The sequence below is a fragment of the Leucopleurus acutus genome (assembly GCF_964270905.1).
Source record: "Leucopleurus acutus genome assembly, chromosome: 16".
In the NCBI taxonomy this organism is placed as follows: domain Eukaryota; kingdom Metazoa; phylum Chordata; class Mammalia; order Artiodactyla; family Delphinidae; genus Leucopleurus; species Leucopleurus acutus.
This window is the reverse complement of record NC_139158.1, coordinates 3,401,841-3,685,327: the sequence shown is the minus strand read 5'-3', so window position 1 is coordinate 3,685,327 and position 283,487 is coordinate 3,401,841. Positions and strand designations below refer to the sequence as shown.

Genomic DNA, 283,487 nt, shown 5'->3' with positions numbered 1-283,487 from the left:
ATGAGAAGTCCGTGCATCGCAACAAAGAGCAGCCCCTGCTCGCGGCAACTAGAGAAAGCCCACGCGCAGCAACGAAGACCCAACACAGCCAAAAATTAAATAAACAAACAAACAAACAAATAAATAAATTTAAAAAATAAATTAAAAAAAAAAAAGAAAAAAGAAACTCTCACGGCCTCAGATCTTGTCTAGTCCGGCTGGACCTGAGCCTCATGTCATGGACTGAACCGTGTCCCCTTCCTGCAAACTCGCACGTCGAAGCCCTAACCCCCATGTGGTAGTATTTGGACGTGGGGCCCTCAGGGTCAATCAGGTTCAGATCAGGTCAGGAGCGGGGGCCCTGGTCTGATGCGATTAGTGCCCTTATTAGAGGAAGAAGACACCAGAGATCTCTCTCTTTGCCATGTGAGAACGTAATGAAGAGGCTGGTCTGCGAGCCAGAGTCCTCCCCAGCAACTGAGTCGGTGGGCACCTTGATCTTGGACTCCCAGCTTGTGAGAATAAATGTCTGTTGTTTAAGCCACCCCTATCTGTGGTACCCTGTTGTGACAGCCTGAGCTAAGACAGCCCATAGAGTGAGTCATGCCCACCAGGGGTCACCCAGCCCTGCTTCACCTACCAGCGATGGGGCCTCACTGTCTCGCCAACACTGGCTGTTCACGATGTTGTGGAACCGCCATCTCTTTCTAGTTCTGAAATGCTTTCATTGCCCCAGAAGGAAATCCGTCCCCACCAGCAGTCGCTCCCCACCCTCACCCCACCCCCCCAGGCCCTGGCAACCTGATGCCCGTCTCTGGGGGTTTCCTATAAATGGAATCACACGATATTCAGTCTTTGTGTCCGGCTTCTCTCACTAGCATCGTGTTTTCGAGGTCTTTTTTTATGGCTGAATAACATTCTATCATGTGGATGTACCACCTTCTGCTTACCCATCCATCCGCCTGTGGACATGTGGGTTTCACTTTTGGAACATTGTGAATGGCGCTCCCGAAACCGTTCGTGTATGACCATCTGAGTACCGGTTTCCAGTGCTCTGGGTACCCGCGCACGAGTGGGATCGCTGGGTTGTGTGATCCTGCGTTGTGCGTGTTGAGGAACCTCCAGACTTTCCATGGTGGGGGCCCTGCCTGGCGCTGCCCCCAGCCCTGCACGAGGGGTCCCGTTTCTCTGCCTCCTGGCCAGCACTGTCACCGTCACTGGTTTTGATGACCACCCTATTCCAACATGTATGCAGTGGTTGTTTTTAAACAGGTCAAATTATCAGGATTCCAGAACTGATGAGAACAACTATGGCTTACCGAACCTCTTCCCGCCAGCTGGGTGACGGGGGAGCCTCACCCTCCTGGGACAGCCCTTGGGGTCTCTGACGGGAGGGTGCAGACGCCTCTCGGCTGCGTTCACCTTCCCGGCCAAGTTCCGGTTCCCTCACTACCTTCCGGGCTTGCGTTCCCACGCGAGGGCGGCCCGTCCGCACACAGGTATGACCAGCCGGGCAGCTCAGCCCCTCACTCGGTGGCTGGCATGGCTGAGTCACGCGCTGCCCTGCTGGGTTTCTCCTGGGTCTTGGCTAGCATGCCTGCGACCACACTTGGGGATGCCAGCCCAGGACCCAGTCGGTCACAGGCTTCCTAGGGACCCCAGCTCACGCTCTCTGCTGCCACCAGGCCCAGGAAATCACGTCCCAGGAGTACCACTCTGCTCCAACCTCCACCCAGCCCCAGGCTCCCAGCCTCCCCGCAAGGCCGACTGAAGGACAGACTCAGGACAGAGGCGACCACGGAGCAGGGCCGCAGAGCCACTTTCCTGGTCCCCGGGGGAATGGAGGCCCCTTCCCACCAGCAATGACATCTCCCTTCCACTTCCCCGGCCCCAGGGATCCTTCTCCTGCTGTGGGCTGTGGGCCGTGGTGACCAGTTGGAAGGCTGACGGGCCTCTCCCCTCCCCGTCCCCGCATCAATCCTGCCAGTGGGACAGGAGGAGGGAGGAGGGAGGCCCCACACAGGCCTCTGAGTGCCCATCGCTGCCTCTCAGGGGCTAAATGGGGAGAGTGGAGGGTCTTCCAGGGAGAACCAGCCCCCCGAGGCAGACACCTGCTGCCTTTGGGGAGGGTGGGATTGGGTTCTGCCCTGGGCGGTGGGGTGAAGGGAAGCAGGGCTGGCAGGGAAGGAGAAGTGGTGCCCAGAGGAGGCCTGGCCTTACAGACCGGATCAGCAACGCCACCTGGCACTTATGGCTGTGTGTCCTCACACAGGTTGCTCAACCTCTCTGAGTCTGTTCCCACATCAGGGACAGCAAGGCCTCCCACTCGCGACAGCTGAACGAGGAAACATACCTAGTGCCAGCAAGTGTGCTGCACACAGTAGGTGCTCAGTAAGTGGAGGCTGGTGTCATCGGGGTGTCACCGGTTGGTCCCTTCAGTCCACGCTGAGTCCAGGGTCTTGCTGGGGTGGTCGGGGCACTGGCTCTGCAAAGGGCAGGGCGGGTCCTGGGTCTCACAGCCGGGCTGGGCTGCAGGGGCCTCTGCGTTCAGGGTGGGGCAGCCCACACCCCCAGCCCAGGCTGTCTGGGGAGCTCCTGACGGCGGGCCTGGGAGCCCGCCCGCCCGCCAGCTGGGTTGACTCAGCTTCAAGGCGCACGCACCCAAGCCCCTGGCCCCTGGACGGCTCTCCGCGTTCCCATCCTCTCTGTGCTATTGGGGCAGGTGGGGCTGGTCATCAGACCAGCCCTGAAGCAGGTGGGTGGAGACGCCCACACCCAAATTCCTCACAAGGAGGCCAAATTCTCATGGGCCTCTGGGATAGAAATGATCCAACCATCATGTCAAAAACGGCGTCATCATCTCCCCCAGGAGCCTGGTGGCTTTTACAGATTTAGGAACATTTCCTCCACCCCCGCCAAGCCCTCCCTCTATGTGTGGGACCCCAGAACCTGGGAACTCATCCCGCCTGCTGGAGATGGGAGCGAGGGGGCTGATCGCACACTCCGATCATGGGCAAAAGGAGCAGGAACTAACCTACGCTAACCAGAACTGAGCTGTGTAAAAGAAAATGAACCAGGAAAGACTCCCCACACCCCTCGAGCAATGGGACTTGGAACAAAGCTAAGTTTCTCCCCTCAACGGGCGAGGCTCCGGCTTGCACTGCGACAGGTCGCACCTCAAGAGCTGGCAGGATGGAATGGAGCTTCCCAGGATGCATCTGCTCATGGAACCCAAGATGTAAATGACCACCGAGCTGGCGAGAAGCCAGGAGGCGGGGCTGGCGTCAGGCTCCGTGTGACCAAGCTGTCTCCTGGGGGCAGCACAGGGCTGGCTGGGAGGGGGAGCCTGGACCTCGGCCATGCTGGGGCCTCACCCTGGGAGAGATCACCCTGGCTGCGGGTCCCCAGGGGGTGGGTAAGCTGGCTCTGCATCCTGTAAGGGGCTCAGGGAAGCCCGAGTGGGTGGGGAGTGGGGAGGGTGCCTCAACTAAGGCTCTGGCCTCCTTCTCCAGACACTGCACCCCACTTTCCCAGGGTGCCCGGCCCCCCAGAACAGCAGCAGGGGAGCAGCAGTGATGGAGCCCCAGAGGGAGGCCCCCTGCAGGGGGACACTTCACACGGCATTTCCTGGGGGGTTTGCACAGGGCAGGGGGTGTGCCGTCTGCCGCCAGTCTGAGGTCACAGCAGCCAGCTATGGTGACAATTGGAAGTGTCCTCCTTCATCTGAGGGTCTGGGACCCACGCACCACGTTGCATTTTTAAGTGGCAACAGATCAGGTCCTCTCTTGGGAAGGGCAGGACTGGAGACAGGCCACAAGCTTCCACGTGGCCCCTGCCAGCTGCAGGGACAAGGGTGGGGGCGGGGCAACAACCAGCGGAATGAAGTGACCCTCTCTCAGCCCTGCCGGGGAGGGGAGAGCCGCCTTCAGGAGCAGTGATGCCCAGGCGGCAAGGAGAACAAAGCCGGGCACCTCCCGTGTCTCCCACTGTGAGTCCCCCAACAGGCACCCCGCCCAGTGCGCCACCCCAGGCAGCCCCACAGACGGGCCACCCCGTGTCCCGCAGCCTGGGGGCCGAGAGGAGGAGGAAGGTGGCGAGGCGGCCTCCCCCTGCGCTTCTCGCGTTGGGATCTGCGCCGCGGAGGATGTAAGGGCACGCGGCTGGGAGACAGCATCGGGCCCAGCCTCACCGAGGGGCTGGGGGTCCATGGGGTGCCGGGGGCGGTGGCTTCTGTTGCAGCCGCTGCCCAGAGGAAAAACCTTACCCTGAATTACAAGGAAGAGCCCTTAACGGTAGCCTAACTGTGAACCAGAAGATTTTCATAGTTTCAAATATAGTCACACTTTTTATTTGGAAAAGAGCACAGCAACTGCAGAACTAGAGAACTCTGCACACTGCCCTCGCAGGTGAACGGAGCGGGCCGAGGGGGGAACTGCGAGGCTGCGGGACCCCTAAACACACGGGGGCACAGCCGAGCCCCAAACATGCAGGATAAGGACACGCGTTTCTCCTCCTGTGACGCTGCCCGGGCCTGGCAGAAGGGAAGGGACGCAGAAGCAGGTTCCCTTGGAAAGCACAGGTGGCGGGGACCTGCCCACAGCAGCATCGCTCCTTTTGCTTCCCGCACTGGCTGTTTCCCCCGAGAGGTCACAGCCTCCAGATCCCCGCGCCCTCGCCGAACCCAGCTGGTGACAACGCCCACCTGTCCTCGCACCTCCTCCCGGGAGGCCTCGCGATGAGCGCGATGAGCGCGAACGAGGTGGGAGAAGACGGTGACCAGCATCACCCGGGGCTGCACATGGGCGGAAGCGCGGCTGTTTTGAGAGCCACCCGGTTGTTATTCCCCGTTGCCGCAGGGACAGCGGTGATGACACGGGCGGGGGACCTGCCAAGGGCTTCTGGTTTAAAACTCACTTGATTTTACCGAACGGCTTGTTCTAGAGCTCTATCTCTGAAAAGCTGGTTTGAACAGAGCATCCCAAGGGCACCATCTCAAAAGACGGTGGCTGGAGTTTATAACACCCTCTGCTTAGGACGCACTTCGCCTTGTTATGCCAGGTGCTCTATTCCCCACAGGCCCAGCTCCCAGCCGTGTGCAGATGGCAGTGTGACCCCCCCCACCAGCCCGAGCCCGCGGGGATGAGGCGCTAACTCCATCGGGGAAGGTGGACAGTGGGGGCAACGGGACCTCCTCCAGGGAGGAAAAGGGCGCCCTTCTCCCCCCACCCCCCCGTCATCCGCCTTCACACTCACTTGAGGAAAACACCTGGCTGTTCTAAAGGAACTCGGGTACCTCTTTGTGTTTCGCCTCTAAAAAAAAATAATTTAATACAGTAGGAAGAAAATCACAAATGCTCTCCCTTCGACAGGAACCAAAATCAGCACATGAGGAAATCAGGAAAGACTCATGGAGTCTCGTAAGAAGTAGAAGGCTGCCCCGGGTGTCTCCTCCAAGAGGATGGCGGCCACGAGGGGGCCGGCCTCAAAGATCTCAGGCACAGACGCAACTCCAGCAGCTACGAGCAGCTGGCCTTTCAACCTCCCCGGCTGGTGTCACTCATGCCTTATTCAGTAGCACAGACACAACACATTTCTTGGTTTCTATATAAAAGGAATGGATTCTCCAACCCGGAGGGAGATTTGTGATACAGCAATTCCGTGACAGAAGGATCTGCTCCAGGGACTTCCCTGGTGGTCCAGTGGTCAGGACTCCGTGCTTCCACTGCCAGGGCCCGGGCTCAATCCCTGGACGGGGAACTAAGATCCTGCAAGCCACACAGCACGGCCACAATAAAAAAAAAAAAAAAAAAAAAGAAGGAAGTGTTCCTAAAGGAAGCCACCAAACCAGCCCTTTTAATCAGAACAGACGTGAGCAGAGCGGCTTCATCTTGTCTCCGCCCCATCACGCACAGGCTAATGATCTCCACCAACAGTCACGCTGCCTCAGGGACACCAGGAGCACATACCTGCTTAATCCCACCATCCTGTGAGACTCGGGTTTTTTCTTCTCATCTTTCAGATAAGGCCAAGAATTCCAGTAGAAAGAAGCGTATAACCTATTTCACAAAGGACGAAAATCAATTCTGGACGCACAGCTTTGTAAGGTCTCAGTTGGGCTGCAGGACTCTGCTATTCGCTGTAATATTCTAAGTAGAGTGACAGTGCATTTAAACATGGTACAAATGAGCCGTATGGCCTGTGAGTAGGCAATGAATCGATGAAAACAAACAACACAGGTTTTTTTTTTTGAAAGCCAAGAATGACAGTCAAGTCATTCTTGCCTTTTTAAAAAAAAATATTTATTTATTTATTTATTTGGTCGCACTGGGTCTTAGTTGCGGCATGCGAACTCTTAGTTATGGCATGCATGTGGGATCTAAAGTTTCCTGAGCAGGGATTGAACCCGGTCCCCCTGCATTGGGAGTGCGGGGTCTTAACCACTGTGCCACCAGGGGAGTCCTAGGTTTTAATTTCTTAATGCAGTTATAAAATGCTACCAGCACTAATGGGGCTTCTGGTCCAATGTGGTATGGAATGTTACCAGTAAGCACAACCACGGCTTAGACACGTACAATCACACACATACAAACACACCCCGCCCTCCCCCCATACATACTGGCAGTGCATACGACAGGCTCACCGATGAGGGAAACGTAAGAAGGAATAATTAAATTACATCTCAGTAAAGAAGGAAAATACAGGGCTGAGGAATCGAAACAGTCTCTTTAAACTCGGAGCTTCAAAAAGATTTAATTCTCCCAAATTAAAGACTTTTCTGGTCAGATACCTTAGGGAAGGCTAAGGGCTGGTCACGCCTCCAAATCCAATGTTTTTTGTGCTTCACAAAATCCACAGAATAAAAAGGTACAACACGGGCCAAGGATTTTGACCTGGGTAAGAACTAAAATACACAGCAGTGAAATCTGTCTGCTTGGCTATTAGCAATCATTACATATTTTCAGTAAGAAATAAGTTACTCACGAAGAGAATCCTGTGTAAAGCGTCCCCCCAAACCAAATGCCGATGGCTTGCATGCACTTTGTTTTCACATTTCTGACACCCAAACCCAAGCCCAAGTTTTCAGCCCACCCACCTTGAGTTTAAGAACGATTAAGTACACTTGTAAAATAACGTATTTGGATTCTCAGCTGTGCTAGCTACGGTTTCACATGGACATTTAAAACCAGAGATCCCGTCATTCCCTGCATGCAAGAGGACCTACAGAGATTTTTTGGGGGGTTGGGGGACAAACACCACCCCTGAGCATGGCTCACGGGCAGCCCCGCGCCAGCGCATCACTGGAACTGCAGCTGCTGGCTGGCCACAGGCCGGGAAGATGACCCCATTGCTGGCTGTCCTGTGCTCCTCTGCTAAGCAGGGACCTGGGCACGTCTCGTCTCTTCAGCACGTGGTCACTGTTGGCCGTGGGGGAGACGAGATTCTCTCTCTTCTCTCCTCCCCAAACGGACCCGTGAACAGGCAGAGCTCGGTCGCCCACTCCTGGGCTGTGAGCCCTGACAGAGGGCAGGGCTGGACGCTCCAGGCGACACCAGGAAGGCAGGAGTTCATGTCCTGTCTTGGCCGGAAGGGGGTTTGTGCTGGGACGAGAGTGCAGGCCCCAGGGTCTGGTGGTGAACTGTAGCCACATGGGTGGTGCTGGCGTCCGAGACGCGGCAAGTCTCCAGACCGATGCCCATGTCCACCCACTGCTCTGGGCGTCCAGGGGATGAAAGGGAACCACACAGAACCTGGTGTGCGGAAGTGGTTTATACCGATTCCCACCGGCTTTGTGCTCAGGAACCAGAGCTGAAGGAAAACGATGCGTTCGGTTCCGTAAGACGGGTTTCTGTTTCAATGCTGGCTGGGCGCCCACTTCGAGTTACACGTCGCGAGAGCCGTGAGGCAGGGACGGCTCCCGCTGTCCAGTCCAGAGCCCGAGGCTCCAGGTGCCACCGCCAGCAGTGGTAGAATCGGGGGCTGAATTCAGTCCTTAACTCCAGCTTCAAGCTGACGCTTGGCCCCATCATTTAGAAAGTACAAAAGATCTGGTCCCGGTGCACGCCAAGTCCATCAAGTTTCCCGGCAGTGACAAGTAATCTTAAGTTTGGAAAACTATGACATAAAAAATTAACACTGGTGTGTAGTTTGGGGGTTCAGCCAACCAGGACACGTGCTCTGCTGGGTCTGGCTGAGTCCCCCCTCGTCCTGGCAGAGTCCTGCTGTCGACCAGTCAGCGGCCTCTGGCCTTCCTGTCCAAGTCTCCTGCAGGGGCCTCAGGCCGGTGACGCTGGGACTCAGACCCACGTGGAGCAGAGGAAGGGATATGCTTGGGCAACGGAAAAGGCAAAGGGAAGTGCAGGGGCGCTCACCCCTCCAGAGGCTGGTCAGCAAACACCCACCCATCCTTTCAGTTCTTCTCAACCAAGAATCCTCAGACCCCCTCTTGGCGGCGCGCAGGTCACAGTGACCCGGGCGAGCAAAGAGCTCTCATGTCCGAGAAGACAGTGCCTGGGCCAGCTGGGCCCCACGGCGGGGGGAACTGACGCTGACCCCGTCTGCTGGGATGACTGACCCCAAAGAACGACGAAACCACGTGCCTTTCACAAGAGAAACCTGGCAAAGCAGATCTGGTTCCCCCAATCACCCCAAGCGTGGAGTCGACCAGCAGGGCCGGGACCAGTTGACAGGGAGGCAACACAGCAGCCACGGACACCCCGACACTAAGGAGCTGGACGCCGAGCCTGCTTCAAGAGACAGAGAGGGAGGGAGCTCCAGGCACGGCCAGGTGGACGGGGCCGCCGGGCCCCTCTGTCCTCGCTCAGGGCTCAGCAGGGGCCCGGGTACCAGACCCATCGCCGGGGCTTCCTGTTTAGTTAGGGATCCAGGACAGACGCACAGAGGCTCTGGGGGAAAGCTGACTGTGTTCCCACCTTCTCCTCTAACGTAGCACTTCACATCGCTGCCACAACGAGCGTTTCTGCAGATTTCTGCTGCGGTCACATGCGCCCCGGGCACCCCTGCCACCGGGCCAACCACTCGACAAGCAGCCTGACGCTCAGGGACTGACCTCGGAGCTGGGCACTGGACGGGGGCAGTCAGTTTGACAACTGCTTCCCCGTCACGAGCCACTCGACCGCCGCAACCCAGGTACACACACAACCCGGAACAGACACCGCAGACCCTTCCTCTGTTCAAAGAGGGAAGGCAGACACTGTCGCTTTTCCGCTTCCAGCCTTAACCATCACCGTCCCCAAGAAGCCAGAACCCACTTTCATGCCGCCAACTCCTCTTAAAATCCCTCAAAACTTTAACTACTACGTGTCTTGGTTTGGAATGCAGAGTTCGAGGTATCTGAGGTTGTTTAAATTCTATGAGAATGAGAAAGGAAGCCAGGCAAACACTGAGCTTGCGACCACAATCTCTCATCACTTTTGCTGATCAATTTTGAAGACGAAAACAGACAGGCCCTGGTCACCCTGTAAGCAAGATGTCTCCAGCCAGCTTCCTCTCACCTCCTCCTGACACAGGTAAGAAGGACCCCCCCAGACAATGGAGCTCGAGCTAAGAGCACAATTCAGGTGCCTATCACATTTGAATTCTGTGCTTTATGGGCAAAGAAGCAGCTACAAACGTTCCTTAAAAAAACAAACACAAAAACACAAACATGGGGCTTCCCTGGTGGCGCAGTGGTTGAGAGTCCACCTGCCGATGCAGGGGACACGGGTTTGTGCCCCGGTCCGGGAGGATCCCACATGCCGTGGAACAGCTCGGCCCGTGAGCCATGGCCGCTGAGCCTGCGCGTCCGGAGCCTGTGCTCCTCAACGGGAGAGGCCACAACAGTGAGAGGCCCGCGTACCGCAAAAAAAACAAAACAAAACAAAAAAACACACACACAGTTGTCCAACAGGAAGATCACAGCAAAGACCAGATGATTTACCTACGTGGCCTTCCCTCACTCTGTTGTCCCTTGGCGGTCTTTCAAGCTCACACGCTATCAGAGAAGAAGGTTTTCAATGTTGGGAAGAACCTCTCTCTTCTAACACCCACATGGAAAACAAGACCAGAAACAAAAATCCACCGCAGAAGAAACCCCAGAAAAATCCAATTTGGAAAGAATTTAATTAACAAAATAAAACGGGGAAAACGGTTCCGGAGGGGCTCTAGGGAGAGGGGACCCCCTCCAGGTCGCCACCCGGCCCCGCCGGACCCGCTCTGGTCGCTGCTGCCTTCTCGGGGCCGCTCCTCAGTCTGTACAGATTGAAAACCCAAACGCCTGCAGGTGGTTAGGAAGTGGCTCTCCCAGGCTGGATCGGCACATTAATACATGCAAAGCAAGGCGGTTTCAAGGGCTTCACCAAACAGTTAATTTTGGCAAAATGAGAAAACCAACAAAAAGCTGAAATTCATAAGCAGGATTAAAAGCCACTGAAGTGAAACCAATGTATTTCTCGACAGTATGGAGCGAGACTACAGCTACAATCTTTTTTTTCCTCTTGAAGTCTCTGCCATTCTCTCCCCCAACTCAGGTCAAAGTTCATAGCAGCATGACGCAAAGTCCTCTGTCAGCCAGCGTCTCACAGGTCACGGTCAGTCTGTCCGGAGGATCATGGGAGGCTGCTCGCTGTCGTCCTCCAGCCGCAGGGCGCGGGCCTCGTCCTCCAGGCCTGCGCCGCCCACCGCGCCCAGCTCGTCTGCATAGGCTGCGGAGAGAGCGGGCGCTTCAGGCCGGGCCGCGGGCGGGAGACCTCGAGGCCACACCCGAGGCGGGACCTGGGCCAGCGGGGAGCTCAGAGCCCACGGGGCTTGGAATTCTCGCCTCTCCCCTGACCAGCAAGTTCCCTGCAGCCTCAGGCACCTCAAGAGGAAGTCGCTGACCTTCCAAGACCCACGAAGGCCAGAAAGGAGCGGGCATGGTAACAGGGCCCTGGTGCACAGGCTGCAAACCAGCCTTGGTGAGCGGGGGGACGCTGAGGACAGCGACAGGGACACAGCCTCCCCTAACCGTAAGAGGCCTGCATCTCTAAGAGTAAAACAGTGAGCAAGGACATCGCAGCGTGAGCAACCACAGCGCCATCCGGGTGAGGGCCCGGTGCGCCCGGGGGGACAGCTCACAGGGCGCCCCGGGCTCCGCTGTGCCTGTCTGCCCGAGGGCCTCCCGCTCCGTCCTGCCCGCCTCCCAGCAGGGCCTGCTTGCTGAGTGATTCCACAGCGCGAGGGTAAAGACTGAGGGTGCAGGGCAGCTTTTCAGCTGAGGGGCGGCAAGGAGGGAACAATCCATGTGCACCCAAAACCACGAGGACTGCCGCTTCTTCAAAGATGGAGAAAATGAACTCAGCCTCGCGAGGCCTTGACAACCGCACTTTACAACAGCTGGCCTGTCTCAGCGCCCCTGCCCCCGCCCCTGCCCTGTCCCCGCGGCAAGAGGCAGGCGGGCAGCCCCGGTGAGAGCGAGAGCAGGAAGCACAAGACCCACGGGCCTGGCCTGATCTGCCTTCCAGGCCCGTCCGCAGCCCTTACCCAGTGCCGTTGGGGACGAAGGCACGTGAGGACCCTTGGCCACGGCCGTGCTGTACGTCTGCGTCACCAAGGGGCAGTCGTGGGACGTGGAGTCTAGGATCTCGTTGGTCGTCTCCATGCTGCCGTCCAACCTGGAAGGGGAGAGAAAAAATGACAGCAGGGACAGTCAGGGGCACGAGGACAACACAGCCCGTGGGCCAGCTGGGATGGACCTGCAGCCACAAGGCAAAGGCCCCTCGCGGGAGGAACACGCATGCGCTCGTCACACTGCGCTGACCGTGGAGTGACCCCCGCGAGTCTGTTCACGGGCATTTCTACACGCTGAGTCTGATGAAAAAAGCTGTACCTAGGAAGGCAATCTCATCGCATTTTTAAAGACTGAACATAAACAGAATACACTACGGAAAAAACAAAATCACCCCCATGTTCACCCTGACTGTAAGGGTATTACGGTATCACTGTTTAAGAAAAAAAGCAAAAACAGAAAATCCAACTGCACTACCTTCCAACTGACTCATATTAATTCCTTCTTTTCAAAGAGAAAAGCTGCATCTCAGCGAGACAGCAGGCTCTCAGAGAACGTGCCCTGCGTTGTGGACACACCCTGGGGCCATCCCTTCTGTGCGCAATGCTGAGCTGCGTCCTTAGTGGATCCAGTTCCAAGGACAAGGCCCACAGGCCCCTCCACGGGGAGAACAGTGCACCGGCCGCTCCTGTCTCTGCCTGGCTACTGAGCCGGAAACGGGCAGAGGCGTGGAGAGCGGGCTCCGTACCCCCATGGAATTGTCTGGCAGAGCGAAGCTCCCACGCAGCACAGGCGGCTGCGCTGGGACACGTCCCTTTGCATCCCCGGCTTCTGGGGAAATGAGCAAACCCCCAACAGGCGCCCAGCAGCAGCCTGACCACTTGGAGGAGGTGTGGCCGGGGTGTAGCCAACTCACTTGTGCTGCTTCATCAAGGTGCACTCTCCTCCCTCCTGGGGGTCCAGGTTGTACATGTATAAGTACCCGTCCGAGGCTCCCACCAGCAATCGGGGAATCTTCTGGATTCTAGTGAGAATAAAAAGCAACCGAATTCTAAGACTGAAACTTTCACAAAGTTCTCATTAAACTAGCAGCTTTTAGCCTGGCCAGGGAAGAACCCCCCTGCCCAAAACGAGCAGATTTAGTGTCATGAACTCAACATACTGTCCACGTGTAAGAGAATAAGGATCGCTTCTGCTGTGCTACCTGAGGCCGTAACACCAAGGCCAGGGGGAACTTGGTGTGAATAAACACTGAGGCCCACAGGAGAACAGGTGGAAACAAAATCAGTTTCGTGGTTTCTGTGATTACTAACGGTAGATATTTTCATAAACATTTCAGTGATGCAAAGTGGATAAAAAGGATGTAGAAGAATGTTTCTGAGATCGATGGAATCGTGCAGATGTGCTCTCACTGAATTTTCAAGACAATCTTTTCTTTTTTTTTTTTTTTTTTTTTTTGGCGGTACGCGGGCCTCTCACTGTTGTGGCCTCTGCTGTTGCGGAGCACAGGCTCCGGATGCTCAGGCTCAGCGGCCATGGCTCATGGGCCCAGCCGCTCCGCGGCATGTGGGATCTTCCCAGGCTGGGACACGAACCCGTGTCCCCTGCATCGGCAGGCGGACTCTCAACCACTGCGCCGCCAGGGAAGCCCCGATCTTTTCTTGCGTGGCTGTACTTGGACTATCACAGTGAGGCTCAGAGAGGCCCTGTGCGGCCTGCAGCTGATGCGGCTACACGGGGGCCTTGAACCTCGAGAGGCGCTGGCGCTGGAGGACCAAGGGTTAAATACCGGCGCTCTCACGTGGTCTTGACCTAATGATGTTTTTCTAAACGTTCTCAACAAGAACAGAAAGAGGAAGATGTGAGGCTCAGACACCGCAGAGACAGCAGCAGGGTCCACAAACAGCACAGGCCCACCTCACGATTCCCCCCCGCTGCTGTGACTCTTGCCTAAATCCAAGGTCTAGGTCTGCAGGTTATCCTGGCGCCACACCGCCACAGTCCCCGGTGCCCCGCGACCTGTCCCAGCTGGATGCGCGGGGGATGGGGGTGGGCCCAGAGGCGGCGCCCACTCTACTCACGTGGCCAGCGCACAGATGTTCTTGTGGCCACAGAAAGGCAGGCGGACTGTGGCAAAGGCTCTGCCCTGGTTGAACATTTCTGTCACTTGGGAGGGCAAGTAGCTGGTGGACGCCATGAGCACCTTCCCGAAGTAGCCGGTCCAGGTGGTGGGCTCCTCCTGAGGCCTGGAAGCAGGAGACGCTGTCAGACATACAAGGCTGGGCCCTTCACTGAGAATGACCACGTCCCAGTCTCACCGAGGCAAGGATCAGCCCCCAAACTCAAGAGAAATTTCCCAGACGTCAGGGAAGAGGGGGCACAGGAAGCGATGACCTCTCGGGACCCTGGGGACATTACAGAGCGTGTCCTCCGAGGGGCCCTGAGGCCCCTCCCTAGTGGCCACCTTAGATGATGGCAAACGATTAACTCCCTGCTCTGTAGCCTATGTGAGGACACGAGGGCCAAATCCAGAATCCCCCGCCCCAATCTTTCTAACGGGGAGTCTCCAAAAACCTCAGCCGCACAAAGCCCAACTGCTGCTTTCCCGTAGCCCATCTCTGCTGTTACCCATCGTGTATGCATGCCTGTGAGTCATCCTAACCCGTAGCCCATCTCTGCTGTTATCCACCTTGTATGCATGCTTGTGAGTCATCCTAATCCGTAGCCCATCTCTGCTGTTATCCATCGTGTATGCATGCCTGTGAGTCATCCTAACCCGTAGCCCATCTCTGCTGTTATCCACCTTGTATGCATGCTTGTGAGTCATGCTAACCCGTAGCCCATCTCTGCTGTTATCCACCTTGTATGCATGCTTGTGAGTCATCCCAAACGTTCCTTAGGGTAAGACACACTAGAAACAAACAATACTGATCCTACTGCGCGGTCATCAAGTGTAAGAGAAAAGGTAAGGACCACGCCCTCTGCCGTGCACGCCCACTGCAGCAACACGTAATTCAAACCAACCGCTTCACAAATGGAAACGGCCTCTGTGCAGCAGGGGGGCAAGCACCCCTCCCAGGGCAGCCCCCTCAGAAGGGCTGTGGGAAGAGGCGCTGAGGGGACCGCCCTCGGGGCCTCACGGGCCGCCCACCATGCACTCCATACTCCACCTGCCCCGCTGCTGAGCCCGGACGTGGCGCTGCTCAATCCGGAGCCAGCAGGACAGCGCTCACGTGTCCACCCAGTCGGCGGACGAACCGCTCTGCGTTACCTGAACAAATGCACCTCTGAGACTCACTTTTCTTTCACAGTCTCGAGCTTGAAGATGTGCACAGTCTCCGTGTTGCTGGAGGTGGACAGGAACACGCCGTCCGTGCTGAAGGCCAGGGAGCAGATGCTCACACACCTGGGGCGAGGGAGGCCCGAGTCACACTGTTTTCTGGGCACAGTGCAACCAGCAGTGCCCCCAGGGACTTCACGAAAGTCACAGCGAAGGAAGGGCCCCGTGACAGGCACATGTGGGGCTACTGGTATCTTTCTTATTCCTTTCTAGTCACCCCCTCAAAACATGTGTTCAAGGAAGCAGAATGTCTGAAAGGTGACATCAAGTACGAGTAACCCTTTAATAGATCCTTATGTGGTTAACTCTTTGAGATTTCACGTACCTAAGGGAATCAGGACTTCACTAAACCATTTTTAGCTGAATGAGGCTGGCTTTATAGCACTAAGCTTAGTAAAAAAAACCAATAATTGAGATATAGCAACTCTTAACACGGAAGAGGGTAAACTGGCAACGTTGATAATGTTTAAAAGCAAACTTTCGATAAACTAAGACTCTACAGTTTACCTTAAAAATCACTGTTAAAATCCCAAAGCCACCAAACAAACCTACATTTCCTCGTAACCCTAGAAATGCAAGATGTATTCAGCCCTGTCAACAGTCAAGGGGCTTTACTCAATTCAATGCATATTCACGAGAGCTCACGACGCACCCGGCGTTGTGCTAAGGCTCAGGATAGGATTTTTGCCTCAGTGGAGCCCGGAGGGAGGTGTGAGCAGGAACTCAATTCACCGCAAGCAGGGGACTGAGAAGTTTAGTGGAAGGTGCTACAGGAGCTCGGAGGGAAATGCTATTTCCGCGGGAGGTCGGGAAAGGCCTCCCCAGGGACACTCAACAGACCCAGAGGTTAAGGAGTCGGCAGGTCACAGCCATGACCTCCATGGAGACAGAGGTTCCTCTCCTGAGGAGCTGGGAGCGACGGGGAAGGGAAAGCAACCACAGCTGGAAAGGAAGGATGCTGGGAGGCCTTGAAATCCAAGGCCTTTCGGGGTCTGGAGCCAATCCCAGGGGCAAGAAGACGACCCTGAGAGGCTCCAAACAGCTCCCATGATACTCCCATCTTCAAAGAACGACAGGCGGGGCTCAAGTCTGAAGGATGGAGCCCAGGGACAAGAGCAGAGCCCAGGGACAAGAGCAGAGCCCAAGGCGAGCGCGAGCGCGAGGCTGGGTGGTGACCCGGGTGGGGCCGCACGGGGAGAGGCCGACCCTGCTGTGTGTGGCACTGAAGGCCAAGCATCGCCGGTGGGAGGGACCCGGAGAAGGGTGTTCCCCGGTCTGAGGAGACCGGTACTGCAGATGGGGAAGCGGACGGAGCGCCACGCGGTGACTGTGGCTTGGTGTTTCTTTAGAAAGAAGGAAACTACTATAAGGGCCAAAGCTATCTGCCGGAGTGCTGGGGAGCCGGGGGCACTGGTTACAGGTTTCCGAGCAGAGCCTGAGGGGAGGAGAGCTGCTGACCAGGTCAGGAGCCCCCGGCTGCACGCGCCCCGCCCGCCTGGGCAGCTCATCCTTCCCCAACCCCGGGCCATCCGGCCACCGCTCTGTGTTCGGGGGAATCACGGACAAACAAAATCCAGTTTGCTCTGATAAAAATGTCCCTCTAACCTCCCACAACAAGACTTCCAAACCCCACCTGACCACTCAGCTGGGCTGAAGATGCTGGTCACTGAACTGGGACCCCCAGTGTCTGAGTTTCCAAGAGAGCATAAAAGTGAAATCTGAGCTGAAGCTCCAGAATCCGTTTCGGAGATTTATGCACTTTACCTCTTCACTCCTCTCCGGAACTCGAAGAGTTTTTGTCCTTCTGGAATGGAAAATACCCTAATCACGGTCCCCTGTGATAGGGAAAGAAGGAAAGAAAAAGGAATTTTAGCTGGGTAGCATCAGGTTTGTATTTCCTGCACACCAGACCTTAGTGGACGGAGTGATGACAGCTGCCCTGGGCCAGGGGGCCTCGGGGGCCCCTGCACCCCCTTCACACTTGACAGGCCCTCACCAGAGCACGCCCTGTTCCACTGTTCACATGATAATATGACGTCAACCCACTTTAACTCACTACTTCTTCTAAACACTAAGGGCCTTGAAGTCAAAGCTGGAATACAATAGTTCTATTTTCCCTAAGCCATCTGAGGTTTAAACTATTAAAAATCCACCCTGGGAATTCCCTGGCAGTCCAGCAGTTAAGACTTGGAGCTTTCACTGCCGTGGACCTGAGTTCGATCCCTGGTCAGGGAACTAAGATCCCACAAGCTGCGTGGTGTGGCCAAAAAAACCCCCCAAAAACAAACAAAAAAAACACCCTTAAGCATTACTTGGAGGCCCCTCTTTTTTTTTGGCAGTACGCGGGCCTCTCACTGTTGTGGCCTCTCCCGTTGCGGAGCACAGCCTCCGGACGCGCAAGCTCAGCGGCCATGGCTCACGGGCCCAGCCGCTCCGCGGCATGTGGGATCTTCCCAGACCGGGGCACGAACCCATGTCCCCTGCATCGGCAGGTGGACTCTCAACCACTGCGCCACCAGGGAAGCCCAGAGGCCCCTCTTTTAAGTGGAGCCACTGATCAAGCGCTGATTAGCAACTGAATACCTGGAAATGTTACTTAATTGCCTAAAAAGGAATGAAGCCAAACTTACAAAATGGAAGACCTACACCAAGAAAAGCTCTACAACCAGGACAGAAGAAAATCTGACTAAACGGGGACCTGCAGCACATCACATCGGGCAGGGGAATGAAATGCTGTTAACATGCAGATCTCCCCACCCCTCTCCCAGGGCATGTGTGGATGCAGGGCAGGACCTGGGCATCTGGGTGAGTTGATGAGACAGGACAGCCAAGTATGTGGAAATGAGTGGTACTTTCAACATTTAAGTATTAAAAGAAAACTACAAGCTACAGTAACAGACTAACACAGAGACAGTCTGACAGAGCAGAATGGAAACACCTTAAAACAGGCAGCATCTTGAATCTGTGGGGTAGGAGAGTTATTAGATGTTTAACCTCATACTGTACAAATTTTAGAAGGTTCGAACTGTTAAATTTAAGAAACATTGAGATTATCTGACATGTTTATAAACAGGAAAACAAAAACCCCAACCTATAACCAACCCAAATGTACAGCACCAGGAACTGTTAAATAAATTGTGGTAAATTCCTATAACAGGACACTACGCAGCCATTAGAAATCAAGCTGGAGATAAAATGGGGTCCCTTTTGGAAAATATTAATAAAGACAATGATTCTCTGGACAGAAGGACGCCAAGTTTGTAATTTTCGTTATCCAAAAATAACCATGGCAAAGGTTTTGTCCTTCGCAGCCTAAACTTTCAGATTTAGATATGTTCTTAGCGGCATACCTACTGTGTAAAACTAATTAAGAGCTGTGGGCCACAGCCTGACCGCAGTTCCTCGAAAACAGGATTAAGCCACACGCCTCGGCGAAGCCCCAGCACCTAGTACACAGCAGTGCCGAGAAGGCCACTGGTGGTCTAAGGTCACAAACTGAAATTTGTGAAATTAAGCGTTTGCTCTTTAAATCCCAGAAAAAAAATGTTCTATTTTTACTAGCCTTGAAATCCCATGAAGTGCTTTAAGGCCTCTTAATACTTAATAAAAGGTCATAAAGATTAAGACTGATTAATCAAGGGATAACAGAGTTTCGTGGCTGTCGTGATCCTCCCAGGGGAGAAGAAAAGGACAAGGTGGCGCTGTGATTACCCAGCACAGTGTTCAAAACAGTCAGGATTGGAGTCCAGTTCCTTTGTCGCTGCCCAGCTGGGTGACCCTGGACCGACGACTTAACCTCTCTGAGCCCTCAATATGAAGTAGGGAAAGGTTTACCTTACCGAGGGGGTCAATGAGGTAAATGAACATCAAGGGTCTAGTGAGTGACCCATAAGCAGTAGCATCGTTATCACAGAAAGTGGGTGTGAGGGTCCGACCCACGTGGGGAAGGTAGAGAAGCGAGCCGACGTTTATGTACCTCATGTGGGTGGCTGGTTCCGGGGGAGAGGTGGCCTAGGAGGCGGCTCCTTTAGGTTTTCAGTGAGAAAGCATCAGAGCAAACTAGGCAGTGGGCACTGAGAAGAGAGCAGTGAGCCAGGAGAACGTCGAGCAGGCAGAGAGGGAGAAGACACAGCAGCTGAGTTGGGAGAGGACAAGGGCCCACCAGGGTCACGGGGCCAAGAGAAGGGGGCCAACGGAAGGGGTGCCCAAGCCATTTTGCCCTCCGTGCAGGGGGCTTAAAAAGGGCCACGTCCCCTCACCCCAAAATCCTTCTCACTGGAAACTCTTGTTAATGTTTAGAGGTGACCATGAAAAGTTTATACGTAAGACTTACATACTCTATCTATATTCAAATTACTACTATAGGGCTTCCCTGGTGGCGCAGTGGCTGAGAGTCCGCCTGCCGATGCAGGGGACATGGGTTCGTGCCCCGGTCTGGGAAGATCCCACGTGCCGCGGAGCGGCTGGGCCCGTGAGCCATGGCCGCTGAGCCTGCGCGTCCGGAGCCTGTGCTCCGCGACGGGAGAGGCCACAGCAGTGAGAGGCCCGTGTACCGCAAAAAAAAAAAAAAAAAAAAATTACTACTATAAATATATATTAATACAGCTGAAATACTGGAAACACTAAACCATCCCAGAAGGATGGCTAAGTAAATGACAGCTGAACACGTACAGCCGTGACACGTGCTCCACCGAGGCAAGTGTGGCCGTGGAGCCCTGCCTTGTCTCTCCCCGCACCCGCCCTCCAGGCCGTGGACTGTGCCTGGATGTGAGCTAGCTGGTACAAAACTGCTTTGCTGGTTAGCAAACTAACTGTGTGAACAGAGGTGACCCAGTTTTCCACAGGGCTGCAGCAGCCTTACCTTCTCGGAAGCAGTGGCGAGCTTGGTTCCGCTGGCGTCGAAGGCCAGTGCGGCTAAAGGGCTGTCGTGAGCTGGGATCATGTTTGCAGCTCTCTGGAAGGAAGGGTAAAGAGACACCATGACTGCCGTGCCCTGCGCTGCCCACCGGCTGTTACTACCAGCACGGTTAACACAGACGCCAAATCCCCCTGATTAACCAGGGGTGAGGGGTCCAAGGAAATGCTGCTCAAAACCTTTTAAAAATAAGCTAAGCAATGTCTCCGTGGAGTTTTACGGTTTTCTCCATTGCTTCTAGCACTCGTGCCGCTAGGCGTGCAGCACCGCGGGGACTGGAACACGTCCGGAGGCAGGATGACTCGGACCTGCTTGGCAACGGAGAGGGTGGCAGTGGAAACGATGCCCAGGAAACGAGGAGGGCAGGGGCTCCTTGGCCCTCCTCTTAGGAAGACGGGGTGCTGTAAAGAGCTCTCCAAGGACCAAAGACCCTCACCAGGTTGATGGTGTCGAAGACCTGCACCTCCCCGATGGTCGCGCTGCCTGGATACGCCAGGTAACAGTTGTCGTTGTTGATCGACAGCGCACACAGGCCTGCGACAACACACGAGGAACAAACGCGGGTCAGATCCTCCAAGTGTCACCAGAACTCGTCACTTAGCAAGAACACAGAAATCAAGGGGAGCTCTGATGCGACCTTGGTCGTCGTATCACTGGGTTTTAAGTTCCACACGCCCCAAACTGCCACCGTAGGTGACAGCAGGACTGTAAAAACAGACTAAAGCCCTTTGGTTGGAACTGGTTAGAAACCTCAAAATTGGAGGCTGACCGAACCAACAATTTATGTGGTCACAAGACCAGAGCCAGAAGGACGGTAGCTTGCTTTAAGAGCGATACTTTTAAAATCTGTGGAACCTAAAAAGAGAAGCAAATCTCTCTCACTGACAGCTCTTAGAAAGGCAGACCTGTCGGGTCCCCACGCGCTCACCTGCGGGGTTCGGGGGCGTCTCCCGGATGGTGTGCAGCACCTTCATGTCCCGGATGTTGTGTATATACAGAGACTCCTCTAGGCACACGATCAGCCTCTGGAAAAGACACAACAAAACACGGAAAACCAAACGTAAGGCAGAGCCGGTACGACGCTCGCTCCCGACCTCCAGTTAGCGGACTCCTGCACCAAGACGCCGTGTCCCTTCCGGAACCCTTGCCCTGGGTGCTCATGGCACAGTCCCCGCTCGCCCAGGGTGGCGTCTGTACCCACAACTGCTTCCGCCGGCTCTACCAGGACTTCTAACTGTGCGATTTAGTCCGACCCTATAGAAACTAGTCTCCAGCTAAGAAAAACATGGTTTGCTTTTGTGCTCTTGGCCCTCCCCTCACGAGAACCAGGTCTAGAGCCTGGGACAGGTTTGGTGAAGGTTTCCAAAACCGATGCTGAATGAGGCACGGCAGGATGAAAGTAAAAACTAGGGCTTTTAAAAAAGTGTAAAATTCTCCACCCAGACTATTTTGCAGGTGTCGAAGTTCTCGCTCCATTTTAAGGAAGATGGATGTGGAGCTGACGCACCGAGGGGATGATGAGTCCAACGTGTTACACGTTGTAAGCTACCATTTCAACCAACCTTTCTGTCAACAGACCCAGCTTCAACCACGTCAGGGGTGTCCACTTTAGTCACGCATGGGCCACCCGAGGCCACGTAACAAGCATTCCCTGCACAGAACAACTGGTTGTTGACAGAACGTGGTGACAGCCCTTAAGGACAAGGCTGTACTTTGTAAGCCAAAGCCATGTGACCATCTCATGGAATAAACTCAAGGGCCAGCCACCAGGTCTACACTCCGGGCCAGACATTCTTGTGGGTTTTGGGAGAGACACAAAAAAGTAATAAATCCTTCATCTTAGAAGTTAAATTAACAGTTAAAGGGATAGGGAATTCCCTGGCCGTCCAGTGGTTAGGACACGGTGCTTTCAACTGCCAGGGCCCGGGTTCAGTCCCTGGTCAGGGGAACTAAGATCCTGCAAGCCATAAGAGGTGGCAAAAAAAAAAAAAAGATAAAGATGCTCACAGATTTTTTTAAAAAGTAACATTTATAAAAAGCAAAAGAAGGTTCATGTCTTGAGGGATGAGTAAAGCAAACGGCAGACGCCAGGGAATCGTCAGGAATGGGGCTATCTGAGCAAAACTGCTGAGACGAGAAAACAGAGTTGAGTCCAGGTGGGGGGTCAGGTGAGCAGAAGCATGGCCAGAGGGACCAGAAACGCCGCCTGGGGACGGTCGGCTGTGTCCGAGGGGCGCCACTGAGAACTCGGAGACACAGGCCAGAGGCCCCGGCAGCTGAGTGGGGTGAGAGCGCGGCCCACCTGCCTGTTCAGCTTCACAGCCAGGATGGTGTTGGAGTAGCTGTAGTTGCAGATCTCGGTCCCCTTCTTAAAGTGGCAAACCTTCAGCTTCCGGGGGGCTTTGAGGCTAACGATGGCCACTAAGCTGCTTGAGAACAATCTTTCCACGATGCACACATCTTCAGTGTCAGCTGAAAGGAGGAAAAAACCCCACATCTGTGTGTATCCCTGTCAACAGGCACAACACGCTCGTGTGCGCAAACACGTGTCTACAGGCGGGCTCCCCACTGCAAGCTCTGGGGCCAAGAGAGCGGGTCAAGTTCGCTGCTTATGAGGCCTGGACAAGCCGCCGGCAGGTCGCCCTGCACTCCGCAAGGAGGACCCACTCCTCAGAAGCCCCCCCATTCCACATGTGGCACCCTGTCACTGCCCCCCCGGGGGGTCACCCAGAACCACCTTCATCTGCTCCCTGGCTGCTCCCTAAACTCACTGGAATGTGTGCCCCGCCCAGACGGAGGCCTCATTTTCGGGCTCACAGCTGTAACCCCGGCACTTACAACTGTACCTGACATATGACGGGCCCCCAAGCGTTCCCTGAATGACTGCATCTCTGGAGAGCTTGCTTTCCTGCCTGTAAACGGGGCTCACGGCTACCCTGGTGTGAGGAGGGACTTCCAGACTCCAGCACGCACTCAGCCCTCGACCCCCTTCGCTCTCTGCTCTCCACCCCCGCTCAGAAGACGGTGGGTTATGAACTGTGTGCACAGCAGCCCACACAGACAAGAACAGACACGGCGGACCCTGCGCGGCTGTTACTTCACCCCCATCTCCCTGGGGGGCCCCCATACCCGCACTCTCTCCTTACTCTCCCCTTGGTTTCGTTGGCAATTGCCTGGGGCAAGTTCAGATGGAGGGGCAAAGAGAATTCTGGAATGCAGGAAGAGCTCAGAGCCAAGAATCTAGATGACTTTCATGCGCAGCCTGTCTCGACCTGAGCTACGGGAAGTACCGCCGAGCCGGGGTTAAGCACAGACCCGTTCACCACCCTAACAATGATCTGCGGCCGCACTCTGTCTGGAGCTGAGCGGAGCACAGAGAACAGACACCCAGATGGATCAGAGCCCAGGGGACCTGGGAGGCCGGACTAGCCGGAGCCTCGAGAGCAGCTCCACCGTGAACAGGAACGCTCCTGTGGAAGTCCGCACACCAGACCAAGTGCGTGGCTACTCGAAAGGCTTCCTTCCACTCAGCTGTCGCTGACCTTAATGGTGTAACTTAAAAACACACGTAGGTTAGTTTCAAAACCAAACTACTACAGTGAGCGAGTGAGCTCTACAGGTCCCCGTAGAAAGACACAAACTGTTCTAGGAAAGCGCGTGGTATCAGTCATCTCAATGTGGGTCTGGCAGCCCAACGTGCTCAGCACAGGGCCCAGCTACTGGGTGTCAGCCAAGAGTTAGATCCAAAGTGGCGCAACTCATATTTGTGGAAAAAAATTAAGATACCGCCATTACATAGACTGGAATAGGCAATAAGATCAAGCGCGTGATTCCAAGCTCCTCACAGTAATTTAATCACAGCTGCTTTCATACAAATGAGAATCACTTCTCTTGCCTGCAGCTACAAACTAACCTTCCTTCAAAAAGAACCACGCAAGCCTGAAGCTTGTCTGCCCCGCAGCATCTCAGGGGAGCTGCCAACCCCTTCCAGGATCTGACCCTGGACTGAAGGGCACAATCACGCGTGACCTCCAGCACAGGGGACGCGGCCTCGGCCTGTTTTCATCGGCTGATTCGAGGCCAGCACCTGCACAGGCAGTGTTCCAACATCAGGCCGACACGACTCGGGAGAGACCAACCGCCACCCAGAACGGCAATGATGTGCAGTAAAGATAACCTCCCTTGGGCCCAGATCCTCACCTTCTCCCGTGCAGGGCCCGTGGCTGGGAGGGGCTGGGCCCGTGGCAGGGAGGGGCTGGGCCCGTGGCTGGGAGGGGCTGGGCCCGTGGCTGGGAGGGGCAGGGCCCGTGGGCTGGGAGGGGCTGGGCCCGTGGGCTGGGAGGGGCTGGGCCCGTGGCTGGGAGGGGCAGGGCCCGTGGGCTGGGAGGGGCTGGGCCGTGGGCTGGGAGGGGCTGGGCCCGTGGGCTGGGAGGGGCTGGGCCCGTGGGCTGGGAGGGGCTGGGCCCGTGGCTGGGAGGGGCTGGGCCCGTGGGCTGGGAGGGGCTGGGCCCGTGGGCTGGGAAGGGCAGGGAGGGCCGTCTCCACAGCCACGCTTGCTTCCACGAGGCTCAGGCCCATCCTGCCCGGCGTCTCACCCTTCAGGCTCCCACCTCCGAGTCACCTCACTCTCTCCTCAAGACCTGACGACGGTTTGGAGGCACACGGCCCTGATGGATCACACCCTGCACTTCTCACGCAGCGCTGTCCTGTCATCCCTGGGAACCCGGAGGCCGGCTCAGCAGTGTGACCCTCCCAGCCCCGCCCAGGCCCAGTTTCCAAGGGCAGGAGTGTGTCTGCCTGGGCACACTGCCCCCTATCGTGTCTGACGCTGGCTGGCACACTGAATGTGGTAACACGGACGCCATCCGGAGACCCCGACAGATTCTGATGGGGAGGCAGGACAAAATGTGAAAGGGAGGTGAGCGGGGAAGTGGACAGAGAACTCTGGCAGCTGACAGCAGGAGCTGTGCAACGAGGAGATGCAGAGACGGGGGAGGGACGGATGGTCACGTGCGGGACACTTAAGGCCAAAGGAAGTGCCCGTCTTGAGATAAATGAACAACTAGAAGCACCGATGGAGAGACAGACAATGCAGTAGAGACAGGATGACGTCTGAGAAGCCGGAAGGCATGAGACCCGGCGGGACTGGTTTCAACAGACAGGTGCCCCCCTTTTCCCCATTTGAAAGGAGGGAGATGAGAAGATGGCACAGATCGGCGTGAGGGGGGCGGTCCTCTGAGGGAGGAAACACCAGGGAGTTTCGCGCTGAAAGCAGCCGTTTCTCCTTGAGGCACGCGAGCGGCTATCAGCTCTGAGGGGCACAGAGGTGGGAGGTTTAATGAGGGAGGGCAGCATGAACGATCGCCTCCCAGGGTAAAAGCGAACAGTTATCAGAAAAAGGTCGGGTCACCAGCGGGCACTGCCAGCCTCCCGCTGAGGCCGCGGTAATCAATTAAAATTCAAGCAGAGGAAAATCGTATCAATGCAAGAGATGCAGAAGCAGCACGAGAAAACTCACTGCCTGTTCACAGTAAAAACTCAGAAACCTAAGGATCAGAGGAAACTTCTTCCATCATAAAGGACTTCTGTGAAAAATGTCACAGCTAGCACCACACTTCATGGTGGACTTAATACTGAACTCTTTTCCTTTTAAGACCGTAAACAGGGCAGGGCAGCCCCTCTCCTCACTCTGGACTGGAAGCTGACAGAAGGCCACAGGCAAGAAGAAGACATCAAAGGCACAAGGACCAGAAAGGAAGACAGCAAACTACTACTCTGCAAGCTCATGGACTCTGCTAAGCACCTATTAAAAGTAATGAATGAATTTAGCAAAGTCACAGGACACAAGGTTAGAATACAAGAATCAACCATATTTTTATACACTCTTAGCCAACAACTGGGAAGGAAAACAAAGAAATTCCATTTACAACACTCTCAAAAACCAAAACATGAGGACGAAATTTAACAAAAGATGTAAGACCTCCATACCCAAACCCACAGAGTATTACTAAGAGAAATTAAAGAAGATCTTCATAAATGGAGAGATATACCACGTTCACAGACTGGAGTACTCAACATTATATGTTCAGATACCAATTCTCACCCAACTGACATCTGGGTCCAATGCAACCCCAATCACAATCCCAGCGGACTTCTTTTGTAGCCACTGACAAGCTGATTTTAAAGTCAGAAAGGCAAAGGATCTAGAATACCCGAGGCTGTCTTGGAAAAGAACAAAGTTGAAGGGCTCACACATCATGTGACTTTAAACCTCAGTATACAAACAAAGTGACAGGAAACAAGACAGTATGTTTCCGACATAAAGGTTAATAAACAGACCAACAAAAGAGAATAAAGAGCAGGAACAGACACACACTTGTAGGACTGTTTTTAGGAACCAAAGCAATTCAGTGATGGAAGAAAAATCTTTCCGACAAATGGTGGAGCAGGAATTCCTAGGGAGAAGCTTAAGGTGACTCATAGCTCATACCACACACCAGAATTAGTCTGAGAAGCAACCACTGAGCTAAACATGAAAGCTGAGGCTATAAAGCTTTCAAAGAAAACACAGGAAAAGGTCTTCACGACTTGACAGTAGGCAAAGGTTTCTTAGAAAGGACAGAAAAGGCAAAAACCATAAATGAAAAAAATAAATCAAACTTCATCAAAATCCAAAATATTTGCTCAAAAGACAAGTCAAGCCACAGACTGGGAAAAAATATTTACAAAACGTATGTGACAGAGGTCTGGTATCCAGAATATCTAAAGAACTCTGACAACTTGACAATAAAAAGGCAAAACAATCAAATTTTAAAAGGGACGAAAGATCTGAACAGATATTTCACAAAAGATACACAGAGGGCCAACAAAGACATCAATGTGTCCAACATCATTAGCCATCAGGGGAATTTAAGCTAAAACCACAAGGAGATATTATTAGACACACATCAGAACGCCCAAGATGAAAAAGCCCGATACCGCCAAATGCTGGTGAGAATGCAGAGCCACCAGACTGTCACAAGCACTGGTGGAAACGCACAACGGACAGCCACTAGGAGGACCTGAGAGCTTCCTGTAAAACGAAACACAGGTTCCACTCCTGTTTACCTAAGACAAATGAAAACGTGTGTCCACAAAAAGATTTCTACAAGAATGTTCACAGCAGCTTTATTCGTAATAAATAAGTAACAGCTAAAAACTGGAAAAAGCCCAGATTCCCCTCAATAGGAGAATGAATATACAGTCAGTAGTATATTCATATATTGGACAACGGAGATGCAACAATATGGACAAACCTCAAAAACATTCCTCTGAGCAAAAGAAACCTTACTAAGAGGGCACATGCTGCATTTATATGATGCAGAACAGGCGAAACTAACTCCTTGCCTCTTGGCAGGTGGAAGGGAGCTGGGAATGATGGGGGAAGGGGTATGAGGGAACTTTCTGGAGTGATGGTAAACCTTGATAGTTCAAGTTACACAGATGTCTGTGCATTTGTCAGAACACAGAATGTTGACTTAAGATCTGTGCATTCCACTGTATGTAAATATTACCTCAAAAGGAAAAAATGAAAACAACGCTAGTAACTAATATTCATGGTATGGTATTTCAGGGAATGTGTACTGATGTCTGCAAGGTACTCAGAAACGCAGACACAAAAAATAGGATGGATAGATAGATGGACGGATGGACGGAGAGATGGGTAAGTATGGTAAAGTGCTAACAATTGACTAAATGCTGGGTACATGGGTACTGGCTGTAAAATACTTTCAACTTTTCTGGGTGTTTGAAAATGTCCATTAATAAAATGGTGGAAAAAGAAAAGGGATGTATCGTTCATTTGGTTAAACCAGGTGTAGAGAAAGTAAAGAAAATGGGTTAGGGTGTTGCCATCCAACTATAAGTTTGAAATTTCTTTTTTTAAACTTTAATGAAAACAAGCAGAAGAGACTCCTTTTAGAATTTTAACAACAGGGGAAGTGTGGTGCGGAGGCAGCAAAGCTGTTTTTAGCTGCAAACATTCATAGAAGAGAACATTATAATGAAACTCCACAGACCTGCATCACCTGGATTTCACACATGTTATCTTTCTACCATTCAGCTTCAGCTATCTTTTTCTTTGCTGAAGTTTCAAAGAGAGGCTCATCATCTTGACATTTCACCCCTAAATACTTCAGTAACCCCTCTAAATAGATCAAGACATAGGAAAAATGTCTTTTCCAGCTCATGAGTAAAGTGGAAAATTTCTTACATCAAAATCAATTGCAAGTAGACAAGTATTTAACGTAAAACACAAACCCAAAGAACCAGAAGATGACGTGAGAGATATTCATGCACCCCTGGAACAGGAGGAGCCTTCCTAGTACGCAGAAGCCTTACGAGCAGAGATGGCTGCATCTGAATACCCGGGAAGTCAAGACGTCAGAATGGCAAGGAGACCACAAGCAAGGTTAGAGAGCAAACAACCCGGAAGAAGTATGAGCAACCCACAGCCACTGGCTAATGTGCTTTAAGTCTGTAAGAGACAAATAATCCAACAGAAGGGCAGGCAAAGGGGGAAAAAAAGCAAATCAAGAACCGCAAATGACTACCAGCAATTCCACTCCTACAGTATCTATCTACTCAAAGAGAAATGAAAACACACATCCACACGATCACACAAACGTGCACAGCAGCACTATTTACGACAGCCAAAAAGGGGAAACAACCCAAGTGTCCACTGACAACACATGGAATGTCCACACCCTGTAATACCAATGAGCAACAAAAAGAAAGGAAGTGCCCATCCATGCTCCAACACGGGTGAACCCTGAGAACACTCCAGGTGAAGGAAGCCGGTCACCCGTGACTCCATTTATCTGAAACGTCCAGAGCAGCGAATGGACAGTGGGAGAAAGGAGGTTAGTGGTGGCCAAGGGCTGAGGGGGTGGGGGTGGGATGCAGTCGCCCTGCTAATGGACTGAGGGGCTCTCAAATGTTTTAAAATTAGCTTAAGGTAGGCTGCACAACTCAGTAAATATACTGGAACCCACTGAATTGTACACTTTAAACAGCTGATTTTTACGGCGTCCAAATTACATCTCAAAAAAGCTATTAAAAAAAAATAACCCACTCAGGCAGACAACTGAATAAATTTGAATTCTGGCCACTACACTGAGATCTGCTGTATGAAGGACAGGGCAGCAGGGCCCTGAAACATCAAGCTGTGCTCCTATGAGCTCGTGAGTGATAGAGGGCCCTTCACCATGATCCCCTCCAAGACCACGCGGCCCTGGACCCGGGAGCACACACAGGCTTCCAGGGTTCTCTCAAACTGCCAAAATCATACACTAAATATTGGGTTTTCTCTGGGAAATACCTGCAACTTCCATCAGATGTCCAAAGGAGACAGGAACCAGAAAACGGCTGAGGCTGCCTGCAAAAGGCAGATGAACTGCCGGTCACCCCGGAGGTACCGCATTTTTGTCATTACTTAAGTAAAAAACAGGGATTCACCTCAGAGACCCTTTAAGCCCTAGGAAGCAATGTGCTTAGGTCTTTTCAGGAATACACCTTCATAAAGCAACCTACTTTGACACGTTGCCAGTGGTTCCGGTTTGTTATTCCTCTGCTGCATCGCCTCCGGCTCTTTAACGTTGTTACGTTACACCTCGCTCCCCAGAGGACTTTTACCAACAAGCACCCACAGAACCCACAGACCCAGAGCGGTCAGTCTGCACTGAACTGAGGCGCGCACAGCTCAGCCCTCCCATGAAATACCAGCGCACAGCAATCAGGCTGATAACTGAGGAGCAGGGTGCCCAAATGAAGAGACGCAGGGCGGCCGGCACGCAGGGCGACCACGGAGAAAGCCTGAGCGCAAACCCCAGTGGCCTCCAGTGTCTAAGGCCTTTGCTTCCACGGCCCTTAGATGTGGCCTTGGCCACAGTTTCTGCCACACTTTCTTCCTAGAGAGTGCCTATCCAAAATTTAAGAAACTACTTCATTTAGGAAAGAATGTTGTTGGGACTTCCCTGGTGGCGCAGTGGTTAAGAATCCGCCTGCCAATGCAGGGCACACGGGTTCCAGCCCCAGTCCGGGAAGATCCCACATGCCGCGGAGCAACTAAGCCCGTGCACCACAACTATAGCCTGCGCTCTAGAGCCCACGAGCCACAACTACTGAGCCCGTGTGCCACAACTACTGAAGTCCGCGCGCCTAGAGCCCGTGTTGTGCAACAAGAGAGGCCACCGCAATGAGAAGCCCATGCACCACCGCGAAGAGCAGCCCCCGCTCGCTGCAACTAGAGAAAGCCCGCACGCAGCAACGAAGACCCAACACAGCCAAAAAAAAAAAAAAAAAAAAAAAGAATGTTGTTTTGCTTCTGCTGGTGCTGTTCAGAGCCGGCGATGATAAAACTTCCCGTGGTGGGAAGAGGGGAGGGACAAAGCCATGAACTAACACAGCACACTCCGCAACCAGGAGTGTCGGTGGATGCCTGGGGCTCTGAAGAGACGCACGTGTACAGTCCACCCGATCTTTCATTACAACAGGCTCAAGAAGAGAGGCTACTGGATTTCTCCCCTGGAAGATCCATTAGTGTAAATCTCACTGAGGTGAATGTTCCAGCCAGTGCAAGGTCTGCCGAATCAGAACCTAGTCGGCCAGCCTGCTTATGCTGAGTTTCAGAACTAATGCTTTGTGAGGTATGATTTCCTAGCTCAGAAGCATAAAATGCAAAGACGACACACGATGTAGAATCTGAAAAGGCCAACTTTTCCTTCTGAACTTCTGTGATATTTTACAAGTAATAAAACTACAACCTTTATTTATATTGCCTAACAGGGTAGGATTTCGTTTCAGTAATGTTTCAGGGAAGAGAGACCACATATTTGCACTTTACATACCTTCAAATAAATTTAAAAGGACACACAGAGAGGGAAAGAGAATGCAGGGCATACACGGGGCAAAGCACACGTGGGAGTTCCTGCTACTTTCCTTAAGTTTGAAACTATAATACAGAGAGTTGGAAAACAAAAACCTTCCAGTGCTGCTGGGCAAAGGTCTTTTGTTTAAGTAAACGAAACAGAACAAATAGCTGTCCATCTTGCTTCTCCCAAGACCAGCTCTGGCTCATTCTTTCTGTACCGGCAGTGGTGACCGACAGCAAAGACCTGACGTTACAAGGGACAGTCAAGAGGCACGAGGGGGCGAGCCCACTGAGCCGGGCTGAGCATGGAGGCGTTAAGTTCTACTCTGCCAGAATCTCCATGTACGAAAGTACCGGAAAGTGATCTTAACTCAGCAGCTAACCTGTTTTCTAAGAGACGTTCTTCTATCTGCTTAACGATGTTCTAGGGGCAAGAGAATTTCGCAGCTTCAGTGTCACGTGCTAACCCTGAAAGAGCTCTCTGTCCATTCCCACCTATTTTAAGGGCTGAAGCTCACTAAGAACAACAAAGAAATCTATATACCACCTCAACATGCTGGTCAGTAAACACCCACTCTTTCATGATGCTATCAAGGCATCACATTGTGTCCCATCAAAAACTTCTGAAGGGCATCCCTGGTGGCTCAGTGGTTTGAAGTCCGCCTGCCGATGCAAGGGACGTGGGTTCGTGCCCCGGTCCGGGAGGATCCCACGTGCCGCGGAGCGGCTGGGCCCATGAGCCATGGCCGCTGGGCCTGCGCGTCCGGAGCCTGTGCTCCGCAACGGGAGAGGCCACAGCAGTGAGAGGCCTGCGTAACGCAAAAAAAAAAAACCTGAAAAATGAGGCACCAAAACCCACTTGATAAACTTCAAGGAAACAAATTAGTCACTGAACTGATTCAAACTGAGAAGGTGTCAAGACAAGGTTTTGGTATTCTGATACCCTATCTAAGCACTGGGTCTCCATTCTGTGGTTGTCAAACCAGTCGACCCTAATCACGACAGCAACAATTTAACAGCACGATTCAGGCGCTCATGGGCATGTAGATTTAATAAATGTTTCACTCATTCATAAAAGCCCAATGGAATCCTGTTTCCAGGGATCAGGCAACCCTTTGAAGGAATTCCCTACAGGAAACAATCCTACGAGCGCGATCAAGAGAAGGCTGCCAATCTGGGGATTCCAGAAGCGCCTCCTGAGATAAGCGAGCACAAGCACTCCAGTTCAGAGAGACTTTATCACCCCGATCACGCCTTCCAGCTACACACTAGGAGAAAGGCTTTTTCAGAAGACTTGGTAAGCACCAGGAGGCAAGTGTGAGGACGAAAAAGGAGTAAAGCCTAAGGCAGGAGCCGTGAGTTAGGGACACTTACTGTGAATCCCGCTTCCAGCCAGCTCCCCGTAAAGGGCCTGGGCGCTGGCCTTCAGGGGCAGCAACAAACAGGGGGCTTGCTGGGGAATGTCAGACACCATCTGCTGATGGAGGTGAGGGACACCAGAGGGCGGACTTGGAGAGGGGAGGCCAAGGCCTGGAGGGAGTCTGGCGAGCCTCTGAGCCCCAGTGGGCCACAAGAACTCTGCAGCTGCAAGTACTGGGCACAAAGAAAGGACGTTTCTCCTGGGTCCTCACCTTATGTTAATGCAGGAGGGGTGGGGGGCGGGATTTACATGTGTGTTCGCTCCACACTGTGTCCCCAGTCTAACATCCGACACAAATGTACTTCCTTGTTCTTTGTCTGCCTCCATTTAAACATAAGTGTCATGAGAGCAGAAACTCTGTCACCACTGTGTCTCCACAGCCAGAACAGGGCTGGCACGTAGCAGGTCCTCAACGAACGTTTTCGGAGTAAGTGGAACCAGAAATGAATATGAGATGTCTCTTCATATCAACTCGCTGAAACTTCCCCTTCTTAAGAGATATTAACAGGCAAAGGAGAATTCCAAAATGGAACACCAAACCACAGTGAAAGCAAAGTTGATAAGAGTGGAACATTCAGGAAGGAGATGCTGGCATCATTAATAAGGAGAAAACTCAATTCCCCCAAACTGCATGCTCACGTAGATAATTAAAATGATAAATATTAAATCTCTCCTTGAATCCATGACCCAGCGTGACTAATTACAATAATACTGACCTCCTCAATCCTCCGTAACAAGAATTCTTAATTAGATCACGCCACGGGCAGGCTTCAGGGCTATCATTATGTACAGAGAAAATACTTACAAACCACGCATACGACAAAGGACTAGTACCTAGAATATATAAAGAACTTTCAAAACTCAACATTAAAAAACTCCAAGTAATCCAATTAAAAAGTGGGCCAAAACATGAACAGACATTTCACTGAAGAGAATGGCAAACAAGCACATGAAAAACTGTTCCACATCATTAGCCATTAGGGAATTACAAAGTAAAACCACGAGCTAGCGCTGCACGCAGCCATGAGAACAGCTAAAGGAAAGAACACTGGTAACACCAAATGCTGGCAAGGGTTCTGAGGAACTGGCTCACTCACACATTACTGGTGGGGATGTAAAATGGTACAGCCACCCTGTAAAACAGTTCAGCACTTAAAAAAGACAAAGACAGGGCTTCCCTGGTGGTGCAGTGGTTAAGAGTCCACCTGCCGATGCAGGGGACACGGGTTCGTGTCCCGGTCCGGGAAGATCCCACATGCCGCGGGGCAGCTGGGCCCGTGAGCCATGGCTGCTGAGCCTGCGCGTCCAGAGCCTGTGCTCCGCAACGCGAGAGGCCACAACAGTGAGAGGCCCGCGTACCGCAAAAAAAAAAAAAAAAAAAAAGACGAAGACAAAACACCACACATACAACCCAGCAATCACACTTAGACATTAATCCCAGAAGTGGAAAGTTACATCCACCCAAAACCCCATACACAGCAGCTATATTTTTAACAGCCCAAATCTAGAATCAGCCCAGATGTACTTTGCCGGGTGAGGGTCAAACAGCTGGGCTGCGTCCGCACGTGGAACCAGCTTTAGCAACAGAAAAGACGGCGCTACTGACACCCGGCAACTTGGGTGAACTTCCAGGGAAAGATGCTGAGCGAAAACAGCCAATCTCAAAAGGTTACATACTTCCATTTATGTAACATTTGCGAAAAGACAATATTCTGGTACCAGAGAGCAGATCAGTGGCTGCCAGGGATTAGGGACGGTGGGGTGGCAGTGGGGGAGGGGAGGCAGGTGTGGCTACAAGGGCAACAGGAAGGACCCTGCGGTGTCAGACGGCCCAGTGTCTTCATTGTGGTGGACACAGGAAGCTAGATGGGTGTTTGGACTGTACAGAACTTCACACACACAGGCTGGACTATATCCATGTAGCCTTCCCGGCTGTGATACTGTACTGCACTTCTGCGAAACGTTACCACTGGGGGAAACTAGGGAGAAGGGAACAGGGATCTGTACTGCTTCTTACAACTACAGCAATGAAAAAAAAAGATGTATGTGCAGAGAGTCAAAGCTTTCCATCCTATTCTCACTGGGGGAGGGTCTGTACCTACTACTTACTATTTATTCAGCAAGTACTCTCTCTCTCACATACACACACACACACACACACACACACACACACACACACGAAAAACAAAGAAACTGAGGTCCATGAAGCGATCTATGTAAAGTCACAGTAGGTGACTTAGCAAGTATCGAAGCTCATGGCCCTCCTGCAACCCCACAGGTATCTGACACACAGCCACTCAAACACCATAAAATGCCAAATGGAGAAAATAAATCACTCCTAGGGGGATGTAAACTTTTCAAATTCTGGAAGCCCTCTATGACAGAAATCTAAGTGGTTTAAATGGCATTTAAAAAGGGGAGAAATTATGGAATAATGCATTTACTATGGTATCATGTATTGGAAATGGCAACCCATAGAGTATTTCTACATGTACATTTATAAGTATGCAAATGCACAGAAAAAGGTCTGGGAGAACACATAATTGTTCAGTCATAGCCATCACCTCTCAGTAAGACTAAGGTGAAAGAAGATTATCGGTCAAGGGGTATTTGGATTTTAACCATAATGTGGGAATTTAAGAATGCAACCTAATTCAAGTACAACTTGTCTATTTTAAGAAGGGGGAAAAATAAAGCAAACACTTACTGCATTCATAGATCTGTTCCAGTTTATCCACAGAAGAAAGGGAGAAAAATTTATAACCGGATTTACTACCAACAGCTAGAGACCTGCAAAAAAGCCAAATTCAGAAATAAGAGCTGATACGTGTAGGCAGATAACGCACAAACTAGCTCCACGTTACCAAACAGTCACCAGCATCTCTACCCATAATCAGCACAAATAAGGCCATGTGGTTTGTACCAGGCGAGTGGTGGCAGAGCAGAAAAGAGAGCGGCGCGGAAGACGCCACACCTCACAGCCAGGAAAAGGTGAATGTCAGTAAAATAAAGATAGACAATGTTCTTATTGAAATCTATAAAACTTTAAAGATAAGTTTGACATACAAATGAAAGTAATCAGCCCTAAATTAATGATCCCCTCAAAACACAGTGCGGTTTCTCAGGTGATCTGATATACATGCCTGGTGTATGGGAGAGTCCAAGTTAGGATAACATTGTAAATATTAAACAAAGATATTTACAACTTTGGTGGATGATGGTGTCTTTCTGCACTGCAGTTAAGGCCATAACAAATGCAGCTCAGTCACTTACGTTAGGCTATGGCTCAGCAGTAGGATGGAAAGAGCTAACTCAGAGCCTGGAATGGCAAGACTACGTAACACAGTTGGCCTGTGTGTAAGGTTCCACATTCATCACCCAACACTGCTGCTTGTGCTAAGAGGCTTGGAGGGAACCCTGAGCTCTCCAGATCCCTAGTGCAGGAGAGCTGTGCCGCTAAATGAAGTGTTTCCTCATAGAAGATTACTACTGTCCAGAACGTAACTGACCGAGAGGGGGAGTAAAAGGACAAGCACGGCTTTCAGAAACAGACGATAGAGAATAAAGCAAGAAGTGGTGGGACGTGAAGAATCAGATCCTGGGATCATTCTGGTATTTAATGTCTGGGACAACAAGTGGAAACAGAAGGTAAACCAGAAGCCTAGAAATAATGAAGACTGACATTTCACATGATGAGCATGTGTACGCCAAGATAAAAAATTAGGGCTATTTTAATGACCATTTCATCTATTAGAAACTTGAGCTTTCCAACCTCTTTCACACTTATGCAGAGGAAATACATTCCAAGAACAGAGCTGCTATAAGCACTACTAAACATTGAAATTGCAACTGGTTCATCCTAAAGTATAAACAGAAATGGAACTCCTACCAGTTTATATAATTTTTCTCTACAAAAATGCTTCACTATATTGAATTAATCACATCAATGAGGTAATTAGGCATTGTTACCTGTACATTTTTTGAAAAGCAATAAGGGGCCAACAAAAACACAAGAATATCCAAGAAAGCTAAAAATAAAACAAAATCTCAATAATTCATAACTTCTGGAAAATTGATGTTCAGGAAAATGTTTTCCAGATAACTAAGGGCTGCTATTTTAAGCACCAAAACCTTATATCCCACCATTTCTGATTTAAATAAAAGTCGTCCTCATACAGGTTTCTGTATGGGACGGCAAATTCTCACCATTTGACTGGACTCACATCATGAAACAACTTTACTATCATGACAAAGTGACCCTCTCAGACCCTAACAAGGAGTTGAGGGTCTTGTGTACCTACATCAAGCAGCAGTCTGTTGGGCTGGGTAATAAAATACCCTCTACCTTTTGTTTCGCTGACAGTTGTCACTGTTCCCCAAGCATCCTACTAGCATTAACAGCCCCTCCCTCTTTCAAATTTGTTGACCTGGAAACCAAGTCACCAAGCTTATTAGTTTCATATAGAAAATAAGCTTAGAGAGGGCTTTTTCTACAGGTAAAATTAATGAGCTTGAATTAATTAATGAGGACCTGGATTTTGATACACCCAGGATTTTGGCTGTGCTCCAAATGGGCAGAATTTGTTAAAACTGATCAAATATTAGCTCTCTGACGTTCTTCCAGATATTCAGAAACTGATTTTGGATATTAAATACCTTTGCTAGAGTTTTAATCGCATGGCTTCCTACTTGCACACCCCAATCAGTAGGAAATGTAAGCAAAAATACACCAAGTATTTTTTGATATGTACATGTGGTATAGAGTGAGCATATACTTTATCAACAAAGGCAGACATTTTTTTTTTTTTTGCGGTACGCAGGCCTCTCACTGTTGTGGCCTCTCCCGTTGCGTAGCACAGGCTCCGGACGCGCAGGCTCAGCGGCCACGGCTCACGGGCCCAGCCGCTCCGCGGCACGTGGGATCTTCCTGGACCGGGGCACGAACCCGTGTCCCCTGCATCGGCAGGCGGACTCTCGACCACTGCGCCACCAGGGAAGCCAAGGCAGACATTTTTAAAGGATGATATGAAATACAAATAGGTTTGATATTTACATCTCGAATATCAGTGGTCAGGTTCACACACCCCTCTTTGGAGATTCTGCTTTTAATAACATCTCATGATTTGCCTGACCATATGATATATTAATGGGAGAAGTACAGTAACATATACGCATGAGATTCCCCGAATAAATAATCTCACTCCCCACTAAGTGTTTACATGGTAAGGTTTGTTTTTTTTGTTTTTTAAGGTAAGAGATCTTTTATTGACAAAGGGAAAACCCAGCAATAACAGAAAAAAGCATGTATTTACTTAATCCCCCACTTCACTACCATACCCCTGCCTTCAACTGTGCGTGGTGTCAAAGCCCAGAGACCCTGCTGTACCCTCTGGAGACAAGGCCCAAGTCCCTCACCAGGCAGGAACAGTGACTGCTTCTGCAACACACTCTGGGCCAGCCTTCTCGATCTTCGCCACCCGCGACTCCGCTCCACTGCAGAGCTCCTGAGACCGCCCATCCTGAGCCTTTGGGGGATTCCGTGGTTTCCAGTAGGTTGTTCTCTGCTTTCCCCACTAGCAATGGAGGATCCACTTTCCTTTACCACTTGCTGGCTTCCAAAATTTTGTTGCTAGTGTCTCCTCGTTCTATGGGTTTAAGCTTTTTTAAGTACCTTTTGATATTTCACTGACTGTGACATTTTATTAGGGTTCTGAGAGGGAGAGCCAAAATAAATGCTTGTGTCTAACCCACCATCTTTAACTGCAAGTCTCTGTCACTGAATTTAAACTTGACTGCTCAGTATTTAAAAGACAGTGATTTCCATTAAAAAACAAAAAAAAATTTTAAGAAAACATTTTATAAATGTTAAAAACATTTTAAAAGAAAAAAATCATTTTCTTAATTCCCTTTTTTTTACCCACTTACGCATGATCAGCCCATTAATGTTTTCCCTTTTCATCATCTTCATCAGAAAGCCATACTCGAGGACAGGGTGAAGTGGAAACAGTGACACCCATAAAAAAGAAGCCACCTGAACTGCTGCTGAGACCTGGCCGGCCCCGGGGCCCTACTCAGCAAGCTCGTGGCCATCCCAGACCTCCACCTGGACATCCCTAAGGCCTTTCAAACTCAGTAATATCCAAAGCGGACTTCATCTTTCTCCCTAAACTGAATCCCCCTCTGATCTCTCCCCCATAATGTGCTGTCACTGCTCATCTAGAATCTAGGCTGGAGACTTGGGAGTCACCTTAACTTCTCCCTTAAGTGCAGCATGCACGTCCCACGGGTCACACCGAATCCTGATGGCTCACCAGTCTCCTCTCTACTGGCCACAGCCGCTGGACAATACCCTCCCCAGTGACTGCCCTGCTTCCTCAAAACACATCCTCCACACGGCAGGCAGAACCACCTAGAACTTTAAGGTGGAAGAATCCTTACTTCCAAGTCCCTCGATTTACCGATGAGGGAAAAGGAGAGAAGGGACCTTCCAGGACAGTTGCTGTAACCTTAGAAGAAACCTGGTTCAAGAAAACAATCAATTCAGACCAATGCCTTACTACCTCTATGCCCATAACTTTTAGACACTAACAACATCAGTGCTACAAACAGAAGACTTCGGAAGTCAAGTCCCTGTCCTTATTCTATTTCTTTTAGAAATGTACTTTCTAAATGATGTAGACGTTGCCCAATCAATGACTTCCACAAGCTGCGTGGGGTCCCCTGCAAGTACTTAGCCCCTGATATTTCCGTTGAAGAGCCAAGTGATACCCTGCACTTCTATTAGTTTCTTAACTTCGATATCAAAACACCAAAAATTCCTCAAGATAAGCCTTCCAAAGTGTTACTTTCAGAAACCAGGATTGGAACTAACCAGCCAAGAAGAAGACGACGGGGACCAGCTTTTCTTGATGCCTTTTTCCCAATTCTAGTTAAACAAACAAAAACAAATGGTAAAAACAAAACAAAACAAAAAAACACCAAATAAAACGTTCACACTTTTAGAATAAGAATCACAGAAAAAAATATTACAGTATTTGAAACCATATTACCAGGAAAAACAGAAAGGACAGATATAGTTTGTTATGAAAGGAACACTGTTGTTCAAGCATTACTGTATAACGTAGAATACATATTCTATTAAGTGAAACGGCTTCCAGGTTTCCTCACTGAATACCGTGAATGTGAATCCAATATTCTTTGCTTTGTGAAAAACTGTGTTCCTCTATCAAAGTAAATGCTGGAGATGGGCAAGGGAGGGAAAGGAGTGAACTGTCAAGCCTCTCCCCAGAACTTCTGTATTTCTTTCAGGTATAGATTTAAAACAAATTAGTCACTTTCATCAATAAACTTTTAGTATAATCCTAACTTACTATTCCTTACAATTTATGCTCACACTTTATCAAGGTCTCTTTAGCAAATCAAAATTATGACACACAAATCTTGTCTTGAGGGGCTTCCCTGGTGGTGCAGTGGTTGAGAGTCCGCCTGCCGATGCAGGGGACACGGGTTCGTGCCCCGGTCCGGGAGGATCCCACATGCCACGGAGCGGCTGGGCCCGTGAGCCATGGCCGCTGAGCCTGCGCGTCCGGAGCCTGCGCTCCGCAACGGGAGAGGCCACAACAGTGAGAGGCCCGCGTACCGCAAAAAAAAAAATCTTGTCTTAAACTAATAACTTCAGGACTCACGGAGGAGTGGGAAAGCACGATTTCCAAGTACAAAAAGACCTTATTTCAGGCCAGAGTGACATTCTTCTCTTATATAGGGAAAGTGGTATTTGAATGCCATTTAAAATAAGAGCAAAAGAGAATGTTTTCTCATATTTGATTTCCTTTCAATATAAATGATGAGCAATGAAAAACTTAAAGAATGGTAGAAAATGTTTTGGAAATTCTCTAATTTATACAAGACATAAAAATCCATAAAGCTCCCATTCTTACTGGTCTCAAAATACGAAGGCCTTAAAAACGGAATCACAGTCTGTTTGAAATGTCCTCTTCCCTACTTGGATTGGTATAACATAGTCCATCTCAGTTATAACCTCCTGCAACAGGTGGTCCAAACTGTTTTTGTTGGATTGGCTTTTGGTCATACAGAACACTAGTATTCGGTAGTTTTCACCTCTAAAGATTGCTATGGGCTTCTTTCTACATTCACTGTCCTCCAGATCCTACTCTGTAGGTAGAAACAACAGCATGGTAGATTGGAGAGGACACTGGAAGACAATTCAGGAAAGCTGTCCCCACTCCACTGTCAAATGAGGGTAAGATCCAGGCTCTGCTCTGAACCTTCCTCAACTTCGGTTTCCTCTCCCTGTAGTTGGAGGAGGTGATCTGCTCCCTTCCAAGTCCCAACAGAGGCCCACTGTGGGGCTGTCTGCGCTACTTCCCCAACTTTGGAAGGTGCTACCGAGCGCCCACTGCACGCCACTGACTTGGGGGCTTGCCGCTCTACAACTGACTTTTAGTTTTTTAAAAGATGTCATGTTCTACTTTGCTGATTCCATTCAGCCAGGAACAACTCAACCGACTACTTTGGTACGAAGCCAATGACCCACTCCTCCTCCCCTCTTACATCACTTCCTCTTACTCACTTCCCAAGATGGCTTTCCTCCCTTCCAGTCCCACAACTTATCCTTCCTTCTCCAGAAACTTCATCTAGTAACTATCCTCACACGTCACTGGAGACAGCCTCCGAACAATCGGCTTCAAACCCATATGGGTTGGGACAAACAAGGGCTGGCATCATGGGCCCCGCTTCCCCTGTAAGGATGGCCCATGCCCCGAAGCACCGAGACCTCTGGGGGGGGGAGGGGTTCTCTGTCACATCCCCCTTGGCTCGGTTTCTCCCCAGGTCAGAGACCACGTTTACTGCTAAGTTTGTTTCCTGCTCGAGGAGGACATCAAAGTTACCTGTCAAAAAGAACAGCGAGACGGGAAGAAAAGGAAATCAAAGGGACCCTAAGATGATGAAGAGATGAGGAGAAGGGGCTGAAGAGGGGAAAAACTGGAGCAAGAGAGCTGAGGTACAAGAGGGAGGCGGGTTATAAGGGAGAACCCACCCCCACCGCTCCAGAGGCGGCCGAGACAAGTCAGGCCACAAAGTTCTGCCCCAACTTTGTGAGAAGTGAGGTCCGAAAAGACAAAGCCTTCCCGTGCTGGGTAAAATACGTCCCCTACCTCCATCGCTTGCCCGGCTCAGAGATCGCAGCTCCAGGGCAGAGCCTGGAGGGTCCCCACAGAGGGCGCCCCTCCCTCCCAGCACGCGCCGGGCCCGCCCCGAGGATGCCTCTGCCCTCCCCGGCCCCAGGCCCCCAGGCTCCGGCCCCCGCCCCGCGGCCCCCGGCTCCGACCCCGGCCCACGCCCGTCCTTACGTGACGTCTTGGTTGAAGTTGGCGAAGAGTAGCTGGCTGGCGCCAGCCTCGCCACTCTGACTCGCCAGGTTCATGGTGGGCGCGCGGCGGGTGGGCCCGGCCCGGAGCTCGCGCGCGGGAGGGCAGGTCGGGGTGAGCTCAGGGTCGGCGCCGAGCCCCGCTCGCCGCCACTCGCCGCGCGGACATCAACAGCCGCCTCATCCCGACCCCGCTCTTGTTTATGCTCCAGAGCCGGGCCGCCAGGCGCGCCTGCGCGGCCCCGCCTCCTCGGCGCACGGCCTCCCACGGCGCAGGCGTACTGCGGAGGTCCGCCCCTTCACCTCCGGCCTGGCCCCAGGTTCCGGTCGAACACGCGCGCGCGTGGGGACGCGCGGGGGCGCGATGGGCTGGCCTTGCGGGCGGGTCACGGGCCGCGCATGCGCGTTGTAAAGAGTAGGCGTTCCGTGTCCCCCGCCCCCATCTTTTTATTAATATTAAAAGGGCCTGCCGCGTGCTAGTCATTGTGCCAGATACGTGCGTTCTTATTTGGTGCTTATAGCAATGCTTTGTAGGGAATGTTGCATTCCCATTTTATGAATTTGAGAACTGAGACTCAGAAATATTAACTTATTTAGTAAGTGTTAGATCTGAGAATGGAACCCCCGTTGTTTCTCCAAGGCCCACGCGTTTTGGGTCTCTGGGGAGGATTCTGTTTTACACGTATTCATTCTTTCAGTAATATTTAGAGAGTGCCTTCCATGTGAGCTAAACAGGCCTCTTCCTTTTCTTCAGCGAAGTTACAGTGGGAGAGGTAAACACAATTACAAAGCCGGGGTGCAATGAAAGCACGTAATGAGGTCGCTTAACCTAGACTTAAGGGACAGGGACTGTGCAGCCGGGAAGGCTTCCTGGAGGAGATGAGGCCTGAAGTTTGAGTAGCAGGTAACCGACCTCAGGAATGGAAGCATTCTGTATGGCAAAGGTCCACGGATGACAGTGCGACCTGGACAAAGAACTCTATGGTGTGTGTCTGAGCTTGGAGTGGGATGGTACGCATGACACAAGATTTGGCTTGAGAAACAGGAGGTGTCCGGATTAGGCTGGGTGTTAAGGTAAGGGACTTCCCTGGTGGTCCAATGACTAAGGCTTCACCTTCCAGTGCAGGGGGTGCTGGTTCCATCCCTGGCGGGGGAGCTGAGATCCCACGTGCCTCCTGACCAGAGAACCAAAAAAAAAAAAAAAAAAAAAACCAACAGAAGCAGTATTGTAACAAATTCAATAAAGACTTTAAAAATGGTCAACCCCCCCCAAAAAAAAAAATCTTAAAAAAAAAAGGTACGTTAGGCAAGAGACTGGTCTTTGTACCAAGAGCAACATGCCACCATTGAAAATACAGAATGGTGTGATCAAGTTTGTTAATTCTAGCCATGGAGTCAAGAATGCATTGAAAGTCACTGAGGAAAGTAGATCAACTATACTTCAATTTAAAACAAAAAACAAAACAGAACAAAAAAACCTTGGACTGAAAAAAAATTTTTTTAATCCAAAAAAAAAAAAATAAAAAAGAAAGAAAATAAAATCATAGAGGAAAGAATGGTCTTTTCCATAAAATATGCAGACCCTCCTACCACATACGGTACTCAAGCATTCATTTGAGATGGATTGTAGACCTAAATGTTGAAAGGTAAAACAATAAATCTGCTAGAAGAAAGCACAGGAGAATGCCTTAATGTCTCTGGTGTAAACAAAGTCATCTAAACAGGTACTTTAAAAGTACTAATCACAGGGCTTCCCTGGTGGCACAGTGGTTAAGAATCTGCCTGCCAGTGCAGGGGACACGGGTTCGAGCCCTGGTGCGGGAAGATACCAGGTGCCTCGGAGCAACTACACGCATTCACCACAACAACTGATCCTGCGCTGGAGAGCCCGCAAGCCACAATTACTGAACCCACGTGTCACAACTACTGAGCCCACGTGCCACAACTACTGAAGCCCACATACCTAGAGTCCATGCTCCACAACAAGAGAAGCCACCGCAATGAGAAGTCCTCGCACCTCAACGAAGAGGAGCCCCCACTCACCTCAACTAGAGAAAGCCTGCGCACAGCAATGAAGACCCAATGCAGCCAAAAATAAATAAAATTAAAAAAAAATTTTTAAGTACTAACCACAAAATAAAAGATTGGTCTTCATCAAAATTAAGAACATCTGCCCATCAGAAGAGACCATTAAGAGAGGTTGGAATGGGATACATATATTTGCAATACATATTTTTTGACAAAGGACTTATTTCCAGAATATTTGAAGAACTTGTACAAATCAATGAGGACAATACTGACAACTCATTTTTTTAGTGGATAAAATACTTGAGCACAGACACTTCACAGAAGAGGATATCAAAATGGTGAATGAGCACAGGCAAAAGTGGCCATCATCAATACTCATCAAGGAATTGCAAATTAAGAGCAAACAAGATACTACCAAGCATCTGCTAAGTTGGATGAAATTAAAACGACTGACAGTACCAAGTGCAGGCAACAACGTGGAGCAACTGGAACTCTGATACACTGTAAGTAGAAGTCTAAATTGTTAAAACCACTTTGGCCAAGTGTTTGACGGTATCTACTAGTGTTAAACTAGCATATTCCCTATGACTCAGCCATTTCACTTCTATGTATATACTCAAAGAAATGAGTGCATAGTACCCCCAAAAGACAGGTGTAAAAATATTCATAGCTGCTTTATTCATAACCCCAAACTGGAAATAACCCAAACATTCATCTACAACAGAATGAATGAGTAAATTGTGGTACATTCATATAAAAGAATACTATGCAGCAATGAAAAAGACATACACCCGTGGATAATCTCACAGATGTACTATTGAGTGAAAAAAGGTAGACACAAAAGAATATAGACCATATGAGTCCGTTTATATGAAGTCAAAACAGGCAGCATAGTGATTACTCCTGGTGGGGAATTGTTTGCGAGGGGACACGAGGGGGCTGGAGCTATTTTAGTGGTTGGCTGTATGGGCATATACGTATGTAAATGTATAAATATATGTATATGTGAATGCCTCTCAAGATATAGGCCAGGAGCAATGTCTTTAAGTGGTTCTGTATTAGTTGGCACAGCTTCCTTTGGACCATTCTTATTGAACAAAGGCACATAAAGGGATCCCCAAGTGAATCCCCTGGGCTCTGGACACAGTCCTTGACTTCATTTTGAAATGCCACCCAGTTTCCCCTTCAGTCTGTCAGAATCTATCTGTCCATTCAGGATAGTATCTCCTTCTCTCTCTACTGGTTCAGCAAGTGAAGATCCCTGAATGGCCAGGGATTTGACTGTTTCCAATTTACCAGAACCATGACTCTATTCCCTGGAGTAATAGGTGACTGGATCTCAAAATCTAGAGAACATAGGGTCGTGTGGATGGAAACAAAAATTTCTTAAGTGAATAATTAGATGTAATACGCAAGAAAACACTACCCCTTCCACTCCTGGTTTGCAGCCATGTACTGCGTATTGTAGAATGACACCCTGACCTCACAGGGTGTGGTCTCTTAGCTGGTACCACAACTGAACATTCAGTAAGCCATTCCATCTTCTACTGAGTAACAGGGCTCGTGATAAGCGTGATGAATTCCAAGGGCAAGAGCTCATTGTCAAGCTTCCTTCACCTGTATGTAAATGACTTGGTCAGAAGACATGTGGTATGGACACCTGAATATCCTTGAAAACACTAACCTCCGCCCTTCTACACATTCCTCATCTCTTTCCTTGCGTTATATTTCTGTATAGCACGTATCACATCCAATGTGTCATATAATGCCCCCTCCCAATTAGAACCTAAGCTCCATGAAGGCAGAATTTTGTCAGTGTTGTTCACTCTGTGTTCCCAGAGAACTAAATTCTAGGCCCCCATTCCTTTTATAAAAAATTTTTTATTGGAGTGTAGTTGATTTACAATGTTGTGTTAGTTTCTGCTGTGCAGCAAAGTGAATCAGTTATACATATACCCACTCTTTTTTTTTTTAACAATTAGATGTTAGATTTTATTTTATTTATTTACTTTGGCTGCGCTGCACGGCAGGCAGGATCTTAGTTCCCCGACCAGGAATTGAACCTGTGCTCCCTGCAGTGAAAGCTCAGAGTCTTAACCACCAGACCACCAGGGAACTCCCCTATCCACTCTTTTTTGGATTCTTTTTGCATATACGTCATTACAGGATATTGAGTAGGGTTCCCCGTGCTCTACAGTAGGTCCTTATCAGTTATCTATTTTATATATAGTAGAGTGTATACGTCAATCCCGTCTCCCAATTTATCGCTCCCCTCCCCCCACCCCAGGCCTCCATTCCTGATGACTGGGATGGGCTGGAGCTGAGGGCTGCTGCCCACTCACTCAGTTTTTGTTTCACTGCTTTATTATCTGCTTGGTATTGGGAAACACTGACAAATGTTGTTGGAGAGCAGGCTGGATTTGTGCCAGAGAGCTTGACCTGTGTGTGACTCAGTCATACACCCTCGTGTTCCAGCTCATCTTGAGACAGTATGGGCTGACACTCCTGATGGCATGTAGGGCAGGAAGGATGCTAAGGAGTTTCTATCATCACTTCAGCATTCCTCTAGGTGACTGGCCTGATGCCAATCCCAGGGAGAGGAGCTTCCCTTCCTCTTATCAACCATAGAACAGAACCGTCAAGCAAGTGCTTAGAACATTCCTCAAGTATTCTTCTTATGTGCAATATTGAGAGATCAGCAGTCCTCCCACAAGCAAGTTCCTAAACAAACTTGTAGGATAAACACCTGGCATGGAGGAGGGAACAAAGGGCTGGAGTGCAAGGATGGTGGAGTGCACGTTGCACGAGGTGAGGCAATGGGAGAGAGGTCAGGATGTACGGAACACTGAAATCAGGCAATGGCTCAGATTCTTACCAGGTATATGTCCTTAGGTAAGTCACCTAACCTCTCTGAGCATGAGTTTCCTCAATAATCACAAGGGCTAAAATAACTCACCTCCTGAGAATGCTGTGAAGAAAGATTGAATGGATGGGAGAAGCACTTCCAGAATAGTGGAGCGAGAATCTCTGAAAACCATTCCTCCATAAAAGCAAAGAGAACACTGACAAAAATTGTCAAAAATCAACTTTTTCAGAACTCTGGATATTAACTTAAGGCTTGAAACAAGCTAAGAAGCATTGATTCAAGTAACACAACTGAATGTCAGTAAAAAAGAGTAAGCTGGGACTTCCCTGGTGGCGCAGTGGTTAAGAATCCACCTGCCAATGCAGGGGACACAGGTTCGAGCCCTTGTCTGGGAAGATCCCACATGCTGCGGAGCAACTAAGCCCATGTGCCAAAATTACCTGAGCCTGTGCTCTAGGGTTCACATGCCACAACTACTGAGCCCGTGAGCCACAACTCCTGAAGCCCACACACCCAGAGCCCATGCTCTGCGACAAGAGAAGTTACCACATTGAGAAGCCCGCGCACCACAACGAGGAGTAGCCCCCATTCTCCACAACTAGAGAAAGCGCGTGTGCAGCAACAAAGACCCAACACAGCCGAAAACAAACAAACAAACAAAAAACACCAGTAAACTTTGTGGCATTGTGATTTGGCCTAACCTCCTCTGTCTTTCCTAGATCCACAGTAGCCTTAAAAACCATCAGCCATGCAACTATGATAGATGTGAAAACAAACATCTGCTGCTGGAGGGGGCAGGATGGGCTTGGGGCTCCCCCACATCCCCATCCCCAGAGAATGGTCACTATCTAACCTGTCTGGCAGTTTGGAAAAACTCAATTCTCAAAGCTTGTGTTTATTTCATTTGAGTAAGAGTTTACCAGTACCTGTGTGGATAGCTTGATCTGCAAGATATTTGTCTAAAACAATCAGTGGGGATTGTTTAATAATTACAACTGCCTGAGGTAGTGTTACACACTGGGGCTAAAAAGAGACACCCCCCCCCCAAAAAAAAGAAAAACAACAACAACAATTTAAAGGAATAACTGGGAAATGAGATATGCATAGGAGACTTTGAAAGGCTCCTGGAATATTCCTGAGAATCTAGAGGGTTATGTGTATGTGCAGGACTGTGCACATGCCCAAGAAAGACCTGAGAAGGTCCTAGAATCTCACCTATGGCTGATCTTGAGACCCTGCACAAGTAGGAAGTGAAGGCTAAGGCCGAATTGTAAAATGCCTGCAGGAGTGTTGAAGGCGTACCCCCAACATGCACACAGAGCCCCTTGGCAAAGGCTGGGAGACATATTGATTCAAGGCACTTAAAGAAATCTCCATTCAATTGTTATCTGACCACTAAGATAAACGAGCAGAGACTTCACTGGTTGCACACAACAAAGAACACAGACTTTACCGAATTAGTACAGAAAAGTCACTCAACAAACAAACAAAAGCAAGAACCTGAAACCTTAGGTTGGGAAGGGGCATCTGATTTCCACAGTTGCTGTATTATTTTAAATGTCTAATTTTCAGCAAAAAAAAAAACCTATGACACACAAATAAACAGGAAAATATGGCCCCCAAACAGGGAAAAGCAATTGCCTATGAAGGGGCCCACATGGTGTGTTTAGTGGACAAGGACTTAAAAGCATTTATTACAGATACATTCAAAGAACTAAAGGAGACCATAGCTACAGAATTAAAGGAAGGGTATGATGATGATGCCTCACCAAAGAGAGAACCTCATTAAAGAGGTAGGAGTCAAGAAAAGAACCTAACAGAAAGCTGGAGTTGAAAATTACAAAAACCAAAAGGAAAAATTCACTAGAGGGGCTCAACAGCAGATTCGAGCTGGCAGAAGAAAGAATCAGCAAACTTCATGATGATTCAACTGAGAAAAATCTAGTTTGAGGAACAGAAAGAAAAAAGATGGAAGAAAAATGAACAGATCCTCAGAGAACTGTGGGACGCCATAAAAAATACAAACTGAGGGACTCCTCTGGTAGCGAAGTGGTTGGAATCCACCTGCCAATGCAGGGGACATGGGTTCAAGCCCTGGTCTGGGAAGATCCCACATGCTGCAGAGCAACTAAGCCTGTCTGCCAAACTACTGAGCCTGCGCTCTAGAGCCCGCGAACCACAACTACTGAGCCTGTGTGCTGCAACTACTGAAGCCCATGCGCCTAGAGCCCGTGCTCCACAACGAGAGAGGCCACCGCAGTGAGAAGCTCATGCGCCACAATGAGGAGTGACCCCTGCTTGCTGCAACTAGAGAAAGCCCGTGAGCAGCAATGAGGACCTAACGCAGCCAGATAAATAAATAAATAAATATATTAAAAAGAAAAAAAACGAACTTAGAGGACTTCCCTGGTGGTCCAGTGGCTAAGGCTCTGCGCTCCCAATGCAGGGGTCTGGGTTCTATCCCTGGTTAGGGAACTAGATCCCACATGTCTCAACTAAAGATCCTGCATGCTGCAACAAAGATCCCATACATGGCAACTGAGACCCAGCACAGCCAAATAAATAAATTAATTAATTAATAATAATTTTTTAATAGAAAAATATAGAAACCTGAACTTACGCATAATGAGATTCCCAGGAGGATAAGAGAGAGAAAATGGGGTGGAAAAAATAATTGAAGAAGTAAAGCATGTAAATTTCCCAAATTTGATGAGAGACATTAACCTGTACATCCAAGAAGTTCAATGATTGCCAAGTAGAATAAACTCAAAGTGATCTGCAACTAAACACATCATAGTCAAACTGTTAAAAGTCAAAGATAAAGAGGGAATCATGAGGGCTGCAAGAATAAAAGGGACTCATCACAAATAAGGGATTTCAATAAAATTAGCAACTGAATTCTCGTTGGAAAGATGGTCACCAGATGGCAGTGGGATGACATATTCAAAGTGCTGGGGAGGTGGGGGGAGGACTACCAAGATTTCTACATCCAGCAGAATTATTCTTCAAAAAAAGAAGGAGAGGGACTTCCCTGGTGGCCCAGTGGGTAAGACTCTATGGTCCCAATGCAGGGGGCCAGTTTTGATCCCTGGTCGGGGAACTAGATCCTGCATGCTTGCTGCAACTAAGAAGCCCACGTGCTGCAACTAAGACCCGGCACAGCCTAAATAAATAAACAAATAAATATTAAAAAAAAATAAAAAGGAGAAATTAAGAATTGACAAAGATGGGCTTCCCTGGTGGCGCAGTGGTTGGGAGTCCGCCTGCCGATGCAGGGGACGCGGGTTCGTTCCCCGGCCCAGGAGGATCCCATATGCCACGGAGCGGCTGGGCCCGTGAGCCATGGCCGCTGAGCCTGCGCGTCCAGAGCCTGTGCTCCGCAACGGGAGAGGCCGCAGCAGTGAGAGGCCCGTGTACTGCAAAAAAAAAAAAAAAAAGACAAACACAGACTGAGAGAATCTGTCCCTAGCAGACCTGTTCAAAAAATACTAAAGGCCATCAGGCTAAAATGAAATGACAGAAGACAGTAACTCGAATCCATATGTAGAAATAAAGAACCCAAGAAAATCTACTGCGTAGGCAAATATAAAGATAGGATAAATGTGTTTTTGGTAACTCTTTTCTTCTATCTGATTTAGAAAACAATTGCATAAAAAGTAATAATAAAACTGTGTAGACAGGCTTATAATGTAAAAGATGTAATGTGTGTGACAATGATTGTGCACAGGTCTTAAACTTCTTTTGACAGTGTTTTATAGTTTTCAGTATGCAAGTCTTGCAGTTGTTTTGCTAAATTTATTACTAAGTATTTTATTCTTTTTGATGCTACTGTAAATGGAATTTTCTTAGTTTCATTTCAAATTGTTCATTGCTAGTGCAGAGAAAAACAATTGATTTTTGTGTATTGATCTTGTATTGTGCAACCTTGCTAAACTTGTGTGTTACTTCAACAGTTTTATTTTAACAGATTCCTTATGATTTTCTTTATACAAGAGCACATTATCTGCAAATAAAGATAGTTTTACTTCTTCCTTTCTAATCTGGGTGCCTTTTATTTATTTTTTTACTTGATCAATTGCCCTAGATAAAACTTCAGTACAATGTTAAATAAAAGTGGCAAGAGCAGACATCTTTTTCTTATTCCTTATCTTAGAGGGAAAGAAAGCATTAAGCTTCTCACTGTTAAGTGTGAGGTTAGTTGTGGGTTTATTGTGGATGTCCTTTATCATGTTGATGAAGTTCCCTTCTATTCCTAGTTTGTTGAGTGTCTTATCATGAAAGGATGTTGGATTTTCTTATAAGTGTTTCTGTATCTATTGGACTATCACGTATTTTGTTCTTTGTTTTATTAACATACTGTATTACATTGATTGATTTTCTTATGTTGCATTCCTGGGATAAATTCCGTTTGGTCATGGAATATAATTTTTTAAAGTAAGCTGTCAGATTCAGTTTGCAAGTGTTTTTTGTTTTGTTTTGTTGGTTTGAGGATTTTATATTGGTAAGAAATGGTCTGTAGTTTTGTTTGTTTATTTTCCTTTTGGTGTCTTTCTCTGGCTTTAGGATCAGGGTAATGCTGGCCTCATAGAATGAATTAGAAATGTTCCCTGCCTTTCTATTTTTTGGAAGAGTTTGAGAAGAATTGGTGTTAATTCTTCTTTAAATGTTCGGTAGAATTTTCCAGGGAAGCCTGTGTGTGGGTTATGCTATCCTGTCTCTTCGCACATCTGATAAGTTCTCTGGAAAATTGGACATTTTATATAATATATTGTAGCAATTTTGGCTACTAATCCTCCCCCCACCCCCACCTCTACCCCCTGGGTCGTTGTCATTGTTGTTCGCTGGGTCGTTTGCTTATTTGTTCAGTGACTTGGCTGAACTAAGTCTGAGAAGTCACTTCCACCCCCCCATCCCCCAATCCCACAGTGTGAAACCTCCGATGTCCCTGCTCAGATTTTTTTCCTCTCATTTTTGTCTTTTAACCTGGCGACCTAGGGTCGCCCCTGGGTCAGCATAAGCCACTTACAGGTCAAAGGCTGTGCGTAACCCTCTTGGCCAGTGAGATGTTTGCCCTTTACTGTTGTGTGTGTGGCGTGGAAGCTGCCACCACTGTTGGGAGAGTTCACTTGTTTCTGCCCTACGTTCAGCCAGACAGTAGTAGCTTGGGGTTCTCTCTACGATCTCTCCCGGGAGGGCGCGGCCCTGGCACAGGATCTGTCTTCCAGGTGGCCAGGGCTGACCCGGCTGTCATCTTACAGCCTGGCTTCCAAGAACAGCCACTGAGTGGGAGTAGCTTGCGGTCCGGTGGCTGTAGGTCAGGAGCTCTGGCGAGCCCCCTGGGCCAAGGAGGCTTCCACCTGTCTGGATGGGGCTGGATGCGCGTGGGGGTTGCTTTCAAGTTGACCTCACCTGTTGCTCTGGATGCTCCTGAGTGGGTACAGTCTTCCCGCCCCCAGGGTTGCCTATGATCCCGGGAGGGCTTTTTTTGGTTGTCTTTCCCTCTGGCTCTCTCTCTTAAACGTCGAGATGTTCTGCACATCTCCACCAAGACGTGCAAGATCTCCCTTTAGGTGGGGCACGTTCAGCTCAGGGTTCCCAGTAGAGCCAGTACCCTCCGCCATAGCAGCCGAGCTCCTCACCCTCAAGTCTTGCCTCTTCCTCCGTGCAGATCCCTGGACCAGCCTTTCTTGGAGTGACACGCACGTCACTCCAAGCTCTTCAAGTGAGCACAGGAGGGGGCCGGTGGCTGCCCCTGGTTTCCTCCACATGCACCTCTAGGGGTGGAGAGTGGACCAGGGTTGGGGCCAAGGGCGCCTCAGTGTTCTCAGCGATGCCATGCACGCAGCTCCCACCTGGGGAGGACTGGGTGGAGAAGAGAGATGGAGTCCTCTAGGCTGGTCACATCGGCCAGGACCGGAGCTTCAGCAGCATGGGGTGATGAGAAACGCTGGCAGTCCTCCCCTCCCAGGTGAAACCATAGCCCCAGACTGAGCTGGAAGGAGAAGGAGCCGGTTTTCCTGACACCACCAGCCCTCGGTAGAGCTTCTGTAACGTGGCGCTGGGGGTAGGTGATACAGGGGCTCCTGGCTCAAAGCCACAGGCGGCTGCTTTTCCGTAGATTTCGTAGATTTTCTTGAAAGAATGTTGCTCTATCTGCTGCATGCCCTGAGGACCGGAAAGAATGTTGCTCTATCTGCTGCATGCCCTGAGGACTGTTCCCAGAGATGTTGAATGATGGACCTGGAATATTTTCACAGTTAAATTGTTGCTTTCCTGGAGAAGGGGTCTGCTGAGTTCCCTACTCCATCACTGTGGAAGTACCACCTCTACCTCTTGCTTTTCCACTTAACCATGTACCCTGGGGACATTTCCAGGCCACTTCAGTTTGAAGGCATTCTTTTCTACAAGTTGGTCCGGATTCCACTCTACGGCTGTCCTACCACGTTTAACACAGCAATGCCGAGTTGATGGGTGTCTAGGACGTTTCCAGTTTTTCACTGTTTCAGGATATTTCATCCCTTCTCTCGTACCATCCTATGTTTGACTCCCAGATTTATTCCTGTTGCCCTGACCTCTTCCCCGGGCTCTAAAATGTTGCAGCCAACTCTTCCCTTGACAGGGACTCCACATGGAACATCTCCGACTTAAAAACTCAAAGCACGTTCTGGGTTTCCCTGAAGCCATTCCTCCCCTAGGCCTTCACCACCTCAGTCAGTGGCCCCTGTCTCTCTCTCACACCTGTGGGAGTGAACAAACACCACCCAAATGAGAACAATCAGAGGCTATTTATTCTGCACTTGCTATAGCAAGAGAGTTGCCCACCATCACTTGGGTTTGGCAGAGACTCAAAGGCAGGCAGAGGCAGGGAAGCTTCATGGTGAAAAAAGAGATGGTTTTAGGTGGGTCCTGCCTGGAGACCATCACCTGGCGAGGCTGGAGATGGGCTCACTGGAAGTGGGGCATCCCACGTCACTGGTTAGGGGAGCGTATTTGGTTTTCTCTGGTTGGTCCTAAGTTGGAAGTGGGGACAAAACTGAGGGCAGTTGTCAGTGATTGATCAAGTCCCAGTGTTTGGGGCTGATGGCTGCAGGGGGCGTTGTTTGGGGTCTTGGACTTACTGGTCTGGCGATGGTATGTTTGTATATCCAGTCTGCCACACCCTCAGGAAATAGGGCAGTTCCTACTTCCAAAGTACAGTTAGAAACTAACCGCTTCTCCCTCTCCACCCCCATCAATGTCCTGGGTACCATCACCTCTCACCTTGGGGTGAGAAAAGGCTTCCATCTGGTTTCCACATTTCCACCCTCGCCTCATTTCAAACTATCGGAAGCATCACTCAGAGGATTCCTAAAAGGCAGTGGCATCATAGACACTCTCCCCACCCTACCTCCCAACAGAATCCAATTCCTCACCATGGTCTACAAGGGCCTGTTCTGGACAGTCTCTGCTTACCTCTTCCATCTCACCTGGGACTACCTGCCTTCTCCCACCACTCTCCAGCCCCATCATTCTTCTTCCAAACCCTTTCTTCTCTCTTTCCCACCTTGAAGACTTTCCCTTTGCCTTGAATCTGCCCCACCCCCAACTCCCATCTTTCAAGTCTTGGCTTAAGTGGCACCCCTTGGTCCAAGGCCAACCAACCTTCCTGACTGTAACTGAGTAGAACCCTATGAGGACTTCCAGAACAGGTCCGGCCCCCCATCCCCCCAACCCCATCCTCCGCCTGCCTCTTGTCTGCAGAAAAACTTTAGCTTCCTAGGCCTTCCCTGAGTTCCAAAGAGTAAATCTAATCAGAGAAGTGAGAAAATGCAGAAAGAAAACTGTCAAATAAGACAAAATAATATTAGTGTAGCCGTTAAACAAAGTCAAGGACCTTTCCTTCTTCCTCAAGGGCTGTAGATACTGTTCTGAGCCTCGTCCTTGGAGCTGTTTTGCAGAGACTGAAGCCCCCAGCAGGTGGAAGAAGTGAACTGCATGCTGCCCACAAGCACGTAGACCCCAGACCAGCTGGAATCAGAAGGTTGATGATGTTGACCTCAAATTACCTCACCACCAACCAATCGGAAGAATGTCCACGAGCTGATCACACGCCCCACAACCCATCTCCCTCAGCTGGTCTTCAAAAACGTTTCCCTGAAAGCCATTGGGGAGTTCAGGCCTTTGAGCATTTAGCTACCTGGACTCCTTGCTTGGCACCCTGCAATAAATGCTGCACTTTCCTTCACCGTGACCGAGTGTCAATAGATGGGCTTTACTGTGTGCGTGTGAGCAGACCCACGTTTGGTTTCGTAACATGACCCCGTCCAGCTGTCTTCTCTGTTCCCCTTTCATTTATTTATTTATTTTGGCCGCACCACGCGGCTTATGGGATCTTAGTTCCCTAACCAGGGATGGAACCTGGGCCCTCGGCAGTGAAAGCATGGAGTCCTAACCACTGGACCACCAGGGAATTCCTCTGTTCCCCTTTAAGCGCTTAATTTTTTAAAAAAATTATGGATATCTTCACATACACCAGAAGCAGAGAGGAAAGCACAATGCATTTCCACACACCCGTAACCCAGCTTCGATGACGATCGACACTTCACCCCTGTTTCAGCTACACTCCCTGACATCTGGTAGAAATACTTGAGAAGTAAATCCCAGGCATGATTCCATTTCACCCATAGGTGCCTCAGTATACACCTCAGAAAACCCCTTTTTTTCTTTAACATGGCCATAAAACCATCGTCTCACCTCACAAAATGAACGCTTATTCCTTAATGTCATCGAGCACGCTGTCCGGGCTCCATCTCTCCTGACTGTCTCACAAAAGCCTTTTTTACAGTGGTTTCCTTAGAACCAGGATCCAAACAATGGCTCTGCATTACATTCATGATGAGCCTGGAAGTCTCATTTTAATCAAAAGAATCTTCCCCCTCCCCGTTTTTATGCCAGGGATTTGTTGAAGAGACAGGATCACTTTTCTTGCAGGCACCCCACGTTCTGGGTTCTGTGGTTTCTTTTTTTTTTTCTTTTTTTTTTTTTTTGCGGTACGCAGGCCTCTCACTGTTATGGCCTCTCCCGCTGCGGAGCACAGGCTCCAGACGCGCAGGCTCAGAGGCCATGGCTCACGGGCCCAGCCGCTCCGCAGCATGTGGGATCCTCCCGGACCGGGGCACGAACCCGTGTCCCCCGCATCGGCAGGCAGACTCTCAACCACTGTGCCACCAGGGAAGCCCCCTTTTAACTTTTTACCGAGAACCAGAGGAAGTATGTTTCGGCAAGAAAATATCATCGTTGATTCCCAGAGCTGGGGTCAATGGGTCGAAGAGTCTTCGCATTTCAAATTTCGAGATGTACCGCTGAGAAGGTTTTCTCAAGTTACACTCCCCCCGCACCCCCCTCACGCCCACTCTCTACCCCAGCCCCAATCAGAGTCAACTCCCAGACTGTCCTACTTTTTAACGTGTGATAATTCTACTGGCCACAAGAGGCCAGCAAGGCCCAGATTTTGGACCCAAGGGACCCTCCAAGTCTGGATCCTGGGCTTTGGATCCTCTTGAGGGGCCTGGGATCAGGGATGTCCAGTAACCAGGAGATGGGTAAGTGGGGTGGATGGGGCAGGTATGGATGAGGGGCTAAGCATGTCAGAGAGGCCTGGATGAGAGAAGGGCTGACCTGGCCGTCAGGGCTAGTGGCCAGCTCCTGGGAATTTGAGCACTGAACATTTCCATGGTTAAAAATGCCTGTAGGGCTTCCCTGGTGGTGCAGTGGTTGAGAGTCCGCCTGCCGATGCAGGGGACACGGGTTCGTGCCCCGGTCTGGGAAGATCCCACATGCCGTGGAGCGGCTGGGCCCGTGAGCCATGGCTGCTGAGCCTGCGCGTCCGGAGCCTGTGCTCCGCAACGGGAGAGGCCACAACAGTGAGAGGCCCGCGTACCGAAAAAAAACAAAACAATACAGAACAAAAAAAAAAACGCATGTAAGTTAAAGTTGATAACCATCAATTACAGCAGCAAATGGGCGCAAGAACACCACACATTTGCTCTCTACCTTTCACACACACACACACACACACACACACACACACACACACACAGAACAGGTACAAAGATGTGGCTTTTCCCCCCTGTACCATTAGATGTATTTTAAGTCTTTTCAGTCTAATTACAGTATAATTTACACACAGCAAAATTCACTTGCATGAAGTGTTCAGTTCTATGAGTTTTGACAGATTTATACAGTTGTGTAACCACCCTCACAAGTGAGATATAGAACCGTTCCATCGCCCCCCAAAATTCCCTTGTGTCCCTTGGTCATCAACTTTGGCTACCCTTGCCCCCCAGCCCCTGGAAACCACTGACGCCTATGAGTTAATTTCTGTATACGATGTGAGATATGGAAGCAACACTTTTTTTTGCATATGGATGTTCTATTTTTCCCAGCGCCATTTGTTGAAGAGACTCTCCTGTGTATCCATTAAATTGCCTTGACATCTTTGTTAAAAGTCGAAGGGTCTGTTTTATCCCATTGATCTGTATGTTTGTTCTTTCCTTGTATTCATGTCTTTTAAAAAATATTTATTTATTTATTTTTGGCTGCGTTGGGTCTTCGTTGCTGTGTGTGGGCTTTCTCTAGTTGAGGCGAGCGGGGGCTACTCTTCATCGTGGTGTGTGTGGGCTTCTCACTGCGGTGGCTTCTCTTGTTGCGGAGCACGGGCTCTAGGCTCACGGGCTTCAGTAGTTGTGGCGTGTGGGCTTCAGTAGTTGTGGCGTGTGGGCTTCAGTAGTTGTGGCTCGCGGGCTGTAGAGCACAGGCTCAGTAGTTGTGGCGCACAGGCTTAGTTGCTCCGCTGCATATGGGATCTTCCCGGACCAGGGATCGAACCCGTGTCCCCTGCGTTGGCAGGTGGATTCTTAACCACTGCGCCACCAGGGAAGTCCTCTTAATGTTTTGATTCCTGTAGCTTTACAGTAAATGGAAATCACATAGTATGATTACTCCAATTTTGCTCTTCTTTTGCTGTTGCTATATTTTAATTTTACAGTTTTAGAGCTGTAAAAGAGCTGTAAAATTTAGAGCTCCCCCTCCCCCTCCTCCATCTAAGCCCCCAGGTCATTGGAGAACATAGGTTTGAATTTTGCTTCATCCCCTCAGGAGGTCTCTCCAGCCCTAGTGCCCTCTTTGAAAATGAGACCGGTTTCACTTGAATTAGTGCCCTTGTGCACTTTGCAAACTGAGATGTAACACTACCGAGTCTCTCCTCCTACAGGATTTGGGCAGTAACTCCTGGGCACAGGTACACTGTGCAGAGACAACAGGTGTCTGGAGGACAAGGACCAGACCCATGATGGGATCCAGACCCACGCACCTCCTCCTCTCCTGGTCTCTGCTGCTTGGGAAGTTTGGGGTTTGGATTCCCAGCTAAGTCAGGAGTGGAGCAGATGTGTTTGGAGGAGGTGGGAGGCTGGGAAGAGAGTCAAGGGGACTCAGGGAGAGCCGGACAGTTTGGAGCAGTAAGGTTCCCAATCAGGGGAAGCTCTCGGCAGGAACGAGGGGAGTTACCCTCCAGGCTGTTGGCCCTCCAGGCTGTTGGCCCTCCGAGGTTGCCTCGCCCACCCCTGCCCCTTCCTGCCGCTGCATCTGATGACTGACGGATAGGGTGTAAAGGCCCAACTCCCTCACTCCTGGAGGGTCTCCCCAGCTCCAGAACTCGCCTGAGATCTGCGGAAGCCACTGTCAAGAGTGCCCTGCGAGAAAGTGAGAGAGTGGCATGGACATATATACACTACCAAATGTAACACAGATAGCTGGTGGGAAGCAGCCACATAGCACAGGGAGATCAGCTCGGTTCTTTGTGTCCACCTAGAGGGGTGGGATAGGGAGGGTGGGAGGGAGGGAGACGCAAGAGGGAGGGGATATGGGGATATATGTATACATACAGCTGATTCACTTTGTTGTACAGCAGTAATTAACACAACACTGCAAAGCAAATATACTCCAATAAAGATGTTAAAAAAAAATAGACTGAGATGCAAAAAAAAAAGAAAAAGAGTGCCCTGCAGCCCAGCCGCTCACTCCGCCCCTTCCTGCCTCTTCCCCCTGCCCCTGCTGCCCACCCCAAAAATAGTCCCTTACTAAATCCCCTCAGGCTAATCTCATCTCAGAGCCTGCTTCCGGGGGACCCAACCAGGGTGGAGCTGGCTCCTGGGAGCTGCTCTTTTCCTTTCTGGGAAGATCTGAAGCTGGCTGGTGGGAGAAGGGAGTCAAGGGTGTAAAGGAGGAAGACTCCCCCCCCCCCCCCCCCCCCCCGCCCCTGGCTTCCCTGGCCCAGCAGTTCCATCAGGCTCGGGGCCCTGGCACGTGGTAGCCTGAACAAGGAATGAATGGTCGGGGTCCCAGCTGTGGGCGATGACAGAGGACGGAGGAGCCTGGTTAGACTAATACTCCAGTAGTTACATACACACGTATAAGATAAAACATGGAACATGTACACGGTAAAATCAGCAATACCTTATAAAATCTGAGAGATATATGTATATAGAAACCATTTTTATATAGTTTCATCCATATGCATTGTATATACACACACACGTATATATACACATACGTGTATATACGCATACATACACATACACACGTATATACACACACACATGTATATACGCACACACTTATATACACATACACATACGTGTATACACACGCATGTATACACACATGCACACACATACATGTATACACACACACATGTATAAACACACACACACACACACACACACACATAGATAAGATATGTGTGGCTCAAAGGTGGCACAAAAGGAAGAAGAAGCTATTTTCCCAAAAGCTCTGGCAGAGCCCTTTGCTCTCGGTCTAAATCTGGAAGAGCAAATCGAGGCCTGCCAGGTGGAAAGGCATTCCAGGCGGGGAACAGCATCTGCGTACTCACAGGGTGGGAGAAAGCAGGAGTGTTTGGGGGCGTTTAGAGTCACCTACCGTTGTGATGGTGGGTGAGGCCCTTTCATCCTGATTCCACCCTGAGGGCAATGGGGAGAGTATCTTGATCAGGTTTGCATTTTAGAGAGACTGCTCTGGAAAGGAGGGGGTGGACGGGAGGGAGGGGTCGTGGCCTGGCAGGGACTTTGCTGGGCCCTTGAAGCCCTGGTGGGGGAGGGACAGGTCCCGGGCCCCCTGTTCTTACCCCGTCTCTGCTCCTGGGGCGCTGGGATGGGCCTGTGAATTCTGCCTCAGGAGGCTTCGGAGCCTTCCCTCCACTCTAGGGCCCGCCTGGCCCACCTGGGGGTCTATAGCAGCCCTCACCAGGCCTGGATCTCTGCAGGGCCCTGAGGAAACAAGTGGTCAGCAGTGGTGCCCTCTTGGGGTGGGACCCAGGCACACTAGGCAGCCCCACTCTCGCCTCCAGGGCGGCTGGCACAGAAGTTAAGCCCTGGACCCATCCTCCCCGGATTTGGCTCCTGACTCCAGCTCTGTTTGCTGTTTGCCTTTAGGCATGCGATTTAACCTCTTTCTGCCTCAGTTTCCCCCTTTGTAAAACAGGGGGAGAAACCTACCAAGGGATGCTGGAAGGATGAAATGAGTGAGTATGTGCAGAGCGCACACCTTGCAGGTAATAAATGCTCAGTTCCCAGCGGCTCGAGCTGTAGTTCCCATCTTAGCCCTGAAATCAGGATGTGTCTTAACACTTGACGACCTCTTAGCGGCAGTAACAGCCCAACACTGGAAACAGCCCAGGCGTCAATCAACAGTGGAATGGCTGCACTAACCCTGGTACGCCCACACGCTGGGGAACGACTCAGTGACGAAAGGAATGAGTTACTGACCCACAAAACCACTTGGATGGATCTCAAAGACATTATGCTGAGGATCAAAGGATATCAAAAGACATCCAAGGCATTACACTGAATACAGACTGTATGATTCCATTTATAGAAAGTTCTAGAACAGGCAAAACGAACCAGAAGAGTGGTATTCTCTGGGAGTGGGGCTGGGGGTTGACCGGCACAGGGCATGAAGGAACCTTCTGGAGTTCTACATCTTTATAGGATTTTGCTTACATATGTGTATGCATTTGTCAAATGTCAGTGAATGTGTGTTTCTTTTTTTTTTTTGAAGTATAGTTGATTTACAATGTTGTGTTAATTTTTGCTGTACAGCAGTGACGCAATTATACACATATATACATTCTTTTTAATATTCTTTTCCAGGGAACTTCCCTGCTGGTCACGTGGTTAAGACGCCACACTTCCACTGCATGGGGCACGGGTTTAATATCTGGTTGGGGAACTAAGATCCCGCATGCCGCGTAGCGTGGCCAAAAAAATAAGTTAAAAAAGAATTCTTTTCCCTTATGGTTTATCCCAGGATATTGAATAAGTTTCCTGTACTATACAGTAGGGCCTTGTTGTTTATCCACTCTGTATATAAAAGCTTACATCTGCTAACCTCAGCTCCTCACGCCATCTGTCTCCCAACCCTCTCCCCCTTGGCAACCACAAGTCCGTTCTCTATGTCTGTGAGTCTGTTTCTGTTTGGTAGATAGGTTCATTTGTGTCATATTTTAGATTCCACATATGGTATTTTTCTTTCTCTTTCGAGTTACTTCACTTAGTATGAAATATCAGTGAATATTTGCTCAAGACTTGTATTTCACTCTTTGATTTCCTCCTAAAAAGAGGACCGTAATAGACATGTATGCTAGTGTTTATTATGATGTCACCAAGCTACTTCGAAATGCACTCAAAAAAAAAGAAGGTGGAATGATGGATGGATCAAGGCGTAGATTCGTGATAGGACCAAATGTTAGCAGTAGATTCCGGGTGGTGTTTATATGCGTGTTCACCGTACAATTCTCTGAACTTCTCTGTGTGCTTGAAAAAGTTCACAATACCATGTCGGCAGAATTAATTGCTAGCGATTTATCTTTCTGAGTGGTACACAAAAGTGCACCTTACATGGATGCTGTCTTAGATTTGATGAAATGTGGTACTGTCATTGAGAAGCTGGGCCTCAGCTTGGAATTGGGGGGCCACTCCAATGCCTTCCTTCCCCCCATTTCCACTTGAAGACATGTAGATTCTGTCTCCCAGCATCTCTAGTCTCTGCTCCCTCAGCTCAGCTGGGTGTCTCTGCTCCTGCCCTAAATGGCAGCCCATCTTCCACGAGCATCAGAGCTTCTGTAGTGTGGAGAGTGCCGCTCGCCTACCCCCTTGCTTAAAATGCTTTGCTTCTCCAATGCCTAGAGGGTAGAGTCCAGACCCCTCACTCAAACTGCCCCATGCCACTGAGCCTTTGCAGATGCTGTTCCCTCTGCCTGGAAGACGCTTCCTCCGCTGGCTGCCCCTCGTCCTCCTGGCTACCTTCCAGCCATCGTACAGCCTCAGCTGAGAAAGCTTCCCCAACTTCCTCCCAGCCCTGAGCCCCCAGGCAAAGTTGCTCCCCCTTCTTAGTCCCCAACCCCCCAAGACTTTGTCTGCCCCTGGGTTGTTGCTTTCACCAGGCCTGCCCCCCATTCACCTGTGTGTCCCAAGCAGGGAGGCTGGGATGCTGAAAGAGAAATTCTGGAAACTAGCAGGGGGTTTGCTGTGAGGTCAGCCTGGGTTTGAAACCCGGCTCCACCCTTCCTACCTGCCACCAGCCACCTCTTCAAGCCTTAGTCGGTCAGCGGAATGGGAATCCTTGTCTGGCTGCTGAAAGGACTCATGAGGTGATGTACGTGAAGAATCAGGCAGGTGCCATTTACTCAAATTCACCGACTGAGCGAATGAACAGATGGTTTGCAATTGTCCCACGTCCCTTCTGTCACACCAGACCCCAAGCTCTAGGCGGCCAGGACTGTGGCTCCCTCTGGCTCCCACACCCTGCTAGGCGCACAGTAGGTGCCCTTTTCACACCTACTGTTGGAGATCAACGTCAGCAAGAGGGAGGAGGCTGAGGACCAGGTCGGGGCTCGCTGCGGGGCAGGGAGAGCCTGGTGATGTGCTCAGTGCTCCAGGGAAGGGGACAGAGGCATGGGTGGTCGGGCAGCCTTTATCTCACCCACCTGCTTCCCGCTCTGCACCTCCGAAGAGCCAGGAATACGGTAAGTGCATAATCAACGTCTGTTCAATAGTGCAGGGGCTTAAGGCTTAGACAGACCCGGGTCTGATTTTCAATCTAGCCGCGTGGCTTGCTGCGTGGCTTAACCTGGCTGAGCCCGTGTCCTCACCTGTATATTAGCAATGCCAACGCCTGCCACGTAGAGTTACAGAGAGGATTAAAGGGGAAGCAAACTTTCCATAATCATGTCAGCCCCAGGCCACCTTTGCTCCTCGCCGATCTTGCAAGGTGGGCGCTGTTACCCCGATTTTACAAGTGACGGGACGGAGGCTTGAGTGCTAGCACCTCGCCTCGAGTCCCAGGGAGGCCACTTCAGAGCTTCCCAACCCCCGTCCAACTTGGCCCAGTGGGGTGATGCTGGTACCACCTCTGGGAGATAGGGGACCAGAGGAGGAACAGCAGAGAGGGAGGGGGGAATCGCGAGTGGGGTTTTGGCCAGGTGAGGTCGAGGATCTGATCTCCTCTGCCCGAGAGTTGCCACTGTGGCAGGGCCGCAGGTGGAGATGGGGCATGTCACCCAGTCCCAGGATTGGTGAAGTAAGGCTCTGGGAGCAAGGCTGGGCCGAGTCTGGGACCACAGCGCGAGTAGGAGGTGGGCTTGCACCAAAGGGAGAAGATGTTAGAACCACCTGCCATGGTGAGGTGGGTCAGCAGCGAGCAGGGCCGGAATTCCGATCGGGGGGGGCCGGTGGGGCAGACCTGGACCCCAGGCAGGCCCCAAGGTCAGGGGCCTGAGGCTTGTCCCCCAGCCCCTGCTGCCCCCAGAGCCCACCTGTCTTCTCTGTCACACGCAGTCCAACCCCGACTCCCGTGCAGGAGTCAGGCCCTCGGTTGCTATAACAACTGGATCCCAGCCGTAAAAATAGTAACTTGTTTTTTATTCAACTTCTATTGCTCTGGGAGGAAAAGAAAATCCATTTCTAGGCTTGTGTTTCCTATCGGGGGTCTCCTCCAGGGCCCTGCTGAGCCCACAGCCAAGAGCTGCTTGAAGGTCGACCGCAGGTGGGGGCCGGGAGGAGGCCAGTGGACCGGGGGGGAGGCCCAGGAGCTGGGGAGGCCCAGGAGCCGGGGAGGCCCAGGAACCTGAGGGAGGCCCAGGCCACCTCTCTGTGTGTCTCTGCTCGGCCTCTGGGGAGCTGTGGTTACCGGCAGGCCCCCGGAGCCTGGCCTGGCCACCCTGGAAAGTGTGGGGCTCTCAACTTCGAAAAGCCAGCAGGGCCCTTTTTCTGGAAGTTGGGGTTGAGGGCTTTGGAGGAGGTCTGGCTTGTGTCTGGGGACAGGTGTGTCCTGGTGCGGCTGACAGTGAGGCTGGCGGCAGAGTTTGGGGGTCAGAGCAATGGCGTTGGAGGTCAAGGTCAGGAAAGAAGCCATAATATGCAGGGCTCAGCCTTACCTGACTCAGTTTGACTTTGGGCTCTGGAGATCTAAGAACTCACTAGAACAGGGGTTTTGTGGCGGGCAGTGAGCTCAGAGCCTGCAGAGCTGGGTTCTGGGGCAGGTCCTGCTCCTCAGGCTGTGCGATCTTGGGAGGGTGCCCTGGCCCCTCTCAGCCTCCCTTTCCCTCCTCTATATGAGGGGACAGGAGGTGCTATAGCCACCACAGCTGTGAGCCTCGCTCTCCTTTTTTTTTTTTGCGGTCCGCGGGCCTCTCACTGTTGTGGCCTCTCCCGCTGTGGAGCACAGGCTCCAGACGCGCAGGCTCAGCGGCCATGGCTCACGGGCCCAGCCGCTCCGCGGCACATGGGATCCTCCCGGACCGGGGCATGAACCCGTGTCCCCTGCATCAGCAGGCGGACTCTCAACCACTGCGCCACCAGGGAAGCCCTCCTCGTCCTTCTTAACCATGCCTCCTAGTAAGAAATAGATCTTCCATCGCAACCAGGACCCAGATGTATACAAACAGAAGTTTCTTGAACGTGGCGTGTTCTCATTGCATCTTTTCGACTTCACTTTGTTTTTAAATGCTGCTCACCATGCCCTAGGTTGACTCCGCGATCTTCTGGTGTCGTGCTGTCCCGTGGAACTTTCCATGATGCTGGCAATGGTCCGATAAGGTAGCCCCTTGAAATACGGCTAGTAACCAGGGCACTGAATTTTCAATTTTATTTCGATTAACTCAACGTAGACGTAAGTAGTTGCACGAGGCTGGTGGTTATTGTACTGGAAGTCACAGCGCTAGCAAGTCCAGAGAGCAATTCGAAACCCACGGCGCTAAGGAATCTTTCCAGCTTGACCCTCCCAGCCCCTCCTCACCGGCTGGGCTGGGACCCTGCCAGACCCTCTGGCCCACATGTCCATCCCTTGGCCTTCCACCCATGCCAACCTTGACCTCAAGCTCACCTGGCCAAAACCCGACTCATGATCTCCCCTACTCCCGTCACCGCCCCCCTCCCTAGGTGACACCAGTACCCACCCAGCAGGGCCAGCCAGAATCCCAGGGGTCACCCCCCACTTCTAGTCCTCCATCAACAGGGTCTGGTGGATTTTTACCTCCTAAGCATCCCTGGATCGCTTCTCTTGACCATCCCACCCCCGGCCCTGCAGTGGCCTCTGAACGCATCTACCTGCAACCCTTCTGGTCCTCACCAATTTCAGGTGTGTTTGCCCACCGTGTGCCCAGCATCTGGAGTGCAGAAATGAATTGGATGGAGTCCTTTTGTCTTTCTCCTTCATCTTGTTCTAGCTACCTTGGGGCAGAGGACGTGGGTGGGATTATTTTCTGACTGTGTAGTAGGATCTCAAATAAATCTTGTTATAAAAAGTAGCAGGGAGCTGGGGCTTGGGAAGGGAAGGGAGGAGAGGGAAGGAGGGGGAGGTGTGTGCGTGGGAAGGAGGGACCTGACCTTCTACCTGGGGACCTGTCTTTCCACATCAAAGGCCGTCCTGCCTTCCAGCAGCCCCCAGGGTGTCACCTCTTCCAGTAGGTGGTTTCACATAGCCCATCGCCCAGGCCAAGGTCCCCTAAAGGAGAAAGCTGAATTTTGTAAAGATGAGGGGCAGGGTTTGGGGGCTGGGGTGGTGGTGGGCACATCCTGGGTACCTGGCGACCAAATGCCCACATGCGTGTGCCCCTGTCTCAGGGTCGTGAGGGTCCCCAGAGTCACAGCCTCTGGGAATTAGGGGGTTCCCCAGAGACTGCGCCATCCTCTTGGGGCCGTCGCACCTCGCAGGGACGCAAGGCGGGGGCGGAGGGGGGAGTGTGAGCTACAGGTGCGCTCTGGGGCCGGCCACGAGAGGGGTCGCAGGGCGGGCACGCGGGCAGGGTCCGCCCCCCCTGGCGTCCCAGCCCCCGCCGCGGGGGACAGCGGGGCTCCGTCTAACAGGCAGTCTTCTCGCAGGAAAAACTACGGGACGAGGGGGCCCGGGGAGCAAGGAAGAAGGGGCTGCTTTCGGAAGCTCCCCCCAGGCCTCCACCCCTCCCCCAGGGTTCCCTTCCCGCAGCGAGGCTGGGAGGGGTCGGCCCCGCGCGGGGAGGGGGCCGGGGCTGCGGGGACTCAGGCGATTGGCCCGGAGCCCCCCCGCCCCGCCCGCCACCAGCTGCTCGGGATTTGGCGTCGGCGGCTCGGGGCTCGGCTCCAGCTCGGCTCCGCGCGCCCCCGGCCGCCCCCGCCCCGCGGCCGCCGACCTGCTGCTCCGGCGCCGCGGCCTCTTCAAGTTGCCGCGGTCGGAGCCCCGGGCTGGAGGCTGATGGAACCGCCGCGATGTTCGCTCCGCGGCTCCTGGATTTCCAGAAGACGAAGTACGCGAGGTGAGCGGGGGTGGGGAGCGCGGGCGGCGGGTCCGGCTTCCTGCGCCGCCAGCGCGCTCCCCCCGCCGCCCCGAGAATTCAGGGTGATAAATGGACCCTGTCCCCGGCCGGAAGAAACCGGACACGAGACGTCGTTGTCTTTGTGAGTCTCCGCGCGCAGCTCTGCGCCCTGGACCCCGGAGGAGCGCGGGTTCCCCGCGCCTCCGACTTAGCGTGGTGCCCTGGGGCGAGTCGCTTCACCTCTCAACCTCAATTTCCAGCTCTCAAAGGCGGGGATAATGAGAATCCCCACCCCTGGGGTCCCCGCGAGGATTAAGTGAGATGATCTCTTGAAAGCACTTTGCACGGGCTCAATCGCTATTCGGCGCTTTTGCTAATGACAAAAGGCGTTGGCCCGCACCGCCCCAGCGAACCCTCGACCACCCCTGTCCCCCGCACCACCCCTGACCACCCTCCTAGCAAGCAGGAGGAATGGGTAAGGAAACTGAGGCACAGGACCAGGACCTATACATCTTGGCTTTTTCATAGTGGGAAGTCTGTGGTCCCACCTGAACCTCAGTTTCTTCTTCTAAAGTGATTTCAGATTGCCGAGTGGAAGCCAAGGTCTTGTCGCTTTGATTACCAATTAAGGGGCTGGGGGAGGGGAGGGAATATTAAGTTCCTCTAAGATTTTGGCGGGGTGGGCTTGCCTGAAAGCTGGATGAAAACCCTTTTCTAGGATTGCCCCTTCGCCCCTAGGAGTCTTGCGGGAGGACCCACTGCTCTGGGTGTGCAGCCCTAGGCGTCGGCCTCCTGCCCCGGGGAGCCCGCCTTCACCTGCTCTTACCCTCCTGCCAGGCCTCCTGCCTCCGTGGGTGGAGTGGGCAGGTGGTGAGTTGAGCTGGGTTGGCATCCTTTTTGCTGTCACACCTACACAGCTCATTGTCTCCTGGCAATTGTTGAGGGTCCCTGGTCCCATGAAGTCTCCACAAGTTGCTGTCAGATGGAGCACAGCTTGACCCCAGAGGCCGGGCTGAGCTCAGCTTCAGGGCGGGAAAGTGGGGAGGCAGGACTGGGTCCTTTCCCTCTCAGTCTCATCTCTGTTTCCTTTGGTGGGGGGGGGCGTTGTGTCTCCTTCATGAAGTTGGGGAGTCCCGCTGGAAAGGGGTTGCTGGTGGGAAGGCCCAGAGGAACTCCTGTGGTGTTTCTCTTGGCGGGAAGGTGGGAGGGGCTGGCTGCACAAATCTGCGAGGTGGTCTCGTCTGTGGGAACTTGGACTTTCAGAGGATTGTTCTCGAGGGTCCTGTGTGCTGGTGTGAGATGTAAGTTGGTGGAGTGTTCACTCGAAGGGAAGGGAGAAACCCGGGGCTGGAGACTTCAGATGCGGGGAAGGAGCTCTGTCCCACACCTGCTGTGTGACCTTGGGTAGGCGTCTCAACCTCTCTGGACCTCTACTGGTTAATCCGTTAGACAGGAGGGTTGGTCTAAATGATCTCTAGATTTTGACACTGGTGCTGCTCCCGCTGTAACTGGAATAGAGCTCTCCAGCTGGGCTGAGGGCTGGACCATGAACCATTTCTTTCATGCTTGGGCTGATGACGCTTCTACAGGTGACGAGTCCAGTGAGGAAATGGAATGCATTGATTAGAACTATTTCTGTTCCCTTCCTCCTTGTGCGGCCCTTACTACTGTCCAGTCCACATATTAGGTCCTTAATCAATGCTTTGTGTTTGAGTGAATTTAATAGTATGACCCAGACCTGTCCAATAGAAATAGCATACAAGCCACAGAGGTAGTTTTAAATTTTCTCATAGCCGTTCAGTTTAATGTGTGGCTAATTTCCCATCTCACTGTCATAAGAAGGTGAAAAGGAACAGGTGAAATTAATTATGAGAATATATTTTAGTTACCACTTTATATCCAAAGGATATTCAATATGTAATCAAACAAATTATTCATAAGATGTTTTACAGTTTATTTTCGACCACAAGTCTTCAAAATCTGGTGTGTTTTATACTCACAGCCCATCCCAGTTTGAACTAGCTATATTTCAAGCGCTCAGTAAACACATGTGGTCAGTGGTTGTCATATTGAACAGGACAGGAATGTCCTCCAGGGTGAGAGATGGGTGTTGGTCTTAGTTCTTTCAGGCTGCCGTAACAAAGTACCGTAGGCTGGGTGCCTTATACACAGCAGAAAAGCATTTCTCACCGTTCTAGAGGCTGGAGGTCTGAGATCAGGGTGCCAGCAAGGTCGGGTTCTGGTGAGGGCCCTCTTCCAGGTTACAGACTGCCGACTTCTTGTATCCTCATAGGTCAGAAAGAGACGGCGCTAGCTCTTTGGCTTCTTATAAGGGCAGTAATTCCATTCATGAGGGCTTCACCCTTATGACCTAATTATGCCCAAGGGTTCTACCTCCAAATGTCATCACACTGAGGGTTAGATTTCAACATACGAATTTTTTTTTTGGAGGGGGGACACAAACATTCCGCTCTTAACACTGCTCCTGTGTGACGTTGCAAAAGATGCTTTCCGTCTCTGAGCCTCTGTTTCTCAGTGGGTGGTTGTACCAGCTGATCTTTAAGGTTCTAATCTCGAGTCCTTGAATGGTTTATCTACATCCAGGAACATACTTATCATCAAGCTCTAGGAATTAAAGACTGTAGTGTTGGTTCAGGGCTAGGCAAATTGACCAATGGAACAGAACAGAGAGGCCAGAAACAGATTCATCTATATAAAGGCATTTGACTTTTGACAAAGGTTGCCTTGCTGATCAACCCAGTTAAGGATGGTCTATTGAATAAATGGTACTGAGACAATAATCTAGATGAAAACAACGAAACTAGAGTCCTACCTCACACCATACAGAAAAAGCATTTCTAGATGGATTAAAGATTTGCAAGTGAAATTTAAAAAAAAAATTGAAAACTTTTTGAAAATTTGAAACAATATCTTTTGGCTATCATGCTAGGTAAAGATTTCTGAAGGCACAAAAAGTTCAAACCATAAAAGATTGATAAACTCAACTACATTAAAAGTTATGAATTTTTATTTACCACAAAATGCCAGGAAGACAGGAGAAGACAAGCTACGAACTTGAAGGACATATTTGCATTTGCAACATATTTAACCAACAAGTAATTAATATCCAGAATCGGGAACTCCCTGGAGGTCCAGTGGTTAGGACTCAGTGCTTTCACTGCAGGGGGCACGGGTTCAGTCCCTAGTCAGGGGGCTAAGATCCCAAAAGCTCCACGGCACGGCCAAAAAAAAAATTAAGTAAATAATAATATCCAGAATCTATAAAGAACCACAATAAGGAAAAGACAGCCCAATAGAAAATGTAAAAAGAGAGTCATTTCAGGAAGGGAGGACACAGATGAGCCGAAAGCATGTGAACAGCTGCTCGCTGGCGTTGGTGATCGAGGAAATGCGAAATAAGAGTCCATGGGACGCCACTCTTGTATTCAATATATAAGAGGTCTGACAATACTATTATAACTACTTCGGAAAACAGAAATTACCATGTAAACTTGGACACGGCCACTCTCTTCTGGGTGTCTGCGCTAGAGAAATTCTGCACATGTATGCCGGGGGAGGTGGCCCAGGATCTTCTCAGCAGCACTGTTCAAGGTAAGCAAGAGCTGGAATCAGCCCAGAGGTCCACGTTGATGGGACCCTATGTATCCATGCAATGGAGCAGTCATCCTGCAAGGAAAACAAGTCCAGTCCCAGGCAACGTATGGATGAATCTCACAGACGTGTTTGAACAGTAGCAAAACACGGAAGAAAGCATGACTCCAATCATGTAACACTCAAATCCCAGTAAACTGTGTCATTTAGGAATGCAGAGAAAAGCACGTGAAAAGTGAGACGACGATGATTCCAAAATCAGGTTAGTGGCTACCTGTAAGGGAGGGAGGGAAAGATACACAGGGGGCTTGTGGGTCCTTGTAATTCTTAACTTGAGAAGAAAAATAAACTGGGTTCTGCGTGTCCTAGAAGGCAGCGAGGTCTCACGTTTCCTGGGTGAGCCCCACGTGGCTCCACCTCACTGCAAGGAAGCTGGGAAGTGTAGTCCACCTGTCTGTCTGTGCCCCCTGCCGCTTCCATGTCCAGAACGGCACCTGAGCAGTTACCAATCAAAATCCGTTGCGTAATACTGGCTGTGTGACTTAGGATGAGCGAATTAACCTCTGAAGACATAGGTACCCTCTTTCGCTTGATGCAATGTGACCTTAAATGTGGGCCACTGTAAACTAACATTATGGTTATAAATGTAACACATGCTCCTTGGAGAAAAGTTTTTCAATTATGGGAAGCAGGTATAAAGACGAAAGCAGCAGACCTTTGATCCCATGGTCTGGAGATCATCACTGTTAAATGTGTTGACTTTTCTTCCAGGCTTTTTCTGTAGATACTCTATAGCTAGCGTTGTATTCTAATTTTTGAAAGTGGACCTGCCGTAATCCCGCCTGCTTTGTCTTTCATAATTGCTTTGCAACCTCAGCCTAAGGGGGGCTTTTGCTTAATATTCCATTTCGTCATCACACCCTGCTTTATTTTATTATTTCCCACTTTTGGACACTCAGGTTGCTTTCTGGATTCCGCTTCTGTGCACACGCTGCAGGAGCATCTCTGCAGGACATACCTGATCCATTGTCAGTTCTGGGTGTTGGCCTGGTGCCGAGGCTCACCGACGGCCCAGACTATAATGACTTGGTTGGGGACCTGCCCCCTCCCCAGCGCAGTTCCTGCCATGGTGTTTGGAGTTGCTCCTAAGGCCAAAGATCGGGCCCCTTGGGCTTCTCTGGTGGCGCAAGTGGTTGAGAGTCCGCCTGCCGATGCAGGGGGCGCGGGTTCGTGCCCCGGTCCGGGAGGATCCCACGTCCCGCGGAGCGGCTGGGCCCGTGAGCCATGGCCGCTGAGCCTGCGCTTCCGGAGCCCGTGTACCGCAAAAAAAAAAAAAAAAAAAAGATCGGGTCCCACTCCTTCCATGGCGGGGTCCTTGGGAAACATAGAAGGAGCCAGGAGCCTGTGCTGTGATTCCACCCTCCTCTTTGTCGTCTTCTCTTGTGCAGGGGACTTTTCCCCTGAGGCTTGCTTTCCTCCTTGTAAGTGAGGTTCACAGGTGGGGTGGTGGCAGTGGCCCTGGGAGGCCTTCTGTAGGTTTAGTCCCCGTGCTTCTATCTGAGGTCCCTTCACAGCCACTTAGGACCAGTCCTGCACCAGCCGGGACTCTGAAATTCTGAAGGTCACGGGCTTCGTAAACGTTTGTGCTTCTTGAGGTGATTACGATGAGGCATGTGAAGCATCTGGCGAGGTCCTTGGTCTACAGCCGGTGCTCCGGGGCGGTGGTATTTATGTCGTTGTTACTGTTATCCAGTCTGTCTCCTTCCGGAGAGGACTCGAGGCAGTTTGTAACAAGCAAGTTTCTCAACATCCACGGGGCTGTCGGAGAGACCCTTCCACCTTGGTAGAGCTTTCTCCGACGTCAGCAGGTGTCTGCGTGGCTGGAGAAGGGGCTCATGGGTGCTTCTGCCTTGCCGGGCTGCCTGGGGCACGGTCGGCCCAGGGCTTCATGGAGGAGGGGGAGATAGATGACCCACACTTCCTGAACATCGTCTCCTCTGATCCTTGGCCGTCCTGGGAGTAGCGGCAGTTTCTAGTCCTGTTTCGTTCGCCCGAGGCCGTAGAGCAGTTGGTAGGATTCACACCTGGGTTTGTCTGGGCCCTGCTTGTCTGCCTCCCCCACCCACCACGACCCTGGGGAATAATCATCGTCATCACCCGCAGCTGCAGGGTACGCATCTCACACGCCGAGTCTCTACTCCCCACTGGATGCGGGGATTAGAATTCCGAGCCCTCCCTGCTGCCTGCACCCTCGCCGGGACTGGAAGGGCTCTGAGAACACACTGTCTGTGCGCCGGCCGCCTTTGTTCATTCACTGACAGCCCCGCCCCAAACGCAGTCGGGCCAGAGCAATGTCCCCGCGGAAGCCCACCTGCCATATGTCTGGTTATTTCAAGTAAAAAAACCAAGCTAACAAGCTTCTCAACAAAATGGGTTCTGTCCTCCTTCCGACAACTATCCTTCTGTGGTGACAACATTGAGCCCTCTGTAAAACGGTGGCCGTCATCTGATTGAAGACCGGCTGGCATCAGAGACAGCTGAAGGGGCTCCCCTGGCGGTCCAGTGGTTAAGACTCCACGCTTCTGCTGCGGGGGGCACGGCTTCGATTCCTGGTCGGGGAACTAAGATCCCACATGCCGAGTGGCGAGGCCAAAAAAATAAATAAATAAATAGAAAGGCAGCTGAGCGTAGTTAATTTTTACACGCGTCTTTGGCATTCGTTGCTGGGCAGCCTTGCTTGGATGAGTAATAAAGACATAGTTTATTAATTATTATGTATGTCACATGATTTATTTGATTGATTTCACTGCAGCAAAATCGTTATCTATAGTCAAGATTTTCACCTATATTTGGGTTCTGTTAACAATAATCATCTAAAGGCGTTCTGTCGGGGACTGTGGCCCTTGCCACCTGTGGCTATTTAAAGTAAATCCTGGACCTTCCCTGGAGGTCCAGTGGTTAAGATTCTGTGCTCCCAATGCAGGGGGCATGGGTTTGATCCCTGGACGGGGAACTAAGGGCCCATATGCCATGCGGCCAAAAAAAAAAAAAAGTAAATCTAAATTTATTAAAATAAAATTAAAAAGCTAGTTCCTCAGTCACACCAGCCACATTTCAAGTTCTCTCTAGTCACATGTGGCCAGCGCTGCTGTATGGGACAACACAGACATTTAACGTTTCCATCATTGCAGAAATTTCTCTGGAAGAGCACTAGTGTAAGGGATTCAAATGAAAAATGTAATTTAAAAAACCCCACAAATGTAAATTAAAGCAAATGTCAGAAACTGAAAAAAGTTAAATGATGTTTAATTCTAAAATATTCAAAAACTTCTATTAAGTTGAAAAGGCAAAATACAGATTAAGATGAATAAGTGTAACATTTTAAAGTCAAACAGTATTTAAGTAAAGCTGAAATATTTTATTTGATTTTTTTTGAAAATGTGATTGAAACCTATCATATGGAAATGAAACTGCTCACATCTGGAGTTCAGTGCCCACCTCGTTGCCAACATAAAGAATAGGTAGGGGAAAAAAAAAAAAAAAAAAAAAGAATAGGTAGGGAAAAAAAAAAGAATAGGTAGAGAGCAGGCTTATGACTGCCAAGGGGTTGCGGGGAGGGAGAGGGGTGGACTGAGAATTTGGGGTTGGTAGATGCAAACTATCAACATTTAGAATGGGTGAACAGCAGGGTCCTACTGCATAGCACAGGGAGCTATATCCTGTGTCCTGGGCTAAACCATAATGGAAAAGGATATTGAAAAAAGAATGTCTGTATGTGTAAAACTGAGTCACTTTGCTGTACAGCAGAGACTGGCACACATTGTAAGTCAACTATACTTCAATTAAAAAGAAAAGAACAGGAGTTATGTCTAATGCAAGTTACCTCTAGTCCTGCACATATACAAGTTCAGGAGTGATATAAATTCATTAATATTTCACATGCTTCTCAGCTGCCATGTGCACGTACTGGGAATTCCAAGGCAATTCATGAGTGTCTTTGAAACCTGGAAATGAAACAGGAAGAGAAACGAATGGATGCTTGAGGTTACTAGGCTGTGACTCTTTCTTGGGCATCAGCCTATGGCGTTCATGCTCTCTTCAGAGCAAGGCTTTCGCGGATGAATGGCAGTCGTCCCTCCGTACCCGCGGGGGCGGGGAGCGGGGATCAGGGAGCGATTTAGTTCCAGGACTCCCGCGAATGCTGGCGTGTCCGCGGATGCTCAGATCTCTTGCGGGTGTTCCTCCGTATTCGCGGGTTCTGCATTCGTGGATTCAACCATCCACGGATTCAATCAGCCGCGGATCGCGTAGTAGTTTCCATCCCCGGCTGGTTGAATCCCTGGGATGTGTAACCCACGGACGAGGAGCGTGACTGTGGTTTGTCTTCTCTCTTACCCAAGCCTGCCTGCTGCTCACATCTTTCTGGCTGCCAATGCCAGCAGTGGCATCACCCACAAACCTTCACAGCATTTGGATGCAGTCAGTTTTTTAAAAATTATGGTAAAATATGCCCAATGTAAAATGTACTATTTTGACCAGTTTTCAGTGTACACTTCGGCGGCATTAAGTACATTCACCTTGCTGTGCAGCCGTCACCACCATCCATCTCCAGGAGTTTTTCATCTTCACAAACCGAGACTCTGTCCCCGTTAAACACTAACTCCGCCCTCCCCCTCCTCCAGCCCTTGACCCACACCCTTCTACTTTCTGTCCCTCTGGATATGATTACTCTAGGGACCTCGTGTGAGTGGAATCCTACAATACTTGTCCTTTTTACGTCTGGCTCCTTTCACTCAGCGTAAGGTTCATCCATGTTGGAGCAAGTGTCAGAATTTTCTTCCTCTTTTTAAAATAATTAATTTTATTGAAGTATTGTTGATTTACAATGTTGTGTTAATTTCTGCTGTACAGCAAAGTGATTCAGTTATACATATATATATATATATACATTCTTTCTCATATTCTTTTCCGTTATAGTTTATCACAGAACATTGAATATAGTTCCATGTGCTATACAGTAGGACCTTGTTATTTATCCATTCTATATGTAATAGTTTGCATCTGCTAATCTCAAACTCCCAAGCCACCCCCCCCCCCACTCTCCCCCTTGGCAACCACAAGTCTGTTCTTTATGTCTGTGAGTCTGTTTCTGGTTTGTAGATACATTCACTTGTGTCATATTTTAGATTCCACATATGAGTGATATCATATGGTAAATGATAGGGTCTTTCTCTTTCTTTTCTCTTACTTCACTTAGTATGATAATCTGTAGGTCCATCCGTGTTGCTGCAAACGGCGTTATTTCATTCTTTTTAATGGCTGAGTAGTATTCCATCGCATGTATGTACCACGTCTTCCTTATCCATTCATCTGTCGATGGACATTTAGGTTGTTTCCATGTCTTGGCTATTGTAAGTAGTGCTGCTGTGAACATAGGGGTGCATGTATCCCTTTGAATTATAGTTTTGTCCAGATATGCCAAGGGGTGGGACTGCTGGATCATATGGTAACTGTATTTTTACTTTTTTTGAGGAACCTCCATACTCTTTTCCATGGTGGCTGCGCCAACTTAAATTCCCACCCATGGTGTAGGAGGGTTCTCTTTTTTCCGTGTCCTCTCCAGCGTCTGTTATTTGTAGACTTTTTAATGGTGGCCGTTCTGACCGGTGTGAGGTGATACCTCATTGTAGTACCTTCCTTTTTAAGGCTGAATGATGTTCCACTGTATGGATTCGCACCCACCTTTTGTTCCAAGGACACAGGACAGGAGATGTGAAGCAGTACTTGCCTGGTCTTGCCCGTGTTATTCACAAAGTGAACGTCCAGGGTGACAGCTCACACTGCCAGCGATGAGTGCTGGATCCCCCGTGACCAAGGTGCTCAAAGTCTCCCTAACAAGTTAGTCTGAGTTTGTGAGAGCAGGACCTCTAAACCCTGATCCACACATACTCCACAGATCCACAGCATTGGCATCAGCTAGCACTTGTTAGAAATGCAGAATCTTGGCCTCCACCCCAGACCTATGGAATCAGAATGTTTATTTTCATAAGATCCTTCAGTGATTCATGTGTGCGTGAAAGTTGGAGAAGTAATGGATCTAAAGGCACAGGCTTAGGGACAGAGTCCCTCTTGTTTAAGGGTAGTACTGCCTGAACATTAATAGGATTATTAGGGTAGGATACATAGCACATCTACTGTCAGCCTTCCCTTGTACCCAGGGCAGACATCACTAATCGATCATGGGATTCAAAATCATTCTTCCCATTGAGCAGAGGGAGCCTCTGATGCCTCAACCCGGGACTCCTGGCCAACAGAGAAACAAATCAAGAACACGGCCAGGTAGGTGCAATAAGAAGTGTGGATCGAGATTTGGGCGGACTAATTCTCAGTGTCTCAGACTGCTTCTCTGCCACTAATTTTTTCTTGTTAATTGCCACCACAATAATGACATCCACCATTTCCTGAGCATTTTGTATGTTCCAGGCTTTGCGCTAGATGCCATGTGCATTGATTCTAATCCATTCTTTACCCTGCCAGATAAGTGTTATTGGCCCCATGGTACAGATGAGGCTGACAGAGAGGCTGGTCTGATGGCAGGTGAGAGGGACAGCCAGCTCTAAACTCAGATCTGTCTGACCTCCAGTCTGAGTTTTTGCCGATTCCTCCCTGCAGGGAACCCAGCCCTCCCTGCAAGGATCCCCGTGCTGTCAGAGCTCCCAGGCTGAGGTCCAGACCTCTTCACACCCCTCCCTGGCAGCCCCGGGGATCCGTAGCCAGATGAGTGGAAGGGCCACTGGAGTTGACCACGGAGTGCTGGCTCAGCTCACAGAAAGTGTGAGTGTGGACAGTGCTCACCGTGACTAAGTGAAGTCGTTTCTTAAACAGCAGGGCACCTGAGCTTGTTACAGAGTTTAGTGCATTTAGGGCTCCAAGGGAGCCGGAGCTGGAGGCCAGGTGCCCCCATAGATGCCTCAGTGACTCTCTGGGTGTTTACCCCATTCTCCACGTTCACCATCTCCTTTCCTTTCCTCACCCTTGTCTCTGTTGGCTTCCTTTGCCTCCCAGTTTCTGCCTTCTCATAACCTCAGTTCCTTCACCTCTGTTGCTTGCTGTCTCCATCTTGCCCCACATTTGAATTGCTCCCTTGGCTGTCTCCCCACGAACCTGGGGCAGTGGAGAGAGCAGGTATGTCCTCTCCACGTTACCTGGGAGTGGATGGCACATAGTAAATACAGTTATTCCCCTACAGAAGAATGAGTCCCGCCCCGAGAGTGTGTTTGTAAGTCCAGTTTGTTCATGAGTCCAGCAAAGTTAGCCTAGGTACCCAACTAACAATCAGCTACATAGTACCGTACTGTAATAGGTTTATAATACTTTTCACACAAATAGTACATAAAAAACAAACACAAAAAATAAAGGAAAATTTTACAAATATTTATTTATTTGGTTGTGCTGGGTCTTAGTTGCAGCAGGCGGGCTCCTTAGTTGTGGCATGGAGATTCTTAGTTGCGGCATGCGTGTGGGATCTCGTTTCCTGAGCAGGGATCGAACCCAGTCCCCCTGCATTGGGAGCGCGGAGTCTTATCCACTGCGCCACCAGGGAAGTCCCAAGAGAACATTTTTAATCTTACAGTACAGTACCTTGGCAAGTACAGCAGCGCAGCACAACAGCTGGCACACAGGGGCTGGCATCGAGGGAACAGGCAAGAAGAGGTACTGACTGCAGTGGGGAGAGGAGGTGGGAGATGGCAGAGCTGAAGGGTCGTCAGCAGTAGGAGACGGAGGGCGAGCTGCAATGTCACTCTCGCCTGACGTTGGTGGCACAGGTTCTGGTTCCTTGCTGGATTCAATGCTATCTACCCCCTTGAAAACACGATCCAGTGATGTCTGGGTAGTAGCACATTCGCATCTTTGGAAGTTCGCAACTTGAAGGTTCGTGTGTAGGGGACTTACGTACTTGAGAATTGGAAAGTAGAATTTCACCACAGGTGACTTCTGTTGTCGGACCACCTGGGTCTGCCTCGGGGCCCCTCCCCTTAATGGCTGTGTGATCTCGGGCATGTTACATGGCCTCTCTGTGCCTTGGCTTCCTCTTCTGAAAGATGGGAAATAATAGTAGTACTAATCTCACAGGGTTGATTGAGTCTCTGAGCTTCCGTTTCCTCATCTGTAAAACGGACAAAATAATTGACCCTCATCAGAGAGTTGGAGAACTAAATGCCGAGCATGGCAAGTGCTTGGCCCAGAGCCCAGCATGGACTGAGTGTTCTGACGGTGTACCGTTCGTCTTGGTCCCTTCACTCACCCACCGGGCACCCTTGGGCTGGTCACTTAGCTTCCCTGGGACTCAGGTCCTCCATTGCTGCAGGAGGGGTGGCCCAGGTGCATACACGTGTCAGGGTGTGGGGTGTGTCCCTCTGGCCACAGAATGGACAGTGAATAACTCTGAATGAAGCAGAGGCATTAGGGTTACACTAAGAGAAAGACTCGTCTTGGGACCAGGTCCCTGCACCTTCAGTCCTGCTTTTCAGGGAAGCAGGAGCTGCCAGATGGTGAAGGTCAGACCTGCGGGGTGTGGTCTGCCCTTGAGCTCCCATCTTCCACCCGATGATGAAGTTCCCCCTTCTCCCCAAATGTCCAGCTGAAGGAGTCACCAAGGGCACAAGGGCATCTAGGCTGGGGCTGTCTGGAAGTCGCTGCGACCCTGCCATGTGGGCGGATCTCACCAACCAGAAGGCGGAAATACTGGAGGCCAAGAGGGGGCTTGAAGGGAGCAGGAGCCCTGGGGGTTGTGTGGCCCCGATTTTAATAATTACCGCTTGGGTGGAGGTCTGTAGTTGGAGGTGGGGCAGGAGAGGGAGGGGAGGGAGCTTGGGTCTGTAGTGTGGTGTTGGGCCACGGTGAGGCCAGCCAGGAACACGTGCCCCGCCCTTGCCGTGGACACCTGGCTGCACCGCATGGAAATCTGTTTCATTTGTTCGTTGATTAAGCAATAATTGCCGCGTGCTGTGGTGTGCTGGGTGCTGTCCCCAGTGCTGGGGATACCGGGCTGACCCTGTCCTCGTGGAGCTCACATTCTGGTGTGAGAAACAGACAACAGACAGATAACCGTATGATAGAATTTCAGGTGGTGACGCGGCCAGGAGGGGGTGTGAGGGGCAGGGTCGGGTGACACGGGGATAATGATGCTTCCCTCATAGGATTGTTTGGAGGAAATGCATGTAAACTGGCACACAGTGGGTGCCGATTACATGACAGGTTGGTGCAGCGGGACTGGGGTGCTAGCAGCTGTGCTGGGCTCCCAGGGGAGCTGTCCTTTCAGCACCAGCAGATCTCAGTTCATTGCCCTATGCCTGGACTGCAAACCTAAGCTGACAGATGTGCAGGGAGACTTAGGAAGTGACAATTGTCCAGAGACCCCACGCCAGCAGCAGTGCAGGCACGCACCTTCAGATTCATCCAGACCCAGCGCACCTCCCAGGTTTGTCCTAAGTCCCCGTCTCAAGCAGGGGAGAGTCCGGCAGGCCCCGTGTCATTGATCGCCCTTCCGCAGCCAGACTGCAAGCTGCTTGGAGCAGGCGTGGGCTGGGGGCTGTTCGGACACCCTGTGTCCCCTGAGGGGCCAGCGTGGTCTGGCATGTGGTGGGCATGCCTGACTTGTCCACTGATTGGGCACCCACAGTTGGTTAGGTGGTTCACTGATTCATTCAGAAACCTTGGTGAGGGACTTCCCTGGTGGTGCAGTGGTTAAGAATCCACCTGCAAATACAGGGGAAACAGGTTTGAGCCCTGGTCCGGGAATATCCCAATGAGAGGCCTGCGCACCGCAATAAAGAGTAGCCCCTGCTCTCCGCAGCTAGAGAAAGCCCGCGCACAGCAATGAAGACCCAAGCAGCCAGAAATAGATAAATAAATTAATTAATTAATTAAAAAAAAGAAAATGGTGACATAAGCAGGTCATTTATTAAGTGTAAGAGGAAACAAAAATATAAAGGAACATTAGCATTGATGCAGTCTTATTTAATAAGCGTCCTGCAGACTTTACCGGTTGCCGTATCACTGTTTCAGTGGCCGCTTGCCGGCAGCAGGATGACCGTCCTGTCACTGTGGTGTTTTAACCTTGACCCTTGGTTCAGTTGGCATCCACCACGTTGCTCTCTGTAAAGTTACCATTCCTTTTGGTGATGAAGAGCATTGCGGGAAGGGGAGTGTTTTGAGATCATGCAAATATTGCATTCCTCCTATTATGAAAACTTCCATTCAAAAAGTAGAGAGACTAGTATAATGTAATAACTCCATAGCCTAACAATGACTAACAATTTCTAATTAACATTTATGACCGTTTTGCCACACTTGCTTCATCTCTTTGCTTTTTCTCTGCCGACAGTTGAAGACAAATCCCAGATGACGTGTCAGTCCACGTCTCTAACTGGTGAGGATTAATTCTTCCGTAACCACCAGACCCCATCACACCTGATGACATGGGCAAAACTTCCTAGCGCTGTCGAGCACTTGCTATGTGGCTGGCGTGGCTGAGGAACTGAACTGTGCATTTTATTTAGTTTTAGTGAGTTTCCATTGACTTAGCCGCATATGGCCGGTGACTGCCAGGGTACCCTGCCCAGCTGCAGAGCCTTGTCACACTCAGGGTGACCACCTTGGCAAGAGAGGCAAGAAACTTCGCACTGCATCTCCCCAGGAGGCAGGAGACATCTGTCCCATTTCTGGTGATGCTGAGGTTGATCTTGGGGCCAAGAAAGCGATGCTGGGTTCCCCGGATTTGACCACCCTGTCGCTCAGCAGCCTCTCACCAGCCTTCTCCGCATCCGTTGGTTACCCTTGTCTGAATCAATGATTTCATTAGTGGTTACAGTTTTGTGATTTTCAGGAGCCGCTCTTAAGGAAAAAGGTCGTCCCCCCAAGCACCTCTGCACTTGGTGGACCAAAGCGGTGGGATCTTCATTATTATCCAAGACAACACCAGGGGGTTCATTTCTTACAAAGAAAGGCCTTGGGGGAAGGAATGGATCAGCCCCTGTTCGTAGTGGAGGCATTCTTAGGACGTGCGGACGGTATTTCAGGGTTGTGCGCACGATGTATGAGCGTGTGGGCGCGTGTGCGTGCACCTGTGTGCATTTTGCTCCAGAAACGTGTGCGTCTCGGGGGGAATCTGTTTCTACCTGAAGGCAGCTGCATTGCTGCCTGCTTACGGGAGTCCTGGTCACGGGAGGTGGAGTTGGGCTGGGGCCCAGCTCTGGGGGACCCCAGGGAATTGGGAATTGGGCTCAAACCTGCCCTGTGATGGTACCCTGGACGCTTGGCCACGGGCAGGGCTGGGCTGGGCCAGGCTGTGTGTGGCGCTGTGTCGGCGGGGATGGGACATTCCCGGGCCTCTTGCACGTTCCACGAGCCCTCGAGCGGCCCCTCCTTTCACGGGGAATAGTACTGGCGTGGAGAGAATGATTTCCCGTGAGAGGACCCGCCATCCCAGCGTGCCTGTCGTGCCGGCGGGCGGAGGGAACGGCTCATCTGTGGGCGGGTGGTCGCCCTCGTCTCTGGAGTTAGAGCTGCTTTGGGCTCCGTACGGCGAGCCAAGGGCGGAAGGTCCCTTGGGAGTGGTGGGGGTGGGTAGGGGGAGGTATTTGCTGAGTTTCTTAAAGTTCCTCCTGGTGGATTCCGGTTCGGGGCGTGTCTCCTAGAAGGCGTGTTCCGGGTGTGGCCCCTGCGGGATGAGGAAGGTGGTTGTAACCCCATCCTGGCCTCAGGGAGGGGAAAGCTGCAGATCCCCTAAATCCCCCTGGTTTAGGGGGTCGTGGGTGGACGGGGCAGTGGCCTGTCCCTTTCAGAGGCGGTGGAAGCCGGCGGGTGTGAGCGAGCCTTGAAGTGCGGTGCAGATGAGCCTCCTGGGGTCAGCAGCGGCCTCAGCTGGGACTGGGATGGTTCAGAAGCAGTATTGTCTCTTGCCCAGAGCACTTGTGGTCGGTACCTTCGGGGTTTTACTCTTAGCTGCCGAGAATCTGCCTTCGTGTGGTTTCCCCAGAATCAGACCCGGGGACGAGGATGCAGGGACAAGGGGTGTATCTGGGAGCTGACCCCAAGATACGGCAATAGGGGAGCACGGAAGTGAGCACAGGGCAGGGCACGCAGCCGCTAAAGGGTTTGTAAGAAGCGGGTTGCACTGCAGGCACTCGGAGCTTAATTAGTTCTGCTTGGGAGACACGGGGGGACGTGGCTTGGAGTCGTCTCCGCTGAGGGCAGGGGAGTGGGGGCATCCGTCAGCTCCCCCCTGAGTCACTAGTGGAGGCTGATTTCTCGGAGCGCTAGCTCCCAGGCTCCTGCAGCTGCAGCACAAATCCCCCAGGTCAGAGCTCTCGGGCTTGGGGTCTGCACGCCGGGGAGGAGGATGGGCATTCACAGCACTGAGGCAGTGGGTCGACCGCCAGGCTTGCATCAGCCCCTGGTTACAAGGACTGTGGAGATGGAGGCCCACCCCGGGCTTCTGGGTTCCCATGGCATCTCCTCATCTTGTTATCTTCTGGGAGCTTCCGGTGAGGCAGGCAGGATGGGGTGGCCCCTGCTTCAGAGGCGTGGACCCTCATTATGCCAGAGGGGAAGAGATTCCCCAGGGAGCCCTGGGGAGGGTGCAGGGCTAGGGGTGTCTGGCCCCAGCTGTGTTGGGTCAGTACCACCAGGCACGCACCCCCAGGGGGCGCCATTCACGTGGAATGCCACGTGTTCTCTGCTCCCGACCTGCCAGAGACCCTGGCCCTTTCCCCTCCTTCCTTGGCTTCCCCTCCTGTTCCCCTCCTGTCTCCCCTCTGGGATTTTGATCTCACCACAATTCTGAGCTGGCCCCAGCCCATGGACTGTTTCTCCCCGACTCTGTTTCCCAAAGACGGAGCCAAGATGCTGTCTGCCGTCCAGGAGGAGCTGTGAATTCATGAATGGACACAAAGAAGTAGCCCGGGACCAAGCTGGAGAAAGGGAGAGGCTCAGAGGGCCCGGGGCCAGCTCTGCCCTGGGCTGCCCTTGCTTCTGTGGGACGGACAGACCCCCGCTTTGTCTCCTGGACAAATCTCTTTAGTCCTCTGTCCTGGGGCTTCAGGGCTGCCACTGCCAGGCACTGGCCCAGCCCGGAAGGGGCGGCCGCAGTGGTTTTCCTGAGCCTGGGCTCATTTGGGAGAGCGGGCCTGCTTCTCTCTGGGGGCTCTGCACTCCAGGCTGGCCCAGGCCAGAAGGGGAGGGAGAAATTGCAGAAGCGCTGAGCCTGGGCCTGGCTGCTCCGGACTGCAAGCCGGGGAGCAGGACGGCAGAGGAGCATCTGGGGTGCGCTCGGCTTGGAGGGAGGCCCAGGTGGTGGGGACAGGGCAGGTGGCCAGCAAGCTTGGGCCGTGCCCGGGGCTGCCCATAGGGGCCCCGGGGGGTGGTGTCGGAAGCACACCTTTTACAGACCCCTCCCAGACCTGGCTGGTAGGGGCCTGGGCTACTCCATCTTTTCACCTTTTATCGAAGTGTAATTACTTCGAAGTGTGTGCCTTGCCGTTATGGCTGGAAAACTGAACACACTCCTGGCACCAGCACCCACAGCAAATCACTCAGTGTCGCAAGTTGCCAGGAACCCCGTCACGCCCCCTGGTCACTGCCTCCCCGCTTCCAAGGGTAGCCACTGTCCTGGCTTTTATCCTCAAAGACTCCTGGTGCCGGTTCTTGAAGTTTATAGAAATGGAGTCAGAGAGCCTGTCCTGTTTGGCACCATGACTGCGATGCACCCTTGCCTCTGAGTGCAGGGCGTTCGCCGCTTCTCTCTGCACTCTGGTTCCATGTGGGACCCTCCGCAGTGTGTTTCCATCCTGCCCTGGACGGGCAGTTGGGTGGTTACCGGAACTCTCTTTGGGAACAGCCTCTCCCCTCTCGCAACTCGAGTGCTGTAGGTTGGGGAACGTTTGGTCTCGAATATTGATTTCAGACATAGACCTGCATATTTAAAACGTTTTGTTTTATTAGATTTTAACAAAATTATTGAAGTAGTAAATGAACATTGTAGCCAGTGAAGCAGCCCAGAAATAGAAAGAAAAGAAATAATATTTCCCCCCTTCTCCCCAGGCTCTCCAGTGGGGTTTCCATTCATACCTCCTGCTTTTCTAAAGCAGCAAACTGGCCCTGCCCCTGGAATCGTGTGACCTTGAGTGGCCAGGGTCCTGGCTGGAGTAACCCATGTCTCTGGAGTCTGTCTATTCCAAAAATTCTGAAGGTTTTAAAAGACTGGAACTGTTCCCAACTTGTTACCTCGAGTCTAAACAACTTCGTAAATGCTCGGAGATGATTGATCATAAGCTTGTTTGCCGAGCATCACCTGTTGGGTGCAGGCTCTGCATTGGGTCCAGGAAGATGAAGCGGAATCAGGGCCAGTCCCCTGGTTTGCAGTCTCGGGGCCGAGGCAGACCCAGAGCACCCAAATATGTATGATTGTGCTACAGTAGGGGTCGCACAGGCAGCTCTGGGAGTCCAAAGGGGAGAGCCACTCTCTCTGCCTAGGAATGCTCCAGGAAGAGAAAAGAGGGAAGGAGATTCCAAACAGGCAACTTAAGCAGTGGCGTTGAGGTGAGAGAAGGCAGTTTACAACCCAGTCTGGATGGGGTGTGAAGGTAGGGATCAAGGAAGAATTTTCAGGGGAAGGGCCTTTTGACCTGGACTCTGAAGGCTCAATAGGAGTGTACCACCTGGAGAAGAGGGAAAGGGGCTTTTATGTAGAAGGAACAATATGTGGAAGGCCCAGAGGCGTGATGACTGTGGGCCACAGGGAGAGCTTCCCTGGGGTGAGGAGAAACTGAAGGGAGTGAGTCAGGGATAGGAAACAAAGGAAGCAGATCCCCCGGAACACAGGGTCTTTTAGCCCATGCAGAAGCTGCCTGGCATTTCTGTTCTTGGCCTTGGCACAGACGTTTATGCTCTGGGTCCGCCAGGGCTTTGCCTTGGTCATTGGGATCTGGGAGTCTTGGTGTGGACTGTCCAGCATGGGAGGGATTGACAAAGCCAGGGTTCAGGGGGACTGGGGTCACGGATAACTTGTGGCCAGGGCTGCTCTAACCACTGGCCAATGAGGTGTGGGTTTCAGGAGCTGGGAAAGGGCCCTGTCCCTTCTCTTCCTCCGCCTCCAGCTCCACAGCCATTCCTCCATCCTGGAGAGGATGGTCAGGTACTTTACACTATAACGTGAAAGACTAATGGCAGAACCTTTCCTATCAGAACCATGGACAGGGCTGAAAGGGGAAGTGAGTGGACGGTCTCAACAAGGAGTCAGAAGGTCTGGGTTGCCATCTTAGCTGCACCACTTCTAACTAGTGGCTTCACTTCTCTGAATCCCTGTATAAAATGACAAGCATCATCTCGGCTCTGCTCAGTTTACAGCGTCCTTGTGAGGCTCCAAGAGGAGGAGGGAGTGAAAGCATTTGGGGAACTCTTACACCAGGGATGGCTGCCTCTCGCCTGCCTGGTACCCGTGGCAGACATTGCTAATTCATCATCTAGATTCGTTCATGGCAGACATTGCTAATTCATCATCTAGATTCGTTCGCAGAATCCTTTTAGCACAGCACTCCAGGCAGCCTCTTATCAGTGGACCAGAATTGCCGTGTGAGTTGAAGCCCGTTTGCTGCCCCTGCTGAGCCCAGTGTTCATTTTGTGGTCCTGGGGTCCAGGAACATTCCCGTTGTGTAGCACCTGGCACCATCTGGGGGGGGCCCATCATCCCCTCCCTGCTGGGCTCTTCCCCCCAGCCCACTGCTTCTCAGGCTTGCCTGTTCACTGGAATCGCATGGGAAGTTTAAAAAATACCAATTCCTGGACACCACTCCCCACACCGTGATTCTGTTTTAATTGTCAGGGATGTGGCCTGGGCATTGGGATTTTTCAGATCTCCCCGGTGATTCTTTTTTTTTTAATTTTATAAATTTATTTATTTATTCATTTTTGGCTGCGTTGGGTCTTCGTTGCTGCGTGCGGGTTTTCTCTAGTTGCAGTGTGCGGGGGCTACTCTTTGTTGCGGTGCACGGGCTTCTCATTGCGGTGGCTTCTCTTGTCGCGGAGCACGGGCTCTAGGTGCACTGGCTTCAGTAGTTGTGGCTCGTGGGCTCTAGAGCTCAGGCTCCATAGCTGTGGCGCACGGGCTTAGTTGCTCCGCGGCATGTGAGATCTTCCCCAACCAGGGCTCGAACCCGTGTCCCCCGCATTGGCAGGCGGATTGTTAACCACTGCGCCACCAGGGAAGTCCCTCCCCGTGATTATGTGCAGTAACGTTTGCTCTGGCCCCTTTCTCCACCCTGCTAGGTCCTGGGCAGCGCAGGATTCTGGGGCGAGGGTAACGACGGCACAACCTGAAACTCAGCTCGTGTCACTTTTTGCTGGCATGTTAACAGAGGGTCTTCATATGCACATAGCTTTGCCTGTGGCCTGAAGTTTTCTTTTTTTTTTGTAAACTATACATAACATAAAACTTACGCTTTGAACCATTTTTAAGTGTGCAAATCAGTGGGATTAATAAGCACATTCACATTGTTGTGCAACCATCACCACTGTCATCTCCAGAACTTTTTCTTTTTCCCAAACTAAAGCTCTGTCCCCATCGAACACTAACACGCCCTCCTCCTCCCCCAGCCCCTGGCAGCTGCCCGGCTACTTCCTGTCTCTATGAATCTCACTCCTCCAAGGACCTGGTACAAGTGGAATCCTACAGTGTTTGTCTTTTTGTGACTGGCTTATTTCACTCAGCATCATGTCCTCGAGGTTCGTCCATGTCATTGCATGTGTCGGAATTGCATTTCTTTTTAAGGCTGAGTCATATTCCATTGTGTGGACGAACCACATTCTGTTTATCTGCTCAGCTGTCAGCAGACGCTTGGGTGACTTCCACCTTTTGGCTGCTGTGAGTAACGCTGCTCTGAAAATGGGTGTGCAAGAATCTCTTCAAATCTCTGCTTTCAGTTCTTTGTTGGGTGTAGAACCAGGCGTGGAATTGCCGGTCATTCTATGTTCAGGTTTTTGAGGAACCTCCATACTGTTTTCCACAGCAGCTGCACCATTTTACAGTCTTATCAGCAGTGCACAGGGGTTCCCACTTCTCCACATGTGTTTTCTGTTTGTTTCTTTTAAAATAATAGCCACCCTAATGGGTGTGCAGTGATGAGGCCTGATTTTTAAAGCAGAGCTTCTTCTTTCCTTACTTAGACACGTCATAGCATCTCTTCCAGAGGTGATGGAGGAGGCAGAGAGTGATCAACATGTACAGGTGCCTACTGTGCGTGGGGCACTTGGCACATCATGTCTTCTCCTCTGCGAGGCAGGTGTTACTACCTCCCTGGAGCCCAGGTCTCAAGCTTGGACAATCCCGGGCTGAAATCCTGGCTCCATCCTTTCCTAGCTGTCATGTGTTAGGCAGGTGATTTGGTTTTTCAGGACCTCAGTTTTTTCAGCTGTCAAATGGGTTCAATAATAGGATGGAAGATTTATAGTAACAGAATCATCAAGTTCGGTCATGTGTTAACATGTGCTGAGTGCTGTGCACAGATTAACCCATTCCATCCTTTTAGAATCCCCCTGGGTGGAGGCTGATAACATCCCCATTGCTCAGATAAGAAAACTGAGGCCCGAAAAGCTTGAGTAACTTGTCCCTGGACACGCGGCTGGTAAGGAGTGGAGCTGGGATTGAAGGAGTGTAGACTGGGAGGGTCTTGAAGTTCGTGCCAGAAAAAGCCGAGAAGGGACTTTTAAAGGTGATTCTGGTGTGGACTCAGCAAAAGAGGAGAGTGGTAGAGAAAGCTTTCATCTTCTTGGAGAATTCGTAACAATCGGTAACAGAATGTTAGCAGAAATATGGACCGTAAAGGCCAGTGTGGTGTGACCTCAGGTGGAAATGAGGAGCATGTTACTGGACAATGGAGAGAATATCCTTGGTATAGAGCAGCCGAGAACTTGCCCGAGTTGTGTTCATGTTCCGGGGAAGGTAAGACTTGCGCATGGTGGGATTGGGTGATGCGTTGAGAAGGTTGCCTACGCCCGGTGTTGATGGGAGTGGCTTGGTCCTCCCAGCTGCTCACAGTGAGATGCGGGAGGAGAGCAGTGAATCGAAGAAGGAATTATGAAGCAAAAAGGAACCAGAATGTAAAGATTTGGAGAATTCTCAGCCTATCTAGAGTGTAAAAACGAGCACGTGTTCAGAAGGGAGCATCACGGGTGTGGCCCACAGACCATTCATACAGAGATTAGTGCTGATGCGGACTGTGGGCCGAGTCAGCCTCCCTCTGAAGCCGGGACCAAAGGAATGGAGGAGGGCTGCACACATGTGCTGTTTCCCTGGAAAAGGGAAGGATGATGATGAACGCAGTTTCTAGATCTCAGGGCAGGGCTGGCTGCTTCTGGTTCAAAGGGTGGGGCCCTGCCCAGTGTCTCAGAGGTGGGGTGACCTGCCGAGCTGTGGAGGTTATGCTGTCACCCCAGGGGGCCTGGAGGGCAGGGCATCGGATCAAAGAGGACTATTCTTGAGCCTTAAGATCTCAAGGAACTTGCCTTGCTACGTTTTGGACTTCACTGGGACCCATCACCCCTTCCGTCTTTTTGGTGTATTTTCTTTTTTTTCTTTGGAATGGGAATGTCTGTATGTCTGTCCTGTGCCTGTCCCACCATTGTATTTTGGAAGCACATAATTTATTTGGTTTCCCAGGCTCACAGCTGGAGAGGAATTTTACCTCAGAATAAATTGTACCTTGAGTCTCACGCATGTCTGATTTAGATGATGTTTAGATGGGACTTTGAATTTTGGACTTTAGAGGTAATACTGGGTTGAGCTGAGACTTTTGGGCTTGCTGGGATGGAATGAATGCATTTTACATTCAAGAAGTACATAAGTTTGAGGGACTAGTGGTGGCATGCTGTGGACAGAATGTGTTTCCCTAAAATCTGTATGTTGAAGTCCCAACCCCCAATGTGGTGGTATTTGGAAGTGGGGCCTTTGGGAAGTAATTAGGGTTAGATCAGGTCATGAGGGTAGGACCCTCACGATGGGATTAGTGCCCGTACAGGAAGAGGAAGAGACATCAGAGCTATCTTTCCACTTTGTGAGGACCCAGCAACAAGGCTGCTGTCTGCACCAGACACTGAATCTGCTGGCACCTTGATCTTGGACTTCTGAGCCTCCAGAACTCTTAGAAATAAATGTATCTTATTTAAGCCACCCAATCTATGGTATCTTGTTATAGCACCCCAAATGACTGACACCTGCACTCATCTCGCCAAACTTCCATCCTCCACCCATCCTTCCATCCACCCCAACATCCCCCACCCCTGATCCATCCATCCATCCATCCTTCCTTGCTTCCTTCCATCCATCCATCCGTCCATCCAGACATCTATCCAACTATCCACTTATTTGTCTAGAAAGCTATTTGCCTGCCTTCTCTCTACTTACCTACCCCACCTACCCATCCATCTAGTGGCACCATCAGTAAGTTGGAAGCATATTGGAAAGTATGGCTGTTGTCCTGTGGCCAATGGGAGAGCCGATGAAAAAGCTTAATTGATTATGAAAAGTAGAAAATAAAGTCATATTATTTTCTGCTTTTCATGATCCGTTAAGAAAGTTCAAATTGTGGGATCTGTAAAACCAAGGTACATCAACGATGTCTTCAGGGAGTTATGGGCATAAGCTTGAAGTTCCCCTGCTGCCAGAAAGGTCGACAGTCCTACTGTACTTGGGTGGTGGTAGGAAGACAGCCTACCTCCAGATGTTTTCCTCCAGCGACTTCCTTTATTCTGGGCATCCGTGTGCCAAGTTAAAGGTCAGCGTTCCCAGGGAAGGAGGGGAGAATGGGTGCTGGGAGATGACTGTCCCCCTGCCCCCTCTGGAAAGCTGGAACCTTGGGATATAGGAACTGGTGTTGCTTTGTGACCCCCTGCCGCTTCCCCAGCTCCCACTCCAGCCTCGTGGGTTCCCTCCCAGCCTCGAAACATGCCTCCTCCTTCCAGCCACCAAGCTTTTCCTGATGCCCTTCTGGTTTCCAGAAGTTTCCTCTCTGGTCTTCAGTGCCTCTGACCATCATGTCTCTGGGACGCCCCGCACCCCTTCCTTCTTGCCTTTTCTGGCAACAGTCGTGTGCGATTAAATCTTTATATTGTAAAAGCATTAGCATAATGACAGGAAAAGAATTCCACCCCCAACATTTTATTTTGAAAAATTTCAAACTAACATAGAAAGGTTATGAGAAAAGTTCAGTGAACATCTAGGTGCCAGTCATTCACTTAGTCACCAGATGTTAACATTTTGCAATGTTGGCTTTGCTCCTCTCTCTTCTTTTTGAACCTTTTGAGGATAAGTTGCAGACATCTGGACACTTCATCCTTAAACACGGCAGCGTGTATTTCCTAAAGCAAAGACGTTCTCCCGTGTAACCGCAGTATTGCTTCTCCCGGAAATTCAGCCCTTGATACGGTACTGTGATCTGATAGGCAGTCTACCTTTATCTCCCGTCAACTCCCTTAAAAGAATTTTTAAGAAGAAGTATGTCATCAAAAATGAATTCTACTGAAAAAAAAAAAAAAGAATCCTACTGCCTCACCACAAATCTGTATTTCATTTATGTGTGTTTTCTTCCATCCACAACATAGTTTGACCTTATTATAATCATAACGAATTACAGATTCTCTCTTTCTCGCTTCGTATTATATGGCAAACATTTCCCATGTCATTATACAGTTTTTTTCTTTTTTCTTTCAGTTTTCTTTTTTTGCCACTTTTCTTCATGATACAGTTTTAAAGACTTATTTTCAGTTATGCAGGGAAAATTTGAATATAATCTCATAAAAAGTCAAACAATACAGGTCAAATTATCTTCTACCTCATCCTGGAAATTAAAATATGAGGGAAGTCCTCTGTGACCAGCACCCCCAAATCCACCCATCTCTCCTTTATCTTTCAGGCCTCTTTTTCTGCATTTACCTCTCACCTGTTAAACATTCGGGTTCATTCCTGTTACTAGTTTCTGTCCAGGTCTGTGTAACTTTTAGTCACAGGCCAGTTTAGCATCTTGGGTTTTTAATGAACCTACCTCAGTGGTTCTCAGCCTGGGAATTTTATTTATTTTTAAATATTTATTTATTTATTTGGCCGCTCCGGGTCTTAGTTTCGGCACACGGGATCTCTGTTGTGACATGCGGACTCTCAGCTGCCGTACGCGGGATCTAGTTCCCTGACCAGGGATGGAACCTGGGCCCCCTGCATTGGGAGCTCGGAGCCTTAGCCACTGGACCACCAGGGAAGTCCCACCCTGGGAGCTTTAGAAATATCCCTGCCTGGGTTCTAGCCCCAGAGGTTGCAGCCTCTCTGGTCTGGGGTATAGCCTGGGCATTGGCATAGTTAAAAGCTTCCCAAGTGATTCGTTTTCTTAGCTTTTAAAAACATCGAGGTAAAGTTGACACGACATACAACGAACCGTTTAAAAGTGAACAGTTCAGTGGCATGTATACATTCACAGGGCTGTACAACCAACATCTCCATCACCCCGAAAGGAAGCCCCGTACCCATTAAACAGTTTCTCCCGCTGCCCCCAGCCCTTGGTAACCACTGACCTGCTGTCTGTCTCTATGGATTTGCCTGGCTGGATATTTCATATAAATGGGGCCACGAAATGTGGAACCTTCTGTGTCTGGCTTCTTCCGCTGAGCATCGTGTGTTTGAGGTTTACCCTCATTGTAGCAGGTGTGATGGCTGAATAATATTCTATTGTGTGGCTGGACTGCGTTTTGTTTATCCACCCATCCATTTCCCGGATGATTCTTAATGTGTGGCCAAGACTGAGAAACGCTGGTCTGACCTCTTCTCTTCAGATTGGAATAATAGTAACTACTTTGCAAGGATGTTGTGGGCTTTAATGGGGCGCTCTTTGTGAAGTACCAGGATGGGTCCAGTAAGAAAACGGTGCCTGGGCTCCTTAGGGGAGCTCCCCAGGGAGAGGGGAAAAGAACATTTATTCTCCGAGCACCGCTGTATGTCAGACATCCCCGTATGGGCTCTTGAACCGTATCATTTCATGGAACCTGCAGGCTAGGTGCTATTATCTCCTTTAACACACAAGGAAGTTGCAGCCCAGAGACGTTAAGACATTTCCCCTATGTCACACAGCAGCTAAGTGATCATACAGGGACTTTCTACCCAGCTGTGCCTGGCTCCGAAGCCCTGCCCTCTCCAGCTCAGGGTGGAAGGCAACCTTCGGTCCTTGTCTCCCTGCCAGCTCAGTTTGGGAGCCCTCCACGTGGAGTTGCCCTCCCCACCCCCATCAAATGCAGTGGCCACGTGGTTATCTAAGTGGCAAGGGTTGGCCACAGAATGGGGATTCTGTTCTCCAGAAAGCAGACCGAAGGCCCATTTCCCTCTTTTCGTTGAACCAGCGGCAGCTTGCTAGAAATGTCGACTCTTTGAAATTTCCCACAATCTTGAAGGCTGCCTAGCTGACTGCCAGCTCTGTTCCAGACAGTCTAAACGTTACCTCTGAATTGCAGCTGTTCAAAATGACTCCCTTGTCCCTCTGCTGGGCAACGGATAAACAAGTCATTACACATCCTTACGACGGAATAGTTCTCAACGACAGAAAGGAAGGACCCATTGACCCAGGCGACAGCGGATGGATCTCACCTGCCTTAAGCTGAGTGAGAAAAGCCAAACTCAAAAGGCTGTGCTGGGGCGGGGGGTGGGGGGAAGCCTGGAAGGGCTGAGATGACAGCCAAGAATAGTAATGTTAGGCGGGTTCATCATTTTCTTCTCACAGAAAACAAGAGCTAATAACTAAGTCCCTGTTCGGCATTCAGAGCACAGTTTCTTTTCACCTAAGAATACACTTGATTTTATGCAATCAGTTCTCTTTAGACATTAAAAAAAAGGTCTGTAGAGCTTCTATATGAACCCGTTTATATGATGTTCTGGAAAGGGCAAAGCTATGGGGACAGAGAACAGAGCAGTGGTTACTGGGCTGCGGGGAGGGTTAGGGTACCAGGGGGCAGGAGGGCAAATGGGGGGGACGGTGATGGACCTTTTATTTATCTTGATTATGGTGGCAATTATACAACTCTCTCCCTTTGTCAAAACTCATAAAAATGTGTAGCAAAAAGGGAAATTTTACTGAATATAAATTAAAAGGAAAATTAAAAACGTAAACAGTGAATTAATTGTCCTCTTCAAACGCCTGCCTAGAGGTTTAGGAAGAAAGAAATTAGGCTACAAGGAGTGAAAGAAAAAGTTCTCCTTTCTTGAGGGCTGTGGGAACTCTGTTTCTTGGGCGTTTGCCCCTGGCCCTGGGGCCCTGGCCCCCGACCCCTGTCTCTCTCTCTCTCTCTCATTCAATAGCTGCAGTGCTGGGTGAGAGACAAGGAAAGTTTTGTGGAACCCAGAAATAAATAAATAACTGCCCATCCAGGTCGCCACGGCAACCATGACGTCACCCTCAGATCCGAGGGGCTGGTACCACGGGTGGCTTGTTGCTGTTTGTTAAAGGAGCAGGGGAGAGGGCAGCCCAGTAACAGGTGGAGGAGACTTGGTTTCCCGCTGGGAAGAAAGGCGTCCATTGCACCCCCTTCACGGTTGGCCTCAGACCCCCACCCCCCCAGCCCTAGTGGAGGGAGCGTAAATTAGCACCGCCTCTTTGGGGGGCTTTTGGGCAGAATCTATCAAAGCTAACACTGTGTGTACCTGTGTTAGTGTCTCCGGGGTTGTGGTAACAAACGAACACACACTTAGCGGCTTAAAATAACGGAAATCTGGTCTCTCTCCATTCTGGAGGCCGGAAGTCCGAAGTCAAGATGTCTGCAGGGTTGGTTCCTTCTGGAGACTTGCGGGAGAGTCTGCTCCAGGCCTCCCTCCCAGCTCCTGGTGGCTGCCAGCATCCGTGGCCGGAAGCTGCATCACTCCAGTCTCTGCCTTTTGTTTTCATTCTGTGTCTCTCCTCTTCTTATAAGGACACCTGTCATATTGGATTAGGGGCTCACCGCCCCGCTCCAGTATGGACCTCATCTTAACTAATTACATCTGCAACGACTCTTTTCAAATAAGTCCCACATTCTCAGGTCCTCAGGTTAGGACTTCAGCATAGGAATTTGGGGAGGACACAATTCAACCCATAACCCTATTTTTGTTGTTATTGTATTTGCTTTATTGGCATAGATCCAGCATACAGAAGGTACTCAAGAAATGCTAAGTGGACGGCCCCTAGCACGGACACAGCATACAGTGGGCACTTAATAAGTGCTCTGTGCACTGTACTGCATTGTGCCCTTTGTTCTGAACCATACACCCATTTCTCATTTGTGTGGGTCTTTATAGTAATAATCGGGTTCCTGGGGTGTGGGGGAGGTTTTTGGGGTTGTAGTGGAGTTTAACCCCACCTGGTAGATGATTCTTGGCAAAGTCCAAGGTGAACTGTCCACTTACCTGACTCTGAGCCAGCGTGGTCCTGCCTACCGCCCGAGAGCCAGGTGTTTGCAGATCTCATCTCCCCCACCGCCAGCCTGACCTGAAGACCCCTGCAGAGAGTTTGGTCAGCCAGGTGTGGCCACGTCCCATCCCACCTGGGTGATGTCACTTCCTAACTCTGCCCTGGAGCTTCCCCTCTGTAAACCCGGCATGGTGGTGGCTCTGTGGCTCCATGGTAGCCTGCAGGGACCAGGAGCTCCGGTGAGGATCAGGTGAGAGAATGGGGCGGAGGCAGTGGGTGGGGCTTGGAAGATTCCAAGACACCAGAGCATCAGGAATGCTTATTGTCGGGACTTCCCTGGTGGTCCAGTGGTTAGGACTCCATGCTTCCACTGCAAGGGGCATGGGTTCGATCCCTGGTCCGGGAACAAAGATCCCTCAGGCTGCATGGTGCAGCCAGAAAACAAAAAAAAAGTTAAGAAAAAAAAGGAACGTTCATTGTCAAGATAGAGTCACCTGGCCGTTCCACACGTCTATGCCCAGCGGAAATGAATGCATATGTTCACTACAGTGAAGGCTCGTGGCAGCGTTACCATAACAGCTCCAGGCTGGAACGTCCGCCTCCAGGAGATGGGATAAATAACTTGTGGTTCCCTCACCGGGTGGAATACTCTGCTGCAACGAAAACAGCCAATTACTGAGGCTGGCAAGAGTCATGCTGAGCCCAAGGAGCTAGACCCAGAGGGTGTGTGCTGTGCGATCCCACTGATGGGAAGTTCAGGAATAGGCAAAACTAGTCTATGGTGGCAGTGTCAGAGGGGGGTGTCCTTGGCGGGCAGTACCCCTGGGAAGGGGTATAAAGGTGAAATGGAGCAGGGCGCTATGGTCCTTGCCCCTCCCCCCGCAATGTCCTCCGCCTGCCTTTTGTCTGTGGAAAAACTTTAGCCAAAGAATACGTTTAATCAGAGAAGTGAGAAAATGCAGTAACAGAGGAACACAGTCAAAGGAGACCAAATAATAATAGTTCAGTCATTAAGCAAAGTCAAGGACCTTTAGTTCCTCCTCAAGGGCTAGAGATAATATTCTGAGCCATATCCTGTGAGCTGTCTTATAGGTACTGAATCCCCACCAGGTGGAAGAAGTTAACTACGTGATGGCCAGGCTGTAGCCATGACATAAGCTGCCACAATTCCAAGAATTGGCCCAAAGAAATGGAAACAAACTGACCCTGGAACTGAAGATTAACTGTACCTAAAATAATCGAGATGACGCTGGTCAGACCACTGATGACCAATTTCAAGACGACTGTCAGCGCTGACTGTGCTGTTCCTGCCTGTAGCCCCCTCCCTCTGTCTGTGAAAGCTCTTGCCCCCTGATTGTCGGGGGTGGGGGGTGGAGTCGGCCTTTGGACAGGCGTCCGCCCTCCCCGCCGATTGCGGGCCTCCAAAATAAAGCAACCTTTCCTTTCCTACCAACTCTTGTCTCTCGAGAACTGGCTTTCGAGCGGCGAGCGGCCGGACCTGGGTTCAGTAACAAAGGCGCTTTCTAGGGTGTGCAGAAGAGGCTCTGGTGGTCACGTGGGCATGTGTCTACGTCGAAGTCCACCCAGCCGTACCTTGGGGAGCTATGTTGTATGTCTGTTATGCTTAAAGAAAATTAAAAGTAAGAAATGAAGAGGATGCTGCAACCCAATATTTATTTATTTATTTTGGCTGTGCCGCGCAGTTTGCAGGATCTTAGTTCCCCGACCAGGGATCGAACCCAGACCACAGCAGTGAAAGCACTGAGCCTTAACCGCTGGGCCGCCAGGGATTTCCCTGCAACCCGATATTCAGCAAACACCACTTTGGGGATTAAGCACAAAATGTTGGATAGTGCAAAGAAAGTGTCATGGAAAGAGAGAGGGAGGGAGGGAGGGAGGGGAGCGTGAGGGGGAGGGGAGAGGAGGAGGGAAAGGGGACGGCAGGGGAGGGGAGGGGGACCCTCTTCCCACCAGCAGGGGCCGAGGTCCTCAGGCCTCCTGGGAATTCTGTGACCCGGGCCGCTCCCGGCTTCCCAGCCAAGCTTCCAGGAATTGCGTGTCTCCTTGCAGGTTCATGAACCACCGAGTCCCTGCCCACAGGAGGTACCAGCCCACGGAGTACGAGCATGCCGCCAACTGCGCCACCCATGCTGTGAGTCTTGGGGGGCTGAGAGCTGAAGAGGGGTCTGGGGACACAGCCTCTTTGCCCTTGGAGAGACCGTGTTTCCGTTCCACGGCAATGTCCCGAGCGGCCTGTTCTCAAGGCTTCCATGGCCCTTGGAAGAGCGTGTGGGATCTCGGGGGAAGGTCATGTGGGGAAATTGGAGGCGTTGAGCGTGCCTCTCTTTTACCTTAAGAACCTGCAGTGGTTCCCTAGTACTTGTACAGCATCCAGGCTCGGTAGCAAGCTCCCAGATAGGTCTTAGCCTTTGTGTTATGTTGGCCCACCTTCCACTGCCACGATCTTGTCCCCAGGCTCCAGCGCTCTGAGACACCTGCTGTTTCCGTAATAGAAGGCATGACCCCGTGCCTTTGCACACGCTGTTCCCTCTGCCTGGAATACTTGCCCTCTCCCCCCACCCCAGCCTTGTGTAAGAAATCCTTCGCTGGGCAGTGGTCCTTAACCCTTTGGCTCATGGGCCCCTTTGAGGATTTAATGAAGCTCTAGACCTACGCTGTCCAGCTTGGTAGCCACTGGCCTCATACAACTGAAATGTAGCTTGTCTGAATTGACATGTGCTGTGAGTATAAAATACACACCAGCTCTTAAAGACTTAGCATGGAAAGAAAAGAATGTAAGGTATCTTCTTAATACTTTTCATATTAATTACACATTGAAATGAAATTTTGGATATATTGGACTAAGCAAAATATTAAAATTAATTTCACCTATAAATAATTTCCTTTTCAAAATGTGGTGACTGCAACATCTAAAATCACCTGCGCCACCCACGTTAGAGTTCTGCTGGCTGGGGCTGCTGCAGAATCTCTCTCCAGAAAAAGGGCTCCTAACACACGAAATTGGGCAAACCCTCGCAGGGACCCTGGACCCCAGTGCTTCGGAGAGTTCCGAGACTTCTCAGAGGGAACGATGGATAAACCAGGATTCGAAGAGTGAGGAGTTTTCCAGGTAGACATGATAGGGAGGGATGCCTTCTTCACAGAGAACCACAGGTGCAACAGCACAGAGGCATGCAGCGGGGTGCCCTGACCGGGAGGCTGGGGTATCCGTGGACCCAGGGGGTCGGGGGCGGTGGCCAGAGATGCTTCTTGCAGAGAGGAGATCTTGGCTTCCTGTTTTACCACGATATTCTGTAGAGTTATGCTGTCCAGTATGGTAGCCTCTGGCCTCGTGTAGCTGTTGGGATTGAAATTGAAACCAATTAAAATGAAAGCTTCAAGTCCTCAGCGGTACAAGTCACATTTCAAGTGCTCAGTAGCTGCGTGTGCCTAGTGGCTCCCATACTGGACAGTGCAAATGTAGAATGTTTCCACCATAGGAAGTTCTGTTGGGCAGTCCAGAGTCTAGAGGCTTCCCTCCATCATAGAATTTCTGTTGGATAGTGAAGGTCTAGAACCTTCCCTCCGTCATGGGAAGTTCTGTTGGACAGTGCAGGTCTAGAACCTTCCCACCATCACAGGAAGTTCTGGATGGTGCAGGTCTAGAACCTTCCCTCCATCAGGTGTAGGTCTAGAACCTTCCCTCCATCATGGGAAGTTCTGCTGGACAGTGCAGGTCTAGAACCATCACAGGAAGTTCTCCTGGATGGTGCAGGTCTAGAACCTTCCCACCATCACAGGAAGTTCTCCTGGATGGTGCAGGTCTAGAACCTTCCCACCATCACAGGAAGTTCTGGATGGTGCAGGTCTAGAACCTTCCCTCCATCAGGTGCAGGTCTAGAACCTTCCCTCCATCGTGGGAAGTTCTGCTGGACAGCGCAGGTCTGGAGAAAAGGCTCAGGTTGCTCAGGGGCTCTGTATCTGCCTGGACCCCGCTCCAAAGGCTGGCCCTGCAGCACCTCCCTCCACATCTGCCTGGACCCCGCTCCAAAGGCTGGCCCTGCAGCACCTCCCTCCACCCTGCTTCCAGCTCTGGATCATCCCCAGCATTCTCGGCAGCTCCAACCTCTACTTCCTGTCGGACGATGACTGGGAGACCATCTCTGCCTGGATCTACGGCCTCGGCCTCTGTGGGCTCTTCGTGGTGTCCACCGTGTTCCACACGATCTCCTGGAAGAAGAGCCACCTCAGGTGCCTGCTGCCTAGCCCACGGGAGGGGGCGAGCTCCTGGAGGGGTGACCAGGGCTGGGACCCACGGTGGGCTGAGGGGTGAGGCAGGGTGCCTCGGGCCACGCTTGGCCGAGCCAGGAGGGGCCCTGGATGGAAGGCCTTGTGCCGTCTTGGCCTCGGGCCGGCGGGGTTGACTGCCACGTGGGCGGACCACCTCACCCTCATTTGCCTCGTTTGCTCACTTCTGCGAGTCCGGAAGAACAAGCCCCTCGCTCCCAGGGTCATTGTGAGGGACCCTCATCATCGTCGTGATAATCGCCCCCTTCTGGGCGCCCCCTAGGCTCCAGGCATTCTGCAGATGTCCCGCTGCATCTTTCCAATAATTCTGCAATGTAGGCATTAGAATCCTGGATTTTAATTTGGATTTGTTTTGTTTTTAATTTTTTTAAAATTGTGATAAGTACACAGGACATAAAATTTACCATCGTAACCATTTTATGTGTACAGTTCAGTAGTGTTAACTGCATTCACATTGCTGGCAGCTATCACCAGCATCATCTCCAGAACTTTTTCATCTTCCCAAATTGAAACTCTGTCCCCATTAAACACTAGCTCCCCATTCCCCCTTCCCCCGCCCCTGGCACCCACCCTTCTACTTTCTGTCTCTATGAATTTGACTGCTCTGTGTACCCCATGTAAGTGGAATCGTATAATATTTATCCTTTCGTGAGCCCAGTGTCCTCAGGGTTCATCCGTGTTGCGACAGGTGTCAGAATCGCCTTCCTTTTCAAGGAATCATATGCCACTGTCTGGATGGACCACACGTTGTTTATCGCTTCATCTGTCGATGGACCCTTGAGAAGCTTCTGCCTTTTGTGACTGGCTTCTTTCACTGACCGTGACGTCCTGGGCTCGTCCACGTTGCAGCTTGTAGAATCCCTGTCTTGTGGATGATGACACCGAATCTGGAACGTGACTTGCGCAAGGTCACATAGTTGTGTCCAAGCCAGTGTTGATTCTGGGTTTCCAGGGCCCCCATAAAGTGAGGGGACCCTCTGGTCCATTGTAGCAGCTGCAGTGACCACTAGTCCCCGTGTCCAGTGCCCCTCTTGCCCCCAGAATCCCTGTGACTCTGCTGTATCCCAGCCCCTCCTGTCCCCATTCTTTCCTCTCTGTGGCTCCTGGTTGCTGTAATGGATTACAACACACTGGGGGGCTTGAAACAACAGGAACTTAGCCTCTCATAGTTGGGAGGCCAGAAACCCGAGATCAGGGTATCAGGAGGGCCATGTCTCTACGAGAGGACCCTCCCTTGCCTCTTCCAGCTTCTGGTGGTTCCCATGGTTCCTTGGCTTGTGGCACCATCACTCCAATCTCTGCCTCTGTCTTCACAGGCCTTCCTCCCCGTGTGTCTCTGTGTCCAAATCTCCCTCTCCTTTTTCTTCTAAAGACAGCGGTCGTTGGGTTTGGGGCCCACTTACCAGTGGTGTGACGGTGCTGCCCTTTAGTGTCCTCGTCTGCGACGTGGTGGATGAAAAGTGTGGTCCCTCCCTCCTAGGTGGGATTAAAGAGTTAATGCTCGTAAAGGGCTTAGAACGGTGCTCTGATTATAGAATGTGCTCTGTATGTATCAGCTGTTGTTATTCTTTTTATTTCTAGGAAGACTTGCAGTTAGCCCAGCATCAGATAGAAACACGGCCAAATTTAATGAAGGCTGCAGTCGCTAGATAGAATCACAGTTTGTACTAGTTATCCACTGCTGCGTAACAAATTACCCTGAATCATAGAGGCTTCAAATAACAGTAAACCCTGATTCTTTCTCAAAGCTTCAGAGAGGCAGGAATTTGGGAGCTTAGATGTGTGTTTCTGGTTCAAGGTTGCTGATGTAGTCGTGATACTGCCCGGGGCTGCCATCATCTGAAGGCTGGACCTGGGCTGGAGAAGTCACTTCCAAGGTGTCTCCCTCCCAGGCCTGACATGTCAGTGCTGGATGCTTGGGGGTGCTCAGTCCTTCCCACGTGGACCTCCCCTCGGCCACATGGCTCGTCCCCCCCAAAGTTAGTGATTCAGGAGAACAAGGCAGAGGCTGTGATATCTTTTATGATCTAGCCTTAGAAACCACACACCATCGTTTCTGCAACCTCCTGTTGTTTCCATATGTTTGCCATATTTGTTGTGGGAGGGGCCGCACACAGGTGTGAGGACCAGAAAGTGGGGCTCCTTGGGTACCATTTTGGAGGCTGGCTACCACGCTGGTCAGAGGTATTGATGACTGTAATTTGCTCTTCAAGGGGAGGTCATAAGGGAAACAGTAACGTTTATGAGCACTTCCTGTTATGCGCTGTGCTGAGTCCTGACCCTCTTCGTCCTCACAGCGACCTCGATAGGTGGCCAGTGTCCTCCCTGTTTTACAGCTGAGGGAGCTGAGACCAGGGAGGGTAAGTAACTTGCTCAAGGCCCTAGTCCCTCTGTGGTAGGGTTGGGATTCGAACCCAGGTCTTATGGCTTCAGAGCCTGGACCTGAACCAGAATGCCAGAACCCAGAGGGTCTTCAGGGGGCACCTAGGTTTGTTGGTTTTGCACTTATTTTTTTTTAATGAAAGGAGAATAGAATAGAATTAATAAACATTTAATTTTCCGTACTTTCTTCTGCTTGCTAGACTTCTACTGAGTATGCTTTTTTTTTTTTGCGGTACGCGGGCCTCTCACTGTTGTGGCCTCTCCCGTTGCGGAGCACAGGCTCCGGACGCGCAGGCTCAGCGGCCATGGCTCACGGGCCCAGCCGCTCCGCGGCACGTGGGATCTTCCCGGACCGGGGCACGAACCCGTGTCCCCTGCATCGGCAGGCGGACTCTCAACCACTGCGCCACCAGGGAAGCCCTGAGTATGCATTTTTAAGTTCATTTTTATTTTTATTTTTTTTTTTTAATTGAAGTATAGTTGATTTACAATGCTGTGTTAGTTAACAGGTACACAGCAAAGTGATTCAGTTATACATACATATATATGTATATGTGTTTGTATATATATATATTCTTTTTCAGATTCTTTTCCAATATAGCTTATTACAAAATATTGAGTATAGTTCCCTGTGCTATACAGTAGGTCCTTGAATTTCTTTCATTGTTTAATTGAAGTATGGCTGATGTACAGTATTATATAAGTTACAGGTATATAACGTGGTAATTCACAATTTTTAAAGTTACAGGTATATAACGTGGTAATTCACAATTTTTAAAGGTTATACTCTGGCTATATTCCCTGGATTGTACGATACATCCTTGTAGCTTATTTTATTTTATTATTTATTCATTTAGTGTTTTGGCCATGCTGCACGGCTTGTGGAATCTTAGTTCCCCGACCAGGGATCGAACCCAGGCCACTGCAATGAAAGTGCTGAGTACTAACCACTGGACCGCCAGGGAATCCCCCTTGTAGCCTAGTTTATGCGTAATGGTTTGTGCCTCTTCATCCCCTCCCCCATGTTGCCCCTCCCCCTTTCCCTCTCCACACTGGTAACCACTAGTTTGTCCTCTGTGAGTCTGTGTCTCACACTTTTTTTTTAAGCTACTGAATTCTTTATCATTTGAAATCTTTCAAAAAGCCCAGAATATAAAACAGAATGCAGACTTTCTCTGATTAAAATATGGGAGGAGGCTGTCAGGGTGAGGAGGGTCCTCAGTGGTACCCCCGAGGTGTCTCCATTCAACTCCTAGGGTGACAGGCAGCCTGGTTGGAAAACCACTGCTCTGGTCACTCACAGATGGGGACACTGAGGCCCGAGGGGTCATGGTGGACGGAGGTGCGTCAGCCCCGAGCCCAGGCTCCCCCAAAGCCCGTTGGTCCAGAGCAGGGCCCGTAACCCGCCTTCTCTGCCACAGGACGGTGGAGCATTGTCTGCACATGTCCGACCGCATGGTCATCTATTTCTTCATCGCGGCCTCCTACGCGCCCTGGTGAGTGTCTCTGCGGGTCCCTGGGAGGGCTGGCGTCCTCTCTTTCCTTTGTTTGAATTTCTTCGTGTTTGGCTGGGTGATGTGTTGGCACAAAAGCGTGTAGGTAAAAAGACACCCACCACCCATTCTCCTTCCTAGAAGCAACTACTTAGTACCAGTTTCCTGTGTATCCTTCCGGACTGCTTTTGTGTAGGAAAGAGCAAACGTGTATGTATGAGTACATGTACAGACACACATTTGCGTATATGCATATGTATATATGCAAATACACGCACACAGGCCTATATTTTATATCCTTATATTTATACTTATACTTTCCTACTTTAATACAAAAGGAAGGATACTGTACAAACTGCAGTTTGCTTTCGTTCTTTTAGTCGTGGACTTGAGGACATCTTTCCGTATTAGTACCTTGAAGATTCCCCCACTCCTTTTTATTTATTTATTTATTTATTATTTTTTTTTTACAGCAGTATAATGTTCCCCGGCCACCCCTATTGATGAATATTTATGACGTAGGCACTCCCCCTTCCTTTGCTATAACAAACAGGGCTGCAGTGAAAGTCCTTGCTGTTGTACCACTCAGCATAGGTGCTTGGTTCTGTTGGCTCGAATCGGGTGAAATTGTTGAGGCAAGCTTTTCTGATCTACAGAAACAGCAGGTTCATGTGGCCAAGCCTGATCTTTGTGGGGTAAATTTGAGGACTGGACGGCTGCGGGGCAGGAGTGGGCCTTACTCATTTGGCTAACTGTTGCCAAGTCACCCTCCACAGATTGTACCAGTTTAAACTCCCCCAGCAAGTGACTACCCTGGTGGCGCAGTGGTTAAGAATCCGCCTGCCAATGCAGGGGACACGGGTTCCAGCCCTGGTCCGGGAAGATCCCACATGATGCAGAGCCACTAAGTCTGTGAGCCACAACTACTGATCCCACGTGCCACAACTACTGAAGTCCCCTCACCTAGAGCCCGTGCTCCACAACAAAGAGAAGCCACCGCAATGAGAAGCCTGTGCACTGCAACGAGGAATAGCCCCTGCTCGCTGCAACTAGAGAAGGCCTGCGCACAGCAGCAAAGACCCAACGCAGCCAAAAATAAATAAATATATTAATTAATTAAAAAAGAAAAACAAAAAAATAAACTCCCCCAGCAAGTGCCTCAGGGTTTTCGAAAGTTCTGGAATAAAGAAACACTCAGGTCACACGCGAAAAGCCGGGAAGCCTGCAGAGCCCCTGTGAGGGGAGAAGGGCCGTTCCAGTCACACTTGTTGAATGTGTCTGGGTGGCCGGGCGGTGCTGGGGGTCAGGACGCTAAGGTTCTGGCTGGCAGAGGGGCTCTGTGACAGGACAGTGACAACACGGTGACACGGGCCTTTGCGCATGCAGCCGTCGAGCTCAGAGGAGGCACCACCCTGCAGAGGCGGCCTCAGGAGGGCTTCCTGGAGGAGGTGTGCTGCTCTGAGAATCTGCACGTTGGCCTCTGAGGAGTGGGAGCCACAGAGGTTTGTTCCATTTTTGCCTGGGGAATTCCCATTTTTGGCTGTCGTAAACGGAGCGTTCTTTTTTATCATCTCAACTAATCAACGGGTTTTGTCGGTGCGCACAAAAACGACTGCTTTTTTTTTTTTTTTTTTTTGCGGTACGCGGGCCTCTCACTGTTGTGGCCTCTCCCATTGCGGAGCACAGGCTCCGGACGCGCAGGCTCAGTGGCCATGGCTCACGGGCCCAGCCGCTCCACGGCATGTGGGATCTTCCCGGACCGGGGCACGAACCCGTGTGCCCTGCATCGGCAGGCGGACTCTCAACCACTGCACCACCAGGGAAGCCCGACAACTGCTTTTGAAACGTGCCCGGGGGATATGCACAGTGAGTTCCCATACGCTGCAGCCAGCACCCAGGTGGAGAAACAAAACATCTCCAGCCCCTCCCCAGTCCGCTGCCCCCCAGGGGTAACCACAGTCCTGACATCTACCATCATAGGGTAGTTTTGCCTGATTTCTTACCTCATGTTAATGGGATCATCGTTCCTTCGGATCTTGCTTCTTTCGGGCAACATTATGTGGTGAGAGTCGTGGAGTCATGATTGCAGGAGTCACTGTCCAGTCTGCTTGCTGGACAGTGCTCTGGGCGAATAAACCACAGGTCTCCACCTCCTGTGACCGGCATTTGAGGGTGATTATTGCTCCACGGTCCTCTGGTCATTGTAGTGCGGGTGTGGTGGTGAACAGGGTACAGACGGGAGCTGCTGGTCTACACTGAGGAGTGGTTGGGGGTTTGAAACAGGATATTGATGTAGTTTTATTTTTTGGACTTAAAGGTGATGCCTTGGGAGCAGGGAGGTGTGAGGAGGCTGGTGCAAGGACCTGGGAGAGAGATTGTGATGGCTGGGGCCCTGGTAGCGGCCTTGAAGTCGAGAGGATGGATAGATGGATGGGTGGGTGGGTGGATGGATGGATGGATGGATGGAAAAGACATTTACAGGGAACTGAGTGGACTGAGTGACTGAAGGTGGGGGAGAGGGGATGTAGAGCGGCGGATGCCAGGGTTTCCGGCATCAGCTTTCCCCAGGAAATCAGCAACTCTCGGGAGTGTTAGGAAATCAGCCCTGCTGCCGTCAGCCTGGAGACATCGTCAGAGGCAGCCCCATGCCCAGCTGGGCTTTGCGGGAGGAGGGGACGTGCTTCTGTCCTGCCGACCAGGATGCTTCTGGTTGTCGGATGCCAGGTGGGCAGGCGTATGGAGGCTCCGAGAAGCAGTGTTGGTCCTGGGTGAGGGGCTGCTGCTGGAGTGGGTAGGTGGGAGCCACGGGAGAAGCTGAGAGCAGGAGGGAGAAGCCAGAAGCCGTGGCTGGGCACTCAGTCCACAAGGCCGCCTCCTGATGGCCCCATGTCACCCCCAGGCACCACCTGTAGTTGTTGGGAGCCAGGTGATCTCAGGTTTCTTTTCGGATGTTGCCAATTAGAGTAAAGCTAGGTTTTTATTTTTATTTTTTTTTTGCGGTATGCAGGCCTCTCACTGCTGTGGCCTCTCCCGTTGCGGAGCACAGGCTCCGGACGCGCAGGCTCAGCGGCCATGGCTCACGGGCCCAGCCGCTCCGCGGCATGTGGGATCTTCCCGGACCGGGGCACGAGCCCGCGTCCCCTGCATCGGCAGGCGGACTCTCGACCTCTGCGCCACCAGGGAAGCCCTAAAGCTAGGTTTTGTGCTCAGCTGCCGTCACTCTCCTCGATGTAGATTTCTAGAATAGCCCTCTGACTGTCCCCCGCCTGGCTGATTCAGTGCCTGGATTTCTACTCTTTATCCCTGGCTGTGACCACTTGGGCACCGGCTCTGTGCCCATCCCGTGCTGGTGTCTGAAGATACGGCTGTGAGCAAAGACACAGACTCTCTCTCCTTATGGGATTTACAGTCTCACGGAGGATGCAGACGTTGACTGTCCCAAGGATACTGACACAAAGAATGAACCACAACTGTGCCGTGAAGGAGGGGTACAGGTGCCGAGGTGGGGAGATGTGCCCTGGCTCGCGGGCTTTGTAGGAGGAAGAGTCGGCAGAACTTGGCGGTTGCTTGGATGTGGGGTTGAGAGAGAGAGAATCAGAGGACACAGACGTCATTCACGTGATTCACGAGGCCAGCAGGACCATGTCACGAAGGATGGAAAAAACTGGCAGGATCAAGTGTGACACAGAATCTTCCTTCCCCAGTGCTTCGGAAAACAAACACAGTAGAGTTATAAATATTGAGGTGGGCAAAAGAAAAATCACCCTTTTCTGGAACCAGAGTCCCTCTCTGCAGGAATCTGGAGCGTTTCCGTGCAGTTTAGTTGTGCAGACGGCTGCACAGGCTGAAGACAGTCGGCGTGCTGGACAGGAATGCATGTGTGTGGGGCGGGGCACAGACCTGCACTGTCCGGGGCCCCCGGCTGTGTGCCTAAGCTAACAGCTGGAGAAAACACACAGAGGCCAAAGGCTGGAGGAGGCTGGGACCCACAGATGCCTGGCCCTGGAGACACCACCTGTGCCAAGCAGTGGAGAGAAAAGCCCACTTTCCGGGAGCCTGGGGAGAGAGTCACAGGAATCCGGAAGGAAAGAAGGAATTCCTTCTGCAAAGTCTCTCCATCACCCTCTACCGACAGACTTGATGCTGTGCCAGTTGCAAAGGAAGAAATTCGTGAGGCCCAGCTCAGTTAATAACCCAGCCAGCAAAAAGGGTGAATGTAGAGCTGAGAGTCAGTACGTTAGTAACCAGCCTGGAGGGATACTCACCTTATATTCCTGTCCCCTTTCGGTGGCCAGTTTGAGTGGTTTTCAGGCGTTTCCTACAGGGACTGTTGCTGGGATGAATGTCCTTTTCTGTGCCTCTGTGTGCTCGCAAAACAGCGTTCCTCTGGCCAGCCCCTGAACTTGGAGTGCCTGGGCCACGGGCTACGTGCCCTTCAGAGTCCGATACGTTCTCCAGACAGGCTTTACTTGTTTATATGCCCACTGGCTTGAGATGCCCTTTTCTTTCAATGCTTGGACGTTATCAGTTGTGCTAATTTTGCTCTAATAATTGCCTGTTGTTTCCGTTTCCCTTTCTGTCTGTCCACGTGTCCTCCCGTGAGAGGCCACATCCCACACATGGGGCCCTGGGGACAGGGGTTCTCTGGGGTCAGTGTTCCTGTGACGGGCTGGCTGTGGAGGGCTGGATCCCAGGGCCCGCCTCAGGCCGTGCCCTTGGCTCTCCCTCCCAGGCTGAACCTTCTCAGGCTGTGCCCTCGGCTCTCCCCCCCAGGCTGAACCTTCGCGAGCTGGGCCCCTGGGCCTCGCACATGCGGTGGCTGGTCTGGGTCATGGCCTCTGTGGGCACCATCTATGTCTTCTTCTTCCACGAGCGGTAAGCCAGGGCTTGGGGGAGCGGCCTCAGGTGGGGGGCTGCCTCCGTCAGGGCCTCCTCCCTGCCCCCAGTGAGACGAGACCCCAGGGTCACCCCAGAAGCATGAGGGCTCAGCTGTGCCTGGCATCCCTGTGTTCAGGTCCATTGATGGCCACCAGGTCCACAGCCCATAGGGTCAATCTGAAGAGTTTTAAAAAAAAAAAAAAAAAAGGCATTGTAGGTTCCTAGACCCACTGAATGATGTCAGGTATTACCTGCCTTCCTGAAGCTGTGTTAGCGGATAAGGGGGAGAGGCTCTCAGGGCTGCCCACTTCCTTCCATCCTGCTGAGTGACAAGCTGGGAGTGATTAAGTGTGGGAAAGAAGCAGAGCTAGAGGAGCCAAAGGGAATAACAGCCTCCTGGAAACTCCAGGGACAGCAAACAGGTGTCAGCTGGTACAGCCACTCAGATGGATGGAGAGTGGCTGCTTGGGCCTTGTGCGGAAAGGTGCGGGGATCGAATAGTAATGTCTGCCCTGGGTTGCGCATGGGAAGCACCCATACGCATGCTACACCCAGCATTTGCAATCCTCAAATGTCATTTCATGGATGTGGAAACCAAGTCTCAGAGAGGGAAACAGACCCTCCCATGGCCACCCAACTCTGCCAGCACCTGCTGGGTGTAGCTGGATGAAATCTGGGCCCAGGAGTGCTGGGCAGAGGGTGGAGTCTCTTTCTCTCACGCTTCCGGCCAGGGTGTCCCCTCCTAACCCGAGCGGGGAGCTATCCCTCGTGGGGAGGCTGTCCTGAGGCCAAGATGGCTTGTCTTCCTGGCAGGTACAAGCTCGTGGAGCTGCTCTGCTACGTCGTCATGGGCTTCTTCCCCGCCCTGGTCATCCTTTCCATGGTAAGTTGCCCCCACCCGGCGTGGGGCCTCCTGTCTGGCTGGAGGGGACTCACAGTGACTCTGGAGATTGTCAGGTTGAACCTTCTCCTCTGGCAGACGAGGGAACTGAGGCCCGGGGTCAGCGTGACTTGCGGGCTGAGGCAGGAGAACGTGCAGGTCACCCCAGGGCCCGGCTCCCCGGTTCTACGGCACCTCCTCTCTCTGCTTCACCCCCAATGAGTTCGTTAGTCCCTCGGGGCTCCAGTTCCCGCCTATTTAGGGATCAAGTAAGAAAAACCCATGGACAGTGATTAGAATGGTGCCTGGAGCAGAGTAAGTACCCGATCGCTAAACTAAATCTATAATAACAACATAGGTGGCCATGGAGGCAGAGCCAAGCCTCAGACTTCTGACACCCCCTCCGATGCTTCCACACCCTAAGCTGCTTCTTGACACGTGGAGGTTGACCTCTTTACTGTGCGTCCCGAGCCCTTGTGGCGTGCAGGAAGCTTGCTCACAGGACCTTACTTCCCCGCCCCAGGCGTCCTTGGAGATGGATGTGACCACCTCCGTTTTATGAACAAGGACGCTCAGGTTCTGAGAGAGAAGGTGGCTGGCCCAAGGACATGCAGCCCTCAAGGGGCTGAGCTGGGATGTGGCCCCGTAACCTCCAACCCCGAGTATCGGGACCTTTGGGCTGCACCACCTCGCCCTGTGAGCGGGAGAGCCTTGCAGGGAGAGGCCTCCGGGCCCCAGCCATGGAAGAGCAGCAGCCTGTGTGGCCGTGGGTGGATCCCCTTTCCTCTCTGAGCCTCAGTTGTCCCTTCTGTCAAATGGGCACGGTCAACTCAGCCTGCTGGTACCTCCCTAGGCCAGGTAACAGTTTCTTACTTTTAAATGATTATTGTTGGCAGATGCTAAAAATGTATGTAGTCGAGAAGCACCAGATTGTGAACTTTAAAAGGGTGAATTTTATGGTGTGTCAATTATAGCTAATAAAATTATGTCAAAAGAAGAAAGGACGTATGTCCTATAGATCTTGCTGGAGGAATTTGTGTTTAAATAGGTATTTCTTTTTTTCCCCCAAAATTAAAATTGACTGTTATCTGTTTGAAATGACCAATAAATAACGTATCCTATAAATTTAAATGACATTACATTATATATATTTGAGGCATTGATCTTTGTCTAAGTTAATCTCTTATCTATGAGTAGCGGTTTATTTTAAAGTTGAAAATATTTTGAAGCGAAAAATTTCTGAGTGTGTTAGTACCACACATAGCTCTTAAAGAAAATGTATGTAGTCAAATCTAGCATGTTCTTTTTTTCTTTTTTCTTTTTTTTTAATTTTATGGCTTTACCTTAAGTGTTATGGTTAGGAAGGTCTTCCCTTTCCCAAGTTTATATAAGTATTTACCTATATTTTCTCCTGTTTCCTTTATGGTTTAACTTTTAATTTTAAACTCTGTATTCCCACTGCCGTTTCTTATGTATACGGTGATTCCTCCCCAAACGATTAGGCAGTTATTTATCTACCGTTTAAAAATGTTCCTTTTATCATAGGTTAGCTTAATATACGTGTACGTGGGTCTGTTTCACAAGTTGGCCTATTCTGATACTAGTGCCAAACCATGTTACTTATTTTAGCTTTTGTTGCATCTTAATACTTGGCAGTGAAATCTCTCCCCATTCGTTTTCCTACTCAACATTTTCCCTGCGATTTGTGTTTATTTTTACAGATTACCTTCCCCCCCGCCAAGTTTACTTGTTTAAATATGTATGTTTAAGTTGTATCTATTAATTATATAATATCCATCAAATTATGTATTACATAATTTAAATACATATATACATATATTGTAAGTGTATATTTAAATACATACTCACTGCAAAAAATAAGTCCTGTCTGAAAATGTATAAAAGAGCTGAAATCCCCCTCTCACCCCCTCCCCAACGTGACGCCCCAGCTGCAACCACCATTAATGGTTCGTTGTGTATCTTCTACATTTTTTTTTTGGGGGGCTGCACCACTTGGCTTGCGGGATGTTAGTTCCCTGACCAGAGACTGAACCCTGGCAGGGAAAGCGCTGAGTCCTAACCCCTGGACCGCCAGAGAATTCCCTCCATTTTTTATCTATAGGCAAGTCTATGTGGAGATGCGGATGTATCGACTTTTTTGTTCTTCTTCTACAAAAATGGGATCACACTGTTCTACAACATGCTTTTCTCACTTGGCATGTTGTCGTGGGCGTGTGTCCGTGCCTGTCACATAGTCGCCCTGCCTCGTGAGATTGCTGTGAAGATGGCATGAGTTGCCTCACGTAAGGCCCCTTGCGCTGTGTACAAGGCTTGTCACATAGTAAGCGCTGGGAAGTGTTACTGTAATATGTCCTTAATACTCAGGTATCACCGCTTGAGAACTGGGTGCGTGACTATACGTATGTTCAATGAAATACTACCCAGCTGTTCCAAAGACTGGCGTGGACCTCCGCGTGGGGATGTAGCCTGATCTCCACAAGACTCTGTCGTGGAACTGATGTCTCAGGACGGCAGGGATGGTGCGAGCCCCCTTTTCTAAAATGATTAGTTCCTCTGCACACGTACATGTATGTGAAGTGCAGACTGTAGGTATATCGTGCGTGTCTAGGCAATTCTGGACGGATACCGGCAGACACCGTTACTGGTGGTAAGCGGTGATACCTGCGGGAAGTGGGCTCAGGGAGAGGGGCCAGTGGGCTCTTCTTACTCCCCGTTCCCTCCGTCCCTCCTGTCCGTTGAGCTCCCATAACCAACAGAAACCCAGGTGTCAATGGTGCGCACCTCAGAGGGCTGGGACTGCTGCCTTTTTCTTGCTGCACTTCATTTTTCTCTAAAATTTTTCGCCGTGAGTATGTATTACTTTAAAAAAGTGTGATAAAATATGCGTAGGATTTATGATCTTAACCATTTTTAAGTGTACAATTCAGGGGCATGAAGGACCTTCACCTTGTTGTGCATCCGTCACCACGATCCATCCACAGAATTTTCTCCTCGTCCCAAACTGAACCTCTGTCCCCGTTCCACACTAACTCCCCTCCCCAACCCTCAGCCCCCAGGAGCCACCCTTCTGCTTCTTGACTATGATCTTGACTCCTCCGGGGACCTCACGTAAATGGAATCCTACAGTATCTGTCCTTTTGTGACTGGCTGATTGCACTTTGCATGACATCCTTGAGGTCCATCCATGTTGTATCACGTGTCAGAGTTTCCTTCCTTTTTCAGGCTGAATAATATTCCGTTGTATAAAGTAACGTGAATAACGCTTTGTTTATCCGTTCTTCTCTTGATGGACACTTGGGTTACTGCCACCTTTTGGCTACTGTGAATAACGCTGCTGTGAACTTGGATGTACAAGTACCTGTTTGAGTCTCTGCTTTCACTTCTTTGGGGATACACCCAGACAGATTGCTTTTTAGAAAAGATAACAAAGCTGGAACATATTCTTTGAGATTTTGATAGAAATGTGTTACACTGGAGAGTGAATGTGGGGAGAACTGATGACGTCACCGTGCTGAGATGCCCCGCCTGGGGCTCTGGGCTGCCTCACCGTCCACACGTCTTCTCGCCTTGGGTGGTGGGGGAATGGCTGGGTGACTCTGGTCTTGCTGGCTGCTCGTCTGACCTGTGCTCACCCTTGTCCTTGCCGACAGCCCAACACCGAGGGCATCTGGGAGCTGGTGACCGGAGGGGTCTTCTACTGCTTGGGCACGGTGTTCTTCAAGAGTGACGGGAGGATCCCCTTTGCCCACGCCATCTGGCATCTCTTTGTGGCATTTGGTGCTGGTACCCACTACTATGCCATCTGGAGGTACCTGTATCTGCCCAGCACCCTGCAGGCCAAGGTGTCCAAATGAGGTGTCAGCCTGCACAGGACATTTAGGCTTTTGGAGCAGAGCATCACAGGGAGTGCTTCTGTGAACTTGAGCCCAGCGCCCAGCGCCCAGGCCCCTCGTCTTCCCTCCTATGGGTAGAGCTTTTTGATGGGTCCAAGGTTACTTCTGGTGACAGCCAGACCACCCCTTGGGTCCTAGGTGAGAACGAAAGCATTTAGTCATTTTTACAGAGGAGAAATTAACCCTGTAATGTGTTTCTATTCTAGACAAATGTTTCCTAATACAACATCGTCAGAAAAGGGGGCAGACGTGGTCCTGGCCAATTGAGGAATGATGGGCCAATATGAGCTTCCTATAAGGTCCTGAGAAATCTATCAGGGAGTCTAGTGGGTTAGTTATACCTGGGTGGCCAGGGCCTCCTTCTCTGCTACCAAAGTCCTGGCTGGGGAATTGTCCCCTGCTCAGGGAAAGTCACCCAGCTTGTAGAACAGGGCTGGTGAAGATCCACGACCGTGGCAGACATCACCAATCAACTGCAGCGTGGCGTGGTATCAGGATCCTTCCCAAGACTGCTCTGGGAAGCCACTACCAATCGACTTGGCACTCATGATGGCACCTCTTGGCCTTGCTTGCCCCGTGTGCTCTGCACTGGGGTCACGGCCAGACCAGTTCAGTGTCTCCATGTCAGGGAGCAGGCTTATCCCCTAGAGGGGCCGGTTTGGGCCCGTGGGGGGAGACCGAGTGTACCCAGAGCAGCCCCTGTCGCTCTACTGCACCGTAGCTGGTTCTCAGTGCAGAGGAACGGGTGGCTGGGGATGGGAAAGCTGTCGCTTGGCCATTTGTTCTCATGCCGAAAAGTCCAGAGAAATTATGAGAGCCACTCCCTGGGGTGGGGTGGGCATGGGGAGGGGCAGGCCGACCCCAGAACTTGCGCACTTGCTCCAGGCTTAGGGTTTGTGGTTCAGGTTCTTACCGGGTGCCCATCAGCGGCCCTTGCGGTCTCCTCCGATGAGCCCTAGAGAGAAGGCCTCGGCTAATTTGATAGGGGTCTGGGCAGAGGGACTGGGTCACGCCAGCCTCTGAATCCCCCAGTAGCCCAAAGAAAAGGCTTCCAGGGGCCTATCCTCGGCCCCCTCCCAGGGCTGGGCCAGCGATCTGTACCCGGCACAGGGACGTTTACTGGGAGGGATCCAGGCCTAGATCCAGGGTCTGACCTGGAATCTCAGACTCTCTGGGTCAAGATCGGTCTCATTCTACAGGCTTCATCCTACGACTCCCAAGCGGAGTCAAGTGGGCAGAGACAAGATGCCTTATGCTTAGTTCTCGTACATTCCAGGGTATTTCAGGACTCCGGCAGCTGGAATCCCACATCCAAGCCGGTATTAAATCGTCCGACACATTCCTCAGGCAGGCAGGTTCTGAGCCGGGAGATGCCTTGGGGAAGTTCTGTCCTCTTGCCCGTGTGTGTGTGTGTGTGTGTGTGTGTGTGTGTGTGTGTGTGTGTGTGTGTGTGTGTGTGTGTGTGTGTGTGTGTGTGTGTGTGTGTGTGTGTGTGTGTGTGTGTGTGTGTGTGTGTGTGTGTGTGTGTCTCTACACTGACACTCCCAGACCCTGGAAGCTGCCTCTCTTCTGCACACCTGCCCTGTGGAGCCCACCAAGTACTTCCCATCATTTGGGGTCAGGGTTGGAGTTGGGGGGGGAGGGGAAGCTTTGCGGGGGAAGGGCAGGCTGGAGGGCAAGGCTTGCCCCTGGTTGGGGGCAGGGACACTGTGACCTGACCTCTGCCTGAGCCTGAGGTGCGGAGGGGTCACGTGGGTTCTGGGATGCTGTTTAGGAAAGCTCCCAAAGCGTGGGACCATGGCAGGCCGAGATGACAGTCCCGTCATCAAGGGGTTGTTGGGGACCAAAGCCCTGTGACAGGGCCAATGCTGGGTGCTTGGGACACTGACCCGGGCTCTCTTTACTGGCCCCCCAACCCCCGCTGAACTCCTCTGATACCTGCGTCTCATTGTTCCTCCTCCTGGGTGTTGGGTCTTACATTTTCCCCTAGACAGCCTGCCCTGTTATCTCCCACACCTTTTGGGTTGCCGGTTCCTCTGATGGGGACTCTGTTCACCCGTCATTCACCCAACTCACTCCTACACATCCTTCAAAGCCCTACTCGGGCATCAGCACTGAAGAACTTCCGACCTTCCTCTGACTTAGGGGCTCCCTCCTCTGCTTCCCCAAAGCCCCTGGGCTCACCTGCCCACACTCGGAGCCCTGTCCTTTGTCACCCTGGTACTTGCACCTGCCACCCAACCCAGGAGCTCCTGGAGGGAGGGACTGCGTCTTGCTAGACTTGGGACCAATTGCGGCATCGCCCCCTTGCTGAGGGCTTGGGCCAATTCCTTAACCTCTCTGGGCCTCAGTGTCCTCTGCTGTAAGATGGGTGTGATAAGGCTACACCTTGCAGGGTTGCTTGAAGATTCAGCAAGATAATGACTGTAAAACATCGGGCCTGGTGTCCTAATCAGCTCCCTTGGTTGGAAGGCAACCCCTGCTAATGATAATGAGGGGACAGAGCCTGTGCTGCCCAAAGGAATGAATCACTAATGGTGGAATTTCTGACTGTGGACAGGCTGGTGAGGACACTGGAGGGTATTCTGGGTGTTCTGTGCGGCCTTGACCACACTCCCCCACCCCCTTCCAATTCAGGACCTGCTTCCCATGAACTGTCTCTCTTCCCCAGCATCATTCTGAGAGTGAATTTCCCAGGATTCCATTTAATCCAAGCCTAGACCCTGGACCTCCTCCAGATGTATCACGAACATTGCAGGAAAGGAAAAGACGTTCCTTAGGCCGGTCTCTTCTTAGGTAAGGCCCTGTCCCAGGAGCATTCTAGGCTGTGCCCTGGGCATGTGGAGTGGAGAGGTCACGACACTGGAAATTCAGATGCCCGCCAGCTCCCTCTTCCTTGAAGCTGTCATGTGCCAGGACGACCTAGCATGGCGGCTGTTTTGCCCCAAGGAGCCAGGGGAGCAGTTGGCAGCGGACTGGCCTGTTTGACATTCCGGGCACTTTGGCAAGTGCTCCTGAGCTGGGCACTGCCGGGGCGCAATGAGGGGTGGGAGCTGATGCGGAGGCTGGAGGTGAAGCGGGTGGGGCAGAGGCTCCCATTTCAACAGCACACGTCCCATGGCACCCCGTGCTGGCGGCCAGGCCTGCAGTTGACCACCTGCTTAGTTAATCCGTTGGCCATGGTCGGGACAAACCAGAGCAGGCGCGCTTGCTGGTGGAGGCCTGGTCCCCAGCCGGCAGGGTTTCCCTGAAAGGCCCAGAGCAGGACCTGCTCAGGGCTGTCCCTAGGGCCACCAGCCCCTCAGGCCAGGGAGGGATTGAAATCAATATCATAGACCAGAGCTGCCTTTCTGTCTTGATTGGAAATTGAACGTATGCTGGGAACAGGGCTGAGCATCCTCCTTTCCTCGGGCTCAGGCTGGGAAAGAACCCTAGGAAAGCCCTGGCGCGGAGGGGGACAGAGATGGGGCTTGCAGGTGGGCCTGGATCTGGAGCTCTGCGGTAGCCCGCACAGTGGGGTGACTTAGGAGGTGGCAGTCCTGGGCTTCAGCTTAGCCAGCTCTTTTCCAGACCTGTCTGCCAGAGCCAAAGTGTTCTGAATGTTTTCCTGCAGCTCTGCCTGAGCGCCGGCATTGGGGCCCGGGCCTCCGTGGGGAACACGCGGAGGGGCTGCTCAGGCAGCCCACAGACCCACGCTGACTTCAGGCACCACGGGTGCTCAGAGGGGCAGGTGGAGCTCAGAGGCTGGGAGATGGGTCTAGAGACCTGGTCAGAAAGGCACCTGTCAAATTTGCTGCCACGTACTGTGTAACCAGATGCTGAGATGTAGCCTCTGGGAATAGCATCGCGGGGTCTGTGGGGTCCGGAAGGTGCCCGTGGAAACCCCAGCAGCCACTTCCACATGTGCACACCTGCTCAGGTGTGCTCACGGGAGGAGCAGGAAGCTGAGGGAGGTGGGGGCTTACCTGCAGGGCACTCCTCCCGGGGACTGGTCTCTGTGCCAGTGGCTTCAGAGATGCTTTCTCCACTGACGGACGTGCACCCTCACTCCCACCCCGTGAGGCGAGGATTACTGTCTGGTTTTACAAAGCAGGAAACCAAAGCACAGGGAGGTTTGGCGACTTTCCCAAGGGCACCCAGCTTCGAACCGGCAGAGCGAAGCTTTGAAGCCAGGACTCTCTAACCCCCAACCGTCACGTCCCTTGAGCAGATCTCCTGCTTCCAAGGAAACCCACTACCCCCAAGTCTTTCCTCCAGGGAGGAAAGCCACGCTCAAAAATTTTAACAATAATTAAAAACAAACAAAGAAACCCCACACCCTGGCCTGCAGCCAATTTCCATGGTGTAAATACCAACCCCCCTTCCCCCACCATGGCCCGGTTCACCCTACCGGAGTGACGTTCCTGAAGATGCGTACAAGCCAGGCCCAGCACACCACTGCCCCCTGCTTCCCGGTGGTGTTCCTCCCGGAGGCTGGCCAGGGATGCAGCTCGGAAGGACCCCGGGGTCAGGCCTGTCACTGAGACACACAGAAATTTTGCCTCAGGAATCTGGAGTCAGTCCAGCCCTACACTGGCCTGCGTGCGAGGCCCCCGGCCGGTCCTCATTCTCCGTGCCTCAGTTTCCTCATCTGTAAAATGGAGCTTGCGATTGGTGTACGGAACCGCCCTGTCCTGTTAACTGCGGGGCCAAGGCCATGGCTGTGCTGGAAGAAGTCAGAGCAGCTGTTCTCAGCCCTAGGGTTTGGCCAGAAAACCACCCAGGGAGATGCTAAACTGCAGAAAACCACCCAGGGAGATGCTAAACTGCAGACCCCAGATCCCCACCCACTTCCCAGAATGCTGAGCCAGTGGATCATGGTGGAAGGGCAGTTGGAACTCTGGAGTCGGAACTTCCAGCAAACTCCCGGGTGGTTTGGACACTGGTTCCAGAAGCCCTGCTCTGGAGCTCATCTTCTCTGAGGCCCGGCCCTGCTTGTTAGTGGTGAGGTTCTCCAGGGGACAGAACTCGTGTCCAGGGGCTGGGGACCTAACCACTGCTTTTGCTTTTCGCTGTCTCTTTTTCATGGGGTTTCACGTTAACCCTCCCAGCAGCCTGCGTTTATACTCAAGGCCATTCCTTAAACTGGGTCCTGTCACTGATTTTTGCTAGCTCAGTCCCAAGTCCTGTGTGATGTCCATGGTCTTTACCGTCACTCTGAGAGGTAGGTATGAGCCCATTTTACTGATTTGGAGACTGTGGTTCAGAGAGGTGAAGTAACTTGCGAAGGGAAAGTAGAAATAAAGAATCCCGAATGGACAGAGAAATAAGAGACATCGTCAACAGCAATGCTGTCCGGTATGGTAGCTGTTAAACAGGTGGCTCTTTAAGTCAATTAAAATGAAATAAAACAAAGAATTCAGTGCCTCAGTCACACTACCCGCATCGTAAGTACTCAGTAGCCCCACGGGGCCAGTGGCTACCTTTTTGGACAGCCTAGCCATAGATCATTTCCATCGTGGCCGAAAGTTCTATTGGATAATGCTGGTAGATCAGTGGTTTTCAAACTGTTTGGGCTTGGAACCCCTTTGAACTCTTAAAAACCACTGAGGACCCCAAAGAACTTTTGTTTATGGGCTCTATCTGTGAACATTCATCATACAGGATGAGAAATTAAACCCGACAGTATTCTAAAATGCCTATTAATTCATAAACTCATTACACGTTAACATAAGTAACATTTTTCTATTAAAGATAACGGTATTGTTTCCAAACACAAGAAGATTTAGGGGGAAGCGTGGCATCATTTGTGTTTTTACAAATCTCTTGAACGTCTGGCTTAACGGAGGGCCCCCGAGTCTCCCGTCTGCTTTTGCGTTTGGTTCTGTGGCTTCTGACATCACCCATCCCGTAGCCTCTGGAGAGCTTTGCGTGAAAGCATGGGTGGGAAAGAGGCAAATAATGTCGTAGGATCGTGATGAAAACAGGTTGACTTTGGGAACCCCCTGGAAGGGTCTTGGGGGGCCCGTGGGCCCAGACTAAACGTGGTTAGGAACTAGGGCTAAGGGCTTCCGTGGTGGCGCAGTGGTTGAGAGTCTGCCTGCCGATGCAGGGGACACGGGTTCGTGCCCCGGTCCGGGAAGATCCCACATGCCGCGGAGCGGCTGGGGCCGTGAGCCATGGCCGCTGAGCCTGCGCTACGCAACGGGAGAGGCCACGGCAGTGAGAGGCCCGCGTACCGCCAGAAAAAAAAAAAAAAAAAAAAGAACCAGGGCTGGATCCGGAGTTGTCCCCTTTGTTTTACATCTGGGGACGCTCTGTCAGCGGTCCTTATCATAGACCAATGCTGTCTAATTTTAGCCCATTTTAGCTGAACCTGGAGACGTGGGCAGGACAGAGAGGCAGGAGGGGTGTGAGCAGTGGTCTGGGGTGCCCTCTCGATGTTGAGGGCAGGCCCCGTGGCCGTCGACTGTTGGCAATGCCCAGTGCCCAGCAGAGCGCCCAGCGCTTAGTAGGTGTGCAGACACGTGCTTGGGAGGAACGGGCGACTTTGAGCTTGGTCTGGCTTGGGGCCCACCCCCTCCTCCCTGAGGCTGGGAAGGCTTGGCGAGGGAGCCTCCTGTAGTCTAGGTCCCTTTACATCTGGGGCCGGAAGAGGCAAGTTCACTACCAGGGTCCGCGGGGACACTGACCGCCCTGGCCTTTACTCTCGGTGTCTCTGCACATTGGGAGATACCTCGGAGAGCTCCTGGGAGGCTCTCGGGCTAGTTTTTCCAACTCAAGTTTGTAGCGAGCTTGGCCTCTGCCCTGAGTGGGTCTGCAGCCCCCAGGGTGAAGGAGACAGGACCCCGGTGAAACAGACAAGGTCTTCACATGTCAGGGTGGCCTTGAGGAGGGACCCTGAGACTCATTTGCGGGAGTACATATCCAAGTGACTTGGAAGGGGGTTGTTTCCTTAAAGATGTTTTCATTATAAAAATATATGCTTACTGAACTTCCCTGGTGGTGCAGTGGTTAAGAATCTGCCTGCCAGTGCAGGGGACACAGGTTTGAGCCCTGGTCCGGGAAGATCCCACATGCCGTGGAGCAGCTAAGCCCATGCGCCACAACTACTGAGCCTGCACTCTAGAGCCCGTGAACCACAACTACTGAGCCCACGCGCCACAACTACTGAAGCCCATGCACCTAGAGCCCGTGCTCCGCAACAAAGAGAAGCCACTGAAATGAGAAGCCTGCGCGCTGCGATGGAGTAGCCCCTGCTCGCCGCAACTAGAGAAAGCCCGCACGCAGCAACAAAGACCCAACGCAGCCAAAAATAAATACATTTAAAATAAAGTATCAATAAAAGCTTTGGAAAAAAATACACTTACTATAAAAATTTCAGAAAACGCTAGACAGGTAGAAAATAGTTGACAGTGTCTGCCTCGGGTAACCAACCACTCACCTGTTTCTTTCTGTTCTCTCCACTCAATGTGTACTTTTAAACTTCGGTGTTTTCTTCTCTTGCTATAGACACCTTTACACCCTACCTTTTTTCTTAACTTTCTGAGTATTTTTTCTTATTATTTCAAGCCCTTTATAAACATTATTTTAAAAGTCTACATTGAGCGGGTGTACCACAATTTCTTTTCTTTTTTTTTTTTTTTTTTTTGCAGTACGTGGGCCTCTCACCGTTGTGGCCTCTCCCATTGCGGAGCACAGGCTCCGGACGCGCAGGCTCAGCGGCCATGGCTCACGGGCCCAGCCGCTCCGTGGCATGTGGGATCCTCCCGGACCGGGGCACGAACCCGCGTCCCCTGCATCGGCAGGCGGACTCTCAACCACGGCGCCACCAGGGAAGCCCACCACAATTTCTCTAATCATGCTTTTAATTCACGTGATAAACATAGCTCTGTGATGAGGATCATTCGACATGAAGTTTTCCCTCATATTGAGCGCGTTTTCTTTAGGCCACACGAAGACGATAGGTGAAATTTGTTTCCTGCTCTCGGGCCGCCCAGTCCTGGCCGCCACCTTCCTGCTGTCATTGGGCTGCTGATTTCCTACAATTGACCACTGTCCCTGTCCCCGTCCCCGAGGGAGTCTGGGCATCCAGGAACCTCCTGCCTGGGTGCCGCCAGAGAGCTGGGTTATCTGGGAGGTTAGGAAAAGTCAACCCTGGCGTAAGGTGTGAGCTGTGGAGGAGGGAGGGGGCGTGTGTCTGTCCTGCAGGTGGTCTGGTTGGTGTCACAGGAGGGAGATGCGTGCCGGTGGTGGAGGGGATGCTGCAGACGCCACCCTGTTTGACACTGTCAACCGCCGGTGGGAGGTGAGACGTCACAGAGGGCACCGGTGTGCTTTACATGCGTGTGGCGCCCTGGAGACCGAATGTTAGGTATTCAGGAACTTGGAAAGTCCTTAAACCATGGCTCGTGTGAGACTGGTCAGGGTGGGAATATTTACACCGTGGAAATCGGTAAAGGCTGCACACCAGAGCTTAACGTTTTTGGAAGCTGGTTTACCAGGGAGCTGCAGCCTTCACCCTATGTACACTTTTCTGTGTTCCGTCCCCTCTTCATAATTAACAGGTCAGATACACACAATCACAAACGTGCTCATTCTCATCCGTGTTCTCATATATCTCTCCCTGCAAAACCTGGCAAGATGAAATTACTGTTTGCGTATTACACGGGGAGACTGAGACCGCTCAGAGAGGCTAAGTGATTTGCCCAGGGTGGTCCAGCGGGGCAGGGCCTGGGATCCAGGTCGTGGTCCTTGGGTGTTGCATCTTCCTCCTCCCATGGTGCTGGGCTGTCTTGCTCCCGAGGGCTGAGCTCTGGGGCAGCAGGTGAAGGCATCTTCTTAATGTCCTTCTGGGGCCTCGTTGCCACCAGGTTTCAAGAGGAATCTGCCTCCTTCTGTGCAGGTGTAGGTCCTGCTACTTGTTAAGGCCTTTCTTGAGGGGGGAACAGGAGCTCTGATTGTCTTTCCTACTGACTTTTATATACCTATCGTGTCTACAGTATTGAGACTGGCATTTGTGGCATGACTTTTAAAAACTGTCCTGCTGGTATTGGACCCTTTCTGTGGTTGTGAGATTTTGCCATTTTTGTATTAACAAGATATTTGATAAACATTTGTATTAAGAAGAATAACCCTGCTGGTGAATGTCTCCAGTGGAGTAGAAAGAACTTAAATAAATAAAAATTCAAGATGCCTCATGCTTGCCCAGTTGTCTTCTTAAAAATAACATGGGTCGAATCTTTTTATAAAAGCAGCCACTGTTCGTTGTAGAAAACTTGGAATATTTAGGAAAGTATAAAGTAAAAACCCTGTATTAGCTGTCTATTGCTGTCTAATAAATTATCCTAAAATACAGTCTTAAAACAACAAATAATCATCAATGCCTCTCATGGCTTCTGTCAGTCAGGAATTCAGAATCTGGGCTTCAGCTGGAGAGGAGACTCGTCCGAACGTGTATCCGCTCACATGGTGGTTGATGCTGGGAGCCAACTATAGCCCTCACTGGGGAGCTTGGCCAAACACCCTGCTTTAAAACGTAGATTTTATTATTATTCAGGTAGGCCAAAAGATCAGGAGATGACTGCCACTGAAAAGACAGTTTGTTACTCACAGATTCCCAAGAGAAGGGGGCCTGTGATACCAGGCAGGGCCACACAGGGAAGCAGCAGGGTGGGTCAGGAGGCAGAGGGAGCGGGGGGGGGGGGGGGGGGGGGGGGGGGGATGTGGGCCAGAGCCTTTATTGTGGTTTTCCTGGGAAGCAATGAGAGAGGCAGTATAAGCAGTCTTGGTATTGGCTAGTTTGAATCATTTCAGTGGGCTCTGGGGTGTAGGCGCTGTCCCTATTGTTGTGGTACTTTTACTGGGGTGACGAGGACAGGGAATACTAGCCTAGAGTATAAAAGTCCAATAGAGAAGGTGGGGAGGTGTGGTTTCCAGGTGGGTTGATTTGCATATGCAAGGTGTGCTCACAGGTGAACTGTTTACTAGCTCTAGGGATGGTTTACTATCTCCACTCTGCAAGGGGCAGTCTCCCCATGGTCCCAAAGGCCCCATATGTCAAAACATCAGAAGAAAAGACATACTTAATACACACCCACAAGCGTCTTCCTCACGTGGCCTGGGCTTCCTTACAACATTGTGGCTGGGTCCCAAGAATGAGGCAGGCAGGAGACATAATGTCTTTTATGACCTAGCTTTGGAAGTTTGCATCGTCCATGCTGCCATGTTCTGTTGTTGGACACAGCCAAAAAGATCCTGCCAAGACCGAGGGGAGGGAAGGCAGACCTCCTGCCCACCACCTGGTTCAGGAGGGTCCTGAGTAAGAAGACTGTGTGGGATGGGGTATGTACTGTTGTGGGCGTGTTGACGTGGCTATCTTTGGAAATTGCAATCTGCCACAAGCTCCATGGCCCAGAAGTAATCACTGAAAACTCCCTACTCTCCTGCTTGCCCACGTTTTTGAATGTGCTATATTACAAGGGAGGAATAATCTGTTGGTAATGAAACTTTGTGATCTTGGACAAGTCCCTTAGCCTCTCCTGGCTTCTGTTCCACATCAGTGCAGACGGTGGATTACATCAGGGGCTCTCACACATTTCTTTCCTTGGGTACTAGAAAAATATGTCCAGCTGGACCAAGCTCTTTCGTCCCCAATTTGAAAAATGGCCACGTGTTCTCAAGTCTCAGTTAAAAATAGAAGTTAATATGTAGTATTTTCTCCATCTTAATTAGTTTTTGCAAACATACATCATAAGCCAAATGGTACCTTCTAAAAAAATGCTTCCAGGTAACAAATCAAGTAAACAATAAAAAAAATTAATTTTCATGGAAATGTCAGAACCAACCAAGGGTCTGACACTTGGTTCTTCCACAGTATGTTTTCTTGAGGCCATATTTGCCCATATTTGTGAGTTTGTGTTTATCACATGGTCATGTTTTTGGCTAATGAAATTAATCCTGATACCTACATGGCTTGAAATATAACTTTTCAACATACTCCCAGTCCCAAGAGCACTAGAAACTAGAACTGAAAAGTTTCCTAATCACTGGGGTAGATGATTTCTTAAATCCCACCCAGCCTAAAATTTTTAACAGTTAATTAAACGTGATTCAAAGTTCTTTACAACAGACCTGGCATTAAAAAGTAAAGTAACTTGGGCTTCCCTGGTGGCGCAGTGGTTGAGAGTCCGCCTGCCGATGCAGCGGACACGGGTTCGTGCCCCGGTCCGGGAGGATCCCACGTGCCGCGGAGCGGCTGGGCCCGTGAGCCATGGCTGCAGAGCCTGCGCGTCCGGAACCTGTGCTCTGCTAATGGGAGAGGCCACAACAGTGAGGGGCCCGCGTATCGCAAAAAAAAAAAAAAAAAAAGGTAAAGTAACTTGACCTCGTGATCTATTTTAATGGGGTGGTCCTGGCACCCTATATATTACTCTGTAGCTCTGGCAGCCCCTACTGAGCTAGGCTGGGACCCTCTGCTGAAGGGCTGGCACCTGGACAAGGGTCTCCTCAAGCAACAGAACACAAAGAAACTAAAAGGAACTAAAAATAACTGCAGGCATGCGCAAACGGGGCAAATTAGGAACAATGAGATACAAAAAGGCCACAAACCAACTGCCACTTCTGAGGCGCCTGGAGCAAAAGCAGGGCATGTTCCCTGCACCACCAAGGGGGTGGGCAAGGGGGTGGGCAGCCCACCTAAGCCGCCCCTTCGGCCGCCCCTTGCCCCTCCCCCAACCGTTACTTGCTTTCACTCCCTTGTGCGGCAGCCTGGCCTGAACTCCTCGTCTGGCCTCTTGTCAATTTCTGTTGCTTAAAGAGCCCAAGGACCCGGGTGGGTAACGATACAACTCTGAAGTCCTGGCGTCCCATACGTTACCATACCAGTGCCGGGAGGTACTCACTGTCAACTGGAAGTTGTTCAGCAGAGGATGTGGGACGAAAAATAACACTTGCAGGGCGTTTGCCAGATGAGCCTACGGGGAATGACCAGGCCCGAAGCACTGCCATTCTGGGTAGTGGTGCCGACATCACTGAGCATGAATCCTGAGCGTTAAACCACTTGTTTCCAGCCCCTTCTAGGGATGCGGATGTAACAGTCTCTGAAAGAAAGGCTGGGATCTAACGTCCTCCCTGTGCCTGCTGCCTCCTTCCCTTCCTCTCTCCTGGCCTCCGAGAGTCCAGCCTCTCCGCCCCGGGACCGGCCATCCCGTGGGAACCTGCCCTTTGACCTTAACCAGATGCTTTTCCGTTGCGCTCATTTGGTTTTTTCCTAGATTGAGTCCCGGGACTCTGCCGCCCTCTGGTGGCCACAGAGGGCCGCTCAACACTCCATTTTTGTCCCATGGATTTCCAAAGATATTTAACCTCCCAGTTCAAAAACTTGTTTTGCTCACCTGCCAGTGGGGCAGGTGCAGGAATACAAAGATGAATAAAATTCAGTACTTGCCCTTGAGAAGCTTCCAGTTGAGGGAGGGAGTAAGAGGTTGAGATAGGTGGAAATCTATTCATTCCTTTGTTTATTCTTATAACAAATATTTATGGAGCCCCTATTTGGTGCCAAGCGTAGCAGTAGAGAGATGAGGCGCCTGCCTTTACAGAACTGAAATCCTAGTGTGTGTTAAATACACACAAAAATCACACACAAGTGTCACACACAAGAATAGTGATAAAGGCCTGTGAATTAAACGAGACAGGTTATGAGACAGAGAATGACCACAGGGGTGGCCACCATGAGAATGGTCAGGAGATGATAGTGGAGATGGGTTTTAATGAGAGGAAAATGGCACCACGCCAACACAACGGGACAAGCATTTGGGGAAGAGGACACAGCAAGGGGAAAGGTTTCAGAGGAGGGAACGAGCTTAATGTGTTCGAAAACAGAAGTTTGTCGTGCTGGGGCTCCGTGGTGGAGGGAGAGAGCAGGTGGAGTGGTCCGCAGGGGCCAGCTGGAGGAAGGGTAGCGATTAGAGGACTCCAGGCCAAGCAGGAACAACATCTGATTTGCATTTAAGGAACATGGTTTGATAAAGTGTGGACTTGGTTAATAAAAAGGTAAAAAATAAAAGTCTGTGGGAGCACAGAGGAGGGGCATATAGCCAAGTCTGGGGGTCAGGGAGGCCTTTCTGGATAAGGGGTGTTCGTTTATCTATCTCTGCATAACAAATTGCCCCAAAACTTAGTGGTGCAAGTCAGTAATAAACATTTATCATCTCACATAGTTTCTGAGGGTTGGGAATGTGGGAGCAGCTTTGCTGCGTGGTCCTGGCTGAGGGTCCCTCATTAGATGCAGTCAGGATGTTGGTCAGGGTTGCAGCCCTCTGAAGGTTTTGCTGGGGCTGGGGGACCTGCATCCAGGATGGCTCACGCCGACGGCAAGTTGGTGATATCTGTTTGCGGGAGGCGTTGGTTTTCTCACCGCGTGGACTTCTCTAGGGCTGCTTGAGTGTCCTCCCAGCATGGCGGCTAGCTCCCTCCAGAGGGGATGGTCCAAGAAGGGCAGAAGCCAAGTCTTTTTTAAAAAATTAATTAATTTTTATTTTTGGCTGCATTAGGTCTTTGTTGCTGCACGCGGGCTTTCTCTAGTCACAGTGAGCGGGGGCTACTCTTTGTTGCGGTGCGCAGGCTTCTCATTGCGGTGGCTTCTCTTGTTGCGGAGCATGGGCTCTAGGTGCACGGACTTCAGTAGTTTTGGCACGCGGGCTCAGTAGTTGTGGCTCGTGGGCTCTAGAGCGCAGGCTCAGTAGTTGTGGTGCACAGGCTTAGTGGCTCCAGGGCATGTGGGGTCTTCCCGGACCACGCCTCAAACCCGTGTCCCCTGCCTTGGCAGGCGGATTCTTAACCATTGCACCACCAGGGAAGCCCAGCCAGGTCTTTTATAATGACACTGTCATTTTGGCAACGTCTTACTGTTTAAACAGGTTAGCCCTGTTCAACCTGGGAGGGGACTACACCCAGGTGTGAAAACTAGAAGGTGTGAATCACTGTGGGCCACTTTGGAGGGGAGCAACTACATAAGTAACACCTAATCTGAGTCTTAAAGGATGAGTAGAAATTAGCCAGGTGATGAAGATTGGCGTTAGGGGCTGAATTGTGTTTCCTTAAAATCCGTACATTGAAACTCTAACCCCCAGCACCTCCGAATGTGACTGTATTTGGAGATGGGGCCTTCAAAGAAGTGATTAAGTTAAAATGAGGTCATTAGGGTGGGCCCTAATCCAGTCTGACTGGTGTCCTTATAAGAGGAGATTAGGACACAGACACACACATAGGAAAGGCTGTGTGAGGACGCAGGGAGAAGCTGACCGTCTACAAGCCAAGGAGAGAGGCCTCAGAAGAAATCAACCCTGCCGGCATCTTGATCTCGGACTTCTAGCCTCCAGAACCGTGAGAAAATAAATTTCCACCGTTTAAGCCCCCAGTCTGTGCTATTTTGTTATGGCAGCCTTGGAAAAGGCAGAGGGGGTGGCCTGAGCAAAGATAGAGATGTGTGAAACGGCGTAGTAATAGCAAATAGTTGGCATCATTAGATCCTGAAGAGCAGGGGCCCATGAATTTTTCTGTAAAGGGCCAGATACTAAATATTTCAGGCTTTGGGGGCTGTAAAGTCTCTGTTGCACGAAAGCGGTTTTAGACAATACACAAACAAAGGGGTGTGGCTGTGTTCCAATAAAACTTTATTTACAAAAACAGCAGCTCAGATTTGGCCCACAGGTGGGAGTTTGCCAACCCCTGCTGAAGAGGGTTGCTGGGAGGGGTGGGCTTTGCGACAGGATCATGGTGAGGAATGCCTTAGGAGGAAAACACAGGTTTAAACCCAGGCTCTCCTTCCAGCTCTGATATTTGCCTCTTTGGGTTCAGAGTGGGGTAGGTTGTACATATTTATGGGGAGTCCTGAAAGGTTTTTTTTTTTTTTTTCCGGTACGCGGGGCTCTCACTGTTGTGGCCTCTCCCGCTGCGGAGCACAGGCTCCGGACGCGCAGGCTCAGCGGCCATGGCTCACGGGCCCAGCCGCTCCGCGGCATGTGGGATCTTCCCGGACCGGGGCACGAACCCGTGTCCCCTGCATCGGCAGGCGGACTCTCAACCACTGCGCCACCAGGGAAGCCCTGAAAGGATGTTTTTTAATCACACAGTCCGAGGCTCAATGCTTGGCTCTACCTCTAGCTGTTTGACCTCTCTGGGTGTAACAACGTCTGCCTCACAAGAGTTGATGGGAGCTTTAGATGAGATGACCAACGTGAAGCCCCTGGCATAGAGTCTGGCATACAGTAGGTGGTCAATAAATGTCTGTTCCCTCCTCCCCACTTTCCCCTTCGCAAATTTGGGGTCATTACCATATAACTTTATACCCCAACCACTGTCAACAAAAAGATTTACTCTCAGGGTCAGAATTCAAGAATTCATCTTTTTATCCGAGGCCACGTGAATCCCCCAGGTCTAGACCATGAGCAGACAAAGGGAGCTGTCTGTGAGAAGCCTTTCTCCAAGGCGAAACCCCAGCCCGACGACCGGTGCCAAAGTGAGCTCTAAGGACACGAACTTCTTTTAAAACAAGTTACCCGAGGAGGGCCGTTGGGCCAGAGCCCCGGAGCTGACCTGGCCCCGTTTTGCATCGTTTTAAGCAGAAGAGTGCCATGATCTGATTTGTCATTTAAGACTCTGGCTGCTGGGTGGGGGACAGATTGTAAGGGAGATGGAGCCTGCTACCCTTGTCCTCTTTCTGTGTTTTGGATGTTCATATATGTCACAGCTCTGTACCGCCCCCTTCTCATCAGCGCTTGCCTTACCCTGCTTCCTCTTTTCCTTGGCCTTGTCCGCCTAGGGACTAGAAGGTGGGGACAAAACAATTTGCCAGTCCCCGCCCCCAGCCTGAGGCTGGCACGTGGCCCCGGAGCTTAGCACTGCCCCCGCCCCCTGCATAGGCCCCGCCCCTTGAGCTGAAGCTTAGGGGCGCGCCGCACAGCCCCGCCTCTCCGCAGCCAACCCCGCCCTTCCCTGCCTTCAAGGCCACGCTCACACCCATTAATTGGTCTGCTGGTGGTGCAGGCGCTCAGCCCTACCCCTCATCAGCTCCGCCCCCTCTAGGCCCCGCCCCTCCCAAGTCTTGTGTACGACCGTTGGGTGGCCGCAGGAGGAGCCAGGGCCCAGCCCTTTTCGTATCGCCCCGCCCATCCCCGGAGGCTCCGCCCCCTCGAGGTCTCCTCCAAGTCCGTTGGGCCTGTAGCTAGTCCCTCGGAGGCCCCGCCCCTCCCCAAGGCCCCGCTCCATTTATTGGGTGGCCGCAGGAGGAGCCCGAGCTCTCCTCTTCCAGCCGCCGGCTCCGCCCAGCACGAGGCACCGCCCACATAGGCCCCGCCCCCCCGAGGGCCCGCCTGGTCTGTTGGGCTGCCGGCAGGAGGCGCCGCGCCATGCGCGGGTCCGGAGCAAGGGCTCCAGCTGACGGCGGGTGTGGGAGCCGCGCGGGAACGCGGCGGCGGCGGCGGCGGCGGGCTGTGTTGGAGGTGAGTGCGGGGTGCGAGAGGAGCGGCGGCGGAGGCGGGGGTCGCTCCGTGGCGTACGGGGCTCCGGGGCGCAGAGGCTGGCCGGGCGGGGAGGCCGCGGGCGCGCGCTGGGGCCTCTGGGCCCGCACGGGGCATTTCTCCGGCCACCCAGGCTCCGCTTGTCCGGTTGCCATGAAAACAGGCGGCTCTCCTGGTGGGGGGGGACCCGGGCGCGGCCTCGGGGGGCGGGTCCCACAGGCTGGCTACATGGGCGAGGGCGGCCCAGCCTGCGGGTTCCAGGGGGTCACCTGCGGCCACCCCCCTGCAACCCCTGGAGCCTGGCATCTCAACGGCGGGGTCCCCCGGGCCTCAGTCTCTCTGGCCCCCTTGGAGAGAGGTCTGCAGGTGGGCACAAGGCGCCGGAGTCTGTACCTTCCCTCCAGGGTTGGGGGGACATCCCCCGGCCCACAGCCTGCCCCGGTTTTCCTGTTCACACAGCAGCGCGTTCCCCACTCGTGTGCCAGCTGAAAGCATTGTCTCCCAGCTATTTCTGTACCACTTCCAGCCGCTCGACAAGTAGTGCATCTAAGGAAACATGCAGAGCTGGGGCTCCTGGGGAACCCTTCAGAAGAAACTGGATTGTTTCCCATTAGGGAGCCAGTCGCTGGGGCTGGGGAGGGGCTGCAGACCCAGACACTTGGGCTCCCAGCACCTGGTCAAGTGTTTGATTAATCTGAATTGCTGAAAAGAATTTTCTGAGTCCCCGCCCACCAGTGATTACAGGTGTCTCTGGTTAGTTACAGGTGTCTCCCGTTAGCACAGGCCACCTCTCCTTCATTCCAGAGAGGAATCAGCCATTAATCCCGCTGGCAGAAAAATTCCGCCTCCTCTCAAGGGGCTAGCATGTCAGATTTAAATCTGGTTAAATTATTTTTGTATTTAAAAGCGTTACTCTGACTTGAGTTGTCAAGATAGGATTTATGGCCGGTGGGGATAAAGCAGAGCCTGAGAAGCTACCCTCTTCCCTTCCTGCCCTGGTGGAAATTCTAATGGATCCCACATTGCAGTGTTGGAATGGCCGTGTCCCTCCACCCATTTGGTCAGCCCCACAGTGACCTCACTCGCTGCTGTGACATGGGCTTGTTTTCATCAGAAATCGGACTCTTCCTTGAGAACAAGAGAAAAACATTCTCCAGGAGAAGCAACAGCAAGCGACCTACAGCCTTGGGCCCCTGTTTCTCCGAGTATTTGTGTGAAAGAGGAGAGAACTGAGCAGAAAAGGAAAAGGCAGGTCATGCTTCCGAAAAAACAGATCTGGCGACCCCGGGTGTGCTCGGCTCTGTAGGAAACTCCTGCACTCCTCTTGCCCTTTGCACAAACGCATCTGGCCCATTTTGACGGAGAGGCCGTGCTCTGCGTTTTGTGGTTGTGGAGGAAGGGCACACATGAGCAATGGCCACACTCTGTGGTTCCTCTCTGAAGATGGCCACAGAGGGAGTGACCGTGAGGAGAAGAGAGCCTCCTGTTAAAACGGATCGAGTAGATCAGGGTCTGTGTTTACTGGGACTTCTTTGGGCTTATGAAGCAGTTACTGGAAGGGAGAGAGTCACCGTCTGTCCTACATTTTCTACCCCTTTTTCGTGATGCTGCTAACTTTGCCCTAGAAAAGGAGGGAGTGGGCTCTCTTCCAAGGCCCTGGGAGGGGACCTAGCAGCTGCGTATTTGTAATTTTCTATTTCTTTCTTAATTAAAGCAGAATTGTATAAGCTTCAGACCTTACAGAGCCTGTAAGGTTCACCCCTGGGTGCAAAACAGCATTTTACTTCTCCGTTGTATCTGAGGACCTTTTGAATCCCCGTGTTTACTTTGTGACTTTTCTGGGAGTTGGGCTTCTGCTGAGACCTGGTTTTCTACTGTTTCCGCCGTTTTCCACATTGTATTTAAATTTACCCTCGGCATTACCTCCAAAGGCAGAGGTTTCCCAGCCAGACGCTGCCTGGTGGCAGGGGCTGCCCTGGGGGCCCCTGGGGGTTTGGGTCGGGACCACCGGGGCCGTGCCTGACGTGAGCCAGGTGTCTGTGGAGGGGTCAGGTCCTCCGAGAACGTGTGGTGGCCAGAGGCACGTGCTGGGAATTTCTGAGGCGGGTTGTGTGACGTTCAGAAGGCGCCGTGGTTTGAAGCCGCTGATGTGATGTGCGAACCAAAGCCGTGTGCTTGTCACGTGAGGGCTACTGGAAACGCTTCTGTTGTAAGTTTGGCCGGGGCCTTGGATGGGGCCAAGGGGGGAGCCGCAACCTGCTCTGGGCTCCGCAGCGGCTGACAGGGAGGCGTGGGCACTTTCCTCGGGGGAGGGGAAGCAGCCTCCGGCTAGATACTGCTTTCTAGCTCTACTCCCCAGCCCGGAGGCCCTCGTGTGCTCCTCTGCTTGGGACACTTGGCTGTTCTCAGCAGGCTCAGGCTTCGGAAGGCTGGTCCGCAGTAAAAGGCTCTGCGTGGTAAACGGTGAGAAGCACGCTGTTGGCACAGGAGGAGTGCCGCCCCCCACCCCACCATGGGGCAGACCTTCGTGTTCGGAACCCAGTCTTTGGTGCGTGAAGTCGTCAGAGCATCTTGAACAGTGCAGGGTTCGCCGAGGATGTCAGGTGGCTGGTTCTAGAGGAACTGAAGGGCGGGTCTGCTGCTCAGCCTTCGTTCCCGACAGCCCTGGTGGGAGTGATGACGTCGCAGATGTGACCGAGGCCCAGGGGCCAGCCGGGAAGAGCCCAGTTCAGTGTCAGTGTCGAGGCTGGGCCACTTGCCCTGTTGGGTCCCTCGGGGTCGGGTCGCTCCTTTTCTTTGGGGGGCTCCCTAGGCATTTTTCCCGCCCTGGGCAGTCCCCTCCGCTTCCCGAAAGCCTCTCCTAATGCCTGTGACCACGAGTGAGTCAGAGCTGAAAAGAGGACCGTAGCGGAGTTCAGTGCTGACATTCATCCACGGCAGGTGCCCAGAGCTGCTCTCACCAGGTCCTGGGCCACTGTTTGCAGAGCTTCTAGAAAATGGCCCTTTCTTCTTTGGTCTGTCTGCCTGGAAGTGGGGCACAGAGTCAGGAGATGGGCGGTGTTCAGCCTCCACCAACTCGTTGTGAAGCAGGACATCTTCCTTTGACTCTGCCCGCCTGCTGCCCCGGAGCTTTGGGTGTGTGTGGGGGTCTGACGAACTCTCTGTCTGGAACCCTACGCCTTTGGGGCATTAAGCACACGAGAGTCATGACTTTATGACACACCTTGTTGCCCCAGAGCTGTTTTCTAATTTACCCGGCAAGACTGCCTCTCCGGCCTGGCCAGTGCCCGAAAGCCAGGCTGGACGCCGTGGGTGGACACATGCATTCCAGCCGTGCCTCCACTGCTTCTGGAAGGGCCCTTTTGTGTGCATTGTGGTCATGTGTCCGTTCTAGTGCCGCCGTCCCAGGGAAGTGGCTCCTCAGAGCCAGGACCAGTCATCCGGGAGCAGCATCCCGGGGGTGGTGTTTTGAATGCCCGGTCGCTTACTGCCCTGCTCGTGTGGCTGCCACCTGGCCTGATTGCCTAGTTCCATTGCTGTTTGTGATGAATTTTCTGTAGCATAGGCTGTGGTGCGGGGGAGGTGGCGTTTAGGAAGACACGGCCTTGTGCGCTCAGAGTTGTTTATGACTTTGGGTGCGATGGGATAGATGGGGGCTGACTCAGATGAGGCCGGGCAGCCCCGCCGGGACTCCACCCTGTGAGCACCACCCAGCCCCACCCTGGCCGGCCCTGTTTCTTGGTAGCTTGCTGTGCGGAGCGCATGGTGCCCAGGCTTCTCGTGTCTTGGCTTTGGGTGACCTCACCGTGCTTCCCAGTAATGGCTTGCCTTGAAGGGCATTTCAGCCCCTTCCAACCTGCTTTGTCCCCTTCGGTTCCGCCGGCTTCGTCTGTATCCTCACTGTTGGACCCGGCCGAGGTGCCGTGTCCGCAGCTTCTGCTGGGGCGCCGGGCCCTAGACGGCCGGTCCAGTCTGTTGATGTTCCCCCGAGCCTCGTGGGCTCCTGTCGCTCTGCTGGTCGATGGTAACCCGCCTTTCGTTTTCTCCCAGGACGCGGCCTTTTCCCTGCTGTTGGCCAGAGCCCTCAGTGCTCGTCCGTGAAGACGGGCCCACCATGTTCTATGGGACCCACTTCATCATGTCCCCACCTGCCAAGAGCAAGCTGAAGCGGCAGGGCCAGCTGCTGTCCAGCGTGCTGTCCCGGACGCTGAGCTACAAGTACCGTGACCTGGACACCACCTGCTCCAGCCTGGGCACCAGCGACGACCCGGCCGAGCTCTCCACCCAGCTCTCGGCCCCTGGGGTCCTGAAGGTGTTCGGGGACAGCGTGTGCACGGGCACCCACTACAAGAGCGTCCTGGCCACCGGCACGTCCAGCGCCCGGGAGCTGGTGAGGGAGGCCCTGGAGCGCTACGCCCTGAGCCCCGAGCGTGCCGGCCAGTACGTGCTGTGCGACGTGGTGGGCCAGGCCGGCGACTCCGGGCGGCAGTGGCAGGCCGAGGGCTTCCGGGTGTTCGGCGACAACGAGAAGCCCCTCCTGATCCAGGAGTTATGGAAACCCCGAGAAGGCTTGTCCCGGAGGTTTGAGCTGAGAAAGAGGTCGGAGATGGAGGAGCTGGCAGCCAGGGACGTGGACACTGTGACGGCAGGTGAGGAGGGGCGCGAGGAGGCGCGGGGCGGCCGCCGCTCCGGGAAGCACCGGGCAGGCGTGTTGTTGAGGAGGCCAGTGGGCCTCTGCCGCGGTGGCGCTCAGGACGGACTCTTCTCCCTGCTCTGCGGGGCTGTCTGCAGGGCGCCTGCTGGTGGTCATTCCGCGCTCCTCACGGCGTCTTGCAGTGCCGTGGGGCGATTTCTGCTTTCGGTTGAAGATGGCCGTCCAGGGGGCTGGCATGCGTGTCATTGGCCGCAGAGAGGACCCTGTCCCGTGCAGGCGGCACACGCGGTGCAGAAAGCCCCTCAGTGCCCGAGGCGCCGGGGCAATCTCAGGGGCAAGCGCACGCGAAGGCGGTGGAGGAAGCGGGTCTCCGGAGGTGCGATGCATTGGGGGGCGCGCCGGGGCAGTGGAGGTCGTGCTGGGAGCAGCGCTGAGCCCCTGCCCGGGGCCGGGGCGCTCCAGGCCCTGCGGGACGCTGCTCTGCTCACTCGGCGGAAAGAAGCTCATTGTCTTAATAGGGAAGCGCCATAAAACATGGGTGTTTTTCAGACGCCCACAGACTCTTCAGCGCATCTCAGGTCACGTTTGGCTTTGGTGGCTTCACACGAGCACGTGCACTGGTCTTACGTGTGGCTCAGAGCAGAGGGCGTTCAGTGGCCTCAGGAGACTCATCACTCGGTTTCGTGGTGCTGCGGGGTCGAGGGGCTGGAGCTCTGACGTTTTGTGTGCGTCCCCAGGTGTCGCGAATGCTCATGTTCTCCGGTTCTCCTCTGGCGCGAAACCCACCTTGTGCCTTTGGGGTGTGAAGACGAGGGTGTGGCAGGCCGGGGCCTGACGGGGCCACTGCGGTCGGCGGTGGGCTCTCGGTGGCCCTTCTGGCCCCAGTCTCGTGATCTGGAGGATCCAGTGACCCGAGGGCCGGTGCAGTGGTGTGTGCGGAGCTCTCTGATCGGCCGTGCGTCCTGACCGCCTCCTGCACGCGGTTTTCCTGTGTGCTCACAGGCAGGGGTGGACCAAGGGCGGGTTTGGGGTCCCTCTGATGGGGGGGGTGGAGTGTTTTATCACCGACGTTGTGCAGAGTTGCAGGCATGGGGGATAAGGAAAAACTGACCAATGAGTAGCTGATGTTACTGGGTTGTTTTTTGTTTGTTTGGGTTTTTTTTTTAACTATTTGAAAAAAATTAATCTTATCGAAGATAGTTGATTTACAGTGTTGCGTTATTGTTTTTAACTCTCCTTGGACAAGCGCCTGAACGCCCCACCCACAGGCCCGGTGGCAGGGGTTTGGATTTCGTCCTGACACCGCCTCGCTGTTCTCTGGAGGCCTGGTCCCTTCCCCTCCGCACTCTCGGAGGCCTGCAAGGGGCTGCGTCACATGGGTGGAGAGGGCGGGTGTTCAGCTCATGGTCACTGTCCTGCCCAGTCTTTTCTCTGCTGAATGGAGAGCAAAGAGCACGTGGGCCGGGCCAGCCCTGCCTGTCCTGCGGGTCGCTGTGCCTCGGGTCCCGGTGGGCCCTGGAAGGCCTGCTCTGTGTCACGTGGGTGATCGCTCTGGCCGGGGGGTGGGGGGAGCAGGGTGACCACGAGGCTAGACGCTATCTGCGGGGAGCAGGGCTTTGTTCTCCTGTTCACAGACCCCTTTTGGACCTGTTCCTTGTATGTTCGTCCAGGCAGGAGAAGGCCCACGACATATTCAACTTGGTGGTGGCTTTGCGAAACCTTTCAGAGAAAGAGTCTATTGAAGCGGGCGGGTCTCACTGACACACTTCTCTGGGCTGGAAGTGGGTTGTGTTACCTGCCTGGGGCAGGCTTCCCGGGCCCCAGGGAGTTGGCCTTCCTGGCCGGCCTCTGACTTGGGTGTGGCCTGGGTGCTCTGTGCCTCCTGGCCGTGCTGTCCCCTTCGCCAGCTACCGAGACGCAGAGCCGGCACTGGGGACCCTGCAGCCGGGCCCGCCCGCTCCAGCCCTGCTCCACGGGTTGCTGGCGGAGCATCACCAGAGCCCGGGACCTTTGCATTAGGGTCTGTCTGAGGATCCTGATGATACAAGGATGCACACGCATGCTCTCCCACTCACGCACGTGAACACACACTCACGCTCTGCATTGTTCCCCTGTGTAAAGAATCCGATGCGGCCCCTCCCGATCTGCAGATGCCCCTCACCTCCCAGCGCGCCCCCAAGGTCCCAGACGCCCTGCCTCCTCATGCCGGTGGGAACCACAGAGAGACTTGAAGGAGGAGTGAAGGGTGTTGGTGTCGGGTGGGTGCCAGCCGCCTTACGTTGATGATGAGAAGGAATCTCCAGCCCCTCTGGCCGCTTCCCCCCCACCCCCACCCCGCGGCTCCCGCCCACGTTCCTGACACCTGTGGTCTTGTCTCCAGGGAAGGGGGCTCCCTACCTCCTGGGCGGCCCGCCTGCGATGAGCCCCAGATGCTGCTGGCGCCCCGAGCGGCCTGAGCGTCGCTGTGAGGTGGCATCGGCTGCGGTGAGCTCGGCGGTGTCCACGGGGTGGGGGCTTTACTGTGGAGGAAGATGGGGACCCAGCGTGGAGCAGGCTCCAGGCACCCTGATTCCCTTCTTCCTTCCCCGAGAACGGGTGACGCTGTCCCCGTTCCCCTGGCAAAGTGTGCAAAAGGAAGGGACCGCCTGTGCGGGCACGCGTGCGTGTGCGTGCACGTGAACGAATGCCGGCCGCCCCAGGCTTCAGGTTACTGAACGGTCACAGTGATCTTCATCGTTCCCGGATCGTTCCCACGGCAGAAGACCCACCACGTGTGGGTGAGCTGGGGCTCGCTGATTTCACGTTAAAAGCCCACTGCGAGCGTCCGCTAGGCTCTCGGGGCTGGGAGCCCACCGCAGGCGCCCTTGGGTGAACTGGGATAGGCCCCAGCAGGGCAGGTGGCAGAAGCGGCTGTACCAGGCACTTCCCGAGGGCACTGAAGGAAGAATCCACCCGGTTCCCCTGGACCGTTTGGACTGTGGTTTTGCGCCCGTGGTAATGCGCTCAGGCACTTTCGGCGTTTGTTTTCCATAAATATCGCCTTTCCCAGCTGCCAGCTTCTCAGTGGTCTCCAGAGGATCAGAACATCCCGAGTGAGCCCCGGGGCCGCGGCGGGTGGGGGCGGGGCTGCGGAGCCAGCGTGTTCCCAGAGGGCTGGCTGTGGGGCCCATGCCCCGCAGGGCGGGCGCTGGTGCCCGAGATAAAGACAGTAATCACTTCTCCCTCTGGGGAGGGAGGGCGGGCCATGTGGTTTTTGTCAGCGGCTGGGGAAGGGCGAGAGGGCTGGGTTTATTTGTGTTCCCAGGATGCACGAGAGCTTGTAAACTGGATTCTCAGCCTCAGTCCCGTCACACTTTGGGCCAGCAGCTCCTCGCTGTAGGGGACCGCCCTATGCCTTGCAGGACGTTTAGCCACGTCCCAGGCCCGGCCGCCTCTGGGCCTTGCTGAGTGTCCTGGGGGCAAGCTCGCCCTCGGGTGGGAACCACGGATTTGGACCCGGTGGCCTGGACCCTTTGGAGGAACTCAGTCTGTTGGCCACGCCCTGTGCCTCCCATAGGGGCCGGTGGCCTTGTGCCCCGGGACCTGGACCGTCAGCCCAGGCTGGCTGTCATGGGGGCGCCGTCTGAGGGACTTGGGTGCCTTGAGGAGGAGAAGTGCGAGCTTCTTTCTGTGCCAGTGGACGCCTTCCTGGGTGGCCTACCCCGGCCCGCAGAGGCTGACCTTCTCCGGATGCTGGAAGGCAGGGCCTCCTTGGCTCTCGGTGCCCTCTTCCGAGGAGACAAGGCTAGAGGGTTTCTAAGAGCCACCGAGGCTTGAGGTTCTCTCTGCAGGGACATCTCTGCATCAGCACTGGGCTCGTCACAAATTGCCCTTCAATGTCTGTGTGGTCTGGCATACAGTAGGTGCTCATTAAACGCCTGTTTAAGGGTGGATGCCAATTAGAAGAGCAAGCTCCTCTGTGAGTCTCGGCTTCCGGGTGCATCCAAGACTCCAGGGTTGGAACTGGTTTTCTTTGCGGGGGCTTGGGGGTGGGGTGGGGGGAGGGCAGGTGGGAGTGGCGTGCAGACGGCATGGCTGCCCACTAGTGCAGGTGGGGGCTTGAGTGAGGAGTGCGCTGCTCTGGCGCCGACAGTGTGACCTGCCAGCCTCCCTTCTCTTCCAAGGCCGGCTGGAGTGGTGGCAGGTGTGTCGTCTGTGCCTGACTTTGGGTGTGTTTGCCGTCATCCACAGACGGGCAGATGGGCCTGAGCCCCGACTAAACAGGGATGTTCAGGCGCCTCACGAAGCCTCTGCTGTCTCCATCTCCTGGTTGTGTGCCGCGGATTCTGTCCCCTTGAGTCCCCCGACCTCTCTGTGCTGTTTTCTTTGGATGTTTTTCTCCTCCCGCCACGAATCTGATTTTTAATAACACTTATCTCAGGATGAACAAGGCGGTCTGGATTCTCTTCTCCTTTTATTGAAGAGCAGCTGCCTGTTGAGTGAGGCTTCCTCTGGGCATATTCTCAGCGATGCAGTCATTGAGGGAAATGTTTATTTTATGTAGTTTGGGGGAAACAAAACAATGCCCAACTTTTTCCATCAGTCTAAAGCTAGAAAACTATTTGAACTTAAAAGACATCTTTGAGGACTTTCAACTTAAAGAGAACATAAAGTTGAATGGTTAGCTGCTAATAGCCAGTTTCATTAAAAAAAAAAATTCATAGTTTTCAGTTTCATGTAGAAGCGCGGTGTCGGAAGGAGGCCTAGCAGCCCTGTTCTCCCGAGCCTGGTGTTGCCCACCTGGGGCCCGGCTGGCAGCACCCCGTCCTCCCTCGGGAGACTTCTGGCCAAGGAACCTCCGGAGGCTCAGTGCTAAACACAGGGGGAGATCAGAAGTGGCGTAAAATGTTTGAAAGACACAAAACATAATAGGAATTGGCCAAAGTATGGCCAGGGTGGACGCTGCAGGGAAGGAAAAGTCAGGTTGGATCCTTATTCCAAACGCATTGAAAACCTGCAAGTCAGAGGTGAAGTTACACAGCCAGAAGAAGGATTTCATAAATAAGGCTTCAGAGATGCAAACCGTAGGGGGAAAGGTAGATGAATGTGACTGTATCGAAGTTGAAGCTTTGTTTTTAACTAAAACATTCTATAGCTAAGGTTTAGCTCTACCCATGGTGCTGCATGTGAATCCAGCTCCTTGCTTTTTCTTGAGACACAGTTTCCCGTCACTTGTATATATCCCATTATCCATTCTCCTAATCATGGGCTCTCAGGTTGCATCCAGCTCCTTCGTACTACAGACAATGGCATGATGACCCTCTCGAGGGCCTGTGCAGAGCTCTCTGGGGGGTCATCTCCAGGGAATGGAGTTTCTGGATTATAGATAGTCTGTTTCATTTCTTAGTAAGCACTGCGGGACGGCAGCTTCTCCAGAAAGGCTGCCACGACACTGGCGTGCTTTCTTGTGTGGCCCTTCCACATCCTTAAGCATTGGGTATGAGCCCCCGACCCTCGAAAATCCCCCCTGAGAATATGTTAAAATCAAAAGGAGCTGCAGGAGAGTGAGGTGCTGGAGTCACGCAGCCAGAGAAACTCCCTGCAGCCGACGGACGCAAGCAGCATGAACCGAGTCGTGAAGTGATTTCCCCAGAGTCACGGTGTGTGGCTTTGAAACTGTCCCTCTACCTAAACTAAAACTCAAGAGATGGGTCTTTTGGGTATTGATTAGCCAGTGATGTGAAGGTGAAAGAATTTTCTTTGTTGTGCTTATTCATTTATTTATTTGTCAGCAGATACTTGTTGAGTGCTGCTACGGTAGGTACTTGATCAGGTACTGATCACGTATATAGCAGCTGACAAAACAAATAGATCTTGTTCTCATGGCGCTAAGGGTCTACAGTGGCAAATAAAGACAAAGAAACAACCACTCGAAAAACGGAGACTTACAAATTGTGATATGTTCTATGAAAGAAAAGTACAGGTGCTAATTTAGCAGGGAGGTTAGGGAAATTCTCTGTGAGGAGATGAAATTTAAGCCAGTCTCAAAGTTGACAGAACTAAGCAGGTGAAGAGCAGTAGACAGTAAGTGGTGCAGGAAGAGCTTTCTGGGCAGAGGGAACAGCATTGTGCAAAGACCCAGAGATGAGAGAGAATGAAATAAATGCAAGGCACCGAAAGGCGACGTGGCTGGAGGGTGGGGGAGATTGTGGGAGGTGAAGCTGGAGAGACGGTCAGGGTTGTTAGGTATTTTGGGCTTTAGACTAATGAGAGGCCACTGAAGGGGTTAAAAGACCACTGTGGCTACTGGGTAAAAAGTACTTTGAAAAGTCAGTAATAGATGAATTTATTGTAGGAGTCTAGGTGAAAATTGATGGTAGCTTGGACTAGAGTTATGGGGAAGCAGGTAGAGAGAAGTTGATGAATCCCAAACGTATTCTGGAGGTAGAATCATCGATATTTGTAAATGAACTAGATGTTGAAGATGAGAAAGAGTGGGGGGTGTGTCCAGAATGACTCCCAGGTTTCTGATATGAGCAGTTGGGTAGATGGAGACGCCATTTACCTAAGTGGTGACCACCGAGAGAGAAACAAGTTATGGAGGGAAGAGTAAGAGTTCTCTTTAGACTGTTGAGTTTGAGACATCCAAACGGAGGTGGCACGTGGGATGTCAGATGGTATGGATCTGGAGCTCGGAAGAGTAAACTTACATTAAGCTGTTAATAGGTGATATTTAAGCTGTGAAAACTGACAGATGACCCGGTAGTAAATGTATATACAATGAGAAGAGTTGAGGGCTTAATATGGAAACTGGAAGAACTCCAACTGTAGAGGCAAAGTAATGGAGGAACAAATGAGACCAAGGGGAGGCCAGAGATGTACAAGACAACAAAAGAGTGTGGTGCCGTGGAGGCCAATGTGAGGCTACCGTAGGTCAAAAAGGTGCAGATCATTGGATTGAGCAACATGGAGGTCACCAAATACCTTACTGATAGCTGTGCTGCTGGAATGATAAGCATGTAAAACTATGTTGAAATAGGTTGAGAAATTGGTACTGGCAATATGTGGGATTAATTATTCTAGAAGATCTTTCTATATAAAGTACCTGGAAGTGCTGGCTGAACTATAGCAATTCTCCTTTTAGATGCACAGCTGAATATCCCCCCAGAGTAAAGTAATCTCTAAGGGTGAAAAAACAAAACAAAAAATGAGGACCTTGAAACGTTAGAATCTTAGCTGATTATGAAGCTACAATTGCCCCACAGGCTCTTGCCAGTCTTTATAACCAAGAAATTTAAGTTTAATAGCTGTCCGAGAAAGAGACACAGAGCCTTGGGACCTCAGGAAGTAGAAAGTTGGGACTGAGACCCTCACATATATTGGGAAACTGTAAAGGGTGACACACTGAATGAAAAGACAGAATAGGAAGAATCTGCTACCTGGTGAAAGGAGATGACAGAGAGTTATTATCTCTCTTGACCTGGGCTCTGGGTGGGAAAAACTACTTATTCCTAGAATTGAAAATCACCTTTCCTCTCAGGTGTTTGGGGTTCAAAATTGCACTACTTAAGTGATCTGGATAATCACTGGATAAGAAATTAAATTACTGTGTACACAATTTGATAGTGTACAAGGACATCGGACAGAAACAAAGTAAGTCCTCTTTGGAAGGACATCTACACAGGCATCCCAAGCCTGGCCAGAGACGAGCTAACAGTCCAAAATGACGAGACACTTGAAGTGATGCTTCTTGAAAAGAGTCAGTAGAAAACAAACTGTAGAATCAGGTTCTCAAGAACTTAGGAATTGGAACCATTAGATATAAAAGATTGAGTAAGTATTTTTAAAATGTTTAATGAAATAAAAGGTAGAAAGAAAACAGGAGAGAACAGAATGTCATCCCAAAAGGCAAGGAAGATTTGGAAAAGAACAAGATAATGCTTTTAGTAATAAAAATGCAAGTTTGTAAATGGTTACTTCAGCGATGGCTTAAACAGCAGACTAACTATAACTGAAGAGAATTAGAGGACGAGGTAGACCTGGCATCACGCAGACAGAAACGTGGGTTGAGAGACACGGGGAACGGGATGAGAAGGTCTATCACATGTCCACGTGAAGAGGATCAAGAGAATGGGGTGAGGACATGCTCCACGGACATACCTGAGAGTCATCCGGGAGCATGGGATGAAAAGCAGCAGTCTTCCGATTCAGGAATCACAGTGCTTCCTCTGTAAGATAAACGAAAAGTTTACCCCTTGCTGCCTAGTGGTGATACTGCAGGACACTTCAGAGATTTTTACAGTCGCCGAGAAGAAAAGACAGGCGAGCAGCAGGCTCCCCACCCGGAACCGCAGAAACCAGAGGTCAGCCGATGGGGCCTTCAAAGCTGGAGAGAACAGGACTGAGAACCCAGAGTTGCGGTCCTGGCTGCCCCACCACCCAGGCGCCGGGCCACGGAGGATGCCACGGAGCTGCTTCCCACCAACGGACCCTGCCATAGAGGGATTCCAAAGGATGGGCCAGAGGGCAAAGGCCACCTGAAGATGCCACTGGAGAGGAAGGAGACCCGGGGTGTAGAGAATGGCGAGCAAGGAGTTGGACGGTAGGTCTGGGCAAACGTCTAAAACAGTTATAACAGGGCCGAACCCCGGGGCGCAGCCGTGCCGGCCCCCACCGGCCAGAAGCCGTGGCGGAGACCTGGAAACTACAGCCCCCGTGAGGCTCTGCGCGCGCGCATGCGCCGTGGCACGCGTGGCACGCGTGGCGCGCGGCGCGCGGCGTGGCGTGCGTGGGCGTTCTAGAACGCAGCAGCTAGGGCCCCGGCGCCATGTTGGGGCCGAGGGGACGGCGGAGAGGCGCTTGAAGCGGCGGGAGCGGAGCGGGAGCGGGTCGGACCTGGGCTGGTAGGAGCCCCGCCCCTCCCGCCTCTGCGGATCATGACTCGGGCGGCCGCGGAGGTCGCGGTGGCGGGAGACACGGCGTGGCGGGGCCAGCGCTAGAGATGATGCCGTTTCCGGTGACCACCCCGGGATCACAACAGACCCCGCCGCCGCCCAAGCACTATGGCGTCTCCTCCCCCATCAGTTTAGCACCCCCCAGGGAGACAGACTGCATACTTACCCAGAAATTAATTGAAACCCTGAAGCCCTTTGGGGTTTTTGAAGAGGAAGAGGAACTACAGCGCAGGATTTTAATTTTGGAGAAATTAAATAACCTGGTAAAGGAATGGATACGAGAAATCAGTGAAAGCAAGAGTCTTCCACAAGCTGTAATAGAAAACGTTGGAGGGAAAATCTTTACATTCGGTTCTTATAGATTAGGGGTGCATACGAAAGGTGCCGATATCGACGCGTTGTGCGTGGCACCAAGACATGTTGATCGAAGCGACTTTTTCACCTCCTTCTATGGTAAATTGAAACTACATGAAGAAGTAAAGGATTTAAGGGCTGTTGAAGAGGCATTTGTACCAGTTATCAAACTGTGTTTTGATGGGATAGAGATTGATATTTTGTTTGCAAGATTAGCACTGCAGACTATTCCGGAAGATTTGGACCTAAGAGATGACAGTCTGCTTAAAAACTTAGATATTAGGTGCATAAGAAGTCTTAATGGTTGCCGGGTAACTGATGAGATTTTACATCTGGTACCAAACATTGACAACTTCAGATTAACTCTGAGAGCCATCAAGTTGTGGGCCAAATGCCACAATATCTATTCCAATATATTAGGTTTCCTAGGAGGTGTTTCCTGGGCGATGCTAGTAGCAAGAACTTGCCAGCTTTATCCAAATGCGATAGCATCAACTCTTGTACGTAAATTTTTCTTGGTGTTTTCTGAATGGGAATGGCCAAATCCAGTGCTACTGAAAGAGCCTGAAGAACGGAATCTTAATTTGCCTGTCTGGGACCCAAGAGTAAATCCCAGCGATAGGTACCATCTCATGCCTATAATTACACCAGCGTACCCACAGCAGAACTCCACGTACAACGTGTCTGTTTCAACAAGGATGGTCATGATTGAGGAGTTTAAGCAAGGGCTTGCTATTACACATGAGATTTTGCTGAGTAAGGCAGAGTGGTCCAAACTTTTTGAAGCTCCCAGCTTCTTTCAAAAGTACAAGCATTATATTGTACTTCTAGCAAGTGCGCCAACAGAAAAACAACATCTAGAATGGGTGGGCTTGGTGGAATCAAAAATCCGAATCCTGGTTGGAAGCTTGGAGAAGAATGAATTTATTACACTGGCACATGTGAATCCTCAGTCGTTTCCAGCACCCAAGGAAAATCCTGACAGGGAAGAATTTCGTACAATGTGGGTGATTGGGTTAGTGTTAAAAAAGCCAGAAAACTCTGACATTCTCAGTATTGATCTCACCTATGATATCCAGTCTTTCACAGATACAGTTTATAGGCAAGCGATAAATAGTAAGATGTTTGAGATGGATATGAAAATTGCTGCAATGCATTTGAGAAGAAAGGAACTTCATCAACTACTACCTGGTCACGTGCTTCAGAAAAAGAAAACACACTCGATGGAAGGTGTCAGATGGACAGCTTTGGATGACGGCAGCCTTGACTTGTCTGTAGACAGTGAAGACAGCACGTCTGTGCCTTCACTTCCTGGCTCTATGAAGACTGGCCCAGTGACTGGCAGCGCTCAGGGCAGAAGCATTCCTGCCCCGGCTGTGATGGCAGCATCTGTGACCAGCGTACAGGTTCCTGAAGTTTCCTTACAACAAGCAAATCCCAGCGACAGCCCGGGGGGCGCGTCCAGCGGAAGCGTCCCTCAGACTGCCCCACAACCAACTATTTCTCCACCGCCGAAGCCCATGGTCACCAGAGTTGTTTCCTCAACACCTCTGGTCAGCCATCCACCCAGGCCTTCAGGGAGCGCAGCAGCAAACATAGCTAACCCTATCATAGGAGTCTAGAGGACATTGTCACGTCACAAAGAAGAAAGGACCAAGGAAACCAAAAGAGAAGAGGAACGGTCTCATAAAGAGACAGGTGCGACTCAATTGGAAACTATTCAGACAGCAGCTTCTCTGTTGGCCTCATGGGGAACATCCAGTGCAGACCTTCTCAGTATCCCTGCTCTCCCTGCAAATCTTATTCCTATTATCAAGAATTCAGTAAAACAGATTGAACTGAGAAGAACGATCTCAAGGGTCTGTAAGCAGCATCTGCCAACTCAGCCTGCTGTCTTCAAATGCTAAAGGAGGAGGACGAAGGGCACCAAACTAGACATGGTTCAGAATAGCTTTGTTAGGCTTATTTGATGACTTCCTTTATTGGGCTATCTTAATCAGAAGTCCAGGTTAGTATGTGAAGCCAGAAGTACTGTTAATTAACGTGTCAGATTATTTATGTGTCGGCCACAGTTAAATGCTAACTATTTCGAAGGACTCCTGCCCTTAAAGAGGAAAAAGAGAGAAAAAAACCCTCCAGCTATGTTTGTGCCCATGACTGACACTGGGACTGGATTGATGTTGGATGCATTGTTGGGGAAAGTTTGCAGTACAAACTAGTATCAGAATTCCATGCTGGTGATGCACTTTATATTTTTATTAGACAGTAGAACAAATTTTAGATTTTTCAGCTTGATGAATTTCAGATTTTTCCTGAATGATGTTCTTCATTATTAATCTTCAGATTGGTTCCCATTGTGCAGTGGTGTACTGTACTTCAGAAAAAGCATAAAGTACATCTAGCTCTGTCCCTGTGAGAGCTGTAACCCTTTAAAATGAAATGTCAACTCTTAGGGTATATATTTGGCATTGAAACAGTAATTAGTAAGTGTTTGGTTTTGATGGGACGGGATCAAGAAATGATTGGTTTTATCTGAAGAACTGTTTCAGAGTGCATACAGTCAGCAGTCAAACAGCAGATACTGTCCTGAGCTAACAGAGCTCCATATTCTCTTGTCCTTAATCATTTGCCCTAAAAGAAAAAGAGCTTTTTGTGTCCCCTGCCCCCACCGCCTTCTCTTTGCTTGTGTGCACAAGGTATGCTTGTATATCGTTTCACAGAAAACTCAGTATGCTAGTATTTTCTTAACCATGATGTGAAACCAACAGTCCTGTGGCCACATGGCTAATATTTTAGTAAAGCTTTACTGAAAGTAATTCCTGTAAAGCATGTTATCCATCTTGGATGGTCATTTGGTCTCCACATAAGAGAAGATTTGTATACTCCACAGAATCCCTGCTTATAGTAAAGTTAATTTCTAATTTAAACGTGTAAGCAAAAAAGCATTTTCTCCAGAATTTTAAACCGATTTTTATTTGTAAATGACTTCCTAAAATTCATCAGTAAAACATGTAGAAACATCAGAAATTTCTAGCAAGCACTTGACATCTAGTCAGCTTTCTACTCTTTTGTTTTATCCTGCAAAAGATTCGAAATAATAACCTTTCTTTAAAAAAAACCAAAAAAGACAGCTCATAATTAGCAGCAGAACATTCATGTTTCTCAACAGTTGTAGGTGAATGAAAACAGTCTTTCTTAATCTGGACACAGCAAACCTAACAGATTTTCCAAATAGCCTGATGCTGATTCTTCCTATCCCCCAACAGTGTTCCTTTCTACCACGTGTGCGTTTTTCATGTTAAACTGCAGCTTCTTAAACCCTTTCCCTATCCTTTTAAATAATTTCCCCCAAAGTTGGAATATAGTCATTTCTGTTGTGGGCTGTGCAGTAATTGAGACTTTCTGTTCACCATGACTTTCTGACGCCTAATACACAGTGTTCCCACTACCTGTGCAGTCCCCTTCCACCACAATAAAATCAGGTGAAGTGTGTACAGTACCTGTGTATTTGGAATAGCTATTGTGTCCTTGAAATTGCCACGCACAGATTTAGTCTTGTCATTTTGTTCACACATTGGCGAAAAATTAGTTTATTAAATGTTTCGTGTAACTGTACTTGTTTTACCGAGCTGGAAAGTTGGAGCTTTTTAATTCTAGTTTTCGTTACCTGAATATCAGACTATTTTTTTCATATGGTGTGCATAGTATCTCATGACTGGAGTTTGCTTTGTTTTATAGTATCTGTACTCCTTGTATTTTTCAAGCACTATTTTGGAAACAGATGATGTATTTCTCCATTAAAAAACACAATAAAAGTAAGCAAGAAAGAAGCGAGCAGAGGGGTTTAAATCTGATGATAACAGTTCAGATGTTCATACTGTTGTTCTGGTGGGTAAAGTCACCGATGAACGTTTCGACTTACTTGAAGTCTAGAATTCATGTTATAATAGGGAAAAAACATGAAAAGGTTAAAACTTCATATCACTAGTGGTACAAAAAAAATGGAGTTAAAAAATCTTAATCCAAAAGAAGGCAGGAAAGAGGTGGGGGGGGGGGAGGTGGGAAGCATAGAGAAAATGGTGTAGAAAGAAAATACAATCTAAGGTGGTGGAAATGAAACGAAATATATCTGTCACTATATACATAATAAATGGACTAAGCTTCCTGAGTAAAATTTGGAGATTGTCAAGAGTCCATGGAAAAACTAAGCCCAGCTGTATGCTCTTTATTTATGAGAGACACACCCAAAATGTAAGACATAAAGAATGGAAAAAAGGCCAATGGAAAGCTGTTACAGTAACAATGTTATCCAAACATTTCAAAGCAAAAATAATTACCAGGGACAAAAGGGACCACTGAATTAATGAGAGAAGAAATAGTGCAGCAGGAAAGGGGACCAATTTAATTTTTTTTGCACCTAGTAAAATAACCTCAACATAAAGCAAAGATTAACGGAAATTGCCAAAAGTGTCATTGTCACAGAAGATTTTTAAACGACTCTTTTCATTAATTGATACTAAGCAGACGACAAGTAGAAGGGAAACAGTTTTGAACACAACAACAGTGCTTGGCAGACTTTTCCTGTAAAGGGCCAGATAGGAAATATTTTCAGCTTTGTGAGGCTATACAAACTCTGCCTTTGTAGAGTGAAAGCAGCCCTGGACAATATGTGAACAGATGGCCAGGGCTGGATTTGTCACCCATTCCCCTCCGGCTGGCATTTGTCGTCCCTGATCTATTGGGCATTTGTTATAGAAACTTCCACTCAACAATTAGAAAATGCATGTTATTCTCAGCACTTGGACATGTTAAAAAAATAATAATAACCTTATGCTAGATCCAGAAAGTAAGACTCAACATAGTTCAAGTTATCTGATTCATAGAACGTGTTCTCTGACTGCAGAACAGTAAGTTAGGAACAATGACACACAGCATAGAGAAGAATTTCCTAAAGAAGACACAAGAAAGCTCACACCGTGAAGAGACTGATGAACGGAATCTCTTAATCATATTGAGTAATGAACAGTGAAAATTGAAAAACAGGCTGTAAGCTGGGAGATTTCATAATACATAAAACAAATGATTACTATCCAGGCCATATTAAGGATAAGATGAAACAACCCAATAAACTGGCAAAAGAGATGCGTAGGTATTTCACAGAAGAGGAACTAAGAATGGACAATAAACATGGAAAGGTGCTTGATCTTGTTAGTGAGGAAAATAGGATTTAAGACCACAGAGCTATTCTTCTTTTACAAAAATGAAGCCTAACAATATTCAGGTTTGGCGAGGAGGCGGGGGGATTACACGCTGTCTGGTCCCTTCAGGAGAAGGTGGCTGTTGTCTAGTGTGGCCGACGTGCCCGCACCCTGTGCTCCATTCCTTCTGCCCTGGGGGCTCCACTCCCACACTGTGGGGCACTGGTGGGTTTAACCTTACCAGTCTCTTTATCCCTTGAGGTGGCCAGAGTTTGTGGGCCACCGCTGCAGCCGTGTCCAGAACCCTACACACCCTCTGGTTTACCTCCAGCGTGCCATGGGGATGTCATCGTTTCCCTCACATGCCATGGTATCAGAAAAGTCAGGAAGCACTTTCCTAGAAAGACCGTCCCACGGGTCACCAGGAGACGAGTAGGGGAGTGTTTGCGGCAGCATTCTGTAATAGCCTGAAGCTCGAAATGACCCACATACCCCTGAACGGGGAGTGGAGAGAGTGTATTCGTGCAGCAGACAGCGTAAAGCTGTGAGATTAGATGGACCAAAGCTTCATGCCTCGAGGTAGGTGTGTCTCATAGTGTTGAGGGGAAAGAGACAGTCACAGAAAAACAGTGTGGCACAATCTACATAAGGTTTACAGAAAAGCAAAATAGGGCAGTATAATTTAGGGTGACAAAAATGTGAGGTATAACTATAAAGGAAAAACAAGGGAATGTGAAATAAAATTCAGAATAGCAAGGGCGAGAGGTGGGGAGAAGCAGGGGAGGTGCAGCTGCAAGAAAGCAGACTGGAAATGTTCTACTTTTTGCAGGTTGGGTGGTGGAGGAAATGGTGTTCATTTTATTATTAGTCTCAGTTGTAAATGCTTTCGTGTGTGTGTGTGTGTGTGTGTGTCAAGTATTTTGTAATCAAGAAACCAACATCAAAGTGATATCTTAAAGACCTCTTTATGGGTTAGGAATTGCATTTGGCCAGATAACAATTACTGAACTCCATACAGGGTGCTTTTCTCTCACGTTACAGAGGGAGTAAGTTCAGGGCTGGTGGGGGAGCTTTCCTGGTCCCCAGGGACCCAGGCTTCTGCACTTTCAGCCCCACCATTGTAGTCCATGCCTTCCATCCTCAAGGTCACCTCAAGGTGCAGGATGGTGGCGGGACCGCTGCCATCATAGCCATCATATCTTCATTTAAGGCAGGAAGAAAGAAGGAAGGGGGCAAGGCCAAAGGTGTCCCTGCAGACTGTGTCCTCCTCCTATGGAGCTTTCCTGGAAGTCCCTAGAAGATGACATTCCCTCGTCTTTCACTGACTGGAACTTAGTCACAAGGCCCTGCCTACCTGTGAGGGAGACCGGAAGTTGTAGTTTGTATCAGCTGGTTACATGACCACTATTCCCCACCATTATGCGATGGGAGAAGGAGAGGATGGGTGTTGGAAGGCAGTGGTAGAGCGAATTACACAGAACTCATACGTTTACACATTCAAATGCTCCCCAATAAGTCAGGATCAAAAAAGACACTTTAATGTGAATTAGAACTGAACAGTAATGAAAATGCAACTTGTGGGATGCAGCCAGTGTGGTATTTAGAAGGGGAGGGTTATGGCTTTAAATGCTTACCCTAGAAAAGAGTAAAGGCTGGCAGTTGATGAGCTGTGTGCCTACAGAGCTAGGTTAAAAAGGATATACATTCAGTGAGAGAAGATACAGAGCAGAAAATAAAGACAAAATAAACATGCAGTGCAGAGGATCAACAAAGTGAAGAGTAGGTTCTTTGAAAAGACTAATAAAATAGTCAAAACCGGGAAGATTGTCGAGGAAGACTAAAGATGGTACACAAGCAATCTTAGGAATTTAAAAGGGGATATAGCTACAAATACGGTAGGTTTTTTTTTTTTCTTCAGTTTCATTTAAAGGATCTTATAGATAGCTTTATGGCAGTAAATTTGAAAACTTAGACGAAATGGACAATCTCGTAGAAAGAGATAACCTACCCAGACTCACTGAAGGATAGAAAACCTGAATGGACTTACAACCTTGAAAGAAATGGCATGAGTAGTTTGAAAATGTCCCCACCAAAACCAAAGTAAATTCACAAAAACAAAACCTAGAAGGTTGTACAGGCCAATTCTTACTGATATTCAGTGACAAGATTATTCCAGTATTTTACATCAGACTATTCCAGAAAACAGAAAAAGAAGAAACATTTTTTTACAACAAATCTCACCTTCATATCAAAACCAGAGAAAGGGAACATGATAAAAGTTATGAGCCAAATTTATTTATGAATGTTGATTATGAAAACTAAAACCAAACCAGAAATGTATATGAAAACCATCATGACCAAGTTTGATGAATCTCTGGAATGCCGAGATGATTTAACATGTGAGATGTCGGCTGGCATGTCGATGCTGGTTGTTGGCAGGAGGCCTCAGCTCTCCATAGGGCTGACCGAGTGTCCTCACAGCATGGCGGCTGACTTAACCCCAGCACGTGATCTGAGAGAGCCAGGCACAAGCCACAGTGTCTTACATGACCTGACCATGGAAGTCACACTGCCACTTCCGCCGTGTCTTTGTGATTAAACGGGCCCTATTCACGGTGGCAGGAGACTACAAAAGGGCTCGAAAAGCAGGAGGTCACTAGGGGCCATCTTGGAGACTGACTTGCTCATTGATCAACAGGAAAAATGGGTCCATTTTAATATATTACAATGGAATACCATACAGCACTGAAAACGAATGAGCTGGAGGTACACATAGCAAGTGGGTGTGTTCATATTGTATGATACCATTTCATCAGTTTTTTAAAAAATTGCAAATTAAATATATTTTTCAGAGATATTTACTATGTATGTATATAATATCTTGGCCATACTTAATACATGGAAAAAAATATAAATCTGCACATGGGAGTTATGACCCCAAATTGGCGTAGCTGTTATTTCTGGATAGGAGAGAGAAGGCTCAGCCATATCTAGAATGTTCTTTATTTCTTCAGGCTGCAGCGGGTGCATTATTTTGTTCTTCGTACCCTTCTGGATGCCTGAAATGTTTCCTACTTATACAGAAGGGTGAATAGGAGAAAAGAGAGGAAGCCTGTGTATAGACAACTTTCCCACCAAGTTTGGCTGACAAGGCAGAATTCAGTTCTTTGGGGTGCAGGACCGAAATCTCCATGTTTTGTTTCCTTTCTTTTTCTTGCCAGCTGTGGACCAGAGCCCACTCTCAGCTCCTTTTCCTGTAGCCCCTCCCATCGGAGCAGGGGGAGCCCCTTGTTCAGACCCTTTTCTTCTGTGACCAGCTGGAGAACACTCTCTGCTTTGAAGTCACTCACATGATTAGGTTGGGCCCACTGGATAGTCTCTGTATCTTGAGATCAACTGCTCAGTTACCTTAATTATACCGGCAGAATCTCTCTTGCCCATGTACTTAATCATGGGAGTAACCGTAGGGGCAGAGATCATGGGGTCACCTTAGAATTCTGCTCCCACCGTGACCTTCCATAGTTTTTCTGTGCTCAGATGCTCCTGTACAGATCTGTGTAAACATGTACACATGCAAACTTTTAGTCAGTTTTTTTTTAATTATTTTTTTTAAATTTCATTTTATCTTTGGCTGTGTTGGGTCTTCGTTGCTGCGCGCGGGCTTTCTCTAGTTGTGGTGAGCGGGGGCTACTCTTTGTTGTGGTGCACATGCTTCTCATTGCGGTGGCTTCTCTTGCTGTGGAGCACGGGCTCTAGGCGCGGGGGCTTCAGTAGTTGTGGTGTATGGGCTCAGTAGTTGCAGTGGGGAGGCTCTAGAGCGCAGGCTCAGTAGTTGTGGCCCACGGGCTTAGTTGCCTCGTGACATGTGGGATCTTCCCAGACCAGCTATTGAACCCGCGTCCCCTGCATCGGCAGGTGGATTCTTAACCACAGCGTGACCAGGGAAGTCCCAGTTATTATTATTTTAAAATGGGATCACATACTTAGTTTTCTGTATCTTTTCTTAACAAACTCCTTTTGAAAATCTCCGCACATCATCTGTTATCATTCTGATTCATTCATTCTAGGGCTTATGGACTATTCCATTGTGTGGTCAGAGCACTGTGTATATTTGGGGGTCATTAAGAACAATTTTGCAATACATATTCCTGTATATACCGTATTTCACCACATAAAAGATGTTATTGATTGTAAGATCACCATACCTACTTACCACTAACATAAAAAATTGTACAAGTTAAACGAGGACACAATGTCTTACTATTATTACTTGGGGTTCCTAGTTTTGTACTTACCTAAAGAGCTCTAATAAACCTGAAGATTTATTTAAACGCGGACTTTAATCTGTAGTGTTCTGTGCACATGCACACACAAAAAGATAACTAGGAGTGAAATAAATTCAAAGTCTTCTTTTCGACTCGAGCTGTCACTGTGCACATTTCCACACGGTGCCCTTCTTTGCGCCCTCAAGAATATTGCTGATGCCGCATTTCTTGAAAGTGCTCCACTGTTATCCCTGGGATGTTCTCTCAAGCTGTTGGCCCAAAATTCTGCAAGTTTGCACATGACAACCAGAGCTCATTCATTCTTCAAATGGCCCTTAAAGGGCTGAAATATTGAAGAATCTCGCCCCCCAGGAACAATAGCCAAGTTCTCACATGACAGCTGCTGCCTGGGACACTCCACAAGAACACAGGATGCGTTCAGAGATGTTAAAATGTGCAAAAAAGTGTGTCTAGGAATTGATGAAATACATACCATAAGTGCGTGCATTCATTCATTCATTTGTTTAGGAGGTTGAAAAGTATGTACGTTTAAAAACTTACTTTCACCAGTTACATACACGTGCACAGTTACAAGCGATACTTTCTCATTGCTGATTAGAAATAACAAAACGAAGCAAAAATGCTGAAGCAGCCGGTCCCTGCACTAGCCTTCCCTCTTCCCGATTTGCCCTGCCCAGAGGGAGCCAGTTTCAGTTGTGAACTGTTCCTTATTTGGCATTTAATTCCACAGCTTAAAGTAACACATTTATCCCACTACTGCTTGGTTTTTACATTTTGAGCCTGATCTAGTGACTCCTTCCATGAAGATGAGAATTCAGCTCTGTTCACCATCCCTCTTTGAAAACATCAGCTTCCCTCGCCCTGTCCTCTCAGGACAGTTGTAAATTTGTTTAGATTAGTAATCAGTGTTTACATTTTTAGGACCAGAGACAGCTTTTTACAGCTGAGGCCTGGTGTACACAAAGATTACCTTTCCTTCCAGTCCAGCTTCCAGTCTCTTTGGAATTAATTATTGGTATTATTTGCCCTTTTTCTTGGTACTTTTCACGAATTCAGCATTCCTCCATCCTCTGCCAGTATCTCTTCTCAAGATGCTCAGGTGTGTGGCTGGTTTTATGCAGTTTGGGCGCCTTCCGCCTGCTCAGGTCGGGCCGGTTGCTCTCGAGCCGGCTCTCAGCCGTCCTCACCCTGGTGTCTCTGCTCCCTTTTCCCTGGTTCTCGCTTTACACCTGGTTTACATGGACCGGCTCCTCCCATGGCCTCCTGGGAAAGTGTCCATGAGAGGTGAAGTTGCTTGAAAACCTTTGCTCCACCTTAATGCTCGATTAATAGCTTAGCTGGGCGTAGAGCTTTAGATGAAAATACTTCTCTCTCCTAGAATTTTGGAGGCCTCAGTCCATTCCTTTCAGCTCCCAGTGCCTCCGGGAGAGGCTGGGGCGTGTTGGGACTCTCACTCCTTTGGACTTAATCTCTCTCTCCTCCCTCTGGAGACGCGGGTAATTTCTTCACGCTGCCTCATTCTGCAGACTCACAGTGTGTGTCCTGGTTGGGGTGTGTTTGCACCCTTTCTGCTAGACTTTTGGTTTTTTATATAAAAAGTGATGGTTGTGTCTGTTACCGTATTTGTTTATAACGACCATATTCTCTTATCGTATTAAGGTTATTAAAATTTGCTGTTTGCATATTTTGACCCCTTATGCGTTTATAAATTTTTGGCCGCGTTCGGTCTTTGTTGCAGTGCGCGGGGCTTCTCATTGTGGTTTGGCTTCTTGTTGTGGAGCGTGGGCGCTAGGCACGCAGGCTTCAGTAGTTGTGGCACGCGGGCTCAGTAGTTGTGGCGCACAGGCTTAGTTGCTCCATGGCATGTGGGATCTTCCTGGACCAGGGCTCGAACCCGTGTCTCCTGCATTGGCAGGCGGATTCTTAACCACTGTGCCACCAGGGAAGTCCCCCCTTATGCGTTTTTAACCTCTACTGTGTGTCAGACTTTTAAGCTAAAAACGCATGTTCTTCAGTTCTGAAAAATCACATCCCTCCTTGGATCATTCCTTCTGGTTCGTCTGTTATCCAGATTCTGCGTCTCCTGGACTGACGTGTTTTCCGGGTCTTTTCTCTCCTAGTTTCTCTTGTCGTCTTGCCCAATTTTCAAAGCGGTTTCCATGGCTGTCTCTTCCAGCCTGCACGAGCGTAGGGATTTCACTGCAGGGCAGTGGGGCGTCGGGCATCCTCGGGATGCAGCCTCCTGGGCAGGGAGGCTCCTCACTCTGGGCGAGAGACAGGGGGTGCTGACCTTCGCGACAAAGCTGGTCCTCCAGGTGGACCCGGGAAGGGGCGTCGGCGGCCCCTCCCGTGTGGGTCTGTGAGCAGGGGCGCCGGGTGGGCTGGTGTCGCTCGGTTTACCAGGATCCTCTCCCAGGGAGGGCTCGAGGCTTCTCTGGGGAGTCACACGGGGCCTTTGGTTTCGGCTAAAGAAAATTCCTGCTTCTGCCACACTGCTCTCGCGTTGGCATGGTTCTGGAAGGCTCTGTTTCCATCTGTGACTGGCTGACAAATGGTCTGGGCGTTTGATCTCCTCAGTTACCCATTATCTTAATTAGCTTATTAGTTCCTTCTAGAGACGGCTGCTCTTCCCTGATTAGGGCCCTACTTGGCAGGGGAAGGTCCAAGTTCTACCACGGAAGTAATGCTCCTCGGTACTTGAAGATGCGACTTCCCCCCACCTAAGAAAATAAGACATATTCATTATTGAAAATTTGGAAAATAAGGGTAAGTATTAGGTAGAGAGTAAAAATCACCTGTAAAGTCACCGCCTAGAGAGAATTGCTTTCAGCATTTTGGTGCCTTTCATTCTTTTCTTACTGTTGCATTACTTTTCTTACATAATTTAAATCAACCTATGTACATAGTTTTTTTTATATATATATATATATATATATATTTTTTTTTTTTTTTGGGGGGGGTACGTGGGCCTCTCACCGCTGTGGCCTCTCCTGTTGCGGAGCACAGGCTTCGGACGCGCAGGCTCAGCGGTCATGGCTCACGGGCCCAGCCACTCCGCGGCATGTGGGATCTTCCCGGACCGGGGCACGAACCCGCGTCCCCTGCATCGGCAGGCGGACTCTCAACCACTGCGCCACCAGGGAAGCCCCCCGCTGGCTGTTTTTAAATCGGGGTGGCCCAATGCCAGTTCACATTCCCATGGGTAGTTTCTGAGTGTGCCGTCTCTCCTTATCCTCACCGTCGTGTGATTCCATCACCAAAGAATCTTTGCTGATTTGAAGGGAGAGTGTACCTCATTATTTAGCTTGCGTTTCCTTTAGTATTTGTGAGGTGGAGCGGATTTTGGAATGTTCACGAACATCTGTTTGTCATCTGTACCTGCTTCTCATTGCTTTCCTAATCTTTATTTTGAAATACTTCAGGCACACAAGAAATAGATACAGCGTAGTGTAATGAACTGTTTGCGCACCCATGACCCAGCTTAAGAAATAAGATGTCACGGGCAGAGTACGGAGGGTGCGGAGGGGACGCGGTCCCCTTGGAGGTGTTCGTGGCTCTCTTCCAGGCCCGTGGAGAGGAGGCTTGGGAAGCCTAGGACATCTGCATTTTGCCCGGGACTTGAACCCCTGGGCCACTGGCGGGAAGGCGGACGTCGGGCACCTCCATGGGTGGCGGACAAGGATTTGTGCTGGGGGGACAGGGCCGGGGGGAAATGGAGCTGCAGAGCTGGCAGCGGGCAGCGGCCACTCGGGGCGCCTCCTCCCGGCAGCATCCAACTTTAGGAGCGGCTGGTGTAGGCAGTGTCCTTATTGCTGGTCGGAACTCAGGGGCCACAACAGCCTGTGGCCACTTCCAGGCGGCAGAGCCCTCGGCGGGATGGGCAGGGGGCTCCGGTCCCCACCCGGCGTGTCCTCAGAGCGCCCTCCCCCTGGACAGGTGTGGCGGCGGGTCGTGAGGCTGCGGACGGGTATGTAACTGTAGAAGGGACCGTGTGCAGGAAAGGGCAGAAGACCCGCCTGCTTGGGTCGGTAGGTCATTACCGAGCAAGCCGCCGACCAGAGCCTCGCTGTCCCCGCGGGGTCACCCTGAGCTCCACCCTCTCTCTCCCCCTCCCCCTCCCCCTCGGAAGGAGCCACCGTCCTGACTTTGTAATGACTGTTTTCTCAGTTTCCTTTTAGTGTTATCACCTGTGCATTTTTGCCTACGAGTTTCCCTTTGCCTGTTTTGAGTTATGCGGGTGGATTTACGTCTCCTTCGTGTCGTGCTTGTGGGGCTCCCGCCCGTGCTGCTTGCAGCCGTGTCCTGCCACGTGGGTGCAGTGATGCTGAGCAGGTCTGCAAATGGGTCTGGGAATCGTGCAGCTCAGAGCACCCTGGTCCCTAAGCGTACAAGTCCCTCAGGGGTGCACACCTGGTAGGGATATTGCTGGACACTGAGGGTGCATATTTCTACTGTACCTGATGGGGTCAAAGAGTTTCCTAGTTTACCATTCCACTGGAAGCGTCAAGTGCCTGGTCTGCTCTGTTGCATTTTCTATTGTTTGGTCTTTTTCTTAATGATTTGTGGGCATTCTTTATTCTAGATTCTAGTCTTTTTTAAAAATATATATTTTAAAATATTTATTTATTTAGGCTGTGCCGGTCTTAGTTGCGGCATTCGGGCTTCTTAGTCGCGGCATTCGGACTTCTTAGTTGCGGCATGCAAACTCTTAGTTGCGGCACGCATGCGGCGTGTGGGATCTTGTTCCCCTACCAGGGATCGAACCTGGGCCCCTTGCATTGGGAGCGAGGAGTCTTACCCACTGGACCACCAGGGAAGTCCCGAGATTCTAGTCTTTTATCAGTAATACGTGTTATAATGATAATGATTTCCTCCCAGTCTGTGAGTTGATTTTCTAAACTCTACTTATCGAGTTTTTGATGAATAAAATTGTTCGTATAGTTGACGCTGTCGATTCTCCTCTTTATGGTCAAGCTTTTGATTCTGTTTTGGTTTTGTCTCGTCTAAGAGATCCGTCCCTGCCTCTGAGGTTGTACAGATAGTCCCTGCGTTCTCTTATGAAAGCTTGATAGTTTTGCCTTTCACATTAGGGTCTTTAAAGCCTGACTTTTTTTTTTTTTTTTTTGCGGTACACGGGCCTCTCACCGCTGTGGCCTCTCCTGTTGCGGAGCACAGGCTCCGGACGCGCAGGCTCAGCGGCCGTGGCTCACGGGCCCAGCCGCTCCGCGGCACGTGGGATCCTCCCAGACCGGGGCACGAACCCGCGTCCCCTGCATCGGCAGGTGGACTCACAACCACTGCGCCACCAGGGAAGCCCTAAAGCCTGACTTTTAAAATGGAAATAAAATTCACATAAAATTAACAATTTTAAAGTGTATAATCCAGTAGCATTTAGTACCTGGCCATGTCATGTTGGTCTTTTATTGTATCAATACAGTATAGTACAGTGATTGACTGTTGTATGTGAGATCACTCTTGCATTCCTGGGATAAATCCCACTTGAACATGGTTTGCTACTATCTTGGAGACTTTTACATCTCTATACATACGGGATATTGGTCAGTAGTTTTCTTGTGATGTCTCTCTTCTTTCTTTTATTGGACTTCATGAGGCTGCCAATTGGTTTCTTCAGTCAGTTCTGAAAAATGCTCACGTATTTTCTTTTCAGATATTGCCTTTGCCCTCTTTCCTCCCAGAGCCGTCTTTTTTTTTTTTCCTGGCCGCGCTGCATGGCTTGTGGGATCTTAAGTCCCCAACCAGGGATTGAACCCGGGCCCTCAGCAGTAAAAGCACTGAGTCCTAACCACTGGACTGCCAGGGAATTCCCCCAGAGCTGTCTTTCAACGTGTGTGAGGCCTCTCGCTCTCTCTTCCCTGTCTCCTAATGTCTTTCATGTCTCCTTTGTTCTTCCTTTTTTGGTCACTTTATACCACATCCTAGACATTTTAGACTTGCCTTTTAGTTCACTGATTCTCTTCTCCGTTGTGTCTGATATGCTGCGTAGTTTCCGTTACTGTATTGTTTCGTTTCTAGAAGTTCTAATTGGTTATTTTTCAAAGCTGATGTTATTGTTTATGATTTCCTGTTCTCTACATATATTTCAAGGCATGTTTTATCTCTTTAAACAGTGTAAGCATGATTTTATAATTTGTGTATGGTAATCTTAACATCTGATGTCCTCTTCTTTAAAAGGAAAATTTTCATTGAAAACTAGCGTACAGACAGAAGCGTGCCCACATTGTGAGGGTACAGCTCAACGAGTTTTCAGAAGACGAGTGCACCTGTGTGGCAAGAACTAGAACATTATCAGGACACCTGCAGCCTCCCTCACACCCCCTTCTGGTCCTTGGCCATTGAGCCAACCTCTCTGACTTCTAAAACCATAGTTCAGTTTTGGCTCTAAGTAAATTTCCTATAAATGGAATCGTATTATGGGTACCTCTTTGTGTCTGGCTTTTTGTTTTTTGTTTTTTTTTGGCTTATTCTTGCTTTTAGAAGAGTCCATTCATTACTGTTGCTGTGCAGGATTCCATTATGTGAATGGGCCACAGTTGATCTGGTCATCCTGTTGTTGGTAGACACGTGGTGTTTCCAGTTTGGGCCCATTAGGAGTGATGCCACCGTGGCCGTGTTCCTGTGCACGTCCCGTGGTCCCACGTGTGTTCCTATCGTGTGTACACTGAGGAGTGGACTTGATGGTTCAGTGGTAGGAGACACCAGCACACGGTGCCTTCCAGGCCGCTCGTGCCAGTTGACACCCCCCTCCCCCAGCAGTGTGCAAGGGCTCTAACCGTCCCACTTGCTCTCTCACACTCGGCCTGTCCGTCTTTTTCTCTTAAGCGTCCTTGACTTCCGTCAGTGGTGCTTTGTAGTTTTCAGTGACACGGTCTTGCACATCTTTTGGAAGATTTATTCCTTAGTTTCACGTTTCTTGACATTATTATAAATGGTATCTTTCTTTTTAAACATACCCTTTTCTCTTTGTTTCTAGTATTTTAAAATAGTATTGAATTTGCATACTCACCCTATCTAGTCCCCTTGCTAAACTCATTTGTTAATTCTAATAATTTGTCCGTAGATTCTTTTGCATTTTCTGTATACACAATCACATCGTCTTGAAAATCATCACAAATTTCTTTCTTTCTTTTCAATCCTACCTTTCCATTCGTTTTTCTTACCTTATCATACTGGCTGGGACCTCCAGGACGCTGTTGACCAGAAGTGGTCAGCAGGCATCCGTGTTGTGTCCCTAACTGGGGAGGGGGGGGTATGATATACATTTTTTTTTAGAATTTTATTTGCCAATGGTAGGATCGATCCTAAAAAGCTAGGTAACATATTCCCATGTCACTGCAGTCCCTTTGAAGGGTTTATTGTGAGAATGCAATGGAATTGAATGCAGAACACTCAGAATAAAGCTGGCCATGTAGCAGATAGATGCTGCGTCCCCAAATGGTCCTTAGGTAGTTTGTCGTCGTTGTTGTACATTTCAAATACAAAAAACTTCAAATTAACGTCAAGGATTGCTTGATTAACTTAGGGCTGCGTTCTGCATCTTTTGCTAACCCAGAAAGGGGCGTTCTAGTTTAAAAGGGCTTGTTTAAGGCAGGTCTGACCTCCGAGTTTTGCAGCGGCTACTGCAGAGTTTATGTCAGCAGCGCCTCTCCAGCTGTTATTAGGGATCACTGAAATAGTCTCAATTCCCCCAATTTCGGCAAAATTCCCGAATGCAGGAACATTTGCCTCATCCGTCAATGAAAACCACATCCCTGAGTTCTCCTGCAGCCCTGGTGGTGGCTGTGAGCAGCAGGGACTTCTCCGAGTTGGAGACACTGTTTCAAACCCTCCGATCCTGGGAGAGAAGAGCAAACAGGGCCCGGGGGTAAAACCTACCGCTTGAATTTATTGTCCTGAACTTACTGGCGTTCGGGCAGAGAGCTGTGCTGTTCTTTCCCGGGCTGTGCTGGAGCCCATGACGGGAGCTCTGATGACAGCTGCCAGCTGCTTTCAGAATTAATGTCCAACCCCCCCCCCCCCGGTATCCAGGGTCCTTTCCTCTCTCCCCGCAGAGGGGATGCCGGCACCGACACGTAAAACACCGTGTGGCCTGGGGTGTCATCCCTCCACCTCTTCCCCCCTGCCCGACGGCTGCCTGGCCCAGGAGCGTCTGATGGAGGGGATGAGGGACCGCAGATCCCTGCCCTCCCGAGTCAGCCGCTCGCAGCCTTGATTCCGGTGGCGGGAGCCGGAGCAGCGGCCGGGAGAGGGAAGCTCCGAGCTCCTTTCTTTACCCGCGTCCGTTGTGCAGGCCGCCGCCGTCGTCTGTGTCACGGTTGCACCTCCTGCAGGTTAGGGCCCCTTCCCCAGTTCCCGTGGGAGAGACGCACAGTCCAGGAGCGGGCAGGATCGGCCCTGAACATCCAAGTCGGGGCCTGTGGCCTAACTGTGAGCCTGTTCAGGGGCAGCAAGGGTTGCTTCAGAATCTCTCCTGGCTGTGTTATCCGCCTAAGACGTGGGAAGGTGGTCATTGTGCTTCTGGGTCTGGGGCCCAGTGTTGGGCGGTAAGGTGGTCCCATGTGTGTCCTGGGTGCGGGGGACACAGAGGCCTCTCCAGGTTCTGGTTACCCAGACCCCTCCTTTTATTCCTCTGCTGGGTGTGTTTCTGCCCGTTCACCAGGGAACAGATACAGGCCCAGCTCTGAGATGTGGCGGGTTCAGGCCCAGACCACTGCAGTGAAGGCGGCACGTCGGTAAGGAGAGCCACAGGAACTTTTTGGCTTCCCAGTGCCTAGAAAAGTGATGTTTACGCTCTCCTGAGGTCTGTTAAGGGTGCGACAGCATTACGTCTAGAAGAACAACGTACAAACCTTCCTTTTAAAATACTCTGTTACTGTGCTCGCCTCAGCAGCACATATACTAGAATTGGAACGATGCAGAGAAGATTAGCGGGGCCCCTGCGCAAGGATGACACGCAAATTCGTGAAGCGCTCCATATTTTTCCAATGGAGATGTTTAAAAAATAAATAAAAAAATAAAATACTTTATTACTAAAAAAATGTCAAAACAATTACAAGAGTAACATCAAAGATCATTGATCACAGATCACCATAACAAATATAATATTAACGACAAAGTCTGAAATATTGCGAGAATTACCGCAGTGTGACGCAGAGACACAAAGTGAGCAAACGTGGTTGGAAGAAATGTGCCGATAGACTTGCTCAGCTGGGGTTGCCGCAGACCCTCAGTCTGTAGCCCACCGTGTCCGTGAAGCGCGGTAAGACGAGGGAAGAGCAGAGCCTCGTATCTGCCCCCTTCCTGGGAACTGACAAACGTTTTAATCTAGAGAAAAGAGTTAGAAATCCAAAGCGCAGATAAAAGCGGCAGGTGCTCGAGTGTGTTTTCCGAGCGCCCCAGGGGTTTCCCTTTCTCCCCCGTGGGCTTTCTGTAGACAGGGCACTGGGGGAGGGGAGTGCCCTGGCGGCAGTTCCTATCCTAGCTGAGTTCCAGAACCTTCTGGGGAGCTTTTACAAGAATGCAGATTCCCGGGTGTCCCTCAGACCTGCAGGACCAGATAAACCTCTGACCTCGCCAACTCGGTCACCCCTAGCGTAGCGAGAGATGTCCAGGGCTGGGCCGTGCAGCCCAGCTCACGGGGAGGCGTGATCCAGAAATGGAGCGCGTCGTCTTCTCCCAGTGGCAAGGTTGGGCGTTTTCCTCTAAGATGAGTGACCTGGCATGTGAGATCACCACCGTACAAGGCCTGGCCACTCTCGTCACGTTATCCCGCCAGCGCCGCTCCCCTGTGGGCCAGGGCTTCTCCGTGGTGTGTCTGTTGCCTAATCCCCATCACAGTGGCGGTGGAGGGGCCACGGGGACGACCTTGCTCGGGACGCGGGCTCCACCGTGACGCCCCAGATCCAGTGCGCAGAGCCTGGACCACGAGGCTGCGGGTCTGCCTGGACCAGGCTGAGAACCCCAGGCCGCGCCCCGCAGGCCGCTGGCTTGTGGGTGATGCTGCCCACACGTCCCTCCTGTCGCCGCCCAGCCTCCATCCCAGGCTTAGGGAGGAGGTTCTGCTCAGAGCCAGGCAGACACGCCCTGGGTTTGCGCGTCGTTGGGACACGTGGATTGTGGTGGCGAAGCTGAAGTGGGATCAGACGCGGCGCGGCACCCGAAGCCACGACCCTCCTCAGGACGACTGGCCGAACGGTCGGTCTCCAGCAGCCTCATCAGGCGCCCCCGCCGCCAGGCCCCCAGCCCACCTCGGGGCAGCCGCAGAGTCCTACACACGTGCGAGGACCTCAGAGTGTTTATGATTTTTACTTTACACCTGAGTACTTGCCTTCCAGAGTTGACATAAACATTTTTAATCACATTTATTTAGAGTTTTAAAAAATAAAACGAGTAAAACATCACACAGAGTTATCCATAAAGTATGTCCTATCACGTGCAGTATGTGATATCACACGTGTTCTAGCAGCTCCAATACGGTATGTAACGTACCTCCCCGGGCTCAGACCCCCACCTGTCAGGCGGCCATTTCTTGAACTTACTGTGTGCCTTTTCTATCCGTTTTTGAAAACAGCTTTACGTGCACATATATGCACACCATGAGCAGCGTGCCGCGGGGTTTCGTGTGCTCTTTTCAGCATGTAAACAGAGGTCCCACACCCTACCCATTGCTCCCCATCTGCCTTTCCGCCCGCCACTGGGTACAGGCTGGGCCCAGCTTTCCCTGCAGCATCTCTGCCCTGTGCGAGGATAGTCCCCGTGGAGGGCTGCGTGGGGCTCAGGGGCCTTCCTTGCTCAGGTGTCCACGCGTGTGAGGGTCCTCGTGGCTGTGCTGCCCGCAGGGTGTGCTCGGATCTGTCGGCTGGACCTTGTGGGTTGCTCTACACGTTGTTGGCCGTGCTGGCGTTGGTGGCCCAGCGGCCCCGGCCTTGAGCTGCCGCTACCTCCCTCCTGACAGCCCTGGCCCTTCAACCCTGAGGGCCCGCGGATGAGCCCTGGACGCTGTTCCAAACTCCCCAGGCGGCCCTGAGCGCGGGCGGGGCGAGAGCCCCTGCTTTAGCCTGGGAGGGGGTCAGCTGCGAGGGGACGCGGGACCCCAGCTGGAGAAGTGGTGTCCAGTCGGCCGAGAGTGTGCGCCCACGCCCGTCTGCTGCAGTCCCAGGGACGCTGGCCCTGGTCGCTCGGGCCTCGTCCAGGGCCTCTGCGGGCCCCCAGGAATCGAAGAGGAAAGGGTGACCTTATGGGCTCTGCTGCTGCCCGGGAGCCCCAGCACTTGTGCAAGGTGGTTCTGAGGTGCATCCTCTCCTGCAGCCCCGTCCTAGGGGGAGGAAAAGCCTGGGCTAGAGCGTCGTTTTGGACTGGTTTTTAAATGTCTTCTTCCAGGCAGGGCCCCCGCTTGTGCCGTGATGCCCCAGCCGTGAGAGCGGGGGGTGGGACTGGTGAGGCTGGGGGCTGCCTCCCCGCCTGCCCCCACCTCTGTTCCTCCATCCCTGCCTCCTGCCCTCGGCCTCCTCCTTCCCCTGACCCGCCCCTCTTCCCCCCATCCCTCCCCCCCGCCCGCTGCCCTGCCTGACGGTCGCTGGCCCGGCTCTGCAGCAGGCGGGGAGCAGCGGGCGCCCGGCAAACGGCTTGCACTGCGGCTGAGCGGCCTCCCTCCTGCAGCCCCGGCTCCCTGTGGGCTGCCGGGGACCGGGCCCCCTTCTCCTTCTGGAAGGCAGGTCGGTGTTCCCGGGCGCCCTCGGCCCCCGCTTGCCCACCTCACTTGCCCTGGCTTTGTCTGGTTTTGTCTGGAACGGTTATAGGAAGGGATGCTGCAGACAGAGGCTGTGTGGAGGGCCCTCGGCAGGGGGCTCAGAGAGGAAGGCCTGGGTCAGCCGGGGAAGGCGACGGTGACAGGAGACTGGCCCTCGAGTTCCGTGTGGCTTCTCAGCTTTCACGCGGCATTAGTTTAAAAGAGCGCTTCCTACGTGTAGAAGGGTAAGGCTTTTGTGGGGTGTGCACGGGTGTGCGCGTGTGCATGCGTGTGCCTGGCCGTGTTGGAGGTGCCCCGGGACGGAGCAGCCGTGTTCTGGATGGAGACCAGCCGGCCCTGTGGGCTGGAGTGACGTGGCGAGTTGACTGCTTCCTCCTTGTAAATGGGGGGGGGATGATGAACAGTCGTCACCTAATCAGCTCACGCACGCACACACGGGCTGCCAGGACGGGACAGGGGATGGGCAGGTTTTGGGGTCGGCGTGGTACCCACGAAGCCCCCAGCACGCTGACTCTGCGGGGGTCGAGGCTGTGGTGGGCTTGGCATCCCGCGGGGAGGCCGTGGTGCTGGCTGGTCTCGGGGCTGGGATGCGCCACGGGCTCCTGTGGGGCGTCTGGGGCCTCGGACGGCCGGGCTGCCTGGCTCTCGGGGCGAGCCCCGGAGGAGCCACGGCCTTCCGAGGATGCGGTCTGTGGGCAGAGTCCTGCGGCCGCCTGCAGGCCTGCTTGACGGAGCCGCGACCCGTGTTACGAGCGGCCTCGAGCCATCTGTTCACCCCGCGCTGCTTCTGCCGCAGGGATAAACGCCCAGGCCCGGAGACTGCAGCGGAGCCGCGCCAAGGGAACCCCAGCTCCGGCCGCGGGGGGCACCTGGAGCCCCCCTCCACCCCGCCTGCGCCGCACGGTCAGCGAGACCAGCCTGGGCTCGGCCATTGCCCCGCCGTCCACTGCCCGGGGCCCCGAGGAGCCCGGCCAGGACGCCATGCGCTGCTCCCTCTACGAGTCGCCCCACCTGCTGCTCCTGCAGGGCTACAGCCAGCAGCACGTGAGCGCCCCTCTCCTGGGCCCGAGGCGGTGGGAGGGGCGGCGGCGAGCAGGGCGTGGGAGGCTCTCGGCTTGGCGCCCCCGCCCCTCTGCTCCTTACTGACCACGTCAGCGGGGGGCTCGGGGGCCGGAGAAATGGGCTGCGGGGGAGCACCCCATTGGGTCCGCCCTAGACGCTGGAGGAGGGTGGCGGCTTCCCCGTCCTCTGCTTCCAGAACATTCTTTCGTCCAGGCTGCAGTGGGCGGCAGCAGGGCCTTGGGCGGGGGTACCCCCAGCTCCTCACTCACTGATCCCAGCGTGGGTCTTACCTGGTACTGGGCCCCCTTCCTGCCCGGCCTGGCGGGCCCCTGGGGAATGGCCCCCGTGGGCTGGGGCGCAGGCCTCCCGCGGCCTCGAGCGTGTGCGGGGCGGCTTCCTCTGAGGAGTCCCGCAGGCCCCCGCCCCGCGCCCGCATTTCATACCACTTTCGTCGGAGGCCTCTTGGCCTGAAGGGGCTCGCCCTTGGCGACCCCGCCGACCCTGCCCGTGCTGCCGCCCCCGGGAGGTCTGCTGTTCTCCCGGCCTCTCGCTCACCCGTGTGTCCCCCGCTCCCTTTCCTGCTCCACCTTCCCCGCACGCTGTGTGACCTTGTCAGGGCTCTGCAGCTCAGGTCCTGGGAGGCATCTTCCCTCCCGGAGCCGGAGCCGGCGCACAAAGGAGGGCCGCCTCCCCAGCTTGTCGCCGTCACCTGGCGGAGCGGGCGGGCCTGGCGTGTCTGTAGACCAGTGTCCACGTTCAGGTCTGCCCTTGGCTGGCCTCTCACGTCTCGAAGCTGGGGCCTCCCCCCCACCGCACCCCGGGCGTCTGGTTTGCCACCGAGGCTGCTCTGGGAGATGGGGTGGGCGCCCAGTGTGGGCAGGCAGCGGGGCAGGAAGGGCTCCGGGGGGCGGGGGGGGGGTGCTGCCCAGGGCGGCTTAGGTACCAGGGGTGGAACTGCCCGAGTGGCGTCCTGCCCCTGAGGTCTGGTGTCTGTGTTTCAGGACAGCCTGGTCTACGTGCTCAACCGGGAGCGGCACACGGTGGGCCAGAGGACCCCCTCTAGCAAGCCCAGCATCAGCCTCTCGGCCCCCGACATCCTGCCCCTGCACTGCACCATCCGCAGGCGCCGGCCGTTGGGCCGAGCTCAGGCGGGGGCACAGCTGGTCCTGGAGCCCATCCCCGGGGCGTCCGTCTCGGTCAACTTCTCGGAGGTGGGGGGCCGCGCCGTGGCGCTGCGCCACGGGGACCTGCTCTCCCTGGGCCTGTACTACCTGCTGCTGCTGAAGGACCCAGCGCAGGCCCAGCCCCTGCCCGCCCAGGCCCTGGCCCGCCTCCGGGCCGTGCCGGAGAGCTGTAGGATGTGCGGCGCCCCGCTCCGGGCCCGGGGCGCCTCGGTCTCCGCGAGGCCCGGACCCCCCCGGGCGCGGCCGCTGCACCTGGAGTTCGAGCCCGACATGGAGGACGCGCTGCTGCAGCGGATCATGACACTGGTCGAGCCGGGCGGCAACGACCACAAGCTGACCCCCGCCTTCCTCCTCTGCCTCTGCATTCAGCACTCGGCCACCCGCCTCGAGCCGGGCTCCTTCGGGCAGCTCCTGCTCAAGATGGCCAAGATGATCCGAGAGACGGTCTGGGTCAGTGGCGGGGCGGGGGGCGGTTCGCTGCCGGCGGCCTCGGCCGGGAGAGGAGCGGGTGGGAGCCGCGGCCGCCTGGGTGGAGGGCGCGAGCTCTCCCCTTGACCGAGACCAGCCCTCGTCGCTGTCGGGCGAGCAGGATAGGCAGGGCCACCGGCGGAGCTGGGGTATGCGCCGAGGGTTCGGCTTCGTGCGCTCCGGTCCTGTGTCCCTCCTCACGGCCCAGCCCTGCCGGCGCCCAGGCGGCCTGGGAGCCCCGCGCTTTCTGCTGGGAGCAGGTCGAGCCCCTGCCGACACCCCACTGCAGAGCCCTTGTCGGGTAGGGGGGAGGGGGGGCACAGGACCGGTCGATGCTGTCCATTGAAACTTCACCCAGGATGGTCTCTGGACCGCGGCACCACGCACGTCCGGGTAGAATTCCTTGCTGGGGGGCTGACCCCTGCACCGCAGGCCTCCCCCCGCCCCCCCGCGGCTGGCAGCACCCCTCCCCTCCCCCCTCACGGAAGCGGCTTCAGGCACTGCCAGACGTCCCCTGGGACCAGAGCACCCGGCGGGCATCTCCTGCCCCTCCAGGGGCTGGACTCCCTGGGGACCCGAAGGGTGGCTGGTAGTTACACGCAGTCCTTCAGAGAGACCCCCTTAGTCTCAGCCGTGCTCACCCTGAGGCAGACGTGGGAAAAGGGAACCAGTTGGCCGTGTAGACACTGGATAGATTCCTCAGATTAAAATCTGCATTTAAAACGTTTGAAACTTTAAAAGCAAAAGCCATGCTGGCCTGCCACATCCAAAGGTTTGTGCAAGCGATCTGTGTGCCTCGTGCGTATCTGAGCCGCGTCCCCCCGAGTCCCGAGTGGCATTTGGTGTGTGTGGTCGCTTCCCCTCTGCATCTGAAGTCCGTGCAGAGTGTGGACCGAGGGGCCTGACGCTTAGAAGCTCTGAATTTCACACGAATCACCGTCCTTTTCCGAGTCTGCTCTGTGCCAGACACTTACTAGTAATCAGATGCTGTTGGACTTCATTCCCACAACCACCCTGACGGCGTAGGTGCGGTGTCCCACGTCACAGCTGAGAACGCCGGGGCAGAGGAGGGTGCTGGGACTCTGGGCAGAGAACTGGATGCCCCCGAGCCCGAGCGTCGTCCCTGGCTCCCCCGCCATGCACATGGGATCAGCCCTGCGAACCCCCTCCCCTGCCCCCGTGCAGGCTCGGAAACGGGCTCGTGGAGGTGGGGCCCCCTCACCCCGGGTCCCGGGCCCGGGTGTCCCCCGTACGGCTTCCCCTCTGGGGTGAGAGAAGTCTGTCTAGAGCCTTGAGCTTCATTTGTCTGTTTCTTGGGCATCGGCAGCCTCCTCTGCATCCCCCCGTGCTCACGTGTCTCGTCAACTCAGGCCGATGTGAGCCTCTGAGAGAACGTGTGAGGGAGTCGCGGTTAGGACCACGCTAAGCCGGATAACGGCACTAAAGCAAGAATGAGTCCTTGATTAAAGGGGACAGAAAATGTTGGCTAGACCTGAGTCCCTATGGGGCCGTTTAAACATACTTGTGTGTACTCAGGCCCACGTGCATCTGCTCCGCGTGACTGGGGCTGACTTTTAAAAGTGCATCTGTGAAGCTTGACCGTAAGAGTGTTGCTAGAACATTCGTTCTGACATTTGTCATACGTTTGACCCATCTTTACTGCTCCCTAAGTGGCCGGCTGTTACGTAAGAGAGATGGCTGTGAAACGGTGCCCTTGTAGGAAACGCGTGTTTCGTACGCAGTAACGGAATGCCAGGAGGTCAGATCAAATGGAAAACAGTCTTCCCAGTGTAGCTTGGAGCGACGCCCGGAGCAGTGATGCCGTGTTTCATGTAGATGGGAGCCTGTGTCAGTGGTGTCCTGCTTGTCTCATCTTTGCTTTTTTTCCCTTTATAATTGTAGGAGAAAACCAAAGAACTCGCCGAGAAGCAGGCGCACCTGTAAGTATGGCCCCGTCTTTGTACCCACCCAGCAGGCCACTGGTTCCCCAGGAGCCAAGTCCCAGCAGCCCTCACCCTGCAACCTCTGGGGTCAGCTCTGTGTCTTTCTGTCTCAGGGTGGCTGTTTCCATGTCTGTAGTCACCACCCTGGGCAGCTCTGTGTCGGGGAGGTCTCTCCAGAGCATCTGTGAGACGAGTGGGCACGACCCTCTGGGAAGCCTTCTCCTCGCCCTCCCGTAATTGCTGTGTTAATGCGAACCTGCTGCTTTGGGGAAGTGGACGCCTCCCGGTGTAGAGGTGGGGCAGGGGGTCTCCGCTGTCCAACGTCGGTTTTCATAGAAAGTACGGGTTCTACTTTTACGCGCCGCTGGGGGGACTTGAGGAAACCATTTGGCATTAACGGTAAAGACGTGCGTATCCTGGGACACCCCCCGCCTGCCCTTGAGCGGACACCACCGAGAACCGCCTTCGCAGAAGGTGGCGGCGGCACCTGTGTTTGTGCTACGGACCCCTAGCCACGGTGAAGGCTTGAAGGCCACAGCTGTCCGTCCCCTTGAAGGAACACGCACATGTGGTGACAGCCCGAGCAGAGGTTGCCTGTGGTCACTGCCCGTCGTGGACGAAGGGGCCTTAAGTCATGCTGCGGTCCATGGGGTTTGCCTCATTTCTGTTTATGTGAGGATGACACGTGAAGAAGATACTCCGTTTATAAAGCACATGGTTGCTGTCCGTGCTTGTGGGGTACCGTCCGCCCGTGGTCCTGTAAGCCAGCGGTCCCCAATCTTTTTGGCACCAGGGACTGGTTTCGTGGCAGACAGTTTCTCCACGGACGGGGCGGGGAGTGGGAGATGGTTCAGGTGGTGATGAGAGCGACGGGGAGCGGCAGATGAAGCTTCGCTCACTTGCCCGCCGCTCACCTCCTGCTGTGCGGCCCGGGGCTGCGGGGGGGACTGGAGACCTCTGCTGTAAGGGAGTCGGGAGGAAGCATCATTATCCCCTCCTTCCGAAGCCGGGAACTAGAGGCTCAGAGACGGGAAGCCGGGGTCTGAGCAGCGAAGCTCCCGCCGGGCTGAGTGGAGCAGAATCCCTGTCGCTCACGAATGTGCTCTGTTGGCTGCCGCCCTGCTCGAGGGTAGCGGGTAGCGGGGTGCTGTTACAGGCCAGGCCCCGGGCGGGGGGCCCCACGGAAGACAGCCTACAGCTGGCCCGGCATGGAGGGACCAGCTGAGGCCCAGGCAGCTCGGAGAAGCCCTGCATCCTTCAGGTTCCGAACGGGAGGGGAAGTCCGCGAGGGAGCTAGCCTCACCCCGTGACAGGTGTGGTAGCCTCACCCGAGGCTCTATCCCGTCCCCAGAGTGAGGCGGGCCTGGAGGGAGCAGTCCTCAGGAGAACCCTGCCCTCGCCCTCCAGCGCATCCTCCCACTGGTGCCTGTCTGCTGGGGCCTTGGCCCTTAAACAGGAGGAAACAGCCCCTCCTTCAGCAGCTCCTTGTGTCATTAGGGCCTAAAAACAGCCCTGGCTCCATCCCAGCGAATGCTTTTTTTTTTTAAAAATTATGAATCACTTTCAAAATACAGAAGAGTACAGAGCGTATCAGTTACCCCTGAACCCACACCTGAATTTCACATGATTCACGTTTTGCCCCATTAGCTTCAGGTCTTTCTTGCGTGCTGCTTTTAAAATTGTAAGTGGCCGTTAACTCTTCCTGAATGCTTTTTCCGCGTCTGTGATCGTCACACATTTTCCCCTTGAATCTGAGTGTGGGTCCTACATCAGGAGGTTTTCTGAACCGTGATTGGATTCCCGGGATCGAACCTCTCATGACTGTTGATTTTGTCATTAGCAAGGCGAGATGCGGTTTGTTGATACTTCAGGATTTTCCCATCTGAATTCATAAGTAGAATCGGCCTGTGAATTCACTTATTGTTTTGTATTGTCCTTGTCTGATTTTAATGGCAAGGTTCTCAGAAATGAATTGGGCAGCCTTCTCTGCTTTCAGTTCTCTGAGTCGATTTGTCGGAGGCTGAGGACTCTGGGCCGCGGAGGTCTCCTGGAAGCGGCCCAGAAAAGCGTCTGGGCGGCGCCTGTGTTTGCTGATTCCATTTCTTTAATGTTTATGGTTTGTTTAGTTTTCTGTTTCTTCTTGTGTTGATTTTGGTAAGTTTTGCTTTCCTAGGAAATTATCTATTGCCTGTGTTTTCAAAGTTACTGGAATAAAATTGTTCATTATATTCTTGTAGGACTTCTTTCATCTCTAATATATTTGTAGTGATATCGCCTTATTTAATTCCTGTTGTGGTCCTATTTTTTCTCTCCCCACCCCCTTTGATTTATCTTCCCAGGCATTTGTCTGTTATCAACTGTTTAAAAGAACCAATTTTGTTTTTTCTGTTTACCTTTTCTCTGATTTCTATTCCATTTACCTCTTTATTATTTCCTTATCCTTGCATAATTTCTGTTTTAATTTCTTCTTTGACTCATGAATTGTTTAGAAAGTTTTTTGAAATTTTTTCATTTTTTTATTTACTAACAAAAATGTTTTAAATTTTATTTTCAGTAATCAATAATATATTATTAATAATAATATAGAAGAGCAATAATTTCTCTTGTACAGGTGTCCCAGATGATCTTTATTTTTATTTTAAAAAATGTTTTGGCCGCATCACGCGTCATGAGGGATCAGTTCCCCGACCAGGGATCGAATCCGCGCCCCCTGCCGTGGAAGCGCAGTCTTAACCGCTGGACCACCAGGGAAGTCCCCCAGATGATTTCTTTTTAAATTTATATCAGAACATCATTGATTTGATTTGGTTTATTTTAATTTATTTTACTGTGGTGAGAACATTTAACATGAAAGCTATGCTCTTCAACTTTTAAGCGAGCAGTACAGTATCGTTAACTGGAGGTGCACTGTCGTACAGCAGGTCTCTAGAACTCACTCATCCTGCGTAATTGAGACTTTATGCTCATTGATGAGCAGTTTCTCTTGTCTGCCCTCCTGCCCCCACCCCTGGTAACCGCCCCTCTGCTCGCTGATTCTGTGAGTTTGACTGTTTTGGGTCCCTCATGTAAGTGGAGTCACACAGTACGTGTCCTTCTGGGATTGGCTTATTTCACTGAGCATCATGTCTTCAGGGTTCATCCGTGTCGCTGCATATTGCAGGATTTCCTTCTTTATTTTTTATTTTTTTTTGTGGTACGTGGGCCTCTCTCTGTTGTGGCCTCTCCCGTTGCGGAGCACAGGCTCCGGACGCGCAGGCTCAGCGGCCACGGCTCACGGGCCCAGCCGCTCCGTGGCGTGTGGGATCCTCCCGGACCGGGACACGAACCCGTGTGCCCTGCATCGGCAGGCGGACTCTCAACCACTGCGCCACCAGGGAAGCCCTCCTTCTTTATTTAATGGATAATGTTCCATGGTGTTATAAACCAGATTTTCTTTATTCATTCATTCGTCAGTAGACCTTGCGTTTGATTCCACGTCTCGGATATTATGAGTAGTGCTGCAGTGAACACCAGGGTGCTAATATTTCTTGGAGATCCTGATTTCAATTCTTTTGGATAAACACCAGGAAGTGGAATTGCTGGATCATAAGGTAGTTCTACTTACAGTTTTTTGAGGAACCTCCGTACTGTTTTACACAGTGGCTGCACCAGTTTGCATTCCTGCCAGCAGTGCACAAGGGTTCTGATTTTTCCACATCGTCACCAATACTTGTTGACTCTGGTCTTTTTCATGAAACCATGACAGGTGTGGGGTGGCAGCTGCTTGAGTTTTGACTTGCATTACCCTGATGATTATGTATGTTGAGAACCTTTTCATGCTCCTCTGGCTGGCTGTCTACTTTGGAGACATATCTATTCAAGTCTTCAGCGCATTTTTAATAGGGTTATTAGTGGTTTGTTTTGTTTTGTTTTGTTTGGTTTTGAGTTGTAGGAATTCCTTATGTGTATTGGGAAGTTCACCCCTTATCTGATACGTGGTTTGCAAATGTTTTCTCCCATTCCGTGGGTTGCCTTCTTATTCTGTTAATGGTTTCCTTTGCTGCACAGAAGCCTTTTCGTTTGACGTAACGCCGCTTGTCTATTTGTGTTTTTATTGCCTGCGCCTTTGGTGTCATGTCCCTGAAATCGTCGTGCCTACTCAGTGCTTGCCCGGACGGGTGGGCCAGGCCGCTGCGCCTTGTTTGTGCCCCACGGTACGGCAGGGCTGGCCGGTGGCGCGTCCTCAGCACTGACCTCGCTGGGACCCGACACCAAAGCTCCTCTTGGCAGTAGCTGGTGGACTGTTTTTCCGTGCAGGCCTGCCTGTCTGTCCCGTTGAGTTCTGGGCGGAATGGAGAAGGGCAATAAATGTTGAAAACAAAATGGAGCTAGGCTCTGACGAGCAGATTCATCCTTTTTTGACGACATAAAGCTCTTCGTGCATGCACGTATGTGTGTAATTCAACCAGCGAGGAGAACGGACGAGAGGAGCAAGATAAGCAGTGGAAACAAGAAGACGCGTCTGAAGCCTGTCCCTCCCCAGGAGCAGGACAGAGGGGGGTCATGCTGTCTGTGGACAAAAGTGAAGTTACGTCCGAGAGAGCAGCAAAGTGCAGGCACAAGGAGAACGTGGGGAAAGGAGCCCGAGGCCCGTGGGGCGCGGAGGAGGCCGAGGCTGCAGCCCGCCCGACACTTCCGCACCAACCCTGCCGCTGATATGGCCCCTCGGCTTTTCGCGTGGGCCTGATCGCCAGGACCCCCGGCACGATGGTCACTGCAACAGCCGGAGTCCCTGAGCTGCTCCGGGCGCCGGCAAGCCCTCCAGGCAGGATGAAGAGCCTAGGGACAGCGCCGTCCTCGCGCGATGCCCGCAGACGCCCTCCTTGCCCCCCAGAATCCGCCAGTAAGAGGCACAGCCCAGCGTCACCCCCAGACAGACCCAGTTACCTCTGGGTGGTTTGATTTGCTTATCAATGGATCTCTGCTCACCTGTCAGAGCACCTGGCAGGTGTGGTCAGGGACCCTCCGGTGTGAGGATGCTCTCAGAATGCACGGCCCACCGACGGGCTTGCTGCCGGGATGAGGAACCGTGCCGGTGAGACACCGACTGGCATTTAGAGGGAGGAATCGCCCGGAGCTCTGCTCGCCGCACCCGCCCCTCGGCCTCCCCAGGAGGCTGGTGAGGACAGCGCGGTGCTTCTGTCACATTGCAGGCGACTCGGACACCAGGTCCTGCATGCTGGTGGCTGGGGCCCGGGAGACGCGGGAGGAGGGGCTTGAGATGGGCGGAGCTGACCTCGCAGGCTCCCATCGAGGGAGGCAGGCGGCCCCCCACGTGCCCAGTGTCCCCTGGAAAGGGAGTGCCACGGGCCCTCTACCCCAGGCGGCCGTCCCCCAGGGTGGGATGGGGTTGGAGGGCCGGGAAGGGCCTAGCTCCGTGCCGCCGCCTGGAAGCCCCTCCCGCCCCTCTCCTCTGTCCGCCGCCCGGCCCCAGACACGGCCAGGCAGCCCCCGTGAGTGAGGTCGTTTGTGGGTTTCCTAACGGTATCTCTGAGTCTTCCAGTAGCGCCCGCGATCCCTGCCTCCTGGCGCTGCCTTAGCCGTCGTCTTCCGCCTCCTGCCGGGACGCGGCGGCGCTTAGCTGCCCTTCCGCCTCCTGCCGGGATGCGGCTGCACTTAGCTGCGCTTGTCCGGTCACCGCCGCAAGAGATGCGCCTCTGTTTGCTTCCTCTGTTAGTTACGTTCCTCATTTAAGACACCCGCCCTCGTCTCTCTTGCTCTCGAGTACGAGGGGCAATTCCTGTTGCTCGTCCGAACGGTCACAGCCGCTCTGTTCTCTGATTCTCAAAGAGAAGATGTGAAAAGAAGCCGTTTACCAGAGTCCTTTTCCAGCGTGGCCTCGGGCGGTCCTTCCTGTGAGGGTTTGTAGGCGATGTGCCTCTCACAGGTTATGGATCTGAATCCAGTTCCCGGCCTGACGCTGGCAGGCTGACAGATCGCGGTGGGTGTTTTGAGCGTCTGCTGTTCTCACGCACAGAGAGCGGCGGGTTTGGCGTGACTCTTGGTCTCTGTCTTGGCAGCCAGGAGCCCCTCTCCACGGCCAGCTTCACCATGGCGGGCCTGGTTCCGGACCTGCAGCACATCCTCTTCTGGATGTCCAACTCGGTTGAGCTTCTGTACTTTATCCAGCAGAAGTGCCCACTCTACATGCAGAGCCTGGAGGAGGACCTGGATGTCACAGGTATGGCCGTGCTGCTGCTCCCAGGTGGTGAGCGTCCCCGGGCCGTCTCAGGGGAGAGGTGGCCCCCAGAGCAGAGACGGGTGTGGGTCGGGGGCGTCCCCAAAGAGGGAGGTGACCTGCTGGTCGGGCTATAACCCGGTGCCTCTCGTCTGTGACACGTCGGCGCTCTCTGTCTCCGTCATTTCACGCAGCCCCACTGGGGGAGGCCCGGGAGACACAGGTCACTCACTGCATTCTGTCAGCCCTTGGTCACCAGCCCCTCCAGAACGCACCGCAGTCTCAGAAAGGAGGCGCGTTGCTCGTGAGAGTTACGAGACTGTGCGACACGTGTTGACTTCAGAGACTAAAATGTAGGAAAACGTGCCTCCTAGAGCTGATGCAACGCAGCGTAAAGCGCTGAAAACGCTCATTGAGAGAGTGACTCTGACTGGGGCGGTCTAGGAGGGCTTCGTGGAGAAGGTGGCATTCGGCCAGGCTCTGAGGGGGTGTGAGATGTCAGCTGGCGTGTGTCTGATGGGGCCGCAGCGCGTCCTGGCACTGAGCTGGGACGGAGCAGCGGGGCTGCATGCAGCAGGACCGGGTGTGGCAGCCGGGGACCAGGGGCTTGGTTTCGTCCCGTGCGGCCTTGCTCTGACCTGCGAGGACAGAGCCGGGGGCCTGCCTGCCTCGGGGAGCGGTGGGGAGGCCGCTCGGCAGGACGGGCACGGCCGTGTCTCCCAGGACACAGGCTCACAGTCGGCCTGAGGCCCTGGGCCCTGCTGGTTCCCCTGATGCTGACCGGCTAGGTTTCTAGGGGAGGGGCTCGTGGCGGCCTCTGGCGAGGGGGCTGGTCTGCCCAGGGGCGGGCTGTCCCACTCTGCGCTCAGTTGGCCACCGGCTTCGGAGACGGGGTGGCGGGGCCGAGGCCCTGGGGCGTCCCGGCCAGGCCTGGGGAGACGGGGTCCGCCTACCTTCCTCTTGTCAGTTGTGGTTTCTGAGTCTTTTCTCCCCCCGACTTCCCAGGGAAGGGGCAGTGGGGACTGTCTTGGGCTCCCAGGGCCTCTGTGGATATGTGGCAGAAGCAGTGTCTCCTCCGTGCCCCAGTGGTCGGTCATTCGTTGCAGGCCCGCTGGCCTGTCGCTCCCTCCCTTGTCCCCCTTGGGCGGACATTGTGAACAACGTCCAGTAGACCCCAGGATGGGGCAGCTCCTGTCTGTCCACCGGGCCTGGGTTGGACACAGGCTGTCACCCACCTTTGCCCCGCACGTGACGCGAGGACCACACCTCCCGAGTCTCCGTCGCTCACGCGCCTCGCTCTGCGCAGCAGCCCGGGCCCACCCCGTGCCCACCCCGTGCCTGGCGCTGCTGGAATCCAGCGCCTGCAGAGGCTTCCTGTCACCTCTCTCCCCAGACCCTGCTGAGCTCCTTTGGGGGGGTGGCCCCAGCCCCCCAGGACTGAGGCCGCAGCGCTCAGCGGGCTCTGAGTGGAGGGAACTCTTGTGCACGTGGCATCGGCCGGCGAGCACCCGGCCTCTGGCTGGTCCTTCCGTGCGGAAGCCAGGAGGCCGGCACAGGTCGGGAGACGGCACCCTGTCACCCCGACTTCGGGCACAGTGCTCACAGGCGAGTCCCGCCAGTGCCCCTCCTTGTCTGGACATATTTCAGATGCTGTGTTGAGAGGCTGCAGGCCTGGGGTTAGCGTATCCTTCACAGAGACCCTGAGTCAGGCTGATTTTCATGAAAAAAGCTGCTGGGGGGCTCTGCTCTTAGGAAGATATTCTTGGTCCAAGGCCCAGATGTCGTGTAGCCCAGTCGACGTTGGGAGAGTGAGCACGTGGACGGCTGGGGTCCCACCTCTGCCCGCCCCGGGGACCACAAGGGCTGGGGAAGCCACAGCAGGGCCTGAGCGTCCCGGAAACAACGTCCGGGGCGGTGCGGGCTCCGGAGAGCTCAGAGGAAAAAACCATCAACCAGGGGGCGAAGGGAAGGTCAGAGCTGGCGTGTTTGGCCTCCTGACCTTCAGCAGGAAATATCTGTGGGAAGAATTCTAAAAACAGAGATGTGTCATGTCCTGAAAACTGGAAAAAGAGCTTTTTCTTCCCCAAACAACCTTTTCTGTTTGAAGCTCTTATCCAGGAAGCCCGTTCACAGGGGAAGATAAAAGATTAGCCCATCAGGGCGGACGTTTATTTAATTCATTTAAAGTTCTCCTGTAAGGCTTTGAGGCTCTGCCTCAGCGCCTGCGGACTGTGGGGTCCCAGGGGGCGGTCCTCAGCCCCGGGGCCTCGGGAGGGAGGGGGGACGAGGCCCGGGTCCTCTGACAGGCGCGTGCAGGCGTCAGCTGAGTCGGAAACCCCAGCAGAGCCCGCACCGCGGCTAGGAGGGTTTCAGGGTGTTTCTGCGGCGTCTGCTGGGAGCCGCCCGGGGTTGTGCTCTGTGGACCCCCAGCCTCCTCTCTCTGTCCGTCCCCTCCTCCCTCTCTCCAGAGCCCCCGGGCCCACATGAGGGGCGTAGGTCTCCTTCTCAGACAAGCTGGCGCCGTCAGAGCCTGCGGCCCCTGCAGTCACCCGATTGGCTTCTCCCCCAAAGCCCAGGGGGGCTGCAGGGAGCAGCCAGACCCTGCCGGGCTCCGGGAAGGGCCCTGGGGAGGCCCCGCAGGCCTCCGGCTTCCTGGTCAGGAGGGTTCTGGAGTGTGAGCCCTGGGGGGTCAGGGAGCCCCGAGCCCTCGATGGGCCATGCTGGCGTCTGCAGGGCGGGTCTCTGACGGACGCGCACACCGTTTCCGTTGGCCCAGTAGCCGGGCGGCCCCGTCCCTGTGCTCCTGGGAGGCCCAGCTTAGAGCTCAGGGCGATTCCCGGCCTCCCTCCCTCCCTCCCTGAAAGGAGGTTCCCAGACGTGGGGCCCACTCTGTGCATTAAGCAAGAGGCCGCACGGGACGGGCAGTGCAGGAAAGCCTTGCCGCCGGCCTTCCGTCCTCATCAGGAGAAGCGAGGGACCGAGCGAGCGGAGGACGGAGGCGGGCGTCCCGTCCGGTCCCTCCCCAAGTGCCACTGGGGCCGCTGGCACCAGGCACCTCATGCCTCCCAACTTCGGGAAGGCCCTCGGGATGGCCCCTCCCTGTTGGGCCCCTGGTCTTGGGGACCCCGTGGCCAGCCTGGCCTCTTGGCCGTACAGGAGCCCCACCCAGGGGGAGGGAGGCAGCTGGCGTCGCTCACACCCCCCAGTCCCAGCCGCAGCTGCAGCCCCCTGGCCGCTGCCCAGCCTGGGAGGCCCGTCCCCCGAGGTGCTGAGCCCCCAGGGTCTCCGCTCTGTGCCTGCGACACGGCAGTGTCTTCCCTGGGGGACGCTAGTGGGGGGGAACGGGGCATGAGGGCCATCTGGCCTTCTCGGGAAAATGTCGTGACGGCCTCCTTAGGACCTCTGGCCAGGTGTCCTTTGACCTGTATCCCGAGTGAGAAGTGACCTGCGGGCCAGGATCTGCCAGCGCTGGGCACTTGGTCCTGACCCGTATCCGGAAGCTGCTAGCACGCGAGCGTCTGCTGCGCTTGGTATCGAGTTGGTGCCCATGGGCTTGGAAGCTCGGGGCCTGGGGTCCTGGCCACCTCGGCCAGGTCCCGGGGGCCCCGTGGCTTTGGTTTGTCACGTTTTCCAAACCCAAGAGGAGGGTGCTGGGCGGAGCCCTCAGGAGGCGTCGGGTGGGGGTTTGAACTCGCGGCAGTTCCAGAAGGTTTCTGCCCGAGTCCCCCTCCCCTGGCCCTGCAGTGACGGCACCACATTCCCCCGCAGGCTCGAAGGAGTCCCTGTTCTCCTGCACGCTCACGGCCAGTGAGGAGGCCATGGCCGTGCTGGAGGAGGTCATCCTGTACGCCTTCCAGCAGTGTGTGTACTACGTCTCCAAGGTACGGCTTCTGCGTGCGCGTTCTGCCGGGGGACCTGCGTGCCGGCCTGGCCGCCTCTGCCCGCCCGGACCCCGGCCTCGGGCCCCTGGCCCCCTCACCTGCTGTTGCTCTTGTCGAGCGAGTCCTCTGCCCCAGGCGGGGCCAGCGAGCGAGAGAGACGGGGCCGGCTGCTCTGGGGAGGCGGCTCGGACGGCGGGCCAGCCGTGCGGTGGTTCCGGCTGCCGTGGCCCCGGCTCCCCTGCCCGCGCCGTCCCTAACGCTGGTGGGGGCAGCCGTGCGGCCATGTCTCGGGACTCAGAGCCGAGCGGGGGACCCCAGGGCTCTGCCGTGTCCTTGGGTCAGTGGGGCTCACTCGCCCCCACTCCGTCCAGTAAAACCCTTCTGATAAAATAAGAAGAGGGCGAAGCCCCCTGCCCTCAGGGTCCTCTGGGTGCCGTCCGGCCCCTTTGCCAGAGCCCTGCAGCCCGTGTCATCTGCGCCTTCGCTGGGAGCTTTACCGACCCCCCTCCCCGCCGCGGCTCCCGCTGGCTGAGCCCGGCGCTCACACGTGGGTCGCTGACATGCGTGGTCTGGCCGAGGCGTGAGCGGGATGGGTCGGGCCCGGGGCCCCTGCCCACAGCAGCCGGTGTTTTCCTCTCGCCCCCAGTCCCTGTACGTGTGCCTCCCGGCCCTGCTGGAGTGCCCCCCCTTCCAGCTGGAGTGCCGCGAGAGCTGGTGCTCGGCCCCTCAGCTGCCCGAGGAGCTGCACCGCGTCGTGTCCATCTACCAGGCCACCCTGGACCTCCTGCGGCTGCTGCAGGTGCACCCCGAGATCGCCGCCCAGGTGCTGGCCTACCTCTTCTTCTTCTCCGGCACGCTGCTCTTCAACCAGCTCCTGGACAAGGGTGAGGGCCCGGGGCGGACAGCCCGCAGGGCCACTGAGCGTGTCCTTCCGGAGACCAGCGGGCTGAGCCGTCCCGCTCCGTGGGGTCTGGGCGGGTGCCGCGGGGGGAGGACGTGCTGCAGAGCCTGTCCCCGTGGGAGCGGGAGCCACCCGTCCGTGTCTGCACAGGGCCCCGCTGGCCTTTCCTGGTTTATTTTATCCCCGCGTGGCCTGGGGCCCCTGTGAGCGAGGAGGCAGCAGGCTCAGGGAAGTGACGTGGCCTTTGACCCTGCCTCACTGCCACCCAGATCTCCTCCATCGCCCTGCCCAGCGCTCAGGGCCGAGGCAGTGCTGGGGTGCGGGGCAGGGAGAGCGGGGCCAGCCCACAGCACGTGCGAAGCCTGGACCACGGCCCTCTGCACTTGGGGTCGCGTGGCTGTCACCGCCCCTCCCTGCCCTGCCACCTTCACCTCCCACCTCCATACCCACCCACCCATGCCCAGAGAGGGGTCTGGAAGCAGGTAGTTGTCTTAGAAACTGACGTAAGGTCTTCCGTCTGTCCAGAGGCCTGGTTGGGGGGGGGGGCTCAGGAGTAGGACAGGGCTAGGGCCCAGCCGGGCCTGGCTCCCTCGGGGTGGGGGGTGGCGGGCAGCATGCCTGCCCTGCGAGGGCTGCCCGGCATCACCCTCGTTCCCTCCCTCCATTCCCAGGGCCCTCTCTGAGTTGCTTCCACTGGCCCAGAGGCGTCCAGGCCTGTGCCCGCCTGCAGCAGCTCCTGGAGTGGACACGGAATGCCGGCTTTGGCGAGGCTGGAGAGCGCTTCTTCCGGAAGCTTTCCTGCACACTCAGCCTGCTGGCCACGCCCAGTGCCCAGCTCGTGCAGGTGGGAGGGGTACGGAGGGTGGGGGGCTGCGGGCGAAGCGAGGATGGGGCGGCACCCTGCACGGTCGCCCTGGGGTCAGCAGCTTGCAGACCAGGAGGGGCTCAGTGGGCTTGCAGTGGCTTAGTCCACAGCTGTTCCCACCTGCAGGCAGGATAACGGCCCCAGGATGTCTGTGTCTAGTCTCTGACCTGCAGCTGTGGCCACAGGGGGCCCTGCTGATGTGGGGAGGTCACCCCGGGGCACCTGGTGGCCCTGTCTAAGCACTCGAGTCCTTAAAATATTTGCAAACGATGAGACCAACAAGGGCTTAATTTCCAGAATCTACAAACAACTCATACAGCTGGATATCAAAAAACAACACAATAAAAAAATGGGCAAAAGACCTAAACAGACATTTCTCCAAAGAAGATATACAGATGACCAAAAGGCACATGAAAAGATGCTCAGCATTGCTGGTTATCAGAGAAATGCACGTTGAAACTACAGTGAGGTATCACCTCACACCGGTTGGAATGGCCATCATTCAAAAGCCTACAAATAACAAATGCTGGAGAGGGCGTGGACAGAAGGGAGCCTCTTGCACTGTTGGTGGGGATGTAAACTGTGCAGCCACTGTGGAGAACGGTATGGAGGTTCCTCAGAAAACTAAAGATAGAGCTACCATATGACCCAACAATCCCACTCCTGGGCACATATCCAGAGAAAACTCTAATTCGAAAAGACATATGCACCGCAGTGTTCATAGCAGCACTATTTTCAATAGCCAAGACACGGAAGCCACCTAAATGTCCATCAACAGACAACTGGCTTAGGAGATGCGGTACATGTATGCGATGGAGTACTACTCAGCCATAAAAAGAATGAAATAATGCCATTTGCAGCAATATGGATGGACCTAGAGATTATCATACTAAGCGAAGCAAGTCAGAAAGAGAAGGAGAAAGACAAATACCATATGATATGACTTCTGTGTGAAATCTAAAAATATGATACAAATGAATTTATTTACAAAACAAACAGACTCACAGGCATAGAAAACAAACTTATGGTTACCAGAGGGGAAAGCGGGCGGGGGGAGAGATAAATTAGGAATTTGGGATTAACAGATACAAACTACTACACATAAAACAGGTAAACAGCAAGGTCCTACTGTACAGCACAGGGAACTATATTCAATATCCCGTGATAAACCATAATGGAAAAGAATCTGAAGCAGGATCGTATATATATATAATCACTTTACTGTAGACCAGTAACTAACAGAACGCTGCAAGTCAACTATACTTGAACAAAAGAAGAAAGAGGGAAGCAGAAGAGTGGGTCAGAGAGACAGGAAAGGGCTGGCTGTGAAGGTGGAGGACGGGGCCACGGGGCAAGGGTACAGCAGCCTCCAGGAGCTGGGAATGGCCCTCGGCTGGAGGCCAGCACAGGAACGGGACCTCAGTCCTACAACCACAGGCAAATGGATCCTGCCCTGGAGCCGCCAGAAGGAGCACAGCCTGCAACTCTTGATTCTAGCCTGTGCGACCTGTGCTGGACGTCCGACCCCCAGAACTGTAAGACTGCGCTCACGTTGATCTCACTGCCACCTTCGTGGTCGTTTGTTAGAACAGCAGCAGGAAACAGACACCAGCTCACCTGCCTCCCTCACCTGCTGTGCGACATGGTCGTCACAGGTAATCAGCGAGACCAAGCTACCCAGGCCATTTCCTACCGGGCAGCGACATGGAACCCACCCAGGGGATGGCCAGCGTGTTTGCAGGGCGGCCCCATGGACTCCGCTTCCCACGCCCTGGGGAGCTGCTCCGTGTTTGAACCGCGTAGGGGACCGGCTGCCCCGTCTGCCCCCGTGAAGTCCCAGCTGACGTGAGTGCAGCCAAGAAGCCCCACATGGCAGTGACGGCGTCCACAGCCGCGGCCACCACGGGCAGCCGCGAGCCACTGTGTGGAGCTCAGACTTGGGCAGAGCACCCGCCTGCAGAGGGGAAGACGAGATGGGGTCCCCCCTGGGGCGCTGCTGTGCACACTGCTCTTGCCCTGGGCCTGGCACACAGGCGTGTGCCCTGGCGAACAGTTACCACAGGGGTCCCCAACCCCCAGGCCACGGACCAGTACCAGTCCGTGGCCTGATAGGAACCGGGCCGCACAGCAGGAGGTGAGCGGTGGCTGAGCGGGTGAAGCTCCAGCTGTATGTACGGCCGCTCCCCATGGCTCGCGTCACCGCCTGAGCTCCGCCTCCTGTCGGACCAGCGGCGGCGTCAGGTTCTCGCAGGAGCGCGAACCCTACTGTGAACCGCGTGTGCGAGGGATCTAGGTGGCACGCTCCTTACGAGAATCTAATGCCTGGTGATCCCAGGTGGTGGCGCTGGCGCTGGGGAGGGGCCGCAAATGCAGATCATTAGCACAGAGGTTTGACTGTCCAGAGACCGTAATAAATCAGTTGCTTGCAGACTCATATCAAAACCCTGTCAGTGAGCGGCAAGTGAAAATTAGCTCAGGGCTCCCACTGAGTCTGCGTTGTGGTGAGTTGTATAATTATTTCATTACACGTTACAGTGTAATAATAATAGAAATAAAGTGCACAATAGATGTAATGGGCTTGAATCATCCCAAAACCATCCCCCACTGGCGCCCAGTCCGTGGAAAAATTGTCTTCCACGAAACTGGTCCCTGGTGCCAAACACGTTGGGGACCGCTGAGTTACCGAGCTGGGTGCTTCAGGTTCGCATGGTTTTCTGTGGTTTTCCGTGGTGTTTGTACTTCAGTACAAAATGCATAGCAAGGAAGGAGCAGCGGCGCACTAGCTGCTCAGCTGCGCCTCTCCCTGCACGGCTGGGAGCTGCCCGCTCCTTCCTCTGGCAGAAGACTGGGGTCTATTTCTAGAGCATTTAAGACCGAGGGTCTCCAGGTTGGGACACGGGATCTCACCCTGAAGGAGGGAGCACCCTGGTGGCAGAGCCCCCATTGCTGGAGCCCTGTACTCTCACCCACCAGGCCCGGGCCTGCGCCCTCCAAGCAGGGGGCGGCCAACTTGGCAGGGCTGGCGGTCAGCGACAGCCCAGGGCAGGACGGAGGATGCTGACACTGGGCCTCCACAGCCAACCAGCCAGGAGAGGGAGAGAGAGGCAGGGAGTGAGGCAAAGAGGCCTCAGGCCGTAGTTTGCCACCCTCGAAACGGACTATTCAGCGAGGAGAAACTTACTTAAGAAGCCATTTGTATTGTCATAAAGATAAGGGAAGACACAGTAACCATTACATAACAGGATGCTGTAAATAAGATAAAGTCCGGGAAACCACCCGGAAGCAGAGCCAGTGAGATGGAAGAGGCGCTCGCTCCTGCTGGGGGACGGCTCAGCGCCGTCGGGGCGCCCGCCGACGCCAGCTTCGGAGAAGCACAGGCGTGGCGAAGCATGGCTTCTAGGATGAAAGTCAAAACCACCTCCGGGCAGACGAGGCCGTCCTGCGCTGTCATGTGTTTGGGGTGGAGGTGTCAGGAAGAGGCCGCTCTCCCCCCTTCCCCACGTAGCTTAGGATGTTGTCTGTCCCTTCAGTGTCGATACTCGGCAACCACCGCCCAGGCCTCTTGATGTGGGCAGTAAAATCAAACGTGGGCGAGACAGAGAGGAAGGAGGAAGAAGGAAATGAAGGGACCGGCCAAGTGAGGCCCCGCGTCCGAGCAGCGTGAGGCCAGAGACGGCAGGGCCGACAGGGAGTGAAGACAAACCGACAGTTGCCCAGCCCGCTCGACCCGAGTGTCCGGACTGCAGGTGCAGCCGGTGGGTGAAAAGCACAGTGGCTGAAACAGACCTGCCCCAAGACGCGCTCACAGGCTTGCAGAGACGCCGCTGAGCTTCCAGAGAAGGAGAGCAGCTCGGGTCTGGAGGTCAGCGGTCAGGATGGTTTCCGACTTCTCAGGAGCGAATGCAGGAGCTGCCTCCCATGTTCCCTACGAGGCCAGCTCGAGCCTGGAGTCCTGATGCCTGATGGCGGGGACAGTGGCCTGAGGACGCTCTCCCACGCCAGGCCCCCAGCGTCCCCCTAGCACAGGCCTCCCTGGGAAGCTCCTCGAGAGCAGAAGGACGGGTTTCCAGGAAGCAAGACGGACGGAGACGGTAACTCAGCGACCTGCCGTTTGTCTTCTGCCAGGGCGCCTTCCCTGCCCCCGGCTGCCCCCGCAGTCTCGTGCGGCACCTAATGCTACCGTCGTGCCTTCGTGCAGGTCTTTGACCTGCTTGACTCCCTTCACATGGTACGAGGCGGGGGTCCTATTTCACGGCCCCCTAACCTCCCAGTGGTCTTGCCCCGTTTCTCAGCCCCCCGAGGTGGTGTGACAGGGCTTGTTCGGTGGGCAGGGCACTCGGCGCAGTGCCTGCTGGCCTCTCCGGGGAACACCCCCCCACCCCCCCCCCGCCCGCCACCTGACCCGGCTCTCGCCCTGGACGCCCACAGGCATGGGGTGAGCTGCCCTCTGCACCGGCCTTGACCTCGGCCTCGCTGACCTCGCTGTCCCGCACGGACGCCCCAGGGCGGAGCGGGTGCTGGTGCGGGGAGCCCTGGGCCCTGCCGCCGGAGCTCCCAGAAGGCAGGCCCTCCCTGGGGGGCGGGCTGGGCCCCCGGCCTTTGACCAGGAGCTCCTTCTCGTCAGCAGATGAGCTGGGCGAACCTGCGGGCCGCGTTCCCTGCCCTGAGCCCCTCGCAGCTGCACCGCCTGCTGACCCAGTACCAGCTGGCCTCGGCCATGGGCCCCATGAGCGCCTGGGAGCCGGGTGCCCAGGACAGCCCCGCAGCCTTCAAGTCAGGTGAGGCCTCTCCTCCGGCTGGAGCTCAGAACTCGGGTGTGGCCCGGGGGCTCCTTGACCCCCAGGTCCCTGGGTCCCCAGGTGGGGGGACAGGGCAGGACACCCGAGGAGGAAGACGGCCCAGGGCGGAGGCTCGCCTTTGCCCCCAGGCTCGCGGCTCAGGTCAGAGGTCCCCACTGCCCCTCATGGGGCCTCGCTGGGTGCACGGCCACCAGGAGGAGAGCAGGGTCTCCACACCAGCTGCCACGGCACAACCTGTCGGGAAACGGTGTCGAGCCATCTTGCCCTGGGTGTATTACGTGTGGAGACAGACGTACATATGTGTGTGTATATTTTTATGAGTTTTGTATCTCCTCATTAGCAGTATGTACACTATAACACAAGCAAAAATGGAAAGTAAAGGACGGGGGAAGATCCAGATAGAAGTAGGGCTTCCGACGCCTGGTCACCTGGGGCTTGGGCCCTGGGTGCCGTCCCCCGCTCTGTTTACTGGTTCACGTCCAAGGCCTTCCGCGGAGGGAGGGAGGGGGCTCTGTGCTGAGCACCGGGAGCAAGGCAGGGGCTGCCGTCTTCCCTCCGTCTGGAAGGCGCGTGTGTCCTCGTGTGGAGGCCAGCACTTAGGCAGGCTGTGCTCAGCCCCGTGACACGTGCGCGGTGCAGGCGGCGTGGCCGCGGGGGCCCGGCAGGAGCAGGTGGCGGCCTGGGGTGCTGGTGTCTGGGCCGGGTGAGCTGGGCTCCAGGCTGGGGTGTGCGGTGGGCCCGGGGGAGCCGGGGGCCGCAGGCAGGGGTCGTGGCGTGGGGCCCAAGTGCCAAATGGTGGCGCCGGGGCTTCATCCTGGGTGCTCGCTGGGACTCAGGAGGCGTGAGAGCGCCGTATGGGCTTGTGCGGCCCCTCCCGTGTCCCCGGGGTCCCACGGAGTCAGGCGGGGGTGGCCGGGCAGCTGCCTCCTGGCCGGGGGGTCACGCCGCCCTCGCCCCTGCAGAGGACGTCCTGGAGTCCTATGAAAACCCCCCACCCATCGTTTTGCCGAGCGAGGGCTTCCAGGTGGATCTGGAGGCCGACTGCCTGGACGACAGCCTCCACCAGCACCTCCTCTACATCCGCCACTTCCTGTGGAGCCCGCGGAGCAAGCCCAGCCCCGGCGGCAGGCCCGCGCGGCCGGAGTGTCTCCAGGTACCGGGGTGGATGCAGGAGCGGGGCCCCCGAGGCCGCGGAGGCCTGGGGGGCCCCTCTGTCCTCCCAGCACATCGGGCTGCCTGGTGCTGAGTTCTTTCCCCCTCCCCAGGGCCCGCAACACACCAGCCCCGAGGGCCACCCTGAGGACCAGAGCCGCCCCCTGGCTTCCAGGGACCCCGGCAGGGGAGCCCGTGAGGCCGGCTTGGAGCGCACGCCTCCTTCCGCGGGGGACCCCCAGGCACAGGGCCCTCTGGGAAGGCCGCCAGGCCGCGTGAGCCGTGGGGGGGCCCAGGCCGGGGACCCACACGGGGGCCCCTCGTGCCTGCTCACGCCTCCCGGCACCCCACTCAGCCTGGAACCCGCTGTCCCCGACTGGCCAGAAGCCAGCAGTGCCTGTGGGGAAGTGCTTCTGGAAGGGAGGAGGAACGGGCCGAGCGGCCTGGGGTGCGCAGCCCCACAAGGTGAGCCCCGAGCCAGGCCCGCACCCCAGTCCTGGCCCTGCTGGCTCCTGGGCAACTGCCTTGGGGTCCTTCCCCTGCGGGGCCCTGGTGTCGCGTCTGGCCCGGGCTGTCAGAGTTGCCCACGAACGCCTGTTGCCCTGGACACAGGACAGGCTCCTGAGGCAGCTGGGGAGGGCACCGCGTGGCTCAGGCCCGGGCAGCTGGGGACTCGGGGCGTCACTCTGCCTGGGGGAGAGGAAGGATGGCCCCGTGACGTGTGTTGAGCCCCAGAGCCGATGCGAGGCCAGCGGGATCGGTGGGGGGGCGGGGCGGGGGAGCTGGAGCCCTGGGCGTGTGGACACTGGGCTGGCCGGGCTGGAGGGCAACGAAGGGCAAGCATCCCCCAGCCCCGCCCGGCCCCTGGTGAGTCCTCAGTGCTCGCGCCAAGCTTAGAGGGTGCCCTGAGGGCAGGGGTCACTGGAACCGAGCTGGGCCTGAGGCAGGACACCTCTCAGCGACCTGGGCGGTGCCCCGGCAGGGCGCCACGACTGACCTCGTGGGGAGAGAGAGGGCGCAGGACCCTCAGCGTGGGGAGCAGCAAGGCCCAGCTGAAAAGAGCCCCAGCTCCGGAGGGACAGACGTGGGGTCACCACTGAGAAGTGCGGTGGGAGAGGGCAGGGGGAGGGAAAGCAGAGCCCCCTTCTCAACCTTACGGAAGCACCCGGCCTCTGAGAGGGGCCGGCGTCCCGGGGCAGCACAGGGTGGCCTGACCCCCGTCACCCTGATGGTGGTCCAGGTCTGGCTTTTCCCTTCTGGCCAGGCGGGCATCTTTCTGGACCTCTGTGAGCACGTGTCTCTTTGGAGCAGCTAAGCCAGGATGTCCCTGGGTCCGGACTCCTGGGCAGGCGCAGGCCCCTGGGGCAGAGTCTGGACAGAGGACTGAGCCGCCGGCCCCTGACCTTACCTAACCCTGCTGCATTTTTCTCGCCCGCCCAGGAGACTGTGCGGCCCCGGCGGCCGAGCCCCCTCCAGCCCCCTCCAGCCACAGCTCCAGCACGGACGACTTCTGCTACATGTTCGTGGTGGAGCTAGAGCGAGGCCCCTCCGGGCTGGGCATGGGCCTGGTCGACGGGATGGTGAGTGAGCTGCCCCGCCACTTCCTGCAGGCCCCCAGGCTCCTCTTCTTTCCCAGAGACGGGCCCACAGCTGGGGTGGTCACAGGCAGGCGGCGGGCAGAGGCCCATGGCCCTGGGGACCAGGGGCTGGTGGGGGCGTCTCAGCAGCTGCTTCTGCCGCCTGCACCCTCAGGCCTCATGGCGTCTGTCCTGGGCCTGCGGGGACTCTGATGGTGTCCAGCGCTGTCCTTGAAGACACACTGATGACCATACAGGGAGCCCCACCGGGGGAGGGGCGGAGGTGGCCCTGCCTGGAGACCCCTGTGTGCGAGGGGCCCACGGAGCTCTGAGGCTTCCGCTTCTCCCCCAGCACACACCCCTGGGCGCCCCAGGGCTCTACATCCAGACCCTGCTCCCGGGCAGCCCCGCAGCGTCCGACGGGCGGCTGTCGCTGGGAGACCGCATCCTGGAGGTGAACGGCAGCAGCCTGGTGGGCGTCAGCTACCTGAGGTACCGCGCCTCGCCCCCCCCCAGCCTGTGGGAGGCCACGCCCACCTGAGGTACCGCGCCTCGCCCCGCCCCCCGCCTGTGGGAGGCCACGCCCACCCTTGGGACGTCGGAGCTGAGTAAATGGCGGCACAGCCGTGGGGCCCGGCTCCCAAGGGCCACCCCCCGCCCTTCCCCCCCGCACTGGCCCTCCGATGACACACCGGTCCCCGCAGGGGCTCAGGCACCTTGGGGTGGGGCGGGCTCTGGACCAGGCCGCGAGAGCGCAGGCTCCGTGATCCCGATGCTCTGTCACAGCACGGGGGGCTCAGGGTTGCTGACTGTAACTGTCCATTTGGGGTGACAGCTGGGGGGTGGGGGGGTGGGTCGCCCCCCAGCGCCTCCAGGAGGCTCTGCCCGCCGGACCGGCACTGAGTCCTCACCCGGAGGGCTCTTCTGCACCGTCCCCACCCCTTCTCTGCTTTCAGAGCCGTGGATCTGATCCGACACGGGGGAAAGAAGGTGCGGTTTCTGGTTGCCAAGTCAGACGTGGAAACGGCCAAGAAGATCCGCTTCCGCACGCCCCCTCCCTAGGCGCCGTGCAGGGGCGGCCCGAGCACCTACGCCTGCGGCTCCCAGGTTACGGCCCCTTCTGCCAGGCTGTTCGGTGTGGCTGCGTCACCCACAGGACGCTAGCCGCAGTCCCTAGTGTACATTTTGTTTTATTGATATGACACATAACACTAAGTTGTGATGCTTGTCACAGAGCCTTCGTGTTTGAAGATTTGAGTGTTAAAGTATAGATTCAATAAACTATCTTTCGTATTGTAGAGGGTGGCGGGGCGTGGAGTCTGGGTGGGCACCGTGCTGGCCCCCTAGAAGGGTTGCTGGAGGTGGGGCGGTGCCCTCCGAGGAACTGCTCCCTCCCTGCCAGCGCGGGAGAGACCCCGGGGGGACACAGGGCTCGCTGGGGTGCCGGGATGGCTCTAACTGCTCCTCGCCTGCCCTCCACCCTGCCCGCAAACAAGGAGCAGCGGGGGAGATGCAGACAGCCCCCGGCCGCCGAGGGAAAGGGCCAGAGCCGCCCCCATCAGAGGGGGCTGCACCCTCGGTGATTCCACACTCAGCACGGTCCCAAAGAAGGGGTCTGGAACCCCCTAGAAGGTTATAAAGTGAGAGTCTTGACCCACTGTGGGTATCCAGGCTTCCCCCCTCAGACTCGCACCCCTCCTGATGTCCTCTCTGGTCGCTAAAGCCATGGCTGGGCCCTAATACCAGGCTGGCCGGTCCCAGGCTCTCAGTCTGCGGCCCGGCTGGTGTCCACCTGGTGGCCGTTGCTTCACCCTGGTGGGGGGGCCCGCCTCCTGCACCGGCCGCTGACCACGTGCAGGGCCGTGTTGGTGTCACAGTGGCAGCGGGCGCGGGCACCTCCCGGCTGGGTGTCTTCGGCAGGTTCGGCAGCGTGCACCTCCCTGGGCTCTGGGCTGGGGTCCTCCTCTTCGACAGGAACAGAGACTCTGGGGACGAGAGGGTCCCGGCCAGGCAGCTGCAGACATACCCCTTACGTGGAAAGGGGTCTCGTGGAGGGACCAGCGGCCGGAAGGTGTGTCCCAGGCACTGGGCCTCGGGCAGCTGTGGGCGCAGAAGAGAGTGCAGGTGGGGGCCCGGGCCTGCGGGTGCTCAGTACCAGGTGTCCGGATTCCACCTGACCTGAAGCAGTTCCCAAAACGCTGGATGAAATGTACTTTAAAAAGTCAGTTAAAATGGGCAGTTGAACCCCCCAAAATTCTGAAAGCCCTAAACGGAAACAAGGGCACAAGTTCAGGGAGGCTGGCGGCTGACCCAAGGCCTGCCGAGCACCACCCCACCCCGCCCCCCGTGGAGCTGCATGGGGTAGGGGGGGAACCCCTTGCATACTGCGGAGTTCGGGCAGGGAAGGGCTGGGGCCCCTGGGAGGGCTGGGGCCCCAGGGAAGGGGGAAGACCTCCGAGCTGCGCTTCTCGCTGGCAGGGAGCGGGTGCTGAGAGCCCTCCGAGCCCTCTGCAGGGAAGGACACACTTCATTCCCGGGATGTTCTTTGAAGTCAGCACTGTGATTATCCCCATTTGCAGACGAGGAAAGTGGAGCACGATGGGACTGTCATTTTCTACATCAGTGGGCCAGCGCTGTAAGTGCTGTGAGGACAACCCGACAGAACCCGACCTCTGGAAGCAGCCACCCTGGTCCGCCCTCGGCGCGGCTGCAGTGGGCGCCCGGCCCAGGTGAGTGCGCCCTGCTCGCGCGCCATCCTCCGGGCCGCAGCCCAGCCCGTGTCCTCACGGCCTCCGAGGCCCCCGGCGGCTCTGCCGCTGCGGCTGACACGCCTGGGACAGCCCAGCCCCGCCGGATTTGCACTCGCGTCGTTGGCCTGGACTCCCAGCCACCACAGAAGTCTACCCTGCAAAGACAATGGTAAGGGAACGTTTCTAGAGCGGCCTTGGCTCCGTGTGAAGCAGGGAAAAAAGTCCCCTCAAAATTCGTATTCTGAAACTGGTTCGTAGGCACGTTTGAGACCCAAACTTGCAACATCTGAACGAACGACGTGAAAAAAACTGAAAGCCGAGCATTAATTGGCATCTTGGCAAATTGAAAAAAAGCATTTTCTCTAGGTGTCACATCCTCAACCCTGGCCTCCCTGGACCCAAGTCCGGAGGGCCAGGCAGGGCCGGGTGGGCCGGGCCGGGCCGGGCAGCCCGGGCGGGCAAAGGGTGTCGCCGGGGCTCGCAGGGCTGGGTTGGTCCCATCCTGGGAGGGTCAGGTGTCCTTTGGCACGCCCCGCACCAGTGCCCCACGGCTCTGCTCCGCGCACCACCTGTTGCTTCTCGGAAAGCATCCTGGGGCCGGGACGCCAGCCAGAGGCGTCCGCCCCTGCGGCAGCCGCCCGGCCCCCATCAGCTTCCTCGGCGGCGGATGTTTCTTAGGGCGTCTGGGGGGCAAAACCGGCCGGGGGCGGAGGCAGGAGCTGGCCGGAGCCTGGGGGCGTGGCCAGGAGCGTGGCCGGAGTTGGGGCGTGGCGGAGCCCGCGAGGGGCAGGGCCGGAGCCTGGGGGCGTGGCCAGGAGTAGGCCGGGATGTTGGGCGCGGCGGAGCGGGTGGGCTGGGACTTTCGAAGCAGCAGCACCACCTGGTGGCCGAGCCCCGCCAGGCGCCCGGGGAGCTGGGGCGCAGCCTTGGGGTTTGGTTTACAAGCGGGGCGGGGCCTGACTTGAACGGAACAGTGGTAGAAAGCGATTGAGAGGAGGGGGTGTCTCCCCCACTTGGTGTAAGAGCAAAGCGCACCCGGACTTGCTCCCAGTAAGGCTTCTGGCGGCAGGTATGGTGGTTACTGGGAACACTTTGCTGGGTGCCCTGCCCTTCCCCCTGTCGTAGGAGGCTGCAGGTCTGCAAAGGTGACAGCACCTCCAGCCCACCCAGCAGGAGCCCCAGAGCCCCAGCCTTACCGTCTTCAACTTAGGAGCAGGAGAAGGTCTAAAAAAATGTCACTGACCAAACCCATTTCCCCAGTGGCAGCTGCCGCCTCGGGGAGGTCGACACGGCTTCCTTTCTGACTGACTGACCGCATGTGTGTGTGTGTGTGTTAGTGATCTGTGGTTTCTGTACCATGTGGGACATGGGCTGAATGGGGCTCGGCCCTGACACATGGGGATTAGGTGAGAAGGCAGAGCACCAGGTGAAGGCCCCTCCCAGCCCCACGGCCAGCTCTCCCAGCCCAGCAGCACTGCGTCCCCTGGACTCTGCAGCAGCTGCGTGGCTGCCCGTGGGGCTCCCTGCTTCCTGGGTGGAGGGAAAAAGGACAGACCCCGTCTTGTTCACGCAGCCATTTTGTAAAGATTTATTTTCGCCGTATCTCTTCTTGCCCCCAAACAAGGGCCGGCAGGACGCAGGCCAGGCAGCTCCCACCCAGCCCCGAGGGGAGCAGAGCCGCGGATCAGCGCCGTGCCGCCACACAGCTCAGTGTGGCCACGGGGGAAGGGGCTTGAGAGAAGACACACACAGGCCAAAGGCTGAGACCGACAGCCTCCCTGACCGCTGAAGCCATGGCCGGTAATACCAGGCTCTCAACCTGCAGCCCTGCCCGGCATCCACCTGGTCCCTTCACCCTGGCAGGAGGCCTGCCTCCCTCTCCACCAGCCGGCTGACCGTACGCAGGACCAGGGGCAGGGCCGTGTTGGTGTCACGGTGATAGCGGGGCTCGGACACCTCCACACTGGGCGTGAACACAAACTGGGCCACGCTGGGCATCTTCAGCAGGTTCAGCAGCTCGGTGGCCCGCGTGTGGATGGCTCCCACGCCCTCCTCACCGGGCGTGGAGCCCGTGGCTGGGCTCTGGGCCAAGGTCCTCATCTTTGACAGGAGCAGGGAGACCCTGGGGACGAGGGACAGGAGCAGGGAGACCCTGGGGACGAGGGAGTCCCGGCCCATCAGCTGCAGGTGCACCCCTCACGCGGGCAGGGGTGTCGTGGAGGGACCAGCTGCCAGGAGCACCCAGCTAGCGTGGTCTTGGCTGGGACAGATGAGGCGGCAGTGCTGACACAGCCCACGCCACCTGCGTCCAACCAGAAGGGCTTTGGGGGACAGGACAACCTCCAACGCCGTTCCCTTTCCCAACGGGAAGCCTGTAGCTTTCCCTCCGCCCACCGGGAACTGGTACCTGGGAATCAGGTCTTGGCTCCGAGAGGCCAGCTTGGTCAGTGTGGTCATGAGCACAGTGATGACCTGCGGAGGACACTTGGGGAGGGTGGTGGAGGGCCGCGACTGGGTGACCTCAAAGAGCAGGGCCTCCAGGGCTTCGAAGAAGTTGTTGATCTGCTCCACGGTGCAGCGCCGGTCCCAGGACACCGACAGGTACTCGCCGATGGCCCACACCTGGGTGGGGGACAGCACTTCAGCCCTGTGACAGGCCCGCACGTCAGGTGCAGGCTGGGGCGGGGCAGCGGCTGCCTCACCACGGATGTGAGCACGTGCCCGCCGCTGCGGGGGCCGCCCACGAACTCCAGCAGCTCCTTCGCCTGCTCGACCACCAGTGGAGGATGCAGCTTGCACAGGGCCGGGAACTGGGAGCTCATCACCCTGCGCGAGAGGACCCGTGGGCTGTGCTTGCCCCGCAGACCCCAGCCCCGCGGCCCGTCCCGAGGAGAGCTGGGCGGTGGCGGGAAGCCCCCGAGCACCAGGGGGAGGTAAAGGTAGTCCCGGCCCCGCCAGGAACCTCTTGCCCCACCAGGGAAGAGGCTGGGCTGGAGCGGGGATGAGCCCGCATAAACTGGGCCTTCAGCAAGGGGGACACACGTTCTGGAAGGCTCCGTGGAAGAGGGGCTTGGGTGGGCAGGGAAGGGCGCGTACGGTGGCCGAGAAAGTGCCGAGGCTGGGCTGGGGTCGGTGGCAGCTGGGGAACCGCTGCCGTGAGGGGCAGAGAGCGCGGGGTCAGTGAACCCGTCCAGGGCTGGGCCATGGAGCCGCAGGAGGGGCGAAGCCCGCCAGGAGGGACCCACCTGTGCACACCGGCTTCGTACCCTGGGACCTGGTAAAGCGAGTCGCTTCGTTCCAGGAGCAGCAGTGCCAGCTGGCTGGCCAGGGCCCCGTCAGCAAACTGGGAGAGAGAGAGAGAGAGAGAGAGAGAGAGAGACTGCGTCCCACCCCCAGGGAACACCTCTGCGCCGGACCTGGCTGGCTGCTGCCCTGGGGGCTTCTCTCGGCCCCAGTTCTGGGAGGGACAGGAGCCAGGCTGGGGCTGGTGTGAGCTGCCCTGTCTGCTGTGATGGACTGGCCCCTTGGCCACTGAGGAAGCTGGGGCCCTGTGGGTCCTAGCTCCAGCAGGCCCTCTGCTGCAGGGACAGAGGCCCCAGGAAGCGGGCTCACCTGTGTCACCGCCGAGAAGAACGCCCGGAGCAGGGTGGGCACGGCCTCAGCGCACTGGACCACCCGGGCGCAGCCGGCCAGGGGCTGCAGCAGCCGGTAGAGCGGCGTCAACCTGGGGACACATGGCCCAGCCCTGAGCACACGCCTGTTCCCTGTCCGCCTGGGAACCCGGCTCTGGGAGCGCCTGCTCTGCCCTCATCAGAGGCCACCCTGTGCATCTCCTAATGCACGGCCTGCTCCCTCTGCGGCCGCCCTGCTCCCGTGGCACATGGGAGGGCTGGAATGCGGCTGGGGGCAGGAGGCCGTGGTCCAGTCCTGGCCCTCCCACCCCTAGGATGTGCTAAGCCTCCCTTTCCCCACCTGTGGCAAAGAGTGAGCACAGTGCCTACCCCACAGGGCGACAAGGACGGGATCAGGAAACTGAACGAGCAGACCACAAGCCAGGTGCCCAGGAAGCGCTTGGCCACGTGGCCGGCGCCTGTTGGGTGGGGGGTCACCAGAGCTGTCTCTCCAGGTCAGAAGGCACCAGGGAGCTCTCGTGTCCCACGTGGGGCCTGGGACGCCCGGCAGCGAGCCCTACCTCTCCACGGTCCCGCTGGCGTGGGCACGCAGCAGGTGCTGGAAAAGACCCTGGACCTGCGAGTCCCGGAGGGCCTCCAGGCAGCCGGGGGCCCTGATGGAGACGTCCCAGGGCGGCCTCTCAGATGCAGCCTGCAGCGACCTGCGAGCAGAGAGACTCCTGAGGCCGGGCTCGCATGTGGGCTCTGGCCCAGGCCAGAAGAAGCTGGACTCGGCCCCTGCCCTCGTGGTACCCACTGGCCAGGAAGAGACTAGAGTGGACGTCACCGTAACATCACTGTGCCCTGACCCAGCCAGGAGCTGCAGGATGACCCAAAAAGGCCTGGGGGCCGGGCCCCTGGGTGGCTGCGTGGCTGAGTGAAAGACAGGCTGGGCTCCGGGGCTGCCGTCAGGGCGGCGAAGAGGTGCAGAGACACTCTGCGTGGGAGACAGCAGGAGCGGCCGGGGGCAAGGAGGGACAGGGACAGGGCAGACACGGTCAGAACAGTGAGCAGCGGGGCCGGGCAGGGGCTCACCTGAGCTGCAGGTCCAAGGCTGCGGTCAGACAGGGCAGGTCCAGCAGCAGGTGGAGCATCTCCACGGCCGTCCCTGCGTCAACCAGCGATGGGAGCAGCGCCACGAAGTCAGAGGTGAGCGGCGGGCTGTTCCAGGCCAGGAACTGTGGGGACAAGCAGCGCAGCTCTAGTGGGAGCCCGGAGGGCATGGCCAGCCCTGCCACCTCCTGTTTCACTGTGACCCAGGAGTTGGAAAATATGCCCTTCAACTTTCTTCCCCCTCATTCTTTTTGCTTCTGCACTCACTTTTGTACCAACCATCTAAATCACTTTCCATTTATCATCGTTTATTTTCCTGATTAAAGAACTCAGTCTCTGATTTTGGAAAGGCCACGCAGTGACACGCCAATCACAAAAGACACATCAGGACTTCCCTGGTGGCACAGTGGTTGAGAATCCACCTGCCAGTGCAGGGGACACGGGTTCAAGCCCTGGTCTGGGAAGATGCCACATGCCGCAGAGGACCTAAGCCCGTGTGCCACAACTACTGAGCCTACACGCCTAGAGCTGTGCTCCACAATGAGACACCACCACAATGAGAAGCTCGTGCACCGCAACGAAGAATGGCCCCTGCTCGCCACAACCAGAGAAAGCCTGTGCGCAGCAACGAAGACCCAATGCAGCCAAATACAGAAAAAAAACCCAAAAAAAACCCATCGAAGACAAAGGTGCCAAACAGCTGAACACACCCGGCAACGCTCCCCAGTGAAGAGATGCTAACCTGCACCAACTCTGCGAGCCCAGCCACCAAGCCAGGCCCGACCTCGCCTTCCTGAGGGCACGGGCGCCCCCAGCCCATGCCAGGACACTGCCCCAGGGGCCCTGCACACCCCAGGCCCCCGAGCCCCTGCTCTGGTTCATGGATGACCAAGCATGCCTTGAAGAGGTTGGGGAAGCTTGTCCTGAGAATGCCAAGGTTTCTGCCGAACAGAGGCAGGCTGTCCCTGCAGAACTGGACGAACTCGAAGGCCAGCATCGGGCTGTGGAAATGTTCAGCGGGGATCCTGGTGAAGAGGTGCTGGTAGACGGCTTCCGCATCCACCGCGGCGGCCTCCCCTGAAAGGCAGTGGGCTCCGTCAGGGCAGAAGGCCTCGGGTGGTGCCGGGGGCCCCCCGAACCTCGGGCCAAGCCTCCAGGGCCACACGTGTCTGCGGGACACCAAAGGCAGACATGTCCGCCCTTCGCAAGCACGGGAAGAGCCAGCTGAGCCGGATCCGGGTCTTCCCAGGTGTCTCTGGCCACAGACCCACCCTCTGGTTACGCTACGGGGATCGTTCCTTGGAAGGGGCTGGTTTCACGGCACCTTCCAGGAAACTCTCGTGGCAAAGAGAGTTCAAGATCAACACAGACTTGGTAACGTTTTAACTTGCTACTTAAATCCATCTAAAAGTTCCCACCGTCGAAGTGCTAAGGGCTCATCAGATCAGTGCTGCTCTACAGACGAAGGAAGGGGGCAGCGTGCAGGGGAAAGCCGCCCTCCCCGCGAGCGGGTCTGCTCCCACGGGAGGGCGGAGGCTCACCGTGGTGCAGGAAGAACTGGGCGACGGGCAGCAGCGCCCGCACCCAGGCTGGGTCCCCGCGCAGGCGCGTGTGCAGGGGCTTCAGGCAGGAGAGGGTGCGGTACAGGAAGGAGGGGTCCTGCTGGCAGAGCACGTCCAGCACCAGCACAGCCTCCACCAGACACTGCGGGGACCCGAGGAGGCCGCTCAGACAGAGCTGGGAGGGAGCGCCCGCCAGCCCGCCCGCCCGCCCGCCCGCCGGGCACTCACTGCTTTCTGCAGGTCTGAGTCTGCCTTCTTCAGGGCTCCTGGGGGAGGGAAGAAAGCCACCTGGTCTCTGTGTCCCCATCAGAACAGCCGAACAAGAAGGTGCCCCGTGTTCTGGAAGCTGGAGGAGAGGCCGGGGAGCCCACAGCTGGGAGCGACCGCAGCGCAGACGCGAGGTGGGGACCGAGCGCCACGGGCCGCGGACAGGAACGGTGGCCCCGGGACTCACGCCGGTTACTCTGCTCCAGCAGGCGCTGGCAGTACTCGAAGGCCTTCTCCCGCAGCCATTGCTGGGGCGGCAGCAGGTGTCCGGCGGTGGAGGCGGCCGAGAGCACGGACAGGGTGGAGCCTTCCAGCTCCGACTTGTCGTCTGGGAGAGAGAACGAGGGCTCAGGACAGAGAAGGACTCCGCAGGGTGCGAGGGGGGCTGCCGTCGCCGCCTGCCAAGGCCTGCGCCCTGTCCCGCCTGCTGCCACCCCAACGGGACGCGGTGGTGTAGATGAGCCCAGACCGTCTATAACTGCTAGTGGGCTCGCAGAGGAGGAAGAGTTTGGAGAAGCTGTTGCAACAGTCCTGTCGACATCTGGCTTCTCAGCACATCTGGGAAAGGCCTGCTGGAGACCACGAGGCTCAGCCAATGTCGCCCAGGGGCCCAGCACGTCCTGCCTGCGTCCTACCTGCATCCGGGGCGCTGGAGCCCCCAGGGCCGCTGTCCAGCAGCCAGGCCCGCAGCATGGAGAAGGCGTGCACGTTCAGCCACTGGTCCTCCGTGAAGCGCTGGCCCGTGGACAGCACCGTGAAGAAGTCCGTGGCCACTGCCCCGTCCACCTCGGTGACAGGGCCCAGCTGCAGGAGGCAAGGAAGGTCAGCCGGCGCCGCAGGGCCCGGGAAGGGCCAAGAACAGGCGGCATGGGGCGCGAGCCACCGCCCTGGCCGCCCACGCTCCTCCGGGACCGCGGTCACCCCGCCGCCGCCCAGGGTGCATGAGCGCAGGCACTTGAGCTGAAAACGCAGCCCTCGGTCAAATACGGTCCCTGCCCGCGTGTTCCGGGCCTCAACCCACAGAGCGCGCCACAGGCTCGGGGGCTGTGACCCAAGGCGCCCCCGCATGCCCGAGTGGAGCGAGGAGAGCGCGCTCGTTCTGGAACCAGGAAGGAGGAGCGGGTGGCGGCCTGCAGGCCAGGCCGGCTGAGGCAGCCTGGGGACACGGAGCTCCGAGTGCCCCAGCCTCACCTGCCGGGCTCTAGGCGTGGAGAAGAAGCCCCCGGAGGAGTGGGCGACCGCCTGCTGGACGCTGGCGTAGCGGAGCCAGTCCCCCAGCCGCTTGCTGAGCGCCCTGGTTTGCTCTGTGCAGGGCGGGGGTGACACCGTAGGAACTGAGTTAAGTCCCGCAGGCTCGCGCTGCCTGGGCTGCCGCAGGTCTTCCTAGGAACCGGCAGCAGCCCCGGCGGCCCCTCGCCCCCGGTGGCGGGGTGTGTGCAGACCTTCATGGAGGGCGTCCGGGGCCAGGCTGGTGACCTTGGACACGACAGGGAGGAGGTGCCTCAGGCTGGGCCCCTCGGGCTGCCGGCTCTCCAGGACCTTGAGGACGCGCTGGGCCAAGCTCCTGACCTGCTGTTGGTCACCCTGCAAACCCCACAGCGGAACGTGTTTCTGCGCGTCACGAATGCCACCTGGTTCGGGCGTCCGGAACGTCACGAGGGCAGCCCCAGCCCTGCAGCCTGAATCAGCCTCACAGCCCTGGCTCATCCCCTGACCCGGAATGGGGGCGGAGCGGGGAGGGCTGCTGGGTGACAAGGGCCCAGCCGAGCCTGCCCGCCCCACGGGGAGCATGCGGCCTGCTGGTTCACCGAGGCCCCAGGGCCACCAAGGGCAGGGCGGCGGCAGTCACGTTACCTGGGCCAAGAGCACAGAGGCCACGAGGCCCAGCTGCCGCGTGTTCTGGATGTGGTCGCAGGAGAGGCTCAGGCTGTCGCAGGGCGACATCTCTCTCAGGACAGCGGCGCAGAGCAGCTGGAGCTGCTCGGGGCAGGTAGGCGAGCAGAGGGCGGTCTGCAGCAGTGCCAGGCAAGGCCTCTCCAGCCTGGGGGGAGGGGGCGTGTCACCCCACGGGGCTGGGCCAGGCAGTGCCCCCCACCCCGCGATGCCCCAGGGACGCGTGCGCTCACCTCCTGTTGTATTTCGTGGCCGAGACGATGAGGAAGAGCCTCCGTAGGGCGTCCGGGGCGTCGGGACCCCAGTCCTCCTCTCGCAGTAGCGCACAGACCCGGGCACAGAGCCTCGCCAGCTCCTCGTCCCGGAGCTCCCTAAACAAAGACGACGGCGTCGGCAACCCGGCGACGAGGGACCCGGAAACGCCACCCTGAGCTGTGACAGCACGGCTCTCGGGCTGGGGACCGGCCCTGCTGAGCAGAGAACAAGCCAGGTGTCGTGGAGGAAAGTGGTTCCAGCACCACCGGGCCTCTTGTGACGAACCCGCTGGCTGGGTACCCGGCCTGGGTCCTTGCCCCCCCCCCACCAGGCGGGGGACCCTCACTCCAGCAGTTACTACGGCAAACCACGCGTTCGGATTGTTATTCCAGGACCAGAAGCACAAACCGGTTGGTTTACGAGTCAAGAGTAAGGCGGGTTTAGTCTGAAACCAGTTGCTTTTCAAAAGATCCCTTCAGTGAGCCTTTAACTTCTGGGAACAAGAATTAAAAATGAAAGGTCAAATGTTATGACACATTAATACTTAATTGAAAAATTTATCTACTGAGCATTTATAACAGGTTAGATGCTGAAGCAGCCTCACAACGAAGCCTGGTTCTAGCCTTACTCCAGCCCCAGAGGCAAGAAAAAGCAACGTGGCCACAAGCCACCGCGCTGGGAGCTGCTGGGGGGCTCTTGGCAGGGCCCTTACACAGCTGGGCCCCCGCCGCGGGTCCCCGAAGACCACCAAGTCCACTCTGCTCGAGCTCCGGGTCTGCGATTCTGACCTGAGAGAGACGGCGCATCCCCAGGCTGTGGGGCTGAGGAGAATGTCCGAGCACCCCGTGGGCTGGGGGTCCCGGGCGGCGGCTTGGGTTTCCCGTTCTCACCTGAAGGCTGGCAGACAAATCCCAATGGCTTCCCCACCACGCCTCACCTCGCCTCCCGCCCCCGTTTCCATTTTTTCACTTAATCTGGCCAGAGTGGGGTTCAGCCACCTACAAACACAAGCAAAGGCGCGTGTGGACGAGGAGGGAGGAGACTGAGTTGAGAGGCCGGGTCCAGGTCTGCTGCTCGCCGCGGCGACGGCCGAGGGACAAGCTGCCACGCGTCCCGCAGTCAGTCATAACTGAGGCTCCGTCCCAGAACGGTGGTGCCCCTCGCCCGTACCCCAGATTAGTCCCTTCCAATGTATTCTCCAAGTCACCGGATTCTTTCTAAAAGGCAGTCTGCCTACACCGGTCAGTAGCTCTCCACTGCTGTCAGACCGAACCCCCAGGTGCTAGCACAGCTCACAAGGCCGGCTCGTCCTGTTTCTCCTGCTTCCGCCCCTGGCACGGACCCTCTGCCTGAAACGCTCCCGACTGCTTCCCTCGCTGGCTGACGCACTCTGAGCTTCTGTTTAGTTGTCTTGTCCTTCAGGAAACCTCCCCTGGCCTTGCTGCTCCCCCCCCCCCCCCGAACCCAAGTCCCACTCTCTTCACTTGTTCTGCAGTTCACAAGTCATGCTTCTGATAACTTTCCCCAGCCTTGCTTTCCATCTCTGAAAAATACAGAGAGAAACTAAAATTTACTCCGAATCCTAACTCCCAAACTTTAGTAATCTGTTTTAAAGTCCCACCAAGAATCACCGGCTTAATTAAAGAAAAATAGTGAAAACTAGTAAGACTCAACTGATAGTTATTAACTTTCCTCAAATCCCAACAGAGAGGAATTCCCACCCACCCGAGACAGAAAGACAGAGAAATAAGAATTAAATAGTGAGGGCTATTCCTTCTGCCTTTCAGCCTATACATTTCTGACCTTGAACAGAAGATGAGCTGGATGTTCTGAGTGGGTCTCAGTTCTTACTCGTCCCCTGGCAAGACCTCTAGGCTAATAAGCATGTCGCATGCTGAGTGAGATGCTAGCACTTAAAGATAATCTGTTTTCAGGGAGAGGAGAGCAAGGTGGCAGAGTAGGACACAGAGCTCACGTCCCACCACGAACACATAAAAAATACATCCACACTGAAAGCAAACCGGAGACTGGCAGAGACTCCTGTGCAACCACGGCTGTGAGAAAGATGCGCACGGACTCGGGAAGGAAGGGAAGAAAAGCGACCACGTCCGGGCTCGTGCCCCTGGGAGGGGACACAGAGGAGGAGGGGATTGCATGGGCTTGGAGCTCCTCCTTAGGGAGTGAGTGGTTCAGACCACATATTGGGGCACCCCAGCCTTGAGGATCCACACCGAGAGAATGAGTCACGATGGCTGGTTTGAACACCAGTGGGACTAACGGCAGGGCTGTAAGAAGCCTAGACTCCACTCGTGAGGCGTGGGCGCCGGCTTGCTTCCTCCTGGAATAAGGCGGAGGAAGCAGATGAAGCCTGCCCGGGGCTCTGGCTGCGGGATCGCCCCAGCCCCGCCCCAGCCCCCGCCCCAGCCCCCGCCCCAGCCCCCGCCCCAGCACACGGCCCCGCCCCCGCCCCCCGCCGGAGCTGAGCACCTGCTCGGGCCCCTCTTGCTCCAGCACTGCTTCCCCTTTGGGGGCAAAGATGCCGCTGCTGGGAGCGGGGAGAGCGCACACTTGGAACAGAACCAGCTTGGACCCGACCCTCAGGACAGCTGCTCCAGCAAACTGGGACCCGCCCTGACAGGGCAGTCACGGCCACTGAACAGACGAGAAGCTCCAGCTCACACCTGGCTCTGGCTCCAGCCCCTTTACATCTCCAGCCACACCCCCTACCAAGGCGACAGCTGCCAGCACAGCCTGGGGGAAGACATGACTCTTCCTCACTTCAGCTCCAGCTCTCCCAGCAAAGTCAACGGGCACATGCAGACCGTACAGGGACGCTCCCACACAAGGACATGCCTTAAAAACTGGGATAGGTTAACTGCTTCACCTAATTTCACAGAGACAGAAAAAGCCAAGCAAAATGAGAAAACAGGGGAATTTGTTTCAAATGAAAGAACAAGAAAAAAAAAAATGAAAAAAAAAAACAACCAATGGAACAGAGGTAAATAATTTACCAGATAAAGAGTTGAAAGCATTAGTAATAAGAACGCTACTTGAACTAGGAAAAAGAACAGATAAACATGGGACATTCCTGGTGGCCCAGCGGTTAAGAATCCGCCTGCCCGTGCAGGGGACACAAGTTCGAGCCCTGGTCCAAAACAGAGCAACTAAGCCCGTTCACCACAACTACTAAGCCTGCACTCTAGAGCCTGCGTGCCACAACTACTGAAGCCCATGCGCCTGGAGCCCATGCTGCACAACAAGAGAAGCCGCCGCAAAGAGAATCCTGTGCACCGCAACGGAGAGTAGCTCCCCTCGCTGCAACTAGAATGCCTGCGCACAGCAACGAAGACCCAATGCAGCCAAAAATAAAGAACTAAGGACACGGGTTCGAGCCCTGGTCCAGGAATATTCCACATGCCACAGAGCAACTAAGCCCATGCGCCACAACTACTGAGCCTGTGTTATAGAGCCCGAGCCACAACTACTGAGCCCACGTGCCACAACTACTGAGCCCGCGTGCCACAACCACTGAAGCCCGCGTGCCTAGAGCCGGTGCTCCGCAACAAGAGAAGCCACCGCAATGAGAAGCCCGCGCACCACAACGAAGAGTAGACCCCGCTCGCTGCAACTAGAGAAAGCCCACGTGCAGCAACAAAGACCCAACACAGCCAAAAATAAATAAATAAAAAATTAATTAATTTTAAAAAAAAGAAAAACACATTAAAAAAAATGAGGACAGTTTAAGACATCTCTGGAACATTGTTAAGTGTACTAACATTCACATATAAGGGTCCCAGCAGGAGAAGAAGAGAGTCAAAAATGTATCTGATGAAATTATGACTGAAAACTTCCTGTGCCTAAAGAAGGAAACAGATATCCAGGTACAGGAAGCAAAGAGAGCCCCAAACAAGATGAACCCAAAGAGACCCACACCAAGACATACCGTAATTAAAAGATGGCAAAAGTTAAAAAGAGAATTCTAAAGGCAGCAAGAGAAAAACAATCACATACAAGGGAACCCCCATAAGGCTATCAGTGGATTTTTCTGCAGAAACTTTTCAGACGAGAAACGAGTGTCATAAGATATATTTAAAGTGCTGAAAGGAAAAACCTACAATCTAGGATACCCTACCCAGCAATGTTATCATTCAGAATTGAAGGAGAGATAAAGAACTTCTCAGACAAGCAAAAACTGAAGGAGTTCATCAATACTACACTGACCCTAAGAGTTAAAGGATCTCCTCTATGTGGAAAAGGCTAGAACAAGAATTTACAGAAAAGGAAAAGTCCCACCAGTAAAAGCAAATATATAGTAAACGCTGTGGGTCAACTAATTAAATAAGCTAGTACAAAGGTCACCATATATGAACCCCATGGTAACCACAAATCAAAATCGATATCGTGAAAATGACTATACTACCCAAAGCAATCTACAGGTTCAACGCAATCCCTATCAAGTCACCAATGGGATTTTTCACAGAACTAGAACAAGAAATTTTACAATTTGTATGGAAACACAAAAGACCCCAAACAGCCAAAGCAATCTTGAGAAAGAAAAGCGGAGCTGGAGGAATCACACTCGCTGACTTCAAACTATACTACAAAGCTACAGTAATCAAGACAGTATGGTACTGGCACAAAAACAGAAATACAGATCAGTGGAACAGGATAGAAAGCCCAGAGATAAACCCACGCACATATGGTCACCTTATCTTTGACAAGGGAGGCAAGAATATACAATGGAGAAAAGACAGCCTCTTCAGTAAGTGGTGCTGGGAAAACTGGACAGCTATATGTAAAAGAATGAAATTAGAACACTCCCTAACACCATACACAAAAATAAACTCAAAATGGATTAAAGACCTAAACGTAAGGCCAGACACTATAAAACTCTCAGAGGAAAACATAGGCAGAACACCCTATGACATAAATCACAGCAAGATCCTTTTGACCCACCTCCTAGAGAAATGGAAATAAAAATAAACAAATGGGACCTAATGAAACTTAAAAGCTTTTCCACAGCAAAGGAAACCATAAACAAAACAAAAAGACAACCCTCAGAATGGGAGAAAATATTTGCAAATGAAGGACAAAGGATTAATCTCCAAAATATACAAGCAGCTCATGCAGCTCAATATAAAAAAAACAAACAACCCAATCCAAAAATGGGCAGAAGACCTAAATAGACATTTTTCCAAAGAAGACATACAGATGGCCAACAAAGACATAAAAGGATGCTCAACATCACTAATCATTAGAGAAATGCAAATCAAAACCACAATGAGGTATCACCACACACTGGTCAGAATGGCCATGATCAAAAATCTAGAAACAATAAGTGCTAGAGAGGGTGTGGAGAAAAGGGAACCCTCCTGCACTGTTGGTGGGAATGTAAATTGATACAGACACTATGGAGAACAGTATGGAGATTCCTTAAATAAACTAAATCAGGGCTTCCCTGGTGGCGGCGCAGTGGTTGAGAGTCCGCCTGCTGATGCAGGGGACATGGGTTCGTGCCCCGGTCCGGGAAGATCCCACATGCTGCAGAGCAGCTAGGCCCATGAGCCATGGCCACTGAGTCTGCGCGTCTGGAGCCTGTGATCTGCAACGGGAGAGGCCATAACAGTGAGAGGCCAGCGTATTGCAAAAAAAAACAACAACAAAAAAAACCCAAAACTAAATCAGAACTACCATATGACCCAGCAATCCCACTACTGGGCATATGCCCTGAGAAAACCATAATTCAAAAGGAGTCATGTACCACAATGTTCACTGCAGCACTATTTACAATAGCCAGGACATGGAAGCAACCTAGGTGTCCATCGACAGATGAGTGGATAAAGAAATGTGGCACATACATACAATGGAATATTATTCAGCCACAAAAAGAAATGAAATTGAGTTATTTGTAGTGAGGTGGATGGACCTAGAGTCTGTCATACACAGAGAAGTCAGAAAGAGAAAAACAAATACTGTATGCTAACGCATATATATGGAATCTAAAAAAGCAGTACTGATGAACCTAGTGGCAGGGCAGGAATAAAAACACAGATGTAGGGAATGGACTTGATGACATGGTGGGGAAGGGGAAACTGGGATGAAGTGAGAGAGTAACACTGACATATAAACACTACCAAATGTAAAATGAATGGCTAGTGGGAAGCTGCTGAATAGCACAGGGAGATCAACTCGATGCTTTGTGACCACCTAGAGGGGTGGGATAGGGAGGGTGGGAGGGAGGCTCAAGAGGGAAGGGATATGGAGATATATGTATACATATGGCTGATTCACTTTGTTGTACACAGACATAACACTGTGAAGCAATTATACTCCAATAAACATGTGAAAAAAAACAAAAAACAAAAAAACTCTCAAGGTAAGAAAGACAAAGAAGAACGGAGAACTATAAAAAAACGACTAGAAAACAAGCAACACCATGGCAATAAGTACATACCCATCAATAGTAACCTTAAATATCAATGGACTAAACACTCCAATCAAAAGACATAAGGTGACTGACTAGATAATGAAACAAGACCTATCTATATGCTGCTTGAAAGAGACTCACTTCAGAACTAAAGACACACACAGACTGAAAGCAAGGGGATGGAAAAAGACATTTCATGTAAATAGAAACAACAAAGCTGGGGCAGCAATACTCATATTAGACAAAGTAGACTTTAAAACAAAGTCTGTAACAAAAGCCAAAGAAGGGCATTATGTAATGATAAAGATAGTAGGGGACTTTAACACCCCACTTACATCAATGGACAGATCACCCAGACATAAAGTCAGTAAGGAAACAGTAGTCTTAAATGACACATTAGACCAGTTGGACTTAATTCAACTGGGCATCAATATCTACAGGACATTTCATCCAAAAACAACAGAATACACATTCTTTTTAAGTGCACATGGAATGTTCTCCAGGATAGATTACATGCTAGACCACAAAACAAGTCTCAACAAATTTAAGAGGATAGAAATTATATCCAGCATTTTTTCTGACCACAACTGTATAAAACGAGAAGTCAATTACAGGAAGAAAAATGGGGTAAACACTAACATGTAGACACTCAACAACATGGTACTAAAAAAACCAATGGGTACATAAAAGAAATCAAAAAGGAAATAAAAAATACCTCAAGACAAATGAAAATAAAAACACATTCCCAAATCTATGGGATGCAGCAAAAGAAATTCTAAGAGGGAAGTTTATAGCAATACAGGCGTACCTCAAGAAACAAGAAAAATCTCAAACATCCTAACTACCTACCATCTAAAGGAATTAGAAAAAGAAGAAACAAACCCCGAAGTCAGCAGAAGGAAGGAAATAATAAAGATCAGAGAAGAAACAAAATACAGATCAAAAAAAAAAAAAACCCAATAAAAAAGACCAATAAAACTAAGAGCTTTTTTTTTTTTTTTTTTTTTTTTTTTTTTTTTTTTTTTTTTGCAGTATGCGGGCCTCTCACTGTTGTGGCCTCTCCCGTTGCGGAGCACAGGATCTGGACGCGCAGGCTCAGCGGCCATGGCTCACAGGCCCAGCCACTCCGCGGCATGTGGGATCTTCCCGGACCGGGGCACGAACCCGTGTCCCCTGCATCGGCAAGCGGACTCTCAACCACTGCGCCATAAGGGAAGCCCTAAGAGCTGTTTTTTAAAAATATAAAATTGGTAAGCCTTTAGTCAGGCTGATCAATTAAAAAAAAAAAGAGAGGATCCAAATAAAATAAGAAAGAGGAGAAATGAAAAATGATATCGCAGAGATACAAACAACCATAAGAAAATACTACCAACAGTTATATGCCAACGAATTTGACAATCCAGAAGAAACTGCTACATTTCTAGAAACATACAAGTTCAAGACTGAATCAAGAAGAAACAGACAATCTGAACAGACCTATCACTAGTAGTGAAATTGAATTAGTAATTTAAAAAACTCCCTGGGCTTCCCTGGTGGCGCAGTGGTTAAGAATCCGCCTGCCAATGCAGGGGACATGGGTTCAAGCCCTGGTCCAGGAAGATACCACATGCCGCGGAGCAACTAAGCCTGTGTGCCACAACTGCTGAGCCTGCACTCTGGAGCCTGAGAGTCACAACAACTGAAGCCCGCGTGCCTAGAGCCTGTGCCCTGCAGCAAGAGAAGCCACCACAATGAGAAGCCCACACACCACAACGAAGAGTAGCCCCTGCTCACCGCAGTTGAAAGAGCCCGTGCACAGCAATGAAGACCCAACTCAACCACAAATAAATAGAATAAATAAATTTATTAAAAAAACCGAAAAAACAAAACTCCCAGTGAACAAAAGTCCAGGACCGGACAGCTTCATGAGGGAATTCTGCCAGACATATAAAGAAGAGATAATACCCATCCTTCTCAAACTGTTCCAAATAACTGAAGAGGATGGAACACTCCCAAATTCATTCTGTGAGGCCACAATTACCTTGATACCAAAACAAGACAAAGACACTACAAAAAAAGAAAATTACAGGCCAATATATTTGATGAATATAGACGCAAAAATTCTCAACAGAACATTAGCAAACCAAATTCAACAATAAAAAAAGATCATAGGGAATTCCCTGGATGTCCAGTGGTTAGCACTCTGCACGTTCACTGCTGAGGGCGAGGGCTCAATCCCTGGTCAGGGAACTAAGATCCTGCAAGCTGTTCAGCACAGCCACAACAACAAAAAAATCATACACCACGATCAAGTGGGATTTATTCCAGGGTCACAAGCATGGTTCAATATCTGCGAATCAATCAGTGTAATACACCACACTAACAAAAGAAAGGATAAAATTCACATGATCATCTCAATATATGCAGAAAAAGCATTTGACAAAGTTCAACACCCATTCATGATAAAAACTCTCATCAAACATCTCTCAGAGGGAACATCTCTCAGAGGGACCATCTCTCAACATAATAAAGGCCATTTATGACAAACCCACAGCTAACATCATACTCAACAGTGAAAAGCTAAAAGCTTTTCCTCTAATATCAGGAACAAGACAAGGATGCTCACTCTCATCACGTCTATTTAACACACTATTGGAAGTCCTAGCCACAGCAATCAGACTAGAAAAATAAATAAAAGGCATAAAACTTGGAAGGGAAGTAAAATTGTCACTGTTTGCAGATGACATAATACCATATATAGAAAAGCCTAAATTTTCCACCAGAAAACTATTAGAATAAATAAATTCAGTAAAGTTGCAGGATACAAGATTAATATTCAGGGCTTCCCTGGTGGCACAGTGGTTGAGAGTCTGCCTGCCAATGCAGGGGACACGGGTTCGAGCCCTGGTCTGGGAAGATCCCACGTGCCACGGAGCAACTGGGCCCGTGAGCCACAAATACTGAGCTCTGTGTGTCTGGAGCCTGTGCTCCGCAGCAAGAGAGGCCGCGACAGTGAGAGGCCCGCACACCGCGATGAAGAGTGGCCCCCGCTTGCCACAACTAGAGAAAGCCCTCACACAGAAACGAAGACCCAACACAGCCAAAAATAAATAAATGAATAAATAAATTTAAAAAAAAAAGATTAGTATTCTGAAACCTGTTGTTTTTCTATACGTTAGTAAAGAACTATTAGAAAGAAAAAGCAAGAAAACAATCCTGTTAAAATCATGTCAAAAAGAATAAAATACCTAGGAATAAACTTAATGAAAGAGGTGAAAGACCTATACTCTAAAAGCTATAAAACACTGACAGAGGAAACTGAAGATAATACAAAGAAATGGAAAGATATCCTATGTCCATGAATTGGAAGAATTAATATTGTTAAAATCTCCATACTACCCAAAGCAATCTACAGATTTAATGCAACCCCATCAAAATACCCACGACATTTTTCACAGAACTAGAACAAATAATCCTAAAATTTATATGGAACTACAAAAGACCATGAATAGCCAAAGCAATCTTGAGAAAAAAGGACACAGCTGGAGAGAGGTATCATGCTCCCTGATTTCAGACTATACTACAAAACTACAGTAATCAAAACAGTATGGTACTGGCACAAAAACACACACATAGATCAATGGGACAGAAAAAAGAGGGCCCAGAAATAAACCCACACACTTACAGTCAATCTACGACAAAGGAGGCAAGAATATACACACACACACACACACACACACACACACACACACAAACAATGAGGAAAAGACAGTCTCTTCCATGAGTGGTGCTGGTAAAACTGGACAGCTACATGTAAAAGAAAGAAATTGGAACATACTCTAACATCATATACAAAAGTAAACTCAAAATGGATTAAAGACCTAGATGTAAGATCGGAAGCCATAAAACTCCTAGAAGAAAACACAGGCAGAACACTCTTTGACATAAATCATGGCAATATTTTTTTTGGATCTATCTCCTAAGGCAAAGGAAGCAAAAGCAAATATAAACAAATAGGACCTAATTAAACTTAAAAGCTTTTGCACAGCAAAGGAACCCTACCGAATGGGAGAAAATTTTTTCAAGTGATATGACTGATAAGGGATTAATATCCAAAATATATAAACAGCTCATACAACTCAATACAGATAAAAACTCAATTAAAAAATGGGCACAAGACGTGAATAGACATTTTTCCAGAGAAGACATACAGATGGCCAATAGGCACATTAAGAGATGCTCAACACAGCTAACTGTCAGAGAAATACAAATCAAAACCACAGTGAGATAACACCTCCCACCTGTCAGAATGGCCATCATCAAAAAGACCACAATAACAAATGTTGGTGAGAATGTGGAGAAAAGACAACCCTAGTTCACTGCTGGTGTGAATGTAAATTGGTGCAGTCGCTATGGAAAACTGTGGAAGTTCCTCAAAAAACTAAAAACTGAACTACCTACCATCCAGCAACTCCATTCCTGGGTATATATCCTAAGAAAACAAAAACACTAATTTGAAAAGGTACATACACCCCAATGTTCATAGCATTATTTACAACAGCCAAGATATGGAAGCAACCTAAGTGTCCATCAACAGATGAATGGATAAAGAAGATGTGATTATATATAGATATATATACACAATGAAATATTTCTCAGCCATAAAAAAGTGAAATTCTACCATTCGCAACAGCATGGATGAACCTGGATGATACTATGCATAGTGAGATAAGTCAGTGAAAGACAAATACTGTATGTTATCATTTACAATGCAGAATCTAAAAAATGCAACTAATGAACACAACGAAACAGACTTATAGATATAGAGCACATACTAGTGGTTATCAGTGGAGAGTGGGAATTGGGGAGGGGCAAGATAGGTGTAGGGGGTTAAAAGGTACAAACTATGTATTAAACAAGCTATAGATATATTGTATAGCACAGGGAATATAGCCAATATTTTAGAATAATTTTAAATAGAGTATAATCTATAAAAATATTGAATCACTATGTTGTACACCTGAAACTAATATTGTAAATCAACTATACTTCAATTTTTGAAAAAAGATATCTATTTTTCTTTAATACAGCTCTCCTAAATTCAAGTAAACTTGAATACTGGAACTTGAATATTGGAATATCTGTCCAGGATTGAAAGAAATACAGACTTTTTTGGACTTGGTGGGGAGACGGTGCTACAAATCCTCAAAACACTTGCTTAACACACTTTCAGGGGTTATTCTGACCATATCAAACGTCTACCCTGTTTACAGCCTTTTGAAACTAATATGCATTCAAGATCTTGCTTCCCTAACATCAGAGGAGCCTCAACCAGCCTAATCCTTCCCAGCAACTGGTCCAGCTCCGAATCCAGTTTTTTTTTTTTTTTTTTTTTAAACCATGGTTCTGGCCGCATTTTCTTCTCTTAAAGTAGCATCAAGTCATGGGGTTTTAGTCCGAGCTTACATCTGCTTTCTCCCATGAGTGGCTAGTTGGTGAGGAAGGGGCTACCGACTTAGTGAGAGTCCAGAGCCAGCTCGGGGTCCTAAGACGCTGGGTAATTTCTCAATACATTCAATGCAACCACAAGAGAGCGGATCTTTCTATATAACAAAATTCTCCATGGCTCCCCAAAGCCCTCGCAAGGTATCGAACTCATGGGCTTTGCACAGGGCTCGCCATGACTCAATCCAGCAGCTCTCCAGCGTCTTTCTAGCTTTCTTGACCCTGAAGCAACTGACAGCTCTGGACCCCACTTCCTGCCAGACGTGGGGGTCCGCAGCCGACAAGCCTTTGGCCAATCCATCAGCGGGGGCCCACCCCACTTCATTTCCACTCATCCTTCAGAGCGCTCTCAGGAGCCACCTCCTCCGGGGACCAGTTCGACCCTCCCCGGACCTCCTCACGCCGTGCCTGGCCCGCGTGGCCTCCCTGACCTGAGTCTCTAAAGTGGGTTCAAAGGGGGCTCTTTCGAGTCGCCGCGCGCAGGCCCGGCTCTGAGACCCACCACCAAGTGCCCGAAGGGAAAAGCTCGGACGCACCTGGCCTGGCGGAGCAGACTCTCCGCCCCCGTCGTGAACATCCTGCCGCTGCCGCCGCCGCCGCCGCAGCCCGGAGAGCAGCCCTGGCGCTCCGCACCCTGGCGACTCCGGGAGAAAAGCCCGCAGCAACGCCGGCTTCCGGGTCGCGTCCCGTGCAGCGTCCCGTCGTGCATCACGTGAGCAGGGGCGCACAGGCCGTCGACCAATGGGCTTTGACGGAGCGTCTCAGCCGGGGGCGGGGCCGTCAGCGCGAGGGCTGCCGGTCGGGGCTGGGTTTGGGTCGCGTTCCGGCACTTTGGACCGCGGGATTCCGGGACCTCGAGACCCCGGAACCACGGCACCCGGCACCCCGGTGCAGCTCCGGGCGCTGGGTGCCCGGGAGCTGTTAGGAGCGGCCTGTCACCGCTGGGCCTCAGCTCATCGCCCCAGTTCTAGGTTCTGTTCCATGAACACAGTCCGCTCCGCCGCCTGCAGGTCCCGTGTTCAGTGCGGCCTGAATATACTACACAGACTGCGGTCGTGGGCTGGGTCCGTGTCCTGCAGTTTGCAAGGAACAGCTGCAGCTGTCAGAAGTTCTTTTTTAAAGCTCCCATTTCATTTTGCACCCAACGTAGGCAGTACCTGCTGCTTTAAAAAAATCGTATTCAATCCCCACCATAATCACAGACTATCAGTATCTCGTTTTACAGATAAGGCAACATGCTCAGAGAGGGAAGGTCAATTTCTAGTAATTCTGAGAGGTGTGTTGGCCACAGTATTTCCACCCTGCAGACTGCGCGGGGACACAGGGCAGTCCTCTGGGCAGTGACAATCCAGCGTGGTAAATGCTGTTACAGCCTAAAACAGGAGGAATACTTCGGGAAGGACAGGTGCCTAAGATGAGCCCAGAGGGTGTCAGACCAAGGGGTGGGAGGGGATGGCCTAGGCGGAGCTCCTGAAGGGAGCACGAAGGCCTGCTTCCTGTGGCTTACATGCACCTCAGGGGAAACCTGCTGCTGGGCAGCAGAGTAGAGAATGGACTGGGGGGGCCGTGGGGGGGGTGGGTGGGTGGAGAGACGGGGCTGGTCCCGAAGAGGGAGGGAGGCTCCCTGAGCTAGGTAAGGGCCACGTGGATGGAGACGTAGGCTGATTCAGTAACCGTTCAGGGGGAATTTGTAGCACCTGGTAACATGGACTTGGGCGAGAGGAAGAACGGAAAAACCAAAGGCAATAGCAGGTTTCTGCTTATGGGGTGGCGCCATTCACTCGACCTCGGGGCAGGAGGATGAGGAGGTTTGTTGAGTCATTCATTCAAGGAACACGCAACGACTGAGTCCCTGTGCTGTGCTCGTAGTGTTTTAGGTTCTGGGACTGGGACCGCGAGAGGCCAAGTCCCTGCCCTCGTGGAATTTACAGCCAACAAAAACGACCATTATCAAATATACAATCACACACGTGAGCCTAGTGGTGAAATGCTCTGAAGGGGCCATAAAGCCGAGTAAGAGAAGAGGGTTGAGGGAAAGTTGGATGTTCTTTGGATAGGGAGGGTCAGGGAGGCCTTGGAGGGGTGAGCAGTGGGGAAGACCCAGAATGGAGGGGAGGGGCGGGGGCGGGGTGGTGAGATGCTCTTACAGCGCCCAAGTGGAGACGTTGCGGGTGACTGGAGCTGAGGGTGAAGAGCCGGGAGCCAGTGGCGGCGGGTGAGGCGGTGAGAACGCATCTGCCCCGAGAGCGCATGGAGCGAGGCGGGCGCCCCCCCACCCCCACCCCCCGAGAGCCCCAGGGTGAAGAGGAAGGGAACTGGCAAAGGAAGCCTGGTTACAGGCCGTCTTTCTGGGAAGCCTGCTGAGCACCGCACCTTGGCCGTCTCACCTAACATGGCCGTCTCGCCCTGAGGAGAGCGTAATTGTTATCATTTTGAAGGATGAGCTGGCTGAAGCTAAAAGACTGGCTAAGGGCCCTCATACGTGTAGGCGGAGGAGGGACTGGAACCAGCACCCGGACTCCAGGTCAACGCCTGTAGCCGCTCTGCCCGCTGCCTGCTGAGCAGTGGCCAGCGAAGCGGGAGTCCCAGGTGCTGCAGGGAGGCCTGAGCGAGGTCAGCACGGACTCCGTGCACCTGGCGTCTGTCGGAGGCCCGTCTGGGGATGCAAAGCAGGTATTTCATTACAAGATTCAATATAAATAATTGCATGGGCTTCCCTGGTGGCGCAGTGGTTGAGAGTCCGCCTGCCGATGCGGGGGACACGGGTTCGTGCCCTGGTCCGGGAAGATCCCACATGCCGCGGAGCGGGTGGGCCCGTGAGCCATGGCCGCTGGGCCTGCGCATCCGGAGCCTGTGCTCCACAACGGGAGAGGCCACAGCAGTGAGAGGCCCGCGTACCGCAAAAAAGAAAAAAAAAAAAAAATTGCAACCAGGTGTGGAAGAACAGAAGGGGCACAGGGAGCAGCAGCTGCTCCTAATGCTGGGGGAACAAGGGGGAAGAGGGTGGAATGGTGAAAGCCTAGGGCTGGGCCGAGGGGTCCCGCAGAGCTGAAACTGACCTGGGAGGAGGCCCCCATGGGCTGGGACAACCCACTGCTGTCAGCTGCTGTTGCCTGGACGTTTCCTGGAGGTGAAGAAAGCCGCGGAGAACAGGAAGCAGCCTCCGGCCTAACGCCCCGCGTCAGGCCGCCCGCCAGGGAGGAGCCGGCACAGCAGAGACGGGCTTGCAGAGGCCCCGCCCTGGAATCGTGGAACAGCACAGAAAGCTGGGTCTGAAGCTACCAGGCAGTCGCTTCATGACGACACGTGGTTTTGGTGGGAATTTGCTGGTTTACTTGAGCCGCGGCCTACAAATCAAAGCAAACGTAACTGCCTTTGGACCCACGAAGTGTGAGACCTGGAAAGGAGCCCGAATACCGCTCCACAGCCACACACACACGCGCACACACACACGCACACACACGCACACACACACACAGTTTATTAAAGTAAAACATCTATAAGGCACACACATCTGAAATGAGCTCAGTGATGTCTCACTTCTGTGACTCCGTGGTCTGCTGGTAAACCGCTAACTGGCTCTGCGGTGGGTGTGGGGAGGCCCATCTGCAGCGTTCGATCATTTCCGTGGTGTGAACACTCCCACAGTGGCGGATTTCAAGCTGCCGGCGTGCTGTCGCTGGACAGCTGGGAGCAGATACACAGTATGCAGCACCCCATTGGACAGTCTGTCCACCCCGCGGGCCCAATCCACACGAACAACCTCGAGAGCAGCAGTAATAGTAAAATAATAGGGAGCTGTGAATTGAGTATTTATTACCTTGGGTCTTAACGTAATTTTTTTACATTATTAAGTTTATGTAAGTAAAATTTTAATAATGGCTTTGGTGAACAGTTAGCTCTCAGAATTCCTGAAAACTGAACATGCAGCTCTCGCAAGCTGGCACCAGCACTCGCTGCTGTGAACCTGAGTGGCCACGGCCAGGACTCAGGATTCGGGACGCCTCCCCCTCCCCGCTGGCTCCCCTCCCCAGAGGCAGCCGCTAGCCTCACTCTCCTCACCAGAGATCAGGTTTGCCTCTTTTTACGCTTCATACGAATGGAACCCACAGTACTGCATTTTGCCTTCACGGTGATGCCGTGAGGCTCATCTGTTGTAGGATGACAGCAGCTCTTACTGCCGTGTACTTATCAGTGTGTGACTGTATGAGTTTACCACAACTTCTCCATTCCACTCTTGACGAATATTTGGTTTGTTTCCAAATTTCGGCAATAACGGTTACAGCTGCGAGGCACAACCTGGCTTTTGGTGGGGATATGCACTCACTTGTCTTTGGTACTCACGCAGGTTCATAGGGTAGCTTAACTTTTATTGAGAACTATGTGCTCTCACACACTCACACACACACCCCAAGTCATATTACCAAGGGTAATATTTGACTATTTCTTACAAAATGTGCATTTGTGTAAAATGCTATTTTAAGGTCTTACTAGTGAGAAATGATTGTCTTAATCAAAAACAAAACTTAAAAAACTTAAACAGTTTTAAAAATGCGAATTAAGGGCTTCCCTGGTGGCGGAGTGGTTAAGAATCCGCCTGCCGATGCAGGGGACACGGGTTCGAGCCCTGGTCCGGGAAGATCCCACGTACCACGGAGCAACTAAGCCCGCGAGCCACAACTACTGAGCCTGTGCTCTAGAGCCCGCGAGCCACAACTACTGAGCCCACGAGCCACAACTACTGAAGCCTGCGCACCTAGAGCCCGTGCTCCGCAACAAGAGAAGCCACCGCATTGAGAAGCCCATGCGTCGCAACAAAGAGTAGCCCCCACTCGCCGCAACTAGAGAAAGCCCGCGCGCAGCGACGAAGACCCAACACAGCCAAAAATAAATAAATGAATAAAAGAGGAAATTGTTAAAAACGATGCTAATTAGCCAATATAACTCCTAAAACCCATTATTCTCCCTCTTGCTTGCTCTCTAGCTGAAATCCTAGCCTGTGATTAATCTGACACTGTGGTATGAAGGCTTCAGCTGGGGCGGTGATGGAGCACAAGAGGAAGAGAAGTGCTCAAACCTCAGTCAGCACCGTGGACCACTGTGAAATCTGAGAAAGGCACGTTATCAGCTGAACGAGGGGATGAGTCCCACGCACAAACATGAGGGAACCTTGAGGATCATGGATTTGTGACAAACCCCAGGTCGGAGCCAGTGTGCGGCACCAACGCCCAAGCGCCCCCTTCCGGTGACTGTCAATCCAGCAGCACCCCGAAAAGAGCAGGTGGCGATTTCCCCGCAGCTGAGGGGGCGGAGCTGCCGCTCCCAAGACCACACAGAGCCCGGTGTCGTTTCTTTAATATATAATTTTATTTCTGGTTATAGAAACAAATGCTAAGAGGAGAAACAAAACTTCCCCATCCACATACAACGATTTAATAGATAAAAGAACAGTTAAAATAAATGAGAAACAAAAAGTAGAAATTTTAAACTTTGTTATAGCTTTAAAACATTAACGTCTGGTACAATTAGAAATCACATTCAGATCTCAAACTTTAAAAAAAAAAAATACTGTATCCCATTTGAAATGAAAACGCAGGCCGGCCCAGCTGCGGTGGGCCCCACCCCGTCCTCTCGCCCCCGTGCCGGGGTTTGTGCCGACCCTCCTGGGTGTCCCACAGGCACGATCACACTCTACCATCCAACGCTCTGGGACCTAATTCACTGTACAGGATACCACCACTTTTTAAAGCACTGATGATTAAACATATCGTGAAAAACACTCTAGACAGACACCATTAAAAAAAAAAAAAAACCACTCGCACAGACACACCCCTGACAACACCCGCCCCCCTCAAATGATCTTTACAGGAGAATTCTCAGTCAGAGAAGAAGGAACAATCCGTGCTGGGTTGAACCCTCCCCCACGTGCACCAAGCTGCCCAAGGTCAGGGCCCGCGTGTAAGCCACGAGCAGGGACACGCTTTCTTCCTTCCTCCCGGATCCCCGTCCTGAGCTAGAAATCGAGCCAGTTCTGGGCTACTAGGTATTCAGAAAGCCCTTCCTGAAAGGAAGCTGGGAAGGGAGGCGGTAAGGGCCAAACTTGAAGTGTTGGGAGTTTTAAACCCTATTTTTACTTATTAAAAACTTTTTTTGGCCCAGTTAACCCAGAAATTCAGAGGCGAAGCTCTTAAGAGGACACAGGTGTAGCTCGACCCCCTTTAGGCCGGTTCACTTCATGCACAAAAACTCCATTTCAGAGGCACAGGCCTCATCCCAGCTCAGCCAGTACGTTCAGGATGTGGGGACAGGTCACAGCACTCCTCGTGGCTCTGGGCAACAGCTCAGAGGAGCAAGTCCTATTACTGCAGGTAAGAAATTGCACAGGAAGCACAGAATCTTTTTAGTGTCAGGCCACTGGAACGTTAACCCCGCGGGTGGGGTCGCAGGTCTAAATGGCCCTGTCCCTCTAGGGTCTGGCCTCCCCTGCACTTTTTACTGTTTCTGACACAGAGTAAACCACCAATAAGTATGTGGACGAATCAAACGAGCCAACGATTCCGGAAAAGATTCTCAAATAAAGAATAATGAACTAGAATTCTTCCAATTCTATCTTGACTCTTAAAATAACCGGGTTGGGGCAAAAAGGCGGGAGTAGTTTGGAGACCTCTCACGTCTCCCTTGGACGCGAAAGGGAGGCTAAAACCCAGAGACATACACTGAAGACACCCTGTCTCCTCCGGCCGGGGGTGCGGGCCCCACGCAGCCAGTTTTGGGCACGTCAGCCCAAGCGGAGAAGCGTGTCCGCTTCGTCTTCTCTCGACCTCTTCCCAATCGCTACCAGCATGGTAAGCAGGTACAAGGAATGAACGAAATCCTCTGAGTGGGGCTCCTCCCTGGAGAGAAAGAAAGAAGCCTAGAAACGAAGTGACTGCTGCCTTCACTGTCTTCTAAAACACTGAGCAGCGAAAACCGTTAGGGAAAGGAAAAGACACTGAGGGTCCTGAGGCTCCCTCGCTCGAGGAGGTCTTCATTCCAGCCCCGCGTGAGAACACAGCACCAGCGCCCTGCTCCTGGCCAGCGGCCAGTCCGCAGGAGGCCTCCCGTCGGCAGGCGGCAGGGGCACCGTGCTGCTCGGGGCAGGAACAGGGACAGTTTTCCCGACAGATCGGCCCTCCCACAGCAGCTGCTCAGACGTCCACTCGGATGTGCTGGGGACACGGGCGTCTCGTCACACCCAGAGGCACGAATCCTTCCAACCTCTCTCTTCTGCTGCGTCGCCCTGTGCCCCCGGGGCAGGCGCGGGGTGGGGGCGGCGGGGGATGGTGGTGGCGCAGCAGGACGCGGTCTGATGGCAGGAGGGGACCGTCCCTGCGGAGGCAGGGCTGAGCTGCGGCCTGAGCCCGGCTGGGAGGCCTTCCGCAGAGACGCCCCCGACAGCCCGGCAGTGCTGGGGGCACGACAACTCGGCAAGTGACCGTCCTTTCTTTGCAGCGTATGAGCAGAAACTACCTTCCCTAAACACACTCGGCAGACGGCCCGTTTTCTATTCCCGTTCGGAGGAAAGGCTGGTGGCGTGTCACACACCCCGCGCTGCAGAGCGGCTGTGACTCCGGGGCCGGACGGAGCGGGCGGCCGCTCTCCGCAGAGACCCTCACAGTCGGACAAGGTCACCCGAGGGGCCGCGCAGTTACCGACGGCCGAGGACACCTGCAGGCGTCGGGCCCAGACCCGCCGCCCTTGGACCCTGAGGGGCAGCTTCTGGTGGTAAAAGAACACCCACAGGCGCCCCGGCAGGAAGGGCGGGCACACGCGCAACGGCGGGGGCTGCGTCCTGAGCACTTCGAACCCCAACGTGGGAAACAAGGCCTCGAGAAAGCGACCTGGGAGATGAGAGTAGTTTCTAAACCATGGGGCAGCCACCCGAGGACACGGACAGAAACCACCGCTGTGCCCGCCGCACCCCAGCCCCGGGCCGCCCTCCCTGCCTCTCGGGCCCGCCCGCCTTCACAGCAGCGCGCGTGAATGGTTTAAATGGTGCTCGCATTAAACACCATGGCCTCTTGGCGGAGGCACCACGCGGGCGGCTTCGAGCAGCCGTGGAGAAGCCACTTTCACTGTCAGCCACGCGGGGACGGGGCCTCGGTTTAGCGCCTCTGGCCGTTTCTACTTGCAGAGCCTCGTGATCACCTTGGGTAACTTATTCTAGAACAAGCAGCGCACTGTTTACTCGGCACTGAAGCGAGGGGCGGCCGCCATGGTCTGTGGCGCCCGAAGCCCGTTCCCGGGGGCACGACGGTCCCTCATCCCAGATGACGCCATCCCAGGGCAGAGCAGAACTTGAGGCATTTGGAGAAAAACAGCTCATTCCCCTGCATCAACTGGATGTTAAGTCTAAAGCCTGAAAGCCCCGCGAACAAACCCCTCTTCTCTAACACGCTCTCACGTTTGGTCTGTTCTTTGTCTGCATAAAGGAAGAAACCGACCAAAGAAAAAGCCAAAAAAAAGTCTTTCTCCTCCTTCTGAACTCCAAGCGGCTAAAGAAAGGGGTTTCTGTCCACAGAGATCTCACAACACGCCCCAGGAGATGCACAGCTCACTCGGAATGGTCCACGCAGAGCTACCTTTAGAGGAAGTAAGAGCATTAGCTGAACGATGTCTGCGACCTTGAACTAGTCTTTTGCCAGGACCAGTGAGGTCCAGAGAAGGGGCCAGGCAGCCCGGGGGCCCCCCACAAACCCATTCCCTTCCAGCTTGAGAATCACCGATGCACGTTTGGCAACTCAGAAATCCACTCTCATGAAACTCCCACAAACAGCAAACCCCAAACATGAACCAGCCAGGCCCCGGGAGGGAGACCGAAGGCCCCCTGCAGCGAGCGAGCCAGAGACGACGGTGCCCGGCCTAGGGACCCGTCCCCCAGCATGACTCTCATCTCATGGGGAATGCAGGCAGAGACGACGGTGCCCGGCCTAGGGACCCGCCCCCCCCCCCCGCCCCCCAGCACGACTCTCATCTCATGGGGAATGCAGGCTGTGTACCCTTTACGGACCTAAGAAGAAGTGAAGCTGGATAGACTGTCTTGAGCACTGATCACAGGTTCTGCCCTCGACGGCGCTGTGTGACTGGGAGCTTCACGTGGAGAGAGAGCTGCAGGTGGCAGACGAGGGACACTCGGTGTTCACTCCGGCGCAGCTGATGAGCTCCTAGGTGCAGCCCTTCCCACTTCCGACGCTGGACCCAACTGTCTTGGGGGAGACGCTCAACTGTTTAAGAGCAGTGATTTCGTGACTTCCTTCCTGTGCAGAGCATGTTTCCCCGTATCTGGCACTGGTAAAGGTGCTGACTCGTCAAGCACAGCCAGACAGGTGGACCCAGGTACCCGGATAGAGAGGGAGCCGCTGTGACAAGAGGGGCCCAAGTGCCCCGCCCCGAGCTGCACCCGCCTGGCTGATCCTCTGCGCAGATCCCAGCCCCTGGGCGCCCTGAGGCTGCAGTGACACGACCATCAGGCCAGGTCGACTTGCTTGCGCTTCCTGTCCCAGTCTCAGCCGGCTCAGCCCACGCACCGCAGCGCATGCCTGTGGCGGGCCACGGCGCCGGGCCCTGAGGGCGGCAGCTCCGCTGTCGCTCTGGCCTGCCGCCCTTGCTCCCCTGGATGGGTCTGGCGGGGGGAGGGGGTGTGGAACCATCTGAGGACATCGGCGACCCTTCCTGCCGCGACATGCATCTTCCCTGGGGAGCTGGCCACTCCTGGGCCCCCTGGCTACCAGCCCCAGGACAAGTGCTGGCAGGAGCCACGCATGCCATCTGGTCAGGTGACCAAAGGCCCATCCGGAAGCATGCCGTGAACCTGGAGTGGTAGGTCCCCCGAGGCCAGGCTCCACAGGGTCCCTTCTTCTCCTTCCCAGAAGCAGCAAAAAAGGAACAAGCTCTCCACGTGGCAGAATGTCACCGAAGGATACCCTGTCCTGTCTCCCTTCCGGTTCCAGTCGCCCCCTCCACTCCCTTCTCCCTGAACCACGGCCAGAATAAACAGTGGGATCGCCGCTGATAACAGACAGAAACCAAAGCAGCTCAGAAGTCAGGAAAGCACAGGGTCAGGGCCAGACTGGCCAGACCAAGCAGCGAGGCCCGGGGCTGAGGGCGTCCCGTGGCCTCAGCTGTCCTGGGCGTCTGTCCTCCGTGGGGGGCGCCAGCTCTCCCGAGGAGGACAGCTCGCGAGCAAAAGGCCCCTGCGGGAGGCCTGCGCGGCCCCGGGACCGAGCAGCAACGAAGGGGAAGGAAGCGATGGCCGCCCCGGAGCCCTGGCCGAGGACCCACGGGGCCAGGCCACCGGCGTCGGGGCACCCGCCTCGGCCTCACTCGCTCTCACACTCGCCCACACACACCAGGCGCGGCCAAAGACACAGTCCACGCGACACAACACAGAACGTCAGCGGGTCGTGCGCGCCTCTCACCACCGGGCGGGAACAGGGCCGAGGCACCACCCCTCCCTGTCTTGGCCACGTCACAGGAGAGCTCCTTCCCACGTGGGGTTCAGTGCCGCGGACGCCGGACCAGGCGTTTCCCGGGCCAGGCATGCGGGACAACCGCGACAGCTAGAGCACCTGGCCACACCTGGCCCCGCGGTGGCGCTGCCGTCGGGGCCCTGATGCGGATGGCGCTCCGTGAGTGAGGAACCGTTTCCACCTGGGCCCCTGGAGCTTGTGCGGAAGGTCCGACGTGGGGCGCCAGGCCAAGTTGAAAGCCACTTTTCACAGAGACGTGCGTAACATTTCCTGAGAACGTGCTCCCAGCGAAGCCGAAGGCCTGCGGGCTCCCCCTGGTCTGCTCACGTCTCCGGGGGGCGCAGGGGGTCCCACCGAGCCGGCGCGAGCTGCAGGCCGAGCCCAGGGCCTCCGGCGCCGCGGGCAGCAGACACGGTTCCGATGGGAAACGCCAGGCAGGCTGTCGGGCAGTGAAGACACTGGAACCTGGGGATAAAGCCTGGTGAGCGGCCGCGTGGCAGCCGGCCATCAGAGCCACTGGGAAACGGGGGCCACTCGACGTGACAGTCCTGTCGGGCGGCCACCTCCTTCCCCCAAGGACCAGTGGCCGCATGTCCCCCGTGTGGCCGGGACGCAGGTCAGACGCTGCAGCCACCGGCTCAGGTGGACCTTCGTGCGAACAGCTTTCTGCCTTGAACACCAGTCCGGGAGGCCGTCAGTCTTTCTTGAAGTTAACAGACAGAGCGGCAGGTTTACTCTCCGTGGGATTAATGCCAGTAAGAAGCCCAGACCTACGGCCGCTAAACTACCTACAGATGAAAACCGCAAAAACAGATGATCCCTTCTGTGTCTGTCTCAGGTTGACGATGAAGCCTGAATTCCGTGTTTCAACAAAACCAGAAACTTGGGGCCCAAAGCCAGACCAGGCCCCTCCCCTCCGTCCCATTAATGCCAATACTTTCTACGTCACTTTTAGGAGAAGAAACCACAGGACAGTCTGCAATCGGGCGGCGCTGCCTTTCTCTCGCTCTTTCCAATCTCTTGCAAACAGGGCTGGATCCCCAGGCCCGTGCTCTCCTTTGGAGGCCCGTCTGCACCAGGCTGCATCTCTGTCCCGTCCTCGGGGCGAAGGCTGCTCTGGGAGCCTGGCTCCTGTGCTGGGTCGGGGCCGCCTGGACGTGGTCCTGGAGACGCTGAGCTACAACCTTCTCCCCACGCCCTTGACGAAAGGCATGGGGAGAAAAGGTGCTGCTGGGGGGAGAAAACGAAAACAAAGAATTCCCAGAACCGTACAATCAGCTGTCTGAACGTTTTTATGGGTTTTTGTTTTAAACCAGAGCAGGGGCAGGAGATAAGACGCCGGGAGGATGAGTGTGTCCGGGTGCACGTGGACGGAGGCGTCCTGCCCGTTTGGCACCGAGCTCGGTCCGCGTGGAGCCCTCTCATCTCGGTCCCGAGCGGCGGTGGTGTCGGCCGCCTTGGCCCAGCTCCGGAACTCCTTTTGGCGTGTGTCCCACTCCACCTCCACGCCGGCGACGTCACTCCCCGGTCCCGGGGCCCTGTGGGCCGGCGGCCGCAATCGCCCCGGCCTGCGTGGTCACAGTCCCCATGGGCTCCTCCACTCGGGACCTCTTGAGCTCGGGCTCCCCGGGGGGAGAAGCGGAGGCGCCGGTGGCGGCGGTGCTGGTGGCCGCCGCTGCTGCCGCTGCTGCCGGCTCCTCAGGCCCCACCTCGCGCACACGCGTGACCACCACCGGGGTGGACGAACTAGCCTGAGCCGCGAGGAGCTGCAGGGGGCTGGCGAGGGCTAGGGCGGAGGAGAAAGAGTCACGTTGGGAGGCCGGCTGGGCGCGGCGCCCGTCTGTCCTGAACACAGGCCAGCGTGGCCACACGAGGGCCGAGGGACGCAGGGGCCCAGCTCCCCGGCACGCTGGGCGCCTCTGGGCAAAGCTGGCAGCAGCGCTTGGCTGCCAGCCCCTCCCGGACCCCGGCCCACTCCCCGCCCCGGGGGCCTCCGTCCCTGTCTCCTCCTCGCGCTGCTGCCTCTGTGTGCGGATCCCTCGAGACACCCCGCTGGCTCCCGCCTCCCCTCTGGCAGGGCCTGCCTGCACCAGGAGCTCTCCCCAGCCCTCCCCACACCCTCCTGCGTGGCGCTCAGGGTGCCAGTGCCTTTTCACTTCCCTCTGACCTCCATCCCCCCAGCAGGGCATGAGCCCCGTGAGCTGGGGATTTTGCCTGTTCCCTCGGGGCTACGCTGGCATCGTATCCCAGTGCCCGGCACACAGCAGGTGCTCGACAAACTGAACGGATGACTGCCTTAACTGGGAGAATGTTCTTGCTGCACTGACCCTGGTCAAACCACACAGCTTAAGGCCAGGAAGTGGACTCCGGGCAGGGCCTCACCGTAAGCGCTGCCGGCTAGACTACTCGTGGGGACGGTGTGCTTGCCGTTCTGAGTGACGGCCCGGACCGGAAGGTGGTGCTGCCCAATGGTCACTGGTGTGGCCGGCTGCAGGATGGTGACCGTGTGTCCGGGGACCCCTGGGGCCATCTGGCTGGCCACCGTCTGGATCACTCGGCTGGCGGCAGGGATGGTGGCAAACGCGATGGTGGGCTTCTCTTCCAAGCCTGCGGGGACAGCGTGCGTCAGAGCCACATTCATGGCACCCGCGGTGGTACTCACAGGCGTCTCAGCCTGAGCCTGTCCACGTGGGGAAGGGGGCCCTGAAGCAGGGACACTGGGAAAAGACCCTGGTTCTCAACAGAAGACTTCCAGTGATGGAATGTTATGAAACAAGAGAAAAACAAGTAATAGGGCTTTAGGAAAAAATTTAAATACCTTGCGCTTTAACCAAAGCAAGTTTAATCTAAGAAAAAAAGCGTATCGTTTGGAATGAAAGGATTTGCACTGGGAGCCATAACTGTTTTCTTTCCCCAAAACGCATGTGTCGTTAGGACGGTCTTACAGAAGATGCAGCCGCTGAGCTCAGCCATCAGGGGCCAGTAGTGCCGCCTGATTCAGAAGCGTTCCCTCGAGGGTCTCTGACAGCACTGGCTGCATTTTCAACGTTTACCTCATCAATTCCCTGGGATCCAGATTTCTAACTCAGGACTTTGTTTTTGACTTTGAACGCCTCCTAAGGACCCCTGCTGGGGGTTCTACAGGACTCTTCCTCCGATCCCAAGCTGAGGCCCCGTACCTAGTTCAGGGGCACCTGGGGGCGCTGGGCATCTGAGGTGCTGCGCACAGGGAGCAGCGTTTCAGAGGACAATCAGTGCTGCTTCATGGGACGCGCTTCCCGAAAAACAGGAGTGGGGCGGAGAGGCCGCAGCCCGGGAGCCACTGTCCCCCAGAGACAGCCTGGGCCCCACGCCTGGGCTCTGCAGCCCCCCGGCCCAAGCTGACGGCTCCACCTTCTGGAGACCCACGTCCCCGCCAAGGGACTGCGTGGCGACGTTACCTCTCGCCTCGCTGCCCAGGTCCAGCACGGCCGTGCCCGCCGCTTCGTGGGCCGCCCCCGCCGAGGCCTGGCTGGCGAGGATGTAGCCATTGGCAGAGCTGGCGGAGCTGGTGACCACCCTGAGCATGGTGACAGGGGGCGCCTGCTGCACCACGTGGATGGCGTGGCCCGAGGGCTGCTGGGCCGTCACTAGGGAAGCCGGCATGTAGGCGACGGGCTTGGCCACCAGATTGGGCGGTCGGGGCGGCACGGCCATGATCACCGGCTGGGCGCTGACGGGAGAGCCTGCGGAGGAGGATGCGGGTCAGCGGAGACCCCCGCGTGCCCCCTTCCTGCGTGGGGCGTGGCGCCGAGTTCCGCCACATCAGACCAGAGGACAAGACCCTTCTTACCGGGTGCGCTTTGGGAATACCGATACTCGGGAACAGAAGCTAACTTTGCCCCGAAGTCAGGGTCATGCGGAATGGGTGAGCCCTCCCGGGACAGGCACTCTGGAGTCTGCAGGCCGCTGGAACGCGGGGACATGAGCCCGGGGTGGGTGGGTGAAGCTGGGGCGCTCCTAGGAGTGGGGAGACAGGACCACAGCAGTGAGTACATATGACAAGAAACGAAGACGGCACTTATCAAAACAGGAGGCGTCTCAACGCCCGTGCCCTACGCGCTGCCTTTGCCCAACTTTTCCTGATGCTCCTCTGTCCTCGCGAGGGACTTCCGACCCTGGCACTCCGCCCGGCGTTTGAAGGCCCAGCGAAGGCCACGATCCAGAGCGTCTACCTCCTGAAGGCCCGGGCCGGCCTCCCAGGAAAGCGGCTCGGGCTTCCGGGTGGAAACCAGCAGCTTTGCTGGGATGGGCACCAACCTCCCCCGGGACAAATCGACACGCGGAGAGCAAAGCCCACGCTGGGAGCCCAGCCGTTCTGTCTCGCACAGATAGCAATCCACAGAGCACTTGGCCTGGGTCTAAAATCGAGCATCTTGCCCGGCTCCTGCCCAGAGCACTGCCGGGATGGGCTGGACGGCAAGACTGTCCCCGACCCAGGCCTAACACCTCATCTGACTGGTCTGACGCTCAACCTGGCGGCCACCGGGTCACTCTCCGACCCTCACGTCTGTGGCGGCCCCGACCCCCCATCGGGGCCCGTCTAATCTGGCTTTGCTCCTCCACCCGCAGCACAGGCACCCCTGCCTTCTCTCCCTGAGACGTGGCGCGTGCCAAGCTCTGGCTGAGCTCTCCTCCTGGCCTGGGGGCTCCCTTCTCGAGCCCCACCGCCCCAGTGCAAGTTCCACCAGCACAAGAGCAGGTTCCCAGCGGCCAGTGTGACCTTGAGGACGGGCCCCCTTACAGACACTCTTTACGCAGGGTTCCCTGGGCAGCGCTGGACACGCAGCGCAGGCCCCGTCACTATCCCCAGCTGGCCGGCGGGCTTGTCTACACGTGACAAGCAGTGCTGGTCACGGGGTTGAACTGTGTCCCCCAGAGACATGCTGGGGTCCTACCCTCCAGGGCCTCAGAAGGGGGCCTTCCTTGGAGACTGGGCCTGTAAGAGGTGGTCGAGTCAGGGGAGTGGGAGGGGGCCCTCGTCCGCCTCCGTTCCTCCGTTTCCCCCCATTCCCACCGTGCACCAGCGTCCGAGAGCCGACGTGGACGGCCAGCTGCCGTGCCCGCTCACGCCCTGTCACAGGACTGGCCGGGTCGGAGCCGGTCTCCCCAAAATCCAGTGAAGAGCTTTGAGTGGCCACGGCCCCCGGGGCGGAGGGGCGGGGACTTACCTGGACGACAGCGGCCCGAAGGGGGTGCGGAAGCAGGAGACGCCCCGCTGCCTCCGCTTCCTGAACGCCTGCTCCACGAGCTTGGCCTCGGAGGCGGGGTCTATCCGCCAAAAGGACCCCTTCCCGGGCTCCTCCTGGGAGCGAGGGACCTTAATGAAGTAGCGGTTCAGAGAGAGGTTGTGGCGGATGGAATTCTGTGGGCAAAGCAGAGGGAGTCTGGTCACGGCGGGTCAGACCCGAGCACAGCAGCCGGGGGAGCACGGCCCCAGGTCCTGAGCACAGCAGCCGGGAGAGCACGGCCCCAGGTCCGGCCCGGAGAGGCCTCCTCGGGGGCGGGGGGCCGCTCACTGGGGAAGGACAGGGGTTTCACAGTGGTTTTTCTTGTGAAAATTCAGCACAGGCTCACGACCACCCCTTACACAGGAAGTGAAACGTAAGGACAAACGCTGGCCTGGGAGACGCCCAGCTCAGAGCTCGTGCTGAACCAACCAGCCAACGGGACAGAGTGGCCACGGAGGAGGCCTGAGCGGCTGTGACATGCTGGCTGTGGCCAAGGCCGGCGACGGTCTTGTGAACCCACACAAGAAACCGTCTGGAAAGAGCAGGGACAGCGTGTTTCCAAGTTAGCTCAGGAGAAGCTGGTGCACCAAGTGTGGGAACGTTTCCGGACCCAGGCGGGTGCTCACTCTGGACACGACACGGCCGTCCGGGGAACGAGCCCCAGCCCCCGGGGGTCGTGGAGTTGGGGCCCGGGCACACCGCACCTGCCAGCCCTTGTCGGCCGTCCGGTAGTAGGGGTAATGCTTGGTGATGTGTGCATAGATGCCGCTCAGCGTCAGCTGCCGGTCCTGTGCCGAGGAGATGGCCTGCACGATCAGCTGTGCGTAGGAGTACGGCGGCTTCGACTCGTCCTGAGGACACAGCCAGCGTGGGGTTAGCCCGGAAAGACGTTTCTGGTCCGACACCCCCCCCCGCCCCAGGCCACCTGCTCACAGAGAAAACCCTCCAGTGAGTGCGCAGATCTGCAGGGTATCCGCTAAAACCAGTCCCCACGACCTCCTCTGGTTTAATCCATGAGGTTTAAGCTAGGAAGAGCTGTGTCTCCCTCGTGGGGGTAAAAATTAGGCTTATTCATAGTTTAATTCTGAAATTTCTCACCTCCTCTGCAAACTGATTTAAAAACAGTTGTCAGATGGGAACGAACTAAGACAAGGCTGTAAGGCGAGAGCCTGACATTCTTCTCAGAGACTGTAATTACGCTCGGAGCCATCCCGTCCCCGTGGACGGGACGAGGGGAGAACGAGGGAGGGAGGGGCAGGGACGCCAGCACCCCACGCCCGGTCACTGGCCAACGCGCCGAGGGCTGAGACCTTGGGGCTGTCCCCTCCGGACGCGTCGGCCTGCTGCTCCGAGGCGGCCTTCGCGGCAAACTCTGCCGCCAGCTGCAGGTCCGAGGTCACGTTCTGGACGAAGCGGTAGCTGGAGGACCCGGCCCCTCGGGGGCTGGCCGGGCAGGAGTTGGGGACGCTGCGGAGAGAAAGGACACATCCTGAGTTCTGACCCTGAGCCGAGGAGGTGGGCCCGGTGCTACAGGACGCCCGGACCCCCGGACGGCGCGGGTGGCCGGAGCTCATGGCACTGCCCCATCCCCACTGTCCTGACACCGCACCGAGGGCGGCCAGGGGACTTGGGCAGGTGGCGGCCACACGATGGCGCCCGAGGACAGGCCAGGACGTGGGGAAGCACAGTGCCCGCCTCCCCGACCGGTTCCCAGGCCCGCGGCGCCCACCCTCACGGTCGCCGCCTCAACCCACGGGTCCGGGGCCGGGGGAGGGGAGCTCCTCTCCGGTTGGAAGCTGCAAGCCAATCGGTGGGCGGGAAACATCGGGGATCCCACTCCGAGTCTCAGCCCGCACGGCCCGACCCGTCTGCGGTCTGTGCCCGCTGCCCTGCAGCTGGCACAGCGGGGCCCGCCAGCCACGCGCGTGGCCCAGTTCCTGCTGCTAACAAGGTAGACCGCGGCCTTCAAGCCATGTCGGAATTTTAATTCTGTAAGTTACAAGTATTCACAAGCTCTGAAAGTGGGTCCCAAACCCAGGTAAAAAGTGTCCCTGCTGAGAGCTGACAGACAGCCTGGGGTTGCCCCCCTCCTTCTGCCCATCCCCGTCTGCCCGCATCCACCAGCACCCCCGGAAGTCGCCCTCCATGCTCCCAACGCGCCCAGGCGTTCCCGCCATTGTCCGAATGACAAGACGCCCCCCAAATCCCCACAAGTCAAGCTCATGTGAAAGCTCTTTGTGCCACTTTCCCGGACACACACGCAGAGCCTCGTCTCCGGCTGGGCTGCCGTCACTGGCTTCCCTGCCCAGCTCCTCAGAGGGGGGAGCCGTCTGTGGCTTTGAAGGAGGGGCTCAGGAGATAGTTAGTAAACACGGGAAGGGAAGAACGAAAAAATAAAACACTGGCAGCTCATATGAATGGTGAATTCCACTACAGTCAGTAATTACCCCTTTTCGGTCAGGAATCTGCAACCTATGTAGAAATTTTAAGGAATCTTTTTTTTTTTTTTTGCGGTACGCGGGCCTCTCACTGCTGTGGCCTCTCCCGCTGCGGAGCACAGGCTCCGGACGCGCAGGCCCAGCGGCCATGGCTCACGGGCCCAGCCGCTCCGCGGCATGTGGGATCCTCCCGGACCGGGGCACGAACCCGCGTCCCCTGCATCGGCAGGCGGGCTCTCAACCACTGTGCCACCAGGGAAGCCCAGGAATCTTTTTTTTTTTTGAGAATTCTTGTTCTCCTCTCCCCTAGACTCCCCAAACATGGAGACAGTAAGTCCTGTGAGTATAGAAATTTTAACCAACGACCGTAAGGTAGGATGCGGTAATAAAAGCAGCTCTTTCTGAACTTCATTTTGAACGAAACATACAAAACCCCAGCTTATAAAGTAAGGTAGGAGGGGAGAGGAAGCGTCTTACTAGTAACATGCTCACACACTCAGTATCAGGTCTTCCAAATGCATCCACCTGGGGACCAAATGCCATGGCACACGGTGGTTCAATGAAGGTGCAACCCTGATGGGGGCTGGGGGGAGGGGGTCCCTGAAGACTCTCTGCCCTGCTTCCTCCAACGACGTGGTGCTGCAGGACGTGCCAGCACAGAAGCGCCGGTTCGCCAGCTCCAGTCCCAGACACGTTCAGCACCCCTTCTGGACTTGCACACAAGTGAACCGAAACACCACGCCTGGCCCATGCTCTGACCACAGGGGGCGAGAACCGTCCCCCGAAAACACACTGGCCTCAGGACAGATCAGGAAACGTCCAGGTTGGTGGAAACAGACAGTGCAGGGCTCATCTGGGAAAACCTCACTGACATCTGGCCTGTGTGACCCACGGGGCACCCTGCCCAGTGCAGACGACAGACAGCGACTTCCGGGCTTGGGCACCGGGGAGCCATGGCCTGTCCCAAGTCCACATTTTGTAAAGGATCATAGAAAATTTCTATCTAACCCTCAGAAAGCAAAACCCAGAGAAAAGTCTGTCATCCCCACAGAATGATTTCCAGTGGAAATAATGAACAGCAGGCTCGCAAACGGGAGGAGAGGCCGGGCAGCTCCACGCCACTTTCTACGACGTGCGCCAGCTTGTGCTGGCAAACCCTTCCTGGGGAAGCGTCCGCGGGGACAGGGCACCGCTGATGCCCAGAGGGCCCAGCAGGCCCGGCCTGGAGAACGTGCGTTCGCGCACACCGCCGCACAGACCTCAATAAACCCCATTCAGCCGTCACTGCAGGCTGGCCTCGGCCCAGAGGGCTGTGCCTGGTACCCAGCCACCCTGGCGTCACACGTCCGGAGGGAAGGAGCAGAGGTGGAAGGAGGTGAGCAGGACGTCTCTGGGCTGAGAACACGCAAGTCAAAGGCGGGCCTCGTGGGGGTGTGTGTGGGTGTGTGTGTGGGTGTGTCTGGGCGTCTGGGGGGCATGTCCCACCCTGGGAAACCGACCAAGACACTGAGTGCCCCCCGAGGGAGTTTCCTAGTCCTCTGCAAAGTCCCTGACAATCAGCAAAATAGGAAAGATTCCTACAGTATAAACACACACGTTACCTCTAGATGGGTGGGGGAGAGGAAATGCCGGGCCCCCTGGGACGCCAGGCTTCAGCAAAGAGCCGCCCGCTGCAGGGGCCCCCCAAGCGCCCGGGGTGGGGAAGTCTGATCTGCGGACGGGGTAAAGCAGCAGAGGCCAAGCAGCCTGGAACTACCCGACGTCACATGATAAACACCGTTCTTCCCACCTTGAGGTTGAAAGTGGTAACGACGTGGGAGACGCACTTTAGGACGTCAGTCACTGACCCCCCCCCCCCAACCCCCCTTTTACGGAAAAACAATTCCTAAGTCACATTTCCGTTCAGGCAAGAAGGGCTTCGGGTCAGCAGTGGAGATGGCTCATGGCTGGCCTGTCCTGCCAGTGGCTGCCCTGCATCTGGGCCACTGTCTCACCAGGACAAACATGCCGGGCCCTGGGACAGTCCAGGCCCAGAACATGACTCCTGTGACCGCCCAAGACATACCTGGAACCACTCTGCACCCTGTATTCACAGCAGCCTGACGGAGAGAGAGCGCCCAGGCCCACTGCGAGGGTGAGAGCCTGAGCTGAGAAAAGCAGATCTGACCAGAGGCCACTGTCCCCAGAGACGCGCTGAGCCTCGTCCGGGCTCCTGCCGTGCCCACGGCGTGGCCCTCGCTGCCCCGCTCAGACGCCTGGCGGTCCGGCTCCGGCTGGGCCTCAGCAAAGCGCGCAGGCGGGAGGCTCTGGGTCCTGCTCCTCCCGAGCCAGCCTCCCGGGAAGGAAGTCCTGCTGGTCCCGCACCAGAAACATTTTCTTTCGTTGTTACTTGTTTATAAAGCGCTTCAGCCACTTAAAGAAAATCTGCTCATGGCACAATTTGCCTCAAATCGATTCCAAGTTGTAGCAGGGTTTTTCAACAGAAAAAAATAATTGAAAAAAACAAGGAAGTGGGAATGGATCTGAAATGGAGGTGGGAACGTGGGCCGCCCAGGCGCGGGGGCAGCGTGGCCCCTCCGCCCTGGCCCTGTGCCTCGTCTGCCTGGATGGAGGGCAGCTGGGCCAGACGACATGGGGAGCACACAGGGGAGGGGCTCGCGGAGGACGCCAGACGGCGGGGGGGGGGGGGGGGGGGTTGCCGGGGAGAGGGCAAGACAAAGCGGCAGGATCACAGACCACGGCCCCGAAGGTGAAGAGGCTGCATTCGCAACAGCAGGACACAACTAGAACATCCGGAGGACGAGGAAATGCTCGCACGAGTCTTAAAAAGAGGAGAAATGAAAGCTCAATAAAGGGTGGAAGGAGAAACTTGAGAAAAGCAGAAAAGAGAAAGGGACGGACAGAGGAAGAACAAGGTGGGAAAAGAAGACGAGTACGCAGGGGGAGGGAACGCCACAGAAGAAGATAACTTCCTAGAAATGCAGTAAGTGAGTCCTCAGATCCAAAGGGTCCCATTAAACGTCCAGCCCCCTCCTAGGCACCCCGCTGAGACGGGGCCGGTGCTGCAGATGCCAGAGACCCAAGCCCCCCCCCCACCGCTCCCAGGGGGACACACCATGTACAAAAGGGCCAGGATCACAGGAGCATCAGACTTCTTAACAGACACACTCCAAGCTAGAAAGCGACATCAGTTCTGAGCAAAAACGTTTCCAACCTAGAACTCTCTACCCAGGATGAACATCTACCTAGTGTGAATGGAGAATAATGATAATTTTCAGATGTGGAAGTTTTTTTGTTTGTTTGTTTGTTTGTTTCTTGTTTTTTTGTGGTAGGTGGGCCTCTCACTGTTGTGGCCTCTCCCGTTGCGGAACACAGGCTCCGGAAGCACAGGCTCAGCGGCCATGGCTCACGGGCCCAGCCGCTCCGCGGCATGTGGGATCTTCCCGGACCGGGGCACGAACCCGTGTCCCCTGCATCGGCAGGCGGACTCTCAACCACTGCGCCACCAGGGAAGCCCAGATGTGGAAGTTTTTATTAAAAAATTTGCCTCTCCTGTCCCCTTCCTCAGGACTAGAAGATGTTGTCCAATAAAAGGAAGGAGCAGATCAGGAAAGGGAAGACTGGGGAGCTGGGAGAGAGGGGATGCCCAGGATGGTGTGGAAGATGATCCCAGGGTCAGAGGCGCCCCCTGCACCTCGGGGCCAGGTGGGAGGAGGCCTGGGTCCCAGGTGACGATGTAAACGGGAAGGATGTGCCAGTCGCCCAGGTACCAGGAGACCAAACAGAGAAGGGGCCACTGCAACTCCCGGGAACGCAGGCCGGGGAGAGGCTGAGCAGTGTAGCCGTCACACAGCCGCACTGAGGCCGTCAACCAACACTTCTGATGTGGCCTCGCTGGGCTGATGGGGTGGGAGGGAAAGCCAAGTCCTCCATCCCACAGGAAGTCAGCGTATGATGACCTGAAACTGAGACACCAGAAGGTGGGTAGGTGCCGAGGGGCGTGCGGACAGGCTGGGCGTGGCCAGGGGCTGTTCTGTCCTCACCAGCCCTGCAGAATCTTCTGCTTTCTTAGATCACGTGCACATATTACTTTGATATGAATAAACCTTTAAAAAACACGAATGAAATCAGTACCACCTCTCTCCCTGTGGGCACCGTCAGGCTGCTGAACGCGCAGCCCAGCCGTTCTACCCGCTCTGCTGGAGAAGAACCTCAGTCTCCCATCTGCAAAGTGGGGACGGCAAGGCTGTGACACCACACAGCAACACCGCACAGGACCACTGTGGAGGCGAACGGATGTACTGAGCTCCCAGCCCACCGCACAGGTCCGGCGTGTATGTGAGAAACAGCCCTGTTTTTTTTTTTTTTTCGGTACGCGGGCCTCTCACTGTTGTGGCCTCTCCCGCTGCGGAGCACAGGCTCCGGACGTGCAGGCTCAGCGGCCATGGCTCACGGGCCCAGCCACTCCGCGGCATGTGGGATCTTCCCGGACCGGGGCACGAACCCGTGTCCCCTGCATCGACAGGCGGACTCTCAACCACTGCACCACCAGGGAAGCCCACAGCTCTATTTTTATCACTGTTCTTAAAATCTTGTGGCTCACGACCCTAACAAGTGTATTTTAACCAAAATAATCAAACCTGAGGGTTTCATGGCCTCAGCACGGACCGTTTAGACACTTCAGAGAGGCGATTTCAGGTCCAGGAGACTAAGAAACTGGAAACAGCTGCCTGGCCCTCGGTGGGGAACTGGTCAATCAAATACAGGACACGTCAAACAGTCCACTGTGCAGCCACGAGCGATGCAGTGACACAGAAAGGAGCCCGAGACACAGAGGGACAGGAGAAAAAGCACGCTGCAGGACATTCTGAGCTCCACGGGGCCTTTCTGGGGAGGGGCCACAAGTACTCACACCCGTCAGACAAGCTCTCGGGCACGTTCAGAGAAGATGCACCTGCAAACGTGGACTTCTCTCCAAGAATGTCACTGCACGATTTTTATTTTCTGAAACATTTCAATTTTGTAGAGTGCACGTATATTGTAATATTTCTGTAATCCGGGGGAAAATAAAGGGAAAGAGAGGCCAGTCTCTTAAGAACACCTGTGCTCACTAAGAGACACTCAGTGCTGTGAAATCCCGGGACACTATTTTAAAAGGTTAACTCATTTATGAAACACACCTTGTCCCAGGGAGAACAATAAGCGAACAGGCCTGAGCCCAGAAGTACCAAGTGCATCTCCCTCTGAGGAGAGGGCAGATCCGGGCGGGGGGCCCATGCCTCCCTCAGGTCTTCCTCCAGGCTGTGCCTGCTTCCGGAAACCCAGGGCCGCAATCTGGAAAGGAAGGGCTCTCAGCGGCAGGGCACCCAGCCGGGCCTCGCCCAGAAGGCACACCCAGGAACACATTACACGGTGCCCATCCCCCGAAGACGTGCCCGAGAGCAGGGAAACAGTTGCCCCAATGCACACGAGACTGAAGCACAAGCCCAGCCAGCCTCCTCTCAACAATTTAAAGCCCAGAAACACCCGGGCACGGATGCAGGCAGAAGGAAACTATAAAGGACACGGAGGGCCGCACCTTTCTGTGCAGATGAACCAATTTTTATTTCTCCCAAGTTTTCAGATGGGGAAAGGGACCAGGTGGGTGTGAGTGGGGCTGGGGGGGTGCGAGGGCCACGGGTGCAGATACAGGTGCGGGACCCACTGACGGCGGGTCTCCCAGACCAGCCAGGCAGGGCTCCCCACTGTGCAGGCACCTTCCTCTCTGGGTCACTCGGGGAAACTGAGGCAACGCTGCAGCTGGAAACTTCGCAACAGAATAAATCACTCTCAAGGAAGGATCCAAAGTTTGCCAGAAACACAAAGACCTTCCAACAGCCAACTCGACAACCTCCCAACTCAAGGCACTTAACGCTGCAAAGTGAGTTAGGGCTGAATCTCGCGCAGCAGTGAAGCAGGACTGGGCTGGAAGGTCATGGTTAAAAGTGGTTTAGGTTCTGAGGTTGGTTGCTTAATTTTTATTTCCTACAGGGTTCCGCTAACCTTGGCCAAATTCCACAAAACAAATTACTTTTGGTTTTGATCTCTATATTACAAAAATTAAGAAACGCCTTCCTCAAGAAATAGCTTCTAAAAACTTAGTATAAATTAGCTGCTCTCCTTCTGTGCTGCTCCCTTTCTCTGGTTGAATTTCAGCATTTTTCTTAACAAGAGAGTTCATTCATTTTCTGGGTGGAGGACTTCAGGGCAGGGGAAAAAGCCCGCAGAACCCGCCCCCGCCCCCGCCCGGCCACCTGGGGAAGGAGGGAGGGGGCGGGTCAGCAGGGAGGGCGGGGCCGCTCCTACAGGTGCAGCCGCTCCCCACACCTCGAGAGGACGGGCCCAGAGCCGGAGGAGGCCGACCCGGCCGAGGCCTGCGAGCCTCTGCAGCTGAGCCGCCGGGAGAGCGGGCCAACCGGGCAGCGGGCTCAGACGCTCCAAATGGGGACCGCGGCGGGGCGGGGATTGCGTAGGGGGCCACGGGGAGGGGGCGGGCGTAGGGACGGGGACCCGGCCGGGGACCGGGGCGCGGGCCGCTGCCGGCCGGGGTCTCCCAGCCCGCCCGCTTCCCCGGGGACCTGCTATGGGCGACGGGCGCAGGGAGGGTGCCCGGGCGGGGCTGGGGGAGGCAGCTGTTTGTAAACACGCCGGCCCCGCGCCTGCGCCGGGCGCGCAGGAAAAGGATCTGGGCAGCAAAACCTCAAGGGCCTCTGAGGTTTCCAGCGGGCAATCGGATTCCGCGGCGCCAAGATAAACGGATGTAAACAGAAATCCTTTTCTGTGACACTTAAAGGCCCAAGAGTGAAAGAGCCCGTCTCAAAGTTACTACTCTCCCCGCAAAGCTGTTCTACCGGATGAAGACCAGAGGCGAGCGCCCTGGCGCCCCAGCCCCACTCGGGCCCGGGGTCTCCACAGTCACATGGCCACGACTTCCCAGAACTGCGCAGGGACACCCGCCTCACTCTGCTCAGTGACACCATCTACGCCCCTTCAGAACCGCCGGCGCCTCCTAACACACAGGCGGCCGCAGCACGTGGAGCTGCTGCACTAGCTCAGCCTGCTGGCCACTGTTTTTATTCAAAATGTTACTGGGAATTATATCTATTTTATGAAGACCTCCAGGTACAAACCAAAACATTTTTCTTTCTTAAAAAGCGTCGCCAAAAAAAAAAAAAAAAAGCGTCGATGTGGCTGGATTACGAACTGATTATTCGCAGCCCCAGGCCACGCTAAGGCTGACCTCGGGCTCTGGTTTCACCAGGCGTGTAAGGGCTCCGAGGCCCACCCGGAGGCCCACACGCCTGTCCGGCTCCCAATGGCACGTAGAACACACTTGGCCACTGCTCCTGCAGCCGCTCTGAGGTGCTACTGGATAAAGGTGTCAGCGCATACAAGTTTTATCAGCTTCACTGAGCTAGACTTCACACACTACACAATTCACCCGTTTCGAGTGTACAATTCAGTGGTTTTTAGTGCATCCAGCGTTGTGTGACCATCACCTCATTCCACAACACTGTCGCCACCCCAGAAAGAAACTCCGTGACAGTGGGCAGCCCACTCCCTTGAACCCCCAGCCCCTGGCAGCCTATTTTCTTTCTCGAAGGATTTGCCCGGTCTGGACATTTCATATCAACAGAATCACACCATGTGTGGTCCCTGGGGACTGGGTGCTTTTGCTTTGCATTATGTTTTCGAGGGTCATCCACGTTGTACCAGGTGTCAGCACTTCATCCCTTTTTATGCCGGAATCACCCTCCACCCTGTGGCTGTAACACATTTTCTCTCCACTCAGCAGCTGATGGACACGTGAGCTGTTTCCACTTCGGGGGCTGCTATGAATAACACTGCCATGAACCCTTGTGGATGAGTTTCCACGGAGACCTCACGACCCAGGGAGCTGCTGGGCGGTTAAGGTAGCCCTTGAACATTCTGAGGCCCTGCCAGGCTGTCTTCCAAAGTGGCTGCTTCATTTTACTACACAAAATTTTTTATCTACGCGTAAATTATACACATGTAAGTAAGTGCAAGAGCATTTTCATAGCACAACTTCATCGTTAACTCCAGTGGAGCCCTCATGTTTTAGATTATTTTCAAGGTAGATGTCTGAAAGAACAGTGAGATGACGTGCTAAATTTCGGGTTTGAGAACAGAGCTATTGCTGGAAACCTGAAAAGAACTAAGGAAAAAAAATCTATCTCGTAAATCCCTAAGGACTAAATAAAATAACACACGTCCAGCGGCTGAGCGCAGGGCCTGGCATACAGCGGGTCTCCGTCACTCACTGCTCCTCTGTGGCGTCCCAGACAGCTGCGATGTTGGAGGGATTCACTGAGGGAGAAAACGAAGCCCGAGGAGGCTGCAGGGACCTGCCCCCAGTTCTCCCACCAACTGGAGATGCGGCCGGAACCAGAATTCAGGTCCGTGGCATTTCAAAGCCGTCCCTGGACTTTGTCTCCGTGAGAGAAACGCGCCCGCCCGCTCACTGGCTCGCGAGGAAACTGACTCCGAGCAACTCAGTGCAAATGACTCCACACATCATGGTAGGAAAACAAGAGGCAAAAGGGAAAACCAATGGTGACGCCATGATTAACCCATCTGTGCTTCGAAGTGTAACCCTTAAAGGTGCAAAACCAGGGACCACGAGCCTGGCTGGTCAGCCAGAGGAGAGACCTGGTAAGACTCAGGGACGCAAAGCTCGAGCTCTGCTGAGAAGTGCTTCTCGGAGTGTGGTTCCCAGAGGCACCCCGGGGCCCCGAGACCATTTCAGGGGGCGTGTGAGGCCGAAACTGGCTTCGTGGCGACACCGAGACACGCTCTGCCTCCTCCACGAGCTGACGTTTGATGATGCCCCGTCCGCGGTGGCGAGCGCAGTGCACGGCAGGAACCGAGGCCCCGGCACCAAATGCACTGGTGCTCATGGCATCGCCAAGGCCGCACACACCAATAAGGCAAAGGCCAGCTTTGTTTTAAAATGTCCTCAATGAAGCGGTAAACTATTTAGAGTTTATTAAATCTCGATCCTCAAGTCCATGTCGTTCAACATGTTTTACGACAAAAGGGGAAGAAGGCATAGGACCCCTGTTGTCGCAAAAGTACTCGTGCCCCTCAGAGGGGACAGCTCACCAGTCCCCTCCCCAGTCTCTGGCTACACACTTCACCCTCAGACCTGCCCCCAGGGACCCTCTCTGTATAACACGCCAAGGATGAGAAAGTTCGAGGACTTCCCTTTCTTCAAAATCTAGATTAATTTCTAAAACTTTGCAAAGGATTTCTACCAATAAAGTTTAGAAAAACCTAGTCCACCAAATCCTGGTATACAAATACTCCTTTTAAATAGTTTCACTGTCTTTAAAAACTGATACCTAAGCTCGTTTTAAAAGACCCTCGTATATAAAATTTCAAACCGGAAAAGTGACTAATTAAGTAGTGATTCTTCACTTTATAAAAGAATTCTCCAGAGCGTTTATTTAAGTCCTCAGGTCCCTTGATGCACTTAAAATAGTTTCAAAATTTCCATCCATGGGCAATTTTCCAGAAACATACTTGATATCGTATGAAACACAGAACACCCGTATCACTTTCCTCTTTCTCGGCCGCGTTCTAGAGCACAGGGCCGCGGCTTCTGCAGAGGCAACCGCAGGAGGGGGCCGGGCCACTCACCTGATGGTGCCAGTCGGGGAGGGGACGGGGCTGACCAGGCTCCGGAGGTCCGGCTCCGGGATGTGGATCTTCAGCGGGGAGATCTGCGGGTAGAGCGGCCGGAGGGGGGACGCCGGGGCCTCCTCCTGATGGTACAGCGATGTGAACTGGATCTTTATCGCCGTGCTGGGGAAGCGGAAGGTGCACCTGCAACGGGAGGGGAGCGGGACGTTAGGTCCAGCAGGGGAGAGGTGTCCCAGCGCGTCTACGCTGCCCGCCGTCACCAGCCAGTGTGCTCTCCGACTACGCCGCGCACATACGCGTACCCAAACCTGCGCCCAAACCACACCACCTCCGCTTCCCTCGGGACAGGCCAGCGAGGGCACCGGGCTCCCTCCACCATGCGTGCGACAGCAAGACCTCCAGCCCGGACAGGTCCCCTGGTGTCCCCTCCCACAGGGCTCCAGACGGCCAGCCGGCTTCCTGTCCGCCACACTCGCCACGTGGACCCAGCACCTCGCAGAGAACGCTCCTTGGGAAACCGAAACGCCACGGTCACCTCCAGGGCAGCTTTTTAATGACAGATGCCCGTCACCCAGAAGATGGAAAGCGAGCGCTGCCTGCAGAGGCGCCAGCGGGGGTCTCGGAGGAAGCGCCTGGAACCCGAGGGTACTGGCTGCCTTCACCGTCCGTTCTGGCCTCACGAGCCCCGAGCCTCGTCTCCTCTACTGGCAAGGGACCGCCCGCCCCAGGCCACTGCAAACCCCAGTCCGTCCCTGTGTGCGCACAGGAACCCAGGGCTCATCTCCCTCCCACAAACTCTGACCTGTAAAGCAGGGCATTACTTGTCAAGCACACCTTCTAAACTGACCAGTTATCCACAAGTTTTAGGCTAACTGTGGCTAGCAGACACAGGGTGCACACCGAAAAGTCCCTGATATTTGGTCCAGTCAATTCAATTCAATTCAATTCAATTCAATTCACTGTCTAAGTAGCCAATTACCTCCCACCTCCCACCCACACAGCAAGCACTGCTTCAATCCAATTCCCTTTTGTCTTATTAAAACAACTTCGGGGCTTCCCTGGTGGCGCAGTCGTTGAGAGTCCGCCTGTCGATGCAGGGGACGCGGGTTCGTGCCCTGGTCCGGGAGGATCCCACATGCCGCGGAGCGGCTGCGCCCGTGAGCCATGGCCACTGAGCCTGCGCGTCCGGAGCCTGTGCTCCACAACGGGAGAGGCCACAACAGTGAGAGGCCCGCGTACCGCAAAAACAAAAACAAAACAAAACAAACAAAAAAAACTTTGAAGAAACAAGACTGAAGAACAGGCTCTGGGACATGGCAGGTGGTGACCTGGCAGCCCAGCACCCAGCGGGGGTGCTCGCGAGCCTTCCGCCGGGAGACCCACCTCTCAGGAAATGACTCAGCAGCACAAGCGTCTACTCTGAGAGCCCCTGCCTGCATCTCACAGGGAAAATCAGGAACTCCAGCTGGCCTCACTGGCCAGTACAGATTCTTCCAGAGACCCAAGCAGAGAGCGGCTGCATGTGGCTGTCCAGGCGGAGCCCTGCAGCAGGCAGTGAGACACCAAGACACCGGGAGCCCCGGCTACCCGGTTTGTATTTCCAAATCCAAAAGCAGAACAGAGGGATCTTCATACTGTGCAACAGAAGCTGTTTTCCTGTTGATGCTGTTTTGCTTCTGGGAAATTCCGCCTAAACACCAAAATGTCAGGGATGCGGGTGGGGAGGTCTGGAATGGCGACATCTTCCCTCCGGTTCTGCTTATAGGGCCGCCCCAGGCTATTTAAAAATCGCCCGCCATCTCCTTTTTGTAAGCCAGTTAAAGAAACGTTTGCTGTCCTTTCCACTTTCTTTAGTTTCCCCACCACCCAATGGAAATTTCCTCCATCAGTCTTTTGGCTAGAAAGTGACGTCACACACATGCCTAAGATGCTTTCTGAGGCCGAGGGTCTCTCCAGACCCAGAGGCTGGTCAGCTTTTGTAAGTCAGAGTCAACGTGCATCCCCACCAGGTCCGAGATGGGCCCAGTGTCCCCGAGCCTGGGAACTGGCTGAGGGCTCCACACAGGTGAGCAGAGCGTGGCTGAGGGGAGCTCCACCTGTGAAGGACCGGACTGGCTGAACAGCAGGGGGGTCTGCGCGCACACACACACGCACGCACACACACCTGTTCCACCAGTGCTAGGTAGGAAGGCAGTAGTGCTGACAAACAGTTAAAAAAGAGTTTCTACGTCCCTTTACCATTTGTCTCTTCCTTCAACTGCTGCAAATTAACAAAACAAGCTACGCGTTACTCTCTGCCAGAGGCGCGTGGAGTTCTGACTTCCTGCATGGCACAAGTCCCTGTGTTAACATGAGATCGGACTACAACCTCAAGATCATGTTACAACTACAACTGTCAATACCAGCTAGAAAGAGGTTGTGGCTTCTGGCCTCTGACAGAGGTCACAAGACAGGCAGGGAATCTCAGAAAATGGGGTTTAGGGTGAAGACGAGAAAAGGCACGAGATCCGGAGAGAAGAGCTCTGGGCGGGGGTCAGTGCCTGCCTGGCCCTGGGCTGAGGGGGCAGATGCCGGGGAGCATGGTCAGGCCCCCTTCCCTCTGCTTCCCAGCCTGACTTCTGCTGTGGGACCACCTGCTGTAACCCCTCTGCAGCCCTGGATGCTCTGGGCAGGAGAGATCACCTCCAAGACGCTTTCCGGTTCAAATCCAAGACGCTAGACAGACAGCACATGCACACAGACTGGGGTTTCAGTGAAACAAAGCACAGCGTTTTATAGGTCAGGGATTTGGGCATGTCATCAGTGGCAAAGTCTACTGCCATCCATAACTGATAGCAGCAGGACAGTTTCCTACCGGAACGGTGATTTTCCAACTAAGGTTTAACCATGAACATTTTCACATTAGTTACAGCAACAGCTATTTCAAAAGCATCTCCTGACTCACTCTTCCAAAAATTATCCTGAGGCAGCTGATCTACCCAGGAGGAGGAGAGAATACCAGGAAGCTGCTTAATTTTAAACAGATGCCTCCCCAGGGTGCCCACCGAGTTTGCCAACTGTTACTTCTCTCCCTGGAACATTTTCGTTCTGGTTTAGGGCCCTGGCTGGAGCTTTAATGAGCGTGTTCTGCAATTAGAGCTACTCTCCTGAAGGCGCTCCACATTCAGGCTGGACCCAAGCGCACTCTGCCCGTGTGTCGGGGTTCCTGCCGGAGGTGGGGATGCGCGCTGGAAACCACCGCCCACCAGCCCAAGGGAGGCTCCGTGCAAGCGCCCGAGCTCTGCACAGAATCCTCGCCCTGCTTTGCAGAGGCGACAGTAGTCTGGTGGCTGCCCGGCAGGGGTGGGGGTCCTGCAGACGGGCGCGGGGCTTCCTTCCTTCGGAGGCGATGCGAACGCCCAACCATCGGCTGGCAGCAGCTGCACGATTCCCCGGGTCTCCTGAAAACCACTGGCCTGGACGACCCGAGTAGGTTCTTCGTGCAGTGTGTGAGCTGCACCCAATCGAGCTGTTTTTATTTTTTCATATAAATTTATTTAGTTAGTTTTGGCTGCGCTGGGTCTTCGCTGCAGCGCACGGGCTTCTCGCTGCGGTGGAATCAAGCTGTTTTTTCAAACGCTCTTGCCCTGAAGCTCCTACGCCCAGGCCCGCTCTAGTCTGGGAGCGTGCAGAAGCCTGCCCTCCTGGAAATTGGGCCAAACTGGTATTGCCTCGGTCTCCTGTGGAGCGGCCCTGTTGAGCATCAGCTCAGAGATCCCTGCATGAGGGCCGGCCTGGCCCCGCTCAGCCACCCATGAGCCTCAGGGACTCGGGCTGCCGCCCACCTTCACTGCCATCTCATCCTTAGGGAGGAAGCCCCCCACTGGCCTCACCAACAGGAAGTTGTCAGAAAAGAAACATAATTTCCCTGTCGTCATTCAGTCCTCACAGAGAGGACATGGACCACCTGTGTCCCCGGGACGGGAGGGGGCGCCACCGTGGCCACCCACGGGCTGCAGCCCCAAAAGGCACCTCCAGGGAAAAACAAGGACCCTGGACAAGTAAATGTGACACAAAAGAAAACTTCACAAGGAAGGCTGGGTGACAGGCTTGAAAACACCTCCCGGAAAAGACCAAGAAAATACAAGGAAACTTTGGAGGCTCAGTCCAGGAGGGAGGATCACTCTGCAAAGGACGCCCTTCCTCAGGCAGCGATGGGGAGGGCGGCCCGGGACCCTGCTTCGTGGCCGGCACAGAACTGCCGCTGGCCAGGAGTCGCCAGGCGGTCACACAGTTTGAAGTACAGGGTGCTGCCTCGTCAGAGGGCAAGGATGGGAGTGCTGCAGGCTAGAAATCTGGTCACCTTCCCTGTGCCGGGTCCAGCGGTCCTCCGAGATACCCAAGAGCGAAGCCTGTGTGCCCAGGATGCCACAAGCTTCAGGGGGACCAGGGGGACCATGGGGACCGGCGCCCGGGGCAGGAAACGATGCCACCGAGCCTGCAGCCTCAGTGGCCTCAAAGGAGCCACGACTCGGGTGAGACAGGCAGAGAGGCCCCAGCCCAACGGCAGAGAAGACCAGAGCAGGGTTTTCAAGAGTGAAACCCGCCCCCAGAGACCCTTGCTGTGCATCTGACCTGCGGATGTGACAGAGACAACATGCTCGGGGACTCCGGAGGCGAGGCGGAGCAGCCCCAACCTGGCCTGCGAGGAGGCGGGACCCTCCCTCCCCCACCTGCCCGGCCGGGGGCCCCCGCCAGGAAGCACGGCAGCGTCGTCTCCGGAGCACCTCGGAGGAGGCCGGCGGACACAGAACCCTCCACGTGCAGACACGGGGGCCGCCGGGCGGGCCCCCCGGAACCTGCCCCTTTGGGGAGTGCCTCTGAGAGCAGGGCGGCTGTGACCAGTGAGTGTGCGTCCCACTCCTCCCTTTTCCAGACAGGAGCTGGGACCGCCTTCCTCTGCTTCTCCTCGGCACAGCGCTTCACAGACCCACCGCTCGGGGCACCCTGATGCGGGGACGCACACATGACAGAGACCCTGGGCCTCCGCGACGCGGCCACCAGGTGGGCTTGGGCCGCCCCCCTTGGCGACGGGGATGAGTGGTGTTTATGTCAGAATAAGGGTCACAACCACGTGGGGGGCTGAAAGGGCAGACTACGATAGAGATGGCTAGTCCCCTGGGCGCGCACCCTCTTCTGCTTCGACACTGAACTCGTTTCAGCTGGACACACGGCTGCCCGACTAAGGACAACGCTTCTCTGCCTCTTGTGAAACCACGAGACTGTGCTGGTTCGCGGGATGCGAGGGTTCGTGCCCTTAAGAGGAAGAGAGTGTCTTCTTCACTTCTTCCCTTCCTATGGCCAGAATGTGGGTGCGATGGCAGGAGCTGGAGCAGCCGTGGTGGGCCGTAAAACGGACACTGGGTAACAGAGCAACAGGACAGAGGAGCCTGGAGTTGCCATATCAGATTACACTGGGACTGTTAAACGCAAAAGAAATCCACCGCCCTTGCTCTCCTGACCTTCGTTACAAAAACCAAACCTCTGTTCCAATTCTAAACAGCTAAAGAGCTCCCCTGTGAGGAACAGCTGAATTCCACAGTGCACATTCATGGAGGAGTATCACGCGGCCATTCGAAAGGACGCCTTCCAGGACTGTTTGTCTCTGGGCAAATCTCTTAATGCATCTGATCTGTTCTCCTCATCAGGAAAATTGGGGTATTCATGGTGTGTACTGTGTAGGGTACACACACAAGACGTGTGAGTATCAAATGAAATAAGCAAAGTAGTTAGAAGCTCACACAGTACCTCACAGGCAATAAGCACTCACGAAAACGGGCCCACGGAGGAACATTAAAAATGCTGATGACACCATGACAAGTGAAAACAGCAGAGACTAAACGGTCCAGCATTGCGGCTAAAGGCCTGGGATTTGAAATCAGACAGGCCTGGTTTGAGAATGGGCCGCTGGGACACCGCTGGGACGCTGTGGGGGACCTGGGGTGAGTGGCTGAATGTAAGGCCCCTCCCTGGTAAACCAGAGACAGACAGGCAGGCCTGGGGCAGCAGGAGCCCTGGGGCAGGCGAGGCGGGCACAGCAAGCGGCCGATGACACCGGCTTCAGTCATTCTTGCAAACATCCCCGGGGTAAGAGTGGTATTGCCGGAGACCTCGAGTCTTTCAAAATGTTTTTTAAATGTTGTAACCGTGTCCTTTAAGAAGTGAAAGACTCAAGAATAGGGGGGAAAAGCTGTTACACATTTGATGACCAGTATGTTCAAATTTTGAAAATAACCACAACCTAGTAGTGGAAAAATGGTCAGGCTCGGGGGGGGGGGGGGGGGGGGGCGCCAGCTGACAGCCGGTGGCCCCGCCCTCCCCCGCAGGCGTGTTCTAGGCCGGCAGGCGGCTTTTCCGGGTGGGCCCCCCCCCCCCCCCCCCCCCGCCAACAACAAGCAACCCTCATTTACAGAAGGTCTGCAACTGGCACACCAGAGGCTCTGAGTTTTGTAAGAACTCCAAAGAACAATAAGACAGTTCAGGAAATGGTTTTGAAAAACCTTTTACATACACAGTCCCCAAATCAAAGGATTCTGATCATCTTAAGTGTTTTTAACCTAAAATATCTATTTCTATTAAAAACGTAATACATTTTGCTAGAACGTCTTTAAAAAACAAAACCCAAAAACAGAACCGAGCAGAGGAGGCTGGAGGCTGCAGAGGCCATAGTTCACTGCTGTGCTGGGAAGCCGTGCAGACCGGCGAGGGGTGAGCACGTGATCCAAACACAAGCTCCAGCCAGGAAGAGGGAACGAAGCCAGGAGCCCAGGCCCCGGGAAGGCGGGGCGATGACCGTCCTGACCAGGCAGCAGCTCTGCAGGGTCCCAGACACAACAGCAAAACCTCAAGTCATCCTACTCCAGCAAAAACTGATGAGTGCTGGTGTGTTGAGAGGCCCTCGTCCCCCCTCCTCGAACCAAGGCTACCCTCAGCCTGGACCTCAGACACAGAGGGTCCCAGCAGAGCCACACAGGGTCAGGCACCCTAGGGAGGAACCCAAGCCATCTGCCCAGGGACACTCTTATCCCTCAGTGGGGAAGCATCAGGTTTAAGACAAGCAAACAAAAAATGACTGTGGAAGTCGAGCTCCCAAGCTTTAGTTTGGAAACTCAAATGGGGCAGAAAGTCCAATATATCTGAAAAAGCAAATACCTTCCAGATTCGCCTGAAAAACATCAAAGGTTACCCAGCTGGGTGAATGGAGGAACTACAAAGCTCAGAATTCCACTTCAACTGTTCCGGCTTCCTAAGGTTCACTGCCAAATGCACGGGCACTGCAGAGGGACATCCCGCACTGGGTGGCTCAAGTGTGGACCACAAGGCCGGGCTCTCCAGGGATGGAGCTTCAGACACAGCACCGCCGCTGGGATGGACACGGCGACAGCAGAGCTCGCGGGCGACGGGCTGCCACCAAGCATAGCGCCTGGCCTCGTACCAGCAGACCCACATTCTTCAAGATTCTGTCCCCAAAGGCCACCCCCTGTACGGAGCCCACCTCAAGGGCCCCTGCTTATCCCCGCCGGGCTTCCCAGACCACGGGCTCCCAGAGGGAAGTGTCACCTCTGCCGCTGCCTGTCCCCTCCATGCTGCGCACACACACGCTGGTACACACGGCCAGGAGCTCACCACGCTCCCTGTCTCTGTGTAACTTAAGAGTCTATTGGGAGGTAAAGGCGGGTGTGAGGCAGGAGAGCGATTCCTTCCACATGGGTGAGGCACCCCCGGAGGGTGTCGGCTGAAACCCAGCGGCCAGACCACAGGGAAACGATCAGACTCTTCTGACCCTAGGTTAACCTTGCAAGGACACTGACAACATGCCTTCTCTGTGTTTAGTAGAATCACTCAGCCAGAGAATCAGAGGACAGCTGGCATCCCTCCATCTCACACAGAGGGCGGGGGCCACTGACTTCTCCGCTCAAATCCACGTCCACAGTTTTTAACGGAGAGAGACTCGTGTGAAAATGGGAGCGTCTGCTGGCAGCCCGACCACCACCTGCGAGCTGCAGACACTCCGCGTGCAGAGCCCAGCCGGCCACCAGGTCAAGTGCCACTGAAGATGGGTGGGGCGGGTACTACAGTGGTCTGTGCAGTGATGAACACTGGCCCATTCCGACACTAACCTGATCTGAAGTCAGATGCCAAGATTATCTCCATATTACACATAGCTTCTCCCTCCCGAGGACGGGGTGTCTAAGCACGAACATGAAGACCCAGGAAAGAGCCAGGTGTGACGCAACAAAGACTAGCATGAAATAAGTAATAACCGCATTTACACTTAAACATTCCACCCAGAGAGCAGCAGTAACGTGCTGACCTCAGGTCAGGGACCGCCCCCTCCTGTGAGAGGATGCGGATGTGGCATTAGGAACCTCAGACTGGTCGGGGCTGTCAGCCGCTGCCGGGGCGTTAACACGTCCAGTTACCCAATCTGCAAAACTGAGTCTATTGCCTAAACGTTAATCAACGTGAAATTCAATAATATAACATAATACAACACAACGTAATGACAATAATAGTTAAAAAGTAGCACTGGCTATTACTTATTACATGCACCAGGAAGCCATGCACTGAGCAGGTTAAGTATATCGACTAACCAGAATATTCCATTTCTCTGGCCACTCGAGATATATTTAAATACGTGTATTTTAAGGACATTACGGTAAGGGCTCTGCGCTAACACAGCGCCTATAAATTTGAGGGGCAGAAAGAAAAGGCTCCAGGACAGGGCGGCTGTTGCACTGGGGGGTGGGGGGGGGGAGAAACAAGAAGACAGCAGAAATCTGCTCTGCACGTTTATTTTCTGGGTCCTGGCAAGGCCCGAGTTCAATTCTGTTAAACTCGGCCAAGGAAACGCTTCAGAAGCTGAAGGCAGAGCCCAGGAGGCCCTGCCAGAAAGGTGTGGCCACCACCGCTGCCAACGCCCACCGCGAGGGTGGGGGGGCGGGGGGCGGGCACGCTGCCAGAAAGGTGTGGCCACCACCACTGCCACCGCCCACCGCGAGGGTGGGGGGGGCGGGGTGGGAGCGCGTCCTTCCTGAGTGGACCGCTCCAGGCAAACCCACGAGCCTCCTACCCAGGCATTACCGCCCAAACCAAGACCTTCCTTTCGATACCAGCCTCGCAGATACAGCAAAGCTCGAGAGGGGACCCCAAACACAAACCTCAGCTCCGCCTCCAAAGAGAGCAAACAGCCTTTGCTGTTAAGGAAAAAGAGGGAACAAAGTTCCATTTGTCGGAACACAACAGGAACCGTGTGTGCAGCCCGGCTCGGCCCCCCTTCCTAATTTGGGAAATCCGACAGGCACCCTCGGAAACCGGACGGAGCGGCCCTGCACAGAGGCTGGGGAGAGCGGGCGGCTCCCCTGCCCCCCACCCCCCGAGCACCGCACGAGGCGTCTAGCCCGTTTCCCTGAAGAACCGAAACCGTGAAAGCTGTGGAAGCGCCCGGGGAGGTATCGCAGTCGACAGAAGTGGAGAAAACCTTGCCTCCTGCCGAGGCCGAGGCCGAGTGGGATGGAAGCCCACCGCCCTCGCCCTCGTTCCCAGGGCAGCCCTGCTGATGTCAACACACAGCTCCCCTCTGTCCTCCCCAACGGGGCGGGGGTCCAAGGGCCTCCCTGCCGGGGAGCTGGGGGTGTTTCCCCAGGGCAGATCCCACACCCAAAGGAACCCGGGCTTCACGGGGGGAGCCGATCACGGGGCCGCCAGGGGAAGGCTGGTGAGCGGAGTTCCGCCAGGCGAGTTTCCATAACTTCCTTGTAAATCAGGTCTTTGAGGGAGGCCCCTGAAAACCTCCTGTGCTGTAATGAGCGAACTCCAGGCCGTCAGTCAGCTGCCCACACGACACTGAGTCTGCCCACGGCCAGCACCGTGGCCCTGCTCTCAGCACAGTCACCACTGGGGGCTCCAGACGTCCTCTGGCCGAGATTTCAGGGAAAACCTACTCACAGAGCACTCCCTTCACTAAGGAAGTACCGCCAACGAACGTCAGAGGCTCCAGTGAGAACCCGGGCACCGCTCCCCAGGGTTTCTAGAACCACACACCTTGGACAGTCCCTGCTGCAGGGACACTGGGAAAGATAGAGGACACAGACCGCAGCCCACCTCGTGGGGCTTGTCTTCGGGCAGCAACGGAGGCGACATCAAATGTTCACTCGGACACCCCCCCCCCCCGCGACACGACCAAGCCCCAGGCCCAGGGCCTAACCCAGGTCACCTCTCCCACGAGGTCCCTGTCAGCCAGGATGGGGGCGCAGGCGGCAGAGCGGCCACAGCTCACAGCTAAGCTCAGTTCCCCTGGGGAGGGTCCGCGCAGGTCCCAGCTCCCGCAGGAGAAAAGGCTGCGTTGCTGTTTAAGAAGTCTAATTCTGAAATGCAAACTGAACGGACGGCTCTCATCATCCTCCTTATTTTTCAGTTGTTCCCCAGTTTTCCTGTCCTCCTTCAACGGAAATCTAGGGGAGCATCCAGTCCATCTCTTCCGCAAAGTCCAAGCTGAGCTGCGGTACTCACACCTTTTCAAGTCAATTACTTTTGTGACGTTGAACGTGGGTCACTACTCAAAGGGAGAAGAAACAGACCACGCAACACAGAGGCCTGATCCTAGGTGTGCCGTGGACGCAGCAGCCGAGGAGGAGAGCCATCCTGCAAGGACTCCGCGGTCGTCTACTGATGGGAAGCAAGTTGTTTTCTTTTTTCTAAGGGCCAACTCAGGGAAGATTTAAATATTCAGAGGCTTTTTTACAATTAAAAATTAAAATAATATTAAATTCCGTGCAAAAACCCATACGTTCATCAGATGCTGGGCTGGAGCACACGAGCCCACCTGTGGGTCAGGAATTCTTATCACTAAACTTTTCTGCCTGCATCGCCCATCAGGACAATGTCTTGGCATCACCACCTAATTACGCATACTTGCTTACTTCTTTATGAACTATATTCGTGATGCCATCTGCTAATATACACTTGATGAAACATGACACATACACTTTAAAAGGAGAAGATTAACAATAACCAAATGGAAGTTCTGACGTTACCTCCTGCACCCCGTGGACTCTGCTCCCGGGTGACAGGTCAGCCTCAAGGGCTTTCTGCCGCTTCCCACCTCTCCCACCACCAGGCCAGCAGGACAGACTGGGCGAAACCCCACAACAAACCGGGTCCTTGCTCAGCTTAGAAGCAGCCCACAGCTCTTGGGAGACAATGCAGACTTCGGGCCCCGCCAGCCTCTCCGATGCCACCCTGCTCCCTCCCGTGCCCCCTCACCAGGCCTCCTGGCACTAGCGGCCTCGCTCAGAGAGGTCGCCTCCGACCTCGACGCACAGCAGGCCTCCGTCCTCCCTCGGGGCACTCAGGCAGCTCCCTCCCAGGACAGGGCCCAGGCCTCCTGCTGGCTGTCATATGCCAGGAGAGGCGAGATGGAGAGACAGGAAAACTGCCTCTGAGCTACCAGCTGTGGAGACTCGCAGGTCAGGGGCTGGCATCAATCTCACTCTCAAAGTTTAAGAAAATTCTTTATGTGATTTGTTTATTGATTTATGGCTGCGTTGGGTCTTGGTTGCTGCACGCGGGCTTTCTCTAGTTACAGCGAGCGGGGGCTGCTCTTTGTTGCGGTGCGCGGGCTTCTCGTTGCGGTGGCTTCTCTTGTTGCGAAGCACGGGCTCTAGGCGCGTGGGCTTCAGTAGTTGTGGCACGGGGGCTAGGAGTTGTGGCACACGGGCTCAGTTGCTCTGCAGGCATGTGGGATCTTCCCAGCCACCGTCTCACCAAGGCTGCTGGAGGGGGTTACACCCTCATCAGAGGCCATGAAGCCACGAGGGCCTCCCGAGAAATTCTGGTGGGATTTTCCATCCACTTCAACAGTACACACAACGCAAGGCCTCCACAGAGCCGAGGACCCCGTGTTAATCTGGGGCGGCTTCATAATAAAGCACAGCTAGATTTCGACAGAGACCTACTTGAAGGCAGCAATAACAGCACCCGGAGTTTCACAGCAGAAAGCTGTTAATTAAATGGACAACTCTGAAAGCAACAATGATGACAACAGAATAAAAAGTAAGTCTCAGATATGCAACACCTCTATGGAGAAAAATTATAAAACTTAATTAAAGGACAAAAAAAGACCTACCTGAATGGGAAGACAGGTCACACAGCTTGTAACAGTTTAGAGCAGGTTTGTCTAATCCTGTTGGCGGGGAGGAAGGGCACTGAAATGGGTGGCAGGATGAGATGGTACCACGGCGAGTGAGGCGGCTGATTCACGAGGTCTGGCTCAGCCACCAAGCCGCGGTGGAGACCAGCCCCTGCCAATCGCACCATCCCCCCCGAGGGGCGGGGACACAGTATGTCCCCACCCAGGACAGGGGGCTCACACCTCCCCACTGAGGACCGGAGAACATATGCCGTCCACGCCAAGGACAGGGGACACAGGCTGTGCCCACTGAGGGGCTAGGACACATGTCATTCTCACTGAGGACTCGGGGACACACAGGCCAGTGCAGAGAGCCAGCAGCAAGGGTGGGAGCAACAGGGGTGCACCTGCGCTCGCCCTCAGCGTCAGCGGTAGCCACATGGAAATAACAGGGGGTGTCCCCCCTTCTCCCAGAGCCACGTCAGAGGAGTGCTAGTAAAATACTGGATTTAAATAAGATCCAAAGGCTTCAAAGATTATACCCCAAATGTGCAGATTTCAATCACGAGGAAAATCTCAAAACAAAATGAGAAAAGGCGTCAACAGACACCAACACAGGGTGACCCTGGTGTCAGAATTATCTTTCCAGGACTTTAGAGCAGCCATTATAAAAACTCCAATGAGCAATTATAAGAAACAGAAAATCTCAGTAAAGAGAAGATATAAGGAGGAACCAAAGGGAATTTTAGAACTAAAATAACATATAATAACTGAAACAAATATTCAGTGACTAGGCTCAAACAGAATGAAAAGAACAGAGAAAGTAATCAGTGAACTCAAAGCTAGAACAATAAAAATTACCCAACCTGAACCACAAAGAGAAAAGAGACTGAAATAAATGACTGGAGTCTCAGGGGCCCACGGGACTACAACAAAAGGTCTAACCTTCATGTTATCCAAGTCCCAGAAGGAGAACAGAAACTGGGTGGGGTAAAAAACATAGCTGAAAATTCCCCAAATTTGGGAATAAAGTAAACTTACAGATTCAAGAAGATGACTGAACCCCAAACAGGATAAACTCAAAGAAATCCACACCAACCTTTTGAAAACTGAAGACAAAGAAAATGTCTTAAAAGCAGCCAGAGAGAAATGATATATTATCTGTGGGAGGAAAACAGTTCAAAATTCAAAAAAAAAAAAAAAAGGCACCTTGGGCTTGATGAAGGCATGACACCAAAAGCATGGCCTATAAAAGAAGGCAAAAATCAAACCGGATTTTGTCAACACTAAAAACTCTTGCTGTACAAACAGCCCATCAGAGGGGGACGACAAGCTTCCCGCTGAGAGAAGGAATGTCAAACCATACATCGCACAAAGGACCATCCAGAACGTGTAAAGAACTCCAAAACCCAACAGTAAAAAACAAACAACTCAGTTAGAAAGTGGACAAAAGGTACGAAGGGACACTTCACTGCAGAGGACACCCAGTGGCAAATAAGCACACGGACAGACGTGCACAGCACCACCAGCCAATCGGGAAGTGCAGAGTGATGGCGACGCACCTAGAAGAGTAGCCAAGATAGAAAGCAGCCACACCACCAGGTGCCGGCGAGAAGCCGGGTCTCCCCTGCCCTGGGGCTGGGCATGGAAAACGGCACAGCCCCCGTGGGAGATGAGTTAGCAGCTAAACATACCCTGATGATGCAACTGATCAACTGCACTCCTGGGCATTTATCCCAGAGAAAGGAAGATTACGTCTACTCTAAACCTGCCCGTGATGTTCAAAGCAGCTCTATCTGTAGGAGCCAAACACTGGGATGAGCCACTGTGTCCCTCAGGAAACACAGGTGGAACCCACACAGTGGGATACTGATTACTCAGCGATAAAAAGGAACGAACTACTGCCCCACACAGCCTGGATGGAAGGCATGATGCCGAGCCTGGAAAAGCCAAACTCCCATTTATGTCACATCTCAAAATGACAAAGTCACAGAGACAGAGAACAGATTCGTGGCTGCCAGGGGTTTCGGGGCGGGGGGCGGTTAGGTGTGACGAGCGCAGGGGAGAACTGGGTGGTGGGGTGAGAGCCATGTGTCTTGGGGGAGGTGGTGATCACACAGATCTACATGTGCGGTAACATGACAAAGAAGGACACACACCTCGTGCCAACGTCAGTTTCCTGGCTTTGATACCGTCCTACAGTCATGTAAGCTGTAACTAGTAGGGGGAAGCCGGTGAGGTATACAGGGGACCTCTTGGAACGTGCTTAGAACTTCCTGTGAACCTATCAAAGTAACAAGTGCACCTGTGGAGCTGGAGCCCACTGTGGAAAGCCATGTAACGACGGGGTCTCACATGGGCAGCAACCCACACTCCACCCTGGACTATAACACGTGCGGAGGGCATTCGCTCCCCTTTATGTCAAAACTGAGTTATCATGTAGAAGGAATAAAAAACCTTACAGCTGGTTCACTCACATACAACAGTGTCTGCAGACGCTCGTGAAGAGAAGGTGAAGGTAAAGATGCTGAATAATGCACCGCGTTTGCGACAGAAGAAACAAAACAACACCTGACGCGAAGCACACTATCAACTCGGGGGCTGCGGTCTTCACCTCCTGTAGGAATTTTAACCATTCTACAAGGGAACGTGGACCAACATCCTATAACTACAGATGCACTGGCGTAATAACGCTTCAGAATCAACAGTACTGAGCCATGTGGCTCAAGCACTTGCTTTTATAGATGAGGAACTGCATGCCAGGGGAGAGGAAGGGGCCGCCCAGGCCCAGCTGGCAGCAGGGGTCAGGGGTGGGCACAGGGCCTCGCCTCTGGGCCAGGGTGCCTGGTCACAGCACGCGGGTCCCATGCGCTGCAAACCTCCCCTCTGGCTGTAGAGGGGCTTCACTAAGAAAATCAGACGTAAACCGATTATGGGCTTTAACTCTTACTCAAAAAAAAAAAAAGAAAAGTCAAGCAATCAGCTTCAAATGATACATAAAATTAAACCCCGTAGGTGCCCTTCCTCCTCAGCTTTGTCAGCCAGCGGCGAACCTCTGAGATGGAGATGCCCACACTCCCGCACACGGGCTGCGGAAGGCGCACGCACGCCTGATGGGAGCCTGTGGCTCCAGGACGAGGAGGGACAGCTGGCCTGCCCTCGGGGCGCCCCGTCCAAGGTCGCGGCGGGCTCCCTTCCTCTCCCTCCCCCGGGGAACTGGACAGACTGGGCTGTGCGTTCTGACCGAGCACATGCCCAGTACTGCCCAGCCCACCGGGATGTGGGAAGCCTGCTAGCACACGGACCACGGCGGCCCAGGAGCTCTGCAGAGACACGCTATCCTGCGGCCCTCATTCCTGGCCCCTTAATTACAGCTTCCAGGCGGCGGGGTCTAGGTTGGAGTCTGGCAATCCCGCCCTGGACCAGCCGCTGGAGGCACTGCCTTCGCTCATCTTGTCTTCCCTACATTTCTCGTCTTCCAGGAACTGGCTGTGGATGTGGGCGCTCTTGCTGGTGGAATCTGTGAGCCGCCCCAGGCTCCCAACTTGGTAACATGCCCTGCTCAGCCAGTTGGCAAGACCTGGATCCCATCGGTCAGTTACAGCGAGAAACAAAGAACCGGCAGTTTCCTGTTTCACAACACCAGAGTATTTCACATCATCCCGTTCATTCATCCTGAACTTGGCTCTGCTCAAGTCAAAAACTGATAAACAGACGGCTTCTCGTAGGTCAGGCTTCGTAGCCTGTGCCCCTGGCCGGAGGAGGCCCACGTCCCGGCCAGTGCGCAGGCAGAGCGGGGCCGGCAGGGCACACAGACGTCCCCGGAGCCGGGCCCGTGGCACACGTGGGCCTGACACTAATGGCTTCGCCCGGAGACACACTTTGCCAGCAGACGGAAGCTGTTAGTCGTGATCCCTCCTTGAGATCAAACACCCAGACACACAGCACAGTCCCAGCTAAGCTCCCTCTGAGGATTTTCCGCCAGGAGACTCAGCTGACCAGAGAAGCTCCCCTCCCTGCCCGGGGGAAGGCTGATTGCCACCGCGTGCCGCGCTTCTGACTGCGTTCTGCTTCCGCGTGCGCTCGCTTCCACCTGCACTTCCGCATACGCTTCCCCGGGCACTTCCGCACGCGCACCCCCGCGTGCGCTTCCCGTGCACTTCCGCGCGCGCCCCCGCGGCACACAGACTTCCCGCAGGGCAGGTGAGAACACACGCTCCCCGCGGCTGTGTCCGGGGAAACGGAGCCCCTCCCGGGTGAGACACCTGGGCGGGTCTGTGGGACGGAGGCTGCGGTGACCGCACACCTGCAGCTCTGAGCTGCGGCCGTGAATCACCTCCTCAAAAAGTACTTACATCAGAACTTAAGATGTGCCTTAGAGACGAGACAAAACAAACAGCACCCCGACTTTTATTAGAACAGAACGTGAGAAGAGCAAGAGGGTAGAGGATACCATTAATCTGCAGAGACGACTCCCCACCGCCCCTCGTCCCGTCCCTGTGATGAGGTCCGGGAGTCACTCAAAAGCATCCTCTCAGCGACGCTTGAGACCTCAGAGGACAGGGCTCCCAGCACGCTTCTGTTTAGGAAGCCGACCTCTCGTGGGCTTTCCTAGGATGAGCAGCTGCGTGGGCTGCGCGCCTCCTGATTCTTCTCCCGCCTCGGCTTTTCCAGGGGTCCTGACCCCGGGCCAGCTCAAGGCCCCTCACTCAACAGTGCTGAACTAATTATATAAAACATTTCCCACTATTTAAAGTTTACACAGTTAAAGGTTATGAACAGTTATGAACTTTCTCTGTTGACTATTTAAAAATGTAAGCGACTATCAAATTAATTGGGTAGGAAAAGAATTTTTTAATAAGCTTTTTTAAAAAAATTTATTTTTGGCTGCGTTGGGTCTTCGTTGCTGCGCGCGGGCTTCCTCTAGTTGCGGCGGGCGGGGGCTACTCTTCATTGCGGTGCACGGGTTTCTCACTGCGGTGGCTTCCCTTGTTGCAGAGCACGGGCTCTAGGCGCGTGGGCTTCAGCAGCTGTGGCTCACCGGCTCTAGAGCGCAGGCTCAGTAGCTGTGGCACGTGGGATTCAGTAGTTGTGCCTCTCAGGCTCTAGAGCGCTGGCTCAGTAGTTCTGGCTCACGGGCTCTAGAGTGCAGGCTCAGTAGTGGTGGCACACGGGCTTAGTTGCTCCGCGGCATGTGGGATCTTCCCGGACCAGGGATCGAATCCATGTCCCCTGCATCGGCAGGCGGATTCTTAACCACTGCACCACCAGGGAAGCCCCCCAAATTTTTGTTTTAAGTCACAAATTTACTTGGATAAATTACCTGGGCATCTGATTATGAATCTGGATGTGAAGTTTATCAGCCAAAGGGGGCCAGGGAGTTGGCCTGCCCCTCAGAAGTACTGACCATTGTCTGTTTTTTTACCATAATTTTAAAATGAAATCTTGTTTGTAGTTCTGCAGAAGTCACAGAGCTGTGAGCACAATTTAAAGATAAATAAATAAATGTCATCTCTTGTCAACTGAAAATAAAAGAGAGAAATGATGCACACCCCCGCCCCCCATCCTCACCAGCCCTGCTCTGCGTCGATACACCTCCCCCTGAATGTTTGAACAGTGTTTAATCATACATGGATGCGAACGCACGCAGAAGCATAAACAGAGCTAAGCTCTGTCACCCGTCCAGGAGAGGAGCAGGTTAGCGGGGTGAGAGGACAGAAAACCCCAGCTGCACAGTGAGAAGCCAGGGAGCAGGCACGTTTAAACCCAAGGCAGGCAACAGGGCCATTTTCAGGATTACAAGAATAAACCCAGAATCCACAGAGCGGCAGTCTGACTGTCCACTATCAGCATTCTTTCCCAAGGACGTATGAAAGGCAGAACAGATGGGTTTCACCGTGTCTTAGAAATGCTTACCCCTCGATGGTAAATGATCAGACTGACCTTAAGCTGTCCCGTCTGCCGTGGGCGATGCTGCTCTGTACACACAGGGCGAGTGGTGCTGGGAAGCCCTAGCGAAGGCCAGCCCCACTCTCCAGAGGGCGGCTCAGTCCTCAGCCTGTATTATTCAAAACCAGCGCGATCAAAACGACACACAAAGCAGACACTACTCACAGCACCCCGCACGTTTCTGTCTAAAGTAACCGCACTTGGAACTTCCCTGGTGGCGCAGTGGTTAAGAATCCGCCTGCCAACGCAGGGGACACGGGTTCAAGCCCCGGTCCGGGAAGATCCTACATGCCACGGAGCAACTAAGCCCGTGCGCCACAACTACTGAGCCTGCGCTCTAGAGCCCGCGAGCCACAACTGCTGAAGCCCGCGTGCCTAGAGCCCGTGCTCCACAACAAGAGAAGCCACCGCAACGAGAAGCCTGCGCACCGCAACGAAGAGTAGCCCCCGCTCGCCGCAACTAGAGAAAGCCCGCGCACAGCGACAAAGACCCAACGCAGCCAAAAAGAAATAAATAAACAAATAAATAAAGTGACCACACTTATGGGCAGGCACCAAACGCTGGAGTGACCCGAGTGGGCGCCGCAGCCCGCAGGACCACGCGTGACGCAACACACCGGCGCGGACCTCGTCCCCACTCTCCTGGCCTGTCTCACGCGTGAGGGCAAGTAACAAAGCAGCACAAACAATCTACCTCAAATATCTAAGAACCACGTGCCTGGCTTCGGCCTCACTGGGGAAGAATTCCAGAGCCGCCCCCCCATTGCCACTGTCCCGCCTCTGTGCACCAGCCCTCTGGCTCTAGTCCCGCCCACCTTGACCTCCCTCCAAAAGCACATCTTGATTCCCTGTCACCTGGGTCCCTGCCCCACGCACACCCCGAGTCCACCTTAACCAAAACCAGCTCATTGAGGCCCAGCTCGCGTCTCCAGCCCTGAGCCCTGAGGCCTGGCCCCTGCTCCCTGGGGCCCCAGCAGTCCTGTCTGCACATCTGAAGGTTTGCTCGCTGGGGATCCAGAGCTGTGTGGCCTCGGGAAGGTCCTTCCTCTCTCTAAACCAGGCCCGTCCTCTGTCAAGCGCGGGGACACACACCACACCTACCTCGTGGGGCCACGGCGATAACCGTGAGACAGCGCGTGTGACGCGCGCAGGGCACGAGCCAAGGGCCAGGAAACACACGCAGTTACCGTCGCCCTCATGGCTCTCCTACGGGTTTGGTGTTCAGGTCTTTCCTCACAACGCGCCCACCTCACCACGCTCCCATCTGCAGGCTGGTGCTGACGTGGGTTCCCTTCCCGAAACACGGGCTAATCGCGTCGCTTGCTTACTATGACGCCTCCAGGGGTCCCCCACTGGCCTTGGGATGGAGCGTACGTTTCCACCCTCCCGCTTGCCAAGCTGTCTGAGGCCCACGGGGGGCACCCCCGCCCCGGCAACATCCACAGCACCCCCCTCGCCACAGTGACCACGAGCTGCTCGGGGCACAGAGCTAAACATTTCTCAGCAGCCCGCGTGGCTCTGTGCCTCCCTGACGCTCGTTCTCACCAAGGAAATGTCAGCGGGGGATACGAACCATCTCTGGGCCGAGGCTCGAGGAAGGCAGTGTGCCCGCTCCTGTTCCGGCCCCGTGGGAAGGCGCTCTCCTCCCTGTACCACCTGGAAGGGGCTGGCGACTTACTTCCTCCGTGCTCGAGCCGCTGGTACATTTGTTACGACACCCTCGCCTCCCTGACTGATACATCACAATACAGACCACAAGCAGCCTTCACTCCTGCTTTACCAGAGCTGCCCTATGCAGAGGGGTGGGAACTCACTGCCCTCGCGTTTCTGGTGGTACCTGCAGGACATATGCCAGCACAATGATTCTTACACTGAACTAGAATAAACTGTCTTAGGCATAACATCCCAAAGAAACAGGCTGTTTTAGCAGAAAAAGCCATGGTGACTAAGGGTCAGGAGATGTGGGGTCCAGTCCCAGCTTTGCCACCTGTAACCGACTCATGGCTCAGGGTCCTGGTGCCTCTGCTCTGTGTTCTCCAGGGCCCTTCTGAGCTCCGAAACTCCCTGAGGTCCAGGAATCGCGACCTGCTCTCCATACACCCCAAGGGCGAGGGCAGTGGCCAACCAGCACCCGTCGGTCACATCCACTGAGGCACACACACACCCACCACCGAGGAGGAACGACACAGAACAGGAGAAGTGAGACCAGGACAGCGATAAGTAACTCCAGTGACAGATGGAAGACAACGAAGGGGGAGAAACTTGAGACGCATAACTCCACGTGGGGGAGAGAAGAGGCTCTGAGTTCAGTTTCTATTAAAAGCAGCCTCGGCCGTGCAGACAGATCAGGCCCCTCTCGCCGCAGAGCAGCCAGCCTGGCCCCCGCGTGCTGCCCCCCTCCACGGTCAGGACCAGACAGCCTGCGGTGCCAGAAACCAGGGCCACGGCGATGTTTTCATTACGAGCATGAGACGGTCGTCGACACAGATTCCCAGCACTCCGCCCCTAATCCAAATGCCGATTAAAACCCGGATGGACGCACTGTCCCTGAAGCCAACGTGTGGGTCCTGGAAGGAAACTTCCTTTAAACAGAACCTTCACTGAGGCGGCCGTGATCTCAGAGGGAAGCCGGCATCTGCACGGCTCTGCAGACAGGACACCATGGCTAAGAGGTACAGGTCACTCCTCCGAAGTCACCAAGTCACCCAGAGAGCAAAGGGCAGCTCCTGTGCAAGCTCTGACCTCCTAACTCCTCAGAGGATGAAACAAAGAAACTGGATTTTGTGAAACAAAGTTGACAATAAAACCATAAAACACTCCTGCTGAATCAACCTACCCCCACGAAATTTATTTTAAAAAGTCATTTCTGTGCTGCCACTGGGCTTCAGAGCAGCTCTGACCGGAGCACGGGCCCGCGCCCCTGCTGTCCCCTGTCCCCACCCACGGGCAAGGGGCTGTCATCGCACTGAGGAATCTCACTGCTCAAGCGCTCGGGCCAACGGCCTAACGGGTAACTTGAACTCTATGGTGGCAAAATTAACCAAAGTTCAATTCTGAAACTTTGCCCTCTCAGGCCTCGCAGGCCACAGGTGCTGTCACAAAAGCAAGAAGTATTCCAGGTGGGGAGGACGCGGGTGAGGCCTGCCCGGCGGCCGGGTCCCCAGGCCCGGACAGGGCCGTCTGGTCCACCGGGCGTCTGCTCAGCCTTTCACTCACCAACGCAGGTACCGAGCGCTTGCTGACAAGCAAGTGCTGGCCCCGCACGGGCCCCGAGAATGAAAATGATGGACTCTCCGAGGAGATGGGGCCTGTGACCTGGGCAAGGAGGCCCGTGACACAGCAGCAAGGTGGTGGACGCTGCACAAGAGAATAAAGAGGACGACGGGCCCAGCAAAGGGCCCCCTGAGCCGGCAACCCCCTGCGGGGCGGAGGCGGAGGGCGGCTGGCTTCGGGGCTGCACGGGGGCCCGACGGCGCAGACGAGGCTCCAGGTGACACCCAGCGCTCACCCGGAGTCCACATGTCACCAGCCAGGAGCAGCGCTTCGCTGCCACCCTCACCACCCCCCAAACTCCCCAAGAGGGGGGAAGCCAGGGGCCGGGGGCCACCCCCAGCAGCCAGGGCTTCACCAAGTATCCGGGAGAAAATTCCTTCCCAGATCACACGCAAGTTGAAGTTTACATCATTTGGAGCAGACGTCCGTGTTTTCGTTACACCAATTTGCTACACTTCCGTTACCTCGGCTGTCGTTCTGTCACACGGTATTCCACCCTAAACCAAGAAAATAACTTTCCATCATTTAAGGTCAAGTTAGACTTTAACCCCTTCAACCTTTTCCAAGGGAGTGGTGTTTCTCTGCGACCCTCTCCGACTGACCGCAGGCCACTGATAAAACAGAAGCTGGGTCAGAGAGTCGGGAAGCTAGCCCAGGTTTCCTCAGGGAGACGGGGTCCTCTCCGGTAACCAGCAGCGGGGCTTGTTTAGAGACCCCCGGCTTTGTCCTGGAGGAAGCGCACAACAAAGCCAGCAAGCAGCTATCAGCACAGGCAGAGCGTGAAAAGGCCTGTGTCTGGCTCAGGCCCCCCCCAGAGCACATTCCTAACGTCCCGGGGGGCCGGGAGCAAAGGCCGCCACACCTCCCAGCCAATCCCCAGCATGCGTCCAAGTGGGGGGGCCTGGCTCTCCCTCCACCCAACTCAGAACTGGCAGGAGACCTGGAAACGGTGCTGATGGACGATATGCTTCCACACGCGTGGAGCAGAAGACGGGGGAGGCGGAGGGACCCCCCCCCCCCGCAGCAAACAGCTGGCCCTCCGTGGTGGCTCTTAAAACCACTGGCTCGCTGCCGCAGATCCCCACAACTGCACGTATTTTAGCACCGTGGAGAAGAAACGATCCATTTGGGGAAAGTGGGTCATAAAACAGATGAATAACACTGAATAACTGTGCAGGGAGAAGCCTGGTTCCAGCAGCGTGGGGATAAACCAAACTGGTTTAATTGTTATGTAAACTGCAGCCTCAAACTCATCAATTTATCCCTGACGGCCTATTCGTCAGAATGGTTTTCTCTGATATAAAAACTGAGCCAGACACTTTTCAGGGCTACACACCCACCCTCGCGACACAGCCAGCCTCCGGCCTGGATCTCCTTAGTGTCTGAGCAGCACCCGCCTCCACAGGGCCAGGGCACTGGATGGAAAACCCGGCACACAGCCTTCTCTCCCCGAGGCTGCAGGCTGACGCTCCGCCCAGTATCACCGCCCTGCGATCTGCTCGGGACGAAGGCAGGAAACCCTTAGGTTTTAATTTTCATTTTTACAAAGAAAATGCAATGGAGTTCAGTTAAGGTATAAACCAGCTAAGTTATACCTTATAACAAGTAACGAGCTCTTGTGTGACTTGTTCAGTTCCAACAAAATTCTTTGTAGACCCTGCAAAGAGTGTTCAGAACAGTGGGACGTCTCTGTGGGCCCCTCGAGAAGGAGCCACCTATGGAAGGAGAGGATGTATGGGGTGTGGTACCCAGGCAGGCGAAGGAAGGACCAACCCTGACCTCGGGGTCCAACAGGACTCAAGGGCACTTACAGCAAAGGAAATAATCCCTCACACTTCCAAACATGCCACCCCGTGATAAGTCCCTAACAAGATGCATCTTTTATCTTCCACATTTCTCCACGCTGAAGACAATCCAGAAAAAATTAGAAATCACATATTGGTTTTGGTTACCATGAGCATTCTCTGATCCAGGTGGTAGAAATTAGGGCCCACGATGATGGAGCTGGGTGGGGAGGGAAGCACAGAAGCCAGGTCCTGCCCTGACTCGGCCTGGCCACAGCTGTCAGTGTCCAGTGGCCTCTGCCAGCCGGGATTCGAGACCCTGCTGGGGCTCCCAACTCAGGACGGCGCAGGATCCTAACCTACTCAGCCACACAGACATTAACATAAAAAAGGTGCTTTAAAGCCCCTGGCTAATTGAATTCCGATCCCCCAGCAGTAGTGATTGCAAATATGCAGTTTCAGCAAAGTGACTGCTCTGGTTCTTTAAAAGGTAACAGGCACGAGGAAAACACGCTGAATGCCGTAACGGGCACCTCGGTGAAGAGCAGCTGTACGCGGCTTTTCTCCTTCCCACATTTCTGTATTTTCCAAATTTTCTGTCAGCGTGTGTGTGACACCAAAAAGTTTGAAAAAATAAAGGTGGCATAGATATGTAACATCAAAGCTAAAGTGCACTCTTCTTTTTTTTTTTGCTTTCTTTTAAATACTGGATCCTCCGGAAAGAACACTGAACAATTTTGACTTTTAAGAAAATTAGAGAATGCAGGCTGATAAAGTAAGCTCTCCAAAAAGCTTGAGAATTCAAGACTTTTAACTTGGTGTTAACTACCATGTTAGTAATGTGGAATCCTCTGGAAAAAAGTCACTGTGGATAGAAGAGTTCTCCAAAGAGACCCTCGTCTGCTCCTTTAAAAAGTTACTGACTTTAGGGCTTCCCTGGTGGCGCAGTGGTTGAGAGTCCGCCTGCCGATGCAGGGGACACGGGTTCGTGCCCCGGTCCGGGAAGATCCCGCATGCCGCGGAGCGGCTGGGCCCGTGAGCCACGGCCGCTGAGCCTGCGCATCCGGAGCCTGTGCTCTGCAACGGGAGAGGCCACAGCAGTGAGAGGCCCGCGTACCACCAAAAAAAAAAAAAAAAAAAAAAAAGTCAAACTTCCTTGGCTGCTTAAACAACAGTGAACAAATTGAAATTACAACTCTGATAATTATAAAAGGTGAAGTCTGAAAAGATGAAGAGTACAAGGAGTTAAAGAAACTGGCAGAACTGCTCAGGAAAGGGAAACACGACCACAGGACTCCGCAAATGTCAGGATTATGGTTCAATCCCTTACAGGCTAGAGGTGTATCAGAAGAAACTTGAAGAATTAAGTATCCCCAAATACGGGCTGAACGTCTCATCGGGGTCCCCTACTTGCAGATGATAAACAATGAGCGATGCCGGAGCAGAGAGCACGGGAGACGCCAGCCGGGGGCGGGGACGGTGGCGGGGCGGGGACGGGGGGCGCGGGCGCGGGCGGGGGCGGGGGCGGGGGGGGGGGGGAGGGCAGGGCACTCCCTGGGCGGCCAGCGTCTGGGTGGGCGGCCTGTCTGACAAGGACTATTCCAAGGGTGGTTCCTGAGACCCTCCCCACCCACTGACCCTCTGTGTGAGCTGACGGGAGGGCCATGTGTTCAGCGGGGGGGCGGGGGGGGGGAAGGCCCAGATAAACCCTTAGGAACCGCAGCAGAAACACTTCCACACACGCCCTCGCCCTCAGGGCCTTCTAGATGAATGGGGCAGGAAGTGGGGAGGGGAGGACACACAAATACATCATATAGGAAATAAACGATTATAAACTACAGGAACACGTGGGGAAACACAGAGTGCAGACAGTGAGTGCCCCAACCCAGCCCCGAGGCAGTGACACTGGGTGACCCCACGGAAGAAGGTGGACGCGCTCCAGGCAGGGCATGGCAGGGAAGGCACTGGGCGCTGGGGCCCAGCAGGGATGGGTGTGTGAGAAACACTTAGGTTAAAGGCTGTACCCGCCTGGACCGACAGCAGCGTGACAGCGAAGGGCAAACAGGGATACGAGAGGGGTCAGGCCCCCAGAGGGCGGGTGCCAGGGGCTGGGGGAGCGGGCTGGGGCGTTGGCGGTCAGAGGGGACCGAGGTGCAGTTTGGGGAGATGAGAAATTCTGCAGATGGATGGTGGCGATGGCTGCACGACAGTGTGAATGCACTGGACGCCCCCGAACTCACACTTAGTAACGGTGACGATGGTCAACTTGATGCCACGCAATCAGAAGGGTGGCTGGGGCTCTGGAGTAGCTGACGTGGGAGACGAGCGGCCCGGGCTGTCCTGGCCCGGGGTGGCAGGGACACGGGAGAGGTGGGGGCCTCACGGAGTCTCAGGGGCAGGCAGAGCTCGGGACGCCCGCTGAGGAGAAGGAGGCTCAGAGGAGACCGGGGCCTGCGCTGCCCCGACGCGCCCTCCCCACCCGGGGCCCGGCTGACCACCTCTCACTGCATCACCGAGAGCCCTCCTTGCGGGCCTCGGTGTCACAGCCTGTGCTCTTCCCGCTGCGTACGGCCGCCAGTGATACCACTGCAAATCTCACGGGCATTTAAGAAACAAACAAAAACAATCTGCTTTAGAAAAATTACATGCGCCGCACGGATCCAAGCTCATAGATCAAAATGCCATCAGGGGAAGTCTTACAAGTTAGCACAACATATAAAACAGGAGGGAGAAGCTGTTCTGTCTTGCGGTCCGTCCTCACGGCCCTACCCGCCCACCCCAGGATGCCACACCAGGCCAGGGGCTCCTGGGACCCAGTGTGACAGCGGGCTGGAGAGAGACGCCATCTCGGGGCCCGGGAAGAAGCGCCCCTGTGGGTGGACGCGGCCGGCCCTGTGCCTGTCCCTCGTAGATGGTGACCGGGGCCGAGGACAGACCCTGGCACATAGAAGGCGCTCGGCAGCTAGAGACAAATCCTCCGGGTTTCACTGGGACGCGGCGGGCAAAGCCCAGGTCTCCGTGGGGCTGGGGAGTCGGCGAGGAGCTGGCCAGGGTGGGACGGGCCCCCCCCGTGCTGCCGGGGCTGCGGCTGGGCCACGGTGCACACGCGCGCCTCCCATGAGAGGCCCGGGAGCCGCGCACCTCACAGCCTGGCACGTAGAAGGAAGGGCGCCTAGGACCCGGGCTGAGGGACGACCAAAGGCTCCAGCCATTGCCCCAGCCTTTTCGCTGACATCTGGACAAGCCCACTGTGGGCTGGATCTCAGCCCGCGGGGCTCAGAAACAAAGAGGACGTTTACTCATAATCCTGTGAGCGAGATGCTTTCAGCGCTGCTGCCGTCAAAAAGGCTCCAAGGGCAGGATCTGAAGCCGCGCTGTCTGAGTACTTCCCTCCCAGGTTATTTTATTAAGTGAGTAGTAGCCGATTTTCCAAACATTTAGATAGCTACTCTCAAAACAAACAAAAAACCACACAATTTCTCTACGATGTCTGGCTTTCTGTATCAGCGACTAGCAGGGTTTTCAGCCTCTGTAACCTTTATCTTACGTGGCTCTCACAAACTCCCTTCTGCAAGTGGAATCACGGGTCAGGTAGTTTCCCCCGTTATCATGGACTGTTCTACAGGCGCTGCATCGCGAAAGATGAGCTGGAAACACGTCCAGATCCTGGAGGGACTTCCCGCAGAGCAGGTACCACTCCGAACATCATGGAGCCCCAGTCCCCGGGCCGGGGCTTCCCCCAAATCATGCGGTTTATTACTGATGCTTTTAGTCTTACCACACAGAATAAAACAACCCTTCCTAACAATGTTCTGGCGCTCAGATGAACAAAACCCACCCGTCTCCTGGGCTCCGGACATTGTGTGTACACTTCCTTGCCACCCCACGACAAGGTCAGGCGACACGGGACGAACCTGTGTAGGCTGAGGACCTGAGCTGGAGGCCGTCGGCTGCCCCTGGGGGCTCCGGGGGCCATCCTCCCCCACCCTCCCCCACCCTCAGAGGCAGCCCGTCACCCAGCCCGTGGGCCACGTCCCGAACGGCCTTCAGGGTTATGAGCCTTTGCCACGGCCGCAGCCAGCACCCCGGTCCTCATGCCTGAGCGTGGCCCCCACGGTCCGTCCCACTGGGTGGCCCTGGCGGTGCCCACATCACTTCTCTCCTCTGAACCTGCAGGGGGGCCCCGAGGCTGTCCGCTCCATCTCTGGCTTCCCCATCAGAGCACCCCACCCTGGTCCCCGAGCCTCTGCCCTGACTCTTCTCCGTCACCAGCTTGTAACTCAGACCTCAGTTAAGATGTCGCTTCCCGGGAAGGCCTGCCACCCACCGTCTCCCCCGCCTCCTGCGGGGCCTTCCTCACTGTGCGCGCATCCCCTGAAGTCTCACCGTCACTCGCTCTCCGTGGTCACAATGTCGCCCTCCTGCTTCCCGGGAGCGGGGAGGCAGTGTGTCCTGCTCGCCCTGCACACCTATCCCCGCAGCGCCTTACACACAGGAGCGCTCCCGAGGAAAGGAAACCAGAGACCTCAGGAACCTAAAGGCCGCTGGGGTGTGGGCAGGGGTTCCGTCCAGGTCCAGCATGGAGACGCGCAGGGGCCCCTAGATCCGGCCGGGAGCTCAGGGGAGGCGGCTGCACGTGAGCCCGGGGCCCCCGGGATGGGACAGGAGCCGGAGCCAACGGGTCGAAGGGCGGGCAGGGATGCTCCGCCTGAGGCCCGGGAGTGCGCAGGTGCACGGGGGCTGAGAGGCTAGAGCGACGAGAACAGGGGAAGGAATGCCGGGAAGGAGGCCACAGGGCCGGGAAGGGCTGTGGTCAGATGGTGGGGCTGCGAAGACACAGTCAGTTATGTGTCTGACAGACTCACCCACGAAGCAGTCTTTCTACAGCCGTAGAAAACACACACATATATAACGAAGCAGACTGTATGACACGACTTGTGTAAATCACCCCCCCCCCCGCCACACACACAACTAAACGAACCATCACTCGCAGATGTCTCTGGGTGTGGAAGGTACGGGTCTCGGGAACTCAGAGGACCCCAATGTCAACCGTAACGTGTCGTTTTTCTTATTTAAAAAAAATATGACAGGACGTGAACAAGGACACGTTACATGATCCTCTACACTTTTCTGTATTTTTTAAATGCCCTGCAGTACATATGAGTTGTTTCATCAGTTCTGGGCATCCATCTCCAAGTCACAGCTTTTCCTTTGCCAGGTGCCCTGCACCCCAGCTGGTGGGGGACAAACACTGCGGTGACGAGCAGCGACTCCGAGATCAAGGCCCGGCCCTGCCTGTGTCTCAGTGTCCTGCCCGAGTGTGAGCCAGTCCCCGCACCCCGCAGAGGCCACTCAAGCCGATTCCAGGTACCCTGTGCTCTGAGATCCCATCCTCGTCCAGACAAGCAGCTCAGAGAAGCACAAGAACACACACCCTCCTCATTCACTCTGATCGTACAACCTTAGCAGCCGGGAGGCATCCTGGTGGAGCCGAGCCCGTCCCACAGCCCATGCACAAAGGCCGCCCTCTACAGAGCCCCACTAGCGACTGGCGCCTTGGTGAGAGAGCACAGGGCCGGGCCGCCCCAGCACGACCAGCTTGAGGCACGGCAACGGCTTCCCCAGCAACAGGCCAGATCTCACTGCTGACGCCAGACGGCTCACCAAGCAAACACAGTCCCTCTCCTACCTGGTCACAGGGACAGCAGGGACGATGACAACGACGGGGGCTTGTGCCGGGTGTATCTAGCCCCAGGCACTGCGGCGAGGGCTGTGAACACACTGCTTCCAGTTTTCAGGACCCAGGAAGTGGGCAGCGTGCCCATCGTACAGATGAGGAAACGGGAGCTTGAGTGAGGTCACCTGTTCAAGGGCACCCAGCTGGGAGGTATGCCGGCCAGGTCTTTTAAAAGCTAAGCTACTATATAACCTTCAGCCACTTTCTTTGGCCGGCTCAGTTTTGCATTCAGACCTCTGCTGTTTGTGTATTAATTTTGCCAAGAATTTATGAACTGCCAACTATGGGGCAAACACACTGGTAGGTACCGGGTTTACAGTAACGAACCAGAAGCGCAGCCCTGCTCCCCTGACACTCAGACTGGGCCACCCTGGGGCGCTGGGGGGCGCTGCCCGTGGGACCTCACTCAGAGAAGCGTCGGGAAGGCTGCCTTGAGAAAGTGGATTTCAAGGTCCTACTGTACAGCACAGGGCACTGTATTTGGTATCTTGTAATAACCTATAATGGGAAAGAATCTGAAGAAGAATATATATATATACACACACACACGTGTGTATATGTGTGTGTGTGTGTGTGTGTGTGTGTATACATATACATATGTATATATATAAAGCTGAATCACTTTGCTGTACACCTGAAACTAACAGAACTTTGTAAATCAACTATATTTCAATTAAAAAAAAAACCTAATGAAATCTGGGGAAAAGAAGAAAGTGGATCTCAGCAGCAAAGCTCCATTTGCTCTGAACCAGCTTGTAAGCTCTCCTTGTCAGGCTAGAAATGAGAAAGGAGCCCATCATCATGGTATTTTTTAGCAACACCTGGAGGCTACGGCCAACTGAACAAGACAACAAAAGCCAGTGAGATATGAAATGGTGGAGGAAGAGACAAAAATAATCGTGATGTGCAGATGAAGATTATGACCTGGAAAACACATCTGAAAAGCGAATTTAAAAACTGTTACTAGAAATAGTAAATGTGGCTGTATACGAAATTAACGTTTTATTCCAGTACCGCAAAAATTACTTATTAATTACAAGGAGAAAAACAGTTAACTGTTTGGTGGAGTAGCCTGACAACACCTAAACCAAGTGACCACGTGACCCCATCGAGAAGGCCCCATGTGCCTGGGTGACACCCCCCAAAAGGACACACGACCCCTTCCTAGCATTTCAGCCAAAGATGCTTCACCAGAACCTGATCAGGATGTTGTCAAATTAGACAAACCTAAATTGAAAGACATCCGATAAGATAACTCCTGTGGACACGAGCGGGGCTGAGGGGATGGGCACCTGAGCGCAGCCTCCAGCCTGGATCCGGCCTGGACGGCGCAGGAAACCACGAAGGAGGCCGCCAGACAACTGGCAGAAGTGGCATCTGGGCTGAGGATGTGATAAAGCGTCACAGTTACTGTGACGTTTCCTGAACTCACTGCCAGGACGGCGGTTATGGAAGCATCCTTGTTCTGAGGAAATACATACTGTAGTACGAAGGCAAAAGAGGCCCCTCCTTCCTACCCGTGAGCACTGACCCTTTAGAAAATAACGAGGGAAAAAAGATCCAGCATATTAACCATCCCCTAAAGAAATATATAAAATGCCCAGGATTCAGCGTAACAAGAAACACGGGGGCTCTGTGTAAAGGGAACCAGGCACACAAAGGTGCTGGCTGTGACGCTGGTGGCCGTGTACGGTGAACGGCACGCTGTGCAAGCTGCCTTAGGCTCTTGTGCCCTGTGGTAGCCGGTCAATGAGTGGGTGCGGCCGTGCACCGAGAAGACTTGACCAACGGGAGCCTGCGGGGTTTGGCTACAACGGAGCGGCTCCAGTCTCCTCGGGGCCAGCCCAAGCCCATCACACGCCCCCGCACAACCTCCCGGCAGGCCTGGTGTAGACACCACTGCCGCCAGAGGCTGAGCTAACCCGGGGGTGGGGACGAGGGGACATGACACCGGACAGTGCCGGCCTGGTTCCCGGCATCGGCACCACTGCTCAGAAACCCCTATTCTGTACTCTCCGTGAGCAAGCTGTTGGAATGGACCCTTCCAGCTGCCTGCAGGCCACACAAGGTCAGGTACATGGGTAAACGCTCAGCTGACGCTTAGCGCCTCCCAAGGGCCAGGTGTGTGCTGGCCCTGCGGACGCAGTGCCACCCTCACGGAACCTCCAGCTCCCCGAGCAGGACAGACACGGACCAGCGCTCTCACGGTACGGCGGCTGACCCCGGGAAGCCCCGAGAGCTTGACGCTCGGGCCCCACGCGGACACACGGGGCAGCACCACCCGGTCCGAGCAGGCGTCCACGTGGACACGCGACAGGCACACGTCCGCCTGCGAAGGAATTAAAAGTCTGCAAGGACAGAAACGTAAGCACTAGCGTTGAGGAGATGGACTCGCAGGGGATCCATCCGTAACCAACACGTACCGTAAACCCAGGGCTATGAAGGGCCAGGGAGAGGGTTTTTTTAATTTCCCTCAAAGCTGCAAATCTGTCTCCATCTTTACCTGCCATTCACAGGGGTCGTGTCTAAGACCCTCTCACTTCCTTCCTCTAGCGTCAAGAACAAGGGCAACAAAGGGAAAAACGGAACCGTCCGTCCGGACTGGGTGCAGACAGGGAAGGGGACCCCTCTGCGGAAGGGCTGCCTGCCCCGCACACAGCCTGACCCCATGGCCGGGACCAGGCCTTCCCATCGCTGCACCTCGAAGCGCACGGCGGAAGGCAAGACTTGTGCCTCGGAGGCGAGCGGGTAAACTGAGGCAGCAGCCACACCCCTGGGCCTGGGCACCCATGGACCTACCACGTCCCCAAGAGCACCCGGGGGCCACGGCACATGCAGGCAGTTTAACTTAAATTAACTGAAAAATGAAATAAAAATTAAAATTCAGGGACTTCCCAGGTGGTCCAGTGGTTAAGACTCGGCGCTTCCACTGTCGGGGGCACAGGTTTGATCCCTGGTCGGGGAACTGAGATCCCATACGCCGCGCGATGCAGCCAAAAAAAAAAAAAATTAAAAAAAATTAAAATTCTTTGGTCACATTCGCCACATTTCAAGTGTCAACAGCCACGCAGGACCCGGGCTGCCCTGCTGGCCGCTTCTATCATTGCAGGCCGTTCCAGACTCCAGGAGATCCCTGCCCGGCCAACCAAGGGTGGGCAGGCCTGGAAAACCTGCTCACGTCGCAACGCCAGAGAAAAACAGAATTGCTGAGAAAGTTGAACAATCAGTCGAGTCATGCTGCAGGCCAGGAGCTAACAGGGCAGCAAGCGCTCCTGGTCAACATGGAATCAATCAAAGAGCTGGGCACTCCGAAGGGAAGGTGCTTTCCTCCGGCTGCGATGAGTCACTGTTCCCTGCGTCGGGGACGTAACTGCCAAGCAGACCAGATATTTACATCCCCACGGGTGGAGGTGGAGGAGAGCACAAACTTCTGCTGTGCGATCTTCCTTTTCATGTCGCCCCGACGGCTCCAGCCTGTCTGCTCTGTCATCTGCTTTGTCATAAGTATCATCGGATTTCATTCTAACATCCTTTCAAAATCAGCTCCAAAAAGTTACTAAATTTACAAATTATTTTTCACTGAGGAAAGTTCCAGCCAAGACGTCCTGGTAACACACAGGAGGCTCCTTAATTTCCTCAGTAAACTGTATCCAAACCACACTCGGGAGGGAGGATTTCTGGGCAGGCTTTCTACAGACAACAGCCTGGCCCCGGGAACGTGCGTTCATCTGCGGGGACTCACGCCCAGCTCCCGAGGCTGGTCTCCCCGCAGCTCACCCCGAAACCCAGCGTTGCGGGTTCCCCAGCAAAGGTACACCCGCCACATCAGGTCAGCACCACCCACCTTACATGACGATTGGCACAAAATCCCAACTGAAAGATATACAATCACTGTTTGAATCCTATAGCTGCTCCCCAACCAAACGCAATCTGTGAAACAGAGCAATGCAAGTGGGGGGCGGCAAGGGAGGCATCCCGGCACATCTGATGTTACAACCGTCCGCCTGGAAAACAACAAGCCCCGCTGGTTTTCATGATACAAGTCACAAAAGGCAAAGCTTTTTCAGCACAGACGAAAAATGTGTTTTATCCTATGTGTGATACTGAGTTACTGGGAGAAAGGAAGAAAGAGAGAGAAAAAGACTGGATTGGGAGGGGGTAGAATGAGGTTTACCTTTATCCAAAAGGGGCCGAGTTTTTCACAAGTGTGCTCAGAAAGGTTACACAAAAAACCCCAAAAAAGGAATAATGTCCATAAAAGCCCGTTTTGTCACTGACATCCCTTGAGGGCTGAGTCACTCCATGTCCACCCGCTTCACTCTGCTGTTTCCTGGTGGGTCCACACCCACGGCTGAAGGGAAAAAGCAGGGGTGTCATCCAGGAACCCCAGAGCACCCTGCTTGGCTGTGGGAAAATAACAGAAATAACTGACAAGCTGGATAGTTCCACCTGAAATAAGAATTGATTGTAGATACAAAACATACTAAATTTAAGCCAAATTATGCCACCAGATGCTAATAAAGGTCAATGACAAAGTTATGACTTCTTTATTTCTACAAAATGTACTGTCACTCAACTTTTTTTTTTTTTTGTTAAACCATCGGGTATAACCTCCCTCCTTCACCTTTCCTACTTATTTCCTTCTTTGTGGTTCCCTTTAAGCTGAAATTAAGTCCTAGTTGTGGCACATGAGCTTAGTTGCTCTGTGGCATGTGGGATCCTCCCCAATCAGGGCTCGAACCCATGTCCCCTGCATTGGCAGGCAGACTCCCAACCTCTGAGCCACCAGGGAAGCCCACACTCAACTTTTAAAGCAAATTTAAAAAGCAAATTACATCAAAAAGCCTGATCCTTTCATAGATTTCTATTTTCAAAACCATGAGTTGTGGGACTTCCCTGGTGGCGCAGTGGTTAAGAGTCCATCCGCCTGCCAGTGCAGGGGACACAGGTTCGAGCCCTGTCGAGCCCTGGGAAGATCCCACATGCCGCGGAGCAGCTAAGCCCAGGTGCCAAAACTACTGAGCCTGTGCTCTAGAGCCTGCAAGCCACAACTACTGAAGCCCGCGCGCCTAGAGCCCGTGCTCTGCAACGAGAAGCCACTGCAATGAGAAGCCCGCGCACCACAACAAAGAGTAGCCCCCGCTCGCCGCAACTAGAGAAAGCCTGCACACAGCAACGAAGACCCAACACAGCCAAAAATAAACAAATTAATAAATACATTTAAAAAAAATGAGTTGTTGGGTTCAAGGGGATCAATTTAACTACCAATCGAAGATAAAACATTTGTGTAGTAAGATATATGGACATTAGATCTACATAATTCAATCCATATTTTTCTCAATGACCAATGCAAGAGGTTACAAATTCACACATGGGTAAAAGATTTATTCAAAATGCAAGAGAAAGCAACGGATTTCACGGAGCTTCACCAAAACTCCACTGATGAGGTTTCAGATTCCATCCTGCAATTAACGTTTAAGAAACTACTACTGTCCAGTTCTGGAGAGGCATGGAAGAGCATCCACAATTTCCTGAAAGGCTACTACCACACTCCTCCCTTTCCCAGCTACATACTTCTGTAAGGCTGGATTTTCTTCATATACTTCACTGAAACAATGTATCACAACAGACTAAAAGCAGAGGCAGCTATAAAATTCAGCTGTCTTCTATCAAGGCAGACATGAAAGACATACCAAAAAATGAATACCCCTATCCTAACTTCTTTTGTTTGAAGTACAAAATAGACTGAGCTATTTTTTCATAAAAACTTATTTTTGAAATAGGCTTATTATTGCTATTTTTGAATAGATTAATATATAGAGTTTAATTTCTCAGTTCTAATTTCGAATGTGGTAAGTGTAACAGACAAATCCCACATAAACAAAAGCTCTCTGGGTTCCCCAGTAATGTGTGAGGGCCCCAAACCCTGAGAGTGGATGGACTAAGTAGAGGTACGGGATGCCCAGAGGCACCTTTGCCCAAAGGCAGCCGCGTACCTTGAAACGCAGGTGGCAGGTGAAGGGAAGGCCTGCAGAAGCGCTGGGACCTCTGCTAAGGGATGAACGCCAGCAGCCGTGGGCAGCAGGGTGGTCAGAGCTCAGCTCTACACACACACATCAGGGGAAACGAATGGTTAAACATGTCACGGATGACTAAGGGCAAAAGTTCCTTCTTAACCAAGTCATGGACAAACTGTCCAGACTGAAAATCGTTCTCAGGAGAGAGAAGCCGCGTATTCGCAAGCAGCTCAGGATTTAGCGCCGGAACCGTCAGGTCCAAGGGAGGCAAGCCCCGCGCTGGCTCACCCCCACCGCACCCAGGGAAAGAAAGCCTGTGATGTCCACCTCAGGGGTGCGGCCACAGCCCGTCACCACCAAACCAGCCGGGACGCCTAGAGCGCAGCCGCTCTGCAGAGCCTTGGACAACACCCAGCATGCCTCCCTGGCTTCCCTTTACACGGTCATGAAACACGTGCACACAGGCAGATTACATTTTTCTTTCTTTTTAGATCAACTGGCAACATCTTACCAGAAAACTAGAACCTCGTGAAAAGCGACAGCAGCAATGAAAATTAACTACAAAATCTCCTAACAAGTCACAATGCAAGGGCCTATTTTCCAGGAAATCAAAGTAAAAGCAAGTTATAAAATCCTCTCATTTTAATATGAAATCCTTTAAATATTCGTTAATTATGGAAACGAGGCATCACTGTAATTCCAGTTGTCATTAATTTAGCAAGCTTATCTCCTGACATTCACAAGATGCAAAAACAGCAAACAGTAAATTACCGTATCTCCAAATCAAATGCTTTCATTTCAGCACATAATTTTAAACATAGCTGTGTCTTTTTCCAAAGTACTATGAACACCCTTAAAACTCTACTCAAGGGCTTCCCTGGTGGCGCAGTGGCTGAGAGTCCGCCTGCCGATGCAGGGGACACGGGTTCGTGCCCCGGTCCGGGAAGATCCCATGTGCCGCGGAGCGGCTGGGCCCGTGAGCCATGGCCGCTGAGCCTGCACGTCCAGAGCCTCTCCTGCGTACCGCAAAAAACAAAACAAAACAAAAAAAACTCTACTCAATACCCTTTTAGCACCTACCAATTCCATTCCTTCATCGATGACAAAGGCTTTAATAAGTTTATTATAAACTCAACACATACTACACGACAAATACCATCCTTCTCATAGACCGATATTTTAAATACTATAGAAACTTTCTTATATGGGTGATAAGCCCAAAAAACTCAGTGTGAACTCAACACTAGAACATAGATTTAATGTACTAGCTCCCAATTTGCTACACTCCTATAAACCTTTTTTTTTAATTAAAAAAATTCTTTTTTATTTTTTAATAGACCTTTATTGGAGTATAATTGCTTCACAATACTGTGTTAGTTTCTGTTGTGCAGCAAAGTGAATCAGCCATATGCACACACATGGCCCCAGATCCCCTCCCTCTGGAGCCTCCCTCCCACCCTCCCTATCCCACCCCTCTAGGTCATCGCAAAGCACCGAGCTGATCTCCCTGTGCTGTGCTGCTGCTTCCCACCAGCCAACTATTTTACATTCAGTAGTGTGTATATGTCCATGCTACTCTCACTTCACCCCAGCTTCACCCTCCCACCCAGTGTCCTCAAGTCTGTTCTCTATATCGACCTCTTTATTCCTGCCCTGCAACTAGGTTCATCAGTACCATTTTTTTTTTTTTAGATTCCATATATATGCGTTAGCATACAGTATTTGTTTTTCTCTTTCTGACTTACTTCTCTGTGTATGACAGATTCTAGGTCCATCCACCTCACTACAAATAACTCAATTTCATTTCTTTTTATGGCTGAGTAATATTCCATTGTATATATGTGCCACATCTTCTTTATCCATTCATCTGTCGATGGACACTTAGGTTGCTTCCATGTCCTGGCTGTTGTAAATAGAGCTGCAATGAACACTGTGGTACATGACTCTTTTCTTTTTTTCGGTACGCGGGCCTCTCACTGTTGTGGCCTCTCCCGTTGCGGAGCACAGGCTCAGCGGCCATGGCTCACGGGCCCAGCCGCTCCGCGGCATGTGGGATCTTCCCGGACCGGGGCACGAACCCGTGTCCCTTGCATCGGCAGGCGGACTCTCAGCCGCCGCGCCACCAGGGAAGCCCACCATGACTCTTTTTGAGTTATAGTTTTCTCAGGGTATATGCCCAGTAGTGGGATTGCTGGTCCTACGGTAGTTCTATTTTTAATTTTTTTAAGGAACCTCCATACTGCTCTCCATAGTGGCTGTGTCAATTTACATTCCCACCAACAGTGCAGGAGGCTCCCTTTTCTCCACACCCTCTCCAGCATTTATCGTCTGTAGGTTTTTGATGATGCCATTCTGACCGTCGTGAGGTGATGCCTCACTGTAGTTTTGATTTGCATTTCTCTAATGATTAGTGATGTTGAGCACCTTTCCATGTGCCTCCTGGCCATCTGTATGTCTTCCTGGGTGAAATATAAACCTTTTTAAAGAAAGTCTTTAACAAGACACAGTCTAACTTTGAACAAATACACGTGACACAAAGTAACCGCCAACTAGCAAGAACAGCAGAAGACAGCTTTTACTTAGAGAAAACGCCACATTTCGCATTTTGACCACACCATCCAGATGCGGCCTAAGTCTAAAACTCCGTTCCCGCCACGGCACGTTCCCCGCACCCCTGACCCCCCAGCTCCATTCTGCGTGGTTATCATCCCTCCAGCTTCCAGACGCACTGTCTCTTCTACCCCGTCGCTAGATCAGAACGTTCTTCCATCAGACGGTCTTTCAGCTGAATCTCTTCCTCGCCAGACCCCGGGCCACCCTCCCGCAGGTCCTGCCGGGTCAGGCCTGAATGACCGGCTGGCTCCGTGGCCCTCCCAGCTCCGAGCAGGCCCACACATGCCACTGCCCCCTGGTCACCGCTCTCCTCTCCACGTGGAAACACAGCTGGCACGATCTCGGTCTCTACATCTTCAGCCACTGGCAACAGACTGATCTGATGCCCTCTCTTGCCCCAAGCGCACCCCCAGCTCAGCACACAGATACACTCCTGAACCAACCACCCAAGAAGAAGGCTTCGGGTCACGGAAGGACCCCGTAGCGCCCAGCAGACTGGGGAGGCACAGTGAGGAGGGTGGGGGAGAAAAGGAACACTGCTGCTGTTTCTGGGACGCTGGGCCCTGAGGCATATTCGGCAGACACCTGCTGCCTTCACTAAGTCTGGGGCATTTTCCAGTTAATTTCAATATAATCTCAATCTGAGAACTACTGTAAGATGGTTAGTAACAAATTCGATATTCTTCACATGACCAGTTGGAACAGCAATGAGAAACTATGTCCTGTATGTTTTCATGAGGCCTAAACAATTATTTATGTAGTAAAATGCCTTGGTGGTTACTGTTAATTACTTTTATTAACAGTGCGCGTGCGGAGGCCGTGATCCGTAACACCTGCCATTCAAAACATGCCTTTCAGAGGGCAGAATGCGTCAGCATGCTGAGGTACATGTGCTGGCAGCCAAAATGAGTGACAAGAGTGCAGGTGAGGGCTCCCCTGGTGGCGCAGTGGTTGAGAGTCTGCCTGCTGATGCAGGGGACGCGGGTTCGTGCCCCGATCCGGGAAGATCCCACATGCCGCGGAGCGGCTGGGCCCGTGAGCTATGGCCGCTGAGCCTGCGCGTCCGGAGCCTGTACTCCGCAACTGGAGAGGCCACAACAGGGAGAGACCCGTGTACTGCAAAAAAAAAAAAAAAAAAAAAAGAGTGCAGGTGATAACAGATTTACGGATATAGGCAGTGCCCATCAAAAGCTGCCACTGGGACAAACAGACGGGCCTGCTTCCTGACAGACCGACGCACCACTGCCTGTGCGGCAGTTCCAGCAAAACACATCGAACCCGAGTCTGATCAAATCTCCACGTCCGACAACCTAATTTACAGGAACGACAGGGGAGAGGACGCAGTAAATGGACACCACGGGAATCCAATCTGTAAAAAGAGACCGTGGGGGCTTTCCTGGTGGCACAGTGGTTGACAGTCCGCCTGCCGATGCAGGGGACACGGGTTCGTGCCCCGGTCCAGGAAGATCCCACATGCCGCGGAGCGGCTGGGCCCGTGAGCCATGGCCGCTGAGCCTGCGCTTCCGGAGCCTGTGCTCCGCAATGGAAGAGGCCACAACAGTGAGAGGCCCGCGTACCGCAAAAAAAAAAAAAAAAAAAAAAAGACCGTGGGAGGAGCTTCCCTGGTGGCGCAGTGGTTGAGAGTCTGCCTGCTAATGCAGGGGACACGGGTTCGAGCCCTGGTCTGGAAGAATCCCACATGCCACGGAGCAACTAGGCCCGTGAGCCACAACTACTGAGCCTGCGCGTCTGCAGCCTGTGCTCCGCAACGAGAGGCCGCGACAGTGAGAGGCCCGCGCATCGCGATGAAGAGTGGCCCCTGCTTGCCGCAACTAGAGAAAGCCCTCGCACAGAAACGAAGACCCAGCACAGCAAAAATAAGTAAATTAATTAATAAACTCCTACCCCCAACATCTTCTAAAAAAAAAAAGTCCTGGTGTAGGTAATGGCCAAAAGAATTCAGAACACGGCAAATTAAAAAAAAAGAGACCGTGGGAAAGTGTACGGGACAAATGACCCTGTTTCTTCATTGAGAAAAGAAAAGAAAAAGTGAGATGAAGCCTATAGATTGAGAGAGATGTGAGAGATATGCCAACCAATCATAGTGTCTGGACCTGATTTGGTTCCTGATTAAACAAACACACTGCAAGAAAAGAAAAAAACAAATTCATGAGATGGTAAGGGAAATCCACATTCACTGGAAGTTTGATGATAGTAAGAAATTGTTATCAACTTTCTAGGTGTGATAAGGACATTGTGGTTAGGTTTTAAAAAGGGAATCTTTACCTTTTACTGAAATATTTACAGATGGAGTGATAGGACATTTGTGATTTTCTTCCAAATACCTGGGGGTCGGGGTCGGGGGTGGGGACGAAGATGAAACAAGCTTGGCCACAACATGGTAGCTGTAGAGGCTGGGTGATGGGCACGTGGAACTCACTCCTGTTTTTATGCTTGAAACTTTCTGTAGTAATTAGTGTTGAAAAGAAAAAAAAGAGCCATGCTCATTCCAGAAAATTTGGGACACAAAGAAAAGTAAAAAGAAGAAAAGAATCACATACATCTTACCACTCACAGAAACCACCACAAACAGAAGTCTAGTTTTTACTGTAATTATTCATGTAGTCCATGCTCATTTTATAACAGTATCAGGAAAGAAGGTTGGAAGAAAGAAAGGGAGAGCAAGTACAAGGCTGTGCATGGGTCTGTTTCCTGTAGTCCACAGATTACATCTAATTCAAACTCCAAATCTGCTGGTATCAAGACCTACAGTCCCACACACGAACCATGTCCACCCGCAGACCCAGGAAGGCCTGCTGACCACCCACCTCGGAAACCCACTAAGTTGGCGACACTGCTTCTCCTCCGGGGAAGCTGCATATTCACTCATGGATTTTTCATTCAACAAACGTTAACTCCTCCGTGCGCACCTACTGCCAGCCAGCTCCTGCGCTGTGTCTCCACTTAAAGATAAAAAGTGCCCAGCCCAGCCCTGGGGAACGAGGGCCGGAGAATCGCACAGCAGGGGCTACACCAGGACCTGCTGCACCTCCCTCTGCATGCACCCACAGTCATGGATCAAGGTCAGCTCTAAGTTGTGTCATGTGGAATTTTTTCCCTACCAGTAATTTCAAAATTATTTCATTTTAGTTTTGGAAAAACTTACTTCTAGTCACAAGTGTGGGTGGACTCTGGGGCTCCTCTCCGCCTCGTGCTTCCCTGAGTCCGGGGTGGAAAGGGAGGGGCGGCGTGGGGAGCCGTGCCCTGGGGGCGCTGGAGGGGGGCTGCGGCCTCACAGGGCAGGAAAGGGTGAAACGCCAGAACACAAGGAAGAGCTCCAAGTCTCAGGCAGCTGTAGCCACAAAATGCACACAACCAAATTCCAACACGGATAAGAGCTCTGAATTTATGGTGGAGAAATTCACAGCTTCGAAGACTCATGGCAAAACTGTGCACCAACGCCTGAGAGGAAACAGACAATAACTGCTACCGTTCTTTGAAAGTCAGCACTGAATTTCCCATTTCGAGGTGACAAGAACGTACACGTCCAACTTCCTTCCTCTGAATTCATTAGCATTTCTTGATTACTCTCCACGTGGTGGGCCAAAGCACCCTGATCTAATTCTAAAAAGTAGCTTCCAACAGCCTGTCCTACAGATGCTACCACCTACAGGTTTAGTTTTCTCAAATAAAAAGAACATAAAACCGCTCGGACTGCTAACATGTTTGTCCACGGGCTTTGACGGTTTCAGAAGCAAACTGCCCTCTGCCGGGAGGGCAGACACGGACATCCACGTGGTGTTTCTCCACCAGCATGTTTCTCCTGTTCCCGTAAATTCTCCAGCACCGCCTGTGCCGCTGCTGCTCAGAGCACCACTGAACTTGAACCCAGCCAGATGCGCACCGTGGGCAAAGCCCCAGCCACAGGGCAGGGGCCATCTGGGCTGCTGGCTACACGGGCTAGGAAGGCAGCATGAACACCAACCACGTTTCATAAACAAGGGCCTCGGTACTCGCACGTGATCTGAGGACTCCTCGGGCTGAAATGTCCTACCCTTGAGGTAGAGAAAAGACTAGTGCATTCGAGACTCGGTAAGCTGGGGCCTCTTCGGGGCTGCACCCTCTCAACAGCGAGGCAGGGAACTGTGAAAACAAGGTTGCTGGATGGATGCCCTTACAGAACCTGAATTATAAAAAGAAGCCTGAGCAGAACGGGCCTCTGAGAGCCACCAGGCAGGGCGGGGAAGGGCAGGGAGGGGAAGGCGCTGTTTACCTGTCACTTTCTCACTGTGAGGGACTGGACCCAGAATGCATTTAAGGGCCCAGAAATGGAGAGAGCGTGTAGGTCACAGAAAAGGCAGAACAGAGTAACAGCAACCATGGGATAAAACAACTCTGTCATTCACCAAGTCCTGATTTTACAGAAACACACACACACCTTTCACGTTTGGAAAACAAAGTCTGTATACGCCCCCCCCCCCCCCCCACTCACGCCCCGAACACCAGTGAGTCATCGTTGATGTTGAAAAGTATTCAGTACAATACTTACAACCAAACGTGCCAATACGCTCGAAAGGGGAGATGGTTACAGAAACAGGCAATCACCCCGGCAAAAACTCCCTGGACCCAGGGTGCTTATAAAAGCGAGAGTAATTAGTCAGAGACAACTCTGGAACCCAAGCACGCTGAGGAAATATAAACACTGCTGAGGAGTTAGAAGCAACTACTACACAGAAAAAGAAAGTGCCTAAGGACCGCATGAGTAACCAAACAGGCTTTCTCCTGATCAAAAGATCTCCGGAAAGCAAGATCTCCTGGGGCAAGGCAGCTGCCCCGGGAACCGGAAGAGCCCGGGAACGCGAGGATGTTGCTGAAGCACCGTGGGGCATCCGCGGCCTGTCCCCAAGCGCGCCGGGTCCCCCTCTCCTTGCCCTGCCTCCCCGCCCGGCCTCTTCCCCTCCTGCCCAGGAACCCCAACTGTGCGGCGACCCCAGACCTGCGTCCTCAGGTCCACTGAGGAGAGGGCACTTCCTGTCCCGACCCCAGCCCACTCTCCGGCCGTCCCCTCCCGGCCCAAGTTCACAGCTGGCCCCTATGGCCGGGGGCTCGGGCCTTCCGGGGGCACTGCCGCTGCCCCCAGGGACCCCGCACCTCCCGGAGCGACACCGCCTGACGCCAACCCTTCTCCTCGGGAGTGCGTTTGGCGCCGACCCGGGTCCAAACAGGGTGGCGAGGAGAGGGCGACCCCGGTGCCCAGCTTGGGGAGGGGCAAGGGCGACCCTCGGGGCCCGGTCCTCGGGGCTCCCGGGGCCGTCCCCGGGGGTCGGGTTGATCTCGGGCCCAGGCCCGGCGGGGGGCGGGGCGGGGGTGACCCGGGGCCCGGGCCGGGCGGGGGCCGCGGCACTCACTGTTTGGGCAGCTGCAGGGCGGGCGCGCCGCGACGCTGGAAGGCCCCGTCCACGAAGACGCCGTTCTTGCCGAGGCACCGCAGGTAGAAGTGCGGCTCCTGGAAGCTGAGCTGCAGGTGGCGTCGCGAGATGAAGCTGGACAGGCCCATGCTCAGGTCCACCGAGCCCTGCGACGAGTTGCGACCGATGGTGACGCTGGGCTGCCGCATGAGAAACTCGAACTCGCGGCCTTCCAGGCGCGCCAGCGCGGGCCCGGGGCTCCGGCGCACCGAGGCGGCCGCCGCGGCCACCAGGGCCTCGCCCGCCGCGCCCCCCGCGCCCCCGGCGATCGAGCCCGGCGGCGGCGGGGGCGGGGGCGGGGGCTGGGCGGGCGGCGGCGGCGACGGCGCGGCGGGCCCGGGCGCGGGGGCGGCGGCGGCGGGGAAGGCGGCGGCGGCGGCGGCGCAAAGCACGGGGCTGCAGGGTGCCGAGCGCAGCGCCAGCAGGGCGCGGGCCCCGCTGTCCTCGCCGACTTCGGCCATGTTCGCACAGCTCCAAGCGGCCTCCGGCGGCGGCGCGGCGCAGGGGGCGGGGCTCCGCGGGGCGCGGCGGGCGCGGGATCCCGGTCCGGATCGCGGCGGAGCGGAGCCTACGGGCCGCGCTCCCCGCCCGCCGGTGCTCGCGGGGGCGCGCGGGGCGGGGTGGGGGCCGGTGTCCGCGCCCGGCCAGCCTCGCCGGTCCCCGGGTAGCGCCTCGCCCACCGCCCCCGGCCGTGGGCTGTCCCTTCCTCCGTCCTGGGACTGGGGTGGGGAACCCCCGAAAAAGTCTCCCTGGAAAGTTTTGATCCTGGGTCACTCACTGGAGAAGGGACAACTGACGTCAGCAGTCTCCGGGGCCCTAGTGGCTCCATCCGCCAACCCTAAAGTGCGATACTTAGGCACCTAGTTTAAGGGGTTTCGAGCTGTAACTGAAGTTTGCCTAAAGATGCTTGCGATCCCTGATGCCCTGTGTTCCTTTTTGGAGTCACACATTCACTCAACAAGTATCTAGACAAGTATCCTGGGACCCATACTAGGGCCCGGTGCAGTCGCCTCCGGCCGTTTACACCTCTTACAGTCTCATGGGGGAAGGCAGACGCCTGCAGACGAGTCTTCTGTGAAAACGCAGAATTGGCCACCTTAGGCATCCTTCAGATCCCGCAATGCTTCATGCATTCCTAATTCAGCCAGGGCCCCCTACAAAAAGGTGGCAGTGTCTGCACACTGCCATCATTTAATAATTATTGAGCGAGAGAAAACACACCCTCCCTGGTAGAGCTTACGGTGTACTGGGAGATGCGGACAGGAATCAAGTAACATTCTAATAAATACA

General features: G+C 53.6%; 6 protein-coding genes across 8 annotated transcripts; 3 read left to right on the top strand and 3 right to left on the bottom strand.

Moving 5' to 3' along the window:
* Window positions 1–10,079: 10,079 nt before the first annotated feature.
* On the bottom strand, window positions 10,080–41,711 carry WIPI2 (WD repeat domain, phosphoinositide interacting 2). Its single transcript, XM_082857366.1, has 12 exons — window positions 41,477–41,711; window positions 34,813–34,895; window positions 22,079–22,248; window positions 20,705–20,801; window positions 20,213–20,310; window positions 19,723–19,815; window positions 16,626–16,696; window positions 14,820–14,927; window positions 13,603–13,767; window positions 12,438–12,545; window positions 11,497–11,627; window positions 10,080–10,679 (listed from the first exon to the last, which is right to left on the bottom strand). The coding sequence occupies exons 1-12, from the start codon at window positions 41,548–41,550 to the stop codon at window positions 10,567–10,569; spliced, it is 1,311 nt and encodes a 436-aa protein (XP_082713492.1). The 5' UTR covers window positions 41,551–41,711; the 3' UTR covers window positions 10,080–10,566.
* Window positions 41,712–66,174: 24,463 nt separating this feature from the next.
* Window positions 66,175–112,128, top strand: MMD2 (monocyte to macrophage differentiation associated 2; the record flags this gene model as incomplete). Of its 2 annotated transcripts, none has more annotated exons than XM_082858023.1 (7): window positions 66,175–66,230; window positions 96,383–96,464; window positions 98,403–98,563; window positions 102,424–102,498; window positions 107,269–107,370; window positions 108,187–108,256; window positions 111,925–112,128. In XM_082858023.1, the coding sequence occupies 7 exons, from the start codon at window positions 66,184–66,186 to the stop codon at window positions 112,126–112,128; spliced, it is 741 nt and encodes a 246-aa protein (XP_082714149.1). The 2 variants fall into 2 exon arrangements, with proteins under 2 accessions (XP_082714149.1, XP_082714148.1); XM_082858022.1 differs by having other exon boundaries at window positions 66,184–66,230; window positions 108,133–108,256.
* Window positions 112,129–132,645: 20,517 nt separating this feature from the next.
* On the top strand, window positions 132,646–189,064 carry RADIL (Rap associating with DIL domain). 2 transcript variants are annotated; one of them, XM_082858020.1, is made up of 14 exons: window positions 132,646–133,315; window positions 164,655–164,902; window positions 165,922–166,554; window positions 168,475–168,512; window positions 174,575–174,735; window positions 178,501–178,613; window positions 179,260–179,497; window positions 180,186–180,358; window positions 185,007–185,157; window positions 186,141–186,331; window positions 186,444–186,795; window positions 187,771–187,910; window positions 188,260–188,399; window positions 188,864–189,064. In XM_082858020.1, the coding sequence occupies exons 1-14, from the start codon at window positions 132,688–132,690 to the stop codon at window positions 188,967–188,969; spliced, it is 3,312 nt and encodes a 1,103-aa protein (XP_082714146.1). In that variant the 5' UTR covers window positions 132,646–132,687; the 3' UTR covers window positions 188,970–189,064. The 2 variants fall into 2 exon arrangements, with proteins under 2 accessions (XP_082714146.1, XP_082714147.1); XM_082858021.1 differs by having other exon boundaries at window positions 186,141–186,339; window positions 186,461–186,795.
* On the top strand, window positions 142,301–144,229 carry PAPOLB (poly(A) polymerase beta; the record flags this gene model as incomplete). Its single annotated transcript, XM_082857175.1, has 1 exon — window positions 142,301–144,229. The coding sequence occupies one exon, from the start codon at window positions 142,301–142,303 to the stop codon at window positions 144,227–144,229; it is 1,929 nt and encodes a 642-aa protein (XP_082713301.1).
* A 3,377-nt stretch (window positions 189,065–192,441) lies between the features above and the next one.
* On the bottom strand, window positions 192,442–211,862 carry AP5Z1 (adaptor related protein complex 5 subunit zeta 1). Its single transcript, XM_082856449.1, has 17 exons — window positions 211,806–211,862; window positions 199,337–199,474; window positions 199,065–199,251; window positions 198,653–198,794; window positions 198,402–198,514; window positions 197,846–198,014; window positions 197,398–197,538; window positions 197,172–197,209; window positions 196,923–197,085; window positions 196,280–196,458; window positions 195,364–195,506; window positions 194,850–194,990; window positions 194,270–194,381; window positions 193,903–194,000; window positions 193,360–193,483; window positions 193,065–193,279; window positions 192,442–192,779 (listed from the first exon to the last, which is right to left on the bottom strand). The coding sequence occupies exons 1-17, from the start codon at window positions 211,844–211,846 to the stop codon at window positions 192,509–192,511; spliced, it is 2,415 nt and encodes an 804-aa protein (XP_082712575.1). The 5' UTR covers window positions 211,847–211,862; the 3' UTR covers window positions 192,442–192,508.
* Window positions 211,863–223,063: 11,201 nt separating this feature from the next.
* Window positions 223,064–282,658, bottom strand: FOXK1 (forkhead box K1; the record flags this gene model as incomplete). The annotated part of the gene is made up of 9 exons (XM_082857365.1): window positions 223,064–223,563; window positions 224,160–224,384; window positions 225,218–225,502; window positions 225,610–225,776; window positions 226,988–227,181; window positions 227,752–227,898; window positions 228,358–228,514; window positions 239,185–239,370; window positions 282,138–282,658. The coding sequence occupies 9 exons, from the start codon at window positions 282,656–282,658 to the stop codon at window positions 223,295–223,297; spliced, it is 2,151 nt and encodes a 716-aa protein (XP_082713491.1). The 3' UTR covers window positions 223,064–223,294.
* Between the last annotated feature and the right edge of the window lie 829 nt (window positions 282,659–283,487).

Excerpts from the sequence above, each read along its gene's own strand:
- WIPI2 (XM_082857366.1), bottom strand. The coding sequence starts at position 41,550 with ATGAACCTGGCGAGTCAGAGTGGCGAGGCTGGCGCCAGCCAGCTACTC. Across the intron at positions 20,802-22,078 it reads CTGTGAAGCTGAACAGGCAG|AGGCTGATCGTGTGCCTAGA; the intron begins GTGGGCCGCGCT and ends TGTCTTTTCCAG. Across the intron at positions 11,628-12,437 it reads ACCTTGATGAAGCAGCACAA|GTTGGACGGCAGCATGGAGA; the intron begins GTGAGTTGGCTA and ends CTCCCCTTCCAG.
- RADIL (XM_082858020.1), top strand. The coding sequence starts at position 132,688 with ATGGTAACCCGCCTTTCGTTTTCTCCCAGGACGCGGCCTTTTCCCTGC. Across the intron at positions 186,332-186,443 it reads CGCGGCCGGAGTGTCTCCAG|GGCCCGCAACACACCAGCCC; the intron begins GTACCGGGGTGG and ends CCCCCTCCCCAG. Across the intron at positions 186,796-187,770 it reads GGGGTGCGCAGCCCCACAAG|GAGACTGTGCGGCCCCGGCG; the intron begins GTGAGCCCCGAG and ends TCGCCCGCCCAG.
- AP5Z1 (XM_082856449.1), bottom strand. The coding sequence starts at position 211,846 with ATGTTCACGACGGGGGCGGAGAGTCTGCTCCGCCAGGCCAG. Across the intron at positions 194,991-195,363 it reads GCCTTGGACCTGCAGCTCAG|GTCGCTGCAGGCTGCATCTG; the intron begins GTGAGCCCCTGC and ends CTCTGCTCGCAG. Across the intron at positions 193,484-193,902 it reads TACGAAGCCGGTGTGCACAG|GGTGATGAGCTCCCAGTTCC; the intron begins GTGGGTCCCTCC and ends CCTCTCGCGCAG.